This window comes from Bacillus rossius (genome assembly GCF_032445375.1).
Source record: "Bacillus rossius redtenbacheri isolate Brsri chromosome 4 unlocalized genomic scaffold, Brsri_v3 Brsri_v3_scf4_2, whole genome shotgun sequence".
Lineage (NCBI taxonomy): Eukaryota > Metazoa > Arthropoda > Insecta > Phasmatodea > Bacillidae > Bacillus > Bacillus rossius.
In genome coordinates this window covers 24,412,850-24,688,453 of record NW_026962011.1, presented here as the reverse complement: position 1 = coordinate 24,688,453, position 275,604 = coordinate 24,412,850, and the positions used below count along the sequence as shown (strand labels likewise).

The window sequence follows — 275,604 nt, the reverse complement described above, 5'->3', positions numbered from 1 at the left end:
TCCGAAATTAAAAAATAATTCCAGCGTTAACTAATTGTTTTATTTACAATAAGTACAATCCATAATTTTTTAGCTAGGCCGTAAGATCTTATGTATATACTTTAACCAACAAAAAAGTGCGCCGAATGACTGAAGTAGCTGACGCAAAAAATGCTTGAATTGAATAATTTTATCTTCATTCTCAATCAAGAAAAAAAAATGTTTTACAATAAGCATTTAAAAGTGAAGTTCTACTCAGCAATAAACAAGAAAAATTTAAGTTTTAAAAATAAGTACTTAAAAAAAACACTTATTGAACATGGACCATTGAAGCGAGATTTTTATTAAAAATTTTAATTCATAGGGATCAAACTAAGGATTGTCCGAACATAACACATTATTCCAATGAAAGCTAAAGCTATCCTTTACAATTTGTACCATCCACAATTTTAAGCTGGGCCGTGAGCAGGGGCGTAGCCAGGGGGGGGGTTTAGGGGTTCAAACCCCCCCCCTTAGCCCCAAATCTTTAATTAATTTCTTATTCATCACTCAAACAAATTTCATATTAAAATTAATACAATTTTTACCATTACAATATTTAAATTTAAGTACCGAAAACGGCTAAAATAGCACTATTTTACACCTTAAAATCCCAATTTTCCCGGGGGAGGACCCCCGGACCCCCCGCTTTAATACAGGGGGCCCATGCTTCTTAACACCCCCCATACACAAATCCTGGCTACGCCACTGGCCGTGAGATCTTCTGTATATACTTTTACCAACAAAAAAGTGCGCCGAATGACTGAAGTAGACTGCGCGAAATGTGCTCGAATTGAAGATTTTTTTCCTTCATTCTCAATCTAAAAAAAAAAAAATATTTCAATTAAGCATACGAAAGTGAAGGTTCTACTCAGCAATAAACCAGAAAATATTATGTTTGAAATATAAGTACTTAAAAAAACTCTAGCTAAACATCGACCATTGCATTCCAAATTTTTATGATAAACTTTAATTCATAGGGATCAAACTAAGGATTGTCCGAACATAACACATTATTCCAATGTTAGCTAAATGTATCCTTTACAATTTGTACCATCCACAATTTTAAGCTGGGCCGTGAGATATCCTGTATATACTTTTACCAACAAAAAAGTGTGCCGAATGACTGAAGTAGCCTGCGCGAATTGTGTTTGAATAAAATAATTATTTTCTTCATTCTCAACCGAGAAAGAAATGTTTAACAATACGTATACAATTTTGAAAGTTCTACTCAACAATAAACAAGATAATATTTTAGTTTTAAAAATAAGTACTTAAAAAAAACACTTATTGAACATGGACCATTGCAGCGAGTTTTTTACTAAAATTTTAATTCATAGGGATCAAACTAAGGATTGTCCGAACATAACACACTATTCCAATGAAAGCTAAAGGTATCCTTTACAATTTGTACCATCCACAATTTTAAGCTGGGCCGTGAGATCTTCTGTATATACTTTTACCAACAAAAAAGTGCGCCGAATGACTGAAGTAGACTGCGCGAAATGTGCTCGAATTAAAGATTTTTTTCCTTCATTCTCAATCTAAAAAAAAAAATATTTCAATTAAGCATACGAAAGTGAAGGTTCTACTCAGCAATAAACCAGAAAATATTTAAGTTTGAAAAATAAGTACTTAAAAAACTCTAGCTAAACATCGACCATTGCATTCCAAATTTTTATGATAAATTTTAATTCATAGGGATCAAACTAAGGATTGTCCGAACATAACACATTATTCCAGTGTTAGCTAAATGTATCCTTTACAATTTGTACCATCCACAATTTTAAGCTGGGCCGTGAGATATTCTGTATATACTTTTACCAACAAAAAAGTGTGCCGAATGACTGAAGTAGCCTGCGCGAAATGTGTTTGAATCAAATAATTTTTTTCTTCATTCTCAACCGAGAAAGAAATGTTTTACAATACTTATACAAATTTGAAAGTTCTACTCAAAAATAAACAAGATAATATTTCAGTTTTAAAAATAAGTACTTTAAAAAAACACTTTTTGAACATGGACCACTGCAGCGAGATTTTTATTATAAATTTTAATTCATAGGGATCAAACTAAGGATTGTCCGAACATAACACATGATTCAAATGTTAGCTAAAGGTATCCTTTACAATTTGTACAATCCACAATTTTAAGCTGGGCCGTGAGATCTTCTGTATATACTTTTACCAACAAAAAAGTGCGCCGAATGACAGAAGTAGCCTGCGCGAAATGTGCTCGAATTAAATATTTTTTTCCTTCATTCTCAATATAAAAAAAATATATTTCAAATAAGCATACGAAAGTATAGGTTCTACTCAGCAATAAACCAGAAAATATTTATGTTTGAAAAATAAGTTCTTAAAAAAACACTAGCTAAACATGGACCACGACAGCCAAATATTTATGATAAATTTTAATTCATAGGGATCAAACTAAGGATTGTCCGAACATAACACATGATTACAATGTTAGCTAAAGGTATTCTTTACAATTTTTACCATCCACAATTTTAAGCTGGGCCGTGAGATCTTCTGTATATACTTTTACCAACAAAAAAGTGTGCCGAAAAACTGAAGTAACCTGCGCGAAATGGGTTTGAATAAAATAATTTTTTTCTTCATTCTCAATAGAGAAAGAAATGTTTTACAGTAAGTATACAAAATTGAAAGTTCTACTCAGCAATAAACCAGAAAATATTATTGTTTGAAAAATAAATTCTTAAAAAAACACTAGCTGAACATGGACCACGACAGCCAAATATTTATGATAAATTTTAATTCATAGGGATGAAACTAAGAATTGTCCGAACATAACACGTGATTCCAATGTTAGCTAAAGGTATTATTTACAATTTGTACCAAACACAATTTTAAGCTGGGCCGTGAGATCTTCTGTATATACTTTTACCAACAAAAAAGTGCGCCGAATGACTGAAGTAGACTGCGCGAAATGTGCTCGGATTAAAAATTTTTTTCCATTCATTCTCAATCTAAAAAAATATATTTTCAATTAAGCATACGAAAATGAAGGTTCTACTCAGCAATAAACCAGAAAATATTTAAGTTTGTAAATTAAGTACTTAAAAAAACTCTAGCTAAACCTCGACCATTGCATTCCAAATTTTTATGATAAATTTTAATTCATAGGGATCAAACTAAGGATTGTCCGAACATAACACAATATTCCAATGTTAGCTAAATGTATCCTTTAAAATTTGTACCATCCACAATTTTAAGCTGGGCCGTGAGATCTTCTGTATATACTTTTACCAACAAAAAAGTGTGCCGAATGACTGAAGTAGCCTGCGCGAATAGTGTTTGAATAAAATAATTATTTTCTTCATTCTCAACCGAGAAAGAAATGTTTTACAATACGTATACAAATTTGAAAGTTCTACTCAACAATAAACAAGATAAAATTTTAGTTTTAAAAATAAGTACTTAAAAAAACACTTATTGAACATGGACCATTGCAGCGAGATTTTTATTATAAATTTTAATTCATAGGGATCAAACTAAGGATTGTCCGAACATAACACATGATTCCAATGTTAGTTAATGGTATCCTTTACAATTTGTTCCATCCACAATTTTAAGCTGGGCCGTGAGATCTTCTGTATATACTTTTACCAACAAAAAAGTGCGCCGAATGACTGAAGTAGCCTGCGCAAAATATGCTTGAATTTAATTTTTTTTTTCTTCATTGTCAGTCAAGTAAACAGTTTATTTTCATTAAGCATACAAAAGTGAATGTTCTACTCAGCAAAAAACTAGAGATTATTTAAGTTTGAAAAATAAGTACTTTATAATAAAACTATGTAAACATCAACCACAGCAGTCAGATTTTTATTATATATTTTATTTCATAGGGATCAAACTAAGGATTGTCCACACATTACTTATAATTATAGCGTTAGCGCAAGGCTTTCTTTCCATTTTGTACCATCCACAATTTTAAGCTGGGTCGTGAGATCTTCTGTATATACTTTTACCAACAAAAAAGTGCGCAGAATGACTGAAGTAGCTGACGCGAAAAGTGCTTCAATTGAATAATTTTTTCTTCGTTCTCAATCGAGAAAAAAATTGTTTTTCAATAAGCATACAAAAGTGAAGGTTATACTCAGCATTTAACCAGAAAATATTTGGTTTCCAAATATAAGTACAAAAAATAAACACTATCTTAACAAGGACCTCTGCAGCGAAATTTTTATTTTAAATTTTAATTTGTATGGATCAAACGAAGTATTTTCCAAACATAACTCTTTATTCTATCGCTATCCCAAGGCTATCTTTACAATTTGTACCATCCTTAATTTTTAGCTAGGCCGTGAGATCTTATGTATATACTTTTACCAACAATAATGTACGCCGAATGACTGACACGGTCTCAATTTATATTGATACTAGATAATGCCCGGCATGCGTTGCATTGCCTCAATCAATTTTTTTTGTAATTTTTTAAACGTATACTAAGCATCTCTCTTTATCTCTCTAATTCTCTATCTCTCTATGTATATCTCTATAACTCTCTCTATCTTTCTATTTATATCTCTATCTCTCTAAATATCTTTCTAGCGGACCCGACAGACATTGTCCTGCCCAAATGTACTTTTTGTGAGATATGGATATGGCGGTAAGTATTTCTACGCTGGACATTTTGTATCTTCTCATTATACATACCCCTCCTCTTGGGCACGCCACTGCCTTTACCAAAAACCTTTCCCATGGTTATGCAGAAGGCAACAACAATGCAAAAGCCCGTTGCCATGGAGGCTAATTATCAACAATGCTTAGTTTTTTTGCCTTTAAAGCGTGTATTTTTAGTTTTTCTTAACTCAGAATCGAGATAAAATATCCAATTGTGAATCTAAACCATCCTCGAATCCCCGTGAACTCACACACAAAATTTCATCAAAATCGCGTACAGACAGACAGAAAAAGTACTGTTTTATTATAGTAAGATAGATGCTGAAAAATCAGCATGCATAGCCCCACACCTATAACTATACGTATCTTTTGCCCACGACTTTTTCCGCATGGAATTTTGTATTATCTTGCACCATTTAGAAATTTAAACATTATAACATAACAGTTGATACAGTTGTAGTAGTTTTCTTATGTTCACAAATGATAATTTTTCTCACCTCTATTTCAGTCTTTGCAATAAAAATATGTTACTACCTAAATTTTGAGTAAATATGTTTCTACTTTCAAATTTAATGACGGGAAGACACTTCATAAAATGTCTTTGTAAACCACATTTACTGTTTTTTCCGTCTTGAGCTAGAATGTAAAGATTGTCTGCATTACTGACCCGCGAGCAAGCTACATACATTTCAGAGAGAGAGAGAGAGAGAGAGTGAGAGAAAGACACCTATTGAATGTCTATCTAACTAATTTTTTTATGAGAGCATATTTTCATTAAATAAATCATGAAATCATTCAACGATAAAAGCTGTTTATTTAATTAAGCGGACGGGTTCGCTCCAAGGAGAAAATTGACGCGGCGAGACCTCGTGGACATAGAGAAATGACACACACTCACTATTTGTGTGGCTATGAAACATGATTTTTTTCTGCAATTTAAATTGTAATATACAAAAAGGGTATTGAAAATTGAAACAAATATGGCGACACTATAAACTGTCAGGATCTTTATTTTTTTTTTTACTCTCTACTTAGTTCCTTACAATAGCAAAACTTAATGGCTTCTAATAATGCGTTGCAATTTTTGCTTTTAAAGCGTGTTTTTTTTTAGTTTTTATTAACTCAGAATCGAGATAAAATATCCAATTGTGAATCGAAACCATCCTCACTATTTGTGTGGCTATGAAACATGATTTTTTTTCTGCAATTTAAATTGTAATATACAAAAAGGGTATTGAAAATTGAAACAAATATGGCGACACTATAAACTGTCAGGATCTTTATTATTTTCTTACTCTCTACTTAGTTCCTTACAATAGCAAAACTTAATGGCTTCTAATAATGCGTTGCAATTTTTGCTTTTAAAGCGTGTTTTTTTAGTTTTTATTAACTCAAAATCGAGATAAAATATCCAATTGTGAATCTAAACCATCCTCACTATTTGTGTGGCTATGAAACATGATTTTATTTCTGCAATTTAAATTGTAATATACAAAAAGGGTATTGAAAATTGAAACAAATATGGCGACACTATAAACTGTCAGGATCTTTATTATTTTCTTACTCTCTACTTAGTTCCTTACAATAGCAAAACTTAATGGCTTCTAATAATGCGTTGCAATTTTTGCTTTTAAAGCGTGTTTTTTTTTAGTTTTTCTTAACTCAGAATCGAGATAAAATATCCAATTGTGAATCTAAACCATCCTCGAATCTCCGTGAACTCACACACAAAATTTCATCAAAATCGGTCCAGCCGTCTAGGAGGAGTTCAGTGACATACACACGCACACAAGAAATATATATATAAAGATTTCATGTGTCGCAGTCATACGCTCCTAGACGACGATATCTGACTGTAGATTTAAGGCAATATAATATACGTTTAATCACTAGCAGCTTCTTTTTTCAACAAGCATAAAGTTCTTAATGATTAATTTATCATATATATTATTGAGTGAAAACTATTTTATGCATGGCCTAAAATGTAATTTTTGAAATGATTGTAGAAACTTAGAATTTTCTTATACATTCATGTGTTTGCAATTGAGTGTACCATTTTACCATCTTTACACATATATGTGCTAACATAAAAAATTAAGTTTTGAAAATATAGAAATTTATTTCCTTTGTAGCTGGCTAGTAGTGTAGAGGCTTAAAATTAATCCCTTCCGTATTATTCAAGTACTCCATATGGGCAAATTTTGTACGCGAGGACACAATTACACTACTGCCCACTTGAATTTGGATACGGTCTTAAATGGAATGGATGACAATGTACAAATCTAACTAAAGAAGCAAATTTACATGTATCAAAAAATAAATCATAGTTGTGCATACACCTACTGAAATGTAACAAAGGGTATGAAATCACTCGTTGCCTAAATAAGCTAATAAGAGTTAGTTATCACACGCACATTCATACACAGATTCACGTTGTAAGCAGCCCACAAAATAATAATACATTTTTTGCATACTTCGTTTCATGTTCGGACGGCACTTGTGATATGATTTCCGGGAACAAATACATACAATATATATTTAAGGCGAATAGCTAAGTTTTCCGAATGCATTGAAGTCTGGACCAGAGCCTGATTCTCGTCGCTGCAATATGTTTGGAAGAATACACGGGGATTGCTAGCATAGAGTTACTCGTGGCTCGTGTGAAATTACTATGATAACTGTGTAGGTAATTTATATTGTCGACACACAATAAGGTCATCCGGGCTGCATTTCCATAAAGGGAGAACTGTAATTATGCTAATTTGCAATATCTGCTCCTTCCAGGTGAAGACTGTTTTTATCAGAACTTAATGTTTTTCTCAACGCTGTAGGGAAATTAATTTTAACTCATTCAAGCGATAGCCTTTGTTTATCATATAAGCGGAACCAATTCATATAGCCTAGGGTTTCTCTGTTTACAGCATAAGTTTTTTTTTCATTTGTTCGTTTAGAAATGGAAGCAAGACTTTAACATTACTAATTGAGTAATCAATATGAATTGATTAAGTATTAAAATATACATGTACATCAGCTTGATTGTAGTATTGGAATTAATATAAATCATTAATTAATAAAGAAAATAACAGTTTGACAAGATTCGAACCCTAATGGATACGAGCTATTATTGGTAGCCATCTATGTGGTTAAGTGTTGTTTAATGTGTAAGAAAAGACGCATCGCCGAAAATTCGCCACCAACAAAGTCGACAAACAAAATAAAATACATCGCCATCAAAGACTTTACTTTGGTAAGGACCTCTCTGATAGAATTTCCACCAAATACTAACTAATGATGGCCCGTTATCGGTTATCGTAATGATCGGCAATTTTTCAGATATGGCCTATTGGTAAAAATAAACCTTTTCGTTTAAACATTTCTTTACAAACTGGCCTGCTTTTGACATGGCGTCACGTCAGGCTGCTACAAGGACAAAAGCAGCAGAAAAGCTGTTCTTTTGTAAATGGGAGAAAGATTTGGGAAGTAAGTTTATGGTGCTCAAAATTGTTAACTGGCCGTTCTTAATTTACAGTGATTTTATGGCAAGAGCCTCTTTGCTCCTAGAGCAATAAATCTAACCCGCCCGTCAGTTGCCTTGACAGCTGCCCGGAAGTAGCGGGTTTGCTTGTCCTTTCCCCGCCCCCTGCTGACAAACCTTCCAACAACACTGTTGCGACCTTCCCCGCATGTTTTATTACCCGAATGGTAGAGTGACAAAAACACAAGCGACCGAAATCGTTCCTTGCCCACCAGCCGCCTAGTCGCGCGCGTGCACGCGGAGCGCAAAAACACAGTCCTTGCAGTTGTATGCTGGCAGTTCATACTATTAAGTTTAATTAAGTATAATCGTAGTTTTAAGTTACTCATACAATTCCCAACACCGACGCAGCCATCTAAAAATACTGTCGTGCTTTGGCCCAGCGGGGCTCTAATTATAGTCTGATTTTTTTCCCTTTTTGGGGTCCCGAGACCCTAACTGGCGAAGCGCCCAAGAATAATCTCCTACACATTTACAATTCTTACTGATATTTCTAGTTTAAGTATGTGTGCTGGCTGGCAGCATGGCGGGAAACGGCGCAAACCGCCCCCTAAAAATCAGTGCCATCCAAAATAAATGCGGACCAAAGAGTCCAAGCTCCTCACCTTTGCTTAGAAGAGCTTTTCTACTCTGTCCAACTCTTCTTCCTGAACCATCCTTCTGTTCCCGTAACCAACCTGCGCCTCAAAGCAATAGTAGTGTGTGTGTGTGTGTATATATATATATATACACACACACAAACACGCGCACACACACACAAACAAATCGTTTTGTAGTATTTTAGTGGAAAAAAATGTAAACACAAATGTAATACCTGACACCACCACGCGTACAGATATCGCAACTTGACCTATCAATTACGTGTATACTATAAACATAAATGTGTTGAGTACAGTGGCGTAGCCAGGATTTGTGTTTGGGGGGGGGGGGGGGTTGAGAAGCATGGTCCCCCCCCCCCCCTATTAAAACGAGGGAGTCCGGGGGTTCACCCACCCCCGGAAAAAATGTGGATTTTAAGGTGTAAAATAGTGCTATTTTAGCAGTTTTCGGTACTTAACATAAAATATTGAAATAGTAAAAATATTATTAATTTTTTTATAAAAAAAATTTTTAGTGATGAAGTAAGAAATTAATTAAAGATATTTTTTATCAATCCAAGTGTCTTGTTTACGTCTACTTAAAATCATAAATCATGCTCGAAGCTCGACAGTACAAAAAAAAAGTGAATAAAAAAATTGGTTGTCTGTAATGTCGGTTTACGGACGATAAATTAACGTGACAAAGTCATAACAAAACATTGATGAAATGATTGCATACTTTTATGAATAAAATTGAATCATTTTTATTGAATTATCACTATTTTGTATGGATACAAAGAAGGAGTGAAATTAAATCTACAATTTAATTGATAAATGTACTTTTATTTGCACTCATTAATTCAAATATGTTTATTACTTTAACGAAGAGATTATTTTAACTATTTTTATACATATTTGCTATTTAACTTCTTCCAATCTGTGTTATTATGTTAATGATAGGACGATGATAGGAAAAGTAAGAAACGAATGAGAGTGTTTCAAGTTAAATGTGCCTCGAAAAAGTCAAATCGATGGTTGTTCCAATCGAGTGGAAGAGAGATAGATGCGGCGCAAGCGTACAATGAGCGTAACGGGACACAGTGTAACGGGACACTTTCGTGCGTGCAGCCGGCGTTCATCGATTTATTAGACGTCACGTCAAAAGGATTGGGTTTCGGCAGAACTGATCTATTCCTGGAAACAATTAGCTTTAGCTTGAAGAGTTACATGACACCATGTCGTCGTCTCAATTCTATAGATAGAGTTCTTGTACAAGCCAGAAATTTATGCATTTTTTAATTTTTTTTTTAAATTTATTTTTATTTTTAAATATTTTTTTCCTGTAATTTTATGATATCAAGGAAAACATGTGGTGGTTTTCTCCGAGTACTTCTGATTAATCTGGTCAATATTATGATGGTTTTCTCCGTGTGCTCCTGATTATTCTTGCCAATATTATGATGGTTTTCTCCGTGTGCTCCTGATTATTAATGTCAATATTTTGATGGTTTTTCCCGTGTTCTTGCAATCATTCCTGTGGTTTCTTCAAGTGTTTCTGACTATTCTGAGGAACCGCTCTCTGCATGGATTTTTTTTTTCTAATGAGACATGTCATTTTAATTGGAGTTACATTTAATTCGATAATTTCTGCTACTAAATCAAAACTTGCAATTTTTTTTATCAGGTGGAATTGACAAATATCGTTACTCAGTCAAATTAATATTACGCCATGAGACATCTGTGGAGCACCAACATGCAAGCCGAACTTCCTTTTCCTTGGAGTCTATCGAAGCCATCCTTCTTTTGCGATCGTTAGTGAGCATCAGGCATCCCGCATAAAAGAACTAAATATTATTTACCTGCAAGCAACATGTGTCGACATCTGTTGTTGAAAAGCAGAACTACATGCATAAAGTACTTTTGCATGAGATATATTAATTATCGCTGATGAAATAATTAAAAAATTATATTTAAGTAATATATCTAATTTAAAACTCTTAGTTTGCATCTGACATTAGTCTCAGTAACTAATATGAATTCCGATTTGGGATCTGACGCTGTATCGAAAGAACATAGGTGTAAGTTTTGCAGTAAAGAGTTTATCTTGAGAAAGAATAATTGACAACACGAGAAGAATGACTGTGTTAAAAATCCACTGCGCAATATGATAAGTTGTGTTCGATGTAGCAAGTCGTTTACGCGGAGAGAGAGCCTAAAAAGACATGGCAGAACTTGTAGCGCCAAGCCTGCGTACAAGCTAGAGGACAACGATGAATCTACTAGCCTAAGGAAGAGTGATCTGCATTACGACAATAATTTTCTTGGCTCTTCCGATCTCGACAAAGAACTAAAATTGAAGGAGGATGAAGATTTACGGAAGAATGAAGACAATGGAAGAATCCTTAACGTGAAAAGTGAGAATATATTCCAGCCGAATTCAAGTAGTTCTTTCCTACTTTGTAAAAATGATGGACTCCTAAAAAGGAAGCATGAAGACGATGAAGACACTTCAACATCATCAACATCGAATTATTATGGTAAATTGGGTGAAGACGATTCCTTCTACGGTGATTGTTACAGTGACTCTGAGGCTGCAGACAAAGACATAGCCTATGATGAAGCACCTAAAGCTGCCAAGATCGAAGAATGTGGCGGTGTCCTGAGACCGAAACGTTGGAAACGACGTGATATATTAAATAAATCTGATCAAGCTTGTGATGATCACCGTCTCAAAAATGAAAGTTACCCTGAGGTTGGTGGTAAAACGGAAGACACCAGAGATCATAATATTTATTATAAAGGTGCAAGGAAGATGGTGGTAGAAGAGAATGATTACACATCATGGAAAGATCCAAACATATTGGTTGACCGGTTAAGACTTCTACATGGTTCGCTTTGTGCAGGAAACTATTCGTGCATCAAAGAAATATCCTTCATACTCAAGGAACTGAGGGAAGCTGGCTACATACAATAATGGCTTGTTTTACTTGCATTTGTATAATGTAAAGAAATAAAAGAAATAATTTAAATTATAAGAATTTAATGTTTTTATTTCTTGTATTCTGATTTCTAACTAAGACTTAGATCTCGTAAATTTTGCATCCTTTTTGCCCTTTTTTTTTTGTTGATGGAGCTTCCAAATGTGCTTCCTTATTCGATGGTGCTTCCAAAATGTGCTGCCTTTATGATAGTGCATTCAAAATGAGCTGCCTTTTCGTTGTCGGTGCTTCCAAATGTGCTGCCTTTTCGTTGTCGGTGCTACCAAATGTGCTGCCTTTTCGTTTTCGGTGCTTCCAAATGTGCTGCCTTTTCGTTGTCGGTGCTTCCAAATGTGCTGCCTTTTCGTAGTCGGTGCTTAAGAATGTGCTGCCTCTTCGTAGTCGGTGCTTCCAAATGTGCTGCCTTTTCGTTGTCGGTGCTGCCAAATGTGCTGCCTTTTCGTAGTCGGTGCTTCCAAATGTGCTGACTTTTCGTTGTCGGTGCTGCCAAATGTGCTGCCTTTTCGTAGTCGGTGCTTCCAAATGTGCTGCCTTTTCGTTGTCGGTGCTTCCAAATGTGCTGCCTTTTCGTAGTTGGTGCTTCCAAATGTGCTGCCTTTTCGTTGTCGGTGCTGTCAAATGTGCTGCCTTTTCGTAGTCGGTGCTTCCAAATGTGCTGCCTTTTCGTAGTCGGTGCTTCCAAATGTGCTGCCTTTTCGTTGTCGGTGCTTCCAAATGTGCTGCCTTTTCGTAGTTGGTGCTTCCAAATGTGCTGCCTTTTCGTTGTCGGTGCTGTCAAATGTGCTGCCTTTTCGTAGTCGGTGCTTCCAAATGTGCTGCCTTTTCGTTGTCGGTGCTGTCAAATGTGCTGTCTGTTCGTAGTCGGTGCTTACAAATGTGCTGCCTTTTGGTAGTCGGTGCTTCCAAATGTGCTGCCTTTTCGATGACGGTGCTTCCAAATGTGCTGCCTTTTCGTTGTCGGTGCTTCCAAATGTGCTGTTTTTTCGTAGTCGGTGCTTCCTATTGTTTTTCCTTTTTTGAAGGTGCTTCCAAATGTGCTTCCTTTTTTGTTGATGGTGCTTCTATTTTTTTAATGTTGTTTTGACTCTAGTATTTTAGTAAATTGTTCTTGATTTGACTAGCGTATTATTCAAACCGGTTAATGTATATAAACGAGTCCTATACAGCAGGACGCTTAGTTTGTTACTGCCGTTGACGGTGTACGGATCACCTAGTTTGTTTCTTCTGGTGTATAAGTCGCGTAATTGCCTGTTCTTGAGACTTCGATGGCATCTTTACCAACTTTAACGTCGTACTCGATGGAGGATGTACCATCGACTACGAGAACCATGACGTCGGCGCCGACGATGTTGGAGCAGATCCCGTTGGCAACGCCTCTGACAACGCTGGAGGAGACTTCGATATGTGCTGTTCCACCATCAGCTGAAGTTTCACCATCTGTATTCCAGACTTCAATTCATGAAGAGCGTGCATCGCATCAGTGCAAATATTGTGACGCATCATTTACTAGAACTTCAAATGCGCGCAGACATGAAAGGAGCGGTTGTTCTAATAATGTTCAAAGAATACAATTTCAGTGTATAAAATGTAATAAACTAATTTCACGTCTCGATAGCTTACATCGTCATTATAAAAAATGCTCCGAGACGTATAATGAACATGGTTATTGTTTCGACTCATGTGTTGTACCGGCTAATGAGACTATATAAGTGATATGAACTTCAGTCCGTCTCTGGCTGTGGTGATGAACGGATCGTATAGACATTTAAAGTCATGTAAAAGGCTTAGTCCGTACAATAAGAAGACTGTTTGAATCGAGAAATCCACAAAACTTTAGTAATTTGTCAGTGTTTTTTTTTGTACTTGTAGTAGTGTAGTATGTATGAAATAAAAGTTTTTTTAAAAGAACTTGCGGTGTTTTTTATTTTCTCAAACCTTACACTTTAGTGGTAAGTAGGTGTATTTGGTTCATATGGGGGCACCGGTGGGTGGTGGGGGATCGGGGATCCGATCCAGCCACCTTAACGCTTCGCTTCATCAGCCATGTTGGATTATGTCACTTCCTTCGACCATACACACACGAAAAAGTGTCCCGTTATGTTCATCAGCCATGTACGCACGAAAAAGTGTCCCGTTACGTTCATCAGCCATGCACGCACGAAATAGTATCCCGTTATGTTCATCACCCATGTTGGATTACGTCACTTCCGCCGGCCATACACGCACGAAAAAGTGTCCCGTTATGTTCATCAGCCATGTACGCACGAAAAAATGTCCCGTTACGTAACGAACGAACGGAGGAGGACGGACAGACCAGCTCGCCAGGACGTCTCGCTCTGAAAAGTATTAGGCGGTAATAAACAGCCAGGAGGTAACGAATATAAGCCTACTTCTACACGTGTTATGAACGCCGGATACATACGGCCAGGCAACCATGTGTTTTGGCGCGCTCTACTTCCACGACGCGCAACGGCACCGGCAAGTTTTTATTACTACCTCCTCTCAAGTTCTGATCTCCTAATACTTCACAGCAGAGAAGCGCTGTTGGTCGGAGCCTGTAGGTACTTCCTTCGCACACCTAACCTAACCTAACCTAACCTAAACTAACCTCACCTAACCTAATCCATATGCTAATCTATGCTAACCTAACCTAACCTAACCTAACCTAACCTAACCTAACCTAAACTAAACTAAACTAACCTCACCTAACCTAATCCATATGCTAATCTATGCTAACCTAGCCTAACCTAACCTAACCTAACCTAAACTAACCTAACCTAACCTAATCCATATGCTAATCTATGCTATGCTAACCTAACCTAACCTAACCTAAACTAAACTAAAATAAACTAAACTAAACTAAACCTAACCTAACCTAACCTAACCTAACCTAACCTAATCCATATGCTAATCTATGCTAACCTAACCTAACCTAACCTAACCTAATCCATATGCTAATCTATGCTAACCTAACCTAACCTAAACTAAACTAAACTAAACTAAACTAACCTAACCTAATCCATATGCTAATCTATGCTAACCTAACCTAACCTAAACTAAACTAAACTAAACTAAACTAAACTAAACCTAACCTAACCTAACCTAACCTACCCAAACCTAACCTAACCTAACCTAACCTAACCTAATCCATATGCTAATCTATGCTAACCTAACCTAACCTAACCTAATCCATATGCTAATCTATGCTAACCTAACCTAACCTAACCTAATCCATATGCTAATCTATGCTAACCTAACCTAATCCATGCCAATCTATGCTAATCCATGTCAATCTATGCCAATCCGTATGCCAATCTATGCTAATTCGTATACCAATCTATGCTAACCTGTATGCCAATCTATGCTAATCCGTATGCCAATCTATGCTAATTTATATGTTAATCCATGCTAATCCATTTGCCATTTTGTATTTCTAGTAATTTCCACCAACTTCGAATCGTGACGTCACCGTTGCACTTTTCGTCACGGCCGCCATCTTGGATTCGAATTTTTTTTTCGAACTTCAACTTTTCGAAATTTGATGTAAACATCAGCCGCCATCTTTTGCCTTCCTTAATACATACCTAAGACGTCACATTTGAAATTAAAATTATTATACAGCCACCATCTTTAATTCCAGCACAGACTACCAGATGGCGCTAAATTCAAAAATTAGTTGCCATAGGCGAAGCCATCTTGGTCCTCAAGTTGGTTGGTAGATGTCGCTAGTATCGCGCGCCAAATTCAAAAATTAGTTGCCAGAGGCGCCGCCATCTTTAATTCTTAAAGTTACTGCCGGAGCGCGCCACCGTCGCCATCTTTAATTCTTAAATTTACTGCCGGATGTCGCCAAGTCGGTAGCCTGTATTCACCAAGTTCTCTGTTGCCGCCATCTTTAATTCATAAAGTCGCTACCAGATGGCGCCACTGTCGGCCATCTTTAGTTCAAGGCATTGTCGCCGGATGATGACAAGTTTGAATTTAAAAAACCTACAAGTGTTATGCAATGTGTAACCAGTCGAGACAAGTCGAGATAAGTTTGGAACATGAAGCCATATTCTAAACTACGTTTAATATATATATGTATGCATTTATATGTTTAGGTTTGATGATAGAGTAATGCAAGGGAATGGCTTTTCATTTATATTTGCGACAAACAAACCATCCATCCGATTACATTATTCCAAGTAACCATATTGGATGATGACATCACCGTTGCAATTTCCGTTACGGCCGACATCTTTAAATATATTATCCGAGTTTAATGAAAATTTTTTTTAAATTTATAAAAAAAAAAACTTTTACGACACTGAGCTCGGAGTCCTCGGTTCGAATCTGGTGAGGGCAAAAAAAATGGCGACCGATCCTTCCCTCGTGGTGGCTGCAGGCAGACTGACTCCCACCACTTTTTTTTCAAAGTATATATAATGTCATCTAGTATGATGCCATGTCCGCCATCTTGTCTTCGATGCTGGAAGCCATCATCATTGTATCGTCAGCGAGAGTACGCTGGCGCCATGTTAGTTTAGTTCTTATCCACTAGAGTGCAGTAATCATTTATTACTGTGACACCAGACATCTTGAAATTTGGCCGCCATCTAGAAAAACCGTAATTATTTAGTTAGGAATTCAGGAAAAAATCCAAAATTCATCAAAATAATCACTCATTAACTTACATATTGATTCGATCCGCTCCAGTCCTTGGTTCGATACTATATCGATGCAATAAAGTTTAATTTTATGAAAAAAAAAATAATAATTTCAAGAAACCATGTTCAACATTCTTAAAGAGAAATAAATCCTCTACTACCATCATCCTATCAGACATCAAGACCAACATCTTTGGAATATTCGTAATAATTAACCTAGAAATTCAGGAAAAAGTTAAAAATTCATTAAATAAATTTGCAAACAATATACTGATTAATTAGGTCGACTAAGGTCCTTGGCACGATCCTGGACGAAGCTAAAATATAATTTAATTTAAATACCAGAAAAGTGTAAGGTTCGAGAAATAAAACACCACAAAGTCTTTTACAAACATAATATTTATTACACAATTTCTATCCCACTACAGGATTACTTGCGAAAGCCAGCAATCTTATAAACATTTAGCCCTGCATAGACGTGCAACGACTACTTCTTAGCTCCAACAGCTCCAAATGCTCCAACAGCTCCAACAGCTCCAAATGATCCAACTGCCTTTTCTTTCAACAGCTCCAATGATATTGGGCTACAATGGTACGAGTCTAAGAGACTACGATGCTACAAGGCTACGAGTTTAAAAGGATCTAGCTGGTTCCGAGTTAAACATGACTGTGAGACTGCATGACTAAAAGACCGCATTGCTACGAAACTACATGTCTATGAAGCTACATGGATACAAGTCTACTCGGCTCCAACACGCAATCTACACACAGTACACACAGGAAACTGAACGTACACACAGTACACACAGGAAACGGAACGTACACACAGTACACACAGGAAACGGAACGTACACAAAGTACACACAGGAAACAAAACGTACACACAGTACACTCAGGAAACGGAACATACACAAAGTACACACAGGAAACAGAACGTACACACAGTACACACAGGAAACTGAACGTACACACAGTACAAACAGGAAACGGAACGTACACACAGTACACACAGGAAATGGAACGTATACACAGTACACACAGGAAACGGAACGTACACACAGTACACACAGGAAACGGAACGTACACACAGTACACACAGGAATCGGAACGTACACACAGTACACATAGGAAACGGAACGTACACACAGTACACACAGGAAACGGAACGTACACAAAGTACACACAGGAAACAAAACGTACACACAGTACACACAGGAAACGGAACGTACACAAAGTACACACAGGAAACAGAACGTACACACAGTACACACAGGAAACTGAACGTACACACAGTACAAACAGGAAACGGAACGTACACACAGTACACACAGGAAATGGAACGTATACACAGTACACACAGGAAACGGAACGTACACACAGTACACACAGGAAACGGAACGTACACACAGTACACACAGGAATCGGAACGTACACACAGTACACATAGGAAACGGAACGTACACACAGTACACACAGGAAACGGAACGTACATACATTATACACAGGAAACGGAACGTACACACAGTACACACAGGAAACGGAACGTACACACAGTACACACAGGAAACGGAACGTACACACAGTACACACAGGAAACGGAATGATCATACATACAGTAGCGGAAACACACAGGCTTAGTTGGAAATCGGAATACAAGAAATAAAAATATTAAATTTTTACTTTCAATATTTAATTACTTCTCAACATTACCCAAATACAAGTAAAAGAAGCCATTATTGTATGTAGCCAGCTCTCCTCAGTTCTTTGATTATGAAGGATATTTCTTTGATGCACGAATAGTTTCCTGCACAAAGCGAGCCATGTAGAAGTCTTAGCCGGTCAACCAATATGTTTGGATCTATCCATGACGTGTAATCAATCTCTTCTACCACCATCTTACTTGCTTGTTTATTATAAATTCTTTTATAATCACAATCGTCCCAGTGATCATAATAAGCATTATTAGATTTATTTATTATAACACGACGTTTCCATCGTTTCGGTCTCAGGACATCGCCACATTCTTCGATCTTGTCAGCTCTAGGTGCTTCATCACAGTCTATGCCTTTGTCAACAGCATCAGAGTCACTGTAACAATCACTGTAGAAGACATCCTCTTCACCCAGATTACCGTATGAATTCGCTATCGATGATGTCGAAGTGTCTTCATCGTCTTCATGCTTCCTTTCTAGGAGTCCATCATTTTTACAAAGAATGGAGGATCTACTGAATATAGGCTTGAATGTATTCTCACTTTTCACGGTGTTGATACTTACATTAGTTTCAGTCTTCCCGAAGCCATTAGCATCCTTCAATTTATGTTCTTCCTCACGATCGGGTGAGCTAATACCATCACGCTCAGGACAAGGAAAATTATTGTCGTAATGCAGATCACTCTTCTTTAGTCTAGTGGATTCATCGGTGTCCTCTATGCCGTAAGTAGTCTTGACTTTACATGTTCTACCATGTCTTTTTAAGCTGTCAATTCGTGTTAACAACCTGCTACAACGATTACAGCTTAACATGTTGCGTAGTGGGTTTCTAGCACAATCATTCTTCTCATGACGTCTAGCATTCCTTCTCATGACAAAATCCTTGCCACAGTATCTACAGTGGCTTCCTTCCGATTCAGCTGCAGATAACAAACCATGATCCATGGTAGCTTCTGTGACTAATGTTAGATACAAACTGTCAGTTTTCTCCAATTGGAACCATTTCTTAAATAGAATTTTTTAAATATTTCATCAGCGAGAGTTAAGTTATCTAATGCAAAGCAAATTGATGCAAGTAGTTCTGGCTGTCATCAAAAGATGTCGCCACGTGTTGCTTGCAGGTAAATAATATCTATTTCATTAATGCGGGATGCGGAATGCTCACTATCGATCGCAAAGGAAGGTTAGTTTCGCTAGACTCCAAGGAGAAGGAAGTTCGACCTTCCTGTTAGTGCTTCTTAGATTTCTCATAGATTATTATTATTCGACTGAGAAATGATTTTTTTAAATATCCACCTGATAAAAATATTACAAGTGATGATTCAGTGGCAGAAGTTCACTAATTAAATGCAACCTTGAATAAAAATTACATGCCTCATTAAGTAAAAAAATCCTTCATGCAGAGATCAATTCCTCATCAGTAACCAGAAGCACTCGGAGAAAACCATCAGATGTCTAGTCAGGAATAATCAAAAGCACCCCGAGAAAACCATCAAAATATTGTCAAGTATAATCAGGAGCACACGGAGAAAACCACAATAATATTGTCAAGAATAATCGGAAGCACACGGAGAAAACTATCAAAATATTGACAATAATAATCAGGAGCACACGAAGAAAACCACCATAATATTGACAAGAACGAACAGGAGCACCCGGAGAAAACTACCATAATATTGACAAGAATAATAAGGAGCACACGGAGAAAACCACCATAATATTGACAAGGATAATCGGAAGCACACGGAGAAAACCGCCACAAGTTTTGTTTGATATAAAATTACAACAAAAAAAATATTAAAAAATTAAAAATATAAACGAATAAAATTCAAAATCTGATTCTGGCTTGTACTAGAACTCTAACTTTGCACATCAAAGAGAAGTTCACAAGCTAGCTGCTCCCAAACGAGATTAGCAAAAATAAGACGTATTGGAGAATCATCTTCTGAAAATTCAGATCGTCTCGCAAATCAGAGAGCGTATGCTTCGCAATCGCGGGCCACAGAATCTAGCGCCAAACGTTCGCTACGCCTTGTTCAAAATAGTGACAGAATGTCACAAGCACGTACAAGGGAATCTAGCGCCGAAAGTTCGCAACGCCTTGCTCAAAATAGTGACAGAATGTCACAAGCACGCGCGAGGGAATCTAGCACCGAACGTTCGCTTCGTCTTACAGCACAAAATGCCAGATCGTTCCAACTATACGAACGACAATCGAGTGCCGAACACTCGCAGCGACTTATTGCACAGTGAGAAAGACAACAATCGTTAACAACTAGAATGCGTAATATAAATTTAGCTCATACTAATATATCAGCATTCAGTTACGATCCACATATTGATTATGCTCTCAGAACAGCATCCAAATCGGAGCAATGAATAAGGTTTGTCCTAAATGTTTTGCTAAAAAATGGAATGATTAAGCGAGCGGTATATGCTGCGCGTCTGGGAAAGTTATTCTTTCTAATATTAAAGAGCCACCAGAACCAATAAAAAGCCTTTTGACTAATAATCACACATATTCCGCGCATTTTTTTAAATAATGCACGTAGATACAATAACCTTTTTCAGATGACTTCGTTTGGGGCGAAAGAAATTAGAGAGGGAAATTTTATGCCCACCTTTAAGGTAGAAGGGCAAGTCTATCATCTTATAGGTAGCCTCTTACCACCAGCAGGACAAAGCCCTCAATTTCTGCAAATATATTTTATTTCAGAAGCTGACCAACTATCATTGCGATAAAACATGGCCCCTATGCTAAAAATAGATTTGATTAACGAACTGCAGACCGTATTAAATAGCCACAACATGTACATACGAAGTTATAAACATAGTATCGAATTTAACAACCCTGAAAGTTTAAAATTAATCATTCACTCTGATCGCACACCTCTGGCAGAATACCAGGGCAGATATAACGCTCCTTCCATAAATGAAGTGGCCGTTCTATTGGTCGACGAAGATAAAGGACCCAGGGATATTGTACTGCATGGTAGAGACGGACAACTGAAACGAGTGTCGGAATTGGACCGCGCTTACGATCCGTTACAATATCCACTAATATTTGAATCAGGAGACGACATATATTATGTGACTATTCCTCAGCAGAATGCCTTACAAAATAAGACGGTGTCATGTATTCAATATTATGCCTATCGTTTAATGATTAGGACCAACTGTTTTAGCACACTGCATTATTACAAAGATTTGTTTAATCAGTATTGTGTGGATATGATGGCGAAGATGATTTCAGAAAGGTTAAATTTTATTTGCCGAAACCAACAAAAGCTTAGAGCAGATGACCATATTCATTTGAGGGATGCTTTGAACCAAGACGCAAGCGTAAATGCCGCCAATATAGGTCAGCATGTCATCTTACCGTCATCATTTACTGGGTCTCCGAGGTATCTCCACGAAAAGACGCAAGATGCTATGACATATATGTGCGCAATTATGAACTTTTTCCCGGTCAGCGATCTTTCGAACGGCATGACATCATCGCTCAAGTGTTTCACTTAAAAATGAAAAAAAAAAAAAAAAAAAAACCTCATAAAAATAATCACAAAAGACGCGATTTTTGGGCCGGTCAAATGTTATATGCTTACTGTAGAGTGGCAAAAAAAAAAGGACTGCCGCATTGAAAACATGCAAAATATAGTGTAAAATCCACCAAAAACGACACTCACTGCGTTTTTTGACCTGTGCAGTAATGACGGATTTGCTAAAACACTACTATATCACGAAGTCCCTCATTACTATACATGGGCTAACAATAAATTTTCTAGAAGGAAACGTGGCCAAGACGTAGTTGGACACCCCGGCATAAAAAAAAGATGCGGCATTGGGAAGAGTGTACAGCATTCATCCTTCCCAGTCAGAATGTTTTTATCTCAGCCCAACATCGTTTAAGGACTTAAAAACAGTTGATGGAATTGTAAAAGAAACTTACAAAGCCGCTTGCCAAGATAGATGTTTGCTGGAAAATGATAACCAATGGGAAATAACTTTGAGAGAAGCTTCGATTTCTCAATGTCCGTTAAAGCTGAGAGAATTGTTTGTGGTGATATTTTTATTTTGTTTCCCCTCGGAACCTCTCAACTTATGGGACACTTTTAAAGACGATTTGTGTCAAGATATCAGACACATAGCCCAACAACAAGGTCAAGATTTTGATGTTTATAATGAAGGCTTGATACAGATCGAAAACAAACTTTAGAGAATTGAACGACAAAAATTTAAGATCCTGATAAACATTTGGTTGAATGTACGGGATCGTGTCTCACGGTTATGGTAGCTGTGGAGATAATTTAAATTGGCCGACAGATATTGAGGGTATCCCAGCCGCAGTGTATTTTAAGCAAGAATCAGCATGTGCATATCACGCCCCTGTGTGAGTCTAAACTATTTCAACTTCTTATAGTACTGAGTTATATGGTCTCGTGATTTTAGGTTAAAAAAATTGGTTGTTAGTAAAGTCGGTTTACGGACGATAGTTTAACGTGACAACGTCATAAAAAACATTGATGAAATTATTGCATACTTTTATGAATAAAATTGAATAATTTTTATTGAATTATCACTTTTTGGTATGGATACAAAGAAGGAGTGAAATGAAATCTACAATTTAATTGATAAATTTACTTTTATTTGCACTCATTAATTCAAATATGTTTATTACTTTACCGAATATATTATTTTAACTATAACTTTTATACATGTTTGCTATTTAACTTCAAGATCGTCTAGAATGTTTTACGCTTTTTCGCAATTACACATTTAACGACGAAGTTTGTTCGTCGTGAAATTAAAGGTAGAATTTAATAAAAATGCCCTAGCAGTTAATAAAATAAGTATTAGTAAGTTTAAGAAAGAATTTCGGCTTTAATCTCCAACCCAGACGCTCGTGGAGCGCTGGGGCCGAAATTAAAATTCGTCGAGAATATTTTACGTTTATATGTCTTCCATTGCTCAAAATGATATGCAATTGTGGCCCCGGGCATGAAATTTTATTTATAATTCATTAATAATAACGCTCCTCGCGATAAACAAAGGAAAATATGTATTAACGAGTGCCTGGTTACCGCGGAAGCGGGCAGATAGCACGATTAGTTCGGTTCGCGTCCGTCACCGTAGATGACAGCACCGTAGGGGAATAATATTATTTCGTTTTTATAATACGATTTTATAACAAATACGCATCCCAAATACACCAAACGTATTTATAATGTATCACAATATTTTTTAAAACATTGTGCAAAATATCCCGGGTTTAGTTTGAATTATTATGTGTAACTGTAAAACACCATTGTTCGTACAAAAGAGGATAGATAGCGCGATTCGTTCTGTTCGCGTCCGTCACCGTAGATGACAGCACCGTAGGGGAATAATTTAATTTCTTTTTTATAATACGATTTTATAACAAATACGCATCCCAAATACACCAAACTTATTTATAATGTGTTACAATATTTTTTAAACCTTGTGCAAAAGATCCCGGGTGTGATTTGAATTATTATGTGTAACTGTAAAACACCATTATTCGTACAAAAACGTATTTGAAAATTCAATATTACTTTTAAATAACCGTACCGATTGTGCTGAAAATCGGTGGACGATCGTTAAATTATATAATAATAATAATTCAAACGACGAAAACATGATTGAAAAGTCAAATCGATGGTTGTTTCAATCGAGTGGAAGAGAGATGCGGCGCAAGCGTACAATGAGCGTAACGGGACACATAGTAGTGGGACAATGTGCGTTACGGGACACTTTTTCGTGCGTGCAACCGGCGTTCATCGATTTATTAGACGTTTTCACGTCAAAAATTAATCTTACACAGGAGTTCTGGAGATTCTGAAGTCGTTTTGCTAATTTATCAGTCAAATCAGGAAACAAAACATCGCAGTAATCAAATTGCGACATAATTAAGAATTGAATAAGGATGGTTTTAATGCTGGGAGGGGGGGGGGGGAGAAAAAATTTATAAGCATCATAAGCAATGCACGGAGATCTCGATTTTCTTGCTAATTTGCATTACCTGATCCTTCCAGGTTAAAGTTGAATTTTTCATAACTCCCAGGTTTCTCACAACCTTAGAGAACTGAATATGTATTCCTCCAAGCGTCAAGTTATTACGTTTAAAAGAAGTTACTTTGGATATCATGAGAGCAGAGTCGATTATTATGGCCTGTGTTTTGTCAATATTCAACATGAGTTTATTGGCACTTACCCATCTCAAAATAGAAGCAATATCATAATATACAAAACTAATCGACTGATTAATATCAGTTGCTTTGGTATGAAGATAAATCTGAACATCTAAACATCATCTGTGTACATGTGATATTGGCAAGTAATGAGGCATTTAGGTAAGTCATTAATAAAAATTGCAAATAAAAGTGGACCAAGAATCGAACCCTGAGGAACTCCCGCTTTTACAAGGAGCCAGCAGGACAATTCACTATCAAGGACGACACATCGGCAACGAACGTTAAGATGGGATTCGAACCAAGCCAAACTCTATGAGAGAAGTTGTAGAGAACTGAAATTTTACTTAGTAATAGGGCATGGTCTGCCGAATCAAAAGCTTTACTGAGGTCAAGCAGCGTTAAAATCGTTAGTACCCGCTTATCAATAACACGACATATATTATCCATAGCATTAATTAGGGCAGTAGTGGTACTGTGACCAGGTCTGAAACCTGACTGGAAAGTATCTAAAAGATTTCCTTTTCATAGGTATGTACATGTTTGCTGATGCACCAGGTGTTCAAGAGCTTTGGAAACAGCAAGTAGGATGCTTATAGGGTGGAAGTCTTTGGATTCTTCTGGAGATTTAATTTTTGGAATTGGTTTTATAAACGAGTACTTACATATAGTCGGATATTGACCTGTAGTAAGTGTTGCATTAAAAATGTGCTCCATAACAGATACAACAAATGGTGACATTATATCCAGCATTTTAATGGATATTTTGTCATTACAAACCGCATCACTTTTAATGCGACGCAGGGCCTTCGCAACATCTAAGCACGACATAACCGCACGTTTTCTGTGTGATGCACAAGGTTTGCAGCAGAAAACTTTTGATATGTTACAAAAAAAATGTTGATTCTACCACTGTTGAAAAAGACAGCTTTTATATATATATATATATATATATTCTTACATTAAAAACCTTAGTTTCCTAAGACCGAAATTTGCCCCAACCCGAGCAACTTTAGGTTCCCGCAGTACAATACACACTACGTCGCTCGGAACCTTTCACTGGTCAGATCAATTGAGTCAGAGCAATATACCATTTTAATGCTTAAGAATCATGCAACAATCTTTTCTAACGTCTTTTAAGTCGGTCCATTCAGGTTTATGTTATCTGTATTTTCATTCATTTGATAATTATATTTCATAATATGAAACATTTTTCAATTATATCACGTTGAATAATATATTTAGATAAATTTTGTTTGGTTCACTACAGTAATAACGTTTACGGAATGCAATATTGTGGAGCACTCAAGAAGCTATTATTCAAAGTTTCACTTTACGTTTTTGGTGTAAAGCACAAGGTTTGCGGAGGTTAATTTAACATGTAACTAGAAAAAGATGATATTACAACGGTACCAAATCTCAGTTTGGGGTGAATATTTCATAGGTTACAAAACCTCGATTTCATGGGAGCGAAAGTCACCCCAGCCTTTGCAGCTGTAGCACTGTCGCAATACGTAGGTACTCAACACTGCTACACTCGGATCGTTCTAGCGATTTAATCAATTACTCAAGCCTCTTCAGATATATGTCACATTTTAGCTTACGAAATATGCACGAACATTTTTCAAGGTAATTATTACATCGGACCCTTTATTTTAATGTGATTCATATTTTTATGTCATTGACTGAGATAAAGAAAAAAACACTTTTTTTATTACTTTATCGATTTCTATCATACCTTTTATACTAATATTTGGCACATGTTTTAACATAAATGTGTGAAATAGTGTTTCTAGATTATTTTGATGCATTTATGGAGAGGCTATGTTAAAAACTGCGTAAATAAGAAACATTTTAATGGACTGTTGTGAGTCGCTGTCATCTAGGACGTAACTGCACGTTTTCGGTGATACTCTAAATGACTACAGCGGTAAACATTCGGTATATATTTAGCATAGTTGACTCTACCACTGTGCAAAAATTCATCTTTGGGCAAAGTTTTCACAAACTTTTGTTTCCAGGGATATAGCTTTCCTGTAGCCTAGTCTAACTAGCAGTTAACTAGCCCCGGGGGAAGGTCAGTGGTGGCCCTGAGTGAATAGGCGACCGTCGCACGAACAATGAGTGACGCGACTACAATGACGGACTGCCAGGCCCCTTCAGGGCTGAGCACGAGCAAGCAGCCGGTTACCATGGTCGGGAGGTCTCTACGACCGACAGCCCCCCTCCCTCCCTAGTGACGAGGGGCACCAGTACCCACGGGGATTTCATGCGCTCATAGAAGCACACGTGCCAAAACCGCGGCCGTCACGGCTCCATCGCCGAGTATCACCGCGCGGTCAAGGCGCCCAACACTCGGGCCCCCTTCAGAGGGATTCGTGCTGCACAAACCCCGACCGACTTCCTCCAGGAGGAATTCACAGCCCTACGACTGTCTGTCTATAAATTGTGGTTTCTGGCAAACCGCGGGACCAGGCAGAAGAGCGAGGGCGCCTCAGGCCTGCGATCCTGAGCGCATCCGCACCCTACGCGAGCTCGCAGGCGGCTCATAAGAGTGGACGACTACAGGCGTCCGGTGCCACACGCAGTGCAGCAAGTGCCAGCGCTTCGGCCACTCACAACAGAATGGACTCGAGCTAGTTATTATTTCAACCATGACAATACAAACAATTTAAACATAATTTCCAACATGGCCTGCATTCCCTTTCTCTCGTGTTTGCTGGTGACTCGTTGGCCACTACTCTGGTAACAAAATAAACTCAGTTCAGGCACGAGTAGGCAAAAACCATACACTGCTCCCAGTCCACGACAAATCTCTCTCATAACTTGGCCATAAGATAAACACAACAGGTCTTAAAGAGCAATCATCCTTGATGAGCTATTAATTAAACCTAATGTGTAGCTAGTATTAAAATACATAAACCACATAAAAATTACATTTATAACTAATATATTATTACGACAGGCTGCCCTCTGAACACTAACAGTCCTAATAATACAGGCAGCCTCAGTCCTTTTTAAGTTCGCTAGTTCACGAAGAGACCAGTCAGTCGACGCCAATATAGGTACTCGGGCGGGCAATGGGTATTTTGCACGTCTCAGTACTACTGCCTCTCGGTTCGCGGCTCAGCGATATGGCCGCATCTCCAGGCGATTGTTCATCTCGTCCAGGAATGCCTGAGCTTGTGCCTGGTCCTCTCTCCTCATCTGGGTCCTGGGCGCAACCCCAGGATCAGCCACAACCAGCGGCCTGGACTGCGACTCGCTCGCGGCTCTGCTACTCGCTGGTGACCCGGTACCAATTCCAAACCTCTCCCTGGACTCCGGGTGTAGGGTACCCACTGCTGATCAGCAAACGACGTTTTAAGTTGTGGTACTCGCCTTGGTCCTCAGGCGAGTAGGGACTCACTAGGCAGGTGGATAGTTGGCAGACCTGGTTCCAATCTCCAATACTCGCTCAGTCTTCTCAGTCGCTATAACACGGCCGTTAGGTGTAACATGAAACCAAGCCTCACGTAGCCAGACCCACCGACGCTCGTGCAATGTAACTTAGCCTCACACTAGAAACTGAGTGAATCACTCCGACGGCAAGTAACTGTCCATGGTAATGATGTGACCGTAGTTCACATCTTACAGGTCTGAAAGAAGACGTAAGTTATAAAAAAAAATATTTAATAGCACAATAATTGGTTAAATTCACTGTTTATTTTACAGTTTATTTTCAGTGGTTGTGCACAATAGTTTACTCTCAAAACCACTCGCTTAAAAAGAGACTTATTATGAAAGCAATTATTTATTTAGAATCATTAACTTGCATTAATGACTTCGGTTGTTTCCTAAAAATAGTTACATATTAGTCCAACACTATAATGATTTTCAATATTACACTTTGTGTCTTACAAATGTCGTTGCTTATAATGTGACGAAATATACTAAAGAACAGCTGTAGGTATTTATTCAGAAGATCTCACGGCCCAGATTAAAAATGTGGATGGTACAAATTGTAAAGAAAACATTGGGCTAATGCTGGAATAAGAAGTTATGTGTGGCCAATCCTTAGTTTGATCCCTGTAAATTAAAATGTATAATAAAAATCTGGCTGCCGTGGTCCATGTTTAGTTAGCGTTTTTTTAAGTACTTATTTTTCAAACTTAAATAGTTTCTGGTTAATTGCTGAGTAGAACCTTCAATATTGTATACTTATTGTAAAACATTTCTTTCTCGATTGAGAATGAAGAAAAAAATTATTTTATTCAAGCCCATTTCGCGCAGGCTACTTCAGTCATTCGGCGCACTTTTTTGTTGGTAAAAGTATATACAAAAGATCTCACGGCCCAGCTTAAAATTGTGGATGGTACAAATTGTAAAGGATACCTTTAGCTAACATTGGAATCATGTGTTATGTTCGGACAATCCTTAGTTTGATCCCTATGAATTAAAATTTATAATAAAAATTTGGAATGCAATGGTCAATGTTTAGCTAGAGTTTTTTTAAGTACTTATTTATAAAACTAAAATATTATCTTGTTTATTGTTGAGTAGAACTTTCAAATTGGTAAACGTATTGTAAAACATTTCTTTCTCGGTTGAGAATGAAGAAAAAAAATATTTTTTTCGAACACATTTCGCGCAGGCTACTTCAGTCATTCGACGCACTTTTTTGTTGGTAAAAGTATATACAGAAGATCTCACGGCCCAGCTTAAAATTGTGGATGGTACAAATTGTAAAGGATACCTTTAGCTAACATTGGAATCATGTGTTATGTTCGGACAATCCTTAGTTTGATCCCTATGAATTAAAATTTATAATAAAAGTCTCGCTGCAGTGGTCCATGTTCAAAAAGCGTTTTTTTTAAAGTAGTTATTCTTAAAACTAAAATATTATCTTGTTTATTGTTGAGTAGAACTTTCAAATTGGTAAACGTATTGTAAAACATTTCTTTCTCGGTTGAGAATGAAGAAAAAAAAATATTTTTTTGGAACACATTTCGCGCAGGCTACTTCAGTCATTCGGCGCACTTTTTTGTTGGTAAAAGTATATACAGAAGATCTCACGGCCCAGCTCTAAATTGTGGATGGTAAAAATTGTAAAGGATACCTTTAGCTTACATTGGAATATTGTGTGATGTTCGGACAATCCTTAGTTTGATCCCTATGAATTGAAATTTATCATAAAAATTTGGAATGCAATGGTCCATGTTTAGCTAGAGTTTTTTTAAGTACTTATTTTTAAAACTAAAATATTATCTTGTTTATTGTTGAGTAGAACTTTCAAATTGGTAAACGTATTGTAAAACATTTCTTTCTCGGTTGAGAATGAAGAAAAAAAATATTTTTTTCGAACACATTTCGCGCAGGCTACTTCAGTCATTCGGCGCACTTTTTTGTTGGTAAAAGTATATACAGAAGATCTCACGGCCCAGCTTAAAATTGTGGATGGTACAAATTGTAAAGGATACCTTTAGCTAACATTGGAATCAAATGTTATGTTCGGACAATCCTTAGTTTGATCCCTATGAATTAAAATTTATAATAATAATCTCGCTGCAGTGGTCCATGTTCAAAAAGTGTTTTTTTTTTTAAGTAGCTATTCTTAAAACTAAAATATTATCTTGTTTATTGTTGAGTAGAACTTTCAAATTGGTAAACGTATTGTAAAACATTTCTTTCTCGGTTGAGAATGAAGAAAAAAAAAATATTTTTTTGGAACACATTTCGCGCAGGCTACTTCAGTCATTCGGCGCACTTTTTTGTTGGTAAAAGTATATACAGAATATCTCACGGCCCAGCATAAAATTGTGGATGGTACAAATTGTAAAGGATACATTTAGCTAACATTTGAATCATGTGTTATGTTCGGACAATCCTTAGTTTGATCCCTATGAATTAAAATTTATCATAAATATTTGGCTGTCGTGGTCCATGTTTAGCTAGTGTTTTTTTAAGAACTTATTTTTCAAACATAAATATTTTCTGGTTTATTACTGAGTAGAACCTTCACTTTCGTATGCTTATTTGAAATTTTTTTTTAGATTGAAAATGAAGGAAAAAAATATTTAATTCGAGCACATTTCGCGCAGGCTACTTCTACATTCGGCGAACTTTTTTGTTGGTAAAAGTATATACAGAAGATCTCACGGCCCAGCTTAAAATTGTGGATGGTACAAATTGTAAAGGATACCTTTAGCTAACATTGGAATTATGTGTTATGTTCGGACAATCCTTAGTTTGATCTCTATGAATTAAAATTTATCCTAAAAATCTTGCTGCAGTGGTCCATGTTCAAAAAGTGTTTTTTTTTCAAGTAGTTATACTTAAAACTAAAATATTATCTTGTTTATTGTTGAGTAGAACTTTCAAATTGGTAAACGTATTGTAAAACATTTCTTTCTCGGTTGAGAATGAAGAAAAAAAAATATTTTTTTGGAAGACATTTCGCGCAGGCTACTTCAGTCATTCGGCGCACTTTTTTGTTGGTAAAAGTATATACAGAAGATCTCACGGCCCAGCTTAAAATTGTGGATGGTACAAATTGTAAAGGATACCTTTAGCTTACATTGGAATATTGTGTTATGTTCGGACAATCCTTAGTTTGATCCCTATGAATTAAAATTTATCATAAAAATTTGGAATGCAATGGTCCATGTTTAGCTAGAGTTTTTTTAAGTACTTATTTTTAAAACTAAAATATTATCTTGTTTATTGTTGAGTAGAACTTTCAAATTGGTAAACGTATTGTAAAACATTTCTTTCTCGGTTGAGAATGAAGAAAAAAAATATTTTTTTCGAACACATTTCGCGCAGGCTACTTCAGTCATTCGGCACACTTTTTTGTTGGTAAAAGTATATACAGAAGATCTCACGGCCCAGCTTAAAATTGTGGATGGTACAAATTGTAAAGGATACCTTTAGCTAACATTGGAATCATGTGTTATGTTCGGACAATCCTTAGTTTGATCCCTATGAATTAAAATTTATAATAAAAGTCTCGCTGCAGTGGTCCATGTTCAAAAAGCGTTTTTTTTAAAGTAGTTATTCTTAAAACTAAAATATTATCTTGTTTATTGTTGAGTAGAACTTTCAAATTGGTAAACGTATTGTAAAACATTTCTTTCTCGGTTGAGAATGAAGAAAAAAAAATATTTTTTTGGAACACATTTCGCGCAGGCTACTTCAGTCATTCGGCGCACTTTTTTGTTGGTAAAAGTATATACAGAAGATCTCACGGCCCAGCTCTAAATTGTGGATGGTAAAAATTGTAAAGGATACCTTTAGCTTACATTGGAATATTGTGTGATGTTCGGACAATCCTTAGTTTGATCCCTATGAATTGAAATTTATCATAAAAATTTGGAATGCAATGGTCCATGTTTAGCTAGAGTTTTTTTAAGTAATTATTTTTAAAACTAAAATATTATCTTGTTTATTGTTGAGTAGAACTTTCAAATTGGTAAACGTATTGTAAAACATTTCTTTCTCGGTTGAGAATGAAGAAAAAAAATATTTTTTTCGAACACATTTCGCGCAGGCTACTTCAGTCATTCGGCGCACTTTTTTGTTGGTAAAAGTATATACAGAAGATCTCACGGCCCAGCTTAAAATTGTGGATGGTACAAATTGTAAAGGATACCTTTAGCTAACATTGGAATCAAATGTTATGTTCGGACAATCCTTAGTTTGATCCCTATGAATTAAAATTTATAATAAAAATCTCGCTGCAGTGGTCCATGTTCAAAAAGTGTTTTTTTTTTAAGTAGCTATTCTTAAAACTAAAATATTATCTTGTTTATTGTTGAGTAGAACTTTCAAATTGGTAAACGTATTGTAAAACATTTCTTTCTCGGTTGAGAATGAAGAAAAAAAAAATATTTTTTTGGAACACATTTCGCGCAGGCTACTTCAGTCATTCGGCGCACTTTTTTGTTGGTAAAAGTATATACAGAATATCTCACGGCCCAGCATAAAATTGTGGATGGTACAAATTGTAAAGGATACATTTAGCTAACATTTGAATCATGTGTTATGTTCGGACAATCCTTAGTTTGATCCCTATGAATTAAAATTTATCATAAATATTTGGCTGTCGTGGTCCATGTTTAGCTAGTGTTTTTTTAAGAACTTATTTTTCAAACATAAATATTTTCTGGTTTATTGCTGAGTAGAACCTTCACTTTCGTATGCTTATTTGAAATTTTTTTTAGATTGAAAATGAAGGAAAAAAATATTTAATTCGAGCACATTTCGCGCAGGCTACTTCTACATTCGGCGAACTTTTTTGTTGGTAAAAGTATATACAGAAGATCTCACGGCCCAGCTTAAAATTGTGGATGGTACAAATTGTAAAGGATACCTTTAGCTAACATTGGAATTATGTGTTATGTTCGGACAATCCTTAGTTTGATCTCTATGAATTAAAATTTATCCTAAAAATCTTGCTGCAGTGGTCCATGTTCAAAAAGTGTTTTTTTTTCAAGTAGTTATTCTTAAAACTAAAATATTATCTTGTTTATTGTTGAGTAGAACTTTCAAATTGGTAAACGTATTGTAAAACATTTCTTTCTCGGTTGAGAATGAAGAAAAAAAAATATTTTTTTGGAAGACATTTCGCGCAGGCTACTTCAGTCATTCGGCGCACTTTTTTGTTGGTAAAAGTATATACAGAAGATCTCACGGCCCAGCTTAAAATTGTGGATGGTACAAATTGTAAAGGATACCTTTAGCTTACATTGGAATATTGTGTTATGTTCGGACAATCCTTAGTTTGATCCCTATGAATTAAAATTTATCATAAAAATTTGGAATGCAATGGTCCATGTTTAGCTAGAGTTTTTTTAAGTACTTATTTTTAAAACTAAAATATTATCTTGTTTATTGTTGAGTAGAACTTTCAAATTGGTAAACGTATTGTAAAACATTTCTTTCTCGGTTGAGAATGAAGAAAAAAAATATTTTTTTCGAACACATTTCGCGCAGGCTACTTCAGTCATTCGGCACACTTTTTTGTTGGTAAAAGTATATACAGAAGATCTCACGGCCCAGCTTAAAATTGTGGATGGTACAAATTGTAAAGGATACCTTTAGCTAACATTGGAATCATGTGTTATGTTCGGACAATCCTTAGTTTGATCCCTATGAATTAAAATTTATAATAAAAATCTCGCTGCAGTGGTCCATGTTCAAAAAGTGTGTTTTTTTTTAAGTAGTTATTCTTAAAACTAAAATATTATCTTGTTTATTGTTGAGTAGAACTTTCAAATTGGTAAACGTATCGTAAAACATTTCTTTCTCGGTTGAGAATGAAGAAAAAAAAACATTATTTTGGAACACATTTCGCGCAGGCTACTTCAGTCATTCGGCGCACTTTTTTGTTGGTAAAAGTATATACAGAAGATCTCACGGCCCAGCTTAAAATTGTGGATGGTACAAATTGTAAAGGATACCTTTAGCTAACATTGGAATCATGTGTTATGTTCGGACAATCCTTAGTTTGATCCCTATGAATTAAAATTTATAATAAAAATCTCGCTGCAGTGGTCCATGTTCAAAAAGTGTTTTTTTTTTAAGTAGTTATTCTTAAAACTAAAATATTATCTTGTTTATTGTTGAGTAGAACTTTCAAATTGGTAAACGTATTGTAAAACATTTCTTTCTCGGTTGAGAATGAAGAAAAAAAAATATTATTTTGGAACACATTTCGCGCAGGCTACTTCAGTCATTCGGCGCACTTTTTTGTTGGTAAAAGTATATACAGAAGATCTCACGGCCCAGCTTAAAATTGTGGATGGTACAAATTGTAAAGGATACCTTTAGCTTACATTGGAATCATGTGTTATGTTCGGACAATCCTTAGTTTGATCCCTATGAATTAAAATTTATAATAAAAATTTGGAATGCAATGGTCCATGTTTAGCTAGAGTTTTTTAAGTACTTATTTTTCAAACTTAAATATTTTCTGGTTTATTGCTGGGTAGAACCTTCACTTTCATATGCTTATTTTAAACTTTTTTTTTTAGATTGAGAATTAAGGAAAAAAGTCTTTAATTCGAGCACATTTCGCGCAGGTTAGTTCAGTCATTCGGCGCACTTTTTTGTTGGTAAAAGTATATACAGAAGATCTCACGTTCCAGCTTAAAATTGTGGATGGTACAAATTGTAAAGGATACCTTTAGCTAACATTGGAATCATGTGTTATGTTCGGACAATCCTTAGGTAATTTTATTCCCATGAATTAATATATTTATAAGATTTCATTTGCAATATTTTTTATTTAGGTTGACCATTATCTCTTAATTATTTTAATAAAAAATGGTTTCGGGTTTTAGTAATAATACTACGTGTTTATTAAATGATTTGCTATTGTTTTTTTATTTTTTTTTTATCATTTTGCTTTGATGTTTTTGGTTGCGGTAGTATTTTTCTCTGCCCATCACCTTGCGCCATCTTGTTTCCGGTGTTGGTGTTGGTATATACAATATAGAACTTTACCGAGCTAATCTTTGGTAGGTACTTCAAAATAAAAAACAAAAACATTACATAACATGGCTCACTTTCCTTTTCTACTGTCAACACTGATGATACTGACTCTTAACATACAATTTAAAGTGTCCGATAATCATCGGTTTCACAGGACAGTAACTTTTGTAATATAAGATATAGTTTTACAGATAATTCTGATAATTATCTACACAACACAAATACGCCAAAATACATTGAAACAGTATTGAAATAAGATTATTCCTATTACCAAAATAGAAGCATGCCGGCTAGTTTAGTTTGATATAGCTGTGTTTCCCTCTTACGAGGAGACGTGGTGGATGTCTCCAGGTTTAAGGTGGTCGTGGTTAGCTTTGTTTGGTGCCAGTCTTACAGAGCAGCCTCTCTGGCAAAGGTAGGTGCTTGGACCATTCGGCCCACGCTGAGTGTAAATGGACGACACGACTCGATGGATCACATGTTAGGGCCCACAACCTAACATCTGTGGAACACTGCGCCTGGCGCTCCGTACCCAGTACCGGGGAAGGAATAAACGAAAGGACTACTCAAAGTTCTGATGGTAAAGTTGTTAGCGTTATTGCTGAGGCTTTGCATTGTGTGTGCTATACGACCATTCACAACGAAACTACGAATTTTGGAGATAGTTAACTGGAATAATAATTCAAAATGGGGGGAAAAAGTAACATACAGCCGTGATCTTATGACAAAACGAATGTCTAGAGTTGGCCTGTACCTTATATAACCCACCTGACTGTGTGCCATGTGGTGTCAGGCTTTCACACAAGAAGGGGGGGGGGGGGGGATTAAGACCTCCATTAAAAAAATGTTGGACACTAGTGGAGCTTGAAATCAACTAGTTTTACAAAGGATAATTAACTACTGAAACTAACGATCAGCGACCACCCACCACTCATAACATAATGGCAGAGAGCGACAGGACGATACAACATTAACGTCGTACAGCCGGAGGCCATCCGAGCCCGGTCTCAGCCCGCCAGTATTGGATCCCGCTGGTGACGCACCCCTAGCAAACCCAACCCAGGTCAAGTGCGGAGCTGTGAGGTAAGTACTCCCAGTGTTACAATTTTGCCACAGAACTCCACCTAGCGCGAACCGTCAATTAATCGTTAAACACACTCGTAAAACAATCCCATTTAATCAACACATAACTCGAAAAGTGCGTCGTAGCACACAAGTGCAAGCCCCCCCAGGGCACAGTAATTAACGAACGCCCTTAAGTTTCATCACGGCCCAAGGGCTTAAATTAAGTGTAAAGTAAAGTGCTGAAGCAACATTCAGAACAAACCACAAACATAAACAGAACCAGTGGTTTTTAACATTTAATTGCGAGTCTTTCCTTTGACTCTTTTTTTAAATAATAAAGTTTCATTGTTAGCAATTAAAACTTTAGTCAATTTTTAGAAATGAAATCATCACCTGAATAATTAATCACACAAGGGTCATGTACATTTAGTGAGTAAGTTATAAAATATTAAACCGAATAACGGTAATCTCCTTCTTGACTCGTGGCTTGGTGCGCGGCGGAACTGCAACACCCCCCCCCCCCCGCACGCCAGCCCCCTCCGGCCGTTCTGATCAGCTTGCGGCCCAGGGCGGAAGTGTTTGTTCCGTGGGGAGCCTTCAACTTGCAATTCTCTTATTCTTCACGCTGGTAATTATAGTCATGTCTCAAACCTTCTTTAACGTCAACTTCCCACGCGACCCCAGGTCAGTTTTTACGGTGCAGGGATTAACCCGGCAGTCGTAAATTTCTGCCTTAAGGCCACGGGCCACAGGTCCGCCTTAAGGACAGCCATTATCCGGACTTGGCCGGCTCAAGGAGACAGAGCTTTAGTTAACGCAGCCGAGCAAACATCTGCCGGCCTCAATCACATCCCCTCGGGATTAATTTAATGTAAATAAGTTGCACACGCGAATTAGGCTTACCACCTGTTATCTTTAATATACAGACGTGGCCGACTCCAAGTGACAACTAAACCTCCCCTACGACGAACTGCCCTAGGGAGAGATATTCGTAACACAATCAAGAGTATAGTGTCGTGTAATTCTTGTGTATCCATTTCTGTCCAAAGAACTAATCAATTAAAGTGCCGTGTACAATCCGTGTTCGTCAATAAATACGGGTAACCCACGTTCACGTGTGCAAATGAGTGTTTATGTTGTGTAGTTAGGCACCAGCCATCTATGCTGAATAGGGAGTGCCATCATGTTTCATTAGCAGCTAGTTTACACTATTAAAACCAAGCCACCGAGTCTAGGGAAGCACGCTGGGGCCGATTGACCCACACAAATGGTTAGACGTACGAGCTAGCCTGGCGCCCTCCCGGAAAATCAAACCATAATCCACAACCAGCCCCGTAGACTCGCCGCGGGAATCGAGCACGAGACCCTGGCTGAAGGCAACATTAAGTTGTAGGAGTTATTTGTGCTTGGCATATATTACCGGTGGGATAAAAAATGGCCACAACCCTATTATCTCAGTAAGATCGTGGCACAGGAGCCACCTCGTACATTTATTTATTTATTTTATTTTATACACGAACAAAATTCAGCACTAGGCCGATTTGCAATTTACTCGTGTTATTACACTACATTATAAAAATAAAACACTTTGACGTAGACCCAAGTGTCTCCTCGGCTCCTTCAGGCTGTTATGCCTCGTCAACATCCTCCCGTGTTTCCCCCCAGTGAAGTGCGACGGCCAGGGACGCACCCGCGTGCGCCGCCTGTTGCCACCCGCGCCGCAAAAGGTGCCACGCCCCTTCCACCTGTCATGCGGGCCACCGTGGACGCGACGCCGCCGCCTGCTGCCGCGCTCGTCGCTGAAGGTGCCACGCCCCTTCTGTCTGTCACGAGGGCGCCGGACTCAGCAGGTCAGTGCTCCAGTGCCACGGCCCGGTGTACCATGTCCATGTGAGTAAATGAGAGGCGTTGACGGACATAACGGCCTCGTCGGAGGGGGGGAATTTGACGTCGACCCAAGTGTCTCCTCGGCTCCTTCAGGCCGTTATGCCTCGTCAACGTCCTCCCGTGTTTCCCCCCAGTGAAATGCGACGGCCAGGGACGTACCCGCGTGCGCCTTAGCGGGCTAATGAGCCCTTTTGTGCAAGAGATAATTCTGTGTTTTTGTATATTTTCCAAATGGTCACGGGCCTCAATGAGTGTGTAAATATTGTATTATAATTTATTAATTCTGTAAACTTGTTGTTGATTAATGTTTCGTTTAGCTGTGTAAATATTCTGTGTTTCCTCAAGTACGCTAGTATGTAATTGCAGCCTGGCGCGCCGCGGGGCGGGACCTCTACCACGCCGGCCGATTTTCCCTTCCCTCCCCGCAGCCCGCGGGTGCCGGCCCGCGGGCGGGCGGGGAGAGTCAGTCGTGTTCAGGGCTCGAACGAGGACAGTTGTGTACGCCGCTCCGCGCTGCTCGCGAGGCGCGTACCCGGAGCACGTGGCCAACCTTTCGTTTTCAGTTCACGACTTGATACGGCAGTCAATCTGCCTCCGCGAGTCATTCGCCGCGTTACTGAATTTACGAGTCGTCGAGTGACGTTACTAGCAGGGTGTTCTAGACCGCGGACGTGCAATTACGGGACTCAGAACTTCTATCGTCGTACGAAACATTACGTAACGGGGCGCGCGCGCACTGCGCTTCTTCACGGTGTAACCTTAAACGGGATCAGTATTACGTATAAACACTCTCAATCTGTGCCGGGACGTCTTAACGGGCTGTACGGTGTTACGGGAGTCCGGGTCGTCGCGGGAAGGGAGCTTGTTCCACGACGGTTCCGCCAGGCTGCGGCAGGCTATAAATCGTTAATAAAAGAGGCTCGTGAAATCGTCAACGCCGAACAGTTATTGGAACAGTATACCAATATTCCTCTCCACCTAACTCCTCTCTCCAGGTCCCGCAGTTCCCGGTCCCGGCCACGTTGGCCTGGATCCACACCCCACAGAGCAGTACGGGCATAACTGGACAGTCTCGCAAGCAGGGAACCGGGGGCCTCAAGCCGAGGGACATCATTTGGCGCCCAACTAGTTTGGCCATAAGCATACGCAAGCGCACGCAAGTGCACGCAAGCACACGCAATCGCGCAGGTGCAGGACAGGATGGAAGCAGGTGCAGCCGCACGGCGTGGGAGCGGCGCGAACTCGAGCCATAGCGCCGGCGCGCCGGCGGGAGATAACACGGCATGGGAACGTCGCGAATCGGAGACGTTCGGCGTAAGATAACGTGACGTGGGAGCGGTGTGAACCGGAGACGGCGGGTGACGCGACAAGGATCGGTGGCGCGACAGATAACGTGTCGTGGGAGCGCCACGAACCTGAGATCGCGACGCAGCAAGGATCTTCGGTGCAAGATAACGCCGCGGGAAGATTCGGACTGGATTACCGATCAACGACACTCCCGATAAGAATGGACGATTTCGAGGAAGCGTACGAGACATGGGCGGGAGCGGACTTCCCAGAGCCCGGGGAGTGCTGCGAGCACTTCGCAGATTACGAGTGCAATTTTTGCTTTGAATACCGGGCGTATGGTAGGACAATGTGCGGTGCGGACTCATGCCCTGGCGGGACATCGGATGGGCGGATCTGCGGGACATGCGGGAACCTGTGGCACAGGGAGTGTTCACAACTGGTCGCGCGAGAAGAGGAATGGATGTCCGGCTTTACGTGTGACCAGTGCCGAGCAAAACTGTGTGTGGGTGTTGCCGCAAGTGTCTCGACCACGAAGATCGAGTGGTCACACTGGGCGGGCGACGACACGCTGCAGGAGTCGGCGATACTCCCGATGCCACTGCAACCGACGCCGCCGCCTACGCTGCCTCCGACACTGCCGCCGACGCAGCCTCCGACACCGCCTCCCATACAGCCCCCGCCCTATGGGGTGGAAACGCCGAGCAGAAGGACATCGCCGTAGACGGAGGATCCGCACCCGTCCAGCCCCTGTGGTACGACTGGCACGCGACGTCCTGGTGGATACGGCAGGCCGACTCAGACACGCCGCCCCTGACGCCGCCGCCCCCAACTGCCGTAGGGGCTCTCGAGGGGCCTACGAAGTGCGAACCGGCCGTGCTGCCACAATCGCTCTGCACCCACAACGAGAGCGTGCCACGATCACTCTGCACGCACAATGAGGGCGTGCCACAACCGCTGGCCACGCACGTCAAGGGCGTGCAACAACGGCACGATACCAAGGGCGTGCCACGACCGCTGTCACGCGGGCCACCTCGGACGCGACGCCGCTGCCTGCTGCCGCGCGCGCCGCGAAAGGTGCCGCGCCCCTTTGGTTTGTCACGCGGGCCACCTTGGACGCGACGCCAGCGCCTGCTGCTGCGCGCGCCGCAAAAGGTGCCACACCCCTTCCACCTGTCACAAGGGCCACCTAGGACGCGACGCCGCCGCCTGCTGCCATGCGCGCGTCGAAAGGTGCCACGCCCCTCGGTCTGTCACGCGGGCCACCTTGGACGCGACGCCGCCGCCTGCTAAAATCTATTCCAAAAAATCACTTGGAAAAATAAAACATAAATGTAAGGGTTCGTAGCTATATAATACAATATGCCACATCTGTTACAGGAATTTGTGGGCTGCATACCCAGATATTCGAGCGAAAGGTAACTATAAAAATGCAGGTGGCATCTGAAGAAATCAAATAGGAATTTTTACCTGGCACCACACTCTATCATAAATCAACACAGACAGAACTCACTATGTTCAGATGTAGATAGGTGCTATTCAAAGGGTGTGGTACTTACAAGGTTCCAAGTGGAACATGTAAGGTGTGAATAAAACCACATTTCAGGCTTGCACTTGATGACACCAGTTGGGGCTCCCTCCAGTCACTTAGGCCATTACTGCCCATTGCCGTGGTGTTGACGTGTGCAGTGCAGTGCGCCGACCGGCCCGCGCCGCAACGATATATCGATAGACGCGAGAGGGCACTATCGATGCAGGATGGGGGAAAGCTTCGCTGATTTATGGATAGAAATTCGGTAATAATTTACAGTAATAGTTAAAAAAAACCATGGAAGGGTTGTTTTGTCTGCTCAAAATTGTTCACTGTGCAATTACGCCAATCTAGTTGCTCTGTCCGGTCTTTCGGTTTTGGCGCGGGAATGGGCCGGGCAGCTGCCGGGCAGTAGAACTCAACCCTCCGGGAGGGACGCACGCGCCGGGACACGTTGAGCCTTCGGCAGCAACTCGACGTGCGCCATACGAGCTTCCCTCATGCACCGGACAGGTCAGTTACACGGGCAGCACCATGTACGAGAGTGGTTTGTAAAATAAACCCCGCTAGTGTACTCCATCGTTTATTTCCGTACTTTCTGAACATTCCCGTAGTGACTAATTACTGTGTGTGTGGTGCCTGAGACGGCCAGTAAGGGCACAAGAAGTCGACTCTGCCGATGTACTGCTGCCTCCCGCTACATGGCCAATATCCCCCCTGAGATGGTCTCGTGTATCAGTGCACGTAATCACTGATTGGCGCCGGGTACAACTGCAATCATTCAATACCAATCCGCGAGGCAGTGGGTTAGAAGCCACACTATTCGTGTGTAGTGGAGGACACAGCAGATTGGGAGGAACTCGTCCCACTGGAAGTCGTACACTGGCACCCGCTGGTGCCCAAAACCAGTGTAGCAGTCTCCTCTGCACCAATCCGGGGTTAAATCCGGTACTATGACAACACTATTTCCGTACTAAGACTGTTATGTCTACATGAGTAGTTATTAAAAATAACATTTCAAGTGGTTTTCACCATTGAAGAACTGTTTGAGTTGAAGATGCTCAGTTATGATTAACAATATTAATTTTCCATAACAATAATATATACGTAGGTAAAATTAAAAAAAAAACACGTGTGCATGGAGATGTTAAACTTATTGCTTATTAGATATAAATAGACATAAATTATATTTTTTATAAAACAAGAGATAATTATTGAGAATAGTATGGATGCGGGTATGAACTCAAAGGAAATACCTCCCACACGAATAAATAAATGGTAGATTCTTTAAATAAAAAATTAAATAAAAATTGAATTTTTTTTTCTTGTAGGTACATTTAAAACAAACTTACACAAAGTACGATTATATTTGATTTTATATCATTCTTAAACTTTAAGCTTGCTGATAATTAAGTAGTTTATGCATCTTTAACTAATTGTACATATACTAATTGTACATATAGGATGCTAGTTGGTGTGTTTCTTTACGTACGAATTTATGTATTATAGACTATGAGATGCTTACCTAAGGAGCAACACAGCAACACAAATTAATATTATGGGTAAGTAACTGGTCATATCATTTTGTATGTTACTGTTTGAGAAAACTATTTGCATGGAGTGCTTTTGGGAAATAGCTGGTTACCCGAATTGAGGAACATTGGCCTGGGATTTGATCCTGGACCATCCGCCAATGCGATCCGTTAGCCGGTTGGAAAATAACAGGCATACATCGGGATTAGCACATTAGACCTACACTGACCAGAAACGTGATTTATTATCAAACGAGTTTTAAAATTAAATCCCGTTGGATTAGTAAAATTGCAGTCAGTTGCACATAATTTAACTTCCTGAAATACTCTACCAAAATATTGTTACGATTTATTAAAAACATAAAAAATAATAAATCGTCGTGGGAAAACTGCTGAGTTCATAAAGGAAAGCCCAATTAAATATTTTAGTACACAGTTTTATTGATTGCCACTATTTACTTCACTAACAAATAATCTTCTAAAAAAACCCTATTAATCAAATACACTTAAAAAAGCTTACTCCCTAGTCACTCGGTTTTTACAAACCGCACACATCGCTGGGCCGCACCTCTGGCGCAACTCTCGCCGCAGCACCCCTCGTGGACCTCCATCGTGGGACTCTGTCGCTGCACTCTGCTGCCGCCGTCGCACTTCCCTTCGCCGAGATCCGCTCGACGCTTCGCTCGGAACTTCGCTCGGGACTCTCGCTGCACCCGCGGCACTCTCGCGCAGGCTCTCTCGCCCCGGAACTCCGCCGCACCCGCGACACTATCCCCCGGACTTGAACTCTCTGCCCTGGAACCTTCGTCCAGGGACTTCGCCGCTCCGCCGCACGCGCGGCACAATCGTCCGGAAACTCCGCCGCGAGAAAACTCCCGACTCCTCACTCACTCACTCACTCTCCTCGGAGGCCGGCGTCCTGTCTTATATACCACAGGCGCCACTTCTAGAATTCACGAGCGTGGCTGGAGCCAGTCGCGTCATTCTGCGCCGAACCGACGGCATAATTCTCTCGAAACACTCGTCGGCGGCTCGCGTAACTCCGCAGCTGTCAGGTGTCATGTTAACGTGTCAAAGGCAGAGCGCCGCGCGGGGAGTGGAGGGCTGGAGGGAGGGGAAGCTGTGACCCTCGTAATCCACCAGGCGCGCGCGGCACGTCTCACGTTGCAACGGCAGCGTGACGTCAGCCAGCTCTGCACCTGCGCGCGCCGCGGCCCTGCTTACGTTTCGTAACAATATAGACGCAGATACAGTTAATGTATAAACTGTTATAACATAAGTTTTAAATAAATACATGAAATAAATTGAATAATAATAATTTCGATACAATAATATGTATTTACACACGTATATAATTAAATATGTACATGCATACGTAAGTTTGATGGAAAAATAGTGGTAAAGGGGAAGGGGAAGGAATAAAACGTACCACTAGTTGAAAAACCAAGTTTTGGTACTTTTACTCAATTACTTGTCAATAAAACTGTCAAAACCAAGTGTCAATCGTTTCAAGTGGTTAAATTGGTAAGGATTTACGTTTAAGTAATAGGCATGTAGAATTTATGGATTTTTATTATAAAAAAACTCCTGTAAATAAATTGGTACACTGAGTTTGAATATTTACATTTATGTCAAAAATCGCAAGCCAAAATTTAAAAGTGTTACAAGGATTTACAGTTTCCGTGTAGTTCATGCACGAAACGACATTTCGAACACAATTTTTTTATTATTACATATTACAGCTACAGGTAAATCGGTAAATGTATACACGGTGGAATAATAATTCCATCGTAGCCAGCGTTCGTCCAGAATGTAAACAAACGCGCACCATCGCTGCGTTTCGAAAGCTACGCTGGTTTGAATGGTGATACGCGAGCCTGCTCAGTGCGCATGCGTTGCCCCCCTCCCCACAACCCTCCAGAGGCGCGCGGTGGCGTCGCAGTTCGCGGAGCCGCCGCCAGGCAGCGCCGGCGCGCCGCAGCTTCCCCCGGGGCTGCGCGGGCAGTGTGTCGACAGGGGCTGTGGCCGGCGCGTCGAGAGGCGTGTGTCTGCAGGCTCTTCCGCACACACTTCGCACGCCCCAGGTACGTCATCCGCCCAGCAGCACAGCTTAGGTCCGGCCTGACTTCAGAACGGCCGCTACCTTAGGCTCCTTAGGCAATGGTACGGATGCGTAGACGGATCTCACGGAACACTTCACCATCGCATGTGCTGCTTCCAAAATGCACGTAAACGTAACAAGCGGCAACCAGTGAGATAGCATTTCAAGGTTACGAAATATTAATCGAACTCAAAAATATATCATGCTTCGAGATCGTGGCACGGGCAGAATTTTACATGTAGAATAAAAATAACCCACAAAGTATTAATATAATACTATATGTAATTGTACTTGAAAACAATGTTTAACGTGTTTAGAACATAAACAAACATACTACCACCGCAGCCAAATACTCAGCTTCTATTGGTCCCACGGAGCAACGTAACCGTAAGAGCTCAGCATCGTCGAGCTAGTCCGTACGGGTCCGTCTCCGACTGCGTGCTATTGCAGGAACTCTTGTTCCGTGAGATCCGTTTGCGTTTCCGTGTCATTTGTATAACTGATACCTTCATGGTATGAACACTCCCACTTACTGTGACTGTGTTTTCACGTGTGTCACTTTGTTAAATCAACAACATTTCACGCGACTGCAAAGTAATGAAGGTTCTTGTAATTCATTGAGATGCCCGAGAAAAAAAAAGAACAAAACATATGTATGCTGTTTATAACTCAAAGAACGCTAATATTACAAAGGTGTTAAAAAATGCAACCACAATTTATAGAAAAATAATATTAGGTAACAAATATATAATTTAGAATGATATACTAAACGTTATATTCGACAACATTTGTTTCTTTGTTCAAATTTGTATAGTTAAATGGCGCGGAGGCATAGAAATATATTTGTGGCTTTTAAATGATACATTTTTGAAAAATTTAAATAGCAAAAATTTAGATAGCCAAAATTAAGATATTATGATATTTAAAAAAAAGTCGATGAAACAATTAATGTAAATATGATTCAAGGTTTATTTACTTGTCAAGGTACTACTTAAAGCTTGAAGCTGAATTGTTGAACATATTTCAGCTACATGCAGAGGAATTCCGAGTGGCTGAGCTAAACTATAGACAGAGAAAATTTGGCCCTATGTCTTCTTAGTCTTAATTGCACAGAACTAAAATGATTAAATGTTATAAAAATTACCATAAGATCACTCAACTGTAATCGCGGGATTTCAGTTTTTTGCGTGTTCCATGCCAATGCTAGGTGGTGATTGTTGTTGCTGTCTATTAGAAAATAGATAATTTAATATTTATTATACATAAAAATGTAAATGTTCGCAGTTCAAAATCTTAAATCCCCGAAACCGATTGCTTTGCAATTTTGACACAACGTTGCTTTATAATAAGCACGTGTTTTTATGTACCCATGTCACATGTCCAACAGGTAAAAACATAGATTTGTAATATTTTCATTGATATAGATTGACACACACATACACATATATATAGGTATATAGAGGATATATATAGATATACATAGAGAGACTGAGAGATAGAGAATTAGAGAGAGATATAGATAGATGATTTGTATATGTGTACCTACTGCGAACAAATTACTATATATATGTATATATATATGTATATATATATATATATATATATATATATATATATAGGCATTGCAACTTATACCGGGCATTAGCTAGTATCGAATAAAATGTTTTTTCAATCCTTCGATTGTTACTGGGTCGTTATTTGTCCAGAGCTTACTAGGACGCCTCACACCAAACGGTCCAAGTGAATTCGCTAATCATTCTAACCCGGAGTTAAGGGCGTACCAAATTCGAGCAATCCCGTCTGTCTGATGTGTTGGAGCTGGTGGCGGAGGTGCGGGTATGGCATTTCATTGGCTCACGGTCTATGACGTCGGGTGCTATTGGTAAAGTCACGCGGAGCAAATATGTCTGACCAGAGTTGCACAGAAATGTTTTTTTCTGTACTTTTACAAACGATTCCTTTGGAAAACAGTTGCCAAGAAATTGTTTGTAGGACCACAAGAAAGATATCGTAACTTTGTGTTATTTTTTCACATATGAAAATTAATATGATTTTTTTCTTTCGAGATAATACTGACAATTTCTTACAGAAAGTGCTCATAATTTTATATTTTAATTGATGTTTCATTCAAGCATAATATTTTTAGACATTAGAAAAGATAATAGAATATTCAACAATTTAACTTTATTTTTGTTGCATCCTGCGTATTAATGTGCTCCGTATTTACTGGAAAAGCTATTCCGGGCAGAATTAAAAAAAAACTTAAATAATTTGAGGCCTGGGGAAACATAAACCAGGTCCAGGTAAGAAAAAAAAAAACAGGATTTTAGCGTTAATTTTCCAACGCTGGCCCAAGAGTGAGGAGTGAGGCGCTCAGTATTACATGCCACACAAGTGTGCAACATAGATGTGGTCGAACCGTAATCAAACCAGTCTAAGGGCGCGGTTACACGGGACCCTGAACTACTTCAGGTGAACATGTTTAAGTAAACACGTTTACAAACGCGAAAGTGTACATTTACACGGTAGTTGCTGAAAAGTTTGTTCTGTGGCTCTAAAGCCGATTGTCTACTGTCAACGAATGACTGTGTTGTTGATCTTCTCTATTTTGTATCTAGAAAACGCGGGATTTTCTCACTTGTTTATACAGCATTATCAGCAGAAATGGAATGTGTTTGATATTGCTCAATATTTTTTTACAATCGGGAATTCAAACAACATGCACAGTAAAATTTTTTAAACTTATTTTTTATTATTTTTTGAGCGTGAGTACCTATCTCAGTTTTAACAAAATAAAGGTCAGGATCAATTAATATATATATATAATTACCTGTTGATTTTTTTTGTTGCATTCGATAAAATATTACTCGAACTTGTGCCAGGAACACTTTCCATCTTGAATTTCTGCAAAGGACTGTTTCTATTCTAAACAGCCAATCAGAGGCTAATGTAGAAGATATGTCGATCTGAACTACTTTGCCAACCTGTTTAAGTTAAATGGGAAATGGCCTCGAACGAAACATGTTCAGACTGTGTGTAATCTCACAGTACAGCTGAACATGTTCACCTGAAGTAGTTCAGACTCCCGTGTAACCGCGCCCTAATAAACGAGATCACGTCTCAACTCTGAGGTTGCAATGGGCCACTATAGACGCCCAGGACTAACAGCCAGACGCTGATGGCACAGCTTACGAACAGCCAGGCGAAGATGGGCGACGGGGCACTTCCAATGGCGCGAAGCTGGGTCGAGGTTCATTCTACTACAGGTTGGGAAGATCGGTGTTGTAAGTCGGGCAAACCAAACGGTTTCGCCGCTAGATAGCAGTGGTGCTCGACCAACGGGACACATTCATTAATTTGTTTTAAATGCAATCAAGGCGGTCGTTCGCGAATTTGAAATTGCAATATTAAACATATGTTAACTCTTCCAATACTTTGTTTTTGGATTACTAAGCCTTAATCTTATTCTCTTAGTGGTTTTAAATTTGGTTTTGAAATAGGCCTAGTATTGTTTTATGTCCGAGTGATAAACTCGGTGTAGTAGAAAGTATGTTGCCAACATTATAATATTAAAGGCTTTCGCATACATAAAAAAGAAGAGAATTATGCAACGTAAAGATCCAGAAGATGAACAATAGAAAGATCCCGAAGATGAACGAAGGGAAAAAATAAATAAAATGTGTGTAAAATCAACTTTGAGGTTTATGAAAATAATATTAAGTGTACACCCTAATCTTAAATACCAGGCTCGTCACCCTCCTTCTTCGGCGCTGTAATCTATCCCTTAGCGGCCTGGGAATTCTGCTGGCTTACAAAGGCCGCCTCGTGGAGGGGGCGCGGATAACGCGTCGTTGTCATGGATGCTTCGAGCGTCGGGTCGTCACAACCACTCCAGGCAGTTCCAGAAAGACGGCCAACTGGTATAAAAACGGCGAAGCCGGCCTCCGCAAAAGTTCCAACAGGTGAGTTGAGTGAAGTGTGTATTCGGCGAGTGGCGCAGGTGCGGAGCGACGGGATCGAGAGAGTGCGACTGAGTGGCGCGAGACTGTGTGTGTGGACAGGCGCGAGGTAAGGGGCGAACCACTGTTGAGCCTGGCTCCAGTGAGAGGTGCAAACTGTGTACTTGACAGACATTGAGTGGTTTGTGAAGTAACATTAAGTGTGAAGATTTAATTAGTAATGTAAATATTAGCAACAAATAAAACTGTATAAAAACTAACTGGGCTATCCCTACGAACCCATTTCCCCACTCGTTAACATTTGGTGTAAAAATTAGAAATAGCCCCAATTACAGGTTTTAAGATTAATTTACAGTGAACTGAAAAATAATAATATATCTATAAAATAATTAAAAATACTAAACAAAAACACTAGAATGAACATTTTCGAAATGAAAATTGGCATTATGAACAGTAGTTGGTTTTGAGTTAAGTAAAGTTAGAGTTAGTTTTGAGTTGAAGTTTAAGTTAGCTCACAGGTAAAATTACTCTAGTAATAGGACAGTAGTGATAGTGATCCATTAATAGTGTATGTGGGCAAGGAATATGGCTGCCGACGAACTTAAGAGTGAAAAATGATATGTAGGAAATGAAGATTTAAATGCATAGTAACCAGGAGAAAATGGAGAACAGTCAGGAATAGTTAAAGAATGAAATGAAGAGTGGTCAAGAGGAGATGAAAAAACGAAATGAAGGGTGAAATAAGAAATAGCCAAGAAGAAATTAAGAATGAAATGAAGAACTGCTAAGATGAGATGAAGAATGACATGAAGACTGAGATTGAGGACATGAAGAGGTACCAAGAATAGATGAAGAACTGCCAAGAAGAAATTAAAAGGGGGCAAGAATAAATGAATTAGAAACCAGCATCCAGTTGGAAGGTAAAGTGCAAAAATTGGAGCAGCACCTCGCGCAACTTGCCCGACAGGAGCAATATCTAGCCGAACATGAACTGATGACACAACAGCTAGCTCAGCACGAGCAGACCACCGAACAGCATGTCGCAGCTGTAGCCGAGGAGTGCCATCGGATGATTAAGGAAGCTGCTGCTGCTGCAAGTTGGAAGAGTTACTTCAAGGTTGTTAAATTGGAGAGTAATTCCAGCGACCACCCAAAATTCAAGCCACCCACCTTTGAAGGCCAATCGCCGTGGGCTGTCTACAGTCGACAGTTCGAGGCAGCTGCTGAAGTGAATGGCTGGGGCGAGGAAGAGAAGGCTACAGCACTCGTCTTGGCCCTGCGAGGATCCCCACTCGAGCTGCTGCAGATCATACCAGTTCCGGAGCAGAAGGTCTATGCTGTACTCGTAGAAGCTCATGAGCTGAGGTATGGCGACCAAAACATGGATGACGTGTATATAACAGCCCTCAACATACGTCAACAGCGATCCTCGGAAACATTCCAGGAATTCGAAGCTGACACTGAACGACTTGTGCACCTCGCCTACCCAGAAGCACCAACAGAGTTCTGTCAGCAGTTAGCCACCTGTGTGTTTATTGACGGATTCAGAGATGCGGAGGTTCAGCAAATTCTTCTTTTGGCTCGGCACAAGAGGAGCTGCGATGTCTTGGTCCATGCCTTGGAAATGGAGTGCCTCAAGAAACACAAGCATCAGGACAAGGAGAGCTAGATTGGAGCCGTACAATGAAGCAAATGCCAGAAACTCAACTAATAAATGAGATATTTTCAGGGAATTGAAGAAATTACTGTATGACACCCCTGGTACCCATTTCAGAATAGAAAGAGGATGCACACGGTGCTTCATCTGCAAAGAACTAGGACACATCCAGTGGGACTGTCCGACATGTAGGAAGACATCGCAGCAGGAAGAGTAGCAGGAATAACAACAGGGATACGGGCAGTAACTGGTGTGAGGGGGTGTATGGCAGCTCTATGGGAAATGGTAGCCACTAGGGTTTTTCCTGTATTCTTACTTCGTAGAGGCCATGCCAGTTTTTCGCTTAATGGATATAGCAATGGCAGAAAATATTTACTTATTTTTGACACAGGGGAATAGGCATCTATAGTTCGCACAAAAATTGTAAGTAGGAAAAAGCTGAAGAGAACACCTATCCCACACAGACTCAGAACTGCTAACGGAGACACTTCATCTGTGCATGGGCAGCTAGATTTGGAGGTAAGGATTGGAACATGGACATAATCACAGACATTTCTAGTTTCTGATATTACCGATGAAGTAATTCTAGGAGTGAACATAATGCATCGATATTGATTCATTATTGATATAGGACAGGCATTGCATATAAGAGGGGAAGGGGTAGCTTTGTTTACACCCGACCAATCAGAAGTTCCCATAATGCAAGTGATAGCAAATCTATTTAAATTCCAGAAAACCATGAACAGATAATAGCAGCTAGGATAACGGGAGATCCTAGGGGCAACATGAGCTATCTGACTGAGCCAGATATGACAGGATTAGAGAAGCTCCTGTTCACTGGAAGTATTATTGCTAAGGTTGGCGAGGTTGTACCAATCAAGGTGACCAACCTCGATTCGCGAACAAGGGTTCTGAATAAGGGAGACACAATAGCTAGCTTTGAACCAGTCTCGTGGGTAGGCCAATGTGAGTCTTTTTCACCTATTAGACATACCGAGCAACCCCAGAACCCAAATCTCGAACAGTTATTAAGGCGACGCCAAAGTAATCTCACAGATTAAGAAATAGAAGAAGTTATTGATTTTCTGGTAAGCAACCAGGATGTATTTTCCTTAGGGGATACTGACTTTGGGAGGATAATCCTGGTCTACCATCGCATCAACTTAGGTGATGCGGAAACATTCCAACAAGCATCACAGTGGCTGCCTCTAGCAAAACAGGAAGAAGCAGAGAAGTTGATTGCAGGTATGATGGATGGAGGTGTAATAGAACTATCAGCGATCTTTTATGTTTCCCCAGTCGTTTTAATAGCGAAGAAGGATGGCCAACTGAGGTTCTGAGTGAACTACCAGAAGCTGAATGACATCACCAAAATGAACAGCTACCCCCTTCCATGTATCCATAACACATTTGATAAATCTCTGGCACCAGATGGTTCACTATATTGGACCCAAAGATTGGTTACTGGGAAGTGGATCTGAATTCCGAGGATAAAGAGAAGACTGCTCTCTCAACAGAGAGTGGTCTAATCCACTGTGTTACCATTCGGGTTATGTAATGCTTCTGCAACTTTTGAGAGATTGATGGAACTTGTGCTGGCTTTACTTGGAAAACATGCTCAGTATACCTGGATGACATTATTGTGGTGGGAAATACAGTGAAGAAACATTTGCAAAATCTCCAGGATGTGTTCTACAAGCTTCACAATGCACAAATTAAATTAAGCCCTAAGAATTGCTTCTTATTCCAGCATGAGGTAACATTTCTGGGACATATTCTATAGCAGGATGGAGTGCAAACAGATCCTGAGAAGATCCGGTTTGTTAGGGAGTGACCTCCACCTAAGAATAAGCATGATATAAGAACTTTACTGAGACTCTGTGCCTACTATAGGTGGTTTGTGCCTGGGTTCTCAGGAGTCGCAAAACCACTGTAAATATAAGTAAGCAATAATAATGCATAAAATTAATTGGGCTATCCTTACAAACCAGTTTTCCCCACTCGTAACTTTATCAAGGATGTTACCAGACCGTTGCATTTTATTTCTTTGCATTCCTAATTAGTTATGCTTTTTTTTTTCAACGTATTTTACCTTTAAGTTTCAAAGTTTTTGACAACTGAATGTACCAAAGAATATGCTAAGAAATATCATCATTCCTAGGGATTTTTTTTTTTTTTTTTTTTTTTTTTTTGCGAAATGTCGTGCACATTTCCAGCGACGTTAGTCATAAATGAGAAATATGAACCCCGACGCACGGGATGAGGAGATGACTTGGGAGTTTGGAGGAGCCCGCAGTCCAAACAACTCTTGAACTTATCCTTCCTCTCGGAAGAGACCGTTGGGGGGGGGGGGGTGAAGGCAGCTGGCCTGGAGGAATGTTGTAAGTTCTGCACCAGCGGCTGGGGGAGGGAGGAGTTTTGCGGGGCTGTGGCTTATCGCGGGGTTACGCTCTTCCTGCGCGACAGTCGCGGAAGCTGCAGATACCGTGTTAATTGCATCTGGCTGCCCGCCCCGAACTGCCTGGCGGGCATCTCCCGGCCCGCAGGGGGGAGTGGGGGGTGATGATTCGCGCGCGCGGCCCCACGGACCATTAGGCGCCGGCGGGATGGCCGTATCAACCCCGCGGGCTAGGGGGAGGTGGGGAGGCACGAGAGGGCTGTATCGACCGTCGCGGGCAGCGCTACAACCGGGAGGCTGGATGCGAGAGCACGTCTCCCGGCGCGCGGCCGGAACGGCTCATTCTTCAAACGTCACGTTACACGGCAAGCATAAACATCCCTTCGGAAACCAGTTGATAAGAAATATATTTGTAATTTGCTACAGTTATTTTCGCATACATGATTTAAGTTTTTCGAAATAATACTGAATATTTACACGAAAATTGGCGTATAATTTTATATATTAACTGATTTTTCATTCAAGCATATTTTTTTTTTAAACCATGGAAAAGAAAATCGAATGGTCAACATTTTGACTTAATTTTGTTTTTACGTGGTTGTTTGTATGAACTGTTAATACTGGATAATTATTCAGGGAAAGTTTTACAAATTAATTAACTCTATTTTGCAGATACAGTTGTTTTCATGAAAATGCACAAATATATGTTGTTTTACACGAATATTTCAGTTCCATTCACAAAAAAAAAAAAAAAAAAACTGTAAGAACCTGAACGGTTTATTCTTCAAACTTCATGTTACACTGCATGCATATATAGACATCACACAATTTATTTTGTCGTGGTGTTTACAAATAAACGATTTCCAATCGTAATTTAGTAAACAGCCACGTAGAAAATATAATTATTTTAGTCAATACCACCTTTTTACCATTGCGTAAGATAGCCATATGATGTGACGAACTGTGTTTTTATGAAGTAACTTGTCTTCTGGGTTTTAGCCGTGTCCAAGGCGAATATATCACTGACGTTTCGGTCGAAATAGCAGTCTCCATTATCAGGGTAGATTTACCTTCTAAGGTTATTCCTCATAAATGCTCGGCCGGGAGCGTGTGACAGCGATACCGGGAACTATTATTTTCCCATAAGGTTATTACAAATTCTTCTGCCTTTAACACTATCGCCTGAGAGGGGTGTTTTACGATTGGCTGCAGCTGTAGGCCAGTAACAGTCTTCCTTTCGTCCAGTTGGCCTGTTGTTTTGGCCAGTCGGAGCTGGGCTTCTGTGATTGGCTGGAGGTGCTGGTAAATCAGTGGCTTCCTCTCTTCTGATTGGCTGGGCTGTTTTGCCAGCCAGAGGAGACTTGTCTTTTTTTATGTATAGTTACTGCCCGCAAAGGATCAAATTGTTCCTTTGTTTTCCATTGTAATTGTGTTTTTCCTTGTATTACAAACGTGTAGTGATAATGAATACAATGATGTAACGCTCACTCGCTCTGTGCACTCACCTTGAACAAGCCAAGACGTTCGCCTTTTGCTGTGCCCTCTGCAAACTGTAGGCGTGAATATAATAATCATTTATTGTTTATGTCCCCGAAATATATTTATACTATGCGTTTTATTATTATGCAAATTATTGGAATTGTATATATTTTGGTTAGTATTTCATGACCCGGATTACTTAAATGACACTTTTAAGTCAAATATGTTTGCACAATAAAACATTGAAAATAAACATGGCGGCACGGTCTCGAACAGACGATGTTATTATTTCTACAAATAAAAAAAATTACAAGTCCGAATATGTGTGTTATATTTTATTTACCTTATTTAATTCTCAGTCTGGTAAATGTCTCGTTGGCCTTGCGGTTAAAGGCGTATGTTTTCCAACCTAGAGGTCCAAGCTGCGTTGGTTCGAATCACAGCGCTTTAATGTATTTTGTATACAAAATTAAATTTAATATGTCGATAATTGCCAAAATAGCTGTGGTAGGTAATGGAACATTGACCTTATGTGATGAGACAGAGCGACGCTGGCGCTCTCTAGGAGTAAGCAGCAGAAAAAATAACGTCGGTATCCAAGATGGCGGCCTCAAGCAGAACAGAAAAAGCCAAGATGTGCAGATGTGGGTCGTAATCCAAGATGGCGGTCTTTAGCAGACAAAAAAATATGGTGTACATGTCGTCACAATCGAAAAAAAAAGACTGTGAAATCAAATCCAAAATGGCGTAAATGATATTAGAATTCAACATGGCGGCCGTAACGAAAATTGTAACATACTTGAATATAAGATGGCGTAAATAACCAAAAGTGCAACGATGACGTCATACACAACCAATATGGCGTGCATAACGAAATGTGCAGCATTAGTGAGTGGGGCGCTTGATATAAAGATGGCTGATACAAAATGGTGGATCCAATATGGCGGATTTAAGATGGGTCAAGGTCAAAGGACAAAGTCATGGTCATCAAATATGGCCGCCGTAACGTAAGAATCCAAGATGGCGGTAGGCTCCTCCGGCTCCTCCTGTGGAAGCCTGTCCTGGGACATACTTTCCTACACTACTTTGGATAACTCATGATTCGGATTCAGCACCCCAAAACACATAGGAAACGATAATAAAACCGACTACTGGATTTTTGCAACGAGAGGCCGTTTTCTGACACCGTTTGTCTAGGTTAATGTAATGGTTAAATAAAGAATAAGTTTTAGTTTTTAATGAAATACTGTGTACCTAGTTAACATAAGTTTTACTATCCTTGTAAATTACAGTTTTTGCTCTTGTTTATTTAATGTTTTTAAAATATTATATTTATATTGTGCTTTTTTCTCTGCAATAAACCAGACCAACATTTAAGAGTACACAAAGAAAAATAATTAATTATACATTTTTTTCTGTAGAGAAAATATGAGTTATTTTCTTGGTTTAGTAATGTTTTTGAGTGATCACTTTTTGTTTTTATATTTATGTTTATTTTTATTTGTAAAATTAATAAATTATTTTTATAAACTGTGGTCAAGTGTAAGACATGGCGGTGTCAACATATTAACTTCGCCACTTGTAAAAATAAGACAACCCTATATAAATGAAAATGTTAATGTTCGTTCGTTAAAAATCTTCAGTTTCCGAAAGTTCATCACCGATTGCTTTGGGATTTTGACACAACGTTGCATTCGAATACGCGCGCGTGATTTTATGTACCCAAGTCACACCTATGACAGGTAAAAAATATAGGTAAACATATATAGGCAAAAACATTGATTTTTATTGTTTCCATTGTTAGAGTGACATGTGTAGAGATATAGAGATACAGAGGTAGATATATATGAAGATAGAGGCACAGAGAGATATTTAGATATACACAGATATGTAGAGAACTAGAGAGAGGTATAGACATATGCTTTGTACATGTGTACCTACTACCAAAACATTACAAAAAAATAATAGGAAAAAGGGGTTTGTCTGTAAAGTAGGTTTACAGACGATAATTTTACGTGATAACGTCATAAGAAAACATTGATGAAAAATTGCATATTTTTTAATTTTCGAATATTATTTACAGTTTTTACAAATTTAATTTAAATAATTTGTTTAAATATAATCACGAACAATTAGTTAGAAAGCCCGCCTTAAACTGTTTGATATTACAGAAGATTTTCTCGCACGGTGGTTGGCCTGTTCTTGCACGCTCGGCTCAGGCGGAACGTGACAAATTTTTCGTGCGTGCAGCCGGCGTTCATCGATTTATAAGACGTTATCACGTCAAAAAAGATAGAGGCATTGTAACGCATGCTGGGAATTAGCTAGTAAATAAGTAAGTAATTATAGCACGGCGCACACGTGTTCTGCTGGCATCCTCTCCGCTGGGGTGCTGTCACAACTTGGAAACACACAACTTAGAAACACATAACTTAGAAACACACAAGATATAATCTTCTAAGTTATGTGTTTCTAAGTTATGACGTTTCTAAGTTGTGTGGTACTGCGTTGCATGTTTCTAAGTTACGTGTTTCTAAGTTATGACAGTTCTAATTTGTGTGTTTCTATGTTGTGATAGTTCTAAGTTATGACTCCCTAAGTTATGACGTTTCTAAAATGTGTGATATAAGTTGCGTGTTTCTAAGTTATAACAGTTCTATGATGTGTGTTTCTAAGTTGTGATGGCTCTAAGTTATGCCTTTCTAAGTTATGACGTTTCTAAGTTGTGTTTCTAAGTTATGATCGTTATAACTTATGACAGTTCTAAGTTACGTGGATTTTTTCGAGGTTTCTAAGTTATGACTGTTCTAAGTTATGTGTGGTTCCCCTCTCCGCTCATGTGGTTGCACATCTGCTCCTTGTCGCAGGCATGGGCCGGCCCCTCGACTGCTGACGGACAGCCGCCGTCATGTCGGTGGGCGGGGTCGGCATGCTGTTGCTGGCGCTCTACGTCCAGGGGACTTCCACCCTGCCCGAGATCATCAGGATAGGTGCGTCACCACGACACTCTCGCGGTCTGCTCAGATGTCCACAACACAGCATGTCCATAACGTGACGTCCAAGTCAATAGTATCAACTGCAAGCGTTGTAGAGATTAAACAGTAACTCAAACTTGCATGCACGAGTACTGCTTCCTTGTTTTCTCGCTTTCAAAGCGAAATAATGGCTCTTTCCCCAATTAGTGTAGAGGGTGAACACGCATTTTTTTTTGGTAACAGGATGGAGCCCCTCCCCATTGGAATCTCTTTGTATCGAGTACGTCGAAGTCCCTGACCGTTGCGTTGGATTGGTCGTAATAGTCGAGACGAAAGAGCTGGCCTCCACGTTAAACTGACATAACGCCATGCGATTTTTTTCCTTTGGGGCTTTATAAAGGAACTGTTACCTAATGATTTGCCAGAGTTGAGACACAAGAGTTGAAGAGGCTATTGCTTCCATTACTCCGAACTTGTTAACCAAAGTGTGGGAAGAATGTGACTATATAGTGTGGATATGTGCCGTGCCTATAACTAAAGGCGCACATATTGAACATTTGTGAGTAAGAAAAAAAACATTGAGAGTGTTGGTTCAAGGTCACAATTAAACAGTAACTCAAACAGTTTTAAATAAGCGCATGCGCGAATACTACTCTGCCTCCACGTTCACCTGACATAATGCTATGCGATTTATTCATTTGTGGGCATTATAAAGGAACTGCTAAAATGTCCATAATACAATGTGTCCATAAAATAATGTCCCAGTTAGGAATTTCAATAGTATCAACTGCAAGCGTTGTTTTCTCGCTTGCAGTGCAAAAGAATGTCTCTTTCCCCAAATAGCAGAGGGTGAACCTGTGGGGTGATTACATTAGTGAAACTGCTCCTATTTAACATCGTGGTTAGGTTAGCATACCTTCGATTTGATGTATGATTTTTTTTGTAAATAATATAAATTAAACTTTGTAACATACCATTGAAACCGGGACATTATTTTATGGACATTCTGTATTCTCGATGTTAGGTTAAAAACAAATAGAAGAAAAAGTTTGATTATCCAAAATTAAAATTTAAGATACACTGATGTTGCAGGGAAGTTACAATAAAACCATAGTGGCACTACTCTGCAATGAAATAAAAGGTTTGAAACTTCATGAATTCAGACATCAAATTACCTATACTCAACAAAAGGAAATAATGTGGAGGTCAGTTTACCATTAACAAAACAAAAAAAAAGTAAACAAATTTGAGCATATGCCACACAACAGCAGTGCAGTGGTGTAGTGGGTTTTAGAAAAATAAAACTATTTTTTTAAATAATATATTTTTAAAAAGAAATTTTTTTAAATGAAAGGTCTGATTATTCTTTAATAGCAACAAAAATTTTGTTCTTAATGTGTCTTGTGATTTACAGGAACAAAAATTTATATAGTATTTAAAACATTATCATTTTAATACGGATTCAGGTTTAACATATTTTTATTTTAACCTACGAAACAATTTCCGTTTCGCTCGAAGCATCACAATGTTATTTAGGCTGTGACGGAAGTTAAATAAAACCCACTCTGCAAAGACACGGAAACAGAGGCGGATCACGTAAACGCAGGCGGATCCCACGGAACAGAGATTCTACAATAGCACGCATGTGGACCCGGACCTGTACGGATTAGCTCGGTAATGCTCAACTCTCCCGTTTACGTTACTCCGCGCGACTAACAGAAGCCATGTACGTAACAGCGGTGTAGTATATTTACACTTTTAAATATGTGAAAAATTGTTTCAAGTTATACCATTACTTTGTGGTTTGTTTTCATTAAATACATAAATCTTGTCCGTGTTTTACTCTCGGATCTCAATATATACCTATATTTTTAAATTAACTTAATTTTTCGTAACCGTGAAGGTCCATGGGTTGATGTTTGTTAAGATTTCGTGCATCGTGGAAGCGATAGACGGATAGTAAAACGTAAATATCTTGCGGGTCCTGATCTTTTTTTCGTTTTTACATTTCAGTTTCATAGTAGAATGGGCCTGAAATCCATCTTAAACAGCGCACCTGAAATTATTAATTTTAGCGTTACCCGGGAATATATGTGGGTGGTATTTATGTTGGATGGTGCACTGGGTCTGTTTCTGGACAAGAGAAGTGAAGAAAATAACTGACGGTGAGGGGAGGGTGGGGGGGGGGATCAGTAAAATTAAAGTACCAATTAGGAATCTTCTCTTACCGGCAGTAGCACGGGCGTATTTCTGAATGGATAGTGGCGGACATGAGGTGGATTGGGCGTGACGGTCGAGGGGATACTCAAAGCAAAACGAGGTTTCTGCAAAGAAACAAAACAAAAAAAAAATCAAGGAAAAACTTTTGTTTCCGAGTGTCTAGTTCGCGGAACGATGAGGATTTCTGAGCGTAGTAAAGAAAAAAAAAAGATTCGATAGCTTTTTATATTTAAATTTGCCCAAGAAGAACATGAATCACGATCATTATTCGTAACAGGCAAGAACAGATTATTAATAGAGCCAAGATGTCATGCTGCTAAACAAAGATAAATTTATTAATTAAAAATAGAGGATTTCTCTTTACCGTCATTAAAAAATTACAACAGATGTAACTATAAGTAAATATCGAATACAATTACGTAGATAAACTGCTTCAAAAATTGTGGTATTTAACTTAAAATTAATGGCAATAAAACTGTAATTAAAACTTTTTTGCCACTGTCTTATTATTTTTAATACTACTGACATTAATCAAAAAATTAATATGCAATAATCAAACGCCAAAATCATTATATCTATACTTTTGCTTGTAATGTAGCTATGCAGACCTTTAGCCACGTCTTTATGATATCAGCTATAGACTGCTGTTATTTAGTTTTCTTTGCGAAATCATACACATAAACTGAGTAATTTTTACTTAGTATGCAATATTTTAAGTTTTTAAATCAATACCCAAACTAACGATTTACGAAATAGGTTATCTGTTTAAATTACAAATTTAGGTGCTTGAGGTAAATTTTGCTGCATTTTGTGTTTTGCTTCGCATTTCGGTATTATGCAGTGTAGTGTGATCGCTTACATCATGTAATTTTGGACAGCTCTGTTGATAAATTGTATGCTAATTTTGGTGCCAAGCACAGAAGATAAGAATCTATCAAAACAGGCCGAGTCAGAATTCTACTAACAAACTACGGTGTGAGAGAGAGAGAGAGGGTGGAGCTGATAGAAAGCATTTATATTGAAAATAACAGAGAAAGAATTTGAGCTGGAACACGTCTACTGGATAATGTTTAATTAAACAAATGTCTTCAACCATTGCAAAGTTTTTCGATAGGTATCCGAAAAAATTGATTTATCTAAAGAAAAAAATGAGGTTAGCAAAACGTCAGAAAAAGTTATCAAAATTGTGTTACCCCCCCGATTATTTCAATGAAATAATTTTACGATATCGATAAGTTTAGCGATGTTTGTAGAACTTTGTTTGGTTAAATTTTTTCTAGACACTTGGTAATCAATATTAAAAACCTACTCCATTATTTACAGTAAAATAAAAGTTGCTCCAATCCGACTTCAAAGGCATATGGAAAGCACGTTAGACCACAAGTCGGAAATATGTTTCCGACTTGTTTTTTCACGATGAATCCAAGTTTATTGGTATAATTCTGACCCACCCTGAATCATAATTTGTCAGTTGCGGCTTTAGAGCTTGCAGGGCCCTAGCTATTTAATTTTATGGAGACCCTCTCTTGGAAAATTAAAAAAAAAAATAATAATAATAACTCTTTGAAACAAAATATTAAGCCAAACTTGGAACTTAAGTTTCGAAGATAGTATTGCTAATTTATCTTAAAAGTTGATGTTCTTTCCTGATAAATTATCCTTGGTTCAGTTTGATAAATGCTTACGATCAATTTCCGGTGGAATTGTGTAATTAATTATACATTGCAATAAATTTTTCCATTAAAAAAAATCCACGATTTGAAATGTGAAATGACCAGACCTTTAGTTAACATGCTAATTTTTTTATTTTTAATCCTCCTATTAATCCCCATATAGTTATTTTACTGGGACACTAAACAAACAAGATAAACAAAAAAATTAAAAAAGTGTGCGTGGAGTCCACGTGCGATGGAAATGAAACTTCTTTCTTCCTTATTTTATTGTTAGGTATAAAAAACACAAGTCTCCTTGGCTGATGTCGCAGATGAAAAAAAAATGCGAGTATGCGAGTTCATAATTATGATTTTGTGTAAGTATGTAAGTATACAAGTGTGCAAGTATGCAAGTGTGCAAGTATGCAAGTGTGTAACTATGCAAGTGTGCAAGTATGCAAGTTTGCAAGTGTGCAAGTATACAAGTTTGCAAGTCTTCAAGTATGTAAGTATGCAAGTGTGCAAGTATGCAAGTATGCAAGTGTGCAAGTGTGCAAGTATACACGTTTGCAAGTCTTCAAGTATGTAAGTATGCAAGTGTTCAAGTATACAAGTATGCATGTCTTCAAGTAAGTAAGTATGCAAGTATACAAGTGTACAAGTATGCAAGTGTGCATGTATGCAAGTATGTAAGTGTGTAAGTATACAAGTATGCAAGTATGCAAGTGTGCAAGTATGCAAGTGTGCATGTATGCAAGTATGTAAGTGTGCAAGTATACAAGTATGCAAGTATGCAAGTGTGCAAGTATGCAAGTGTGCAAGTAAACAAGTATGTAAGTATACAAGTGTGCAAGTATGCTGCATCAGTTCTACCTCTACCCTGCCGTCTCCTCCGCCGGCTCCCCCACGCGCTCGACAAGGGGAGTGCTCACCTGGGGGGGCCGGGGGCAGTGCCCGCGGGGTGACGGGCGCGCGCGTGTTCCCGCAGGAGGCCTGTTCCACCCGGCGGACGACCGGCAGGAGGTGGCGTTCCGCTACGCCGTCGAGCGCATCAACGACGAGCGCAGCATCCTGCCCCGCTCGCGCCTGTCCGCGCAGATCGAGAAGATCTCGCCGCAGGACAGCTTCCACGCCTCCAAGAGGGGTGAGCCACGTTGCGCCTTGGACCGCCATTCATTGCTGGACCTGCTGATTCCAGGACGGTCGCGTCCATACGAGGGGAATTAATGTATCTAATTTCTATCTCCGATGCATGGCGCAACAACCAATGAGAGTACAGCACGAAGCCATTTTGGCGAAACTAGAGAACTTTTTTCTTTTTTTCTTTTTTTTTTACATTTATCGATCACGTTGTGACAAGAAACTGTCGAGACATTACAATCCTCAGGTGTAATTCCTGCTTTAATAATTAATTAATTATATTACTTATAAGTCACTAACTAACAAAAATTGTAAAAAATATATATGTGTCGTGGTTAGAATGGTTAATTGTAAATTATATATAACACTTATTTAATTTTGTGTTGAAAAACTGTGCTCGCAAATTGCTGGCGAGATGTCACGGGATAATCATATGTTAGTTAATATAGTTACTTACTAACAATGGCAACAGATGTTGGATACATCGCGAAATTTCGTTGGCTGAAATTTAAGAGTAAGATTTCAATTGTGAACCAACTTCGCACAGGTCGTGTGTACAGTCTTGCGCATGGCCTGCTGTGCACTCGCTTGTGTTTTATAATTGGGAACCCAGCCTGTCCTTTCCCCCCGGGTCTACTCTCACGCACCCCCTTCCCATTTTTTTCCTAACCTAACTAAAACTAAGTGTATTTAGGAGGGGTCCGGGTTAGGGAGGGACCTAGGTGCGTCTCAGGCCGAAGCCTATACGCCTAGTCATGCTGTGATTAGCCATGCAGGGAGAGGGTCGCATGCATCATGTGCTAGGAGGGGATTGGCCAGCCATGGCAGCGATTGGCGCCATGACTAACTCCCCTCACTCTTAAATCTAGACTATAACTAGAGATAGGTTGGGCCCAGGTAAAACCTGCATAGACACAGGGAAAACCCTGGGCACATTCATGCGGGATGTAAATTGGCATGCATTACGTGTAGGAATTTACAGGAGACAGAGGATGGTCTGGATGAAGTGTTGGACAGAGTAGAAAAGAGTCTACCATGCGGGGGTTGGGCACTTGAACTCGTGGTCCGCTTTGCTAATTGTCCAGTACTGGATTTAGTGACCAGGGACGCAAGCGCCCCTGGTGGTGAGTGGTTGCACTGACCACTCACTCCGCCGCCAGTCAGCACCTAAAAAACTAAGAAACTAAGACAGAAACAGATAAATGACTTAAAAACTAGGCATTTCGTTACGAAATATGCAAACACCCAACTCAGGGATGGACGTGCAGTGCTTAAGATAACTAAAATAATAACTATAAATATTTTTTTAAATATATATATTTTTTATTTTTTTATTTTTTTTCCCCATCCCCTCACCATTGGACCCGAACAAACACGAGCGTCCACCTCTCGCTCGGACAACTTCGGTGGCACCTGCTGTCAATGATAATACTCTTAGTTTAGTTAGGTTAGGGGGAAAATTTTAGCGAGTCTTTCAGTTCTCGCCGGATTACTCGGCAACTAGCAAATTAATGCGCCCTCGTGTTGCAAATACTTTTATAATACAAAATTCTGACACGAAATTTAACGTGGAATTCTTTAAAATTGAGTTTTCAATACATTTATGGACGCGAATCACACGTAGCTTCCCGCCGCTAGAATTCGCTGCCGGGGCAGCAACGTCGACTACCAAACAATTATATTTGCAGAGCGAAATTTTAAAAGTATATAATAAAACGGTTTCGATAAAAGCGTAAAAGACTTCAAAACTCGTCTTGTCTATAAGGAATTTTGTTAAAACATTGTCAATATTGTTAAAAATTCATTGAAAAGTTAACACCATAAAGTTTCCCTTTTGTTTTTGCGAACATTGGTTTGCGCCATCCGCTACAGATGACAACGCCGTGGTTAAAAGAATAAAATGCGTTGGTGGTGAGTGTAGCCACCCAATCCACAGCATGGGTAGGCGTACAGGTTTCGGCCTAAGACTCATCTAGAACCTTCCCTAACCCCCACCCCTCCTTCAAAATATATTTAATTTTAGTTAGGCTAGGAATAAATAAAAATTGAAAAGGCGCTGGGAAAATTTATGTTAAAGTGTAAAGCTGTATATTCACACAGGTTAACTGGATGGGAAACGACAGACCACACTGAGAATCGAACCTAAGATCCGGGGCTCACCAGTCAGAAGCCCCAACCATTTATTTTTGTAAATTTAATATAAAATGTTTGGTTCGATGGTGATTTTAATTACCAACGAGCCAACCATTGCTACGTTTACTGTACACGAGTTAACTAACATAGTGACATATTCTCTAGCTTGTGGCACAATGTTCGCTAAATTTATATGTTACAAATTTTTACAGCCATGGCTTGCCTGAGGCTGAAATCCAGAAACCTTGCAGGGACGAAACTAGAAGCGGGTAGGCGGGGCACTTAACTGACAGTACATTTTACAATAAATTACACAAACATACACACTTGAATATCGTAGTGTTAGAACAGAAAACAAAAGACGAGGTCAGATTTGTACTAAAAGATACAATCATGTATGTTGTCAAATATTAAAAAAAACTGGTATTTTTCGCGTACCATCACTCTTGCGATGTATTAAACATGAAAAGGCTGGGAATAAATCTATTTATTTACCATCTAAGTTGAAAAAAATATTTGGAATAGTGGAAAAAGTATGTGGTGTCAAACGAAGTGTTGTAGGGAAAGAATTTGGTTTGGTTGGTGTTTGTTTTGAAAAATAAAAAAAAGTGGGGGGAGGGATGCCAAGATGAGATTTACCCCGGTTGGAAACTGGTCCAGTTACGTCTCTGCCTGTGAATTCAAATGCACTACGCAGATCGGCTTTCGGGTCAACAGCAAAAACAAGGAGAATACACATAATATGGACAGCTCATAGAATACAATATATAGTTGATTAATCTTTAATTAAAAAAAAAATTCCGTGTATTTCTCTCCATGGAATCATGACAAATTTTCATTATGCTTTGACGATGGTCAATGTTGTGTTGTTGCTATTCGCGTGCATAATTGTCAGAAACAGGATTATCTACGTAACATGAAACAAAGCTTTTCAGGAGCGAACATAAACCATTTTACATTCAGTTACCCTCCTAAATAATTGGAAGATCATATCTTTATAAAGTAATTTACAAAAAAAAGGGGGGGGATTGTCTGTAAAGTCAGTTTACGGACGATAATTTTACGTGATAACGTCATAAGAACACATTGATGAAAAATTGCATACTTTATAATTTTCAAATATTATTCACAGTTTTTGCAAATTAATTTAAATAATTTGTTTAAATATAATCACGAACAATTAGTTAAAAAGCCCGCCTTAACCTGTTTGATATTATAGAAGATTTTCTCGCACGGTGGTTGGCAGGTTTTTGCACGCTCGGCTCAGGCGGAACGTGACAATTTTTTCGTGCGTGCCGCCGGCGTTCATCGATTTATAAGACGTTATTACGTCAAAAGATGTCTTAATAACTTTGGGCCGAAACGTTACCTAACCAGATTGTAGAGTAAAGGGTAGAGTATGTTTTTTTCCCCAAAGAAAACCTTGATTGTTCATACGTGAAGTAAAATAAAATTGTGTAATTTTTTTACAACAGCCTACAAAGTGTTTTATTGTACAAGAACTCAGAAATATATAAATTATGTAATATACGAAATGTCTTTAGGTATTCCTCTTGGTAAAAAAAAAAGAACAGTTTTTTTTAAAGTTCCTATTTGACTTTGCAGGAAGAAAGTCACTGAATTTGGTTGTACACCGAACAAAGTTAATTAAAATTCAGTTCATACATGCAATATAAAAAAAAGAGGTATTTTCCTGTGTTTGCCTGTTTGCCAAGTGCGCCTGGGGAACAAAAAAATATTATAATCTAAGGCTTTAACAAAGCTTTTATTGCTTTTTTCCTTTTTTATTTTTACTAACGTACATTCCGCTTCGAGGCTTTATGCATTCAGGAATATCATACTCGAACTGACGTTCTATGTATATTTCATCTTCGTAAATGTGTAAACATTTTTTTCTTCTTTCAATTTTACAACTCATCCGTTCCTGTGTTTGTCCAGTTCCGTATACTCGCTTGCTTCCCTTCAACATTCAACCTTGCTTTTCACACACGGCCTGAGTGTTCCCGTATACTGCAGCAACTGGAATATTCTTTCTGCTGGCGAATATGTTTACGAATATTTTTTTTCTTTCTTCCTTTCTTTCATCCAAGCATCTCTGCCTCGGCTGGTTTACCACGAGGAAAAAAAAAAAGAATCTCCCGTACCCGCAACGAACACGTGTTTGCGTAGCTATGAGCCTTGCCGCGATCGAGATTATGTTGAATCCTTGCCAGCTCGAGACCGCTGGCGTATTCATGGCGCAGCCGAGAGAGAAGCAGAACTGCTAGTCTCAGCACCACAGTATTTCCAAGACGAAAACACTGCACAACACTTCGATCATTCGTTTTGACTCAGAAACAACATACACAGAAATGCATTTTCTGTCAGCAGTATATAAATGTCGAGTCTGGCCCTATGTTATTCTTATGGGACTACGATTCTGTGTTTTCTTACCATGGCGACCAATGGGGCGTCAGGAATGGCGCCAATCGCAGCCATGGCTGGCCAGTAAACCCCAATAGCACACGATGCACGCGCCCTTGTCCTGCATGGTTAAAAACCCGCATGGTAGAGTGTATAGGCTTCGGCCTGAGACACACTTAGGTCCTCCCCTAACTTGGACCCTCCCCTTACACACTTAGAATAATTTAGGCTAGGAAAAAAAAATAATTTGTGCGTCTCTGCCTGAGGACGGGAGCAGATAGCAGTTCCCGAAACGTCGCTTGTTTCTGTTTTAGAAAACTGTTGTGTTTGTTTCGTCTTTTCGTTTTGTCGTGTTTTTGTCTCGTTTTGACTGTTGTGCTGAATTTTTTGGGTTCGGTATTTTCGTGCTGTCATCATTTGTGGTTTTTTTTTTTTCGTTCTGTTAGTCCATTTTTCTTTGCTTTCTTTGTTTGTTGACCATATTCCTGTTGTGGAGTATTGTGTGGTGTTTATATCCTGACAACAGCAATTTTTTGCTTAATTTGTTTTTTTGTAGTTTTCTTCTACAGACATACATGTGCTTAGCAATGGCGTATGCCCAAAAGCTATTATCAAGTCACAGTTATTAAGCTAGGAATTCGGGAAAAATTTCTTAAATTCATAAAAAAAATCTCATATTAAAATAGACGATTAATTCCATCGATATCCGTCCTCGGTTGGATCCCTGGACGATGCAAAAAATGTAATTTTAGGTAAAAAAAAAATATTTAATAAAATATGGCGTAAAATTCATAAAGCAACTTAGGTTCCAAGTCTACCAGTCTCCAGTAAGCCAATGATTAAATATTGGCCGCCATCTTGGAAATTCGTAATAATTAACCTAGAAATTTGAAGGAAAAAAAAATAAAATCTATTAATAAAAGATTAACTCGAAAGATTCCCTTCCTAGGTTCAATTCTGTCAGTGATTAGAGTAACTACAACTTAAAATAAATATTAATTATGTTTCCCATTACTTTTGTGGGGTTTAGTAATCATTCTTTCTATGAAAAAGACTCTATACAAGATACCTGTCCGACTGCATAAATACGTTGTCTTTCAATTACTATCACTCCCTTAACCACAGAAGTCTTGAATCATGGACTTCAATTATTTTGTTGTCCCAGAACATCCAATTGTTAAAGTTATTGGCAAACCGTTTCCTGAATAGCTTTCCAGTATTAACTGCGCACATTTATTAAGCACAATAAAACAAAACACAGTCCCAATTATTAAATATTCGATTAACTTTTACATGGTAAGAAAATATATGCTTGAACGAAACTTCAGTTAAAACATTGCCCATTTTTCGTAAGAAATGCTCATTGTTATCTTGAAAAAAAAAAAAACGTGTTTCATATATGCACGTGTTGTGCAAAGTTACAATGTGTTTTTTCTTGTAGTATTTTTTTTTTTGTAAAAGTAAAGAACAAGCAGGTGGAACTTGTTGGAGAACTTAGATTATTGTGAGTGTATGCCAGAGGTCTTTAATCCCATGGGTTATTTTTTTCTTCTGTCCCTGGAAGTAGTGCTATTACGGAAAACCACTGAAGCTTAGCAGTTGTGTGTTGTCTTTACAAATGCGTCATGATGAATCACCTCCAGCCTGTATTCACGACGGGCGCAGGGGAGTCCCGGAACACGTGACCTGCCGTCGCCAAAAAGCGCGACGCCCTCGCCCCTAGACCGAAATGGCGTTGAAAAGGGGGGAGGGGGGGGAGGAGGGCGGAGTTTGTCGCCAGGGCGTGGCTGTTGTTCGCACGCTAATTACCGCGACCTCGTCAGCCACGCGTTCTTGCCGGCTTGATGGACCCCCCCCCCCCCCTTTCCCGTGACGTTGGCAGGGCGCGTCGCGCACGAATGACGAGGATGTGAAAAAAACAGTAATGGAATCTGAACGACCTGACAGAATTTCATATGGGTGTTGGTTTTGTCGGCTAGAGTTTTCATCACGAATCCGAATATATTGAAATAGACAAAACGTAGTATTGTAAAAAAAAATTTCTAATGTTTTTTTTTTTACAAAATAGTTACTTGAAACAAAAAAAATTGCTGTAAAATTATTAAAATCACATAAGAGAAGTTTCTATATTAACCCAATTTTAGGAAACTTCAACTTATTTTAACATTATATTTTAAAATTGCAAATGAATATACCTATATTTCGTTCTAGGTTATTATAGTGATTTTTCTTTATGATTTTAAAATATTTACAGCTATACTTTTTTTTTCAAACCCTTATTTCGTGGAATGCCGTTCACAACTTCTTTCAAATCGCACACTGTATTCACAATTTCTTTGCATTCAGGTCTCGGTAATGAAAATATTTAGCCGATTAAGCAAACCTCATCGAATTCTGTCCAGTCGTACAGGTTCTATCACTGATTTTATATTCTTGTCGTTCATGCACGAAGCAAACTTTTTCCATCTCCTCAAGGGCCCTGCCTATCCGGGCACACACGCCGTGCGCAGAGCTTCAGGAAAAAAAAAAAACGCGATTTAAAAACTACTCAAGATATCCGAGTGGGGTCTGTTTACGAATTCGCTGAGGGCCATAAGTAGGTTTGATTCTGGATTATGTTTTTAAACGGTGATTTTAGGATATGGCAATTGGCTGAAAGACGAATTTTTCAGAGTAGCACAAAAAAGGATGACTAATTGTCCCGTTACGCACATTGTCCCATTCGCTCATTGTACGCTTGCGCCGCATCTATCTCTCTTCCACTCGATTGGAACAACCATCGATTTGACTTTTTCGAGGCACATTAAACTTGAAACACTCCCATTAGTTTCCTACTTTTCCTATCATCGTCCTATCCTTAACAGAATAACACAGATTGGAAGAAGTTAAATAGTAAACATGTATAAAGGTTAGAGTTAAAATAATCTGTTCGTTAAAGTAATAAACATATTTGAATTAATGAGTACAAATAAAAGTAAATTTATCAATTAAATTGTAGATTTCATTTCACTCATTCTTTGTATACATACAAATTAGTGATAATTCAATAAAAATGATTCAATTTTATTCATAAAAGTATGCAATCATTTCATCAATGTTTTGTTATGACGTTGTCACGTTAAACTATTGTCCGTAAACCGACTTTACAGACAACCAATTTTTTAGGCACAAAACAACCGGCATGTCTTCATTCCTCCGCCATATAAAGCCACCGTCACCGCTGAAGACTGCGCGCCAGTTCAGAGCCTAGCAGCCGGAGGAAGGAGACACCGCGCTAGAAGCACTAGTGGGCGACGCCTCGCTAGCTCACGCAGCATCGCTGTCGTGTCGTGGCCCGGCCAGCCCGTGATCTGATAACCGGCTGACGTGGGACGGTTTCATTAGTGAAACTGCTCCTGTTCAACATCGCCACTATACACCCGCTCCTGAATTCATTTCAACCACGGAAGATAATTAGTTTTTCGCTTTTAATTTGGAGTACATTAATTTTCCGTATCCCGACGTGGGTGTTTACTTAGAAACTAAGTTATTATAAAAATAAACACCCATGTCCCAAAATTATATCGTTAAGGCCGTCTTGAGAAGGAAGAAATAACGAGGATATAGACAAGTTAGAAGTTTATTTAAAATATGGTAAATTATGACAGAACAGACCTGTATATTATATACCACGAAATGGTGCATTTTTAAAAAGGTAACATTAAGAACTTTTTTTTTAGTTTGAAAACTGCATTTTCTGCCTAATATATTAGAAAATTACTTGTTATTTAATTGAATATTTTTATGTTGAAATGACGGCTTTATGCCTCACACTAATATGATTAAAATGGTTTTTTTTTTTTACTTACGCCATATATGTTTACAGTATATATCTTAATGTCATAGATAGACTTCTATGAAGGACATTAACGACGAATGCGCAAACACAGAAACCATGCCAAAACCAGATGTTTTAAGAATTCAAATGTATAGACTGTACACAGAATTCAATTGAAGGAATTAGAACAACACAGTGGGGTGACAACAACGAGACTGTTGTAACAGGAATAGTAAATAATACTGAACAGATAATCTGGAAAACACAACACAGGCGAACACAGCATGTCTAAAAGGGGTACTCGATCAAAGGGTAAGACCATAACAGGTTTACGAGGTAGCCGTTACCATTATTCAGTACCAGCAACAGAATGCTACTATACAGAACATTGCAACAGTTAAAAGTGTCGTAGGAACAGTCATACGGCAACTCCAGCCCAGCTCTAGGTCTTCCCTCTGGATTCGTTGGTTCTCACAAGCACGGGCACAGAAAATAATTATATATACTATTAAAAGATGTTTCATTTGGAAACAAGTTGCCAATAAATTGTTTGTAATACCACAAAAATATATATTATATCTTAGTACAACGCATGGCTATGGTTATTATTGCATATATAAAATACGTTTTTGGAGTTAAAACTGAGTATTCCTGACGATGATTGGCCGTTAATTTTAAATTTAAATTGATCTTTCATTAAAAAAAAAAAAAAAAAACACGTAAAATAATCGAATATTCAATTATTGGATTTTATATTGTTTATTATGCTTATTAATGTGCGCAGTCAATACTAGAAAGTTATTCAGGGAAAAGTTTACAAACAACATTAACTATTGGTTGTACTGGGATAACACAAAGTATAAATGACGGACTTTTAATCTGTGATTTTACATGAATATTTATGTTCCATTTACAAAATACACAAAAGAAAGAGAAAAAAAGGCAGTGATGGACGGTGTCGGCAGTGCTGGTCTGTGTCGGCAGTGTGGGTCGGTGAATGCAGTGCTGGTCTGTGTCGGCAGTGTGGGTCTGTGTCGGCAGTGTGGGTCTGTGTCGGCAGTGTGCCACCTGCTGCGCAGCGGCGTGGCCGCCATCTTCGGGCCGCAGTCGGCGCAGACGGCCAGCCACGTGCAGTCCATCTGCGACACCATGGAGATCCCGCACCTGGAGACGCGCTGGGACTACCGCCTGCGGCGAGAGAGCTGCCTCGTCAACCTGTACCCGCACCCCACCACGCTCTCCATGGTGCGTGTCGCCGTCACTCCCGCGTCACGTCCACGTCACTGCCCGAGCTCTGAGTCACGTGGCACTTCGGTAGTACACGTCGCACCCTGAGTACAAGACTATCGTATCTTAAAAAATTGAGTTTGTGAGATATCATTATATAGGCACTGCAAGACTATTGCAATATTATATTTACTTTTACGGGACTTATGGCAAACAATGTAGTGTTGTACTCTAGAAAACATTATATAAGAATACTAGCTGTACCCTGCCACGCTACGCCGTGGCTTCTTAGCTGAATGTAAAAGAACATAATCCGTTTAGTAAACTCCGTTGAAATCCATGAAAACAAAAGAATCAAGAGAAAACGCTTGTCTTTTGTTTTTATTAGCGGGATAAATGTTTATAAAAGTAAAACAGCAATAAAAAAATGAAGGAACGTTAGAATTCAAAAAATAAATAGCCATAAACCATCTAGGAAAAATTTCGCATCGAATGGTGGTAGTTTCATGTCTATACGATCAGTGGTTTAGGCGTGATTGAGCCTCAAACGAAGACCATTTTCATTATATATATATATATATATATATATATATATATATATATATAGATAGATAGATAGAAGATAGAAGAAGAAGAATATGTGCAAGACTATGGAAAATGAGTTCTGATAGTATTGCACTGATTTTTGAGTTACGATAGTCTTGTACTCAGGGTGCGGCGTGTGTCCATCAAACAATGCCCCAGTTTCAATGTTCTGTAATGACATCTTTATTTGGATTATTTACAACAAATCGTCCATCAAATTGAAGGTGAACTAAACTAGTTATTCTTACAAATGTTCAATATGTGCACCTTTAGTTATACTTCCTAAAGAAAGTCAATTTCTTCCCACACTTTGGTTAACAAGTCCGGAGTTCTGTGTCTCAACTCTGGCAAATAATTATGTAGCGATGGAACGGAGACACGATCTTTTATAAAGCCTCGAGTGACCAAATTGCATGGGGTTATGTTAGGTGAACGTGGAGGTCAGCGAAAAAAAGCTCTGTCGCCTCGACCATTATAACCAGTCCACCGGTCAGGGACATCGACGTTTAACCACTCACGTACAAGGAGATTCCAATGGGGAACGCACGTTGAACTTAAGTTACAGATTTACTCTTAGCAACGTGCAGAAAAAAAAACGCTTCGCCGTTTTGCGTAGGTGGCGCTGCAAGCGAGAAAACAACAAAGCAGTACTCACGTATACGCTTATCTAAAACTGTTTGAGTTACTCTTTAGTTTTGACGTTGCACCAGCACACTACTACGCTTATAGTTGATACTATTAACATTTATAACTCGGACATTCTTTTATGGACATATTGTATTTCCGAGCCCAAGTTCAAGGAAGTGGTCTCAGAGCCGGTATCCGCTATCTCGATCGTGACGTCACAGTGGCCATCTTAAATATTTAACCTTCAAAATTGGTCAAAATGTTGTCTTTATTGACTTAAAATTTACCCAATTTTACCCCAAAATCGCCAAAATCGGCAATTTGAATTTTCAAGTTATTATGAAAAAATTGTCAAATAAATCTCAATTTTCGAGGGAAATTTTTTTTAAGGTCAAGTTCAAGTTCATCCAAGATACCCGCTATGACGTCACAATCCGAGATGGCGATACTGGTTCCATGTTCCACAACCTTGAACCAGGTACTACTCACTTATTAAAAAAAAACACAACTAACTCAACCTAATGACGCGGTGGGCTGTGCGATACGACAGCGGATAGGTTTGGCCGCGGGTTGAGTGTGGATATGTATCCCGTTGTTTACTTCTCGCTCGAGTACGAACTGCAGAAACAGAACATCCATGTGCTCTTCACTATACAGCGGCCAGTTAGCCGCGTTTCGTTGCAATTGTTCAATGACCTAACCAGTTTAAATGCGGTAGCCTATTATGTTGTCTTCAGTGGTTAATTAATCGTCAGGCAGAGTAAAAAAAAACTTCTTCGTTTCGCTTCTTTTCCTTCCGCCGGTTATCGTCACCGGGCGAAGCCCTCGGCGCGGAGGGAGCACAAGGACATTTGGCGACCCTCGTCCTTTCTGTTGGTCATCACTAGTATTCGGGGGAGGGGGGGAGAAGACATTCCACCCGCTGTCCCTAACGCTCCCCACATGCACAGGGTTACCTACGGTCTGCAGAACTTCAGAAGAACCACGTGATTTAAAAACTGCTCAAGACATCCGAGCGGTGTCTGTTTCCGACGAACATTTAAGAGAACCCTGAGGGTGCATGAGAAGTTCGGTTTCCGTGTTTAGATTTTGAACCGCATTTTAAAAAAAGAGTGAAAATGGCTACAACGCACGGTTTCAGAATAACTTTTGGGCATGAAACATCCGGTATCGATTCTTGAATGCACTCAAGAATCTTGCATTACAAGCTTTATCTTCATTTATCCGCCATATGCTGTTATAGTTACCAAACAAATCTCATAGTTGGCCTATGCACGACGAGAAAACTGCGCGCTAGTCCACAGCCTTTGAGCTTAGAGGCGATACCGCGCTAGGAGCACCAGCGAGAGTCGCTCTTATCGTCTCGCCTCACTAACACAAATGCATACATGGCTAGGCGGGCCACTTTTTGCAGCCAGGATACCCCCATATTCCAGGTTTACATGAACCCGGAATTTGGAATAAGTAGGGCTGATAGAAGCCTTACGGCAGTTAAAATATTGTGAGTTGAGTCGAATAAATTGCGAGTTAACAGTGTACGTCGGTGGTATGGACAAGCGTTTAAGTAGCCTGAATGTGCCATAGCTGTCAATGATTATGTATTATTTCTTAACCCTTTTAGTCCCCTTTAGTCTATAAGTACACTGAAGTGTGCGATTTTTAATGTCAGTGATAAATTGAGTTCATACAGAATCTGAATGGGTAGGTCATGGTGTACATTCTAGTTGACGCCATACTTACCTGCTATGATAGTATTTTTTATTACTTTTTTAATGTTATAATAATATATGCACTATTACTATAATGTTTATTATTTTTGATATTATGAAATAAAAAAAAAAAGATTTGTTCAAATACAAAATATTAAGTTTTTAGTTTAGGAGATGAAAATGTGATTGAAATGGTTAAAATAACGAAGTTTATATGTGTGGTGACTAAACTAGTACTTCCAGAAAAATACGCTGTAGCGAAAAGATGCTTCAAGGCGGTAACGTCGATACTGCTGTCCAATATAAACCTTTTCCAATACCGTTGCGATACGCGGGAGCCGTATCGATTAATTGCTCTCTAAAAATATAGAATCGTCGATATCGGCGTCATTAATTTCGTCCTAGTAAATTTAGGTATTGCAAATACCTACACAATAAGCACCGATGTTCCAAACATTGACTTTGCCGATACTCACATTGCAAAATTTGGTTATGCTGACACATTTCGGTAATGCAGGTATCGGAAACCCAATTGCAAATATTACTTAGGAAAACATGGATGGTTACAAAAATTCGTGCAACGCGTTTAAATAAGAAACTTTAAAATGCCAATATTTTTTTCGCAAATATCGTAACTATAGTGCGCATACACACACACACACACACACACCAATACACACATATACATATATATATTTGTTTCGTTGTCAAGACCTTAAGCCTAACTAAAGCAATACAATAACTCAATAACTGGTAATAGGCGTAAGATACGTGAGCGTCCGGCGATTGTTTAATAACTCTTGAAGAAAGACAACAAATAGTATTTCAGGTTTCCTTATTTTCTGGATAACAACTATGGATTGTCCTTAGTCGAGGGTGGTTTCATAGTTCGTCAGTCTTTCAGATACAATTCGCCTACTGTAATATGAAATATATCTACTTATATATAGCAGTATAATATTCCCGATATCTTAAAAATATGATGGCCCACACCCGACCAGTTCGCTCAGAGAGGAAAAGGTGGCGCAGGAAGGGAAATCAGTAGATTGGGTAGAGCCTAAACCATTCTGAAGTTGTGGAGATGCTTAAATATCAATGGGAATGAAATCACTCTTTATAAATAAAATTTTGCGTATCAGTTCTTCCGTAAATAGGAATTAATTGTTTGATAAAAACAGTTTTTTTTTTACCATTATCACTCTCATTACGATTGTAAAAACACAGAGTAGTAAATTTACAAGTATTATAAACATTTTTAGCTTTATTATAAAGACTTTTTTACAAGTATTATAAACATGTTTAGCTTTATTATAAAGACTTTTTTATTCGTTATGAATTGAAATGTTATTATAAATATGTTTGAGCCCTATCCTGATGTAATAATCCATTATTGAAGGACTTCTTGCGCGAGAGTGTTAACGTGGTATAAATATATTAAACGTGTAAAATATTGACTAATATGCCCATTAGTTTCCCTAGGCCCTAACTAATGCCTTTAGGCAACCTCTACACTGAAATACAGTTTCTAGCGAGGCCACTTAAGTAAAAGGCATATTTTTATAAATGCTTTAAAATGCGTAGTTTTTAGATACAAAATTTACAAATCGCTTCTGGTTTCACGAAAGTCACGCGATTGTTCAAAATTTTTTCACTTCCCCCCCCCCCCCCCCCACCAATTATGCCAAGGAATACATATTACGCCAACGTCATGGCGATGAAATTAGATCTATCATTTTGTTTTCGTATGCTACAAATTTCTGCCACCATATTGGATTATTTTTATTCGCTAGAGTGCAGTGGTATCATCAATCAGACCGTCAGAACGTCATTGCATCCGCCATCGAATAGATCATCTTGGTCGCCATATTGAAAATTTATAATATTATCAAACAAAAATTTCGGAAAAATCCTATTAACATATTTATTTATTCAATTTATTCACCTCTTCGGGTTTGGTTCTTATTTGAATTATTTATCCCATTATATTTAAACGAGTTTATTTATCTTCTATACTAAAAAGAATGACTCTAAACAAGATAACTGCCCTGCTGAATACATATAAGGTTCATTTGGTCATTAAAAAAAAAGTTTTTATTGACAGTTTCATTTTACCACACATCTAATTTATTTTCCACATAATCGCCATTCAGTTTTAAGCACTTCTCGTAACGCTGGACCAGCTTCTTCAACATCTCTGCATGGAAGTTTGCCGCCTGGGAACTAAACCAGCCATGAAGCGCGGCTACTCGCAGTGCAGACAAGTGAAGCGGGAAGCCTGCACACAGGGGCAGTTTATCTTGAAGCTTATAGAAAAATATATATATTGTAGGTTATATATATTTGCTTAAAGCTACTCTTGATATAATCCTTTTTTAAGGTTTGCAAGAGTAGTATGTTATATTTATTGCACACAGATTATAATATTAACACACACAATAATATATATATATCTTATATATAAAATTCTCGTGTCACAGTTTTCGTTGCCATACTCCTCCGAAACGGCTTGACCGATTTTGATGAAATTTTTTGTGCTTATCCGGTATCTATGAGAATCGGCCAACATCTATTTTTCATCCCCCTAAATGTTAGGGGTAGTCCACCCCTAAATTTTTTTTTTATTTCCAGTTTTTGGTAGGAAATCACCATGGCAACGGCTGTTGCTTTGTTGATGCTTCATTCGTCTCTATGGCAACGGCTATTTCATTGTTAGTGCAGTCCTCATCACCGTTGAAATTTTGCAAGTACTTTAAATATCAAAAATTGCCATACTCCTCCAAAACGGCTTGACCGATTTTGATGAAATTTTTTGTGCTTATCCGGTATCTATGAGAATCGGCCAACATCTATTTTTCATCCCCCTAAATGTTAGGGGTAGTCCACCCCTAAATTATTTTTTTTATTTTTTAGACAAAATTTTTAATTTCTATTTTGTTATGATACAACATACAAAAATACATACAATCCTCAATTTTCACCCTTCTACGATCAACCCTTATTTTTTAATAGCCATTTTAGTAATTTAATCATTTTTCCTCTCCGGTCGAAAACTGATCAATCGCCATTTAATTAGTTATCCCCGCCAGATGTCTACAGGTGTCACTTCTGACCCAGTAAACAGCACGGAGTAGGGATGAGAACGAAGCCGGTCTCCTTTCTTTCTCACTCCCTACACAGTTGTCGGCCATCATTATTGTTTATGCATCAAGTGTAGTAGTAACGTTGACAACTATTATTTTGCTATTTCAGTGTAACTCTCATATTAACTTTTAATCATTCCTATTTTATCAATAATAATTAAATTATCAATTTTGAGTGTATTTTGCACGATTAGTTAATCAAGTGATTTTATAACCTCAAAAGTACTCAACACGTGACACGAGCTTCCAATAACAACGGATTTTGTGTTGTAAGTATACTTTTTTTATTTATATCGAAAATGTAAGCTATTTTATGTCTACACTAGAAATTACTAGGAAATTATTTATATGGCAAAACAACGTTTGCCGGGTCAGCTAGTATTATATAATATAACACTGTTTATATTATATAATAATTCATTTCCTTTTAACTTGCTTATACAATTTTCCGGGGAGTGGATTTTGTCATCATTTTATTTCTTTTTTCAGAGAGAGATCTGGTGTATATTATTTGTTCTCTTTTCCTTATTTAGTTCTTTTCAAGTGCAAGTGTTTTATTCAATATCCGGCTGTTCGATTACACATACACAAGAAGAACAGCCAAGAAACTTGTGTAGGAAATTCGAAGAGTTATTTTCCATAATTATTCTGTGTCGAAGAGCAAGTCTTCCATCAAATATCTTTCATGCATCCAGCTATCAAAACGTTCTAGTCTCTTGGATACTTCAAAGGTGTAACTTCTCCATATTTCGTAAGTCTTCTTGTTTCTTACAATTCGATTGATGTCCTTAATGTCTACATCTTCCATGGCCATCTTCCTGGTGTATGTGTCTCGAATGTCTTCTATTTTAATACAAACATTTAGAACATGTTCTGCTGTATCTTCTTCCATGCATACAGGGCACATAGGACTTTCCACTAAATTAAAAGAATTTAATTTATATTTAAAATTTCCGTGACCTGTTAAGAATTGAGAGGTATAGTGGTCAGTGGATATCCACGAGTATTTCATCCTTTCTTCTATTAAAGGGAATATGTTATATGTATACCTTCCCTTGTTTGAGTTTCGCCACCTTTCTTGCCAAATTGCAATATTTTCTGAATGAATTCTACGATTTTTCGAGGCAGTGTATTCCTTGTTCATCTTCAGAATTACCTACTACATTTGCTCTTTCTTGAATTAATAGGTCTATAGGTAAAGTTCCAGATATAACTTGCAATGCTTCTAATGATGTTGTTCTGTAACTTTTGGTTATTGCTATTAGGGCCGTTCGTTGAGATGCACATAGTTTTCTTCTTACGAGTTGATTGCGTAATAAATCATACCATACTGTGCACGCATAGGTAAGTATACCCAAGTATACTCCATTGTACAAGGTAATCATAGTATTGGTGTTCAAACCCATTGATGTAGGTTTATGACTCCTTATTTTCTGAAAAAACAATAGGGCCTTTTGAGATGCTTCTTGTATATGTGCTTGATATCCTGTTCCAGTCATTATCAGTACCCCTAGATATTTAAATTTTGGTTTTATCTTGACTATTCGTTCACAAAATCTTATTAAAGGTGGTCTATCTTTATGTAATTTGCCCTTGAGAAGTACACCTTCTGTCTTTTCAGGTGAAATATGTAGTCGAACACTGCTTGCCCAAGTGTCAATAGTACGTAGAATTGCTTCTGTTGTCTGCTCTAATTCGTAACGTGAAGTGGAAGGTATAATAAGCAGGCCATCATCTGAATAACCATATATAATACAATTACCCGGTAATTCGATTTTTAGTAGTTCATCAAATATAATATTCCACAGCAGTGGACCGAGCACTGATCCCTGTGGACAACCCATGGAAAGCATCTTTTCCACCACTATGTGGCCCAATCTGCATTCACACTTCTTTCTTGCAGGAAGCCCTTTATGGCAGTATACAAGTTCTTGGGTACATTCAGATTCTTCAAACGCCATAATACCTGAGGCCACCACGCGTGGTCAAATGCTCCTGCTATGTCAATTGTCACACCAAGCACATATTTTTCTTCTAAATTTTCAATATATCTCTTTACATCATATAGTGCTTTTTCTGTGCTGTACCCTCGTCTAAAACCATACTGCTGTTTGTCTATGCCATGTGTAGAGTCCAGGTAAGCCGTTAATCTTACACTGATAAGCCACTCATAAATTTTTCCCAAATTGGGTAACATTGTTAAAGGTCGATAAGACTTCGTTAGTTTTGGGTCCTTGGCATTTCCCTTATATATAATCTTGAGTACTCCTTCCTTCCATATTTTTGGGAATGTTCCTGCACACAGGGGCAGTTATCATAGCATCCCGCTCCAAGCGACCAGCAAGCTGATGGCATCTACGCGAGTCACACGCCCGGAAGGCATGACTGCTCGCCGGCAGCCCCAGGTGACAAGAGGAGCGAGGCCAGACGTGTGAAGAAGCGCTTTGAGATTCAAGTTGTGTGTGCAAAAGAAACCTTGACCTGCCCCTATGTAGTGTCCCTAAGTGCCGGCTTCCCGCTTCATTCGTCTGCGCTGCGAGTAGCCGCGATTCCTGGCAAGTGACTTTCCCCTACTCACTTAAGGCGATCCAAGTGACTGGCTGCTGTTTGGCTGATGCTTGCTGTTCGCCGGACTGTCTTTTGAAGGCGGCCGCTTTGCGGGTGACCACGAGCGGTCCGTTGGTCATCAAGCTGACGACGAGGAACTCAAGACTGCCGTCGTCAACTGTTGTTTGAACTCCAGGCGGCGAACTTCTATGCAGACTGATGATGCAGCTTTACGAAAAGTGATTAGTAGATACCTGCAAAATTCGCGGTTTCGATGGCCTTCAGGATGGACTGCACATACCCCGGTACACTCAGGCAAATAACGCAAGTTCATTGGCTGCCGACTTGTACAGAAAGTCGTCTCAGCTGGTTTGTCTGTGATTCGATCCTTCTTTGGTTGATGGTTTATAACTGGTTGAGATTCGTCCAGATGAACAGTAAGCCAATAGCAAAATTATCTAAGAGGTATATGTGTTTGAATTCTAGCCTATCACCGAATGAATCCGCGAATTTTGCAGGTCTCTAGTGATTAGAAATGAATGGCAATTATGTAGTAAAAATGAAGTAGAAATGCAGTAAACTAAATCTTTTTTCACGAGTATGTTTTTTTATTACAAAATGGACCTTGCTTCATGAATATCCACTCGTAGATTACTGTGGAGGCTGTAGAGGTTAGTCGACTCGGCATTGCGTGAAGACGGAGAGGGGCGGTTGCGCTCTCGGCGCAGGCGTACGTGGACCTGGTGAAGGCGTGGGGGTGGAAGTCCTTCACCATCATCTACGAGAACAACGAGGGCCTGGTGCGCCTGCAGGAGCTGCTGAAGGCCCACGGGCCGTCAGAGCTGCCTGTCGCCGTGCGCCAGCTGGGCGAGGGCTCCGACTACAGGTAGCCAGCCATGCTCCGACGATCAACACAAATCCCTTTATCTCGAAACTGGCATACACACCTGCTGAAATGGAATTCAAAGTGGGGAGTCTACAGGGGCGTAGCCGGGATTTCTTTTCGGGGGGTGTTTACTTACCACCCTGCCCCCGTACCAGGGAGGGGGCTTCGGAGGCCCTCCCCCGGAAATTTTTTGATTTTAATGTGACATTTGGTGCTATTTAAGCACTTTCGTAATTAAAATATTGGATTTTAATAACATAAATTTGTGTCCCGACTTTATGATATTTTTAACGAGACACTGTTGAAAACTCATTGCTGAATATTAAGGGTTATCGGCTCAAGGGTTCTTTCTTAGATTCATCTAAGTGCATTTGAAACAGCTAAACAAGTGTAAATTTTGTCATAAGTACATATATATATAAATATATATATTTTTAAATATTTCGGGGGGTGTTTGGACACCCAAAACACCCCCCCCTGGCTACGCCTCTGAGAGTCATTAGTTGCCAGTACGATACAGCATTACACTAATACCACGATTCCGCACATTCAAACTGAATTCCAGAGAATCCGCTGCCAAGAGGCGCAGTAAGCCTCCGGAGATGATGTTACGTCGCATGACCTTGGCCTTAACCCAGCTGCACGCCGGTGTCTGAGAAGCTTGACAAGACCTTCCCGGCTTTTAATCGAAGAATATTTTTTTAATATTTCATAAGTAGAGTTAAGTTATCTCATGTAAAAATAACTTGTTGCAAGTATAGTCCCGATTCTTGCCAACAGATGTTGTCACGTGATGCATGCAGTAAAATGTTATGAGCACGCGTGAGCTGATCATGTCTCCTCGAGAGGACGGGAAACGACACGTCGTGCACGAAAAAACCACAATATAAAATTAACGATACAATCGGAACGAGCTTGATAGGATTAGATGGAGTTGGTTTTGTCGGCTAGATATTTTCATTGCGGAGACCTGAGTCTACAGAAAAGTAAATACAGTTTACAGTTTAAAAATAAACTCAAAGAGTTATTCATAAAATAAAGGATTTAAAAAACAAAAACAAATATGAAAAAAAAAATTGACGGTGAAATTATTAAAATAACATAACAAATGTCTCATTAGTTAACACATCTTACATACGAGAAATATTTAATTTTTAATTTTTATACATTATATCATGTAATTATAAATGAAAATCTTTGAGATATAACTCGTTCTAAGATTTGATTACTAGAAATTGTTTTCTTACGTGATTTTTATAATTGTACAGATTTTGTTTTTGTTTCAAGCCATTATTTTATGAATAACCAGTATGCATTAAAAAAAAACACTATATTGACTGTTTCTGAGCATTCAGGTCTCCATAATGAAAATATCTAGACGAAAAAATCAACTCCCATCTAATTTTGTCAAGTCGTTCAGGTTGTGATATTGTTTTTTATATTCTAGTAGTAGATGCACGATACAACCTTTCATATCCTCTTAGGGCTCGTCCTCATACGCCAAGCTGGTTAATTTATTTTTCTGTTATAACTAGAGCCACGGTTATTTCGTGGATTAACTGGGTAGCAAAGTAACCTTGAAGCACATATACATCTGCTTCTCTTTTATGATTGGACCGCAGTGCTCTGGATACGCCCTTGACTACCCTGAGCCAATCATAAACAAGCAGAGGAAGTGGTTACCAATCACTTGTAACCCGTCAAAGTACGTGACCTTGTTATTGACCAATGACAATTTTAAAGAGTCTTGATTATGTATAGGTAAGTTGAGTCTACCCTGGAGTGCTAAGAAAATTGTGGCTCTGGTTATTAATTTTAAATCAGGGCTATTCCTGAAAAACTAAATGATAGCTTTCTTGGAAATATGTGTCTCCTTTCAAGTTTTGTCACTAGAAAATTACTAAAATAATTACCATCATCATTAGTATCATTACCATCACCACTAACACCATCGTCTTCACCATAACAATCATCGCCATCATCACCATCACCACCATCACCATAATAATCACCATCACAAACCAAATTCAACGCTAACCAATTTTTTTTCTTTTGTGCGCACTGTTAGGTTGACTGCTCGGACATCAAAAGCTTTTATTATAAAATCATATTAGTTGGAATCAAATGTGAACACACATTTCGCCGTATACAAAACAAATATATTGTTAAGGAAACAAACGTTTATCTACGTGCAGATAGCATTGCCATGAGCCACGTGGCCTGCATGTGCGCATGGAGCGAGACGAAACTGTTAACGCTTTTCCTGGATCACCACAAATTTAATTCCCGCTTTCCTTGTTGTGATTTGTAAATAAATAGTACTACTAATATGAAGTATTTCTGGTCGAAAAATTATTGCCGTTATGCATTTAAATATACAACTGACATATTTTAAATGCTACATAGCACACAAACACGTGCATTTCAACAAAGATAAATTTCTAATCATGTTTCACATCCAATTAATTAAAGTAATATATCAAAGATACATATAAACTTTCTTCTGCTCCTGAAATCGCCAATGACACATTTTAATGTTTAGTTTTTTTTATTTTACATGAAATCTTAAATTGTATTTTACTTCCGTTGAGTAATATTATAAAAGGAATATCATCTTTAGGAAAGTGTTATATAATGAATTCAACATAACCACAAACCTAACTGGACCAGGGTGTCGCCGATCATAACGCGAAGCTGTCTGTGTGAGAATAAAAAAATAAGCCTTCCAGTAGTCGCCAGTGATGTGTGAGATCAAACCTCGGTGAGCAATTCTCAACGCTTGTAACTGGTGAGAGAGCGACGTAAACAAGTTGTTGTGTATGTATTTTATCAAAAGAGTAACGATATAATCAAATGTTCCGCCCTGTGACTTGTGAAGCGCCATGGCACAAGCAGGCGTCAAAGAAAAAAAATGGTTTCTTTAAGCAGTGACAGTTAAATTAGTGTTGAGATAGAGATGGAGGCGTTTCGACGACAAACGGGTACCCAGTCCCTGGAACTATTAAAAAAAATAAATTATGCATTTATTGAATTTATATTAAATATAGGTAATAAATTATTATTTCACAACGTAATCATAAGGTTTTCGAACAGCCACATGGCAATGCGTCGCGCTGTTAAATGTCGAGCGTGATTAATAAATACACGAGAAATATATTTACGATTTACATTTCTGGAAGCGAATTACACACGTAGTTTCCAGATCCGCCGCTGCGATCCGCTGCCGGAATCGTAAACGTGGCTGGCCCCCATGACGCGCAGAAAAACAGCACGTTCGCTTCATCGACTAGCAAAACATTCACTTAGAAGGCCTGAAATTTAACACTATTAGAAACGGATCCGATAAAAGCAAAAAAAGATTTGAAAAAAAAAAAAAAAAACTAAACCTGGCTTTAAAATTTATTTTCGAGGAGTTTTTTTTTTTTTTTAAATTCTGCCTAACTTGCTAAATTTCACGTAAATGTTAATACTATATATAATGTTTCCCTTTGTGTGTGCGAACTTTGGTTCGCGCCAAGCGCCGCAGATGGCAATACCGTTGTTAACGCATTACCACACAGTCGTTATTCACGAAATGCCGCATACCTGAGAGCTAAGGTGTTCCACATTCAAACGGGAGGCTGAGTTGTCAGAAACCACACAAATCACTCCCGTGGGAGTTAGGACTGGCATTTATTTTTCTTCTCAAAGGTTAGACGACGGTTCCCCGGGGTATCGTTAGTGTCGAAGGAGAAGTGTGGCGTGTGTTGAAGGAGGGGGGAGAGGAGGTGTCCGTGACGTGTTGAATGGGGCGTGTCGACGTCTACGGCGGGACCGCAGTCTCGGGGATCAGACCGTCGTCGCGGCCGTGAGAAATGCGTCCCGTCACCGAGGAATCACCCCCTTCTCCTCCTCCTCTCCGGCGATGCTTGACGAAGGGAGGGGGGTTATTGGCGGAGGAAGGGGAAGGGGGTTAGGGATGCTGCAAACCTCGAGCCTGGAAAGCCCGGGCGAGCTATCGATCTGCAGAGCAAGGGACCCCGCATCTTCGTCCCGCCCGTGGCCGCCTCCCACTTCCCCCACCGAACCCACACTTCGCGTGCGCTCCCCGCACGTGCGACAATTCTCGCGGGACGTACCGGAATACAGGAGCTCACGCAACATGTTCGTGCGTGACATCTCAGCTCTCGGCATGCGGCACTTTCGTGGTCGTAATTTCGTGAACGGGACTGGAGTAACGCGTAAAAAACGGTGCTGCCATCTGTGGCGGGTGGCGCGAACCAAAGTTCACAAAGACAAAGGGAAACTTTAACGCATTAACTGTTTAAATGAAATTCCTAGTCGAAAATCAGGTCCGAAGTCAGGGATTAGCGTTTTTTAAAAGTATTTTTTTTTCCTTTTACCGCAGCAGTTTCATTATAAAGTTTAAAATTTAGGTGTGAAAATAAAATGACTCAATAGACGACTTAGCTGCTCCGGCAGCGAATTCTAGCGGCGGGTGCGGAAACTACGTGTGATTCGCAACAATAAATGTACGTAGTTGAAACACAATTTTCTTATGTTTATCAGGCTCAACATTATTTCAAAGAATTATACGTTAAATTTCGTGTGCAAAATTCGTATTACAAGTGTGTCTGCGACATGAGAGCACATGAATTCGTTCGTTACCGAGGTTAGATGTTACACATCTCTAGCGAGTAGGTACTGAAATACTTGTTCATATTTATTAAAGGTAGATTGGAGTTTGTACTCCGATGTACAAAATAGTTGATTTTTTTTTTCTACTTGAATGACAGCTCAAACTACTCGCATACACTTGCACACGGGGAGCTACTAGGAGAGGCATAATATAAAACATAATATAGTCTTGGGTGAGGCGCATGATAGAACTATTATTCAAACACACACACACTAAACATATATATGATAACACAGAAATAATCTTTAAGCCTTAAAAAGCTGATAAGCCAATAAATCGTGGTTCTGAATAAAAAGTGAAAGTACATGGAACAGAAATATTAATGTAAAATCACACATATTTGTAAATTTGTACATTTACGTGGAAACATCTGTATCACCACAAAAATAATGTTCGCAGTAATACTGGGTTCGGATTCTCACCCGGGCATTATTTATGCTTTGTATTGTCCCAGTAAAACCATTAGTTTAAACTGTTTGTAAAGTGTTCCCTGAATAGCTTTCCATTTTTTAACATTTTAATAGGCATGATAAAACAAAATAAGGTTCAATAATTGAAAACTCGTGTTTGGTTTTTGATGGTTTGAAAAAAAAAATTATTCTTGAATGAAACATCAATAAATAATATATATAAAATTATGCGGCAATATTCGAAAGAAATACTCAGTAATACAATTTAACATATGCAGAAATAATCGTAGCCATGCGTGGTAGAAAGTACCAGTCACAAACTGGTTTCCAAAGGAATGTCTTGTGAAAGCAGAGATACATACATAGTGGTCGTGTGCGCAGGCCCTTGCTGAAGCAGATCAAGAACTCGGCCGAGTCGCACATCGTGCTGGACTGCTCCACGGAGCGGATATACGACGTGCTGAAGCAGGCCCAGCAGATCGGCATGATGAGCGACTACCACAGCTACCTCATCACCTCGCTGGTGCGCGCGCCCACCCGGCTGCGCTCAGCGGGGGCGGAGTTGGCAACCGCCACCCGCCATCTTGGTTTACAACAGTCTCGGAACATCTCTTCACATTTGTTCTCTATCTTCCAGTACTCGCCAGTGATGTGCAAACAACCTAACCTCGGTAACGAGCGAATTATTGCGTTGTCACGTGTCAAATACGCTTGCTTATAATGCGAAACTCGGACATGAAATTCAACTTGGCATTCTTAAAAAATACACACAAATTAGTGTTTGAAACTACATTTCTGCACGCGGAATAACACACGTAGTTTCACCGACCCACCGCTAGAATTCGCTGTCGGAGCAGCTACGTCGTCCATCGAACCATTCGAGTTGCAGAACGAAATTTTTAAACTTAAGTGAAACGGCTCCGACATAAAGCGAAACGGACTCGAAAAAAAAAATACTAAACCCCCATTTTCAGACTTGATTTCCAACAAGGAATTTTATTGAAATACTGCCAATCTTGTTAATTCTTCACTAAACATTTAATACTGTATTTCCTTTTGTCTTTGTGAACACTATTCGCGCCATCCTCGACAGGTGGTTACACATTTACATTCCATGCGACTTCCAATACCATTCACGAAGTTACTCCCACCAAATGCCGCATACCGAGAGATAAGTTGTTTGCACATCAAAAATTTCAAAATCAAACGGTATAATAATTTATAGGCTAAATTCTTTTAAACCAAGATGGCTGTTTCAGTTTCTAACTCTCCATCTTAATGTTCGCTCTTACATTTGCTATTACTTTTTTTATCGTTACTATTACTTGAGAGATATTAATGTATACTTATAACGATATCTTTCTTGTATTCGTTGTTTGGTTGCTAATTTTTTCACCAGATATTTAATAAACGTTATATATAAAAAACCGTAGAATGTCACGCAAACAACAATTGAGAAACTTTTATCGCTATCATATTAAACAAAGCAAAAAAATTAGTGACGAACTTTGGGATGAAACATAAAATGCGAAAGTGCTATCTATCGTGGTAAATGTACAGGAATATCTCTCAAATATAAGTAATGACTTGGAAATGAAAAACCACACGGAGAGTAACACCAAGTCTATGACACCTTCCGTTTGGAATAATATGTTATCATTTCATAAATAACCGTACAGATAAAATATTACAAATCAAAGATGATCCTAAATTAGAGAATTTTTTGGAGCGTTTTCTGGAAAAGTAACAGCTAAGGGAAATTCTGTACATTTAACACGAAATTAAAAAAAATTATTTATTATGGTTTAATTTGTAACACTTAATTTTAGCTTTTTTTTTGGATGAATTTTAAAAGGTTAATCGTAATATTATTTATAGCATGATAGAACCACATTCAAAAGTAACCCTGGAACTAAGTATTTTTTTGTCAGTGTAGACAAAATTTCTGAAGTACAAAAACATTTCTGGTATTGACTACAAAACTTTTTTATTGCGTGGCTGTCGAAAATAATATATAATGTGTTTCGTACCCCAACAAAATCTATGAGACGTATTGACAAAACGTTTTTAGACTGCGCTCTCACAAGAGGTCATGCTTCACTGCAAGACAGATTATTTGGTTGATTTGGTTTTTGGGTTGCTTGCCCACTGCCAAGGAGCTCCGGGTTCAATTCCCGGTGGGACTAAAACTCGATTGTTTTGAGTGTTATTGTGAAGTAGTTGGCGGGTAGTACTGAGTTAATTTTTTCAGAATGAATACAACTGTCATAACACTGTCAATAAAAACTACTTTATAGTCTCAGAAAATTATTTAAAACCTGATCTCTGCCCTAACGAAGGGGAAAATTTAATTTAAAAAAATAGATAAACAAATTTTATGGCCCATAAAATGTTAAAATAAAAAGGCATATTTCAGTTCCTTTCTCCTCAATGCACAGACTCTGTTTCAATCATCATGTTAGTATTTATGTGATATTGTTATTTATTTGAGGGATATTCCCGTAAAAGTAGTGCAATATATATTTGACTTCTGTTGTCTAGTCGCAAATATTGTTAACAGATATTTACTAACCGTTATTTGAGAGTTGTAAAGTGGATGCATGTTACCATAATTATAAAAATAATGCGTATCTTTTTACCGTTTTTAGACAAAACTTAAAACATTAAAAAAATAACAAGAAAACCACGAATTATAAAAAAAATATAGTGAGGCTTCTTTTCAACGGAAAGTTAAAGACAATAATTTACCTTAACGATTATTTTTCGGCATTTGTCTTTGTTGTCCTGTCACAAGAATTAAGAAAGCTATTCACTAATTAATTTTTTCACTTGCGCGAGTTTTTACACAAATTAATTACACTGCACGAAGTAAATATGCGTTCAAAATTCTCGTGGCAGATTCAAAAAAATGCAAGAAAGGCATCGTGTTGAACTGGCAGAAGTAGTGCTAGGCTGACAGCGGTGTCAAAGGAATAAGTAGTAACCGACATGACGACTAGGACCGAGCCTGGATCTGGACGCACAATGATCCGATCCATCCGTCCGTCACCCGTCCACCCGTCAATCACGTGACCTGTAGCCAATCAGATGGCTCGAAAAATGCCATCCGTCCTTCCGTCGAAACCTTGCCAAGCTTTAACTTCAGAGGGCCAGATGGATGGAATTATAACTTCAAAAAATGTCTGAAAGCCATTGTCTATATTTTGAAAGGTTTGTTTAGTTAGTTCGTTTGCTAAGTTGCTTCCGTATTATATTTAACTTGCTTGTGTAGACATTTTAGGTTTGATTTAAACAAAAACATTTTCTGAGGCACATATATGTTAAAAAAAATTATAGTTTGTTTTATCACTTATAACTAGAGACCTGCAAAATTCGCGGATTCAATGACCTCCAGGATAGACTCTATTACACTCTACACATTGGGGCAAATGCCACCTGTTCATTGGCTGATGACTTGTGAGTCGTCTCGACCGAGTGTCTGTGATTCGACACTTCTATGAGTGAGGGTCTCTAATTGGCCCTCATTACTCCAGATTAACAGTGAACCAATTGCAGAAGCAGCGCTAAGGTATAATTATTTGAATTGTAGCATATCACGAAATGAATCCGCGAAATTTGCAGGTCTCTACTTATAAGTTATAACGTAGGGGCAGGCGTTTTTCGCGAAAAAAATCTGAACGCCTATTAGACTGCAACAAGGTATACCCGCAGCAGCAGTTAATTCCTTGTGATTGGCTGCCGTCTGCGAGAGAAGTCGTTGCCTTGTTTGACCGAGCCACTCAGCACGCGTTTGCTTCCGCACTGAAATACTCTGATTGGTGTTGTGACACTGAACATGCACCTGAAAGAAACTCACCCAATCACGAAACACAGACGATGTTACAGTGTTTTAACTTTCAGCTACTCTTAGAATATTTTCGCGAAATGAGTAAACTGGTAAACCTTAAAAGATAAATTTCCTCAAACATACATGCGTTAATAGTTGTTGGCAGCATCAAAGTAGAAAAAAAATTATGAACGACGCGCAGATCATTGTGAATGGCTCGGCTTGTTGACTGATGAACGGATGGCGGACGGACGGGTGACGTATGGACGTGACGGTTCATTGAGTCCAGCTTAAATCCCCCGCCTACCCGGGCACACACGCGGTGCGCAGGGCTTCAGGAGAAACCACGCGATTTGAAAACTACTCAACATATCCAAGTGGGGCCTTTTTAAGAAAATTATTTAAGAATTCACTGACGGCCAATAAGTAGGCTAGTTATGTTTTTTGATTAAGTTTTTAAACTGTAATTTTCCAAGAGTTAAAATGGCTAAAATGCGTGTTTTCAGAGTAAATTCTAGACCTAAAATAACCAATAAAATATCTTGAAAGGACTTAAGGGACTTGAATTACACCTCTATATTCATTTCTCCACCATATAATGTTATGTTACGTAGTTGCCCCATGCACGACGAGAAGACTGCGCGCCAGTTCAGAGGCAACACCGCGCTAGAAGCACCAGCGAGCGTCACTGACACAGATACAACCTGAATAGGCGGGCCCCTATCTATTTAGTTTTAAATTTTATTTTCTTCTTAAAAATTATTTTTAAATACCAACGTGATTTCCAAAGGAACCTTAGAATTCGAAAATTTGTTTTAAGTTTTAAATAAAGATTGTAACACGTGTGATGCCATCTGCTCGATGAACGTAAAAAATTACGAACTTACCGCATTTCAGTATTTTCCCTATCTCCTGCCATTTCTGCATTTTGTGGGATGCATCACTGTAGCAAGGGTTGGACAGGTCGTATACAGAACTTGCTGTCGTCGGACCAATTCAACGAGTTTCTCATCAGTAGAGACCTGCAAAATTCAAGGATTCATTTCGTGATATACTACAATTCAAATAATTATACCTTAGCGCTGCTTCTGCAATTGGTTCACTGTTACTCTGGAGTAACGAGGGCCAATTAGAGACCCTTACTTATAGAAGTGTCGAATCACAGACACTCAGTCGAGACGACTCACAAGTCAGCAGCCGCCAATAAACAGGTGGCATTTTCCCGAGTGTGTAGAGTGTGTAGTAGAGTCTATCCTGGAGATAATTGAATCCGCGAATTTTGCAGGTCTCTCTACTCATCAGCCATCGCGGAACATTAAACGAGAGACGAACGACGGTAGTTGAAGAAGGAGTTGGTTGACGGTGTCTGCTGTAGTTGAGACTCGCGGACGGGGGGAGCTGAATTGTTGCCCCTTGGATGGGCAGCCCTTCAGGAGTTTCTGGCAATGGTTTGTTTGTACAGCGACTGGAAGGGCAGCCCATCAGGATTTTTCTTACAGTAGTGTTTTTGAAAGGTTGTCTGAATTGTTGCCCCTTGGATGGGTAGCCCTTCAGGATTTCTCTGACAGTGGTTAGTTTAGGTTAGGTTAGGTTAGGTTAGGTTAGATTAGGTAAGTTTGGGTTAGGTTAGGTTAGGTCACTTTACAAACTAACCACTGTCAGAAAAATCCTGATGGGCTGCCCATCCAAGGGGAAAGTTTTCAGGATTATTTAAACTCTTAAAGGAGCGTGTTTTCAGAAATTGGATGGGCTGCCCTGCCAGTCTCTGTACAAATAAACCACTGTCAGAAAAATCCTGAAGGGCTGCCCTTCCAATGGGCAACCCCGCGGAGAGCCAGGGTACAGTCACTGGGCGGCGAGCACGTGGTGGTGGCTGGTCGCAGGACCTGCAGACGGTGGAGCTGGAGGAGTTCAAGTACGGCGGCACCAACATCACGGCGCTGCGCCTGGTGCGGCCCGACAGCCCCGAGCTGCAGAGGATGGGGCGCCCCCGCGGCGAGCAGCGGACCGCGCGCCGCCTGGAGCCGCCGCCGGGCAAGGTCCTCGCCCACAGCTCTCACACGTCATTCGTCAATACCTAGCCCGATCGACTTCCATTCACACAGAGGAAAATGTTTGTTTGAATCAAACAAATATCTGTTCATATATGGCGAAACAAATATCTACTTGGTGGAACCAAATATTTTGTTAGTTTAGCCAAACTCGGTAAGCAACAAATATGATTTGTTACACCTAACCAAATATACATTTGAGTTGACCAAAAAAAATTATTTTTTTTTGGGTCAACAGAATCTTTCCTACTACAAAATATTTGTTTGAATCAACAAAATATATTTATTTCGCCATATGCTAACAAATATTTTGTTGAGGCAAACAAACCTTTCTCTCAGTGGCATTAATAACATTTACATTACTACTAATTCTTAGTTGCACTAACTTAACAATGTCCGATCACAAGCCACCGGCACTTAAAAAATGTTTAACTCGCAAGTCACCCACCGTCTTGTCAAGTTCCGCAGTTCGCAATCCTCACTGGAGCTAGGCTCAACGGCGCCTGTCCACACACACACACAGTCTTAGTTTATAAATAAAAGCCAGTTGTACCAGCGTTTTTTTTAGTAATTCATAAAAAAAATGAGGATCAAATACTTTCCCATCGGGTACACGGCTAGTCGATGAGGTAATTATTTACATACCATAAGCGTATTTAACTTCCAACAAATTCCAAAAAACAATACCTTTTTTAATCAGTACATGGAATATAATAATTTTAATGGAATTGACAACAAAATATAAAAAAACTATGACTTACAAAATAATATCTGTGCTAATTACAGTGCATTACATTACTAAATAAACAACTATTCGTCAAACTGTTTAGTTGAAAAGATTTGCAGCGAGATGTGAGCGATAAGGTGGGCACCACACGTACTAAACCCATCACTCCTGACATGTCTGTGACGTGACATGACAGAACTCCCGGCGTCACGGGCGCGAGTTTACTGACATGTAAGTGAGAAGTTAGTTTTCGAATGTTGCCTAAAGTGGCGCACTGGCAAATAAATAATTATTATTACCTAGTTTATTTATGAAATTTTATTTACTAAATAAATACGGGAACGTAACATGACATTTTCGGATTAAATATTGAATCTTGACCAAACAAAATATTTTATTTTGTTCAAACAAGCCAGTTTTTTTTAAAAAAAAACCTTCTTAAAATTTATGGCTGTCATATCGGTTGCGTATCTTATGGCAAGAAACTTCTGATATGTAGCGGTTTGTTTCTACTTGTCGTGCGTTTTAAAATTGTATGTTCAAAATTATGCGATGTTTGCTGTCGCATCGCGTCTACCGTCTTATCGTTGTTCCAAAATAATGGGTGTGACGAACAATAACTGCCTTTATCGACGGCTTAGATCCTGCACAAGTATGTGGTAGAATGGTCGTTCACCAGTGACGTTTAACGTGTTTGCTCGTACTTCTAGTGTGTGTTATGTAAGTTCTCAAAAGTACAAACTATTGTCTACATTTCCTTTTGGCACCTGTTGTTCTGTCAACAGTGTTAAACCCTTAAAAATCTTCATTTGATTATCAGTATCAACAAACAAATATTAGCGTTACTTTACAGTTACATTTAGTAAATAGGCAAAACTTTTCATACGAGTATCACACATAATTTTTTTTTCAAAATAAAATTGGCTGGTAAGACTTATAAGTAGGGACACCTGTATTTCGCGATTTTTTTTCGTGTCAAGGTATTTCACAAAATACTGTAGCTTTTCTCCTGTGGTTATTGGCTGAGGTCGGTGAGAGGTGTCGTCCCGCTTTTGACAGGGCCAATGAGAATGTGGTCAGCGTACTGCTGCACCTTCACAATTTGCTATGACTCTTAGAAAAAGCTACAGTGTTTTGTGAAATACCTTGACATGAAAAAAAATCGCGAAATACAGGTGTCCCTACTTATAAGTGACCCTTGTATCTTCATTATACATGAATAGCGATTTGTTTCAGCTTAGCCACAAGGAATACGTCCACATGTTTACCTTTCATTTCAGAGATTTATATACTGAACATCGGCTCGTCCACAAACGTAAAATTAAACTGAAACATTTTGAGCCAAAGTAATCTGTTCTTTGTGTAATACGATATACTAGGATATTTCAGTGAACAATGAGCGCATTATGTGTAGTTACTAATAGTTACTTGTGTTTTGTTTCATTCTGATTCTGGAAATTGCAGCAGTTTGAAAACATCACGTTCATTAAGGTAGGTAAATGTACCAGCAGCGGATCCATTTTTTGTTTTTAGTTTCAGCCTTTATTTTATTCACAAATTAAACATTAGGTCTTAAAAACAAAGACAACTTAGAGGAAAAAAAACGTAACTGTAAAAAAAAATATTATGGTAGTCATTAGCAGCAAGAAAACCTAAATTATTTTAATTAATTAAATATTAACATAAAAAGGCAGCTGGGCGAGTGCGGTGGCGGGCGGTGCTATGGCAGGTGCGAGCGCAGGTTGTGGACTTGCCTTGTGATTGGGCCGCTTCATTTTTTTTTGTGCTGTGGCAGCGCAGTGTGTTGTAGAGCCGTGACATCCTACGAAAAGAGTCGCGGTCTGCCGACCCCTGGTCTGTGCCATGGACGATTCCTGTCAACATATCCAGTGTCTCTATCGGCGTGTTACCTTCTCTAATGTCCTCGTCTTCAGCGAAATCATAACATGTGATTCGTGTTAGCACGTAATTTAATCATATTCATAATTCGTAACAACAACTCGCATGCGCCTACACTTTCACGATGACGCCACAGGCAAAACAAATACTGCGCGACAAACACACACAGACATGATCAATCCGTTGTGGACTCAACCATTTGTTTACGCATTATTAGTATCGTAGTAGAAAGTTGGTCCGACTATCACTGTAACGAGCGAATAGTCCCTTTTATGTCAAAAAGGAACCCCCCTCCCTCGCCCTAACGCGTGGAATTGACAGACACGAGTGATATGACTTCATGAGCACCGTGACTCCATCATGTACCCCGACAGTAGCAGATGGTTGCCGCAAGGGTAGCGAACATAGACCAATGCTGAGTATATACCCCAATATTTTCTTATTCGCAAGGAGCCAACTTTGGTTTGCCACCTACCAATGGTCATTCAGCTAACGTAATCAAATGCCATGTGAGTTCGCTTACGAACGGTTCTCAAAACAGACACAAGTTTCGGGTTCGGAACCATCAAAATTGTAACAAGTAGAAAAACTGATATCTCGCGCATTTATTTAGTAGCAAGTTAGAATGCGAACTGTCATACTGTAGCAAGGCACTCATGATTGGACCGCAGTTATTTGGACACGCCTCTCTACGACCGTGAGCCAACAGTGCTCAGCTAGGAGAGAAGCAAGCGAAACAGGTAGTGCCAATTAACAAGGATAAAAATGTTCTCGCTAAGAAATCAACTAATGTGTAGAGACCGGAAAAAATTGCGGATTCCTTTCGAGACAGGCTGGAATCCAAACTCGTTTATCTTAATGCTGCGTCAGTGATTGGACCGCAATTTACTTGAAGGACATTGAGCCAATGGCAAACACTCAACAAAAGAAGTATCGAATCATAAGAATCGCAGTAAACAGGTGTCCCGAGTCGGTAGCCAATGACCAGGCGATAGTTGCCCGAGTACATAGAGAATCGTGGAGTCTATCCTAGTGGTCATTGAAACAGCGAATTTTTCCAGTCCCTACTAATGGGAAAGCACACTTGGGTTTAAAAACCTACGAAATCAATTCTACCCTGAAGCCAGACGAGTCCGCAAAATTTCTGGGACTCTAGTAACATTTAAATGCACTGGTAAGTTAAACAGAACGAAACGGCTGTCAATCCAATGCTTGAAGGGGAATAACAAACAGTGAGACTGTAATTTGCGAGTGTTGGTAGTTCCAGCTATATTATTAATGCGCAGTAGAAACATTTTGGAGCAAACATTTAACGCGGCTTATTTGGTCATTTAACATTTTTTTTGTGCGTTGTTGAAGTTATAAAATTTCGTATCACTTTTTTAAATTCCTAGTTACAATGCAGTGGGTGTTTGCAACAGCGTACTCAGAATTTCATTTCGGTATATAATCGGGAGGGGATAGAAAAAGTTTTTTTTCTGCTGCCTATTTCAAATTATTTTCATTATTTGATGATTTTTTTTTCTATGATTGCATAGTCGAGGGGATAGAATATATCCCCCCCCCCCGTCTCTCTCCCCTGAGTAAACCACAGCATTACGTCACTTGGTGAATTTCAATACGCCATGCGTCGAATATCTACGTATAGTTAGAGACCTGAAAAATTCCCGGATTCATTTCGTGATATGCTAAAATTCAAATAATTATACCTTAGTGCTGCTTCTGCCATTGGTTCACTGTCAATCTGGAATGACTGAGGGCCAATTAGAGACCCTCACTCGTAGAAGTGTCGAATCACAGGCCAACCAATCGAGACGACTCACAAGTCAGCAGCAATTGAACAGTTGGCATTTGCCCGAGTGTGTAGAGGATATTGGAGTCCATCCTGAAGGTCATTGAGCCCTGCGAATTTTTTCCGGTCTCTACGTATAGTTCAAAAGGACAAGTTTACTGTGGAATAGCTGGTGAATGTTAGGTGAAGTTGCGCTGGGCAATCGGAAGGGAATGACGGTGTCGTCTACGTGATGGTTGCTCTGTGGCGCCGCAGACGGAGACGGCGCTGATGTACGACGCGGTGCGCCTGTTCGCCAAGGCGCTGCACGACCTGGACAGCAGCCAGCGCATCGACATCAAGCCCTTGAGCTGCGACGCCGTCGACGTCTGGCCGCACGGCTACAGCCTCATCAACTACATGAAGATCGTGAGTGCCGCCCCTTCCACCCCTTCCAACCCGCACGGGAAGCCTTCTTTTCACAGACGAGAGAGCCAAAACCCGAAGTTTCCCCGAAGTCCATGTTTTCCCCCGTATCTTTAATGTAGCTATCCTAACCAAATCAACCGTCCAAAATGTTATAAAGTATTTATAATGTAGCTAACCTGACCTAATTGATAGAGACCTGCCAAATTCGCGGTTTCGATGGCCTTCAGGATAGACTGCACGTACCCCTGTACACTCGGGCAAATAAAAAAAGTTCATTGGCTGCCGACTTTTTAAGTAGTCCCAGTTGGTTTGTCTGTGATTCGATCCTTCTTTGGTTAAGGATTTATAACTGGTTGAGATTCGTCCAGATGAACAGTAAGCCAATAGCAAAATTATCTAAGAGGTATATGTGTTTTAATTATAGCCTATCACCGAATGAATCCGCGAATTTTGCAGGTCTCTACTAATTGACCATTAGTATCCTTTTATCAACACCGCCATATTTATTTACAATGAACAAAAAAAACCGAAAATGCACGAGCGGGCGTTTGGCTCTCTCGTCTGTGAAAAAAAAGGATTCCCCCACTCCGCACGGGCGCGTGCACTGTTTCAGTATCCTCACCTTCAATTGCTGGTTAGGAATAATTGTCCAGGGACCTTCGAAAATGTACGGTTATCTCCGTGAATTATCTTGCTTTCAACGTGAATCGACAAAAAAAAAATATGTTGGTACGTTAAAAAAAATCATTCAAGAACTTGTTAGCTTCACAGCAGAAACACCCTTCTTTCTTCCACGCATATTTTTTACCTCGTTTGCGACACTCGGAAGTCGGAATATACCGTAGTTACTACAAATATAGAGTTATCTGAAATTACGAAAATCTTATGGTTTATTTCGGGTGAATTCTTCGATGAATAGTCAGTAAATTTACTGCTCAGCCATTTCAGGAAGGGGTTGTCCCAACTGGCATGTACTGATTTTATTTATTTGCCTTTCTTGTTCATGCATTGTCTTATAGCCTACTCAACCACTAGAAAACAAAAAAAATAACTTATTTTTACTAATTTAAAATAAACACGAAACTAATAATAATATAAGTAAACTGTTTGAAAAAATAATAAAACCTTGCATTAATAAAATATTCTTAAAATTTATAATAAATTATCAAAATAAGAGATTTAATGTCGGCCTATCAATGCTGGTCTAATTTATTACTGGACACAAATAATAATAAAAAACTATGACATGAAATAAAATGTATGTAAAAACTATTCATCGACAAACTGTAAAGGTAAAACGATTTCACTTATTACAAAAATAAAAAAAAATTAACCACACATAATTGCATGAAGTTGCATGATGTACAATTGTACATGTAAGTAGCCTATGTGTATGTATACATATTTATTATGTGTACATTGTTTCAGTTGAAAAATTGAACAGTGATTATCTATAATTAGACAAGTGCCAACTTTGTTACTTATAATTTCAGCAAGTGTTTTTTAATTTTTTTGTGATTTATAATAAGAGTTAGCAAATGATATAATATCTGAGTTCGTAATTTTGGCACATGCATTAATATTTCTGATCTCATTCCAATTTAATAACTGAAAAAATGCAATAAAATGAGATAAAATATCAGTTACATTACGTATGTATAATGTAACTTCTAAGTGCTGGTATTTCCACGAAAACTTGAAAAGGTAAGGTCTATCTGCCTTTTATATCGTAAGGGTAGTAGCGAAGACTTTTTTTTGTTGTGAGCAGTATCTAGGCCCTACATGTTTTTCGGTGGGGAAATAAATCAGGTGATTTGTAAACGTGTTGAAACTGGCTCAGCGAATGTCAGTTACACTTTCTCTCTCTCTTAATTAATTGAAAATTCAACCGGTCTATCATTATATCTACCAACCGACTAGGTTATTATATGAATGTTCCCTTTTGTATTATGTTTATATGCGAAACTCGCATACACTGATAAGTCCCTACGTCGATTACCTTCGAAATCGCGCTTTACTTTGTTTGTATATAATATTACTTCAATTTTGTTGGCATAAGATTTGTTTAAAATGTTATAAGTAGAGACCTGTAAAATTCGCTATTTCAAATCCCTAAAGGATAGACTCCATGATACTCTATGCAATCGTGCAAATTACATCTTCTGATTTGTTACCGACTCGTAACACCTGTTGACTGGAATGATTGTGATTATCTAATTCTTCTGTTAAAGATTTTTCATTGGCCCAGAGTCCTTCAGATAAACTGTGGCCCAATCACTGAAGCAAAATAATGTCAAAAGTATTTGGACTCTATCCTATCGCGAAATAAATCCGCGAATTTTACAGATCTCTAGTTATAAGTATAAGATTGGGCAAGTATTATTCGCGGAAAAATCTGAACGCATATTAGACTACAACAAGGTGTACCCGCACCCCCGGTTTCTCCTTGTGATTGGCGGCCGTCTGCGAGAGAATTTGTTGCCTTATTTGATCGAGACACTCAGGAAGCGTTTTCTTTCACAATGAATTACTGTGATTGGAACAATCGATATTTAACTGAAAAAAAAACTAAACCAATCATGAAACATCAGACGATGCTACGATGTTTTAACTTTCAGCTAGTTTCGGAATCTTTTCGCGAAATGCTCCTAAGCATAAGTGATAACTCAAATAGAGACAACTAAAAACGTTAATAAAAACTACCGAAAGGCAAACTTAAACTTACAGAGGTATTTAATGCTCAAAATAATAATTTTTAATATTTAGAGGTTCGTAAATTTTTTTTTCATTTTGATCGCTAACATTTATAACAACGACGCTAATTTCAAAATTTTAAATTGATCGTTGTTATTTACGTTTAACATTCGTAGGTATCACGACTCTAGACGGCTATGTGCACATTAGTTCGACCAACAATCAACAGGTAGTGCTAAGAGTAAAAGTATTCAGTTACTTTCAATCCATTAGAAATGCGTCCTTAACATTATGGCTGCATTTGCTAAGGGATATAGGGATGTGTGTGCCATGGACGACACCTTATATATTCGGACACAGCTGGAGTATCACCCAAACCGTGCACATCACCTTCTTAATGCACGAGTCTCCACGACTCCAACAAAGCCTGCGCTGGAGTTTCACCCAAACCGTACACATTACCTTCTTAACGCATAGCCTCCATGACTCCAAAAAAGCCTGTGCTGGAGATTCACCCAAACCGAGCACATCACCTTCTTAACGCACAGCCTCCATGACTCCAACAAAGCCTGCGCTGGAGTTTCACCCAAACCGTGCACATAACCTTCTTAACGCACAGTCTCCACGACTCCAACAAAGCCTGCGCTGGAGTTTCACCCAAACCGTGCACATAACCTTCTTAACGCACAGCCTCCACGACTCCAACAAAGCCTGCGCTGGAGTTTCACCCAAACCGTGCACATCACCTTCTTAACGCACAGCCTCCATGACGCCAACAAAGCCTGCGCTGGAGTTTCACCCAAACCGTGCACATCACCTTCTTAACGCATAGCCTCCATGACTCCAACAAAGCCTGTGCTGGAGCTTCACCCAAACCGTGCACATCACCTTCTTAACGCATAGAGTCTTGACTCCAACAAAGCCTGTGCTGGAGTTTCACCCAAACAGTGCACATCATCTTCTTAACGCATAGAGTCTTGACTCCAACAAAGCCTGTGCTGGAGTATCACCCAAACCGTGCACATCACCTTCTGAACGCATAGCGTCTTGACTCTAACAAAGCCTGTGCTGGAGCTTCACCCAAACCGTGCACACCACCTTCTTAACGCACAGCCTCCACGACTCCAACAAAGCCTGTGCTGGAGTTTCACCCAAACAGTGCACACCACCTTCTTAACGCACAGCCTCCACGACTCCAACAAAGCCTGTGCTGGAGTTTCACCCAAACAGTGCACATCACCTTCTTAACGCACAGCCTCCACGACTCCAACAAAGCCTGTGCTGGAGTTTCACCCAAACAGTGCACATCACCTTCTTAACGCACAGCCTCCACGACTCCAACAAAGCCTGTGCTGGAGTTTCACCCAAACAGTGCACATCACCTTCTTAACGCACAGCCTCCACGACTCCAACAAAGCCTGTGCTGGAGCGCATCACCTTCATCACGACGCCAACGAGGCAAGTGCGGGGCGCCTGCCGGCAGGTGGAGATGCCCGGCCTGACGGGCGTCATCAAGTTCGACAACCAGGGCTTCCGCAGCAACTTCGCGCTGGACGTGGTGGAGCTGAGCAAGGACGGGCTCGTGAAGATCGGCACGTGGAACTCCACCGAGGGCGTCAACTTCACGCGCACCTACAACGAGGCGTACACGCAGATCGTGGAGAGCCTGCAGAACAAGACCCTGGTGGTCACCACCATCCTGGTGAGTGCGTCCCGCGCTCGCATTGCAGCGCGGAGTGGCCAGAGTCATACTACCATGGTTCTTAACATTCCGTCTGCCATTATTTATTTATTTATTTAATGCCTTATTTTAAGTGGCAAAGTTAAGGCGTACCGCCTTGTCTTACACTTAACCACATACATCTTTAATAACTAGGCACACGCAAAGTTAACCTGATAAATTTTATACCAAAAATTGTCACAAATACATTTAAATAAAAACTGAATTAACATATCAGTAAAAATTGGCATATTATAAAAAGGCCTTTTCAGGGTCTATCTAAAGCTAAATATACAAAGATTTAAAGATGTTTAATAACCTAAATATATATGTAAAAACTAACGAAGACGCAAACAATTTAAATATATATACCAATACATTTTCTTATAATAAATCTTACATATACACGTACATTCACACATATTCAATCACACATATCTGATATCACAGCTAAACCTGATTACTGGAGCTAAGCAAGTACCTGAATAATGTTTTCTTAAACATAGAAAGGGAATTTTGAAGTCTGATTGACTCGGGTAGTTCATTCCAGGCATGAAAAATAGTCACAGTTTTAATTATTATTTTTAATATTACTATTTAAATTAGTGGTGTCTTCTGACGGTTTGTTTTTCACAGTCATTCTGACAAAAACATATTTCAAAGCTAAACACCAATAATTATTTTCACACAGGGCAAACTATTTGTAGCAGTCTGTTACTAGTAATACCACAGCATCCCATAACGTTGTAAAATTTAATATTTAATACTTTGTTACCATTCCAGGGCTGGAAACTAGCACACAAATTATACTGGTTGTTTTATGTTAAAAATAGGAGATATGTTGGCCAGGTAAAAGTTGTAAAAGACCCGGATAAGCCAGGTGAAAGTCAGGGAACTTTGTATGTGGGTTTCGCTGAAACCCCACGTGGAGAGCTGAACTTTGTAATTCTTACAAATGTGCACGTCTTCTGTGCGTGAAGTGTGCAAGCGAACGCACTCGCAAGTGTTTACACGAAGAGAGGATTGCGACAGCTCTGTTTGGTGAACTGACATTCAAAGACGGCCCCCCGTGGCGTACACGACGACTTGATGACGGCGATCAGATCTCAGTTACCGAAACGTCACAACTGTTTCGTATTAGGTAGCCTACTGTGCTCGTGTGTGTTATGAAATATTTTCCAATTCATTCTACGGAATCCTCTGTTAGGTCTATGAATTCAACTTTTAAAATCGGTTGACTTTGGCTCGTTTACTGTGCGTTTGTTTACTTGTCTTTGTTGTCTGTTATCGAGGCTTATCTATGAAATAGGGTGTGACCAGCGATGATGTATGAAAAAAAAAAACCTCGCGAATCTTTCATTACTCACTAAAAATTTATAACATCTAACCTCGGCAACGAGCAAATTAATGTGTTCTCGTGTTGAAAAATACACTTATAATACAAAACTCGGACACGAAATTTTACTCAGAATTCTTCAAAATAATGCCGAGCTTGATAAACACATGCGTAAATTCTGTTTTCAACTACGTTTATCGATGCGAATCACACGCAGTTTCTTCACCCGCCGCTAGAATTCGCTGCCGGAGCAGCTACGTCGACAAATCATATCATTCTATTTGGAGACAGAAATTTTAAACCATGTAATGAAAAGGTTCCGATATAAGCGAGAAAAAAAGACTTGAAAAAAAATATATTAGATCCCGGATTTGGTTCTGATTTTCGACAAGGGATTTTATTAAAATACTGCCAATGTGGTTTAAAATTTATTTAAAATATAGTACTGTACAGTTTTCCCTTTGCCTTTTTTTGAACTTTGGCTCGACTGCACAGATCGCCGCACCGTAGTTACACAGTTCCGTTCCATCCATAGGCGTACCCAGGGGGGAGGTGGTGTTTTGGGGGTTGAACCCCCCCCCCCCCCCCACCGAAAAGTTTTGGCGACCCTTCCCGTCTCGACGGCAACTCCGGAGAGGACATTTTCTTGCTTAAGAAGATTAAAATCCTATCTGCGGAACACCATATCTCAGGGACAGACTGAATGGACTGGCCTTACGGAATGTCCAATACAACATCCACATCGACCCCGGAGAATGTGGTTACTGAATTTAAAAAAAAAAAAAAAAAAGGAGGAGATTTATTCTGTAAAAAGTTTGTAAGCTTAAAAGGTTAATTATAAACTATTATTATTTTTGGTGTTTATGGAGCTTTTCTTAAAACTAAGAAGCCCCCTTCCCCCCCTCACTCCCGAAAAATATCTGGAAGAACCCCCCCCCCCCGAAAAAAAATCCTGGGTACGCCTATGGTTCCACCCCCACCGAGAGCTGAGGCGGGCCTGGCGTGCGCGTGGTCCGCAGAGCTCGCCGTACTGCATGCTGAAGGACTCGAGCGAGAAGCTGTCGGGCAACGCGCAGTACGAGGGCTACGCCGTCGACCTCATCCACGAGATCTCCAAGTCGCTGGGCTTCAACTACACCATCAAGCTGGTGCCGGACAACAAGTACGGCTCGCTGAACCGCGAGACCAAGGAGTGGGACGGCATGATGAAGGAGCTGCTCGACCAGGTAGCTGAGACCGCAGGGGACCACGGAGACCGGCAACTGGTGTTTGAAGTAGTTTCGGTCCCACCCGCTAGATGGCAGCCTTCATAATATATAATACCAACATAGCTACATTGATTGTGAGAAGTAATGCAACAGCTGTTATCAGGCAAGCAAACCAGTAAAAATTCACTTTATTTTGGTAGCAACAAATTTTGTGATGTGGCATACAGAAACACTGCATCTCCTAATAATTTAATAACATCATTGCTTTTTTTTATTATAAAACAATATTAACTATTATTTTTTGCACAGTTAGAAAGTTTCTTCAACTAGTAAATTAGTCATCAAGTAGTTAAATTATCATTATAAAGCTATAACACTCCCGCCAAAGTTTTTTTTTGCTAGTAGTTATGGGTTCACCCAGTAGATAGCGTCAATTTTCACGCAAATAATGATCTTAGTTTCCACTATGAGTCGCACTTATAAATATATATATTCCGCATTGTTCTATGACTGAAACCACGTTCCGCGTGACATGTGACACGGTCTGTTAGGTGGGCCCATAACTAATAGCAAAGATCTCGGGTGCGAGGTTCAATTCCAAAGTGTTGACATTGTAATTATGATTTAACTATTTGACATCTTATTGATTTGTAGATAACAATTACTGTGAAAATAACATAATTTTTTGGATTTGTAATAAAAAAAAGCATATTCGATATCAATGAGTAGGAAATGCAATATTTCTGGTATGCCACACCACAAAATATGTGGCTACCAGAAAAAAACTACTTTTCACTAGTTTGTTTCCCTTATAATAGCTGATGCATTACTTCTCACAATCCGTGGAGCTACTATGTTAGTTATATATTACGAAATCTACCATCTAGAGAGTGGGCCCAAAACTACTTAAAAAATATGTCTCAGTGCTTTTCAACTAAGAATTCACCTCAAATAAACGCATAGTTATTCACAATTTCGGAGAAATCGGTCTTCGTAGAAACAACTTCCGAGTTCTGAGTTCGCTATGAGCAGGGAAGCACACACGTACAATAAATAATTGTGTTATTGTAGTAGTCCTAATAAGTTATTTAAAGTATACCAAGAATTATCTTGTGGATTCATTTTTGAAGTAATTGAACGTAGTACCCATACGAAAATAAAGGTAAATATTACGAAGAAATCTGGCTAATTTATAACCAGCGTTCTTCGTTAATTTAAGGTGAAAATTTTTAACTGTGTAGGAACAAACCGAAACTGTTTAAAACCTAATTATTGATATTAGTTTAATATTTTGAAAGGAACTCGATAGAAAGAATTGTAAAATTTCCAACATTATGTGTGCATTGCTAAGCAAAAATGTTAAATGCCCATCAGCAAGGAATTAGCGTTAAATTTCATCATAGCAAAAATAAGTTTTTATATCCATATTGGGGCTCGTTTTCATTTGGACTTTAATTATAACCATGGCAAAGATTGAACTCACCAACTCCTTAACTTTTTACCTAAATAAATTTAACGGATTAAATTTTTTTTCTACAAAACATTAATATATAAATACCACATCACGCGGTGCAAAAAAAAATATGTCAATAGGCAAGATGATTTGTGAATAAGTGGAATAAAATAAGGTTATTTGGAGAAATAATTATTCTATCAATTCGGCATGTGATCGCAGTACGTATGGAGTTACGATACATGCGCAACAACGCACCAATGTGAAGCATGCGCGCTAGCAGCACTGGTGATAGTCACCGCAGAGCACTCAAGCGCGGTTCACATGCGTGCGGCGGGATGCGTCGATACCGAAGGAACGTCGACCGTGAAGGATGGTTATCATGAAATTAACTTCTGTTACCAGCTTTTTTATCTACTCCACTTCGTCACGTATCACCTTGCATTTAAATGTAGTCAAGTTCAAACAGTTTGTGGTAGCTGTAATGGTATGCAACTGGAATAATACATTTGAAAACTCGGTTTTGAATTTTGGTCCGGCCATCCTAATTTAGTTTTCCTATGGTTTTCCGAAATTAGGCGAATTACGGAACGGACCATGTCCCAATATTTTTGGTTTTTGCCATTGCCATTACCGTCTCTAATGAGCTCGTTGTTGAAGTGTTTCGTCACAAAAGTAAAACTTTTTGTTGTAAATGGAAGTCTTCACTTCCGGGTTGAAGTCCTGTTATAGTGTTGGAGTTAACCGACGTTTCGTTGCACCTTGCAGTAAGCATCACCAGAAATTAAAATGAAGCACTCTTTGTGTTCTTGTGCCCAGCTAATGTTTTTGTAAAAGAAAAAAAAGATTTCTATGTCTTTCCAAATTTTCAAAATTATATTTTAAAAAATACTTATAGTATATAATACATTATCAACAATAAATAATATATATTATATAAAATGTTTACTAATCGTAATATATAATACATTTATAAGTTTTACATTGATTTTTTTTGCTGTAAGCGGATGAAGTTTTTGTATTCAGAATTTGTGTACCAACACAAATATGTAGTACAATTTTATATGTTTGGTACAAATAAATATATGTTATGATCAGATTTTGTTTAACTAGCAACACACTTGGTTAACTCAACAATACATTTGATGAAGAGAAAAAACCAAAACCAAGCCAATACACGATCCATAATTTCTCTCAGTGCAGCCACCAAGCGGAAGTGTCTTTTGAGATTCTCGGTGTTGGTTGGAACGTGACATGATGCAAGGATCTAGGATCAAATACCCGCTTACCAGTGTCCAGGTCCGCCATGTTTCCCACAGCCCAATGATCCGAGTTTCACACGGAGTCTGCCTGTTTCAACTCATTATGATCTGAAAATACAACACACTTATACCAAAATGAACTCTTGTGTTCTTTCTTGCCTTTGTTCAGAAGATTTCCCACTGATTCGGAACACTTATGTAAACTCCACTTATGCTCAAGATGCATCCGTTAACCTGCAAAATGTGTTAACGAATTTGAAATTTGAAACTACTCTGGTTAGTTATAAGCAGTATTCGTTGACAAGTATCTGATCAACCAAACGATTACCAGTATTTAACATTAGTATAAAGTCATCTTTCTTAACCACTAACTATAGGCATGAGTGAGTTTAGCTTGTAAGACGTCCGCAATGAGTCTTCCTCTTTTGAAATTCCGATTTAAAGGTGACAGAGATCATTACACGTAAAACATAGTACAGTACAGTAAATGCTTTATCAATAATTTTCCATGTACTGGGCAATCTAGATCAAACATTAAAAATGAAAAATACGTGCAAATAGAAGTTTAAGATACTGTACAACTTTTCTTTACATGCATGCGTTGTGTTTTTTTTACAGAAAGCGGACCTGGCAGTGGCGGACTTGACCATCACGTACGACCGAGAGCAAGCAGTGGACTTCACGATGCCCTTCATGAACCTCGGTGAGAAGGTTACTTCGGCGTGAAAAAAATTGCGACAGATGCAACGGGGAAGTGGGCTTGTCTCCCGCGGGAGCAGATATACCGGCCGTTGAAGTGCCAGCTCTAGGTGTCTGAGGAAGGCACCGTCAAATCCACCAAGAAGGATGGTATTATTACCTGACCGGGACTTGGGTGGCTGTAACCTCTAGGAGGCGGCAGGAATCTGAGACTTTGGCCGAGCTGATCCCCAGGTCCGGGCTGATGAAGGACCTGTTGGTTCACAGTCCGGAAAAAAAAAACACCCAAGTAGCACTAAACTTTGGGAAGTGAACATACACCATGCAGAGGTTTTCTTAGTAACGCCTGACAAAAAATTTGAATTTTTCTTAAAAACAATTAAACAAGGACTTGTTTAGTAGAAAAAATTGCTATAAGCAAATATGGTTATGTTATGAACGGATTTAAAACAATGTGCAAAAAAACACACACACGAAAAATATTATAAGCAAAATATTTGAGGATAGCACCCCCTTAACGGGGAGGCGACTGGCTGTTGCAGGCATCAGCATCCTGTACCGCAAGCCCATCAAGCAGCCGCCCAACCTGTTCTCGTTCCTATCGCCGCTGTCGCTGGACGTGTGGATCTACATGGCCACCGCCTACCTGGGCGTGTCCGTGCTGCTCTTCATCCTGGCGAGGTAGGCCGCGCGTCGCGCGCGCGAGTGCTGCGGGACGTCTGCGCAGCCCCTGCTGCTGTTACCACCACCACCGTAGTCTATATATAGCCTTTCTCACGCTCCGTTTGCAGTACAGAGTAAATGGCGAACACTGTTCAAATATTCGCACTACCAGACATTAACGGTCCTAATTTTTATAACATATATAGTTGTAATAAGTTTTATACTGTATTTAAAATTTAATATTAATTTGTTTATTTTTCTAAGACCTTCAAAAAGTGTTTATTGACAGTATTATTAAAGGTGTAATCATTATGACAGAAAAAAAACATAATTCAGTACCGATACCGTAATATTATTTTACAGGAGAAAATATCTGCAGCAGTCAGTCCTATTAATAACAAAGCATTCCATAAAAGCATGCGCTATTATCAAAAGACACAAACGTTTTAACATTAAATGATATAACATATTTTTAACAAAACCAGTTGAAACAAATATGGCGTCATTATATTATGTCTCCTTAAAAAAAAGAATATATTGAAGAAAAATTACAGGAAATATATTTCCAAAATTATCATTCCAAATTTTACTTTAAAAAATACAATGTTTGAAATAATTTAAAAACATTTTCATTATATTTCGATGTTGTGTCTATAACTTTTATGCTCTATGGTGTAATATAGCAACGGAGGACATCGAAACAAGGACAGCACTAATGTTAGAAATAGTACAATATAAATATCGTGCATACCAATTTAAATGCACACTGCATTCTGAGAATGAGACAAGCTCTAGTCATGGACAGTAGTCTGGCCCGGTCTTGATAGACGATCGAACTCTTTGCTTTACACGTTCATAATTAATTCGAGCTAATTGTTTAACACCTATCAATATTTGCAATGCAGTTTTGAGGTGAATTAAATAACAATTTTCTTAACTGGCCTTTATTTTAATAATTTCTTTAAAATTGATACATGACCATGCATCACAAACGTGTTGACAACTAACCACAGATGTTCCATCATAACGGAGGTAAATCGTTCAGGTTATTGATTGCTTGCTGCTTTATTGTATCAAATGTTAACAAGAATTTATATTTCTCCACTACCAGTTTTACGAATAACCTGGTTCCGCTAATGTTTTTTTTATTTGTAACATCTTATCTCTCGGTATACGCATTTGGCAGGAGTAATTTCGTGAATGGAGCGGAAGTCGCGTGGAACGGAAATGTGTAACCACGGTGCTGCCATCTGTGGCGGACGGCGCAAACAAAGGTTCACACAACCACAGGTAAACGTTTTAGTATTAAGTGTTTATTGAATTTCAACAATATGGGCATTGTTTTAATAAAAATTCCTTGACGAAAATCAGGTCAAAAGCCGTGGTTTAGTAATATTTTTTTATCTGTTTGATTTTTCGAGTATCGTGCAAAACTATTAGACAGATTTGATGGAATATTTTGTGTTTAAAAGTTGATTATTAGACTTAAAATCTGGTATACATTTTATCTCGCTTCGATGACGGGAGCAGGAGATATAACATTAAAACCACAGTTTTTCACAAACAAGTGCAACCAATATAAGGTGAGCTCCCTTTTGTACCAATAGTACTATGTACTACACACAAAATCTAATTTATTTATTCTATCCCAATAACTATTCCACGGTTGATGATAATTTTTTTTATTACATTATGTGTTAATGAAAGAAAAAATCACCGTGAAATTATTCGAATACTTATATTTTTAATAATAGTGTTGTAAAACCGTTAAGGCAATGATTTATCCAACGGGCAGAAGACGAGATTTGGTCTGTACGCCCCCTGTCGAAACTTTTCCTTGACGAACCGAGAATGTGCACGTGAGGGTCGCTGCGCTTGACGATGATGACGATGATGATGACGATGATGACGATGATGACGGATGATGCAGATGATGAAGATGATGACGGTGGTGACGGATGATGACGGATGATGACGATGATGACGGATGCCGAAGATGATGAAGATGATGACGGTGGTGACGGTGATGACGGATGATGACGGATGATGACGGATGATGGCGATGATGAAGATGATGATGACGGATGATGACGATGATGACGGATGATGACGGATTATGACGATGATGACGGATGATGACGATGATGACGGATGATGACGATGATGACGGATGCCGAAGATGATGAAGATGATGACGGTGGTGACGGTGATGACGGATGATGACGGATGATGACGGATGATAACTGATGATGACGATGATGACGATGATGACGGATGATAAAGATGATGGCGATGATGACGATGATGACGATGATGACGGATGATGAAGATGACGATGATGACGGATGCCGAAGATGATGACGATGGTGACGATGGTGACGGTGGTGACGGTGATGACGGATGATGATGCAGGTTCACGCCCTACGAGTGGCAGAACCCGCACCCTTGCAACCCCGAGCCCGACCACCTGGAGAACCAGTTCACGCTGCTCAACTGCATGTGGTTCGCCATTGGCTCGCTCATGCAGCAGGGCTGCGACTTCCTGCCCAAGTAAGGGCCGGTGTGTGTGTGTGCGTGCGTGCGCGCGCGCTCGCTCGGTCGGCCGCGGCGTCTCCGACCGGAGAAAGAACAAGGAACCGCAGTCCACCACACTGGTTTCAACCTGGGGTGGGCAATAAAATCCTCTAACCCTCAGATACCATCAAAACCTTAGTTTTCTAAGGATTTCATATTTGAGGAAAAATATTCCAAGAAAAATATTAGAGGAAATAAAACAAAATATAATATCCAAACTGATAACCTCTGAAGTTTACTAAATAAATTTTTTCTTCATACCTTTCCTGTTACCATTCCACAAAATATTGTACTTTTAACGTGTAGTTATATAAAATAAAATTACAATGTAAATTTATTCTGGAACCTTAGTTCATGAAACAAACTTTTAAATGATTATTTTATTTTTTACCCTTGAGACCTAGATTCTGATTCGAGAGGTGTATTAGAAGTATTCTTTGAAATTCGAATTCAAGAAAATTGGAATTCCAACCCATCTCTAGTTCCAACAGTCTCTATATCACAATAATTCTTATATCGTTTAATGTTGAAAGTTTTCTTCGTTAAGATTTTAAAAGGCCATAATATAGCGTATATTGAAAGTATTATTACAATTGCAATGTTCCCATAGTCACTATTAGTTTCAGGAATTCCAAAAATATCTATACACTACGTTTTAACAACATCAAATTTTGAAAATTAAACGACACAAAAATCGTTATTGACAAAAATCTGCTGAAGCCTAAACAGTGTATTGCATTTTCATTAAAGACAATTATTTTTTCTCTTTTGATTACGAATCCGTTTAAAAAAAATCTTGACAATAATTAAATCTAGGAAAGTTTTTGTAAACGCCAATACATTATTATGTTATGCAAAGGTTCCGTGCAGTTAAAGCATTTTTTTCACGGCAGCGCATGTTTTTATTGCTTGCCCAGTAACTCCTCTCCAGACGAACCGTGAACCCAAGGGAGTATAATTTATAATGTAAAACTTTGGTTAAAACATACAATAAATTTTTAATTAATTATCCCTAACAAGTTAGGATGTCCCACAAATATTTTTTCACGAAATATCTCATTTCTATTTTCAGAGCTTAAATTTTTTTTATAAAAAAGCTTATTGATTTTTAGTACCTACACAATCATTGTATTGTGATGAAAATCACTTACTTACTTGAGACTATAATAGAAACTGAAAGTATTTTAAGTAACTAAAGAACTATTTTCTTACATGCCTACGCACGAAGACCAAAATAGTCCCGAAAATGTCCCAACTTAAATTCCCTTCTGCTTACCTGGGAAGAGAAACGGTTCAATTTAGTATTCGAACAGTGCTAATCGAAATTTGATGTATTTTATTACAGGCTTATTTACCACTAGATTATCTTCAGGTTAAATTCCTGCTGAGTTTCAAAACATCATCAATGTACTCGGAAGCCTAAATAAGGACCTAAAATAATTGTATGTAAAATTAAAAAAAAAAAAAAACGTGTACATGGCTACCACGAGTGTTAGAAGCGAAACTTAAAACTTCAGTTATTCATTTAAACGATGAAACAACATTAATTAATTCATTTGAATAATAGAGTACACACAAATGAGGTTCACAAAGGAGATTCACACTCGAGTTTCACATTGAATTTTCACACTGGAGGTTCACACTGGAGGTTCACAATTAACAAACATGGCGGCGAAAAACCGGAAAGTGTCTTGCAGTTGTCCGGCTCTACTTTGTTCGTTATCCCCCCTCCTCCTCTCCCCCAAGTAACGTCACACTCCTGAGAATTCCACTCTTCGTCGTCACGTGACGAGCGCTCGTCCTGACGTGCACGAACCCGGTTCGAACCGGAGCGCCGACGGCCGACCCGGGCGCGCGCCCGCAGCTGGATGTCGCATGACGCCTGGCATTCACGTCTCCTTGTTCGCAGATTTAGCCCCTATGAGTGGGACAACCCACACCCGTGCAATGACGAGCCCGATGTGCTAGAGAATCAGTTCAGCCTGCTGAACTCTCTCTGGTTCACCATCGGCAGTCTAATGCAGCAGGGCTCTGACATTGCGCCCAAGTAAGTGGCCCCAGCCTCGCTCGAAAACTGGACCTTGTGGCCGGACCTCCGAGGGCCACTTTCACGACCAGCTGTCGCGTGGGCGGTCTCGCCGGGACAGATCGGAGACTAGGGAAACATGCAGAGGAGCACGAGGTCCGATTACAGACGAGGCGGGTGAAGCCATAAAGTCTACTACACGTACCAATATGGCGGCCATTTGTTTACATATTTACCATCTCTTACTGTATCGGAGGTTAAATTGGAGAAAAATTTCCACTCATATAATTACATTTGTGTAATGAAGATTCGTTCAGAACTTTTAATATATATAAACGTATTAACCAGTAATATTTTGGTATTAATTTTCTTCCGAACAGCTTATCTATAGTCTTTAATAAAAGCAGGCTAGAACAGGTGATAAAAATATTTAAAAAAAACGTCCGCCATATTGGCATGTGAAAATCAGGAGAAAATGGAGAAGAAAACGGGCTTCTCGTCTGACGGCTAATGCTCCATCTGTATCCTTTCTTTATCTCGGGGACAGACCTTCAGTCGCGTGAATAACATGGGTGCATTGTTTGAGAACAGGGTCGTACGCAAGGGGGGCATGAGGGAGGGGTATATATCCCAATAAATCCTAAAAAAATATATATATTATTCCCGCCTACAGAAGGAAATAAATGGAAAGCAAACAGCAAGCAAAGAGGTTCCATCGAACACCCCTCTCCTTCCCATCACGAAATAAAATTCTGCGTACAATCCTGTTGTACATTCAACCCTAATAATCACTTTTTTCCAGTTTTCGTCGGGAAGAAATTAAAGTACCTAACTGTCCGTCTCAATACATCGTAGATCGTAACAAGTGTAAGACAAGCCAAATATAAGTTGAATTTTCTGCACTTGTTGACAGTAATAATAACTATAAGTCTATTGCAAAACGTTCAGATTAGATGGGTATGTATAGGAGCCTACTATTATTTATGATTTTAAATAATTTTTATTAGTTACTTAGGCACAAAACAATAAAATATTGTAACTGAACTGTGACAGAGATGTAAGAACATTAAAAGTTTTGTTTTATGTTTTAATAAGGCATTCAATTCCGCAAATAGATATTTTTATTTATATTTTCATTACGTATGGAAATCACAAAGAGATCAGTGTGGATTAAAATTGCTCTCCTGTTTATAAAGCGGTAGGTAGCCTTAAGCACGATATCAAAAAAGAAGCATAACCATACCAATTTTCTGTGTAAGTAACGACCTTGTAAGAACATATATTCAACAACAAGACAAGAAATATTGACGTAGTTTATTTAAATACAAGGGAATATAACTAAACAGTAAATATTTTAGTTCTAATTTATTGAAAAAAAATTAAACTGTGCGCGTGTAAGTAACCTTTAAGACTTTCTATTACTTTAATAAATTTGAAAAATAATTGTATCATGTTTAAAAAAAAATTAATGTGTAATATGGCAGACTATAAATAGGTGTTCCATGGAAGTCGTTATAAAAATGGTACATAATTTGTCAGAAATTCTTAAAGTGTCGTTTTTTCCAAACATAAATATTAAAATGCTGGTGTGAAAGTGGCCTTTGCTATAAAATTTTCTAAATGCTAATGAAAATGATTAATATAGGCTTAAATGTTGCAAATGATTAATAAGTTTTTTCTTAACTTTCATTACCAAAATAATTATCGTAATCCAAAAAGCTTACGAATGTAGAATATTTGTGCATGTGTATGTAATTGTTGTTGCTTTAAAAAAATTGTATTTATTATGCACTCTAATTGATCAATGTTGTGTGTTGTTTGCATGACAATATTTTCTTGAATACAAGCACAAGTTATCACAATTATTTATTTAATGCATGTTTTAATTCTGAAATTGATTGCTACACTTTCTTTAGCTAAATTAATGTTGACTTGCGCAGTCAGGCATGGAAAATCCATGCAAATATTTGGCAAATGAATTAAAGAGTGTACTTTACTTTTTCATTGGACTCAATTTACGACTGTCCAAGCCAACCTTAGTCTTTCATAGCATCGAATGATACATAATTATCATCATTATGTTAGATTATGTAACAAAATAAAGGTAATTAATTTTTTTTCAAGCATAAATTAGCCAACTCTGATTTCTAAGACAACTTGTAAACAATATATCGGTAAGGATTTTGGGCTGAACTCTTAAATGAAGAACATAAGAATTGGACGAAATAAATAAACCAAAACGCATCATTGCAGTTTTACGGATTATGACGTAAGATGGTGACGTATTTAATCAATTTTCTTTGTTTAGAAAATATAAAGTCATGGCATTTTTGGTACTAAAGCGTTGAGTTAAAAAATATTTTTAATCCGTTAATTTGTTGAAACACAGTTGACAAAACAGTGGCAAAATGAAAATCGTAACTTCAAAATCTGGAAACTGAGGTGTTACATGGTTCAGATTTTTTGCTTCCTGCGATTATTTTTGCAGTCCATAATATGAATTTTTTTTTGGCATTTTGTTTTGTTAAAGCCTATTTGAAAACAGGAGCAACCATATTAATTTTCATGTTCCAATACTTGGAATGGTAAATAAACCACAAATACTTATTTCTTGGCCATATTTTTGCGGATTCTTCGCCAGAGAAATTTGGATTCCGTATATTTATTCTTAAAATAATGAATAGTTGTGTATGAAAAATTGTAGGACACTATGTTTTTAAAATATATGGTATAAAAGCCACAACTATTAACAGAAAAAAACAAAACTTCATCTTAAGATTGAAAATTAACGTTACCTTAGTATTAATTAACATTGAAGTAAAATATGAAAGACCAAAAACATTTGAAAGCATTTTTACCTAAATTTTAAACTTCCGTTTGATATTTCTTTTTCTCTTTTTCATTAATGTTTGCTGTCAATCGATTCTTTGTTGGCTCATGATAGGCAAAATAAAATGTTTATGTTCATGCGATAGAAATCATTTGGCATGTTCTACACCCTCAAGTGTTCCACTCGACAAATAATTAATAAAACCTAGTGTACGTCATCATATTTGCGTGCACTCTAAATATAAATATGTTTAGTTTAAAGCCACAACTAATCACTGAAATTTGACTGGGACACAAAAAAACGGCTCAATAATAAATAATTTATGGGGATGTTTATGCTAAAACTTATATAAGGTATAACGGAGCTTTTGAAACTGTTACCGTTAAACCTGCCCCATAATGATTCGGTTTGGATGTTTTCCTGTTAACACTGCTCCAAAATAAATCAGTCTGAAGTCTTAAACTGCTCCACATGAACAGTTTGGAGCAGTTAGTGTTAAAAAAAAGCTCGATAATGATTGAGTTTTGATCGGTTTTTAGCAGTATCCAGCGAAGGTGTCACTGATTGTCATTAAGGCGAGGTCTCACACGTCCATGTTGAATTTATTTTTCTTTTCTTTTCGTGTTAGTTAATAAATATGTCTGTAGGCTTACATTTAACAGTAAACATCTTGGCGTTTTTTGTTCCGTCAGAAAAATTTTTCAAGAGATATTTAATAAGTGTGATATAATTGCTCTGGAAAGTCGCGCAAGTAATAACAATTACACACGCTTCCGCAAGACTTTTTTTTACGTACATTATACAACAGTTAGTAAATTTCAGTTGTAAATGTGTATTTTTTTGGTGACAGAACAAGGATTGTAAGAAAGGTATTGTGTTGAGACCCCTAACTAACAGTAATCTTTGAAAATATATACTGTATAGAAGTCACCAGCCCAGGTTAAAATTTCTAATGTGGTTTGAGGTAGTTGGTTAATTCACCGCCGCAATCGCCACCATCTCTAGGGCATCGACTTGTGGTGGTCCCTAGCGGAGAAGTGTCGAACTCATCAAACATCCCTTCCCCATCCCGCTGAACGACCTTGAGCTTCAGTGAATGATGGATTGGGGTGGGGGGGGGGTGCGGGGGAATGACAGCCGGCGACAGTGCTGCGCTCTAACGTGTAAATAACAACCTAAGACGATACAGGGCGTTACGGCAGCGCACTGCAGCGGCGAAGTTCCCAAGCTGCTCATCATACGCTCCTGAAAAAAACGTAGAGTAAATCCTATCCACTCGCGACTTCTGTACAGTATATATATATATTCAAAGCAGTAACGAGGAGGAAATGAGACGATGGACAGAGGGACGGGTGGTGGTGGTGCGCGCAGGGCAGTGTCGACGCGAATGGTGGCCGGCATGTGGTGGTTCTTCACGCTCATCATGATCTCGTCGTACACGGCCAACCTGGCGGCCTTCCTCACCGTCGAGCGCATGGACTCGCCCATCGAGAGCGCCGAGGACCTGGCCAAGCAGACGAGGATCAAGTACGGCGCGCTCCGCGGCGGCTCCACCGCCAGCTTCTTCAGGGTGAGTGCCTCCCTCCGGCAGACCCTTCCCACTTCTCGGACACGCGCCATCGCAGTCACGCACCGGTTGCCATTGCACGAATTCAACAGTAACGTCGCCTGAGGATTGGAGTGTTCTATGTCCATTGAAGTCGGAACTGAGATATATGCATTTGAAAGTTCAAATAACTATGAATTTCATGACATAGAACGAAATAATATTGGTCTTAAATTAAGAACAAACATTTTTATGTGCGTAGACGTGTGTGGATATAGTACAAATGAATACTAATATTAATTTTGTGTCCATAGCATAAAAAAACCTAAAAAGTGTACATAGAACAACACTCCAATACTCAGGTGGCGATAAGTAGAGATCATTAAATTCGCGGATTCATTTCGCGATAGGATAGAGTCCAAATACTTTTGACCATTATTTTTCTTTCAGTGATCGGGCCACAGTTTTCATCTGAAGGACTCTGGGCCAACGAAAAATCTTTCAACAGAAGAAGAATTAGCGAATCACGATCATTCCAGTCAACAGGTGTTACGAGTCGGTAACCGATCAGCAGATGTAATTTGCACGAGTGCGTAGAGGATCATGGAGTCTATCCTTTAGGGATTTGAAATCGCGAATCTTACAGGTCTCTAAACATAAGAAATAAAAAAAATGTAAACATAAACACTCAGGAAACAAGCCTAAATCAGGTGATGTCAAACAGATGAACCCCAACAATGAACCTAAACAACGCTATCAAAAAAAAAATGTTAGGAATTTTCAAAACTATCGTCTTTCCATCACCTGTCACTAGTGCATCATCTTAAAATTCCACTTTCCAACACCTTTCGATAGAAAAGTCCAATAATATCGTCTGCCCGTCATCTGTCGGCAGTGCATCACTAATTACACTCTCCAAATATTTTATAGGAACGTCTTCTACTATCTTTGGCGATCATTCTTGTATTACCCTTTCCAAAACATTGGCTAGGAAGGCCTAATAGTATCGCCTACATGGAGTTGGGAGTTGTTAGGATATGGTGTGTCGTGATGTAAATGAATTCAATTTACACCCCACCATAACCATATTGATACACCCGAAACATCGCAGAAATTGTATTTGACCACGGCTGATGTGTTCTTCAATATTTTTTAAAGATTCGTCGTAACGGAAACGGATGCTATTCACATTTTCGCTACGTACGGTTTTGATTTTCTGATCGCATCAATTATATCCAATATATTTTAGAACCTGGTCTACATGCACATACACGTGTTTTTTTCTCTCGCTTGGCTGACCCGAATTTAGAGTTTGCGTACTAGATCCCGTGCTCCCCTCTCACCCCAGCTGGTACAGGAGGGTGATGGGTGATAAGCATAAATTAAAATTTCCATATCTAAAAAATGGCGTAGACCATCAGCTAGACTAAAAGTTGCTTCCAGCAATAAAATTCACTAATGCACTCCTGCCTGTAAATAGAGCAATTTTTTCTTGAACCAGCATCAATCAATCACTATGTTGTGATCCTGTAGTAGGTACTAATCATTTACCCACGATTCTTTCGTAACTTAAAATATAATATCATTTACTGTTTAGCATTTCAGGTATAACATGATTTTTTTAACTGAAATGTCATTCTCATCAACTGCACTCCCCACTCGAGACCGTAAATTATATCTACAGGCACGTATTGTAATTTATTCTTTTGACATCACGATGACTTGCCAAGAACCATCGACTACATCTTACTTCCCTATCACCACAATTGTTTTAACCCACCGCACTCACATTCCAGGAGGACCCGAGTTCGAATCTCGGTCGATCATCTCGATGCACCACGGATTACCGACACCACCCCAGAGGCGAAGGCTGCGAGTGTTCCTTGCTGTGGGCCAAGGCATATAAACCCCCCCCCTTCCCAGGGTCGTTGGGTCTATCCGTCTCTAAAGAACACGCTGTTGACGAGACATTTGGTCCAAGTTCGTATTTTTAAAAATTAAAAAAAAAAATACCTGAGCCAGTCTTTCAGTACTCGCCATAGATGTATGTGTAAAACCTAACCTCGGTAACGACCAGTTCACGTGTTCTCATGATCCAATACACTTAGGTATAATACGCAACTCGGACATGAAATTTAATGTTGAGTTCTTTGAAATAATACCGAGCGTGATAAATACATCTTTAAATTGTGTTTTCAACTACAATTCTGGACGTGAATCTCACGTATTTTCCGCGCCCGCGAATTTTTTGATTAGCAGTCCGAAATTTTAAACTATAGAATGAAACTTTAAAAGCGCAAATGACTTGAAAAAAAAATACAAAACCCCAGATTTGGAGTTGATTTTCGAAATTTTCGAAATTTCCTGCATTGGGTATGATTGATTGAAAATAATTCCACGGACGTACATACGTCATTCGCTGTGTTGTCATTGTGGTTCCCGATCTATCTTTTTATTTTCGTCATTGGTTTCGTCTGTGCTTCACTGCGTTGTCCAAGGTTGTTGTGTATGTGTGTTTAAGTTTCTTGTTGCAAATGTATCGTCGTTGTCAACCCACTGTGTTCAGCTCGGCTGTACTTTTATCTGACTAAAATTCTCCCTCGGAATTATCTGCGCTCTTTAGGCGTTTGACATTTGACATAAGCTGAAACTGACATTTTCTCTGTATGCGTGTGACATCTCATTTGCTTCCCATTATAGAGGTTTTTATACGACAAAGACTGTGAACCAGCAATGGCGTTTGTCCGTGAAAATTATTTTTAACGTTTCAACTGTTTTTAATACCTGAACACCAACTGTCGATTCTTCCTTCAATTTTCCTGCATGGTCGTATTTGTACGTTTTCTTTAGTGACTCCACTGGACACAAAACCTTAGAATAATTTAGTGAAGAGAATAAAACAGTCTCAAGTATGCAGATAATTGTAAAGAATAGTTTTTAACTAGATTATAGCGTGAGCTTTGTCAGTATTCATTCATTACAACAAGCAAGGAGTCATAACAAAGGCAAGATATAGAAAGAGGGGAGCCATGCTAGCTCAAAAAGACAAACAAAACGTTTAATTTAACATAAAATTGTGTTATTTGTTTTAAAAAACACTTGCTATTTTCCTTAGTTCACTTCTTATGCTTGCTATCCAAAGATAGTATGATATTTGATATATCTACTCTGAATTCAGCAATTATACACTTATAAACGTTTGTAATTAGCAATTCAGTTAAAGTATTGAACTAAAATTATATACGGAGTGAGTCTGAATTTGGCTGAAAGTTATTAATTACAAAGTAAGTTGAAAAAATGTAATTCGTCTTAGGCCTGAAGTGTTTACCAACGCTGGAATACGTCTTTGAAGTTGGGTCTGAACAAACAAAACTTTATTTGTAAATAATAGAGAAAGTATTTGAGATAGCATACTGAGCGTCTGGAATATTTTTTAATCGAAAGAAGTTCTACAACCACCACGAATTTGGTCATGGAATTAAAATTATTTCATTGAACTAATTGGGGGTAAAACCTTTTTTTCCCCACATAATTTCGTGGCGCGTTACTACGCCCAATTATTTCAATGACGTAATTTTTCTATTGCGACAAAATTCACTGTGGTTGTAGAAATCCATTTCAACTAAACATAATCTAGACGCTCAGTGGTTATACTTCTCTATTATTTGCAATGAAATTTTTGTTCAGCCCAAACTTCAAAAACGTATAACAGACTTGGGGAAACACCTCAGACTAAAGGTCGTATTAAAAGTTTTCAAATTATTTTGTCGTTATGAACCTACAGCCAAAATTTGTCCGTCGAATTCAGACTCATTCTGCATGCAAATACAGTAATATACAGTATTTTGACGTGAACAGTTTTCTCAGAGCAAGGTGGTGCAATGGTAGAACTTTTGAGTTTCATTCAGGAGAACCGGTTTCAATCTTTGTCTAGCCATATGGTTTAGGTGTTTTCTCACCATGGTTTCACAAAATAACTTTCTAACAACCTCATTTTCAATTACACATACTATCAAAATAAAAATATTATATTATAATATTTTTAAAATATTATCTACTCTCGTATAAACCTTTTCACAACTGCATTGAGGAAAAGCTTTACGTTTTACATCTCCATTAACACCCATTTCAATTATTTTGCTTTTAAGTAAGTGGATTAATCTTTGAACATTGGCCCCGGTTTTAACCATACAAACGGATTGCTTAAAATATGTCACATATGTTAAAAATACAAGATAGATAATTAAAAAAATCAACTTATAGTTTTTTTTAAGTTAAGTCATGGAAACAGAAAACGCACACTTTTACATATTTTGTAAATCTGGCGAAGTTGTCTGAATATTAACAGATAGTTTCATTACTAAACATGTTTCGTTCGGTTTTGTAAATAAGCAGTTATAAGTACTTAACACACTCATACTTTATGTTTTCGTTTTGATATCGACTAGAAATAAATATTTTTAAATTTTCCTAGTTATGCTTGACTGACGATATGTTCAAACATACACTAAATAATAAACTGTTTCTAAATGCATATTGTTATAAACTTCTATAATGGGTTCAACGTTTATAAAATAGCTTAAATGCCACATAAGCAAATTTTGTAACCTTAAAAAAATACCTTGTACTTTTTTGTTTCAGGAACGGTATTTAGAAGCTTATGAAGTAGAGGTAAACCACACAACTATGCGATGTCATGTATTGCTTTGAATGTGATAGTGCTTTAAAAGGTATTGAGACAATATCACACTGTACTATATACAGTACTAGTTCGCACAATGCCAGTCGTAATAGCTGTGTAAAAGCTACACTGTCGTTTGTAGATTGACGTTGTTGCTCTTGTAACAGTCTTTGAGACGGGGTCGATGTTCAACATTAGCATGTTTCAAAATATTAAAAAATATCGCCAGTCCCTATGTTACTGATTGTAAATAAAGTGTTCGGACTTTTTTTCTTTTATATTAACAACGACAATTTGCTTGTATTAAACTGAGCTGCGCTTCAAAGCAAGAAAACGTAACTGGTTCAAGGTCAATAACATGGCTGATCCCCCGATAAAGGTATAATTATGTGCCTTCATATGTTTGAATCCTCAACAACAACAAAAAGTATCAGGATACTATAAAGATTTGTAATCATGCCAATTCAACGTTATTTAATTTCATTATCATTACTTTAACTACCAGGAATAAGAACCAGATCCTTCTGGTGCAGAGATATTAAGCATTACAAGAAAACGTGAGAAAAATATGTTATCTCAATATACAAGAAAACAGCTTCCGTTACATTCGATTAAGAAAACACATAAATGTTCATCACTTACAAAGTGAGATAATTACACGTTATACCACGCATTTCTAATAACAACTAATAAAATCCACAACTAAAGAACCTCACGAGGAAGGTAGGCAGATGGGAGAGAGTACACAGCTACAAAACCTGGCCTCGTTAAAACAGGCGCATATAAATATTTTAATATGCAGAATGAAATACGTCTTCTAGCCTGATACACATTAACTCAGGTATCATACACACTATCGGCCCAACACTGACTCACAGTTTAACCATTACTCTTGGTTTGAAATATCAATCAAAACACAATTCAAAATTACAGTTAACAAACGTCATTTACATACATACGTAGAGAAAACGTTACAGACAACTAGCATATTACGAACCCTGATTATATGCTCAAAGAATCAAAGTAAAGTCGCTGGTAGACCAGACGAGTGCCCATTAAGACCTCTATCTTTGATCAGCAAACAGCCAGCTTGATACAATAATCCCGACAGAAACAAAACCAGATGCCAGAAAAAAATTTTGGTAGGCGATCCAAAACTGAATTTTGAAAGAGGAGAAAATTGCATTTACATCAGCAAGTACTTCCATCACGTGCAGCCCCCGCATCCATGATCCCTAACAGTTCAAACCCAAAGCTCTAAGCACGTGCTATCTTCTCGGGTGCTATTAGAAGAAGAATCTAACAAAGCTGATGGCCACAAATTGTGTACTTCAACACGACCTGCGCATACGCAGAGGTGAAGAGATTTAAGGGAACGGAAATGAGGGGAATTGATAACATTACCTTGGGGAAGGGAAAAAGAATTCTCTCGCACCAGTAATGACGTCAAGAACCCGCGGCAGATTCAAATGTCCGCCGAGCATTCCTTACTGCCAACTCAACATACAAAAAATTATTTAAAAAGAAAAATTCCTATAAATTGTATACGTTAGATACCAAATTATTTTATATCCTCAGGGCCCTGTCACGCTTGTTATAATTTAACATAACTAATAAGGAACAGCTAATATTTCTAACAATTATTGTTAGCTTATTTTAAAATTTTATCTTGAACGTAGGCTAAAACCAAACAGTCTATGTCTAATTCAAATGGAGAAGTAGCACTTTGTTAAAGCGTAAAACGATCTTGAAAATTTTTTTTTTGAAAATAAATCACTAATCATAAAATGCAAGCACAGTTTACAGGTCTCAGTACTATATTTTGGCTGTACAGTAATATAAACATCATGAGGCCACCATTTTAAATTTCACTAGTTTTGGAATTGTATTATGCCCCAACGCACTAATCCTGTATAATTTAAATGATAAAACTAACACAAATTTTTTTACTTTGAATGATTAAATTTTACCTGAACTATCAACCATCAATTATTACAGTTTGTTCTCTTTAATTCCTAACAACAGCTTCCTTTGGTTTATTGAAAATCCCAAGAGAAATAAAATATTTTTATGTAAACTTATTAAACTTTAAAACAGTCCCATTGATGGGCATAGGAGAGGACAAATACACTAAAGGCTAATATCGGATAGCCCTATACTTACAACACAGGTGGCAGTGTGAAAAATATCCTAGCGGCAAGAGTTATAACTGCAGAAATATTTTATAGATAAATTCTTAAATTATACTGCAATTTTTCTTGTGTCAAACGGTTAACTTCTTTTTAAGAAATTCGAAGTACTGGATGTTTATTTCCCCCATAAATATGTATAATTATTGAATAAGTTTTTCGAAGAGATAATAAATTTATTTTCGTTTTCATAATGTTGGTACCATGTGTATTAAACAGCTACGTTGGTTCATACTGGGCATGCCATCTGCCATCTATCGGACTGACGTATAAAATCAACGCCAGGTTTTCACACAAAATACTTGGAGCTGTCCGGTATTGGTATCTAGTGTATTTGGAGAGGAGGCAGGGAACGAATACTTCTCTGTAATAAATCGCTTTATAAAGTCTTTCTGCAATTCTATAAATGAATTGTATATTTTTGATAGAAGTAGATTTAAAGGCAATAACAAATTCATCGAATATAGTAGAATTCATTAAAATATCTGTAACATCTGATATTATAATATATAGCTACTAATTTTGACATTTAAAAAACACTACAATAATACTTAATTATTTAAAACATAGCCAAATTATAATAACATTTTATTGAAATTACAACTACGTAGTAAAGTGTTAAACATGGTTGTTATTTAGTCTTGGCAACGAGTCAGAAAGTGAATACGAAAAATATTTATTTTGGAGAAAAATGGTATAAACTTCCATAAATTTTGCAAAGCGAAACTTAGCGTGTTTTGACAATCATCTAAAAATAAAGTATAGCCTGATTTAGTAAGATGTTACATTATACAGTAAAATATATTTATAATGCTGAATAAGTCAATAGTACTTACACCTACATTTCCTGTCATGATTAAATAATCGACAAAGACGAGCTTACGTAAATAAAGGTTTGTTTCAGCAGTGAAACGAAGAAATGACAGTTCAAACGCAAGGCAGCTAAAATGTTGAAGCAGCTCGTGAAATATTTCAAACAACTTTGTCATCCCGAAACAGAAATCGGCAATTATTTAGCTGATTACTCGAAGGATTTAAAGAAGTATAAAACGCGCTAGTTATGTAAGTACTGGTACAGTTGTGTTCAAATGTATGCTACATCGTGAAGTATAAACTTCACACGCCAAAGCACACAGCAGATGTTATGTTTTCTCCCATATAAGATCGTGTTGAGTCATGTGCAGAGATAGTATGGTAGTATGTTAGCAGGTATCATATGATGTCGAATTATAGTTCAATGTAATAATATATATTTTAATTGAACCTTGTTCACAACTTCCAGATTTAAATAGTTTCATTTAGCTGGAATAATAAGTATGAGTTGATTTTAAATTTAAGGAAACTAGCGTCAGCAAAAGTTTATATGCTTGCACATTATTAAAATGGTTTGATAAATGATATCATGATACAAGATTTTAATAGTAATTGTTGTTTTTGTTACCTCAGTGAAAATTCGCAGCATAAAGTATTACTCGTTCCCCAAAGCAGTATGTAATAATTACATACCTTAAAATGTGCAGTCTCTATTGGAAACCTACTTCTATTTGAAACGTATATCTCATTCGGGACTTACTAAATGAATGCAGATCAAATAATATAATAATATGTATATATTATTTTCTTAACAATAAAAGAATCTTGCTACTAAGTCTATGAGAAATTTGTTTAATAAAGTATTATATAGTTTACTATATTAATGCTTAAAAGACCGTTTTATTCAAAAAATTCTATAAGGTAAATAACAATCGTAGTTCCAATAACATTTGATATTTAAAATATGTGAAAGTAAGTGATGGTTATATTTATGGAATACTAATGGACCGAAATTTATTCGCTGATAAAATAATTCTATGTAGGAGACTGAAAAAATGACCCCCTTTGCGAAATACAAATATTTAGGCACTGACGTTTTCATTAGATTTTACCATACCATATTAATTTATAATATTAATATCTTTGGATAGAGCCCGAAAAATTTTTCTCCGGTCATAAACCAATGCATGGTTCTGCATAAATATCACACCACCACACAAATGCCTAATTCACTTGGTAAAATGCATGCATAACAAAAAAATAATATTTTAATTGATAACACTCTGAATTGCTATGGCAGTGTTTTACTGAAAATAACTCATACATAAATTAATGCCTAGATCTATAGAGATTCACTAATTTAGTCGTGTAATATATATTAAGTCTTAATGTTCCTATTTCTTAAACATGTTAGTTAGTTAAATAATCTAATTATAATTTTTTTTTCTAACTACTGCGAATCAATAAAATTCCACTGATTTGCAGCGATTTCATAATTAGAGTGTACATGATGTGTTTTGGTGAGGTGAGTTTAAAAAGTGTAGTGTTTTATCAATACATTAAAATTATTAATAAAAATAGTTTATTTGTGAAGATTAATATAATTCAGTAGTGTATAGTTTTAACTAACACAGCGCTTATGTCTTGCACCGACCACTTGGTATACGTCTGTACATAACCAACAGTACCTAATGAAGTAAGAAAAACTTTATTGTAACATGTGTGAATGTAAAAAGATGATAAATTAAAATAGCATGCACGCTGTACATACATAGCATTGAAATAAATTGTTGTGCTTTTGTGTTGAGTAACTGATGTGGAGAAAAATGTTTATAATAATATAAGATTAAAGTTTATAGTTTAGCAAAGTTAGTATTTAATTTTCTTAACAAAGTTAAAGTACAATTTTATAAATAAAACTTACTGTATTATGAACCAATGTGATGCTGAAAATTTGAAAAGGAAAACATTCATGCTAAAAAATAATGGGAAATTATCGGACAGTGCGGCTTTTAGAACGGAAATAAAAAAATCGGCTAACATTGTTTTCACACACTACAAACATCCCTAAATTTACTCCGAAAGGATAGTTTAGTAATTTATACAACAATTTTTGTGGCCTTAAAACAATTTTAAAATCAAATAGCATATTTCTGTTCCTAGATTTACCCCTTAAATTACGAAGATAGCCTAAATGGGGGTAAACTTTGTGTTAGGCACTTGAAGTCTCAACACCTATCGTACCTAGGCAGACGAATAACAGCTTACCTTGAGTACAAATTTAATAAGAAAGAGTGTCAGTTTCACTCTAACCGTTACCTTTCCACGTCCATGCTTTTGCGCGTTACTTCTGAAACATTTAACGTACGAAAACAAAATTTTACACGAAGTTTAACCAAGAAATTGAAACCACGGATAATTAACAGAATGATTAGAACAATGAACTTGAATCAAGGTTCGGCCACGCTTTACTTGGGTTATTGAGTTATTTGCTCAACCATGTAGCATAAGCAGTGCCTGTCTTTGCGATGCTAATGCGCCTGAATATGGGGAAGTTCAGGCAAATATATTGTACAGTAGCATTGCGGCTTTGCCTACTTGCAGGCGCATTCACACACACACTGTTAGCGTCCACGCAACCAAGCAGTGCCTTAAACTTACAGTATGTTCATAAAATAATGTCCCAGTTATATATTTTAATAGTAATTATTGAAAGCGTTTTAGAGTGTTGGTTCAAGGTCACAAATTAAAGAGTAACTCAAACAGTTTTAGATAAGCGAATGCGCGAGTACTGCTTTGATGTTTTCTCGCTTGTAGCGCCACCTACGCAAAATGGCGACTCCTAAGCGTAAAGCGTTTTGTGAACTGCAATTTGCTAAGAATTAATCTGTAATTTCAGTTCAACGCGCGTTTCGTTTAAAGTTTAATGTCGAAATCCCTGACCGTCGGATATCTCGTATCGGTCAAGACGACAGAGCTCTTTTTTTCGCCGGAATCCTCCACGTTCACCGTGCATAATTCATGCGATATTTTTTTTCTTCGGGGTTGAGAGACAGAATATTGTAGATGCTATTACGTCAGTTACTCCAGAATAGTTAACCAAAGTGTGGGAATAATGGGATTTTATGTTGGATGTGTGCCACTTAACTAAAGGCGCACATATTGAACATTTGTAAGAAAAAAAATTGGTTGTCTGTAAAGTTGGTTTACGGACGATTAATGTGACAACGTCATAACAAAATTTGATGAAATGATTGCATACTTTTATGAATAAAATGGAATCATTTTTATTGAATTATCACAATTTTAAATGGATACAAAGAAGGAGTGAAATGAAATCTACAATTTAATTGATCAATTAAATTTTATTTGCACTCATTAATTCAAATATGTTTATTACTTTAATGAAGAGATTATTTTAACTATAACTTTTATACATGTTTGCTATTTAACTTCTTCCAATCTGTGTTATTCTGTTAAGGATAGGACAATGATAGGAAAAGTAGGAAACGAATGGGAGTGTTTCAAGTTTAATGTGCCTCTAAAAAGTCAAATCGAAAGTTGTTCCAATCGAGTGGAAGAGAGATAGATGCGGCGCAAGCTTACAATGAGCGTAACGGGACAATGTGCGTAACGGGACACTTTTTCGTGCGTGCAGCCGGCGTTCATTGATTTATTAGACGTTGTCACGTCAAATATATGTTAGTTTACGTTCAATTTTATGTATGATTTGTTGTAAGTAATTCAGTTGTAATACACCATCGGCACTGGGACACTACTTGACGGACATACCTTATCGCGGTGACAACGCGCCTGGATACAGAGGCATCGCGGGTTCGCGCCCGCGCGCGGCGTGTGTGCGCAGGACTCCAACTTCTCGACGTACCAGCGCATGTGGTCGTTCATGGAGTCGGCGCGCCCCACCGTCTTCACCGGCTCCAACGTGGAGGGCGTGGAGCGCGTCGTCAAGGCCAAGGGCAGCTACGCCTTCCTCATGGAGTCGACGAGCATCGAGTACGTGATCGAGCGCAACTGCGAGCTCACCCAGGTCGGCGGCATGCTCGACTCCAAGGGCTACGGCATCGCCATGCCTCCAAGTACGTCCCCGTCGCAGTCCTGCCAGGCCCGTGCGAACACTGGTTCAAGTGAAACTTCTTCGGGCGCGAGGGGAGTAACATTTAGAGGCAGAATTTTAATGCAACTTTTTCTTGAAACATTTTTTTCCTAACCTAAATTAGCACTATGTGTGTTTGGGGGAAAACATTTTTTTTCCTAACCTAAACTAGCACTATGTGTGTTTGGGAGGGATCTGGGTTAGGGAAAGACTCTAAGTGCGTCTCAGGCCGAAGCCTATACGCTCTAATCATGCAGGGTTTAAGCCATGCGGGAGAGGGAGCATGCATCGTGTGCTAGGAGGGGTGATTGGCCAGCCATGGCAGCAATTGGCGCCATGACTAACTCCCCTCACTGACTATTCTAGACTATAAACTAGATAAGTTAGGCCCAGGCAAAACCTGCATAGACGCAGGGAAAACCCTGGCCACTTACATGCGGGATGAAAAAATTCATGCATTATTGGCAAGCAGGTTGAATACGGGAAACAGAAGTTTTTTTTTTTTTTTTCCTAACCTAACTAATTACTAAGTGTATTTGGGAGGGGTCTGGGTAGGGAAGACTCTAAGTGCGTCTCAGGCCGAAGCCTATACGCTCTAAGCATGCAGGTTATGAACCATGCAGGAGAGGAAGCATGCATCATGTGCTAGGAGGGGATTGGCCAGCCATGGCAACGTTTTAGCCATGACTAACTCCCCTCACTGACTATTCTAAGTTAAAAACTAGATATGTTGGGCCCAGGTAAAACCTGCATAGACACAGGGAAAACCCTGGGCACTGACATGCGGGATGCAAAATTTCATGCATTAATTACAAGCAGGTTGGTTACAGGAAACAGAAGGATGGTTCTGGAAGAAGAGTTGGACAGAGTAGAAAGACTACTAAGCAAATGGGCGGGAGCTTGGACATTTTGTCCGCATTTGGTTTGGTGGCACTGGTTGTTTCGGGGGCGACTTTAGTCGTTTCCCACCAGGCTGCCAGCCAGCCTAGACTAAGTTAAGAAGGGGAAAAAAATTCGTGTGCGCTGTTGAATTTAAACTAATGTAAAGTAACATTAAATTAACATAAAATAAACATTAAAGATTATGTTCATTCGGTAGCTTAATTTAATCGTGCTTTTTCGCGAGCTGATGCATCGAGCCTGCACTCAGGAGTGGACATAGCCTCAGGTTGACCGAAGTCGGTTAGGGAAATTGCCCAGTCCTTCATCGCCAGGCCCAGGCCTCAGCATCTACGCATTCGTAGGCTACGGAGTGTGTATAATTGTACTGTCACGAGCTGGTGCATCGAGCCTGCACTCAGGAGTGGACATAGCCTCAGGTTGACCGAAGTCGGTTAGGGAAATTGCCCAGTCCTTCATCGCCAGGCCCTAGCCTCAGCATCTACGCATTCGTAGGCTACGGAGTGTATAGAAGTGTACTGTCACGAACTGGTGCATCGGGCCAACACTCAGGAGTGGATATAGCTTCAGGTTGACCGAAGTCGGTTAGGGAAATTATCCAGTCCTTCATTGCGAGGCCCTAGCCTCAGCATCTACGCATTAGTGGGCTACGGTTGTGTGAAAAATATTAGGGTCGCTGGGGGGGGGGGGAAGGGCCTTAAATTAAGTAATTATAAGGTTTAAAGAATATAACTTAAACTAAATGAGCTGCCAGCATACATGCGTGTGGTGCGCGTGTCATTTTGTGGTACAATATGGGCGCACACTGCCTGTCTTTGTGAGGGAGCATAGGCAGATTTGTTTCCGCCAGTCCGTAACTATTATATTGCTGACTGGCGTGGGTATGGCGCGTGTACACGCGCCCAGGGCTGGCGGGCGACTGAGCTCCGCGCGGCCGCGGAACTAGTTTTGTTGGAGTGGGGTCGCGCGCCGCGCGCTGTGATTGGCCGGCAGACTGCTCGGCCAATCACGCGGCACTACGGCGGCCGGTGCGCGAGGAGCGACTTCGGTCGTTTATACTTCTGATATACGTCCGGATCATAGTTTCCTAGAGAAGTAATATGTGGATTCAGACTATTTACGCATTTATCGTAAAAAGTCTGAGTTGTGCGAATGTAAAAGTCTTGCAAAGTTTCCGATCTGGTTTCACGATGCAATGCTTCGACAGGGCAGTACACTGGGGCATCTGTGGCGATTCGAATGCATCTATTCTGAATTCGCTGTAATTTTATTAGGTGTGTCTTTGCTGCAGTGGCCCATACAGGGGCTGCATACGTGATTATTGGTCGTATGAGGGCTTTGTAGAGCAGTAGGCCGGTTTTGACTCTGCTGCCACATCGTCTACTCATAACTGGATACAAGGAGCACAGTCTAGTCTGAGCCTGTGCTCGCTTAGTGTCGATGTGATGGCGCCATGTTAATTTCCTATCCATGTGTACACCTAAGTATTTAACCACATCTTTATGCGGGATGTGTTCATTGAACAGGCTCAGTTGCGGCCTGCGGTCTATTGGCGGGAGGTGTTTACGAGTGAACACAATAGCTTCTGACTTCGTTGTGTTCACTTTAATGCGCCACGTTGTGCACCACTGTTCTATTTCAGTGAGCGCAACTTGCAGCCTAGTCGTGGCCAGCTGTAGGTTGTGTGATCTGCTATATAGGACAGTATCATCCGCATAGCAGCCTAACTTGACGAGTCTATGTGCGGGGCGTGGCATGTAACGCACATATACATTGAATAGTACAGGGCCTAGGATGCTGCCCTGTGGCACTCCTGCTCTGATCTGTTTTAGGTCTGATGTGGCTCCTTCAGTTGATACTCTGAAGGTTCTGCCTGCTAGGTATGACGTGATTAGCTTGACATAGCAGTCAGGGAAATCAGCTTGGTATAATTTATAGAGAAGCCCTGCATGAAACACTCTGTCAAAGGCTTTCTCTACGTCTAGGAACGTCGCGACAACATAGTCTTGCACGTTAAATGCACTAGTAATCTCTTCAGTGAGACGCACTAGCTGGTGAACGGTCGAATGAGCACCGCGAAAGCCGAATTGCTCATTTGGCAGCAAGTTATTTTCGTGTATGTGGCAATTTAGTCGATGCAATATTATGCTTTCGGCTATTTTTGACACAGTACTAAGCAGGCTTATTGGTCTGTAATTTTGGGGCAGTTTTTTATCTTTGCCTGGTTTGTGGAAAACTATTACATTAGCTTCTTTCCACTGGGAGGGGAAAATACTGAGCCTGAGCATTGCATTAATGCATTCAGCTAAGTATTCCAGGGCTTCATCTGGGAGCTGTTTGAGAACGATGGCTTGTATGCCGTCATTCCCAGGTGCTTTTCGCGGCTTCATTTTCTTAATAGCTCGCTTGATTTCCTGTGCCTGAGTTAATAGAGGCTCAGAAACAGTGGGCTGGCGCAATTTTTCGCGCAATTCGCGGTAAATTTGCGCTGTGTATTGCCTATCGCAAGGCACTATGTTTGGCTGAAAGGCTGTTTCCAGTGTATTTGCGAATGCTTGTGCTTTGTCGAGGGGTTTGAAGGCTAGGCCATTATTGGTTTGAAGGGGCGGAATTTTTTCAGATTTATTTAAAAATCGCTTCGTCATAGTCCAGGCACTCCCGTCCTGAATATTTAAACGAGCGATTTTTGCTTCCCACTGGCTGCTTCGCCACAGTGAAATTTCGTCTGAAATAATTATTTGTAATTCATTGATTCTTTGTTTTGTTTGGATAGTGCGTCGTCGTGTGTATTCACGACGCAGTCTGTTTTTGCGCGATATAAAGTCGCGTATGTATACTGGCAGCTCGTCGTGTACTAACTTAACCTCCTTTTCTGGGATGCACTGGCTTATACCATCCTGGATTTCCGCAGTAAATTTAGTTATTGCGGTGTCTAAACTTTCACTATTATTTATGTCCGTGATGTCTGACAAATTTTGCGCGACTTGGGTTTTAAATCCTTCCCAGTCGGCGTGTTTGTAGTCCCGAATTTTACGAGGCGGGTTGATTTCCGTGTTTGCACTGTCGAAATGTAAGTGAACAGGGAAATGGTCGGACGACATGTCGTGTACGACCTCGAGTTCGAACCCCGAGGTGACACGCTTGTTAAGCACGATGTCCAGGATGTCTGGTAGCTGGTTCAGTCTGCCTGAGTCAAATGTGGGCTCAGTAGGAGCATGAACCTGATAGTTTTTATCAAGCTGATGCGCATAGAGAAGCCCGCCATTTGCCGTCGCACGCATGCAATTCCACTCCAGGTGTTTCGCATTAATGTCACCTACAGCGAGGAAGTTCGGAGCGGCCCCATACAGGGCATCCAGATCCGCCACGCTGAGGGACCTACCTGGTGGAGCATACATTGAAATGAGTTTAATGTTTTGTTGGTTAATGTTTAAGCTTATTCCAACAGCTTCTAAATTTTGAAAAATGGGTAGCTGGCATACAGTATGTTTGATGCTACGGTGAACTACTAGAGCTACTCCGCCCCATCTATTGTGCTCTCTATCGCGCCTATAAACTATATAGTTTAGTATTGTCAGTCGGTCGGTCGGCTGCAAGTGTGTTTCGTTAATCGCAGCTATTTTGATTTTATATTTTTCCAGGTGGTGGATAAATTCCTGTAATTTATGTTTGATTCCACGCGCATTCCAGAAGAGGAGGGAGTGTAAACTTAACCTATCGGCCGGGGTTGCTACGCAACTCGGGGCCTGTCTAGTGGCTGCCATTGAGCTTGGCAGCCAGTGACTGGACGAAGCCCATCATCGCATGGACTTTTTCTGTTAGGGAAACAGATGGGTCGCACCATATGACCATAAGCTGGCACATGGGGACAATTGTGGCCGCCAGATTTTCATCTGTGTTGAAAGTGCGCGACTGCTCGAGCACTTTCTGGAAGTCAGCCAGGCCCGGTTTCGGGGCTGGCTGCTGTTGGGGCGCGGGCGGTGCAGTTGGCAGCACTGGAGCTGCGTCTACCGCCATGCTCGTCTCAGGTGCCGGGGCTACCTGCGGCCGGGAGAGCGCGGTCGTGCGCTTCGCCGGGGCTGGCGCAGCCTTGGCTGCCACGAGCTTGTCCTGGGCAGGCTGTCGCGGCCTGTCCGGCCCAGGCTGCTGGGGCCTGTCCTGAGTGGGTCGCGGGGGCTTGCCTTGGCCATTTTTGTGGCCCGTCGGATGTTTTTTGAACCCCTTCCTCTGCCAGGGGTTGTTCGCCAGCACTGGGTAGTCCAGCTCGTTGTAGCTGGGCTCGCAGTGCTGCTCCAGGGGCGCAAATCGGTTTCCACCCGCCTGCTGCAGGTAGTCGCCGAGGCTCTGGGGAGGAGGGTACCTCGGTGGACCCCAGGGATTTTGCCTCGGGGGGCCGAAGAAGCCCGGAGGGGGCCGTGGCATCGGTTGCGGCTGGGGCTGCATTGCAGCGCGCCTGTTATCGCGCAAGTCGCGGCGAGACTGTTGCTCGCGCTGCTTGCGTACCTGGGGCGGAAGGTGCCTGCGGGTCTCTTTTTTATAGACCTGGCAGCCCTTGTAGTTTGCGCAGTGTGCCTCCTTACAATGCGCGCACTTTTTGTACTCCTGATTGCCCCCATTGGGGCAGTCGGGAGCGCGGTGTGGCCCGCTGCACCACCGGCACACAGGGGCCGCGTGGCAGGCCTTGCCAACGTGGTTGTAGCGTTGGCAGACGCTACATTGGGAGGGGCCTGAGGGGCGACGGTAGTCGTCGACACGCACGAGCATGCCGGCGAACTCTTTGAGGCCGTAGATGCGCTCAGATTCGCAGCTCTGAGGCACCTCTATTACAAGTGCATCGCACTTTTCGCGGCGCTGCCGGTTCTCCAGGAACCAGTGGTTCTGGACCGGCAGGTTGAGTGAGCTGAATTCCACCTGGAGGAACTCAGATGGGGTGTGGCGGTGCACTCCGCGCAATACAAATTTCTTCGGCACTTCGTCCCGCTGAAGAAGGACGGAGTGCTGGGCGCCGATTGCCTGCAGTGCTTTGACTGCCCTGTGGTAATCGGGGACTGAGGCTACGTTAACCTGTATCTCATCTCGGCCGCGGTTCTGGCAGGTGAACTTTTCCTGCACGGCCTGTTTTAGGGCGGTGTACACCCTTGGGTACTGGTGCCCCTGGTCGAGGAAAACGAACAGGGGCTTGATTCGCGGCGCCCTCTTGGGGCTCTCGGTCGCGGTCGCAGTTGGTTGCTGAGGGCGGGGGGTGGGGCCCGCCTCGTCGTCGCTGCTGCCTGCACCGGACACCTCCGTGTGCAGACGCTTGTTCCGCTTGCCAGTGGCAACACTCCAGCCACTGGATTGATCGTTGCTAGGCCCTGAGGGGGCCTCGCTATCTGCCATCTCGACAGTGTCGCTCATGTCGTCGTAGTAGCCTAAGCTCGGGTCCACCCACTGACCGTCCCCCGGGGCTAAGTTAGCCGGGTTCAGGCTAGGCTATAGGGGAGCTAGCTCCCCGGGTGTTGCCGAGTTGTTGGTTGCCAAAACTTACTTCACCGCAGCTCACTCTTACCGCCTGTGCGCATGTAGCACACAGGCACCTTTCAATACACCGCTGGGTAGCACTAAGAAGTGCTAACCACAGCTTGGGCGTCGTTGATCTGGAAGGTCACGTCGGGCAGCTCCGGGACACGTCCGTCCTCAACGAAGGCGCAGCTGGCTCTCCTATTCTTTCAAAACAGAAGGGTAACACGGGCCCCTGAAAGGTTAAAGGTTGCGGACGGTGCAGAGAACTAGTTCCCTCGAGCGGGCTCCACGTGGCGGCGTGCGGCTCAGGTTGCACCCCGCCATGCTGCAGGGATAGGCGGGTCACGGTGGTAGGGACCCGCCTGCGCCTGACGCCACCCGACTTGCTAGCATCTAGTAAGGGAGTATTTGGGCAGAGGGCAACACAACGGGGTGTGAGCTTATTTTGAAGTGAGTAATGATTTTTTTAAAATTCATTTTTATTTGTAAAATGGTCTTGTTTCTCTCTTTCTCCCTCTCTCTGCCGTTTTACCCTTTACGATATACTTACGTCGAGGTTTGAATCGGCAAAGAAGTTTCACTTCTATCACGTGTACTCTTTACACGAGCTCTTTTTTATTTAAAAAAAATATCACACATCGAATTTTTAAACTATTCACAAAGTCAAATCGAATTGTTTAAATAATAAACAAAACAATTAATTTTAATTTTAAAAAAGGTGGTATGCTTTCTGCTGTCTTTATCGTAATGACTCTATCATAACTAATAGTTATTAGTGATATAATATTATTTAAGACAACTGATATCAAGCACCCCATTAAAATTAGTGGTTTTTTATTTATTAGGTTCTTGATTATAATTTTAAGCATTTTAAATATGCGTTATACAGAGTTGTTGTTGATTCTATCGCTGTTGAACAAATTACTTAACTTGAATTTTTTTTACTATTTAGGTAATTCATACAAAAATAAAATCATTTTTAAATTTTTTTAAACATTATTTTATTTTATAAAATACAGGATTAAGGTTAAAAAATTAATCGTTTAACGTTTGTAATGTTTTAACTTATTATTTGATTAACCGATTGGGCCCTATACATATCATCATTCAATAAAAAAATATAAAAATAACCATGCATAATATTATCATTGAACATTCATAGAAACCAATTAAATGCTTTATTTTAGTTTTTTTTTAAGTAACCAACTTTGTTCAAGCAACACATGTACAACACGAGAAAAAATTAAAAATGTTATGGGAGAATCTTAGGCTTTAAATGCAACAAACTCGAAGCTGCTCATCAGAGGCGAAGCTTTGTATCCGAACAAAAGCTTCAAGTAAAACGAATAGCACATTTCCTGGCGACGTCAAATCGAATATTAAAAAGAGCTTCGATTGATTTGCTTAGTCGAAGCTTCGCACAGGGCAACTGTTACAGCAGCAATAACACTTGCGTATCTCTCGATCTCTTTCCGTGCACATACAGCACGTGCCAAACTTCTTGCGAGCCGGGCTCTATGCCTCTTTGGTTGTATCATTTAATGACATTAGCTTCAGGGCTATAGATTTGTCACCCCTGCTATTTTGCATTTGTTGCTCGCTGGCAAATTTTGGCTCCAGATATTTATCACAGTGTTGCGTGCAAGATGTTGATTGTCTTGCAAGTAACCGTACTTATGCTTACGTGACATTTTTACACAGCTAGTAGATAACACCTAACAAATGTTGGCAAAATAAATGACGAAATATATAATGCCAGAAAGCTACCACGAAAAACTCACAGGGAGATCATTTTAAAAATGTGTAGTAATAAAAAATTAAGTAAGCAAAATGGTGTGTGAGTCCAGCCATTAAAACGATAAGATAAGATATTGTGGACGGGAGCAGATAGCAGTTCCCGAAACGTCGCTTGTTTCTGTTTTGGAAAAACTATTGTATTTGTTTGTCTTTTCGTTTTGTCGTGTTTTTGTCTCGTTTCAACTGTTGTGCTGAATTATTTTGGGTTCAATATTTTTGTGTTGTCATCATTTGTGGGTTTTTTGTTGTTCTCTTAGTACATTTTTCTTTGTTTGTTGACCATATTCCTGTTTCGGAATATTTTGTGGTGTTCATATCCTTGTTGACAACAGCTATTGTTTGTTTAATTTTGTGTGTTTTTTGTCTTTTTTGGGTATTTTTTATTTATTTATTTTATTTATTAGTTTTTCTTCAACAGAAAAAGTTCTTAGCAATGGCGTACGTCCAAAAACTTACATCAAGTCATGCACTCCCATTGCAAAAATCTTTTAAAGATAACGTCAGTTATCACGTTGAAATAAACATAATTATAAATTTTGATTAAGCCTTGAAGATAAATACGTTTGTTTCAAATTTTCATGTAGTGTTGTGATATATTATTGTGAAAAGTAAAATAAAAAAACACGTAAATCATGAGTTTTTTTATTTTAAAACTTTGACCCTTTATCTATTAATGACGAAAACCTCCCGTCGCCCCTGTCCCCCTGTTCCCTGTGGCTCTGTTTGCTCTATGCCCAAACAACTAACACCCCCAATACCGTTGATTCGTGCTTCTGTTCCGTGTGTTTCTAACTTTGAGGATCTTACAGCCGACAAAAAGTAAAGTAAATTAAATTTAACTATACTGGTTCAGGTTCCCGAACGTCTGTGTGGATATGCCTAACTCACGCACCATTCTGTACGGTTGTAGTTATTACTGACAGTATTCTCTTGTTTCTTTTATCTTTCTTCAGCACTTACTGTGTTTAGCAAAAGAATTGCTTCAGAAATTATGGATTAATATGCAATCTTGTTTACGATATAATACTATACAAATATCTTTCATGTGTTTTTTTTAGGCAAGAGCATTAACTTTGTTGATGTTAATGATAAATACATTTTAATGATGTATTCATTTTTTTTAACTCACTCTCCATCCCGTATATTAGTGACAGTCTTGGTTTCGTTTAAAATTGACATGATTTTCGCGTGCCACAACTATTCGAATTTTGATATGAAAATAACCCACGGCACTAAAACAAATCACAAAATTATTTTTTTACACATAAAACATACAATATCCAGACAAATAAAATCCTTGCTCCACCACAATTATAATTAAAGTACACATTGAAACAGTTCCAAACAGTTTTGGTCTGCATTTGACTTTTATGCAGTAGTGTAAACAGATTCATATGTAGATTGCAGGTACGTTCTTAAAATGATTCATGCAATTGGGAATTTTGGTTTAGTACAATTTCTTGGACATACGCCATTGCAGTTTTGCACTGTTTGGCATGGAATAAGTTCAAGAACGCAAATTTAAAAAAATAAACATGAAAAACATAAACGCACAGAGAACAAGCCTAAAACAGTTTATATCAAACAGATAAACCTAGTGATGAACCTAAACAGGTATAATGGACAACACAGACGAACACGTCCAAACTTAAATATCAGACAACACTAGAATTACGTGGAATGAAATTCGTCTAATAACAGCACAGACGAACTCAGTGGGCTAAGAACGAAGAGACAGTTTCAATAATAACAATAAATGCAGGCAGACAACAAAATCTTGATAATGCATCAAAATATATTAAAAAAACGAAAAGATAAACCGATATTATGGACAACACAACGACGACAGCACGGGTCGTTAACACAACGCCGAAATACCACAACGCCGAACGTACAATAACGCCGAATGCCAAATTGACCGCAACGCCGACAGCTATAAAACTGCTGTGTACCACAACGCAGAAATACAGTAACGCCGAAAAATGTTGCTGCGGGGAGGTGGGGCCACAGGAGCAAAATGAAAAACAACTGAATGAATTTGTGTACTAACTTTACCTAACCTAACCTTTGTGGCAGTCCTGCAATGACATTTTTCGGGGTTAATGTATTTCGGCGTTGTGGTAATTCAGCGTTGTGGTACACAGCAGTTTTCTAGCTGTCGGCGTTGTGGTCAATTTGGCATTTCGGCGTTATGGTATTCGGCGTTATAGTACGTTCGGCGTTGTGGTATTTCGGCGTTGTGGTGCGTCCCCCGACAGCACCAAATAACACAGTAGGTTTCCTATGAGAAAACAGTTCTTTCCACAGAATTCTTGTGCTGGCTGCTATTTAAGTTTGGACGTGTTCGTCTGTGTTGTACATAATACCCGTTTAGGCTCTTCATTGGGTTTACCTATTTGACATCAGCTGATTTAGGCTTGTTCCCTGTGGGCTTACGTTTTTAATTTTAATTTTTAATTTTGCGTTCTTGAGTTTTCTCCTTGACATACAGTGCTAAACTGCACAGGAGTGAGTCCAAGAATTTGCAGAGTGCAGGTATTCGAGGAAGACGTGTCTTTGTTGCTGTTGTTCAGAATGGTTTCCGGGTGGTGACGAAGTGGTGATGGTGTGTGTGTGTGCGTGTGCTGGCTGTCCAGACTCGCCGTACCGCACGGCGATCAGTGGCGTGGTGCTGAAGCTTCAGGAGGAGGGCAAGCTGCACATCCTGAAGACCCGCTGGTGGAAGGAGAGGCGGGGAGGGGGCGCTTGCAGGGTGAGCACTCGCCCCCAGACCTGTTCACGTGTCGTCTATTCGCCCGTCACAGCGATAGCCGGCGAACTTTTGTCGTGTGGCAAACCAATGTCAGATTTTGATCGCTAGAAACTGCGGGACTAATTTTATGCGCAAAACAACGACTGAGCTTACAAAAGGACAGATCATGTCTGAACGTGTTTGTCACGCGGTAATTGTTTTTTTTTGCCTGTGACGTAATCGCACCAGTGTGATGCAACGAATTAGCAGTAGTGTCTTGCACCGACCACTTGGTATACGTCTGTATATGAACAGCTGTACCTAAATGAAGTAAGAAAAAAAACTTTATTTTAACACGGTGCTTGGCAGGCTCGTAGTCACACCCTAACTACACCAACTTACAAAAACTTAATCCGGAGACCAAACTACTTATCGGCCCTCAGCGATTTCTTTAATATCCTACTCGGATATCTCGAGCGTTCTCCCTGAAGTTCTGCACACCGTGTGTGTGCCCAAGGAAGGAGCGGCCCTCGATGTTGCGCGAACACGGTGATGTTTGCACTGAGAGAAAAAAATGTTTTCCTCAAAAAAAATATTTGTTTGTATGTGGCGAAATAAATATAATTTGTTAATTCAAGCAAATATGTTATAGTAGGAGAGATTCTGTTGACCCAACAAAAATGTTGTTTTCAACTCAACTGCATATTTGGTTAGGTGTAACAAATCATTTTTGTTACTTGACAAGTTTGGTTAAGCTAACAAAGTATTTTGTTACAGCAAGTAGATATTTGTTTCGCCATATATAAACAAATATTTGTTTGATTCAAACAAGTATTCTTCTCTGTGGTGGGTGATGTTTGGGTGGCGTTCCAGGACGACATCTCGAAGAGCAGCAGCGCCGCCAACGAGCTGGGGCTGGCGAACGTGGGCGGGGTGTTCGTGGTGCTGATGGGCGGCATGGGCGTGGCCTGCGTCATCGCCGTCGGCGAGTTCGTGTGGAAGTCGCGCAAGGTCGCCGTGGAGGAGCGGGTGAGCGCCGCGCGGGGAGCCTGAGACTGTCCCTGCCCGAACACGCCCGAATATCCACCTTCGGCCAACCTCGGGATATGTTTTATTTTTTTTTTTTGCGCAGGAAAAATGAATTCAAATAAGTATTAAAAGCGGTCGGTTAGGTTAGCTACATTCAACACTTTAAAACACTATGGACGGTTGGTTAGGTTAGTGTAGCTACATTAAGATAAACAGATATATATATATATAAACCCGAGGTTGGCCGAAGGTGAATATTCGGGCGTGTTCGGGCAGGGACAGAACTTGATGTACGTCTTAGGCTTCCCAGCGCCGCACGGCCCCACGGTCAACGACCACCACCCGAGCAGTCCCGAAGTTCAACCAAGTAAATCATTAGGTAATTTAGGTTCGGGACGGTAGGTTATGTTAGCGCAACTAAAATTAAAGGTGGTGTATGTTACTTATAACACTCTATGATCGTAAAATATATCAATCCTTGCAATATGGTTTTTTTATATCACGAGCGATCGGCAAACTTCGGAGGACTTCGGAACTGTTCGGGAGTGGCTCCCTTCCCTGAACTGTGGGCTTCCACTTGAAGCGTGTCTCCAAGGGAGCGGTTACACTGGGCGAGCCTACCGACCGCTCGCCTCTGAATAGAAAACCTATGATTCACAAATCCTTTCGTACACGCCCGAATACTTGCCTTCGTGTAACCTCGGGATTTTTTTTTTAAGTGAAATGTTTTTAACAACTGGTAAAGTAACATGGTAGCAAAAATTAACGTTTGAAAAGTACCTATGTAACGAAATTTTTCTTGAATGGTGCCGGGTTGAAAAAAAATTGCAATTGAAATATATTTACTGCTGATTACAAATGGCAACAACAGCGCAGGATTTCAAATACTTCCCAATACTTTTGTAAACTTTTACATACCTTCTCATACTTTTGCATACTTGTGCATACCTTTGCGTATGTTTGTCTACTTTTGCACATCGCCAAGAACCTAGCGAGTTTTGTTTGAATTCAAACGCAATTTTTCTTTGGTATCAATATGTTGTTCAGTAGTCATACATATTTATTAAAGAGCAGTCATATAATTTAAAAAATAAATAAACTATAGGTAGCCTATACAAAATAAACCAAATATTGGTTTTGAATTTACGTATCCTCTGATACATTTATGCCTACCCTAAAAACATAGTCGTAATACACTTATCAACATTTGATTAAAATGTGCACGGCTGTATTTGTAAACAACGATTTTACGAATTTAGAGAATTTGAATGAAAAATACTTTTAATGTTAAAAGAGCGGGTTGTAATATATATTAATATCGTAAAAGAGTAAAAATTAATTAAACTAAATACCACCAGTTTAATAAAAATATCACAAACAAGAAAGAGCTTGATGGTTTTATTCCTATAATTTGATTTAGTTAGCTGCAGTTAAAAAATATAATTGTGTCTGGTTAATATTTGTATACGTAAAATACATTTTTGCGGATTGTTCCAGTACTTTGTCAATTTGCAAATGTATTTATAAATTAGCATCTTATAATGAGGAGATAAATCCAGATCAGGATTAGCGTATCTTTATTTTTACCTCAGTGAAAAAGTGCTGAGATTTTTATAGAACTTGTTTCATAAATAGCTGTGCCCCTGATTTAGTTGGCGCAGAATTTATAATAATTTTTGGTTCATACATGATTGTCAAGTTTACTTGGCAAGCTAAGGATATCGTTTCAAATGTCGTGAGTATTTAAAGAGTTTCTCCATGCACGCTAAACTAAGCAAAATACAATATAAAACTTTACTTTAAACACTTATTTATTTATTAATAAGATATTTGATATTGTAATACATTTTAGTGCCAGTGCCAATCAAATCATAAGAGATCAAAATCGTAAGCGTCGCAAATAGTGATAGTTTAAAATTTAAATTTATAAAATTAACATAAATCCAGCCAAATCGCAAACAATTTGACAGTAAATCTGTTAAGTATCGCAGGCAGTACATATAGCGATGAAAGGTTTTGAAAATAAAAAACCAATTTTTAGTGACTTTCGCTACGTGACTTTATAAATAACAACTTGCCATACATCACTTTATCTGCATTTTAAAACTTCTTTGTTTTAAGATACACATAGTCTTCAGTTTAAAACTGCAAACCAAATGTTTCTAGCAGGATTGTAAGTATTCTATAAATTTAATAACACATAGTGTAAATAAACTAACTGTATTATACGAGTTTAAATTATTATGTTGAATAGTTTTAGAGCGATGCGTGCATAAACAAAGGGCTTAGTAGGGAAACGATGAAATTAATCCGTATTATCATCGTCATAATTGTCACAACATAAAAAATACATAAAAAATTTAATATATTTTTTTACCTATCTGTATAAGCATTTCAACTGAGTAATATAAAAACTACAATTATTAGTTTTGAAAACATACTATACAAAAAGACACGACTCAATTACAGTTTTAGTATAATACTGAATCTATAATGAAAATGCAATGAAATGTACAAACTCTATGCTTCGCTTGTCAATACCCATCTACGCTGATTTAAAAAAAAAATCACGTAGTCTATGCATTAAAGATTTAAAGTCAAAAAAACTTCAAAGAAGTATATATATTGTACATAAAACTAAAACACTAGCGATGTAATGTAAGGGAAGATCAAGATCTTACCTCCTGCTTAATAAGCTTGGGAGATATGATTTTTAACTTATGTGAAATAAAACTTACCTACTTTTTTACCACCTTGATGGTCGAACTTTGAACACTGTACGTAACCTATCGTTGGTGTGATTCATGCTCAGTTTCTTACCTTATCCTTTAGTGTATTTTAATCTTACAAATAATTAATTTTGAACCCCAACAAAATCCCTTTTTTTTTTCACTCCTTTAAGAGTAAAATTTCGGAAAAAGTTCTAAACAATTACTTCCCTTTTGAATAGCTCCGGAGCTATAATAGTTTTGGGAATTAAGGACATCTTTTGTTTTCCTTATTTTTTTTGAATACTGATAAACAATATTTAACTCTTTCATTTTATTAGGTATGTTATTTCGAAATTAAAAAAAAGTTAATATTTATTGTTTTTTTAACCATCCGCACACAGTATATTTCTTCCTTAATTATTAGTTTTGTAGGTATGTATTATTGAAAACTAATCTTAACTCCTTTTCACCCCCTTTTAGCGTGGAACCTGTAAAAAAATATATAGCCTATATGTTAATCAGCGGGTCGTTACCACAACGCTGAAATACCACAACGCCGAACGTACAATAACGCCGAAAAATGTTGCTGCGGGGAGGGGGGGCCACAGGAGCAAAAATGAAAAACAACTGAATGAATTTGTGTGCTAAACTTACCTAACCTAACCTGTGGCAGTCCTGCAATGACATTTTTCGGCGTTATTGTATTTCGGCGTTGTGGTACACAGCAGTTTTCTAGCTGTCGGCGTTGTACTCAATTTGGCATTCGGTGTAATGGTTTTCGGCGTTATTGTACGTTCGGCATTGTGGTGCGTCCCCTTAATCAGCTTATGAGTTGCTTACTTTAAAATTAATAAAGATCCATAACAATATTTCTTATTAATTAAAAAATTAACAGACATAAAGATTGACCGACAACGAACAACAGTTTAAATTTTTTTGATCGTATTAAATGTTTTAATTTAATTTTTTTTTTTTTGGAAAATATTGTCAATGTACAGACACGAATATGTTACATATTTATTCTAAGATCACCTTTGATCATCATTACTACTAATGGCACCGGGCTCACCAGGCTCACTAGGATCACTAGGCTCACTAGGCTCACTAGGCGAACTAGGCTCACTAGGCTGACTATTATCACTAGGATCACTAGGCTCACTAGGATCACTAGGCTCACTAGGATCACTAGGCTCACTAGGATCACTAGGCTCACTAGGATCACTAGGCTCACTAGGATCACTAGGCTCACTAGGATCACTAGGCTCACTAGGATCATTAGGCTCACTAGGATTACCAGGCTCATTAGGCTCACTAGGCTCACTAGGATAACTAGGCTCACTAGGCTCACTAGGCTCACTAGGCTCACTAGGCTCACTAGGCGCACTAGGCTCACCAGGCTCACTAGGATCACTAGGCTCACTAGGACCACTAGGCTCACTAGGATCACTAGGATCACTAGGCTCACTAGGCTCACTAGGCTCACTAGGACCACTAGGCTCACTAGGCTCACTAGGCGCACTAGGCTCACTAGGCTCACCAGGCTCACTAGGATCACTAGGCTCACTAGGCTCACTAGGACCACTAGGCTCACTAGGCTCACTAGGATCACTAGGTTCACTAGGACCACTAGGCTCACTAGGCTCACTAGGCGCACTAGGCTCACTAGGCTCACTAGGCTCACTAGGCGCACTAGGCTCACCAGGCTCACTAGGATCACTAGGCTCACTAGGACCACTAGGCTCACTAGGATCACTAGGCTCACTAGGATCATTAGGCTCACTAGGCTAACCAGGCTCACCAGGCTCACTAGGCTCACTAGGCTCACTAGGATAACTAGGCTCACTAGGCGCACTAGGCTCACCAGGCTCACTAGGATCACTAGGCTCACCAGGCTCACCAGGCTCACTAGGCTCACTAGGCTCACTAGGATTACCAGGCTCACTAGGCTCACTAGGCTTACTAGGATAACTAGGCTCACTAGGCTCACTAGGATCACTAGGCTCACTAGGATCACTAGGCTCACTAGGCTCACTAGGATCACTAGGCTCACTAGGAACACTAGGCTCACTAGGATCATTAGGCTCACTAGGACTACCAAGTTCATTAGGCTCACCAGGCTCACTAGGCTCACTAGGATCACTAGGCTCACTAGGATCACTAGGCTCACTAGGATCATTAGGCTCACCAGGCTCACTAGGATCACTAGGCTCACTATGATCACTAGGCTCACTAGGATCATAAGGTTCACTAGGCTCACTAGGCTCACTAGGCTCACCAGGCTCACCAGGCTCACTAGGCTCACTAGGATCACAAGGCTCACCAGGCTCACTAGGCTCACTAGGCTCACTAGGATAACTAGGCTCACTAAGCTCACTAGGATCATTAGGCTCACTAGGATTACCAAGTTCATTAGGCCACTAGGATTACCAAGTTCATTAGGCACACCAGGCTCACTAGGCTCACTAGGCTCACTAGGATCACTAGGCTCACTAGGATCACTAGGCTCACTAGGACCACTAGGCTCACTAGGATCATTAGGCTCACTAGGCTCACTAGGCTCACCAGGCTCACCAGGCTCACTAGGATCACTAGGCTCACCAGGCTCACTAGGCTCACTAGGCTCACTAGGATCACTAGGCTCACTAGGACCACTAGGCTCACTAGGATCACTAGGCTCACTAGGATCACTAGGCTCACTAGGATCACTAGGCTCACTAGGACCACTAGGCTCACTAGGATCACTAGGCTCACTAGGACCACTAGGCTCACTAGGATCATTAGGCTCACTAGGCTCACTAGGCTCACCAGGCTCACCATGCTCACGAGGATCACTAGGCTCACCAGGCTCACTAGGCTCACTAGGCTCACTAGGATCACTAGGCTCACTAGGATCACTAGGCTCACTAGGCTCACTAGGATCATTAGGCTCACTAGGATTACCAAGTTCATTTGGCACACCAGGCTCACTAGGCTCACTAGGCTCACTAGGCTCACTAGGCTCACTAGGCTCACTAGGCTCACCAGGCTCACTAGGCTCACTAGGCTCACCAGGCTCACCAGGCTCACTAGGCTCACTAGGATTACCAAGTTCATTTGGCACACCAGGCTCACTAGGCTCACTAGGCTCACTAGGATCACTAGGCTCACTAGGATCACTAGGCTCACTAGGCTCACTAGGCTCACTAGGCTCACTAGGATCATAAGGCTCACTAGGCTAACCAGGCTCACCAGGCTCACTAGGCTCACTAGGATCACTAGGCTCACTAGGCTCACTAGGATCACTAGGCTCACTAGGCTCACTAGGCTCACTAGGCTCACTAGACTCATTAGGCTCACTAGGATCACTAGGCTCACTAGGACCACTAGGCTCACTAGCATCATTAGGCTCACTAGGCTCACTAGGCTCACCAGGCTCACCAGGCTCACTAGGATCACTAGGCTCACTAGGCTCACTAGGATCACTAGGCTCACTAGGCTCACTAGGCTCACTAGGCTCACTAGGCTCACTAGGCTCACTAGGACCACTAGGCTCACTAGGATCACTAGGCTCACTAGGATCATTAGGCTCACTAGGCTAACCAGGCTCACCAGGCTCACTAGGCTCACTAGGATCACTAGGCTCACTAGGCTCACTAGGATCACTAGGCTCACTAGGACCACTAGGCTCACTAGGATCATTAGGCTCACTAGGCTAACCAGGCTCACCAGGCTCACTAGGCTCACTAGGATCACTAGGCTCACTAGGCTCACTAGGATCACTAGGCTCACTAGGCTCACTAGGATTACCAAGTTCATTAGGCACACCAGGCTCACTAGGCTCAGTAGGATCACTAGGCTCACTAGGATCACTAGGCTTACTAGGATCATTAGGCTCACTAGGCTAACCAGGCTCACCAGGCTCACTAGGCTCACTAGGATCACGAGGCTCACTAGGCTCACTAGGATCACTAGGCTCACTAGGCTCACTAGGCTCACTAGGCTCACTAGGCTCACTAGGATCACTAGGCTCACTAGGATCACTAGGCTCACTAGGCTCACTAGGACCACTAGGCTCACTAGGATCATTAGGCTCACTAGGCTCACTAGGCTCACCAGGCTCACCAGGCTCACTAGGATCACTAGGCTCACTAGGATCACTAGGCTCACTAGGATCACTAGGCTCACTAGGACCACTAGGCTCACTAGGATCATTAGGCTCACTAGGCTCACTAGGCTCACCAGGCTCACCAGGCTCACTAGGATCACTAGGCTCACCAGGCTCACTAGGCTCACTAGGCTCACTAGGATCACTAGGCTCACTAGGATCACTAGGCTCACTAGGCTCACTAGGATCATTAGGCTCACTAGGATTACCAAGTTCATTTGGCACACCAGGCTCACTAGGATCACTAGGCTCACTAGGATCACTAGGCTCACTAGGATCACTAGGCTCACTAGGACCACTAGGCTCACTAGGATCATTAGGCTCACTAGGCTCACTAGGCTCACCAGGCTCACCAGGCTCACTAGGATCACTAGGCTCACCAGGCTCACTAGGCTCACTAGGCTCACTAGGATCACTAGGCTCACTAGGATCACTAGGCTCACTAGGCTCACTAGGATCATTAGGCTCACTAGGATTACCAAGTTCATTTGGCACACCAGGCTCACTAGGCTCACTAGGCTCACTAGGCTCACTAGGCTCACTAGGCTCACTAGGCTCACCAGGCTCACTAGGCTCACTAGGCTCACCAGGCTCACCAGGCTCACTAGGCTCACTAGGATTACCAAGTTCATTTGGCACACCAGGCTCACTAGGCTCACTAGGCTCACTAGGATCACTAGGCTCACTAGGATCACTAGGCTCACTAGGCTCACTAGGCTCACTAGGCTCACTAGGATCATAAGGCTCACTAGGCTAACCAGGCTCACCAGGCTCACTAGGCTCACTAGGATCACTAGGCTCACTAGGCTCACTAGGATCACTAGGCTCACTAGGCTCACTAGGCTCACTAGGCTCACTAGGCTCACTAGGCTCACTAGGATCACTAGGCTCACTAGGACCACTAGGCTCACTAGCATCATTAGGCTCACTAGGCTCACTAGGCTCACCAGGCTCACCAGGCTCACTAGGATCACTAGGCTCACTAGGCTCACTAGGATCACTAGGCTCACTAGGCTCACTAGGCTCACTAGGCTCACTAGGCTCACTAGGCTCACTAGGACCACTAGGCTCACTAGGATCACTAGGCTCACTAGGATCATTAGGCTCACTAGGCTAACCAGGCTCACCAGGCTCACTAGGCTCACTAGGATCACTAGGCTCACTAGGCTCACTAGGATCACTAGGCTCACTAGGACCACTAGGCTCACTAGGATCATTAGGCTCACTAGGCTAACCAGGCTCACCAGGCTCACTAGGCTCACTAGGATCACTAGGCTCACTAGGCTCACTAGGATCACTAGGCTCACTAGGCTCACTAGGATTACCAAGTTCATTAGGCACACCAGGCTCACTAGGCTCAGTAGGATCACTAGGCTCACTAGGATCACTAGGCTTACTAGGATCATTAGGCTCACTAGGCTAACCAGGCTCACCAGGCTCACTAGGCTCACTAGGATCACGAGGCTCACTAGGCTCACTAGGATCACTAGGCTCACTAGGCTCACTAGGCTCACTAGGCTCACTAGGCTCACTAGGCTCACTAGGATCACTAGGCTCACTAGGACCACTAGGCTCACTAGCATCATTAGGCTCACTAGGCTCACTAGGCTCACCAGGCTCACCAGGCTCACTAGGATCACTAGGCTCACCAGGCTCACTAGGCTCACTAGGCTCACTAGGATCACTAGGCTCACTAGGATCATTAGGCTCACTAGGATTACCAAGTTTAATAGGCTCACCAGGCTTACTAGGCTCACTAGGCTCACCAGGCTCACTAGGATCACTAGGCTCACCAGGCTCACCATGCTCACTAGGCTCACTAGGATCACTAGGCTCACTAGGATTACCAAGTTCATTAGGCACACCAGGCTCACTAGGCTCACTAGACTCACTAGGATCACTAGGCTCACTAGGATCACTAGGCTCACTAGGATCATTAGGCTCACTAGGCTAACCAGGCTCACCAGGCTCACTAGGCTCACTAGGATCACTAGGCTCACTAGGCTCACTAGGATCACTAGGCTCACTAGGCTCACTAGTCTCACTAGGCTCACTAGGCTCACTAGGCTCACTAGTATCACTAGGCTCACTAGGACCACTAGGCTCACTAGCATCATTAGGCTCACTAGGCTCACTAGGCTCACCAGGCTCACCAGGCTCACTAGGATCACTAGGCTCACCAGGCTCACTAGGCTCACTAGGATCACTAGACTCACTAGGATCACTAGGCTCACTAGGCTCACTAGGATCATTAGGCTCACTAGGATTACCAAGTTCATTAGGCTCACCAGGCTCACTAGGCTCACTAGGCTCACCAGGCTCACTAGGATCACTAGGCTCACCAGGCTCACCAGGCTCACTAGGCTCACTAGGCTCACTAGGCTCACCAGGCTCACTAGGATCACTAGGCTCACCAGGCTCACCAGGCTCACTAGGCTCACTAGGATTACCAAGTTCATTAGGCACACCAGGCTCACTAGGCTCACTAGGCTCACTAGGATCACAGGGCTCACTTGGATCACTAGGCTCACTAGTATCATTAGGCTCACTAGGCTAACCAGGCTCACCAGGCTCACTAGGCTCACTAGGATCACTAGGCTCACTAGGCTCACTAGGATCACTAGGCTCACTAGGCTCACTAGGATCACTAGGCTACTAGGCTCACTAGGCTCACTAGGATTACCAGGCTCACTAGGCTCACTAGGATCACTAGGCTCACTAGGCTCACTAGGATCACTAGGATCACTAGGATCACTAGGTTTACTAGGCTCACTAGGCTCACCAGGCTCACTAGGCTCACCAGGCTCACTAGGCTCACCAGGCTCACCAGGCTCACTATGCTCACTAGGCTCACTATGCTAAGTGGACGTGCAGTTGCGAACACTCTCTGAAGCTTGTTGCTTGGCCTTCTCTGTTGCCATGTGCTCGCGGTCGCGGCGGACGGGCAGGACGCGAGTAGCCGGTCCGTCTACCTCTCCCGCTCGCGCACCATCTCTGAGATAGCCAAGGACCTCGACATCACATCCTGAACGGTGCGTACCTCTGCTGCTCTCTCGTGCCCTTGCCTCGCGAGCCCAGCTTGCATTACTTTTACACTCGCTCCCACACGCCATGTAGACGTTTACATTTTCTCTTCGTTACTTTAGTTAAAGGGAATATAGGCTCCACCATGTTGGATTTTTTAATGTTAAATCATAGATAATACACTGTTAGAAATTTCGACATTCCAACGAAGAATTTTACTCAAATACACGAAGAGTCCTTCGCATTTTCAAATAACTGAATCTTCTTAGAAACTGCGCCGTTTTAGGATTTTAGAGTTGACGTTTCGTTCTAAACAAAATGTGTACAACATAAGTGTGGTCTTACTGTAGACCTTTTCAGTTTTTTTTTTTAATTTTGCTAAAATACCAAGAATGTTCTTTTGGATTTTTATTGAAAGTAAGTTAACTCAGAGTCCGTAAATTTACGAAGTTCCTTGGATGATTTTGTAACCAGCGTTCGTTATGTGAAGGTGAAAATTTAAATCAGTGTATCAAATCAAACCCTCACATATTTATTAAGACCAGAAAAATTCGCGATTTCAATAGCCTGTAGGATATAATCCATGATCCTCTATGTACGCGGGAAAATTACATTTGCTCATTGGCTACTGACTCGTGACACCTGTTAACTGGGAGCTAGTGAGTCGATACTTCTTTTGTTGAAAGTTTTTCATTGGCCCAGTGTCATTCAGAAAATCTGTGGCCCAATCACTGATGCAGTAAAAATGCAAACTTTTTTGGATTCTAGACTATCACGAAATGAATCCGCGAATTTTTCAGGGCTCTACATATTTACTATCAGACTCTAGTCTTTAAGCGCCGCAAGGAAATAATTTATTATTTCACGCAGGCTACTACAACTATCATAATAATCACACGAGTTCAAAAGTTTCCAAAACTAAGTTCTATACCATGTACACCAAAAAATATATAGCATGGAAATTTTATTGCAAACGGTATCAAAATATCTGAAACTGCAAGATTGCGAGGCCTTAATATGAGATAAAACTGAAGTACTAACATAATACCTATTTTGTATTTGTAGTTCTGTAGCAAATATTTTCAAAATATTTTCACTAAGTGCAATATGTGTTGAAAATGTTGGCAACAGAACAAAAAATTCAAGGTAAGTGTGGCGTTAAAATTTCAGTTTCAACCCTTCAATAATAGCTATTAAAAAATTCTACATGACGTGTGTGACCGAGCATTAAGGCAGTATTATCCTTTATCATAAAGCTTCTGTAATTTCATGTGTTTGGCCATAAATCATATAGAATATACAATGTAACCACAGTGTTTTGCTTTAAAATACTTTTATAAAGTCAGCGAGAGAATTTCTAATAGTTTTTACGAACCTTTAACTCAGACTCGTATTCAAACCCAAGCATGAACTGAATGCATGTAATCACCTGGTTAACATTTTTGAATTAACTGTTTGTATTTTAGGATACCACTAATAAATCTCTAAAAATGTGAGTTTCTCAAAACACTGAAAAACTCAGGTTTCCAGGATGAAAATATTTTTTAAAATAGATTTAAGATTTTTACGACATAGGGTTAACGAAAATGTTTAATTCTAAACTGTAAACCACATTATACATGATTTCAGTTCATTCTAGGGTTTAAAAATAAATATATAAATTTTAAAAGCCATTAAACAAGAACTTGTTTTAATTTATACAAATCATGTAAGAACATTCACCCACAGTTATATGGTGAATTTAATCCAAACCATGCGTAAAAACACGAAATTATATAAACAAATTAAGGAAACCACCCTCTGAACTGAGTGGTTCGCAGCCCACTTCAGTCACATTTCATCACCTTTTAGCCTCTCATTGCCTCTACAGCAGGCATGGCATTTTAACTAACGCTATTAGCATCTACTCTTGCAAAAGTAATTTTCTTTGCTTGTTTTATAAATCTTCCCCATTTTACTTTGTCAGCTAATAACTTTTAAATATTCACTAACAGTTGGCTAATATGAAAACATATTTCTTCATTCTGATTTCACTGCTCGTAAGCCAGGAAAGTATTGTCTGAATCCGAGAAAGTGTCGTTATCTAGAAGTATGTTTAGCGTACGGAACCTGAAAAATGGTCTCGTTTTGACCTGCCGTAGTGAAGAATTGTTAATTAAACTTTGCTTTGTTATATATTTTTTTATTATTTTTATTTTAAATACTCCTCTTTTCCAGAATTTAATATTACTTTCTGTTTTTTCACTGTGTCTATAAATATGATTTTTTTTTTTTTTAATTTTTCCAACTTTATATACATACTCAACAAAAAATTACACATTCAAACTCTTTACGTTTTCTCAGTATTCTTTTCTTTGATTCGTAAAGTATCATACGCTAAACGTGTTCCTCCGTATCCTAGGTTCTTTACTATGCAATAGTTTCTTCAGCCCAGTGAGAGCTTGCTTCGTTACTGTGACAGAATTTTTTTGATGTGTTATTTGATGAGTTATCTCAGTCATTTCTTTACTATTAGAACCTCTTGATTTTATACGAATAATTAATTTTAACATATTAAGTGTAGTATTAAGTCTTGTCATGTCTTTGCATTTTCTGTGAGTTTATAAATAACCTTAAAATTATAACTCTAATATCTAGTTAATTTAACAGTATGACAAAAAACAATTATCATTTTTTAAAAAACTTATTATTTCTGGCAGCTTAAGACTTTTATCTGAGAAACATAACTAATTAAGCCATTTCCAACTTAACACTCATTAGAGAGCAGTAAACGTATTTGTTTAAATATAATTTCTAGAGTAAATATTCACTGCGGATTACCATTAATTTACAACAGATAAAATTTTACGTTATTTTAATACACTGTGTATTGCGAATTGCAGTTATCTTTTATTGAAATTGATGTTTATATTACGCAATTCTAGTCTCGAACAAAACGCTAGAGCTCTTGTTACATTCATGCAACTTCTCCTGTGATCACGGAACTATGGCTGCACTCAAGGTTAAATGGTTAAAAACCCAAACACTAGGCTTTTCACACGCTCTCTTCTCCACGTAGTGTAGTTCTCGACACCAACAAGGTATTTCTTCGTGAAGTTACCCCACCATCAGTTTACTTGATATCAGTTTCAAAAGAGACATTTATTTCACTCATTGAGAGACATGCAAACGTGCCCAAATCAATTTACTCACATATCTATATTATTTCGCACCCAAATGATATTAAAATTCATGCCAAAATTAAAATGGCGAAAAAGTTGAGTGTCAAACTTTCTTTCTCTCCTTTACACTGCAGTGGTGAAGATTAAATTTTTTAAAAAATATTTTTAACATTTGAAGAATGAAGTCATTCGAAAATTAGCTATTTCTTAGTGACTTTTACCGTCAGTTTAGAAATTAAAATTTATTTTTTGTAATGTGACATCGTAAATAGTTTTGAAAATTTTAGTACACGCTATGGAACTGTTGAGGTGAAGAGGTTTACAAAAACAGCCGTGCACGAGCAAAATCTACATAATTGTTTAGTCATTGTTTGTACTTAGTTATACATTGTAGGTTAGCGTATTAGTGTTATTAAAGCGCAATTAAGTTTATATTAAAGCTCAGTCTTATACGCAATGTTTCATTACGACTCTTTAAAGGAAGTACCTGTACACATAACAGGATAGCTCTATTGTATTTTATGTTTCTTCAACAATTATATGCCATGATCCATGATACTATGAAACTCTATTAACGATTTATAAAGTGTTACGCAAATGAACATACTACACCACTTGCGTAACATTTTACCAATATTAGATAAAAAAATTTGTGAATATCTGTGAATAAAATGAGGAAAGAAACCTAAAATTCAAGACAGCTATCGTATTACATTATAATTAATAACTCTTAAATAATAGTAATGATAAGAAAATAATTAATAATCAAGGAATGTGAGAACAAGTTTCAAAATTTAAACCATTATGTGATCTCTGTCGTGGTTATAGTTGCGTTAATTGTTCTTAACTGTAAAGCCATGAAAACTATAACATTTTTGTACTTAATGGGATGTGCGTTTTTAAAATAGTAAACAAGTGGTTATTTAGGAAAGGGAAACATACATCACCATTAATCACGGTAGCCTATATAAGTAAAGAACTATCCAGCATTTGCCTGGAAGAACGATTCACCATGAATACAGTCATGCATTTTTCGCGAAACGAATTCGACATCAGCTGTGTGTTAAAAACACTGTAGCATTGTCTGTGTTTCGCGACTGGTTTATTTTCCTTCAGTTGCACGTATGACGTCGACACACCAATCACAGCCTTTCAGTGCGGAAGCCAAAACACCCTGACTAGCCCAGCAAAATGGGGAAATGGCTTCCTTTGCATTCGTCCGCCAATTATAACGAAGCAATCGCTAGCACGTGCAAGCATTTTTGCAGTCCAATAAGCGGTCAGATTCATTCTGTAATAACACCTGCCCCTAGCCATGAATATCTAAATTAGAACTTCCGAACCGGGATTCCGAACCAGATCCTCTTAACTGCGAACCCAGTCGTTTACCACTGAGCCACAGTTTTATGACTAGATATTGACATTAATTTGTTTTGATATTTTATTGGCTTCGATAAATTATATTTTGTGATGGATTAGAACCCCAAGCACTTAAAGCCAACATTCAATCCACTGCGCTACGGACATCAATTAGGTTGCAAGTTAATTTAAACTCTTATTTGACTCGTTTTTACTACTTGATTTATGTTGTTTCTAGCATTAAAGATCGTACAGCTAAGATGCACCATTTATTGCAATTTGGACTTTACTTTTTTTTAAAGAGGGATATATTCTGGATAACTTCTTGGACAATACGGATATATTCTTGACACACTCTGACAAAAAGTATTTAACTGTAAATTAAAAGAAAAATTATTAAGTGGATTACGCGAAGTAATATTTATTAAGCAACCTGTTAAAATAGTATTTTATTAGCCTATATTAAACTTCTCATTCATGTCTAGATGGCTGAATAGTTTTATAAAAGCAAACTGGTTCAATATTCGGTTTTTGAAAGTTGGATTGTATAAAAGACGGCATTTTCATGTGAAGAGTTCAGTTGACGCTAGTAGTATATAATAGGGCATCCTGCGCGTGGAGTAGGAGCGTGGATGTGCTGTATTGCCGGCCGCCATCTTGAATTGTGACGTCACACCAGCCACTTAAAAAAACATTGACCCTTGACCTTTACCTTTGAGCTTGAATTTTAACGTGACTTAAATTTGACCTTGACCTCAAAGGTGAAGTTCGAAGGTAAAGATTATATTCAAAGGTCGAGGTCAAGGTCGAAGTTCAAAGGTCAAGGTCTTAGGTAAAGATCAAGGTCAAAGGTCAATGTCGCACAAGATGGCTGCCTTGAGGTCATAATTCAAGATGGTGGCCGATAATCTACCACATTTACTTCGACTCCAGGCGCAGGATGCCCTATTATATACACTACTGACGCTATTTTTAAGAGAGGACGATGATTTTACAAACAAGTTTTCATCTCACTGCAGTTTTATATAAGGCTATAATCTCACGCTTAATTTTAAATTAGAATCAATAAAAGTGCCAACATAAAGCTCTATGTTTTGTTTGTTACAGTGTTTTAATTCGTACTAATGTATCAGGGCTGTATGACATCTCCGTAAATTTTAACCCTAAAACTTAAAACTATTTATGGCCCTAACAGTGCCACGCGGTTGGTCGCTGTAGAGCATTCAATGGCGAATCCGAATTCTTGAGTAACCTAGTCAGGGATGGAGATTACAGAGGTAGTAAACATATTATTTAAATAACAAAACTTACGGTTTATTTAGGAAAGTAAACACTTTTTTTTCTGGATCGGTAATTTATCATGATTTATGCTTCTCCCATTTACATACAGAAAACATGTCACACTAACAGAACAACGACGGACCTAGCGACCGAATTTTTCCCTGCGCCAAACTAGCTCATAAAAAAATCCCAATTATTTAACATGCATTAGAATAAACCTTAACAATACCATCGACAATATTACCTATTCACCGTCTAGGGATACCTCTTGTCAGTGTGTTTGTGCCCAAGGAGGTAAGAAGTAAAGGAGTTGTAGTGTGTCTTGTGTTAATACTGGCTAGCAAAACAAACTTTAATATAGTACAATTTAGAGGTAATTTCTTGCAGATGTGCTGTTATGATGTTTATTTAACACTACTAAAGTCATGATTCTTCCAAGAAAGCTCTTTTCAAACAATTAACAATCTTCCAAAATTGTCCTTCATACATATACGATTTGTTTTTTTGTTTTTTAACTAATTGCCAACTAGCTTACTTCCACTTCAGGAAAGACACCCGCTCCATGGACTAAAATCTCCATAGGTTAATCGCTCAATATGGACTTACACCTCCATAGACTAGCATAACACTTCAATAGACTAGCCTAACACAACCATAAACTAGCCTAACATCTACATAGACTAGACGACCCCTCCATCAACCTCCATGGACTATCACCTCCATGGAGGACTAACACCCCCATAGACTAGCCTACAACCTCCATGGACTAACACCTCCATAAACTAGCCTAACATCTCCACAGACTAGACGACCCCTCTATCAACTATCCTAAAACCTCCATGGACTATAACCTCCATGGACTAACACCTCCGTGGACTAGCCTACAACCTCCATGGACTCTCACCTCCATGGACTCTCACCTCCATGGACAAACACCTCCATAGACTAGCCTACAACCTCCATGGACTAACACCTCCATGGACTAGCCTACAACCTCCATGGACTCTCACCTCCATGGACTCTCACCTCCATGGACAAACACCTCCATAGACTAGCCTACAACCAGGGGGTGGCCACGTCTGCATGATTATATGGCAACCGGGCGAAGCCGTTTTTTTTTCCACCTCATGGTCGGCGCCATTTGTTACCCGCCCAAAACATTGCGTTTAGTGTGTGTGTTGTATTGCAAAAACCTTTCAAAATGACCTTATTTTAAGGAAGTGATCGTGGCTAACGTTGAAAATTCAATTTCGGTACTTATATTAAAAATGTTTTACAGTATTAATTTGGAACAAAATTACTTAGTAGTAATACAACTTGTCAGAATAAATCAGTGTATTCGACCTGCAAATTGAGTTTACTCACATAATTATATAAGAACAATTTATTTTGTCCACTTTTAATTATGTTTCGTAATATTCATAGTTTGTGCCTCATTCCCAGGAGTGATATTTATGTGAAACAAGGTTTAAAAATCATCACGAGCGTGCCGAAATTCAAACGCATTGAATAGGATTTACTTTTCATCACAAACACAGTTTATTCTTGGTTATTTTACAAAAAAAAAACTCTTAAAAAAAAGACTGATTTGGTCCAGCCATTCAATCCATTTTAAGTATCTATAATGTAACTAACCTAACACAAACTGTTAATGCCGATTGACACTAGTAACCTAACCTATCTAATTGTTCAAACAGTTAACTACTTGATTAATCGCAATGCCTCCTTACAGAATCAATTTTTTTTACGTAGAGCTATGCATTAGTTATTTCAGAAACTTTTGACAAGATTTGATTAATTTTTAGGTAGCACACCACTTTTTGAGAAAACATGTTTTTTTTTTTTTTTTACTTGCCATGTTTTTATATAATTTCTTAATTGGATGGTTTGATACTATAGTTAACCATTTTAACATGTGGTTCTGTTAGGTTTAGGCTTATGTATTACAAATATGTATTATGAGAATGTTCAGTTGGGTTAGATTAGGTACACTAAAAAATAGTGTGAATAGTTTGGTTGGGATTGGTTAGGGGAAAATATCCTTAAAAAAAATTTTTTTTATGTATATTTCTCACGCTCTGCGTTATTTAAGAACGCTATGTTATATTCTGTGTCAGAGTTTTGTATAAGTTTATTTGCAATGTGAGAACACTTGAATTTGCTAGTTTGAGATTAGACGAGTACACATCACTGGCAAGTACTGAAAACTCGCTCACAATTTTTTTCTACAGCAGTGTTGCACATGAAATAAGGTATTAATATATTTTACTTAGCAGACCTGACAATATTAACCTAAACCTCAATGTACGAATCTTAGATAGCCCAGAGTACGTAACCTAGCCTGAAATGGCCAAACCAATGACAACCACATATCTAGATCTTGAATTTATGAATAATGTTGACGATTGCTAAACTAATGCTGTAATGTTGTATGGGTCCTTACCAACATTTCACACATATCTTGTCTTTTTTTTTTTTACCTGACCTTGAACCCAACATCCAACCTGACAAGTTTTCCACACATTGTCGAACTTTGATCGAGCAAGCTGGGTGTATTGTCAGTTGCACAGTGGATGCAAGTTGAGACAAGTGTAGCTGTTTGTGCTGGTGTGTTTTGTTTTATATATATATATATATATATATATGTGTAAACAAAAGAAAAAAATATCAAATCTTGTGGTCTAAAGATTGGTTGTGGACCGGAGCAAGTTAAGCTTTATGACGGGGTACCCTTCTTTTCACATATTGTTACAATAATTTTTGCTTTCAACGTCCCATAAAGCCAGTTGTTCCTTATATAGTTCGATGAACTCTCGTCAAAAATTGTTTGTTATCATTAAACTTTATCACAACACTAGCCTTAATCACAGTACAGCTAAACTAACACTGCTGATTTGCACAGCCACTACAAAAGTAAAACTGTAGGCTAGTCAGATGAGCCGCTCGAAAGATCTCCATACACGTTGCAATCCATATCAGGCGCTCAGTTCGAGTTGGACAGTGCTGTTGAGTCGAGCATCCAACTCGGCAACAAATCCATCGAGCATGTTGGTTTGAAGCTCACACACTGTCAAATATGTTCAAGCCGGCGGATCCCAACATGTTCGATAGTTTTGGGGGGCTTAAGATAATAGAAAAAAAAACTGAAAACACTACAAACTCATGTGTACTGCTGCCAACTGTGGGGTTGTAGAGTTTTTCGAACAGCCACCTGCATACAAGTATGGTGGTCAATGCATAGACCAGGTGAAAGACTGCATTAGAGTTAGTTTATTTTGTGAACTTTCTGTATATTACAGTAGAGGGTAAAATATGTTACTGGAAATTTATCCTACATAGAGAACACCTGCGTTACTTTAGAGGATAGCCATACAAAGTAAAAAAAATATCAATGTAAGCCACAAACTATTGCAGGGAGAAGTGATAACGTTTTTAGTTCACCAGATTGCGGTCCAACTTTTCTGCTACATACATCTATGATGGTGGTTTCTGTCTGTTCTGATACTATATATATATATATATATATACATTTTACCAATATCTTTTTTTCTTCATTGAATCGTATATTGCATTAATTTTTTATTAAGGCAAAATTAGAGCACTGAATTATAGTTTTCTAAATTATTTCTATCCTATCGTACAAAATCTTGAGAAGGTGAATAAAATTTAGATACCCCTTCTTTTTTAACAGGCCCACCCTATTTGTTTAACAGTTTGAACTATTTATTATGTGATCTAATCATATCAGTACCATTGAAAATTGTTCAAGTTAAACTTGCGAGCACAATTAAAAAACTTTACTTTAAAAACATCAAGTACATTTTGACATCTTAGTCTATGCTTAAATTTCAACGATTTCTTTAAATTACAAGGCGTAATTACATTAGGAAAGTGCAGTGACAGAATAAACAGGTGGGCGGAAACTGATGTACCCAGAAAACCAATCGGATCATGGCAACGTTTGCCACATACCAACCAGCAAAAAATTCTTGTTTGAACCTTCCAGGAATTGAACCTGGATCACCCCATGGTCTCTATTTTTAATGGAGGATGCGATGATCAAAGTGTCACTGTATGCAGCTTCATATCAGAATGTTATATCAAATCTTTTAAGAAAGGTGGAACAGCTAATAAAACACTGTTACACAGCAATTAATAATGATAAAAAAATTCACACATTTGTAAGTTACTGTACTATGTGCCATTAATAACTATGCTTTTAAGTGATACATTTCCAATGCTACAGTACATAAAGCAAATTTACGAGTCCAGTTATTTAATAAAGATCATAAGTTGAACTTAAAGAATTTTTTTAGAAAGTTAAGTGAGTATACCCATCTTAAAAATAATTTTGGAGAATAGTGTTTGGATACAGGCTGGCCTGTTGTGAAAAACTAAACAGTAAATAAATTGGTAAAAATACTTTCCTGGATCTATTTTACTGAACTGTGAACACTGTTCAAAATTTCATAAGCCACTGAATATTTTTATTATGACATAAACTTAAAGAAAGTAATTTTTAAGTCATTATAACATGCCTACTTATGAACCAGTTTTTTTACTGTACGTGTGTGTGTATACAAATACATATACATGGAAATACATCCTGTGTATAAAATTGAACAAATTAAATGTCCAAACTTACTGGCAAAGATTTGTGAGACAATAGATTGTGGAATACAGAAGAAAAATTTGAATAATAATTACGAGTTGTTAAGGTAAGAATGGAGCCATTGCACACATTTCCATTTATTATTTCCTATAGGAACTTACCAGCAATCAGAATGAGGTAAAGACAATTATTGCTTTACAAGAATCAGTGCAATTTTAAGGTTCCTATACACCCCAGTAAACATAATCATGGGTACTTCAGCATTCAGTTTCAAATGTTTTTACTACTTAGTTCAAAATAGCTCTCAAGCTCTACCTCTTCGAGTTTACAAGTTAGCACATGGTTACTTGTATAATGTTCTGTTTATTTTTTATATCTCCATGGCAATACATTAACTTTGAATGCAGATTCACAGGTTAACTAACATACATAAGCAAAAAATACTCAAGTCTCCAAAAAGCTATAATGTTTTTAATGTTAAATAAAATGATTGGTCAAAGTACAGTAATAAAAAATACAGAATGTGTAATGTATTAAAAATCCTCATGGTTAAATGTTAAAAAAATAATATTTCATAAAGCATTTTCACGAAGACGGGCACGGTACAATGACAGCTTGTCAAAATCATTCTCATGAAAATGCTGCGAACAAATCCTAGTTTTTTGAGTAGGTTTCCAGTTCTTCCTCCTCGTTGCAGCTATCCAAGTTTTTCTTTCTTCATTTTTAGGGAACCTAGAAAATATTCAGGCTGTCAGTGCAAAGTGAATCAACAAGGGACAAATATGATTAACCGTATCACTAGAACTACACAATTAATTTTAAAAAATACTCATCCGCTCTTAATTCAATGATTGAATAATAAGAACTAATTATGAACAACTGGTATAAATACTTCACACAGAAGTTCAATTAACATGAGAACCATTTTTCAGTAATTTTTGTAACATTACCTTTAAAAAAAACCTATAATCAGTATATACGTATTCTGTAAATCTACTCTCTTACTTGTGACAGTGCACAACTGCTTACATGACAATACAGTATTTTTAAGTAGCTAACCTAACTAACTGTACAATGATTTTACAACATGTAAAATGAGAAATGGATTTTTACCTGTGACCATTTGAATTTTTGATTGGTTAGGTAAGCACTATTAAAATTAGGTACTGTAAAATCAGTTGTATCGTAGGATATGTTAGTTATATTAATAATACTATTAAATTGGGTGAGTAGGTTGTTAGGTTAGTTACATTTAAAAATTTCTGCAAAATTGTATGAACAGTTCCTGGTAAGGTTATATTGATAAACAATACTGTAAAATGGTGTGAGTAGTTGGATTGGCATTTTTTAATTCAACAAAATTCTTTTTTATGCTATAATCCAGCTTAATTATGAACACCTTCCTTCCTATCTTAAAAAATCATAAATGTTTCATATAGTTACTATTTTACAACTTACGTTATTCCATACATAGATACGCATTAAAAATTGTTTTGTGAACCTAATACCTAACTAACTAATTGTTTGTCGTATATATTAATTTGACTAGAATACTAGTAACTAAATTAAGCAATTCTAATGACAAATTTTAAATAAGATTACAATTCAAAACGAAGCTATTTGTCGTCCCGATGTACAGAGATAGGTTAAAAACTTTATTTGAAGAGACGTTAATCGTTTACTTTGTGCGTATCACCCGGATATTAACGTTATAAAATGTAAATTACATGGCATGCAATCCCTTTATAGACATATTTTACAAAATTATTATTTTAAAAGCAAGCAAACAATTTCAACGCGCATGCATGCCCGCGTGCAGGAGTCGACTTCTGATTATAGCAAGTAAAACAAATACTGTATCAACTATTTGTTCAGATTTTACAATGACAAAAATATTAAAATTGTACTCACTGATGAAATGTCACCCCAGGAATCTTTCTATCTGTTCTATTTGTACATCCAAACGCAGCGCACGTAACCATGATAAGCGGTAAACACGCAATGTTTTGGGCGGGTACAATATGGCGATGGTGACGTAGCATGTGGCTTCAACTACGTCACAGCATGCCATCTCCTGTCAATTCCTAACTCCATGCCTACAACCACCATGGACTAACACCTCCATAGACTCTCACCTCCATGGACTCTCACCTCCATGGACTAACACCTCCATATACTAGGCTAACACCTGCATGGACTAAGACGAGGGTGGCTGTGGCCGCGGCAGTCGTCGCTGTGCTCGCAGATGGCGGGCGAGCTGCGGGCCGCGGCGCGCTGCAGCGGCTCCACGCGGCCGGCGCGGCGGCGCGGCCAGGCGGCGGGCCGCGACTCCAAGTTCGTGCCGCTGGGGCCCTACTCGCAGTACGGCTTCGTGGGCAAGGAGCCGCTCTCCTGAGCTCGTCCGCCCCGCGGCGGCTGGTCCTAGAGCCACGCGCCAACCGCAACCACGCGACACCTCTAATACCCCTGTGGGAATAACACAACACACAACATCGGCCAAATTACAATTCCTTGCTTCAATTCCCCCCTTCCAGTCTTTGAATTGCTGTGATCTGAACGGATTTTTAAAAAGATGTAGACGTTACGTGTACAGAAAGGCTTTAATTTTGTCATCGCATGCATCGCTTTTTCACTTATCAAAAAATAGTTTAGTAAATTAAAATTACGCTATTAAATATTATAAATTATAAAATAAATCTAATGAAGAAAACTTTTTTTTTACAGTTGTACAATTTCATGTTGAAGGTTTGATTATTTGCTAAAGCGTGTTTTATAAACTACCAAAGTCCTTCCGCTATTACGTATCCTGCGAAGTTTATAAACCCAGCTTTAGCCTCACGGCTATTCTAAACACTCGGATCCAGGACTTTTTTTTAAATTTGTATTACGTAACTCATTCCCGAAAAGAAAAAATGTTTGTTTTTTTGCTGTGAAAAATTTTGCCTAAGGAGGAGAGCTAGGGATAGAACTACCACATCTTTGGTTTCCACATTTCACAGGCGTTTACATTTTTCTATCGATTTATTTTCAAAATTTGACTTCGACAAAACGTAGTGTATATTTGAGTGAGACTCCTGAGGTCAATAATAACTAACCGCTACAAATTATTTTACCTATGAAGCCATTGGTATGTAGTATTGAATTATATTCTGGGAATGACTACAACTGTAATAATACTGGCAGTGAACAATACTATCTTTTAAAATGTCTTAATTTGTTCTCTTCCTTAATGAAGGTGAACTTTTAAATATTACCTAAACGTTTAAGAATAGTTTGGAATAGAAACTGTCGAAATTAATAAGGCGTGCTTATAGTTGAAAAAATATCAGAATCGAAGGGGTTTAACATTTTCGGTACCATTTTCTATTCTTCAATGTTTTATTGTAAATATAGTATTTAAAACAGAACAATTTTTAGTTATATGTTTATTCATTTTCATGATAGAATTCACACATCAGCTCATCAGTACACTGCACGTTAAGAAACCTGACAATCATGCAACACCCGTAAAGTTAAAAAAAATAATCCCTTGCGTTGAATGAAATAAGAAGAACTTACTCGCTGATTATTTTTATTTTCTTCGGGTCACTGCAGTGGTATAGCAGTTGGTCACTGGAAGTTGTGTTCAAAACATAACTAACGGGTAATATTTATCAAGTGATTGAAATTTCCAAAGACACAAAAAAATATAAAATGTTTATTGATTTTGTGAAACAGCTGTTAGCAGGAGATATTTGTTACCCGCAGTGTCCTGGGTAAGCACAAGGAAAAGCAGGGAATTCCTCCTCCCCTTCACTTTTTCCCTAAATCAGACGATTCGCTCATGTACCAAAGCTACGCCCTTCTCTCCACCTGCCCCGTTTTCTCTCAGTTGGTGTCGAATCAAGAATTCTTTCCCGGTGTCTTTGAAACGCGCAGACCGGTTCCTGTCGTTACCAGCGTGAAATTATCTGATGAAAACAGACACAAGCTTTTGTTTGAAAATTATACTCCATTAAGCACAGGATTTCGCAAAAAAAAAATATTATTAATTTTAATTTGTAATTCACTTAGTGTTTATTTGCATGCGTTGGAGAGAAAATATAAATTTCCAGCGCATTGAAACTCGGAAATTGAAATTGTATTGCAAATTGTGGTATTAAATATGGAACACCAAATGTCTGAAAAATTTAAATAAGCTCGACAACCACCGCAAAACATAGAAATAATTTTGTGGTGACACCTTTATTTCGCATTATTTTTTTATGACACGGAACTATAATGTAGTTTTTAAAGGCGACTAATAATACGAATGCAAACCCAATTTATATTATTAAATATATTATTTTCTTCGTAAAACCTTTATAAACGTGTACCTTACATAACAATAACATCCCTTGGTTGTTACAGATACTTGCATACTAGTTGGTGTACGTGTGTGTTGGACACCTGCCTGGCGTCTAATTTTTTTTTCGTTTTAATTTTGACATTAGCATGTCTCAAAAACGGCGGAGTTAAGATAGTAAAAACAACGCATTATGTTTTAGCTTTCTTTAAATTAATCACCATGCAGACGCCTAGTGTCATATTAAAATCATTTATCTTTTATTTATAGTAAATATTTATTCAACACATTTAATAGCATGGAGATAGGAGTCGTCAGGAGACGGCATGCTGCGACGTAGTTGAAGTCACTTTTTTACCTCGAAATCTTCGTATTGTTCCACACAAAACATTGCAGAAAATGTGCTTGGATACGTCTGATGATGATAATGAGTACCTAAGTATGAATTAGAACCTCCGTAGCTAAAAAAAGTACCTTCCATATGTTACAGTTATTTAAAACTGTTTCGACAATGCAAACTCTACACTTGAGACAATGTTCTCGGGCGTCCAACCAACCTCGCGCAGACGATGAGACGTCACATGTCGCCGGTTACCATGTAACCATGCAGACGTAGAAACACCATGTTGAACGTGCTATGAGATTTTAAAGCAAAGTGCGGATGCAATGACACGTGTTTATTTTTATCAGTTCTGTGGTCACATACGCCGCCCAGTGTCTGGGTCATTCTTTTTTTTTTTTCACTGTGCAGCTTGCAGTAGACAATACGGCGGTATGCGATTTTTCCGTACAATGTCCCAAGGAGCTGACGCGTGAATGTTATCTCCTGTACACGTCCGCTACTACCCCAACTTAAAAAAACCAATGAAATTTTATAAACATATATTATAACTATGAATTGTTCTGTTTTACATCCTACATTTAAAATAAAATAAATGAAAAATATATAACTGCACCGAAAATGTCATCTCTTTAAACTCCTTCATTTCTGATACATTTTTTTTCTTCAGAAATTAAGACGCCCGATAAGTTTGAACTTTTTATTTAATGTCAAAACAGTTTTTGAATATTTAATATTCAAAAATTTCACATTCGTCAAGGGCAAGATCACAACATAAAGAGAATGTTCAAAGACCGTATTGTCGGTTGACAGTCCGTGTTGGGACGAGTCTGCGGTGGAAACAAGTCACAATTGAGCAAAAGTTGCTCTCTTATACTTCTGCCCGTGCCAGCGGGCGAGCTCCCTTTCATGGCTACTTGTGAGTCGACAGTCGTCTTCCGAAATATTAAAAAAAAAAAATACTCCATACCCCCAGGTCTAGCCAAACCGTCATGTGGGCGCCCTTGCCCTTCTCTCTCTCTCTCTCTCTCTCTCTCTCTCTGCCGGAGGAAAAGACGTGGTTGCTCTTGCCGCCTGACTCGCGACTCCTCACGAACCCCCAGCTGCTGCCAGACATTCACGACCCGTGTCTGGTGGTCCGTCACGCGCGTGACAGCGAGATACTCGAGCTGCGGCGAACAAGACACAGCTAGGGCGGCGTCACACATTCATTTGATATCAGACATGTTGTACGGTAGATTTACTATGATGTACAATTGATTTTAAACAAATAAAACCATTTTAACTAGACCTTGAAAATGACTCGTTCTTTTATTTGACTCACATTTTTTTTTTTACTCCCGTGAAATGAGAACTGTTCCGTAAAAAGAGTGCTGTCTCAAAATGAATGAACTAAAAGGGAGATGATACTTTCCCGAACAAGTTCAGTATCTTGGGTTACCAGTAGAACTAATACTCTTCAACATATAAAAAACTCTTTGTGGCAGTTATTGTTTTTATGCTTATTTTATAAAATAACAGCGTTTTTTTATGTTTAAAAGTCAGTTTATTTAATCTGTCTTGGTCAACTCTAGTTATGACACGTAACAACACGATATACATATATTTCAGTCACTCAATGAACAGACAAAGGACGTGTCCAGCTCAAAACGGAAGGAAAATATGGCAAAGGAAGGGGGCCTTTTTTTTTTTTTTTTTTGTAATTCAACCAAATACATTAAACACTAATATCGGACAGATCTAAGATTTTTCTGGAAAAAATGGCGTTAATGTCACATCAGTCCAATAGTTGGCAGACGCTATGCCGAATATGAACTAAGTATTTGTTTAATGCACGTGGTACCAACATTATGACAACGAAAATGCCTTTATTTTCACTTAAGAAAAAACTTGTAGTAATCATCATACACATTTATAGGAAAAAATAACCTTCAGTGCTTCACATTTCTTAAAAAGAAATTGATCATATTTGATATCAGTTAACAATTTAACAATTTATCTATAAAATATTTTCGTAGTCACTTATTAGCACTAGGTTATTTTTCATATTATCGCCTGTGTTGTTAAAATTTAGCTGTCCGGTATTGGTCTCTATACAATATTTGATTCATTCCTTTCATGTGTGTCCATAGTGCCATGCACTAATAAACAATAACAAAAGTAAGTTATTAATTTAATAAAAAAATATTTTTGAACAATAGATTGTGAGTATTAGTAAAATATATTTCAACAAAAAGGACCGTTAAAAACCATGAGAGGTATATATGCTAATCTTATCGAACAAGAAAAAAGGCTGTGTTTCCTGTGACTCCTCACAGATGACACATTTTCTTTATTTCGTAATTGGTTTCTTTCTAAGCGCTGAAATACCAACAACCAACTTGTTCATATTTTTTTTAAAGAAACATGTTTATACTTTTATTGTATCCCCCCTTCCCCCTTGACATACTACATATGCTGTTGGAACAAACCACAGAATTTAGAATAGGATTATTTGATGATTGCTCCCCGCATTTTGTAGCCTTCTTTTTTCCCCCAACCCATTGATCATTCCTTTCTTGTATTTTGCGCTGCCCTTAAGCCACTGTTTCATGGGAAACTTAAATAAAATAATACCTTCATCATAAAAATTTTTAAAGTGTTCTTGAAATGATTTTTTTTTAGTTTAAAATTTACACAGTTTGGGTCAACGACACAACACATCATCAGGCAAAAATATTTATAACTAGAAACAGAGTTAATATTATGACAATAGAAAACCTTAGCCTTTATATTTAACAATTATAAACGTGTCTCATGAAATAGCTGGTAATGCGTGTTTTTATGCAATAAGTAGTTCGATGTGTTGGCACAGTGGGCAGGGACTTACCGGAGAGCCAGAGGTACCAGGTTCGATACCTGGCCGGTTCCGAGAAAAAAAAAACCTTTTAAAAACTAAACACACTTCAAACACTAGTTAAGGTTCATTCCGGCCAACAGCGCAACCCACTTTCTCGCCGCTATTACGCTCGAGGTTCGAGTCCCACTTATGGCCACTTTTCAAAAGTTATAGTTCTTGAGGCGCGTTATGAAGAAATGATTAGATTGAATATTTACTATGGGCAGGCAGCATGCAACAAACATTGACAAGATGAAAAAAGGCTACATATAAATAAAAATTGTATAAAATCATACACTTCAGTGATTTAAATTATATACTTGTCCATATAAACAAAAACAATTATTCATTGTGAAAATCGGTGATAAAAATTGCGTTTATAAAGTTTTTAAGTGTATTTATATAAGTTATGAAGTGTTCACGTAGATTTGTATAACTTATTTGCAATATAAATTATAAATTTTTTCAATATTATTTTTAAAAAATCATAGAATTATAAACTTAGAATAAACATTCAGCATATTTATTGATTTTCATTGTTGTATATTATTTATTTGGATTATTTTACTAAATAAATTAATAATTAATTTTATACATGTGTTGAATTAATATTGTATACTGAGTAGACATAAAAAATCCTGTTAAAAACGGGAATACACATGTCGCCCAGACGCTTGATGATGGTCACTTATCACTTTATAATTTAAAATATTTTTAAAAATAAATCTACTGTTTACAAATATTATTCATTTAAACATAAATAAAGTTATTGTTTTGTAAAACATGTATTAGTTATTACTTGATATTTAAATAGTAGAAATAATACTGTAATTCACGATGCAATAGTTAAATTACTCAATCATTTTTCATCAATTTTTCAAGATGCCAAAAATAAGCTTTTTTCCCCAAAGTGTTTATTATAATAATCATTTAGGTTATTGATTGCAAAATATATGAATAAAATTTATTAAAAAAATTACTTTTTAATTATTTTAATCACCATTTGTAATTATTTCTACTATACCATTATTATTTTATATTTAAAAGATTGGATTATTACTGTAATTTAAATATCACGAAATAACTAATAAATAAAATTATTCATATTAAAATAATAATATTATGTATGGTTGATTAAAAATTATCAAGTTATTAAGGAAAGTGACCATCAGCAACGATCGAGATCCGAGCATCTGGGCAGCAAGTACTTACGTACTGCCGTCCGCCGCGGTCTCGTGTTCGAGGTCGGGCGCAGGTCCTAGCGGGGTGGCTGGCTTTCTTAGAGGTTTCTGTTCCGGGAGGGCGCCAGGCTAGCTCGGTGTCTAACCGTGTGATGGTCGTGGGTTCGTTGCCCCAGCGTGATCCGCTAGAACCGTCGGCGGTGATGGAATTTGTTTCCTGATTAGGTCGGGTTGTTTAGGTTAATTTACATACACTGTTCTGGTTGTTCTACGGGTCGCACGTCGCGCACGGGAGGTGCGGGGTGGACGTTTTATTGTTCACGATTTACACTGGTTCATTACATTGGGCGCGAGGTCTACTCGGCTGTACATGACTGCCAATGAGGCGTCGGAACACGTAGAAGTTTTGATTACACTATTATTACAATTACACTTGACAAAACTGCACTCTGTGGTGCTTCTACGTACACGATTACACTGCACACGTTATTTGAGAGGGACACCTGCGTGCCTCTACGTGTGTTTACTTATTAAGTCCTCACGCCAGTCACAGTTGAGGGAGAGTGTTCGATTAGCATCGGCTAATCTCGTAATAGGTAACTTGCGACGCGCGGGCCCACCTGTGCGGACCGCGGCTCGCTACTAAATTAAAAACACGTTTAAGCTTGGATGTAGCCTGTGCCTGTGCACGGGGCGATTAACTAGAGTTCTGGGGTGGCGGGAGACGGCCCGTACCGTATACTGCACGGTCCCACGTAATGCTTTGTGTGGGGCGTGTTAAATTGACGCGGCTGGGATAGGCCCTACACCGGAAAAGGACCGGGCGCACACGGGGAGTATTTAAAAAAAGGTTTTTGTTGTGACTATAATTACCAGATGGACGTTAGGTGAAACAAAGAGATGCTGGCTCCCCGTGGGACGTGCGTCCGTCCCGGTCTGCGAGTCGCGCTGCACTGGCGTCTGGCCCTGGCGCGAGGGGAGGGGTGAGCTCCCTGTCACGCCAGAGTTTCTAAAGTTCCGTTATTCTTTAAAAATTACATTAATAATAAAAAGCAAGTGGCTCCAAATTCATACAATAAAACTTAATGATTAACTTAATATATATATATATATATATATATATATAGGCTATATATATATATATATATATATTAGAATTGACATTTAATAAGTTTGTCTAAAATAAGTTTGAATATTAGAGTCAAGCTGGAGACTGTCTGTTTCTTGATAACTACTCCAGTGGCGTATGATAATGCTAATTTGGGGCGGTTTGCGTTACGTCACACGTTTCACTACTGAATTTAGGCTGAAGGCCGCAAGGGTTGCACTCACAGCTGTTTTAGTAGGAAGCTACATGTGAGTGACCCGGGCACTCCTACGTCGCACTCTATTAATTAGGGGCTTTTGTTTGTTTCTGATTACTTTATTATTGTGTGGGGAATTTTGTAGGCACGGGGAGTGCGTTGCATGCGTAATTAACATGGTTCGCTATTCTCTACCTTGGGCTGCGGTCCGCTCACTTGACTCAGGTGGGCCATGGCTAGGGGTGCTTTCCGTTAGCGGAGCCGAGTACTGGCGGGTGCAGGTCGGGCTTTGGGGTGGCCTTCGGCCGTACGATGTCAGTACTTACGTTTACCTGCCAGGTCGCTGCGCCTTTGGCCAGGACATTTTATTATTTTAAGGGGTGGACACACTAAAAGTATTCTATTACTACACCGATTCTCACCCCTAAGTGAGTTCCGCAAGTCATGCCCTAACCCTAGTGAGCATGAGACAGAATATAGCCGCTGACAAGTTACAAAGGGCTTGTGGCTATGCGGCCTACAGCATAGGCCACTCGTCATATCGTCATCAATGAAATATCTGCGTTCAAGCTTACACCCATGCCTCGCCCGAGACTCGAACCCGGGACCCCTCGCACCGCAGGCTACAGCTTGCGAGGCGTTTGGCCCTCGCTGTACGGCACCAGCGGACGAGAGGTCTTTACCACAACGCCGAAATACCATAACGCCGGATGTCAAAATTGACCACAACGCCGACAGCTATAAAACTGATGTGTACTACAACGCCGAAATAACAACTGAATGAATTTGTGTGCGTTTCTTAAATGTACCTTAACGCCGAAATACCACAATCAAACCTATCCTTACCCAACATAACCTAACCTAGCGTAATATAACCTAACCTAACTTAACCTAGCCTATCCTAACCTAGCCTAGTCTAACCTAACCTAGTCTAACCTAACCTAGTCTAACCTAACCTTTGTGGCAGTCCTGCAATGACATTTTTCGGCGTTAGTGTATTTCGGTGTTGTGGTAATTCGGCGTTGTGGTACACAGCAGTTTTCTAGCTGTCGGCGTTGTGGTCAATTTGGCATTTCGGCGTTGTGGTATTTTGGCGTTGTGGTGCGTCCCCGCGGACGAGGAGAAGGGTGGGAAGGGGAGAGGAGGGAGACGCCGCGGTGGTTCGGGCGCCCGGCCGCCAGGAGCGCGGCGAGCGCCTCCACCGCACTCGACCACGTGACGCAGTGGGCTGCCTACAGCCGAGCCGTCGGCAAGCGAGGCTCTCGCTGGCAGCGCGCGGCTATCCGTGACCGAGCCAGCCATCGGCGGAGCTACTGCAGACCAGGACACAGCACTGCAGGGCGCGAAGGATGGCGGCCGCTGCGGCCCAGGTATGGACAGCACCAGGGTCGTCCACGGAAACTGAGGGCCGTGGTGAAAATAATTATTATTTAATTTACAACTATTTAAATCATCACAGTTAAAAAAAAAATCTAGAGGGTATAAATGTTACCGTGGCCAGAACTGTAAAACAAGATCCGCATGTATCTCATCATTTATAAGGCTTCCTACGAATGTTATTAACAATAGTACTGTATTTTTCGTCTTATCACGGTAAACCCAAGAATTAAAACTCTTGAAAAAAACAACCGGGCCACCTGGTGCATGGGCCCCAGGGATATAGCTACCTCTCCCCCCTCTTCTCTCTTCAACATGACCACACCGTCTTAACGACCACGAGAAAAACCTTATTCGGTGTCATCATTGTGATATTTAAGTGAAACTTCTTTACAGCAGCTACGGTTAATCGAGGTAAATGACTTCGTCGTAATGTAAAGAAAGTCTAACACTCGGAAGAGGGAAACGAAGGGTTAAATGATTTGGAGTAAGATGTTCAATGTTGGTGAGAGTGGAGGGAGTGGGTACTCGATGGCATGTTTACACTATCTTACACTTGCGTATACGCGAACTCGCATACTTGCGCACTTGCACATTATACGAACTCGCATACATACGCCCTCGCACATACACGCAACTCGCATATTAGCACACACTTTCTTGTATTTTCTCTTACCACTACCTGTGAAGTTTTGCTTCTTGCACTCGTGATGGATTTTAAACTGCGCATGCCCATCCAATCAGCTGTTAGCCCTTGCTGTATGCTTGTTCATGGTAATATTTCCTTCCCTTTTTCCAAGAAAGGTTTCATCTGTGTTTGCAATCACGGAAGACCTTCTGAGCACCGAGAGCTCAGCAACTTGAGCAACAAGCGGGCAGCTCATCAAGGCATCATCACTACACATGCTGTGGACCTTGCATTTTTAATAGCAATATATTGTACGCTGAAAGTGAACGTAGAGCAATGTAGGGGCGAATCTTTGCTTCCCGTGGTCAGTTTTTTTTTTCCTTCAGAGAAATGAAATTTAAAGATAAAAATTTAAAGCCTCATATTTCATAAAGGAAGGTTTATTATTTTATTAACATTTATTTTAAGACTAGCCGTGTGCCCCATGGGAAAGTATTTAATCTACATTTCTGATGAATTACCAAAAACGCTGATACAACTGATTTTTATTTACAAACAGAAGCCTAAACACCAATTTCCATTTTTCTAACTTCAAAGATGACAAACTTCCTTACAAATGTTCATCCCCTTGCAATAAAGCTACCGTGCTATTTTGGTTTCAGATGGCATAGGACATAGCTTTGGCTTAATACAACTTCTTAGACATACGCTATTGCAGTTTGTCACGGGAAAAAATTATAAATGCAAAATAAGATATAAAAACAAAAAGTTCAAACATAAACCCCGCAGAAGACAAGCCTAAATCAGCTGATTTCAAACAGATAAACCCAACGATGAACCTGAACAGGTATTGTGGACAGCAAAACGACGACAGCACAGACTAACATATTCAAACTAGGCCTATCAGAGAGTACATGAACTCCGTGGAAGGAATTTAGTCATGAAAAAAATAATAACAGCACAGACGAACACAGAGGGCTAACAAAGTCGAGACAGATTCAACGATATTATCTTTGAAAGATTTGTGCAATGGGAGTGCATGACTTGATGTAAGTTTCGGAAAACTATTCTGTTTGTTTCGTCTTTTCGTTTTGTTGTGTTTTTGTCTCGTTCCAACTGTTGTGCTGGCTTGTTTCTGTTTTGGAAAACTATTGTGTTTGTTTCGTATTTTCGTTTTGTTGTTTTTTTTTGTCTCGTTTCAGCTGTTGTGCTGAATTTTTTGGGGGTTCAATTCATCATTTGTAGGTTTTTTTTCGTTCTCTTAGTCCATTTTTCTTTGTTTTTCTTTGTTTGTTGACCATATTCCTGTTATGGAATATTATGTGGTGTATATATCCTGTTGACAACAGCAATTTTTGCTTAGTTTGTGTTTTTGTATTTTGGTTTTTTGTAGTTTTCTTCTACAGACATACATGTGCTTAGCAATGGCGTATGTCCAAAAGATTACATCAAGTCAGATTCAACGATATCAGTAAATACAGACAGGAACATTTTAACAACGTAGCAAATATACGAACACAAAGATGAAGATAAACAGACAATTTGGACAATACAACATCACCGACAAATACAGTAGGTTGTCCATGACAAAACAGTTGAGACGTTTTTGGAAATTTGAATCTTTTCCCGTCATCAAGGCACAAATACACTGATTCACAAAGATTCACAGGCTGTTTGTGCCTAGTGACGGGGGCAGATGCCAGTTCTCAAAACGTCGCAACTGCTTTGTTACAGTAAACTCACCGTGTTTTTTTGATGTTGTCGTTGTGTTAATATCTGTTTATCTTCATCTTTGTGTTCGTATACTTGTTGCGTTTTCCAGGTTTTGTTGTCAGCTTACATTTACTGTTATTGTTGAAACTGTCTCGTCGCTATTAGTCCACCGAGTCCATCTGTGCTGTTATTATTTTTTTCATAACTAAATTTCTTCCACGGTATTCTTGAAGTTGTCTGATGACATTTAAGTTCAAATGTGTTCGTCTGCGCTGTCGTCGTTGTGTTGTCTATAATATGTTTTTTTAAGTTAATAGTTGGATTTATCTGTTTTACAAAAGCTGATTTAGAATTATTTTTTCTTTGAGTTTATGTTCATCTCTTTATTTGTAATTTTTTCTCATGCCAAACTGCAAAACTGCAATGGCGTACGTCCAAGAAATTGTATTAAGCAACAGCCATGTCATGTGCCACGTGAAACCAAAATAAATGAGCACGGTATCTTTATTGCAAGCGGTATTAACATTTGAAAGTGCGAGATGGAGAGGCCTAATCCTCAACAGGGACACATCGATCTGCAAGCGTTTCGCTGTCAGGGTTAAAGGCCTGTTAGCTCGCTCAGCTGACCCGTTTGCTTGTGGGCGTCCCGACCACCCGTATTCAGCGTCACTCCTGCAGATACGATTATTGACGAAATGAATAAAATAGGGAGCATGGTGTAACATAAACTTTTCCCACGTTAACGATTCTTCAAAAGAGAACACAAACAATCTCACAATCAAACAGCCACAGCAAAATTTTCAACGCAGACTGTTTCTTCACCACCAAGTGGAAAAATGGCAATAAATAAGAGTCAATTTGGTTTGAGAAACGTAGAACAAGTATAGTTACAAATAATCCCACCCTAACTTTTAATTCGCTGGTGTAAATTAGTAAGATTCTTTGAAATAAAGGAACCTGGGATCAGTTATCCTGTGAGTAGGCCTAATAGTGCCTCGGAAAAATAAGTACCTACTCCTTTTGATAATTCATGTATCTGCACACAGCGTATTGATATACACATTTGCTCAAAAGTTATTTCACTCTTGAAAAAAATGCACCTGATTCCACTTCTATTAAAACATTTTCAGTAGTTTACAGATACATTTTGAAAATCATTCTTGTAAATCACATGGGCAGTATTGGTTGACAATCTTTAAAGTGACTAACCTAAGCATGTAATATTAAAGCTACTTACAACTATAAGAATTCTTCTCTGAAGGTAAATATGTAGTAGTAAAAAAATAGCTTTAATCCGGATTCGATAGAAATATAATAATACGCATGATAATTTATATTCAACATTCTATAAAACAAACATCACATACTCAAAGAAAAGCACAATCAAACAGAATATAATCTGTTAGTTTCCGCATTTGGTCATATTTATTTAATCTTCTTCTTATATAGCCTATAAAAATGAATGTTTGTGTGTTCGTCTTATATACGCTCACGCATCGTTCATCCGATTGAGTTGAAACTTTGTACACTTGACCTTCGAAACAAGTAGGTCACTGTCTAGGTGAGATTTTTATAAAACAAAACCTTTAAGCATAATATAATTATTCTTGGTGAAATCTCGCCATTCCATCGTTGTTGTACAGACTAACCACGAAAGAATGCGGGCTATTAAGAGTAGTTCACTCGGCATGGGAAGCCTTATTTTCACAGACGAGAGAGCCACACCCGAAGTTTACCGAAGTTCATGCTCGATTTTTTTTCCGTACCACAACAGGTGTATTTATTTGGATGGAAAAAAAAATTCGCGGGTATTTATTCTCCAAATGCGCGGGTTTAACTTATAAGATGTCATTATTAAAATTAGCTAGAAGTAATTTAAAGAATTATTCAGTAGGTTAGCAACATTATAAATACTTTAAAACATTGTGGATGTATGGTTATATTAGGTAAGTATAGCTACATTAAAAATACTGTAAAATCATTTTATGGTTGCTTAGCAAATAACTATTTAATATGTAGCTATCCAGCGCTAGGAAACCGTTTACATGATTTCACAGTATCTTTAATGTAGCTATCCTAACCAAATCAACCGTCCACAATGTTTTAAAGTATTTATAATGTAGCTAACCTAACCTTATTGACCATTAGTTATGATGAGATGTCTAAAATAAACATTCACGGACACACGGCCAACGAAAAATATGGCGGCGGGGATTTTTTGTAGCACAAAATAAATGTACCTATTCCCAAATTTTTAATATTAGTTACAATGAACAAAAAATACGGAAGATGCACGATCGGGCGTTTGGCTCTCTCGTCTGTGAAAAGAAGGCTTCCCCACTCGGCACGAGACAGAGCGTGTGCGTTGCATGCAATCGGCGAGCTATCGATATCGATATTGGACTGTGCGAGAGTACTCTATACAGTAATCAACTTAACCAAATATGAATGCGCTGCTGATAAAGACTATAAGATTGAAAACGTCTTTGAAAGAAACCTTACACATCACAAAATTCGTATTTCTACATAATTAAATACGTAACCCGTTATATACTAACAAATAATGGTTTTCAACTTTAAAATACACCGTTTTATACGGGAAAAGAAGTTTATGGGCAACATTTTAAACTGGAAAAAATATATAAATAAAGTAACTTATATCTTATTATTGGCGAGAACGAAACATTTGACCGTACTGGGCGGGAAAACGCTTTGTAATGGTAATTACCGTACTCTCTAGGTGAGATTCTGATAAAAACAATCCTTAAAGCGAAATTAATTTGTTCTTGATGCGATTTCGTCACTGCATTGATAACTCATCGTTCATCCGATCATTATCGCAGAACAATAAAAATACAGTAAATAAATTTATGGCTCAAATGGTAGATTGATATTAAATATTCTATTTATTAAATAAAACGTTTTCAGGTAAAAAAAAATGCTTATTTTATTTCAATGCATTCTTCAGAAAATAACTTGATGTTAATTATACATACAGATAAAATATTTGGTTTATTCATCCCACTTATTTCCAATAATCCTCTACTTTACAAAATGTACCTCTACGCTGAGTTGAGCAATGCCTTGGAAATTAAAAATTTGCGGAATGTCCACTTTAGTCGTGTTCGTTTAGTGCCTACTTACAAAACATTGGTACCTACGGTTTGTTAGTGATATTTAATTTGAATAGATGACATCTTCCGAACAAATTGATACTTAAGAACATACTAATCGGGAGTAATGGTTCTAAAATAAATGTATACCACTCCTTATTGCTGCAGAAATTACTTGGGAAATTCGTTTCCAATAGCTTCTAATAAAATCTATAGTAAAATATTTTAAAATATATATTTATTTAAGTAAGTAAATGAATAATTAATAATATAATACTGTGGGCTAAATTCCCGCTTGTTGTGGCTAAACAAGAGTTTCTGACCTGGAGCTAAAACTTTGGAAGCGTTTTTAGCTGAAAATTCTTTCGAGCTCTTTTCTTAGAGTGAATAATACAGATCTCTCATGAACTCACTGAGTAAATTGATCACAATTAAACATGTGAATAAATGATCTAGAGAAAATCACAAAATAGAATCTGGCAACTGAAACACCGGCGTAAAGGATGATTAACGGTGTGCTGCTTTTGTTCCCTTTGGACATGCTTCTTAATTAACCAACGAATTCCTTGGCAGAACTCCCAAAATCGCGACTCCTGTAATTTGCTGGCGTCTAAAAAAAAATTAAGTCGCTGTGTCCAGCGGTCGTTGTGGTAGAGTTGAACACTCCAAACATTACTAGTTGGCCGACATCATCAGTAGCTACACGAGAACATCTGTGTACAAGAGGTAGTTGATGTAACATAAGGTGAATGTCGAGCTGCTAGGTACCTTGCACCTAGTTTAGCCAATTAAAGTACCTTTTTCTTGTTTCTCGTCTCTGAATTCGCAATGCCTCATAACTTCTTTTTATGCATTTATGACGTTAAACGTCTTTAAAATCACAACGAAACACACGGGTACCAAAATAGACATTCGTACCGCAACGAAAAGGTCTAAATCGTCTTACCTTAATAATTCCCTAACCATTAGTCTTAGAGACGTAAGCGCGGTGTCATTATTTAACGTACACAGTCAGCTCGCTGATACGACCTTGAGTTCGCGTCGCGGGCGGGCGGATTGTTGATGAGGGGGAACCGCGCAGACTGGTCACAACCGGTGCTCTCGCTTCTTTCTACTCAGTGCAGCTCGCGACTCAGACGTGACAGCGCGGAGATTCGAGTGTTTGTGCATAGAGATTATTTAGAGCGATCGATTTAACTCAAAAATAGCGTATTTTGGACAATATTTATATTTTAAAATGTAGAGTAAGCCTATAAAAAAAAGTATTGAAACACAATATGCCAGGTTAAGCCCGTGCAAGAGCCAGCCTATGGTCGGCAAGAGGAGGAGGCCACGGGCCACACACAGGCACCCAGTGTCCGGCGCCGAGCGAGACTGTCTTCTGGAGCGTCGCACAGCTGCAACGGCGCACTCGGTGAAGGACGTCGATTCCGCGAGCACTTAATACCGCTGTTGGGCCTGTGCCAGTGGACATGTTGAGTGAAGAAAGCACCATCCAGAACTAGTTTCAAATTAAATGTTTTGGTACGCAGTCAATGTCTCGTTTTCATTTCAATCCACTACACTAAGAGCGACTTGCTGACAGACGTTTCACGTTAAACCAACAACGTCCGTGTGTCCCGACACAGACCCAACAATTTTTTTTTTTCAATTTTATCGTCACACAATCAAAATTTTGATCTTAAAAAGCACACGCAAGAAACGCAACAGTGACCATTAGTACGTCATCCTGTGAAGCATTGACACTCAGACTACTAGCCCCATGAAATTTCTCTCCGAGGGCTGGCTTCTTCTTACATGTTTAGTAGCACCGTCTTAACCGTTCAATAGTAGCGGCCTTATTGTTCAGTAATTCACTCTAAGAGAGTAGGGGAAGAATCTAGCGACTAGCGTAGAAACATAATATAGCCCCAAACTAAGAATAGAGCCTAACGTAGTACTTGTCAATGGCAATATTTGTAGCTTGTTGCGACACGAGATGAATTTTTGCTGTCAAAATAAAAAAAATCCTTTGTAAAAGCGTTTTATAAATAAAATAAATCTTCACAACAGGTGGGTATTTTATACGTCTCGTTTTTTTCCCCAAAGGAAAACAAAAGCGCAGAGTAATGCTTAACTTTTATTGGCATGTGAGCACGAAGTTATTCATTTTCAGAGGCTTCTTGTGAGAAAGTTAAAATTATTTCTAGTTAGATGTCAATTCGTGTCATTAGATGGACGTAAATAGTATATAGTAAATTTGACCATTCTAACTGTAGAAAAAAAATGGGCGCTTGGATCTGAGAAAATATGTGCGCCTTTGTTAATTAATAGTAAATTTTAATACGCTTAACAAATATTTTTTAAATCTTGAATTGAATGGATAAAAAGTTTGCATTTCCGTGTTTAAAATATCTGCAAATATATATGAATGATGTTACGTAGCTTTAGACCTTTGGTACTTTAGGCTCAAAACTAAATATTTTTCTTTGTTCAAAGGACTTTATTGTTGGCCCGACACTCTTTTATATACATAAGGAAGATTAAACATGACTTTGTAACCTTTTTGTTGTTAGCTGACTTCATTTATAATCTATTTTCAGACAAAACATTGTAAAAAAAATCATGATAATGAGAGTTTGTCACCCCCGTAAAATACTCATCCTCCAGAAAATTTATGCTAACGCGCCTAAAAACTTAATTTAAGTTATTAACCTGCACATTTGTTCTGTAAATTCCCTATAAGTCCATGTTAATTCTCCTAGAGTTATTAAAGAAAAAAGTAAAATCCATAATAAATATAGCCTACCATATCTGTATGGAAAAAAAAACATACAGTTGTGAAGGATTTATTTTCTTTAAATGTTAAATAACATTTACAAAAATGTATTACATTGCATTTATTTCCTTCTGTATGTTGCTATCTCTAATCTGTTACAGTATAATAAGTTGCACGCTTTCACAGCCATTAAATAAAAAAAAATATCTTAGCTTTCAAGGTTTAGTTGCATCGCAGTGGTAGATCGTACCAATCTTCTTCTTCCTCTTCTTCTACTGCTACTACTACGAGTACGACTACCAACACTACCATTAGTACTAATTAGTACATTTTACAACTTCGTTGTGGCTCAACCTCGAAATCTGAGGTAGTTTACTAAATCAGTGTGTCCACACAAATTTGTTCAAAAATATCCCTGACTTTTCCACGACTTTTCATGACCAAAACGACAAATTTCCCTGGCGAATTTTTAAACAATATTTTAACAATTGTGCAATTTTCTGAACGACACAGACAAGCGAGCCTCTAGTTCAAACAGAACATTGCATACGCCATTTTACATTATGTACGACTATGCACAAAAACACCATCTGAAAAAAAAAATTGTGTTCAAATTCTGGGTGATGGCATAGCGTAGCATGACATTTCCGAAATTACTATACCATTGAGGAATTTGCATGACTTTTCCAAGGTTTAAAGTAAATTCTATGACTTTCCCTGACCAATTTCAAGTTCCCCGACTTTCCAGAATGTGGACAACCTGTAAATATAGGCATGATTGTTACTAGGTATGAAATCTCACAAATATGTGAGTTGTGTATTACTGTACATGACCAAAATTCTGGTTAATACCTCAAAATTTAAAAGAAAAATTAAAGATGAATTTAAGACGCCGGGGAAAATCCATATTTCATAAGAGCTTAACTTCTTGTCAATGTCGGTCATATGAGGCAACGAGAATGGAGCATTGAATCAGATAAGGGAGGAGGAACGGGAGCACCCCGAAAAAAAAAAACCGCCGGATCACTTCAACGTCCACCACGTTTCCCACTTGCAAAGAATTCTTGTTCGACCCCACCGGGAATCCAACCCGGACCTCTTTATAGAAGGCCAGCATCTGGCCCTTATTTATTATATTTTAATGACCGATTCGTAATGTTGTTAATTTATGTTTTGACAATTTCAGTGTCAGTGACAATAATTGTTGTGAGTTATTTGGGCATTCACAAACTAAAACTCTATCCCTACTCGGGACTCGAAACCAATACCCGTTTAGCCATAAGTCGGCGTGCATTCCAACTGCGTTACGTAGGTCGGCTACCCATCAACCATAGTCTTCCCCTTTGTATTTTTTTTTTCATGTGTAAACTCCTTAGCTCCGGTATACTGTATTTGGTAGGCGTGATTTCGTGAATGGAACGGAAGTTGCATGGAACGGAAATGTGTAACAACAGTGCCGAAGTCGTCAATATGGCGGACCCACGTGTAGCGACATAAACCTGTGTATAGTCACTTTCGTAAACATTAGAGAACATTCTAAACGAAACGGTGTGTCAAATGAAACTTAATGATAATGAAACTACCCTAGAATATATTTGGTAAACTAAAATAGTCACAGTAAAAATTAATTACAAAAATACGTAAGAAAATTGGCATCACAAATATTATAATAAATACTCTCCTTGCAATATCCTAATAGGCTCGGTAGTACAGCCACAAAGCGCGAGCCTGTAAAATTCAAGGGGCGAATTTTTAACGCAGTTCAAAAATCTTCATTAGGATTTTTTTTTTTTTTTTACTTTTTCAATATAATAATACAATATCTTTCAATAATAATGTTGAATCAGTTTAATAAGGTAAGGTTTGTTGGTAATAAGTATTTACATCCTGATTTCAGTCATTTAAGCAAAAACATATACATAGTGTTATAGTACTTATGTGTTTTAAAAGGTTCCAGGTTAATATTTAAGTAATGCCTTAGAAGTGTAACTTCTAAAAAGTGCAGAAACTTTATATTATTAACTGTTTGTAATTTTTCAAAAAGGTGGGCAGTATTTTAATAAAATTCCTTGTAGAAAATCAGGTCCAAAGCCGGGGTTTTGGATTTTTTTCAAGCATTTTTTTTTTTCCTTTTATCGTAGCCGTTTCTAATAGTTTACAATTTTCATCGTTCGTTTTCGTGCTGCCATCTGCGCGTGATTGTGGCAAGCAACGTTTAAAATTCAGGCAGCGAATTCGAGCGGCGGGCGGACATGTATTTAAAAAGAGAATTTTATTTATCACGCTAAACATTATTATTATTATTTTAAAAGAATTTCGCGTTATATTTACTGTCCATTAATTTGCTCGTTACCGAGTTTTGATGTTCACACATCACTGGCGATTAGTAAAATACTTTTTTGACGTGACAACGTCTAATAAATCGATGAACGCCGGCTGCACGCACGAAAAAGTGTTCCGTTACACACATTGTTCCGTTACGCTGTGTCCCGTTACGCTTATTGCTCCGTTACGCTGTGTTCCGTTACGCTCATTGTTCGGTTACGCTGTCGGCGAGTGTAGTAATAATAGGTTATGTTTCAATTGACTAAAAAATTATGGTGATTCATATAATTGATGATAGATATTTTATTACAGTTTATTTATATGAAAACGTGTTCATAATTATATTTAAACTTTATAGCTAAACTCCAGTTTTTAAAATTAATTACAAGTCATCTACACGTGAACTGTTTCGTCGACTGTTTATAAAGTGAAGTGAAAAGTTAATGTGGTTTTCATTGCTTATTACAACAACAATTTCGGCAATAAAGGTTAATTATTCTTGCATTTTAAAAATCTGATTACTATTATAATTCCAAGTATTTATTCTTTTATTATTAAAATAAAAATTATTTAATTTTATTCATAAAAGTATACAATCATTTCATCAATGTTTTGTTAAGACGTAGTCACGTTAAACTATCGTCCGTAAACCGACTTTACAGACAACCAATTTTTTTTTTTTTTTTTTAAACTTTTGATGTAACAATTTTTGACTTGTGGAGTTTCTTCATGCAACGAGCCGACCGTCCCTTCTGTACAGACTTGTTACTTGACAGTTAAGACTTGAGACGCCGTGTGGCGCGCGTGTACTGCCAAGAAACCGGGACCCGACTGCGCTGCGCAGTGACACGGGGAAGGACAAGGGACGGGAGGAGGGTTCGTCGCTCCACGTCCACGGGGCTTGCGCCACGGGAGCTCTTGGCCCGGGGAACACGGGGGCCGGGCGCGCGTGCCAGCACCGGGTCTATTCCTGGCCGCCGCCTGCAGCTCTGCCTGCAGCTCTGTGTGAGCTGGCCTCCCGCCACCGTGCCGTCTTCCCGTCGAGGGGGGGTCGTCGCTGTAACTGCATCTGGGGGGCAGCAGTGGCGTAGCCAGGATTTGTGTATGGGGGGTGTTCAGAAGCATGCCCCCCCCCCCCCCACGTATTAAAGCTGGGTGGTCCGGGGGTCCTCCCCCCGGGAAAATTTGGATTTTAAGGTGTAAAATAATGCTATTTTAGCAGTTTTCGATTCTTAAATTTAAATATTGTATTGGTAAAAATTTTATTAATTTTAATATGAAATTTGTTTGAGTGATGAATAAGAAATTAATTAAAGATTTGGTGCTAAGGGGGGGGGCGGGGGTTTGAACCCCTAACCCCTCCCCCTGGCTACGCCCTTGGGGGGGCAGCAGTGTCGTGCAGCCACGGCGCTGCCCCCTGCGGCGGATAGCATGAACCCAGAGGGAAACCTCGTAACGTTAACTGTTTAATTAATCTTAACAAGCTGGGAAGTATTTTAATGCAATTCCTTGTCGAAAATCAAGTCCAAAACAGGGTTTTAGTTGTTTTTTTTTTTTTTTCAAGCTTTTTCACTTCCATCGGATGCCGTTCCCGTAAGTAGTTTAAATTTTCGGTCTTCTTATCAAAATATTTGATAGTCGAATTGCGTGTGTGTTTATCACGCTCAATTAATTAATTTTAAAGGAATTCTACGTTCAATTTCGTGTCAGAGTTTCGTATTATAAGTGTATTTGCAACATGGAAACACGCGAATTCGCTCGTTACCGAAGTTAGAATTAGTCAGGGGAAAAAAATAAACATGGCACAGACAGACTCAGTGGGCTGGCAATGAACAGACAGTTGCAACAAGGGCACTACACATAAAAAAAAGGGCACCTTAGATAAAAATAACGTACCCAACGAAACAACACAACAGACCAACACAGGCTTCCTAAGACAAGCAGTTGCGACGTTTCGGAAACTGACATCTATTCCCATCATCAGGAACAAACAGGCTGATGTAGGTTTGTTAACATACGGTTTTTGTAAAAAAAAAAAAATGTTACAATAGTTTTAAAGGGTTCATTATAAGGTTCCTATAGCGTACAGGATCCCTGAAAATAGCATATTAAAGAATGTCAGCCAAATTTGTTGACCTTCCGAACAGCTGTGAAGTTCCTCACATAATTCCCGATGCAGACTTTTGTGAGAAAAACGAGTCGCTTTCGTTCTTTCCTTCAACCCTGTGGTCTCTGAAGGGTTTGTATCGCTCCCTTTAGTGGAGAAATAACGATTGCCTGTTGCTTGGCCAATTCAACTGCAGTCTGTACACTTTTGTGTAAATGTAGCTTAAGTACCCGGCGTTGCCCTGGCTAAATCACCATTGGAAGCTAATTTTCGGAAAACCTCGTTCACAGTTGATGGCCATGTGATATAAGGAATATCACTGTCGAGTTTAAAGTCTGTGGGACATTTACTTGAAAAACGACACATTTTCATATTTAACGCCCCGGGTAAATTTTAACAGAGACGAATAATATATCAACAGTGCAATAGCCATTACCATGAAGACAAAGGAAGCATCCGCCACAGATGGCAGTACCGTGGTTACACGTTTCCTTTTCAATGCGACTTCTGTTCCATTCAGAAAATTGCTGCTACCAAATACCGTATACCGAGGGCTAAGATGTTAACATATCAAAAACTATCTAATGCCAATTTTAGATATTCATAGATTGTTTTTTTTCTTCTTTCAGATGTTTTAATCAAGCTCAGTTCCAACAAACATGCTCGTGCTCGTAGCAATAATCCTGTCATGCCTGTCATGTGCTGCGGTGAGGGAGCAAAAGGAACCCGTGCGCATAGGTAAGAGATCTCTCTTGGGAGTGTGTTCGTTCTGCTTGAGGGCGGGTCTCTCAGTGAAACTGTGACGCGATATGTGTAGGCTTCTTTCACACGAGGCAGCTTATCGCTAGAGACCGGAAAAATTCGCGGATTCCTTTCAAGACAGGCTGGAATCCAAACTCGTTTAGCTTAATGCTGCGTCAGTGATTGGACCGCAATTTACCTGAAGGACTCTGAGCCAATGGCAAACACTCAACAAAATAAGTATCGAATCATAAGAATCGCAGTAAACATGTGTCCCGAGTCGGTAGCCAATGACCAGGTGATAGTTGCCCGAGTGCATAGAGAATCGTGGAGTCTATCCTAGTGGTCATTGAAACCGCGATTTTTTCCAGTCCCTACTTATCTCTGCGACCACTCACCTCGTGAGGAAGAAGACAGAGCGTTCCGCATTTAAGTGTTGAGGAAACCACTTAACACTTTTTTTTTAAATGTGCGAAACAAAAACAATTACACCGTCAGTTTGAGGTCTTTTCTTAATCGCTCTTGTTAAAAGAACGTTGTGTTTTGCATATGCCTGTCTAATATGTATATTTAGAATAATAAAAAGGATGGATAGCTATTAAATAATCTGTAGAACCTAAATGTAAAATAATCGGGAGACCTCGGTAAACGTTTATTTTTAAATACAAACTTTTATGTTAATTTTTGCATGCCTATGTGTGTTTGAATATACCAGTTGATTCTGAAGGCTTTGGTTAGTGGTACATCCCTATTTGCATATTTGCGGTGTTTTTGGCTACCACTTCAAATAAAGCCAATTTGTGTGTATTGCATTGGATGGGAATTAATGTAAAATAATATCGCGATTTTACGAGCCAAAGATGGGCATGTATTGTGAAACAACTTGGTTAACCTAACATTATTCCAAGCCACCAACATACACCAACTTCCGAGGTCTTGTAAGATTTCTTGATTTTTATGTCATGCACACCAAGACACTGTAATATTAATTATACGATATTTTATTGAAACTTCTTAAATGTATTAAAGAGACTTAGATTTAACCCGAATAATTATATTATAACCCATATCCTGTAATAATTTGGAGCAAAACTAAATGAATTTATGCTGTGAGGTTGGTAGTGTGAGAATCATTAGTGACCGATTCCAGAGATAACATGAATGAAAGGAACTGTGTTGAACGGGAAGCCTACGATGTACATTCTGTATTGCACAGACCCGAATACTCACGTTGGCAAGACTTCTTTTCACATTTTCACAGACGAGAGAGCCACACCCGAAGTTCCCCGAAGTTCATGCTCGCTTTTTGACGTGACGTCTAATAAATCGATGAACGCAGGCTGCACGCACGAAAAAGTGTCCCGTTACGCACATTGTCCCGTTACGCTGTGTCCCGTTACGCTCACTGTACGCTTGCACCGCATCTATCTCTCTTCCACTCGATTGGAACAACCATCGATTTGACTTTTTCGAGGCACATTAAACTTGAAACACTCCCATTCGTTTCCTACTTTTCCTATCATCGTCCTATCCTTAACAGAATAACACAGATTGGAAGAAGTTAAATAGCAAACATGTATAAAAGTTATAGTTAAAATGATCTCTTCGTTAAAGTAATAAATATATTTGAATTAATGAGTGCAAATAAAAGTAAATTTATCAATTAAATTGTATTATTCATTTCACTCCTTCTTTGTATCCATACAAAATAGTGATAATTCAATAACAATGATTCAATTTTATTCATAAAAGTATGAAATCATTTCATCAATGTTTTGTTATGACGTTGTCACGTTAAACTATCGTCCGTAAACCGACTTTACAGACAACCAATTTTTTTTTCCGTTCTATCTCATTGTATAAACCGGTGTGGCATTAAATTTTGCGGTCGATTAGGATTGGTTATCTACATTATAAATAGGCTACTTTAAAACATTGTGGATGGTTGGTTATATTAGGTAAGTATAGCTATATTAAAAATACTGTAAAATCATTTTATGGTTGCTTAGCAAATAACTTTTTAATATGTAGCTATCCAGGGCTAGGAAACCGTTTACATGATTTCACAGTAACTTTAATGTAGCTATCCTAACCAAATCAACCGTCCACAATGTTTTAAAGTAAGTATTTATAATGTAGCTAACCTAACCTAATTGACCATTAGTTATCATGAATTGTATATTTATTAATTTACAATGAACCAAAAAAAAACAACCAAAGATGCATGATCGGGCGTTTGGCTCTCTCGTCTGTTGGAAGAAGGCTTGCCAACGTGAGTATTCGGGTCTGTGCAATATACAGAATGTACATCGTAGGCTTCCCGTGTTGAACCGTGGGAGTGAGAGCTGGGGAGTGGACGGTTCCAGAGATAACATGAATGAAAGGAACTGTGGAGTGAGAGCTGGGAGTGGACGGTTCCAGAGATAACATGAATGAAAGGAACTGTGGAGTGAGAGCTGGGAGTGGACGGTTCCAGAGATAACATGAATGAAAGGAACTGTGGAGTGAGAGCTGGGGAGTGGACGGTTCCAGAGATAACATGAATGAAAGGAACTGTGGAGTGAGAGCTGGGTAGTGGACGGTTCCAGAGATAACATGAATGAAAGGAACTGTGGAGTGAGAGCTGGGAGTGGACGGTTCCAGAGATAACATGAATGAAAGGAACTGTGGAGTGAGAGCTGGGGAGTGGACGGTTCCAGAGATAACATGCATGAAAGTAACTGTGGAGTGAGAGCTGGGAGTGGACGGTTCCAGAGATAACATGAATGAAAGGAACTGTGGAGTGAGAGCTGGGAGTGGACGGTTCCAGAGATAACATGAATGAAAGGAACTGTGGAGTGAGAGCTGGGTAGTGGACGGTTCCAGAGATAACATGAATGAAAGGAACTGTGGAGTAAGAGCTGGGAGTGGACGGTTCCAGAGATAACATGAATGAAAGGAACTGTGGAGTGAGAGCTGGGGAGTGGACGGTTCCAGGCGGCTTGTTCGACGCCGGCAGCGTGCAGGAGGAGCAGGCCTTCCGGCTGGCCGCGGACATGGTGAACAGCGCGGCGCCCATCCGGAGGTACCGGCTGGTGCCCCACGTGGCCGCGGTGGGAGTCCACGGCAGCTTCGAGGCGTCGCAGAAAGGTACCGGCGCTCCACGGGGCGAGTCCACGTCTCGTGTCGTGCTGGGATCGCAATGGCGCGACGGCTTTCCGGCGCGAACATCTCGAAACCAGCCACGTCCGACGGGAAGCCTACATCTAACGTAGTTTCGGTTCCCTGCAAGAATTTCCGAAGATTTCCGAAGTTTTGCGTTTTGGTACTAACGCCACTTCAGCCGCTAAATCAGAAGTTTTCAATGAAAACAAGCATGTTGTGACTGATCTAACCTAACCTAACCCTTCGATTTTTTTTTTAATTTCAATTTTTGATAGAAATCCGAAGTTGCACGAACGTGGTAGGGAACCGAAACTACGTGAGTTGTAGGCTTCCCCACGTCCGACACTGTCTACGACGTCAGAGCAAAAAAAATGGCGGATGGTGACAGTCCGCCCGGCTGGAAACTCGTGTTCTATTTCCATCGCGTTGGCGGGCGCGGCGTTACTGAAGTGCGCGTGTAAGAAATATTTACATTTGAAAGATGTTCAAACTGTTGCATTTGTAATGCTATTATTATTTAAGGTTTATCTTTATCTCTGTAACGTATTCACGCACAGTGACATCTATGCTGATAAATTTTTATGGATGTCGTATGATTGGTTGCCTATGCAACGGCAAGAAACATTTCATGTGCAGTTGTTTATTTTCTGTTGTCTTGCGGGTAAAATCCGCGATAGTTTGCTTTTGTCTCGGCAACCCCGCGTCGCGCTGTTGCTGTTTTGTGACTCCGGCACTAACTTTGTGAATATGATATAGTTCATACGTGAAAAATATGGGAGAAAAATGTAGGAGAGAGACCGTAAATTAATGGAAAATATATTTATGCCTGACATTCGTCATACTTACTACGCCCATATTATGAGTGAATTAATTTACGAACAATTTGTATTTGAAGTGAAACCTCTTTACAGTCGTTTGGGTAAGTCGAGACCAGGGCGTAACGAAAAATGAAAAGTGCAACACTCAGGAGTGGGGCGGTCGATAATAAGAGAGGGGTAGTGACGAATAAAGTAGTCAGACAACGGTAACACTCCATATTGGCTTGTAATTGTGAACCTCCACCGTGTACTTCATTGAAGGCGAATTTATGTATCGTACTTTAAAAATCAAATTACTTATAAAAAAAAAGAAACTGAAGCAGCAGTGCTCGTGGGCATGTTTGAGTACACTCGCATACTCGCGCACTAAAGTACATGAGCACACATTCTTATACTATCAGATAATATTCACTCGCCTGAACACTTACATAATTGCACACTTTTATTTGTGTAGGCCTACCCTAAAAATTTCCTATCCCTAACGCGCATGGTGACCACTTTCCCATTGTTTTATTTTTATTATGATATAAATATAATCAAACAGCAATTTTGAAATTGATCGCCCAGCAACTAAAAGGTTGTGCCTAGAAATCAGGGGAAAATGATTAGCTTACGTTTATGACATAAATTCATTGGGTATCTTTCACGTTCCTTCTCCACGTATGTACAATATAAGAAATTGTGTTAGTCTCTTCTGAGACCTTAAATATGCCTTAATGCGCCTAAGAGCAGAATATTCATATACCTACCTAGTATCTTGCGAGATATTCTAGACAATGATCAACGCAGAAAAACATAACTCTTAATGATCTTCACAAGGGAAACATAACAATTTAATAAAGTTTTGAGATGTGCAAAGTAATTCTTATGCACTACAAGGCTGTCTTCTAGGCGACTTGTATATAAACACCCTACTGATACAATGTTACGCAAACAGATGGTGGGTTAGTGTAAAATGTACTTTAATTTTATAAATTCATATTCGACCACCTTACTTAAAGCTAAATTCTTTTTCGGTTTATATTTTGTGTTTTGTCAGGGATTCGTGCTTGGTTTTATTTTTCTATGTTGTCGATTAACTTTCCATGACCTAACTGATTTCACAAGAGTCGCATGTCTGCTTGTTTGTCAGTTTTATTCCTGAACGTGCAGTGTACTTTAAAAATAAGAATTATGTTACTTTAGTGGCATGTTTTTGAAGCATGTACGGGTAGTAAATCCCACAGCCCTTCCATTTCAGCCGTGTTTGTCAGAGCAATCCCACTACGCGCGCATCCATTAACATGTCAGTTTTATTGGCCATTACTCACACGAGTCGTTATTTGCCATGAATTGGTTTGTAACATGCGTTTTATAGCTAGCTAAAAGCAATCTTTTTTAATTTACTTTGATTTTATAATTTAATATTCTACGTAAATATTTGAAAGATGAATTTAATACGACTCATACATTTGGCTACGTGTAGGCTATTTTGTTATATGTTTGTATTACGAAGGCTATATACCTGGATAAAAATTATACTTCTCATAATTGTTTTAACTTAACCTTTGGCAATATTAACGCACTTTGGATTTAGTTCAAATTACCTAAAATATTTTGCAGATACTTTTTAATGTTTTTTTTTGGCCCGAATTGTTAAGTAATAAGGTTTTTAAAAGTTTTGAAAGGTAATAAAATAATATTTAAGTCGTCACAAGATCCTCAGTATTTATTTGAAACGCACATATCCTTAATATCTACGACTGGAAGGAGAGGTAGACTGCACACTTAAATTAATAAGAGTAAAACACACAGGAAAAGGCTTGGTTTCATTTATTTACAGCTCGTAATTTCTAAGGTCAGTTCTTAGATTTTCAACCACTAATGTTTATTCGTTAGGACAAGGTCATTATGAAAATTAAAAAGAGAGCGCCCCACGCTTCTTTTCATTTTCATTGACATATGTTTTGTTTATTACTTATTTAAAGCTTATGTATTAAAAAATCTCGTTATACATAGTTGTAATTAGTTCTGTCGCTGTTTAACTTACTACTTAAATATTATGTTTTTACTTTTAGTTTATTCAACAATTAAAGAGTGTTTTATAGTTTTTAAAATATAATTTTATTTTTTACGTTTTAGTTTATATTAAAATAAATTTCTTGTAAATTCCTCAAAATGCACTCCAAAATTTTACTTTTTAGTTCATTTAACAATTAAAGTTTTTTTTTAATTTTTAAAATAAAATTTTATTTTAAATACTAGCTTAACCGGCCACGCGTTTCTGTGTCTCAGTCTGGTAAAAGTAAAAGAAAGAAAAGAGAAAGCAAACGTTTGTAATGTATTGAATTTCTCAATTTTTCAAGTGAAATTTCTTTGGGCGCGATGAGAGTAAAATTTCAATTACAATTTCAAGGCCGAATTTCAATGCAACGTTTTCGTGAAACATTGTTTCGAAACTCTTCTACCGCTAAAGAGATAGAGAGAGAGAGAGAGAGAGAGAGAGAGAGAGAGAGAGAGAGAGAGAGCTCTTACGAGTCGATGTTTTAATTGCCGAAGAAGTTTCACTTCTATCACGCGCTCTTTTATTTACTTATTCCTTAACTTTTTTTTACATAAAAACACGCGCGTATATGAATGCAACGTTGTGTTCAAAATTTCCAAAGCGACCAGTGAAAAAACTTTCCGAGATATGCTAACTTGTACAAACGAACATTTACATTTTTTGACGAGACAACGTCTAATAAATCGATGAACGTCGGCTGCACGTACGAAAATGTGTCCCGTTACGCACATTGTCCCGTTACTCTGTGTCCTGTTACGCTCATTGTACGCTTGCGCCCTATATATCTCTCTTCCACTCGACTGGAACAACCATCGTATTGACTTTTTCGAGGCACATTAAACTTGAAACACTCCTATTCGTTTCCTACTTTTCCTATCATCGTCCTATCCTTAACAGAATAACACAGATTGGAAGAATTTAAATAGCAAACATGTATAAAAGTTATAGTTAAAATAATCTCTTCGTTAAAGTAATAAACATATTTGAATTAATGAGTGCAAATAAAAGTAAAAGTAAATTTATCATTTCACCCCTTCTTTGTATCCATACAAAATAGTGATAATTCAATAAAAATGATTCAATATTATTCATAAAAGTATGCAATCATTTCATCATTGTTTTGTTATGACGTCACGTTAAACTATCGTCCGTAAACCGACTTTACAGACAACCAATTATTTTTTTTTTTTTAAGTAGATGAGTAATGTGTCTTTGACATGTGGCAGTTCTCAAAGGTGGCACCAGTAGCGTTCACTTCCTTAGCAACACGTGAGGTTTGCTTACGGGCCGCGCGCGCCGACGACGGAAGGCAGGTACTGCTTGCGAGGCAGCGTGTCGCACGCTGTGACAGGAGCTGGGGGGATGTACGTTACTGCTTGTCGCGCGCAGACACGGGAGCGCGGGGGGGTGCGCGTGCGTCTGTCTCAGTGTGCGGCATGCTGCTGAGCGGCGTCGTGGCCATGTTCGGCCCCACGACGGGGGAGGCGTCCCACGTGGTGCAGTCCATCTGCGACTCCAAGGACATCCCGCACATCGAGGCGCGCTGGGACGTGAACCAGCACCGCGAGGCGTTCCTCGTCAACCTCTACCCCTACAAGGGCGTCTTCGGCAAGGTGCGTCCGCCCGTCGCTGTCCGGGTGTGCTGGTCACAACTAGAGGTGGGTTGCAGAGTATCGATCTGCTACTTTGTAACTGATACACGCCTGTATCAAGTACTGCAAATGAGTACACTATTCAAGTATCAAGTACTTTAGTATCAGTTTATAATTCACCTGGAACAACACAACGGCCAATGTGCGCAGAACCCGATCGCAGATGACGGTCACTTGGGTGGAGCTTGTGAAAGGGGAGGGAGCGGCACGACGAATAAGGGATAAAGAAGGGAAAGAATGTAGGGGAGGGGGAAGCCTAAGATGTACATCAAGTTCTGTCCCTGCCCGAACACGCCCGAATATTCACCTTCGGCCAACCTCGGGTTTATTTATATATACGTATTTATATTTCTCTGTTTATTTTAATGTAGCTATACTAACGTAACTAACCGTCCATAGTGTTCTAACGTGTTTTAATGTAGATAACCTAACCGACCACTTTTAATATTTGAATTCATTTTTCCTGCGCAAAAATAAAACAAATCCCGAGGTTGGCCGAAGGTGAATATTCGGGCGTGTTCGGGCAGGGACAGAACTTGTACATCTTAGGCTTCTCATCACAGTACGCTCAGTGCGCAGTGCGTGCTCCTTGCAAAGATTGAAGACTCCGATTACGTAAGGCATGGAAAGAGAAAACCGATACCTTTTTTCGACTACGAAGAATGTAGAATGAGAAAACTGATACCTTTTTACGAAGAACGTGGAAAGAGAAAACTGATATCTTTTTACGCTGGTGATGACGGCACGGAGGATGTGTAACCTGTAACGAGAATGCTGATATTGTTGCTTCCTGGGACCTCTACTGCTGTAGCCGATACAGAATTATCAGCTACTTGTAACCAGTATATTACTGTATCAGTAACTGGTTGAAACATATACAGAAAATTGCTGTAACAACCCACCTCTAGTCAGAACACTTATTTCCAAGGGTGTCGCCAGACGATGGCCAGCCGATGGCATGGGGGAGGGGGGGGGGGCAAGTTGTGGGAAAAGTATGATTTTTTTGGCATTTGGCTACATTATTTTATATCTCTTAAGACTCTAGGGAAGGGGGAGCAACTGCCCCCTTACCCCCCCCCCTGGCGACGCCCTTGCCTATTTCACTGCATTGAAATTGATACATATAATTAGTCACAACTATACCTAAAATATAAATATCTCTTCTTTTTTTTATTTATTTTACTCCCAGTGCGATTAAAATGTACCTTTTCCTGGCATGACTGGTTTATGCTACCCAAGGCGTATGTATTCTATGTCAGTAACCGTTACTTACTATATATTTTAAAACTTAAATTTTTAAAGTTAGGCTTTTATTATAGCATTCAAAGTATCATTTGGAATTAGAGAGATTTATGGAAATGGATATTGACCGTGATTATCTCTCTCTTAAACTAGCTGTTGCTAGCGTATTTAACAAAAAAAAATGTTTGTAGCAATAATCCAAATAAGTGCTACTCGTGTATCTCTCATTTAATTAAACTAATACTGAAAATTTTAATTTATATCTATATTGCTTGAATAGATAGACTTCATTAAGTTCTTCAATAATTCGTCAATTACAGCTACAATTTTTTTTACTATAATCAATTGTTGCTAGTACTATTTGTTATGATTTCAGGTGTTCTTGGATCTCATAAAATTCTTTGAGTGGAAAAGATTCACAATAATTTACGAAAGTAGCAGCAGTCTCGTGAGACTAAATGATTTGCTGAAAATGTACGAACCTAAGAAAGGCACCGTCACAATTAGGCAACTGGATGCGGAAACAAAAAATTACAGGTAATTTCTCCACAGATTCACTTGGATTTCTCTACTAAAATTTAATTAGAGAATAATTAATGGTTTTCTAAAAAAAAACAGAGTCAGGAAATTCAGTTCTAAAACTTTGTTTACAGCACAATCCAGAAAATATTACTTAATTTACTATTCCAGAAAACAGTTCATATGATTTGAAACTTAAACAGTACGTAACTTGCTAACATTTTGTCGTCTCCCTTTTACTTTGGATGGTTTAGTATCATAAGTTATTTGTATTCTTGTGGTGTTGTCAATTGAGCAGTTACAAAAATATTGTACTCCGGAGGTTGATGACTATATTACGGTATGAGCTTGTTCTTATATAGGTAGTTATGTTATTTAATTCTCTTGTGGAGTGGTAATTGTAACAATTGGTTTCCTGAGGAATCGCTAATAAATATACCTAAGTATGTTCTATCTCAACACAAGAGCTTTCTTAACACCTTCCCCCCTAATTCCTTACCTTAATCTTTCCAAGAATCCTATTGCAGTTGAACTTCGTTAATTTTGTCGTCATTGAAAGGTGTATAGCATCTTTATGGGCATCACGCCTGTACCTCCCTGTATTTGTTTTCGTTTTTCAAGGTACTGTCCAAGAAACAGCAGTTACTATACTATACAGAACGAAAGCTAGCAACTGAACTATCTCAGAGATTATCATCTCCACTTCCGGCTTTTTAACACAAATGTTTTATTAAAATTGAAAGATATTCCAGCTGTTATTACTTCTAAAATAATTTGCAGTGCCAACAGTTTCCTGTCTTAAAGTTTATTGTTTTTCCCCCTCCTTTTTAACAGAGATATGTTCTACAACATTAAGAAGTCCGGTGATCTGAACTACGTGGTCGACTGTTCGCCGGAAATACTGTACGACGTGCTGATTCAAGCCCAGCAAATTGGCATCATGTCAGACCAGCACAACTATATTATAACAACTCTGGTAAGTGGAAGATAAGCTCGTAAATTTTTTCAATACTTTATTTTCGTGTTGTTTCACATATTATGAGAACGTAATTTAAAACTGATCTCATGCACAGTAAAAAAAAAATCCTGTACTTTCGCAAAAGATTCCTTTGGAAACCATTTGCCAATACATAGTTTTTAATACTGCAAGGAAGATAAATTTGTGGCTATGGTTATTTTTGCATATTAGGAAATACATTTTTCGAGATAATACTGAGTATTTCTTCGAAAATGGGCGCATAATTTTATATTTTAATTAATGCTTCATTCAAGCGTAACTTTTTAATCCATTGAATAAATATCGAATATTCATTAATTGGAATTTATTTTTTTTCTTATGTTTATTAATGTGCGCATTTAATATTATACAGGGAACGGTTTAAAAATAACTTTAGCTACTGGAGGTACTGGGACAACACAAAGCATAAATGCCCGGGTAAGAATCTGAACCCAATATTACGACGAACACTATTTTGTAGTGATACGGTTGTTTTCTCGTAAATGTTCAGATTTACAAATATCTGTAATTTTACATGAATATTTATGTTCCATTTTTTTTAAATTACGATGTAGTGCTTAATTTTTAGAGTTATTATGGTAAAGAGTTCTCGGTGGCCATGATTGCCAACGTATCAAGCCCGTGCGACTAGGGACTCGGGTTTGTACCAACCTTTGGAATGATTCAAATTCATGAGAAATGAGACTGGTTCGGTGCCCGTTATAATCATGTAGGTATTATGCTATGTACACAATAGCGCTACAGGCACGATGCAATATATCCTCATTCGTCCTCACCTCCTCTTTCTTTACATTCCTCTCCTCCTAACGATTAATTTGAATACCCATATCATTAATTTCCTCCAATTTATAAATTTTATCTTCCCCTCAATTTCTAATTTACCAACCTTATTTACTTCATCACTCTTCAATTGAGTCGGTGTTCGAGTTGATAAATTTGCTCGCCTCCCAACCTCGAGATCACAGGAGCGATCGTGGATCGAATCCTAGTCACCATATTCAGAATTGTACAAAATAAAATAACATTCGGCGACTGTGGCTTCACCTGTATTCCAACTTCTCAACTAACTGTGACATTGTTCATGACGACTCGACATCCAAGATGAGCGACAGCAATGACACCTACCTTCCAAATTCTCAACTAACTTGTTCAAGATACTTAACAGGTGCTTCAACCAGCATTCGGACTTTGACAGCTGAATATTTCTAAAGAAATTAGGTCATTTATACGTTCATCCGCTAGGCATGCAGCTGCGTAAATCTGAATGTTGTAAGTGTGAAGTGTGACAGTGAACAGTGCATGTCTTGTCTCGTTGCAGGACTTGCACACAGTGAACCTGGAGCCGTTCCAGTACGGTGGGGCGAAGATCACTGGCGTGAACATTATCGATCTTCAGGAGCTGACGGCAAAGCTGGCCTCCTGGAGCAACTGGTTCGCGAGGAATGGCCAGGCCATGCCCGACTTCACCCTCGAAAACTTCAAGGTCACACGCTTTATCCTAGATGGCTTTCAAGGTCATCCTTGACTCGGAGGTTACAATTCAACCTGATGAATATTCAAGGTCACACCATCATCCTCAACTCTGTGATTTAATTTACACCTCATCCTTGCAGACTTCCAAGGTCATGCTTCATCCTTGACTTAAAGATCACACTACAGACACCAATGATTCGAGGTCATACTTCATCCTCGACAACTCAAAGGTCACACTTCATCTTTGGCGATTTAGAGGTCCCAACTCATTCTCGACGATTCTAGGTCACTATTCACCCTCTACAAATTCAATGTCACCATCGCCCTCAATAACTGTAATGTTACTCTTTACCTAACACTGTGCTGTGCGCTGAAAAAAAAAAAAAAAACAAGTTTTTAAATATGCTGAACAAAAAAATTGTTTACATCTAGGATTTAATCAACACTGTAATGCTAACTGCCAGGAATAAATATTTATTTGAGAGTACAACAGTTTGGCTTGTTACACATAGTTACTTTTATTTATAGCCATAGTACTAACTTCGACATAAAGAAAGTTCTTGAATTTTTTTAAATGTGAATTTACACTTCAAATCAAAAAAATATGTTTGCAGCTACATAAAATTGTTGTGACTCATCTGCGAAAAAAAAACATATTGTGTTAACAAATAAAGCAATCTTGTATAGTTTAATATGCTCGTGTATGACGAAATAGATAAATATTGTTTTCTGACGTGACAGCGTCTAATAAATCGATGAACGCCGGCTGCACGCACGAAAAAGTGTCCCGTTACGCTCATTGTACGCTTGCGTCGCATCTATCTCTCTTCCACTCGATTGGAACAACCATCGATTTGACTTTTTCGAGGCACATTAAACTTGAAACACTCCCATTCGTTTCCTACTTTTCCTTTCATCGTCCTATCCTTAACAGAATAACACAGATTGGAAGAAGTTAAATAGCAAACATATATAAAAGTTATAGTTAAAATAATCTCTTCGTTAAAGTAATAAACATATTTGAATTAATGAGTGCAAATAAAAGTAAATTTATCAATTAAATAGTATATTTCATTTCACTCCTTCTTTGTATCCATACAAAATAGTGATAATTAAATAAAAATGATTGAATTTTATTCATAAAAGTAAGCAATCATTTCATCAGTGTTTTGTCATGACGTTGTCACGTTGAACTATCGTCCGTAAACCGACTTTGCAGACAACCAATTTTTTTTTGACAAATATCTTTTCGAAGGAATACTTTTGTTGAGCTAACAAATGTATAACCTGTTTCTCTTAGGGTTTTATATATTCGTACATTAATATAATTCATAAATTTGAGTTTATACACAAAATACTGCGTGTGTGTTACTCCGAGTCGGCTGTCCGCAGGCGAGCTCGGCGCTCATGTACGACGCCGTGCACCTGTTCGCCGGGGCGCTGCGCCGCATGCAGGGGCTCGAGGTGAACGCCGGCCGCGTCGACTGCAACTCCTACAGCAGCTGGATGCACGGCGCCTCGCTCATCAACATCATGAAGGACGTGAGTCGCGAGCAGTCCCCACTTCCAACCCGGCCAGACGTCCGGTCACGGGACGTGTCTGTGTCGGCGCGACGCTCGCCGGTGCTTCCAGAGCTGGCGCGCAGTCTACCCGTCGTGCGCAGGAACAACCAAGGGCGTCGCCAGCCGATGGCCTAGGGAGTGGGGGGCAAGTTGTGGGAAAAGTATGTATTTTTTTTAATTTGGCTACACCTTTTTGAATCTCTAGGGCTCTGGGGGGGGGGGGGCAACTGCCCCCCTACCCCCCCCTGGCGACGCCCTTGGGAACAACTATGACATATGAGCGGTCACCTTAACATTATATGGTGGTTGCAACAATGTACAGGGGATTTGAAAGATATTATTGATGCGTCAGCATGCCAAAAATTGGGATAAATAGTTCAAAACATCAATTACAGACAACAAAAGAAAGAAGGAAAAAATCTAACATGGCCGGGCCCTATCCCTCTCGCAGCCCTCGCTGACGTGTCACGCTCGCTTGGTGGGGGCCACGTGGGTGCCATCCTAAATTTCAGGCAAAAAGTCACATTTATTTCGCGCCTCGTCGGCCAAAAGGTGTGGTTTGGAGCCCACCATGAAGGACAGTGGTGGGCCTAGCCTACTTACTTTTATGGAGTCCCTCTCCCGGAAAAAAAAATAATTATTAACTCTTTGAAAACAACATGTAACTTAAATTTCGACGATGGTTTTGCTGGGTTTTTTTTTAGGATATCTTGATATTCTTTCCTAATAAATGATCCTCGGGTGATTTTTTATAAACGGTTACGATCAAACAAATCCCGGTGGTATTGCATAATTATGCGTGTGGTTTACAAGTTTTTCCAATACGAAACCATGAATTGAAATTCGTATTGACCAGCACTTTAGTTTACGTGCTAATATAAATTTGATTTTCCTTTTCACATGAATGTCCATACATGGATCAGGACACGAGAAAAAAACAAGTAAATTAAAAAGGAAAAACACCCGGCGCGGGGACTAGATGGTAGCGGGATTCTTTATGACTTCCAGGCCCTGGATCCTTCCCTGACGAAGGGGCGATTACACGGGTAAGGCACGTGGGATAGCAACTAGGGCAAGTAATAAAAGTTGCGCCACTCCTCGTGCGGACAGCTGGGAAAGTACCTGGGAGAATACTAAAGCTAGTAGTTGTAAGAGTCGAGTGGGACAGCACATGAGGATTGTAGCTCGACCACTCCCCTTCCCCCACCACTGCCTTTTTCACTGCGCGGCTCACCGGCTCGCGTACTTTACCTGTGTGAACCACTCCAATCTAGTAGAGGAAAGCTGGCGAGCTAGTCCACAAAAACTTGGTGCTCATTTCACTCAAGAAGAAGAGGTGGTCAGAAGCTGAACTACAAAATTTGTAGAATTGTACCACGAAAATGAATATGTGTGGAACATTAACAGTGTACGTTAGAGAAACAGAGATATGGAACCGACAGCACATAAGGTTATTTATTATCTTCTCCCCTCTATGCTCTTTATAAAGATTTCCATACCTTCTGCAACAATGTTTTTTTTTTCACAATTTTTCTTAGATAACGACTAAGAACACGATGGCGCATTGTATGCTGGAAATCACGTAGGTACTGAACTATCCCATTTTGGAATTCTACTTGTGTGCAGCTACTCTACCACGTATAGGATAGTAGAGCAGTCAGCAGAGTTCACTTGGCCTGGTTGCTATCCTGTTTTCTCTTACAGTGTAATCGCCCCGTAATGCCGAACCTCCGTGCCAAAACCCAGGGACGCACAACCCTAAATTTACAGTTAATCGCCGGAATGTAAAACAAAAAAAAAAAAAACATCACGGCCGGTATTCCAAGACGCAAAAATAAGGGTTTAGGTTTTGAATATGCTACACTGTACCCTAATTGTATTCCTAGTGTAAAAAACTGCTCCCGAACCCTTGGATAGGACACTGCCAGTTCCTTATTTTTAGGGTATTTATTTTGGGAAACGTACAAGTGTATTGGTGTGCCAAATGAAAATTTATTATAGCGAAATTATCCGGGAATATATTTAATACACTTTAATGGTCATAAAAATAAATATTTGCATCATCAAAAGTACTGACACACACACACACACACATATATATATATATATATATATATATATATATATATATATATATACTAGCTGACCCGGCGAACTTCGTACCGCCTTAGCGTAGCAATGATGCACTACTTTATTTTGTATAGCTGACCTATCTTAGGTATGAGTACCTATTCAATTTGAATCACTATAACTGAAAAGGACCTTACTAATTTAATTAAATAAAAAACAAAATATATATTGTCAAAATAGTGTTTATTCCATAGGATTCAATAATTCCACTAATGTTTTTACAAATTGCTATTGAACAACTTGGCATTTTTAAGTAAACAATGAGCTCAATACCACGCGCGCTCTATAAATCAACTAATAGTCTCTGTACCCCTCACTTCTTCTCTCTACTCTAATGCTTTTTGATAAACTATATTTTTAGTTTTATGTTCTGGCGCGTAAATAAATAATGTTGATGGTTTTCCGACACGGGAACAGGCGACATATAATTGGCCATGTGAAAAACATGGATTTTCTAGGTTGATGCCACATACACTTAGCGACTGCCCTTGCGATTTATTTATTCACATTGCAAATGCAAGCCGCACTGGAAACTGTAAACGCTTAAAGCTGAATGTCATAAGGTTACTTTAAAAATATTTATATTGTACAAAGTGTTGGGTTAGTTTGGAAATAATTTTATATATGGTGGTTCAGTATTCTTAAATTTTCTAATTTTCCGTTAAATTTTTTCTTTCATAAGAACCTTCTCGTGACAATAACAAACACAACAAAAAAAGAATTAGTGAAATCGGTTCAGTCATTTACGCGTGATGGCGTGACCAAGGGAAATAGGAATTCATTATTCTTAAATTTTCTAATTTTCCGCACAATTTTCTTAATTTTTTCTTTCATAAGAACCTTCTCCTGACCATAGCAAACACAACAACATCAAAATTAGTGAAATCGGTCCAGCCGTTCACGCGTGATGCCGTGACCAAGGAAAACGGGTTTCATTTTCATATATATAGATATATATATATATATATATATATATATATATATATATATATATATATATATATATATATATATTCATATTCATGTTCAAGACTGAAAAGTCTTCTGTCGAGGACAGCATGCTCGAAAGATAACACGGCGCCTCCAAGTCTATCCCCGGACCATTGGACCTTTATAGTCCCGAGCCTCTGTTGTTCAGGAAAGATACTACATACCTATACATTTGAAAGGGTTGTCATTATTGTGCGATGGTGCTGCTATCTCTAATATTTTTTTGTCGTAACGATTTTATCGACGGATGCGAAACCTCCAGTTGAATGCGTTTGAACCGAATTCTAACCACGCGCAGGGCACCGTTTATTAAAAAGGTTACCGTTCTGTTCCTTTGCTGGTATTCGTTTTGGGAAAGTTCTGGAATACGGGCCGCGAGTTAGGTTGTGGCCGAGTCCCACAAGGCAGTGCTTGTTCGCTACCTCAACCCGAACGTCTTGGAATACCGGCCCAGGAGTTGACGAAAGGTCGCAGCGAAGTTGTTCCGTCTGCGCAGAGCGACAGCTCGTTCAAGGGCCTGTCGGGCCTGGTGCAGTTCGACAACGAGGGCTTCCGCAGCAACTTCAAGCTGGACGTGCTGAAGCTGACCTCGGCCGGGCTGAAGCAGGTCGGCAACTGGCACTCGGCCGAGGGTCTCAACGTCTCGAACGTCATCGAGGATGAGCCGCTGTCCACGGACGAGAACACCCTGCGCAACAAGACTCTCATCGTCCTCATCTCGCTGGTGAGTACCGGCGGGGATTGTTTCAGATCTACGGTGGAGGGTGGACACCCGAAAATATTCCTTCCCACCGAAGTTACGTGCAATGTAGGGCCAATTTCTTTGCTTCAGTCGCTATTCGTGTTTGTCCTAAATTATACTTCATTTTTGAAGCTGCCAGAGCTCAAAATATTTGTCTGACATGGTATGAAAAGCCAAGAAGTGATACTGTACAATTTTTGGCGATCTGAACCATTACCTGAACTAGTGAGTAAATTGCCAATTACTTTAGACGGAGAACGACATTTATTACAAATTTAAATGTAAAAACTATGCGGGAAGGAAATTTTAAGCAAATTTATGGTTGTTAAATACCAAATGTCAAACTAAATACTACACATATTTTTATATCTTGAAATTTACTTAATGAGAGTTTGCATATTGCAGTAATTAAAAGAATAATAATTCCTCGTTCGTTTGGGAGGCTATGCTTACGCCCATTGTACTGTCTACACCCACGACAGTTTTCCCATCTGCACCCACCGCACGTTTGGGTTCGGATATTGCAGAAGGTTCAGATTTTGTGCACACACGAAGACTGCCGTGTTGCAGACTAAGCCCTACATCATGACGAAGATCTCGAAGGAGGCGCTGTTCGGGAACGACCGGTACGAGGGCTTCGGCATCGACCTCATCAAGGAGATGGGCAGCATGCTGCAGTTCAACTACACGTTCGTGCTGCACAACGACAGCTCGTACGGCAACATCAAGAACGGCGAGTGGACGGGCATGATCCGCAAGATCAGAGACGGCGTGAGTACCGCAACGCTCCTTGCGGGGGGGGACGTGAGAACCAACCACGTCTCGCCTTCATCACCCGCCGCTCTAAAAATGAATCAAATCACGTGTAATAACTCTTCAATTCTGCTAATAGGCAGAACCATCGAGAGAAACACAGGGCCGAGAGACCAGTAATTTGTCGGCCCCCGCCCTATTTCAAACTTTCCAAACGCAACAATTAAAAAAAAAAAAATTAATACTTTAAACATTGCCGTGGCCATACCTGTAAACGTTATCTACGCGTATTGACATTACTTGTAAGGTTTCCTATATATTATATTAAAATAGGCTTGCAATTTTCGTCCAGTCAGGGCAAAACCAAACATTTAAACAAATATCTCGAAACACAACACCCCGGGGATTTGGCCTCTCCTGTACTCCCTCCCCACGAAGCTTTCTCTAACAGGAGGATACTGGCTGGTAAATTATTGTACTTCGCTATGGACATGATATTAAATGATGGAACTCGCTACAAGAAAAATATTGTATCTTTGTACAACACATGGCTATGGTAATTTTTGCATATGTGATATACATTTTTCGAGATAATACTGAGTATTTCTTACGATAATTGGTGCATTGTTTGTATATTTTAATTAATGTTTCATTCAAGCATAATTTTTTGAAACTATGGAAAAGATAATCGTATATTCAATCATTGGACTTTATTTTGTTTTTGCTTATTAATGTACGCAGTTAATACTGTAAAGCTATTCAGGGCAAGTTTTAGAAATAACAATAACTATTGGAGGTTCTGGGACAACACGAGGCATAAATGCCCGGGTTCAAGAATCCGAACCCAGTGTTACTCAGAACACTATTTTGTAGTGAAACAGTCTTGTTTTCATGTAATTGTAGAAATTTGCAAGTATCTGTGATTTTGCATGAAAATTTATGTTCCATGTACAAAAAAATTACAATTTGCATGGCGTGCCATGCACTCGCCCATGTTGGTTCGTTATCTCGCCCATGTTGGTTCGTGATCTCGCCCATGTTGGTCGGTGATCTCGCCCATGTTGGTCGGTGATCTCGCCCATGTTGGTCGGTGATCTCGTCCATGTAGGTCGGTGATCTCGCCCATGTAGGTCGGTGATCTCGCCCATGTTGGTCGCTGATCTCGCCCATGTTGGTCGCTGATCTCGCCCATGTTGGTCGCTGATCTCGCCCATGTTGGTCGCTGATCTCGCCCATGTTGGTCTCTGATCTCGCCCATGTTGGTCGGTGATCTCGCCCATGTTGGACGGTGATCTCGCCCATGTTGGTCGCTGATCTCGCCCATGTAGGTCGGTGATCTCGCCCATGTAGGTCGGTGATCTCGCCCATGTTGGTCGCTGATCTCGCCCATGTTGGTCGCTGATCTCGCCCATGTTGGTCGCTGATCTCGCCCATGTTGGTCGCTGATCTCGCCCATGTTGGTCGGTGATCTCGCCCATGTAGGTCGGTGATCTCGCCCATGTAGGTCGGTGATCTCGCCCATGTTGGTCGGTGATCTCGCCCATGTTGGACGGTGATCTCGCCCATGTTGGTCGCTGATCTCGCCCATGTTGGTCGGTGATCTCACCCATGTAGGTCGGTGATCTCGCCCATGTAGGTCGGTGATCTCGCCCATGTTGGTCGCTGATCTCACCCATGTTGGTCGCTGATCTCGCCCATGTTGGTCGCTGATCTCGCCCATGTTGGTCGCTGATCTCGCCCATGTAGGTCGGTGATCTCGCCCATGTAGGTCGGTGATCTCGCCCATGTTGGTCGCTGATCTCGCCCATGTTGGTCGCTGATCTCGCCCATGTTGGTCGCTGATCTCGCCCATGTTGGTCACTGATCTCGCCCATGTTGGTCGCTGATCTCGCCCATGTTGGTCTCTGATCTCGCCCATGTTGGTCGCTGATCTCGTCCATGTTGGTCGCTGATCTCGCCCATGTTGGTCTCTGATCTCGCCCATGTAGGTCGGTGATCTCGCCCATGTTGGTCGCTGATCTCGCCCATGTTGGTCGCTGATCTCGCCCATGTTGGTCGCTGATCTCGCCCATGTTGGTCGCTGATCTCGCCCATGTTGGTCGCTGATCTCGCCCATGTTGGTCGGTGATCTCGGTCGCGGCGTGTCCACAGGTGGTCGACCTGGCCATCACGGACCTGACGATCACGGCGGAGCGGGAGTCCGGGGCCGACTTCACCATGCCCTTCATGAACCTCGGTGAGCGGCGCCAGCTCCCGCCTCCTGGGGGTTCCTCGAGCGTTCCATTTCTCACAGCCTTCGCTGTCGACTCCAAGTGGTGGATTGCACCGGCGTTTCGCTCTGCATTGCAGCAGGCATCTTCAGGGTTGCAAAATAAACTATAATTTTATCCTGGGTTCAAATATCTGTCCACCAACGCTTAGTCGGTTATATAATTTCCTTACCAATTACCGTTAATTAGTTTAGATATATTTCTGTTAATTTATTCAGCTATCACTTTTGCATTTGTTGTTGAGTTACAAATATCTTACCAGATGTAAGTAGGTGTATTTAGTTCATATGGAGACACCATGTCTGGGGTCGGGAGCCGGGAGCCGATCCGCCATCTTGGATTGTGACGTAACGGTGGACATCTTGGATGGACTTGACACTTGACCTTGACCTTTGCTTTTACCCTTGACCTTGGCAATGACCCCGGCGGCCATATTGGATTCACCATCTTTAAATCGAGTGCCCCACTCACTCATGATGAAGTTTTCGTCTCTGTCGCCATATTAATTTTTTACTGTTTCGCTGGAGACCACCATCTTGGATAACGTTGACTTTTTTTCTGCTATTTGCTCCTAGAGAGCACCAGCGTCGCTCTGTCTAATCACATAAGGTCGATGTTCCAAGATGGTGCCTTTAACAATAATTGATATAGGTGGTGACATAATTAAAAATGTCGCGTGTGGTATAAAACATTTTTATTACTATTTATTTAGAATTTTTAATATATTAATAAATTACTAGTTTACTCTCGCCGGGAATCGAACCGAGGACCGAAAACAATTATTAAGTAACTAAACATTTGTAGTATGCAATTTTTTGAATTTTTTTTGGAATGTTTTCGGAATTTCTAGCATTGAAATTACGGATTTTCAATATGGCAGCCGTAACGAAACATGCAACATTAATAGGATCCAATATGGCGGTTCTGTCTCGAACAGGTGGTGCTATTATTACTTAAACCTAAAAAAATACAAGTCCTAATATGCATGTTATTTTTATATATACCTTATTTAATTCTGTCTGGTACCTATATGTCTCGAAGGCAGTGCGGTTAAAGTCTATCTTTTACAACCTAGAGATCAGAGCTGCGATGGTTCGAATCACAGCGCTTCCAATGTATTTTGCATAAAAAATTAAATTAAATGTTACGATAAGGACCATAATAGCTCTGGTAGGTAATGGAACATAGACCTTATGTGATGAGACAGAGCTACGCTGGCGCTCTCTAGGAACAAACCGCAGAAACTAAGTCAACGTTATCCAAGATGGTGGTCTCCAGCAGAACAGAAAAAAATAATATGGGTGACCGAGACGAAAATTGCATCATGAGTGAGTGGGGCGCTCGATTTAAAGATGGAGGATCCAAGATGGCCACCGGGGAGGTCAATGTCAAAAGTCAAGGTCAAGGCCATCCAAGATGGCCGTCATGACGTCACAATCCAAGATGGCGAATCGGCTCCCGGCTCCCTATCCAGGACCCATTGTCCCCATATGAACTAAATACACCTACTGATGTACACTCAAAGGTACTCCCGAGCTGTAAAATGTAAATTTTTATCGTTATTTTGTAAATAAATAAATCATCTCCTCCACTGAGGTCATAGTCACAGCCATCTTGGTCGGTGCCAGTTTCTGGTCCCTCGGTGTCGTCCTCGCCATCTTGACGAGCCTTATACAGGCTGTGCGCAGGACGCGACACTTATCTACTCATGAATCTTCTGGAACCACCCAGCACCGTGCCCGTCTGCAACAAGTCCTCGAGGTTTGGGCCAGCAGCCAAATAAGAATCTAAGAGAAAATTAAGAGAGGTTATAAATAATCTTAGTTAGCTTCTCCAAGGCCAGTTTCACGCCAACACAGATGCTACCACCAAAATAAATCATCACGAAATGTGTGAAAGAATGTCTTTGTTTTTCCACTCGCTTGATTACGTAACAAATTTCGACCGTAGGCAATTTTAAGGGGAAATTTAATCTGCTCGTTGATTACCCCTTCTCTCGCCCGCGGCTTTTAAGTGGACCAATAAACATCGCCCAATTCCAGTATATAATTATCGTTACTACTTTCTCTCTGTGGTAATTTCGTACCTTTCTCTAGTGGTCTACATTTTGCTTCAGAAATGACTTTGAATCATTTATAAATATTATGTATCTATGCCCGTGGGTAAGAGTCCTCAGTTGTAAAAAAAAACATGCAGCATAAAACAATATTCAAACAATGTTACAAGAATGTATCTGAATACTACATCACAAATATACAAATCTTCGCCAATATTCATTATTTTTGATGCTGCAAACAAATGAAACAGCTTTGTTGTCGCTTTGCGTTTGTCAAAGAAATTAATCCAAAATACAAAACTAGGTGTGTTCTTAGAAAAAGCCTTGTTAAAAAAAATCATTAAATGAAACAGATTTTTGTTTGTTCTGTAACTTTCTTAGACTCTGTATTCATTTCTAGCCTTGAGTATTATTTAAACTGGAATCAGCAGCATCATGATTAGTTCAGTAATAAAGTGCTGCTCATTTAGGCAAGTCCACATCAGTCACATTAATTCCGCTTAACTTACTTGAAGTGAGGGCTCAATTTTTTTGCCACCCTAGGTAGGGTGAATATCTTAATACAGTGAACTCTCCATATAGCGATTCTCCCTATAACGATACTTTCTCTATAACGATTGATATTGACATTAACGTTTGGTCTACCATAAGAACAACATATTTTTTCTCTCTAAATAACGATATCGTTCACTCTCTATAACGATGTATTTACTTAGAACACTAATCAAAATACAGTAAAACATTACGATAAAACCAAATTTCCAGTCGTACCACTTGACGAGCGATCGCCAGTTGGACTCAAGGTCAATGCCCGTAACCGGTTATTTCCAGTGTTTAGGCGAGGGGGTGGTCGAGTCCACTAGTCGGCGCGGGGGTGGGAGGTCAGTGGCGGGCGAGGGGGTGGTCGAGTCCACTAATCGGCACGGGGGTGGCAGTTCAGTGGTGGGGAAGTTGAGCGCGCGCCAAGCAGCTCAGTCAGTTTACTCAGTTAGCCACGTCACGCCTGGCTGTTCATATCGGAGCTGTTTTTGTACACCTTACTGCACCGTGTAAGTTAATGAGTGTTTTATCAGTTTTATTCTAACCATTATGCTACCAAGAAAGCGGAAAGTGCTCACCGTGGATTAAAAAGTGTCATTAGTTAAAGCAATTGAAAATGGTGAAAAACAAACTGATGTTGTGCGGCGAACGGGGCTTTCCCAATCGACTGTGGCTACCATTTGGAAGGATAGGCGCAAGTGGCTTGACGCAGATGTGCATGGGGATAAAAAGAAAATGCGAAAACCTCAGTATGAAGACTTAGATCGTGCTATTCTGCAGTGGTTTCAACAGCAACGCATAAATAACATACCGCTCTCTGGACCTTTGATAAAAATGAAAGCTGAGTTTTATGCAACAGAGCTTGGCATTCCTGATTTTAAGGCTTCTGAAGGTTGGCTGAGCAAGTGGAAGCAGCGCCACAACATTAATTATGGACAGATCAACGGGGAGGCTCGTGACGTCGATAGGAACACTACAGATGGCTGGCTAGAAAAGGTATGGCCTGATCTTAAGGCTCGTTATTCAGCCGAAAACATTTTTAATGCTGATGAGACGGGTCTATTTTACAAGTTGACACCAAACAAAACTTTAAAATTCAAATCAGAAAAGTGTATTGGAGGAAAGTTGTCAAAAGAAAGAATTACAGTTTTTTTTTTTAGCGGCCAATATGACAGGATCGGTAAAGAGAAAACTTTTGGTGATTGGCAAATCTAGAAACCCGCGTTGTTTAAAAAACATCAAGCGTCTGCCTGTCACCTACAAGTCAAACAAAAGTGCTTGGATGACGTCTCAAATTTTTGAAGAGGAGTTGAGAAAATGGGATTCTGAGTTGAAGGGGAACAAAATCTTGCTTTTGGTGGACAACTGCCCTGCACATCCAATGATTGAAAACCTCGAAAACATAGAACTCTGCTTCTTACCTGCCAACACCACAAGTGTCCTTCAGCCCATGGACCAAAGTGTTATCAAAAGTTTGAAAAGTCATTATAGGCGCAGGCTTTTAATGGAACTCGTCGAGTCTAATGGGAATTTCAAACCTACGATCCTAGACGCCATACAAATGGTCAGTAGGGCATGGGCAGAGGTAACGGATAAGACCATAAGACATTCCTTCAAGCATTCAGGATGGCTGAAAGATCCCGAGCCAGCAGATGATGAAGATGACTTGCCTTTGGCCGTTTGGGTTCAGCAGCTGGAGCTTCCTACAACATTTTCAGAAGAGGAGCTTCTGGATTTTGAAAACATCGATGGGCAAGTGGCTACAGCAGCGGGTGTTACAGACGAAGACATCCTGAATTCTGTTCGTGTTGATGAAGATAGTGATCAGGAAAACATTGATCCAGAGGAGGAGCCTGAACCAGAACCGGTCCCAACTCCAAAAGAGGCATTGGAGGCTGCTAAAGTACTGAGAAGATTCTTTACTCACCAAGATGATCCTGTGGCTACGGAAGATGTCGGTCGTTTAGAAGATAAAGTGAGGTCATTGCTGTGGAAAACTAAAAAAAGGCAAACGACGCTAAAAGACTTCTTCCAATAAACTGTATGAACTGTATGTCTTGTTGTGTTATGTATGTACGTATTTTGACATTCTAAATACAGAGTACTACATATGTACTAATGATTGTATACACTGTATCATTGTATCATTTCATATACATATGTAATTTACTACTACATATGTACATATGTGTGTTTGTGGACAATGTAAATATAGTACTGTATTATTTATACTGTTTAATATGGTGTTTTATTTCAGCACACTACTCCATCCAAGATTTAAAAATAGATTTCTCTCTGTATAACAATCTTTCTCTATAACGATGAAAATCGCTGGTCCCTTGGATATCGTTATAGGGAGAGTCCACTGTATATATAAATCTCGTGTCACAATGTTTGTCCTCAATGGACTCCTAAACCACTTAACCGATTTCGATGAAAATTGGCATTTAGGTGTAATATTTTCCAACTTGAGAGATAGGATAGTTTTTATTTCGATTAATGGTCTTAATCTTATAATTTTAGAGTTTTCTAATGTGATGTATGTATGAGTTGGCAGAAAATCACCACGGCAACGGCTGTAGCATTGTTGATGCTTCATTCGTCTCCATGGCAACGACTATTTCATTGTTAGTGTAATCCTCATCACTCATTAAATACAGACCACCAATTTTTAGATATATACAGGTAAATAACTATACACTGGTAGAACAAAGTCGGTCGGGATTTGAAAGTGATATAAATTATTCAAATTAAGAAGACAATTACTAACTACATCTGATTTCTAAAAAGGTCCCCTTCACCAAGTCAACTGATTTCGATGAAAATGGGCATTTATGTGTAATTTTTTCCAACTTGAGAGATAGGGTAGTTTTTATTTCGATCAATGGTCTTAAAAATTTATTATTAATAATAAACTGATCATCAATGTTGATTGGTGTTTAAGCCCGGGAAACAGTGGGCACTTCGTCTCCATGACAACGTTGCGTGCTCGAGAGTCGGGAAACCATCGGTGCTATTCGATTTTTCTTCGGTACATTACAAAGCATTGTATTAAATTTTTGTCAAAATTAATTAATTTTCATTTTATTTCATTTATTATAACTGTAAATAAGAGATTTGGTCTCATTTCCCCCAACCGTGCGAAGCCGGATCGGGCAGCTAGTATGCTATAAAAATGTATTTGCCTTTATGAGCCATCCTGACAAAGTTATTATTGTGCTTACCGCTTTCGAGAAGGGGAGATGTAGAAATTATAAGAATAACCTGAGGTGGACAGGAAATTCCCTCGTACATTTCGCAAATTACTGAAACATTCAGAGTGCTCCCATCACAAAATCCAGTAGCCAATCACAGTTGAAATCTATCTGGTAACCCCATAAGTTAGACGTTAGCGGGCTATAAATAAAGTAATCAAGGCGAAGAAAATGCCTTGTTTGCATTGCCAATTTTTCAAATATTTTCATCAACAGGATGAATGCTGTTTCTTTTTGCAAACACTACTTATTGTCGTTTTAAAAATGCAATTTGTCGTATCTGATCAGTAATGAAAATCTTTCATGTTAATTTGCAGGTATTAGCATCCTGTACAAAAAACCAAAGAAGGCACCTCCGGAGCTGTTTTCGTTCATGGCGCCGTTTTCTCTGGGAGTCTGGGGTTGTATGTTGTCTGTCTACGTGGGCACATCTGTCCTGCTCTACCTCATGGGAAGGTAGTTATGACATTGTAAATTATATATTTCATTATGTGTTTCATAATAATATTTTAACATTACATACAGTTTGCATAGCCCTAAATGACACCGTTCCACAGCGTGATATAAAAAAATTCTCTTATAGCGTAAATGGTTTTTCATCATTACTTAACATTTGTACAACTGGCCCTAACCATTTATCATTCAGTAATTGAATCTTTTGCGTCTTTTTTATTGGTTTAATTTTTAAGACCGTTTGAATTAATATTTTCCTTTTTGTCAAAGTTTTTACTCAACACTTAGCATTTAAATTGTTCTGTTCCTAAACGATACAGTGTAGTAATATAAGTTATAAAATATACTACCCAGATAAATGTGGTATGTTTTCTTCTCAACGGCCTCCTAAATCATTCACTTAATTTTAAACCATAACCTTGATTATCAAACACGTAACACGCAAACAAGAATTCTATAAAATTTGGTTTTAAAATGTTTTCATTATTAAACTGAAACCACACTCCAAATAAAATTTCTATATTAAATTACCTTACAATTAAATATCTGAGCATGTGAAATATTTATTTAAAACAATTTTTTTAACCATATGGACAACTTACATTATTATAATTTAGTATTCACCCATTTCACCAGTTGGTATAGTTTTGGTAGCTTAGAATTTTTACTTTCTCAAGATATTTTTTACTACGGTAAGCATTGTTTGTGACATACTGGGGTGACATACTGGGGTGTAGAAGCCACTTCTTGTTTGCTTTTTATGGCTTTAAAAACAAAAAAGAAACAAGTAAAGTGTCGGCATGCATGTTTACCTACTTATTTATAATGAGTTTGGTATTCTGAATTATATGTAAATAATATTTATAATCAATCATTGCCTTTATACAGAAGTCAATATACTTACTATTTATTTTCAGTTCTTCTTTACATTATTATTTTATAAAACAATATTAAACAACTTAAGTGCAGTGTTTAATCTACTATTAATAAACTATGTTTATAATATTTGGATGGTTACAAAATTGTAAAAATTCGTAATTATATAATTCATTTATTTCTAATACAACTTAAAGCTGAAGTTTAATATTTTTACGTGGTCTGTGGGTTAGGCAAGGCTCTAAGTACGTCTCAGGCATAAGCCTATATGCCAAACTGGGTTTGGAATCCACCATGCAGGAAGAGTCTCACGCAGCACGTGCTTTGTTTGGGAATTTGCCAGCCCCCGTGGCAGTAATTAAAGTCACGACCAACTCCCTTATCTTAACTCTAGATTAATCTAGCCAGGTGGGCCCAGGTAAAACCAGAATATACACAGGGAAAACCTTTGTGCTGGGTCATATGGGATGCTGTATGGCATGCATTAACGCAGCAGAATAAATACAGGAAAAGAGAGGGTACGGTATAAGAGTTACAAGGGCGGTGTTGGACGAGTGTAATTTAAGGACAGTAATAATTAATACTATTAGTTCTTAAGTACTTAAACTATAGCGTGTATTCTTCTTAGTGTGAATTTTATTAGCATTTGCTATCTCTTTGCAATGCAGAATATCTTTTATTAACGCTGTCTTTGTTTCAGTGTGCTCTGTGAATGAGACGATTCACATGCAAAGTAGTTTTTCAAGAGGTTCTTCATTAAAAACATTTTTTTGTTAAATAATTTTTATCATTAAATATATATAATGAATAATTTTCATTTGCGCAATATTAAAATAATTTAAATTTTAATAAATATTTCGTGTATATTACATTGTCTGTTATATTCGACCTTTTTTCAAACGGGCGCCTTAGGCGCCTTACAACTAACTAGTACATAATAAAAGAAGATTAAACCAATCGGATACTACAACAATGGCTTACCTTCTCATTATTATTCACCTTTTTAACTGACTTCAAAAAGGAGGATGTTCTCAATTCGTCTGTTTGTTTTTTTTGTAATGTTTGTTACCTCAGAACTTTCGAATGGGTGAACCGATTTGGATGATTCTTTTTTTATTTGAAAGCTGGTGCTTCCATTGTGATTCTATTTAAATTTGGTCCAGTTCTGACAATGGCATCCATTAGAAAACCATATAAGTCTTAAATTTGCATTAAGTATGTGTGCGAAAAATGGACGAATAACTCAATATCACGCCAACCTATTTCGATGATTCTTTTTAAAAGGAAAGGATGTACTTCAAGGGTAATTTGTTGAAAGTTTGGTTAGGTTCTGATTATAGGATCCATGACAAAGTAACGGAATTCTTCAATTCTTTGGAGCAAATTAACGATACTCGGCCGAATTTTTTATAGGCTATCCGGATATTTTTGTCACCTACCGTAACGTGGATCAAGCTGAGACGGTTTGCACGTTGCTCTTATGTCTCTCTGGATAGACGATCGTGTATCACGCTGAGTCGGTGGGCACTTTGCTCCTCCGTCTCATTCGATAGACGTTTGTTGATCAAGCCGAGACGGTGAATACGTTTTTCGATATTTTACCTGTTCAAAACTTTTTCATGTAAAGCCGCATTTTCGAAAGTCTATTTTTGCGCTCTTCGTAAGTCTCTTTTGAAATGGTCAACGAGGTAGATTTTCGCTGTTGAGATAGGCGTTTCTCCCTGACTTCGTTTGTTTCATTTAAACTGCGCTGTCTCATGAGCAGCACGTTTAGTAGGTCTACCCATATTCATACAAATTAGTTAGTGTACTTCAGATTCACTAAAAATCAAAAAATAAACACAAATTTTAACCAATAAACCGACTTAAAAAAAACTGTTCCAAAACAAATTAATATGCACTAAATTTTCGAGCAATAATTGTGCATTCTTCTACAACTTAATAAACAACTTACTTTTTCTACTCATCAATATGTAGTTACGATCTATGTGTTTACCACGCAAGAAGGTAGGTATAATGTAGTTACAATTATTGTTATTTTTGGAGTCGTTGTCAGCCAAGGAAACACTACAATATACCTAGCAATGATAATACGAGAATACTTTAAGAAATATTTGTTTTTACAAATTAACTTTTATACGTACGACAATATACTGTGAGTACTGTGACAGAATACCAATACCTTATTAAACCCATTTACAAATTAACTATTATACGACAATATAGTGTGACAATATCAGCGACCTTGAAACGACATAAATAATACCTAATTAAACCAAACAAACAAACTTAAATACGACACTATGCTGAAACATAATGTAGGAAACGGTGATACGAAAATATAGCCAATATTAAACACAAGGACTTACCGTAAGGAGGATGTTGTAGGTATGTGTTGAGTTAGATTTGAAGTGTGACACCGACTCCAAAAATAACAATAATTGTAACTGCATTATACCTACCTTCTTGCGTGGTAAACACATAGATCGTACCTACATATTGATGAGTAGGAAAAGTAAGTTGATTATTAAGTTGTAGAAGAATACGCAATTTTTTTTTACTATTTAGTGCATATTAATTATTTTTGGGATAGATTTTTTTAAGTCGGCTTTTTTTGTTAAAATTTGTGTTTATGGACCGATTAGTCTGGAATAGAGAGGTGTGGTAGGATGGCTTGGCTAGACTGTAATCATGGAATGCCAGTTGGAACTAATACTGTGAGCTGTAACCTCTCTCTCGTGTCTCACTGTGTGTTGTGTGCGTATGATTTGTTGTGTGTTTGTGATCAAAATATGGCACTTGGGACTGCATTTTGGTTTATTATCAGGCATATAATATTCTGATAATATGTCATTTTATTTATTAACTTGTTTATGACATATTTTATTATATTTGGCATAAATGAAAAAGGGCTCATGTTAAAGACATACCTATGTCAAAAGTTATAGTTATATTAAAATTTTATTTAAAATACATTTAAAACTATTCTAATTCCATATTTTACTATTAAAATATTTTGTATAAAGGGATGTGGTCTAAGAACATTTCTATGTCATAACATAATAGTAATACCAACATATTATTAATAAATTTAGTTAAATAATATTATCATACAGTTATACGAATGAAAATATTAAGATTGCATATAATATATAATTATATAATATATAATAACTATATATAAATATTTATTAGGGCTTATGTCGAAATACGCAGTTATGTCTGAATGTTATATAATAATTTTTATCCAAAACTATTTATTTATTAAAGGACTGTCTGATATCTGAGATATTTTTATTTTCTATTTACCTATTTAAGACTTTCGTATGACATGATGTAATGGTGGCCGAGTGCGTTAAGGTGCATGGATTTCTCCCGCACATTTTTTATTGCTTAGAAGGCCCGGTGGTTAGATTCCGATTAACCTCAATCGAGATTTTATAAAACTAAAATTAAAGTTAGAATCCAAGATTGCGGTTGGGGAGCGGGGTGCCCGATGGTAAGGACCATCGTGAAAAGAGCAACGTTCAGGAGTTCTTGAATGTGTTGGCCTATGGACGAACTCCATCGACTCACCCTCTCCCAGTAGAACCCCACTCCCCGACTCACGCTCTCCCTCTTGCCCCCTCTTGCTGATTAGCATAATCTATAATCCAGCACCTGTCCCTAAACCGCCTATTTCCTACTACTAAGATGCCGTCTTGGTTTCAACCATTTTTGCCATCAAAAATTTTTGTGTCATTTAATATAAAAACTTCTGGCTCTATTTAATCATAGCTAGAGACCGGAAAAATTCGCGGGTTCAATGACCTCCAGGATAGACTCCAATATCCTCTACACACTCGGGCAAATGCCAACTGTTCATTGGCTGCTGACTTGTGAGTCGTCTCGACTGGGTGGCCTGTGATTCGACACTTCTACGAGTGAGGGTCTCTAATTGACCCTCAGTCCTCCAGATTAACAGTGAACTAATGACAGAAGCAGCACTAAGGTATAATTATTTGAATTTTAGCATAACACGAAATGAACCCGCGAATTTTTCAGGTCTCTAATCATAGCACATAAATTTTCGAATGGCTTCTTATTAATAGTGAAAGCATGCAATATATATATATATATATATATATATATATATATATACATGGGCGCAAATCTGTAGGATTTCCAGGGGGGGCCCGTGAATTCTGTGGTTTAAGAATTTTGCGCTAGAGGTCAACCGAAACAAGTCTTCTCTGGATGATAAGCTCGTATGTTATACACTTTATTTTTACGTAATGATATTAACAATAAAGCAGAGCAACATATGTTTTAGTAATTATTAATTAATGACTATAAAAAGTGATCTCTCAAACATGTTTGAATAATTTGATAACCTAAATACATAAAAGATCCATGAAAAAATCTATAAAAAAAATATACGTGAATGTAATGCAAATAGATAACACCCCACCCATACATTACCATTTTCCAAAAGTGTTTATCCTAATTTCAATTTAAAAATAAATGATTAAATTAAAATAAAACAAATATTTAAGGGGGTCTCCCATACAACAAACGTGAAAACAGAATAACATTTCACAAATGATGTATTTCTGTTGCCGCTATAACAAGAAATACTAAAACAGAATAAAATAAATATTTAAGTGGGGCTCCCATACAACAGACATGATTTTTTTTTGCCGTTTTTATAGATAATGGTACGGAACCCTTCGTGCGCGAGTTCGACTCGCACTTTGTCGGTTTTTTTATGTCACATCACATAATTACTGCGATTCAAATGCTGTTCGTGAAATTCTTTGTTCACAGTTTTTGATGCGCCCCAAAAACCCAAAGTGCCAAAGCTAATAAACGGATCAACATCAAATGAAAGATCGAATCATATTAAAACCCTTAAAGACTATTTTGTTTAGTAATTGTATCAACCAGGTAAAAAAGAAAAAAAACTTAATGACACAAATGAAAAATCTCGAAGATAACTATGAAATTTATCCTACAGCTAATTGAACCACATACATTTCTCGGCTTATATTTAGTATAATCAGTATTTTGGCAGTGAATTATTTAGTTAAAATATGCCGCTTGATTAGTTATTAAAGAGACGCGTTTGCTTCCTTATTAACTTAAATACGGATGTGTAACGTTTAAATACTTCTTTCTCAATCTTACTTCTGTTTACTCGTGCAGTGTTGCAGTTATCAAATAACAAATGTTATAAAGTGATTATCGGCCATGAATTGTGAAAATTATCGTTTGATAATAAAAGGGGAGTGATTTTAAATTCCATATTGACGAGAAAAAAAAAATATTCCCTGTATATTCACATGTAACGTACAGAGCAGCTAGCCTTACAGAATGGAGATGAGCTAAAAAATTCCAGAAAATGGTATATAAGTTCAGTTCGTAAATAAACTAAATTCTTCTATAATTACTGTTAAAGTATTAAGTTGTTTATTTACTAGAAAAATAACGTTACATAATCACTTAAATAAAATATATTACCTAAATAATAGTCACTACTTATAAAACAATCAAGCTTACCAGGTGAGAATCAGATTCTGCTTTCCGTTTCTTCCGCGTCACGAACTTATCCATGTTGATGTTTGCCAAGAAAGCAGAAGACTGGTGCACACGAGAGCAAAACCACTTTAAAAACAGACTACCTGAAACCTATAATACTGTCGTTTCAGAGGACAAGGTAGTGTGGGTAACAATGGGGAGGAAATGCTAACGGAACCCTACCCTAGCTTCGTCCTTTGGAATTAACGGTTTCTAGGAATTAAGGGTTTCAAAGTTCTCACTGGAAAACTCCATACCATGGCTTTCGCAGAAAGGGTAGGGGGAACATAACTACGGAACTCGAAGGTAGGAATGTAAAGCATGTCAAAGTGTCTGTCGTCGTTGTAAATAATAATCTGATATATATATATATATATATGTTGTGTACACCATTAACTTTAAAATCACGAAGTGGGCCCCCCCCCCCCAAGGAGGGGCCCATTAATTCCAGGGGGGCCCGGGCCCCCCTGGCCCCCCCGGGATCTACGCCCACGTATATATATATATATATATATATATATATATATATATATATGTGTGTGTGTATATATATATATATAGTGAATTAATAATATAAGATTTCAGGATTGATTTTTTTCTTTCTTTCAGAATGTATACACCTGTACTAATAATGTCAACGTACATAATTTTGAAGTCTTTGAATATTCAATAAATAATAAAGTAAAAATACTAAAACTAGTTATAATTATAAATTGTGAACAATACAATAGTTGTTGATGTTATCAATGCGGGTAGTGAGTATCAATCTAGCAACATTTGGCGCCATTCGCTCTGCACTTCAATCCAAGCACGAGACGGACTTTTAGCCCTAAGCCACCAGTTTTTCCTAAAGTTTTGTTGGCGCGCGCTCTCTAGCCGTCGTTCTCCCGAACCCCCTCGTTGCAGGATCTGCCCCTACGAGTGGGTGAGCCCGTTCCCCTGCATGGAGGAGCCGGACGAGCTGGAGAACCAGTTCAGCCTGGGCAACTGCATGTGGTTCACCATCGGCAGTCTGCTGCAGCAGGGCTCGGAGATCGCGCCCATGTGAGTGTCGGGCGTCCAGCCAGTCACACGTTCCTGAACAGGCAATGGAAGTCGTTAACCTACACGATTACAAAGGGGAACTTCTCATAAAATACAATGTCAATCCTACACACAACATACACACAGACACACACACACATATATATACACACACACATACACACGAAAACATTTAATTCAAGTACAATTTTATAGGTAAAAATAACCTTCAATCACACATTTTAAATTATTGTTAAAAATTTTCGGAAGTGAGATGCCAGATCATTACGAAGGGGGAAAAAAACATTTAGATAATATAACCCAAGCTGTAGCAAAACAGGAACTGAACTTCTAGGAAGTGACAATCATGCTAAACGTACGGAATGTTTTTTTTTAAATTAATATTCAATTGACTTTTAGATCTGGAAGATTAATTTTAGAATATATCTGGCCCAAAAATTTAAAAAAAAAAACGAAAAGGCAGTCATGGGGACTTCCGACAGAAGTGAAAACTTAAAACTTTGTTTTTAAGTGTATAATATGACATCATTTCTACATAAAATGTACGTAAGAAAATGATTTTATTATTATATCAGTATGATGTCAGCATGATATAATTTATCCTTACATAATTTTTTTAGTCACAACAGATGTCAGTGGTATGCCAAAATTACGTAAAAATTCATTACCTAACTATTACTACCAGTGATGTCAGAGCTAGGTCATGTGTTCACTGGGCAACACACAGTATACACAAATTAAACTTTTCACGTGGTCAATTTAACTTCACTTACTACTACTATAGCATGTCGGTGACACGAACTCACAAGAGTCCAACGCGCACATGATACAGTCGAGTATATACAATGTAATAGTTTATATATGCGTATACATGTACACAGGCCGCTACGCGTCGCCAGTCTGGCGCAACACGTCACTAGCATGTCGGTGACGAGAACCCACAAGTTTTTCCCCTACCAAAAATCGCTCGCTGCGTCTAAAGAAGTTTTCCTTCAATTAATTTTAAATTTTAAAATACACAAAAAAAACACGAATTTTAATAAAACCTTCCAGGACCACCAAACGAAATTTTAAAACTGCTCAGGACATTGCGGTTATGTGTGTCTACAGTGTACATTTAAGAATGGAAGTTCTGTTTTCAGATTGAATAGTTTTAACGGTATTTGTTGTAAACTACCACCCTTCTCCCCCTCCCCCAAAAAAAACCCTCAAGACAAGTGACGTGTTATAAAGTTATGAAGGTGAGACAATATTTGAGGTTTCCTATATATCCAGCTTTGCTTTCAAGCCTCCGTCCACATAAGAGAAACAAAGCATTACAAAGCTGAACTAGAAAAGGAACTTGTGCGCCCAAAGATGATGAAATACAGTTCTGTAATAGTCAGTGGACTTGATGTGCTACGGGTAGTTTCTGAACAGCTACGATGCGTTGGTGCGAACCAAACCGAACCCAACCCAATGCAATCCAGATTAGGTTAGACTGATTGGTATTTTTGTCCTACAACTTTCCTCAAAGTCGGTGCATCTGATGTGCTGCAGGTAGTTTTGGAACAGTTATAATGAAGTTCGTGCTTAAGTTCAAGGTTATATATTCGGGAACTGCTATCTGCTCCCGTCCTCAGGCAGAGACGCACATGGCACGAAAAAACAGTTTTGGAAAACTATTGTGTTTATTTCGTCTTTTCGTTTTGTCGTTTTTTTGTCTCGTTTCAACTGTTGTTCTGAATTTTTTTGGGTTCAATATTTTTGTGCTTTTCTTTGTTTGTTGACCATATTCCTGTTATGGAATATTATGTGGTGGTGTTTATATCCTGTTGACAACAGCAATTTTTTTTTGCTTAATTTGTGTTTTTGTCTTTTGGGTTTTTTTAATTTTTTTCTACAGACATCCATGTGCTTAGCAATGGCGTGTGTCCAAAAGCTCACATCAAGTCATGCACTCATATTGCACAAATCTTTCAAAGATAATACGTGTTTATAATGTTCATCCAAGTTAAACAGAATGTTTTTACTTAAGAATATTATTAATGAATGTGCGCGGACCAATTTCTTTCGAACATCTTAGAACTGTTAATAGCAATATTTTGACAACATATCAAAGCGTTTGCAAAGGATTAGGGTTATTAGAAGGAGATGAACATTGGAAAATACTCTTTCAGACGCAGCTATTTCTGAGTAAGCAACAAAACTTATTTATTATCATCCTAATATTTTGCCATCCATCAGAGCCAACCAAATTATGGGGGAAAAAACAATTTTGTAATAATTTGTGTGAGAATATAATTTATGGAATATGCAAAAAAAAAATCTTGCATATTTCGGACTCCCAGCCAAAATATGAAAAAATAATTTTTTTGTAATAATTTGTGTGAGGATAACATTCATGGGACATGCAAAAAATCTTGCAGATTTCGGATGCCCGGCACCGATTTGCGATAGTACTGTTACGATCGCGCTTGGCTGCAGTGCTTGGCGTCGCCGCGCTCGTTCGGCCTGTCTGCGCCCCCTTCCACCCGCATCCTCTCCCTGGTATCATTGAATATATATAACTTATAGAAGTCGCGAGGGGATAGGATTTATTATTCCAATTTTCGGATCCAAAACTGAGGTAGTTGTTAGCTCCGCCGCTAGACAGCTCTTCTTTCCACAAGAGGGTACTCGTAGTTACCAGCTTCCACGCCAGAGCGCTGTAGCGTCGCTTTCTTCAAGGTCGTGCGCGTAATTCTCTGTTTCACTCTATCGAGAGGCGGTGCCTTTTGTTGAAATCCGAGCGCTTAGATACCGGCGGGCGCAACTGAATTGGAGGAGTACGGCCACCGGAAAAAAAAAAAAAAAAAAAAAGTGCGGTTAAAAGATGCCAACATCAAAAATTAAGTTTTAATAATAAGAAAACTACAGAAATTTCTTAAAGCGTATCAGATTGGAATGTACAGTATAGTGTACATTCCCACTGACATTCGTAGTTCAGAATTTATAAAATGTTGTGTTAACGGAGTGGCGCATTGAGTAAAATGGCTAAACATAATTTGGAATAATTCTTGACAACGTTGAATGATTTTGGTAGCTATGAAACAACTATGGCTGCGATGACTGTTCAAACGCGTGCACGTGTTGTTATTAGTAACAGAAACTAATGGTATGATGTCATACTTTGTGGCTATGCAGTTTATAATTTTTTTAACATAAGATGAAGCATTTTTACATAATGTTTTGGTTGTTTCGTTATTCAAAATAAATAATCTTAAACGTTATATGGTGAATATTCCCAGTAGCGAATGACCACAAAAAAAATCAATTTTGCCAACATAGATCTGAAAAGTTAACGATTTACTATGTTAAGTTGCTTATAAATAACGCACATTTCCCGGATCTCCAAAGAAAATAAGAGTGTTTGTTATAGCATTGAGTTCCCACTCTTTATATTCCTTGCTTTGAGGTTAGATCCACAAGTTAAGCCCGGGCTACATTCGCAATAGCAAGCAAACAGCACAGACGCACAGAAGTTCAACATACACTATTAGATATGAGCTGCCACATTGGCAAATAGCACGCGCACAGAAAAATAGCACAGGATCGGCGCACAGAAAGTTCATTAACTTTTAACTTTTAGGTTATTTTCTGTGCGCGACCATGGTGGTAGCCAATCAGCAAACAGTTTAAGTACTACTCGAGTGGGCTTATAAAAGAAAAATTGTCACGAAAGTATTGGTGCTCTTGACTTGAGTAGTTTGTTATTGTTTTCAAACACGCGATAACATAAAAATGGAAGGCACATTTGATAGCTTTTTGATAGCTGTAATAGAAAGTAAAAATATTTTGTATGACAGGGGATCCGCAGGATACAAAAATGAAGAAGCTAAATTAAATGCTTGGAAGTCTGGGTCTGAATGTGTTAAAGAAGCCGGATTTGAAATAAACAGTGATATATATTTTTGAATGCTCATTGTGTTTTGTACGTAAACTTTGAAATATTTAAAATATTTCTGGGTTTAACGAAAACCGTACCACAATAACAACACACGAATCTAAACAAACGTCACGTATGCCAACTTCAGTGACCAAAATTGTGAACGGGAGTTTTACATTTAAAAAACTTTTTTGAATGCTTCCGGGATTATTTTGTGTTGTGTTGTGCGTGAATGTAGCATCAAGCTCTGTGCTATCTCTGTGCGTGTGTGCTATCTGTGTGCTGTTTGCGTGCTATTGCGAATGCTCGTAAAAACGATGCGCAAGTATTTTGAATACAAATATATTTTCTTTTAATAACCGAAAGGTAAATATTATTTCCATGAAATATAATACAATTCTTTAAACACAGACAACATATAAGAGCTATTTTTTGTTTATTATTCCATCTGGCGTGATAAATATTATATTTTAAAAACTGTTTGTGGATTTTTAATATAAAATAAATATTTATTTATGACATCAATTTAAGTTGTTCAAAAAATTCACTTTGGTATGAATTAAACCAAATTCATGTTATCCAGGGCACAAAATTAGAAACTACCAAAAAAGATAATTTACATTGCTGTTTTGTGTAAATCTGTGCACGGACTTAGTAAGTGACATATTTATAATTCCTCATTTTAGCAACCCATTTTAACACAAGAGAAAAATGATTTTATATTAAAAAATTATTATTTTAAACCATTAATTAGCAGGAAACATGTATGAATAATCTATTTAAATTTGCATTTGAACAGTGAATATTATTTTGCAATAATAAATATTTTTATCGTCGTATATTACTGATGAAAAGTTAGTATTTCCATCTAATCAGAAGTATTATGACACAGTTAATTAAATTGCTTTACAAGTTTTTATTCACATGAAAATCATTAAAAATTGGTTGGGAAGTTATATAAATATACAAAAACAAATCATTATACACACAATTTTATTATCTTAGTGGATTTAAATTAATGGTGTCCCAGTGACTACTGCGAAGAAAAAAGTCTTGCGAAAGGTTTCCTCGTAATTGAAATTCGTCAAAAAAAACTATCTCTCATTTTTGGTGACATTTCTGACAAGTGGTACAATGAAATTTGAGACTGGCAAATGAATGTTGTGAAGCAATAAACAAAATATCACATTCGTGAACTACAAATGCATAATTGTTTTTATTTTATAATAAAAGTGTATCTAATAACCCGTGGCTTTGCTCACGTAATTTCCGGGTATTGCTGATATTCTACCATTTTAAGAAAATATGTATTAAATTTCAAAGATTTTTGAAGAATTATACACAAAGAACTGTCAAGTATAGAACATATTTAATAAATAAAAATATTTTTACGACTTATTTTTAATTGGTTTAGCGTAAGTCTATTTTAACTTTTATTTAAAATTAAGTACCTACCTTATTTTCTATCTCCCGGTTTAGTGACTTTGAGAATATATTTTTCCTTGATGAAATCTTAACTCTTTTCCATCTGACGAAGAAGCCAATTAAAAAATAAACTAAGACTCGCGCACTTATTGTATGTTAAGACTGCCATCGTTTTAAATTACTGTAATTTTTTTAGTTATAGTCATGCTTAGTATAATAACATAATATGCCTTATTACGCATACATTTCAGTATTCATGAAACCAGTGCATTTTTATTTGAAATGTAGAGCAGTTACCAAATTTCTTATCTCGCATATTGATCTTTTGGTATGGCTAGTATTACTTAAATTAAATTTTTGAATTTTCACTGATGCACTGTTTTCCCTTTTCTATGTGATTTAGAAAATATAGCAATATACGTAAACCAATTAAACCAAAATCATCCTGAATTTTTATTACCGAAAAAAGTTAATTACAAAAAATTTTAATGTGCGTATTTTAATATTGAATTTATATATATCTTGCCAATACTGATTTAGTGGGTTACATTTTTTTTTTTTAAATAATATCTACCCCTTTTACTACTTAATAGATAACGTTGAATAAGAGAAGGTTGTTTAAGGTATGTTGATTTTCCTTGCCAATATCTGAAAGTAAATTTGTACAAACGCGAAATATAGTTTAAATAAGTATTATACTTTTAAAATAAAACCATATTTTGAATGTAACACTGACTATTGGCCCAATACAAAGTTTTAATAGCTAATTTTCACTTCACTCGGGTACAGAATCCCATCATTCAGTGATTTCCGTGGCTAGCTTCTTTTGGGATTTCATCATTCTCAAACGACGGTAAGGGAAGCTCCTCTTCAAGGTCGCCTAACGATGTTGATAAGACCTGCCGGGTAATTTGAATCGTTGGTCTGGGATTTTCGAAAAGGGGGGGGGGGGGTGAAGGATGATGTCACGACTGGGCTGGTTAACCTAGTTCTGCCAAATACCGCCAGGGGCGTATACAGCCGATACCCAGCGATGAAAGCGATCGCAGCGGCGGAGCTTGGAACTACAACAATTCTTCTAAGAAACCGGACAGAAAATTTAACCTGGGCTCGCGACTTCTATACATTATATATATTCAATGCTGGTATCTCGTCTCATACTATCTCGCGAAATCTTGACCTTCGCAGCGCGCACCTGCCTCAGATTGAGTTACTTAAAAGAGGCCGCAATGCGGCATAAAAGGACTCGGACATGTTTATCGGCGCGTTTTGAGGGAACCCGATGCGTGTTGCGTTTATCGGCGTTCTTTGAGCAGCCACCGCGTCCTTCGAGGACTCACGACGCGTTTCTGGGCATTTCGACGGCGAAGGTCGCGCGATATCTCGGATACATGCCCGATTGTTCTGGACGGGAACCCAAGGGCTATATAAGGAGGTTGGGCCGACCTTCGAGGAGGAGTTCAGTGGGGAGTTCTCCCACAGCGGAGTTTCCGGGCGATAGTGCCGCGGGTGCGGCAGAGTGGCGAAGTCCTTGGACGAAGGTTCCAGGGCAGAGAGTCCGAGTGAGTGAGTTCAGTGGGGAGTTCTCCCGCGGCGGAGTTTCCGGGCGATAGTGCCGCGGGTGCGGCAGAGTGGCGAAGTGCCTGGACGAAGGTTCCAGGGCAGGGAGTGAGTGAGTTCAGTGGAGTCGAGAGGTTCCGGGCGATAGAGTCGCGGGCGCGGCGGAGTCCCGGGCGAAGTTGTGAGTGAGTCGTCGTGTGGGATCTCGGCGAAGGGTGTGACGGCGGCGGCGGAGTGTGGCGACGGAGTCCCGCGGCGGAGACCCACGAGGGGTGCTGCGGCGAGAGTTGCGCCGGATGTGCGGTCCAGCAAGGTGTGTGAAACGAATGACTGGGGAATTGACCTTTTTTTACGTGTAATTGATTATCTGCAAATTTAGAAGATTATTTGTAAGTGACAAGTAGTGGTAATAAATAAAACTGTGTGTGTGAAATAAAATCTATTAATTGGGCTATCCTTTACGAACCCGCGGTAAAACGTAACATTTTGGTGTCAGAAGTGGGATAGCCCTAATTAATAGATTTAGGATTCAGTTAGAGTATTAGAATAAAAGTTAAGAATAGAATTTAGTTTACGAGAATATAGTTAGTGTTTAGAACTTTAGTGAATTTGGATTTTTCTAGAGTTAGAGTTTATTGTAGTCAGTGATAGTTTTGAATATAATAGAGTTATTGTTAGTTTAATTAGAAGGTTCGGCTAGGTCATTTAAAATTAAGAACAGTATTAAAAAAATAATTATTTAGGTTGTTTAATTAGTAAATGCTTTAGAGAGAGATGGCTACTGAAGGGTTTACTGTCGAACCATACAAAGAGATAAGGGTTGCCCTGGAAGAAATAAGAGCAATTTGGAAGAACTATACGGAAGAAATGGTAACCAAAATCGAGAACTTTACGGAAGAAATGGTAACCAAAATCGAGAACTTTACGGAAGAAATGGAGAGTGGAAAGAAGGAGAGGATGAACCTCCGTGAAGAAAAGATGAGTGAGTCCAATAATAACCTAGAGGAAATAAAGAAGGGACAGGAAGAAATAAATGGTCAGGATGAAGTAAATAATGAAATGAAGACCGAAGTGAAGATGAGCAGAGAAGAGAAGAACAGAGAAGAGAAGAACAGCGAAGAGAATAACAGAGAAGAGAAGAACAGCGAAGAGAAGACCAGCAAAGAGAAGACCGGCGAAGAGAAGACCGGCGAAGAGAAGACCAGCCAAGATGAGACTAACCAAGAGGAGACTAGCCAAGAGGAGACTAGCCAAGAGGAGACTAGCCAAGAGGTGACCAGCCAAGAGGAGACCAGCCAAGATGAGACCAGCCAAGAAGAGAACAGTGAAGAGAACAGCGAGGAAAACAACCAGGACTTTAATATGAAAGAAGAGCTGAAGAAAAGCACAGAAGTAGTGAAGATGGGTTACAAAGTGTGGAATATTGAACAAGAAGAAATGAAGATAAACCAAAGAGAGAGGGTAAAATGCCAATTAGAACTGAAGAAGAGCCAAGAAGAGATTAACATGAGTCAAGAAGAGATAGAGAAGCGCGAAGAAGAAACGAAGAAATACCAAGAAGAGATGCAGGAAGACCAAGAAGAGATGAAGAAAGACCAAGAACAGGGGAAGGAAGACCGAGAAGAGACAATGAGAACACAAAGAGTGATGAAGATGGTGCAAGGAGTAACTGAATGCAGTCCAGAAGATATTCAGAAGAACGAAGAGGGAATGAGGAACCAAGAAGAGACGAAGAAGAGCTGGGAAGATATGCTGTGTGAACGAGTAGTTACGAGAGAAGAAATAGAGAGAAAAAGGGAAGAAACAAGGAAACTGTTGGAAGACAATAAGCAATGCACACAAGAGTATCGGGTCATCCAAGGCAACGGTCGGCCCGGCTCGGGCAGATGGCTGAACGACATGCGGCATCGGCGACGCATAAGTGTCGCCAGGTGACAAGAGAAGTTACATCTACTGCGAGAGAGGGTTATCTGGTGAGACTGTACAGCCCGCGATGGAGGAAAGGCAGGAGGCCTAAACTTCAAGTAGCATGGGCATCTCCTGGAGTAGCATCTCCAGGAGGAGATGCATTACCTGTTCGGGACGAACAGGTTTAAGGAGGGGGCAATGTTACGATCGCGCTTGGCTGCAGTGCTTGGCGTCGCCGCGCTCGTTCGGCCTGTCTGCGCCCCCTTCCACCCGCATCCTCTCCCTGGTATCTCGTCTCATACTATCTCGCGAAATCCTGACCTTCGCAGCGCGCACCTGCCTCAGATTGAGTTACTTAAAATAGGCCGCAATGCGGCATAAAAGGACTCGGACATGTTTATCGGCGCGTTTTGAGGGAACCCGATGCGTGTTGCGTTTATCGGCGTTCTTTGAGCAGCCACCGCGTCCTTCGAGGACTCACGACGCGTTTCTGGGCATTTCGACGGCGAAGGTCGCGCGATATCTCGGAGACATGCCCGATTGTTCTGGACGGGAACCCAAGGGCTATATAAGGAGGTTGGGCCGACCTTCGTGGAGGAGTTCAGTGGGGAGTTCTCCCACAGAGGAGTTTCCGGGCGATAGTGCCGCGGGTGCGGCAGAGTGGCGAAGTCCTTGGACGAAGGTTCCAGGGCAGAGAGTCCGAGTGAGTGAGTTCAGTGGGGAGTTCTCCCGCGGCGGAGTTTCCGGGCGATAGTGCCGCGGGTGCGGCAGAGTGGCGAAGTCCCTGGACGAAGGTTCCAGGGCAGAGAGTCCGAGTGAGTGAGTTCAGTGGAGTCGAGAGGTTCCGGGCGATAGAGTCGCGGGCGCGGCGGAGTCCCGGGCGAAGTTGTGAGTGAGTCGTCGTGTGGGATCTCGGCGAAGGGTGTGACGGCGGCGGCGGAGTGTGGCGACGGAGTCCCGCGGCGGAGACCCACGAGGGGTGCTGCGGCGAGAGTTGCGCCGGATGTGCGGTCCAGCAAGGTGTGTGAAACGAGTGACTGGGGAATTGACCTTTTTTTACGTGTAATTGATTATCTGCAAATTTAGAAGATTATTTGTAAGTGACAAGTAGTGGTAATAAATAAAACTGTGTGTGTGAAATAAAATCTATTAATTGGGCTATCCTTTACAAACCCGCGGTAAATCGTAACAGTACTAATAATGTGGACCCTTTCGAAGAAGTTTTGCAGAAACAATATGATTTAATGAATTAAATAAATATATTTCCAAATATGAACAAAAGTTAGTAAGTGATAAACTTTTCGATTATAATTCTGTTTTAAAAAACATTTTCGCTGACGAAGGCATAACATTTTTTTTTTAGTTTCTCCATGCAATACTGGCAAGACTTTTGTGACCAATTTAATATTAGCGAAAGTTAGGTCACAGGGAAAAATAGCCATACCCGTTGCGTCTTCAGGTATTGCTGCCACACCATTGGCAGGATGAAGGACGGCTCATTCCACTTTTAAACTACCCCTTACAGTATCACTTGAAGGAGACAGTGTGTGCTCTGTCCGTAAAAATGGTTCATTGGGCAAGGTCTTGCAAGATTCAAAACTAATAATATGGGATGAGTGCACTATGGCTCGTAGCGCTCACGTGGAAGCCTTTGATACAACTCTCAGAGATTGGGTTGGAATTACTTTGATGTTCTTGGTGATTTCAGACAATCATTGCCTGTGATAGTTAGGGGAACTAGAGCAGATATTATTAAATCTTGCTTAAAACCTTCCCCATTGAGGAAGTCTGTTGAATCTTTAAAAATGAATACCAACATGATTCACTTATGTGGAGGAAGCAAAGATTTCTCAATAAAGATCCTTTTGATTAGTAACGGGAAAGTACCTGAATCAGACAAAAAAATGCCATTGATAAAGACCTTGGGGAGTTCGTGACCAACATTGAAGAACTTATCTCTCTTAAAGTGTACCCGTATGTGGCCAATAGGCCTACCATAAAAAATTATAAATAGATGTTTGATAGGTCAATTTTAGCTACAAGGAATATAAGCTTTGACGCCATTAACGACAAAATAATGTCAGAACTACCAGGCCACTGATACTGACATGGATCAAGAAGAATTTTTAAATTTGTTGAATCCGTGTGGGCTACCTTCACATTCTTTGAAATTTAAAATTGGCATTCCTATTATTTTATTACGTAACCTTAGACAACCAAATTTATGTAATGGAACCAGACTTCAAGTGAAATTTCTTAGAAACAATGTCACAGTAGCTATAGTTTTGACGGGCCAGCAGTTGGCCAAACGGTACTAATACCTCGCATTTCGATGCTATCCACAGATTTACCATTTAGTTTTAATAGATTACAATTTCATGTGAAGGTATCGTTAGTAATCACTATAAAAAAAAGCGCAGGAACAAACTTTTAAGTATGTCGGAATAAATTTGAGCGAATACTGTTTTTCCCACGGACAGTTATATGTTTCCTTATACAGATCATGTTGCGGAGAAAACCAATATATTCTAATACCACACTAAAATATTACTAAAAAATATTGTATATGCTGAATTACTCTCAATAATTTATAAATATGTAATCCAATTTCTTTTAAATAATCTAATATGCGTAAGATAATTTTGTTTACTTAGAATATAACATTTTATGTAAAAAAAAAAAATAATTGAAAAGGATTTTATACAAGTAAAGTCTTTTAACACATGTAGTTTATACAAAACAAATCCTTACTAATATTATAAATGCGAAAGTAACTCTGTCTGTCTGTTTGTCTGTCTGTCTGTCGCGCTTTCACGCCAAAACTACTGAACCGATTTAAATAAAATTTGGTACACAGATATTCTAGAGCCTGAGAAAGGACATAGGCTACTTTTTAATGCGAAAAAAGGGTTGTAAGGGGTTGAAAGGGGGGATGAAAAGTTGTATGGAAGTATCGTCATTTTTAGAGCTAGAAGCTTGAAACTTATTTTTTAGGCTGTTGATTCGATATAAATAAATATGACATTCAAAGTTTGTAAAAGTTTTACCGTCAAGGGTGTAAAATAACAATAGGGAATAGGGGATGAAAGTTTTTATGGAAATATGTAAGGTTTATGTGAATGTTATATAAGTTTGCGACAAGAGACAAAATATTAAAGCTATTCTGATGTAACATTTACGGAGTCATTACAAAATGTGAAACTGAAGTTAACGCGAGTAAGAAACTTGCCAAGCACCGCGCCATACACAATGAGCGCTGTGCAGCGGCGTATTATGATGGTTGGTGGGGGAGGGGGGGGGGGGCGGAGCGTGGCGTGGTACGGCGTGGTGTAGGTGGGGAAATATGCCTAAGTGTGCTTACCAGACACGTGAGGGCAGACGACTGTGCCACACGCATGCGAATACTGATTTTTTCCGCTGCAAATTCATAATTATTTACTGCAAATTGATTACAATTCGATTTGCTTACACGATATTTTGTTTATTTAATTAATTTTCTTCGTGAAATACAAATAACTTTAAGTTTTTGGGTTAGGTTATTAAATTTTTTTTTTCTTTAGTTGGGTCATTGTTTTGTTTATTTCATTTGTCAAAAGTAAATAAGTAACTTTCGAATTTAGTTAGATGTTATTATGTCATTATTATTTGTTGTACATTTGGATATTAGCTACTTAAATAAACTCATTAATACTTTTTACCTTTTGTACATATATACTTAAATAATTTAATAAGCTCTTAGCAGTGAAACACTGCAAATAGCTCATTAAAGTATTTATACGTATGTGTCTTATTTTTAAAATATCAGCTTAAATAATTAAAAATGCTACCCAAAGACACTATTCCACGCGGACGAAGTCGCGGGCAGAGCTAGTAGTATTATAAATAAATAAATAACGACCAAAAATCCAGCGAAGCGGTTACTTGCAGCTAGTATAGTTATGTAACATGTTAATTAAAAACATTTTTAAACTATTTTATAACCATGCGTTATCATATACGGTATGGATAAAAGGGTGTAGTTTAAAGATATACTTATGTTATAAGATATTTTTTATTTTAATATTTTATTAACAAAGTATTTAAATAAAATTAAAAAAAGTATTTTTATAAAATTAGTTATGATATGTTACACTTATAGAAAGGGCATTTATTACAGACACATCGGACATATTAGGGCTTATGTCGAAAGAGTTAACTATGCCTTAAGGTTATATAATAATTTTTATTCAAACTGTGTTTTTATTAAAGGACTCGTAAGACTATTGTATTTCATGATGTCATGGTGGCCGAGTGGGTAAAGGTGTATGCTTTAGTTTGGACTATTATCAAAGTCCAAACTTAACACCATCGAGTGTGTTGGTACCTTAATAGGTGACAGCGAGTTTAATAAATATATATATATACATATGCATTCATGAAATCACTCCTACCAAATGCCTTAACCAAGAGCTAAGATGTTTACACTTCAATAATGTTCTGGCATTATCTTCCGATTTAGGGAGTATTTTTTTTATTGCAGTAATAGCAAATTGTAAATTTTATTGGTAGTTATGCAGAACTTACGAAAAACAAAATATATTGTGTTAATAAACATAGAATAGTTTTAAATATGTATGAATAAACACTTTTCAATCCCTTTTAGTTTAATAGTTGCATCAGTAGAGTGAATATAGATATAGAGCTAACTTATGCCATATCTTGACACCATGTCAAGATATGTAGGAAAACATAACTTTTTTTAGCTATACAGGTAGTGGAGGATTCTGAGAAAAAGTATAAGTAATATTTGTAACAATTATTTCATTGACGATGGGTGTTCGTAGATATCATATCTGGTTATGAAATAAAAAAAGAGATTTAAATATATTTTTTGTTTGATTCAGTGTAGTGTTATTTTCTAATGTAATATTTCTATGGTATTTCCCTTGATGCTGATTGGTGAAGCGAACCATTGATCTGTTTGTAGGCATGGTGTATATTCCCCACAGAAATTCGCTACTGCTCAACCCTGTCCACGCTCTACCTCTATCTTCACTCTATGTTTGCAGAACTAATTTGTGTTGAAGTCCGCTGCACGTTGACCGCAGTGCAGACAACGCTGTGGGACAAAGCAGCGTGAAGCACAACCTATGACACGTGTTGGTTCATTGTTCAACGTTAAAGTGCCGGAGCAGTTGGTCGCATCTTTGTCCGGTGTGTTTAATATTCGCAACGAAGTGAGCGTAACATTCGCATTCCACTTTCGATGCAATGTAAACAGTGATCCGTCCAGTGTTACTTGATGATGTCACGTGGTTAAAAATTGTTATCATTAATTTATAAATTATTTTATTTTGTCGGTACTTGGTTTCCCTCAAGCTCAGATGTTGTAACACTTTTGATGTAATTTGGGTCTCCGCGGGGCTGGAAGAGTGCGAGTCTTGCATGTATTTGTCTGGGGACGCAGGCGTGACCGCGTTTCAGCCAGGCCAGCTGACGCGTTGTTTGCTGCGATTCTGGAGAAATTCGGCGCAGGCTTGTTTACCGTTCTTTTGAGGCCAGCTGATGGCGCAGATTGTGCGCAGTCGCCGTGCGCAGGCGAGTGGTGCAATCTAGCGGCCGGTTTTCTTACTACGTGGACATCACCTCTTGGAGTAGACGCGCGCGGCCGGCATGTTTTAATAACTTTACGTGTTTGGAAAAACATCCTGACGGGAAGTTTTCCTGTGTTTTCCAAACACGTAAAGTTATTAAAACATGCCGGCCGCGCGCGACTACTCCACGCGGTGATGTCCACGTAGTCAGAAAACCGGCCGCTAGATTGCACCACTCGCCTGCGCACGGCGACTGCGCACAATCTGCCCTCTCAGCTGGCCTCAAAAGAACGGTAAACAAGCCCGCACTGAATTTCTCCAGAATCGCAGCAAACAACGTGTCAGCTGGCCTGGCTGAAACGCGGTCACGCCTGCATCCCCAGACAAATACGTGCAAGACTCGCACTCTTGCAGCCCCACGGAAACCCAAATTACATCAAAAGTGTTACAACATCTGAGCTTGAGGGAAACCAAGTACCGACAAAATAAAATAATTTATAAATTAATGATAACAATTTTTAACCACGTGACAATATATGCAAACCACATTATAATAAAGGGAAAAAAAGATGTGGGAAAATTTTTTGTTGCTAAAATAATCTCATAGAGCACACAATGTTTCAGATATTACAGATACTTGAAGAATTGTAATGTTTCTGCAACATTACATTAATGTGTCTGAAACAATTCTGTATGTGATCAACTAGGCCAATTTTTAATAATTTTTATTTTAATTTTGAATCTTTTTTTTTATTTTTTATTTCTTATTTCTTATTAAAGTAGAACAATAGGAAAACAATATTCAATTCCGAGTCGAAATGGGATCAAACATCCATCAAGCACGAAAGTTTGATAAGGTATTTTATAATGTTATATTAACATTTCGATACTACTGCATTCCTGAGATGTATCTGAAACATTTCGATTTGTACGGGAAGTGAGTGAAGCTTTCTCTCTGCAACATACCACATTTCTCGGCACCTCTGCGTATCGGCTTAAAGCTACTTTCAACGAAGGGTGACTCCCCGATTTGCCCTTGCTGTGCCTGCCCTGCGTTTGACGTGCGGTGGGGGTCTCTGAGCTGGGGGCTGAAGCGCGACTGTGGACCAATGTCTGACCACAGTGCCGTGTCGACGCGCATGGTGGCCGGCATGTGGTGGTTCTTCACGCTCATCATGGTGTCCTCGTACACGGCCAACCTGGCAGCCTTCCTCACTGTCGAGACCACCACCACGCCCTTCACCGACGTAAAGACGCTGGCCGAGCAGGACAAGGTCAAGTACGGCGCTAAGAAGGACGGCGCCACGTATCTCTTCTTCAAGGTGGCGTAGCCCGGTGGTTCTTCCCCGTGCAGCACAAATGTTTCAGACGCATTTCCGTCCATGTTTAGAAAACTAACATTATTTCGGAAGTGTAATGTCTTAACACTGAACCTAATTAGATACATAGCTGCATGTGCCCCTGCCATATCGCTCGCCTATCACCAAGGCATCCAGTTCCACTCCCAATGAAGTTTAACTTTGAACTCCCACAACTGAGAAATTTGCTAATAGTGCAGTCTGTGGCTATTCGATCAAATATTTACTAATTTCCAATGACCTCGATTTTGATTAGATTGTATGACCTAATTCTATCCAAGAGTTAAAAAAAAATACTGGAATACTGTCCACTTAATCTTACTTGCGCTTTACCGTGCGAACCTGATTTTTTTTTTGTTTAGGAGTTATGTTTGCCTATTATTCTTAAACATTTACATTTTCCTTTTAAGACCTTCACGTTTTATTCCCACCAATATCCAAATAACATAATTTTGTAAGAAAATGTGCGTTAAGTAACAGAGTCACCACTTCATTTCACTGTTAAGCTAATCAAAAACTGACTAAAGATAGGACAATTGTTAGTGATCCTTGAGACTGCGTACAGATATAGAGTGGTCTTAACTTATGCGCAATCCCAAGATATACGAGACTGTGTAGGAAAAAAAAATTTTTTTACCTATATTATCGGTAATTAATTCTGAGCCGAAGTATGAACAATGAAGGCATTTACCAGGTTAGTCATGACATGTTTTAAATATAATTTCTGGTTGTAGCATGCAAATAGGCTTACATAAATTTAAATAACTGGCTTTAATGTAGAAATTAAGTCGTGTTGCCATAGTTTTTAACACAGTTGAATGGAACAAAAATTATGAAATTTTGAATCCAACTGGCAACATACTAATGTTTCAGATGTGTATTTTTTAAGTGTTGCAGAAACATTACAATTACTAAGAAAGTTATTATCAAGTTTTGATATGTGTGTGAAAGATTGTGAGTTTTGACGTGATAGCAAGCGAAACTTTTCCTTCCGCCATGTATCATGTCACGCCGTTGGAAGCCCGACTGCTCGCTGCTTGCCCTCTTGCCCTCGATGCGCCTGCCCTGTGTGCGACGTGCGGCGGGGGGCCCTGGGGTCCTGGGGCTCTGGGGCCCTGGGGCCCTGTGACCCGGGTGAATGCGCGACTGTGACCGCAGTGCCTCGTCGACGCGCATGGCGGCCCTGGCTCTGGCCTTCTTCAAGCTCATCCTGGTGTCCTCGTACACGGCCAACCTCGCCGCTTTCCTCACCATCGAGACCACCACCTCGCCCTTCACCGACGTCAAGTCGCTGGCCCAGCAGAAGACGGTCAAGTATGGCGCCAAGATGAATGGCGCCACGTACCTCTTCTTCAAGGTTGCACGGCGCGGCAGCTTTCCCAGTGCAGCGCAAGCCTTTCAGATACATTTTCTGTAGTCTTGAGAAACCTACATTGTTTTTTTTTCAGTAATGTAACATTTTATTTCTAGTCTTTATTTGCTGCATAGCTGTATGTGCCCCTGTCTAATCTCTCGCTATACGCCAATGTGACAAGGGTTTGACTTCCAGCGAAGTCCAATCAAGGTTGTTTTTTTTTAATATGGGGGAGATATGTACTAATGCGTTATGTCGCTTCTCCATTAAAATTTTCACACTTCTACAATGAGCCTGAATTTGTTGTGACTGTAATTCCAATCCAAGATTCCATTAAATAATCCTGGCTTTTCTGTCGCTTTAATCTTCCCTGTGCTTAACCATGCAAACTAAAAACTCTGTTTCTCTCTCTCTCTCTCTCTCTCTCTCTCTGTTCATTCAATAATCTAAGGGTTTATTCTGCTTATTCTTATAACACATTTTACTGAATGAGTTTTCAGTGAGTTTAATACATTGCTTTTATGTATTCCCATTAATAGCTAACAATAAATCATCTTTTTTTGTAACACAGACTTTAGGCTTTCGCTTAATTTCTTTGCCAAGTTAATCAAAAATGGACTAAAAATAAGCCAGTTGCTTTTTAAAAATTTGAAATAGCCTGCAATTATAATTTATAATTATCATTATATTCCATCATTTTTCAAATTTAAATGCAAGTCACCGACGATGTGCTAGAACATTTAGCTACATGTTAAAATATTTTGGTATTTTAGCTCAATAAAAGTTAAATATTACTAGTTACATTCAAAGAAAGGATTTTCTGTTAGATGTTATGTTTTTTTTTGCTCTAATACTACGATCAGAATTTGTGATGAAGTAATTTAACAAAAATTCTATTCTTGAACTATAAATAGATACTTTACAATTATTGTACATTGTAAAATTAACTGTATGGTTTGGTGGTGTTCCACAGGAACTTAACTTTATTGCACCACATATCTTACGCATAACTATGGCAGTTAAAAGCAATTATTTTTTTAAAAAAAAATACCAATAGGATCATAATTTATTTGACTTTGTATTGTTCTTATTCTTGCATGGGGAGGAGAGGAAAGAATTTATTTTATGAGCACTGTGATGTATGGTGTCTGCATCGGAAACACTCCAAATTTATAATTAATACGGTGCCAATACATGAACCAAATTGATGTATGTCCTATTATTTCAGTGAAGCTCAAATTGTGTTGACAACATCATCTCTTTTGTGGTGTCAAAGAAAAATATGTCCTAGGTAGAGATAGAGTGAAATGTTGACTTTTTGCCCTTATATACACCTGTATTACCTTCTCACAGGAACACTGCTTACAGTTTCACTAAGATGGTATGTTTGTTGATAATACTGAAACTTCAAAAGATTCCAATGTATCCCCGAGTCTAAATGATCGTTGTCTGTAGTGTTCTGCGTGTTTTGTTTTTTTTCTAAACAAATATTCTTAAAAATTGTCGTCAAGCGCAATAACCTAACATTTATTTACTTTTAACACGTGAAATCCACTTCTGACATAGAAAATAACTAAGAATGACTAAAACCCTTAAGAAAATAATTCATTTCAGTGCAATGACTTTTAAAACAATTTAAAGAGGTGACATAAACAAACAAAACTAACTTACTTTAACAATTTGGCAAGCTAGGCTCATGTTTACATAAAATTTGTCATTCTAGGTTTATTTTTGTACTTTTACATTTTTTTATAATTTAACAAAAAACCACACTCTTATTCCCTCTTCCCAAGCTCGCAAATTTGATGCATAATTAATGTGGGGAATGATATTGTCCTACTTAAAAAATTGTGTTATGACAGGAACTGGGATTAAACTCACGACCCTCTAAATGTGAGCACGACACCTCGGTGATCTCGGCCACTGACATTATTAGCCGAAAAGGTGTGAAACTCATCACTTCAAGAGTATCCTCAATGGCTGTGCACACGAGGGAACCATGCACGTGTGGAGAAACAAGAGTCAATATATGGTTTAATCTCAGTCAAAGAACGATATCTTCTAACTGATGAGCATGTATGTTTAATATATATGTAACATCAACATCCTTTGATTAATTTTACGTTTCTTAGAAACAATTCAGTTTTAAACTTTGTAATTCAAGTACTAACACATGTCATTTTTTCCCTTTGCTTTCAGCAGCATAACCAATTAAAACAACATTTAAACTTTGCTTGGAATGTAAGGCATTAATAATGAAAAAAAATCCTTCACAAAAATTAAAACATTTTCAATTTCTTTAAAAAAAATTTATTACAGGAATCAACAGATCCAGTTTACCAGAAAATGTACAAGTACATGTTGGAGAACAAGGATGAAGTAATGTCAGAGACTAATGAGATCGGCGAAGAGAGAGTGAAGAGCAGTGATGAAGACTACGCATTCTTGATGGAGTCTTCTTCCATAGACTACATCGTCGAGAGAAACTGCGACCTCGCAAGGGTCGGGGGTCTGCTGGACAATAAAGGCTATGGCATAGCAATGAAAAAGGGTGAGTTGACGACACACACAAGAACTCACTTGCTTAAATATATAAATTTCATAAAATATATACTTCCGATGGATTCCTACATCATAAAAAAAAATATTGGTTACACATTTATCGCACAATCACCAGGCCAAATTCAATTTTACTGCTTTCTTGACAAACACTACACTAAACCAGGGTCAGGATTATAGTGGATGTATATATATTATATATATCTATATATTATATTATATATATATATTATATATATATAATCAGATAGCTAGCTGGTTCTTCCTGTCAGGCATGTATTCTACATCGAAACTGAAGGTCTGAAGCTAGAGGGCCCACCTATTACCTAGCTACTGCACGCACTGACTGTGAGTACGCACCATGAACCTGCACCACTCGAGGTGGTGGCAGTAGTGGTTCTATGCCCAAACCACAGCGAGGCACTTCTGCCCATTCGCATGGTAGCGCCTCTGTGCAGGACTGAACTTGCTGCTGTGCTTGATGATCCAGAGTTCGCAGGACTCATCGTACTAGTACAGCGTGGCAACCATGCCCTCCTGTTAACAGGACAGTCAGGTTGCAGATGGGATACATGTGGCAAATTCTAAACAACTCCATAGTGTCCTCAAATAATGCCTGTCCCTCCTCAGACATCGAGTCGGTTATTAGTGCTGTTACTGTAGCAGATTTGGGTATCTTAAAACATAGCCAGTTCACCAGACCCATAAATGTCTCCAGCATTTTGTTGGTCTTGGGAAATGTCTTCTACGTGGTGATCTTCAAATGCTGCAAATGCGAATGACTGCTCTCGGCTCTTACGAAGTTCCGCAAGTACTCGAACTCCACGGCTCCAATGTAAGAATGTAAAGGCGATGACCCAGTCTCGCACTGTTACTCCCATTTTGGATTCACAACCGTGCTTTAATCGGCTGTAAACTCCCTGGACTGTGGTACTTGGAGTCCGTAGACGATCCGAGACTTGCCAAGGTGCTCTATGAAACAGTTCGCTCGTGTAGGGCTTGGATAGTTAGAAGTTTATGGTCTGGAATGCCTACTAGTGCATTAAAAGTTGATGGTCGTACAGGCCTACTACTAGTCTCCATTGAGGTTCTCTTATAGCCTAAGGTCAGTGATGTTGGACTCGCACCTACAGTGATGCTCCAACTAGTAGGACAACTGGGAAAATTTCCCATCCTAGTGGAGGTTGGAAGTAGTGTGCAGAGAAACAGCTCCGGTACTAGCCCGGATTGCTAGTAGATGTTGGATTGGTCCTCGAATGGATCACGAGTAGTTTCAGTAATTCAGTAATTGAGGAATCCCTGACTTAGAGCAATAAACTGCCATAGGTGCCACTCAGGAGCCCGTATGGGGAATCCACTTATAATGGCGAATCAACTTGCTACAACTGGTATTTAGCTGAATATAAATTTGGAGGGGTGGGGATGGTGCCGTTGCAGGTATTGGTGTTCTCGGCCTCTCATCATAGCCTGTACCTTACTGCTTCCTAATCACAATGAAATGTCGTAACCATTTCCCCATGGCTTATTGGGACCCCGTGTTGCCTGTGATACAACCCGACGGGTATAGATGCACAAAGGCAAAGAAAGGTAGGCAACAAATAAATTTGCTTCGGAATGCAACAGTATTCAATATTGATTAATATATCGTCTGAATAGCTTGTTTCCATTTACTTTACTTGAGAATTAAATTTTACAAGTACCACAAAATAAAAAATCTAGGTTCTGAAGTGGCAGTTGTAAGTTTGTCTAGTATTCATTGAAGTTCAATTTTAGCAATGCTATATTAATACAAACTGTTGAATTTTATATTGCATGGTTATTCAAATATTCTAGGGTTACAGTTTCAAGGAAACAGTCATGGGTGGAAAATAATGAGAAATATTATGGTGTGGGGAGAATGATTTAGGTGCCATTTAGTGTAAGAGTGAAAGGAAAGTGCACAGACTCGTGGTTGATTAATGGTAGAGCAGGAGGTATAAATGGGTACATAGTTGTGGGATAACCTAATGTTGCAAGAGGAACCGAATGTATTTGGTAGCTGACTACGTGGACTTTATAAAGACTACTTGCCTTAGACTCCGTGACACCTGTGATAGTGGTAACTAGAAGCCTGACTGTCAGCCATTAGGCAACGATTAGAAAACAATAACGTTCAGTGAATTTTAGCTAGGTTTATTAATGAAAAAAATCCCGCACTTAAAGTACGAACGCCTATTGTAGAGCATGGTTAAGGCAATTAGAACATCTCAGGCAACTGTGAGTCTAATAACGAATAATAATAATAATGGAACAACTAAGTAAAATGACAAGGCACTTAAGAGATACATCAGTCTTAGATAACGAAAATAAGCTGACAACTGACACGGGTCACAATATAAATTTTACACTATGTACAAAATTAGTTTGACTCCAACAAGAGGGTGCAGGCAAGACCAAATATGGTTGGTGAAGGTTTGAATAATTTTTTGGTTCAGCGGAAGTTGACTGGAAAGCTAGTTGACTGAATGATTGAGAAAATTCAAACCTAGGACTGATGCTAAAGGTTGGAGCCTTTGTTGAACACTTGCAGCCCGTGCTCACAGACTAGAGACGTTCCATAAGGCATCTTCGTACTCCGAGCTCCCAAGGCTGACTAATTAGCTGGTACTGCCGGTATTGCACTCCAAAACCAAAGGAGTTTTAATAAAATTAAAATACAAAAGAATTATATACCATGCAAAACTTACATTATTAAACAATAAACTTCTAATAAACCTAAAGAAAAACATTAGCATCTAAAGTGTGTTTCTTGGGCTACACTCATTACATTAGCGGTACAATAGTGTTTTTTTTTCCTTGGTTTACACCCGTTCACCTCGTCCATTCATTCCATCAAATGTAACAAAAACATCTCCTCACCTTGCATTGTCTCCAATGATCTCGATGTCGGCTAGAAGTAAATGTCAATAAATGTCCAGTTCTGTTTCTTACAAATGACCACACTGGGTAACGATGCTTCCAGGGGCGCCGTACCGGAACTTACTGACCACGGCGGTGCTGAAACTGCAAGAGTCTGGCAAGCTGACGTCACTCGTCGACAAGTGGTGGAAACAGGAGAGGGGAGGAGGCGCTTGCAAAGTAAGGACCCAGGAGACTTCCTTCTAGTTGGCGTCTCAGGACTCAAATACAACTGGAAGATCCAACCTCTTAGATATTTGTCCAAAGTTGAAATTTTGCACAAGATGTACAATTATTTTGATAACATTCGTGAACATGCAATGGCAGTTATTAACCGTAAAATATGTTTTATTTCCCATATACTCTACATTTTTTCTAAATAAATGAAGGAGAGAAACAATATTGTTCGGTAAATTCCCCCTTCAAATAATATTGTTTAGTATTGATGTTTACAAATATTGAAAAATGTATATAGATATTATATATAATAGAGTGCAGTTCTAGATATATATGCATTTTTATAACTTTACAATCACAGAACTTGTGTTTTATACTGAAAAAATTCAAATAGGTCATGAATCAGAGCTTTGTACAGAGTTTCATTATTCAAGTTACTAAGAATTTACCTAATTACCATTACCATTACCATTATGTAGCTTCCCACTTCCATCCCAGCAACAACAATTAAGAATGAATGTTACACTGAAGTGTAATAAAGGCGTTAAAACCAGTTTATTTAGTCATGACTTTATACAAATGAAAGTATTGTTACCTATATTTGATAAACTCACAAATATTTTGCTCGGATTTTTCTTACCTGACTGTAGTACTGGCCAAAGTGTCTTAAGAGTTACCAAATATGTGACCTAAAACACCAGAAAAGTGTTCGTATGTAAGGCATTGACAAATTTCCGAATGTCAGGTGCACTAACTATTAGAACATATCGTTGCGAAAGGAACTTAACATGCTATTTCTCTTATTTTTAGTTTGCATTCCTATTTTTTGACTAAAGGGTGGAAGCATGGACATGTCCGTAATGATTGTACAAGTGGTGTCTACTTTAATGAATCAGTTGTTGGATGACAAGCAAACATAAATTGCTGTATTGTGTGCAGTGCTTGGTTGTTGAACTTAGAAGCGATAGATTTACAGAAAGTTTGAAGTAGTGAAAGGAAAGCAAATTAACTAAAAGAAGAATATTATTGTGAATTCACAATCTGTTAAATGAGTCGATTTAACAGACGAAAACCAATTTAGAATACGAGAACATGCTGTGATAAATTTTCGTCAGACGAGTGGCGGATTGTAAACGAAAAGAGATACTTTTTCAACATACCAATGTCAAATTTATCATTAGCTTTTTTTTGTATGTATCCTGAAAGAGTTAATTGCTGGTTCCAAACTCGCCGCAGTGGTCGATACATCCATTCACGCCATCTGTTGTACGACAGGCATCGCGGGTGAAGTGATGCGAGATGGCCAGTGGACAGGTCGGCGCTAGAGTTGACTCCTCGCCTGTGTGGCTTGCAGGACAAAGCCGCCAGCAACAGTCCAGAGGCGCTGGGCTTGCAGAACGTGGGAGGCGTGTTCCTGGTCCTCGTCACTGGAACGATACTAGCTGCCATCCTGACCATCATGGAGCTCCTGGTACACGTCTACCAAACGTGTAAGAAGGAGAACGTGAGTACCTGCTGTGTAGTGGTAGTGACTGGTATTGTGTGGCATGTGCTCGGCTCGGATACACTCTTCATCTTGGGTTATTTACGATTTATTACAAGTGCTACAGATTTCTCACTACATAAGCAGTGAAAGTTACTTTTTGTTGTAAATATTTACTCAGGTAGGTATAGTCTACATGTTATCTGTTATCAAAAGTTTTATCTCAACAATTATGTCATAAAAACCCACTATAAGGAGGTTTCAAAGTGTTCACAGCTTGGCATTGCATACAAATTAATTTTATAGTCCATTTTTGAAATATTTACTTGTAACGATACGAAATCAGCAAGAAAGGATAAATTTTGGTAGGTTAAACAGAGCCTTAAATCTCGACAACCTGAGTTAAAAATATCATTCTGAACTTCTAGATCACTTCTTTTATGCACACTCTGAGTCATGTGCCAACAGTTTGCGTGGTTCCAAAACCAGCTTCTTTATATGAGCATGGCATTAACACGATCGTGTGACTAGCACGGGTAAGTGGAACCTGTGTACTTTCCTCGAGACTTCAAACTGTTTCCTGTCTGGTGTATTCACTTCACAGATAACTGTCCGAATTTTATAACAAAATATAAGTGTTATTTTTGCATGTAATACAGACCTCAGAACCGATTATAATTCAAGTATCATATTCGAAATACAAGAACAGAAATGTTATTGATTCCAGTATAGAGCCTAAGGTAACTAATTAATTGAATAAAGGAATTGATGATAATTTGGTTTATGACACACATATTACCATAAGGTCCTGCTGTAAAAAATGTTATGTGAAGACCAATCACTTAATCTGCATGCAACTTTGTCCAGTCTACCAACCAAGTTTCGAAAAAAAATGAAATTTTGATATTACGAAGTTGCAGTTAAGGTATTACACAGTATTTTTTAAGGGGGGGGGGGACTTTAACGTTTAATATACAGCGAGATCTTAAGAGAATATGACACAAAATGCACACACCAGGAATATCATGAAAGAATCGGTCAAGGCCCATGTGGTAAGAACCATCCCAGAATCTTTACTGGAGTAATTTTGGGAGACTATTGTCAACAGTAATCAAGAAGGATGGACCAGAGTCCTCTGGGATGCTAGTAAAGGGTCTCGACAATGCGCCACCTAACTCTGTGTGTAAACAATCATTGTCACTTGACTTGTCTCATTTTAAAGTTCCCAAACAGTACCAGAGGTCTACGTATCCTTCTGCCACTGTTCTTCGTTCAATAGTGTTTATGAACCACTTCATGTAAGTGTCAATATTCACAAACAAACTTAATGTGGTGGTTTGCAAATGGCAGTGGGAAGATGGGTGCCGCTAGTACTAGTTTTGATAACATGACTCCGACTATAAGAGTAGATCTGAAGCGGGTACTGCAGCGGAAACACGGCGGATGTCGCTGTTGGCAGCTCTCGTTCCGGGAGGAGCTCAAGGCAGAGTTGCAGTTCGTGGCGCGCTGCCATGGGTCCACCAAGCCCGTGAGGAGACTTCGCAAGGAGGAGGACGACCGCAAGGAAGAAGAGACGGACGACGTCGACTTCATCGCCATGAACACCTTCCAGAACGGGTTCCAGTTCAAGGAGCCCCTGGCATGAGAGTGCCCGGCGATGGAGCGCTGCTTCCTGAAGTGCCTAGTATTGTCCAGCCACTGGTGGTTGCTTTCATTTTAAACTTAATTTTTACTCTAGGCAGTTTAGCTTTGAATATTGTTTGTAAATTGTAAATAAATAATTTAAAAAATAATTTAAAATTAGTTATTGACTGTCTGAAAGGCCTTCTTAGTCGATACCCATTATATATTTTAAAAAAACATATTTCAAGCAGACAAGAAAGTGTCTCTGAACTACAGTACCGATACAACCTATTACAAGAAAACTCCAGCCTTCTAAGTTACTATCGTCATCATCTTAGTGATCATCAAAAGCTTTATCAGAATAATTTATTTTAACGGTCGTCGTTTCCATCGTTTTGGTCTGATAGCGTTATCACAATCTTCTATCTTGGTAGCTACAAATATTTCCATATTGTTCTCATTTTCTGTAAATCTGTCGTCATGGTTTCCAATATTATTATTTAATCCTTCTACTTGTGTAACAGAGAATCCGTCATAGAATTCTGCAGAAAGATCAAATCCTTCATGACTCAGCTTAAGAAACTTATCATTTTCTTCCTGTAGTATGATATCTATATGACAGTGGCTGAAACAACTGAGGCCCGCACACACAAAGGTGGGAATCGCCCACACACCGTAAATAATCACTTCAGGTAAGAAACAACTAATGCTTCAGGTAGATGACATATACTGTTAGGTAGTCTTCCTCATACTTGCATAGATGCATTACATTATCAAATTTTATTATACCACTGTGTATTTTAATTTTATCGTTTACTTGCACGATACTATACGATAACTGTTTGTCACTAAACCAGTAGTCTTTTGTATTCTCTTAGCTGTGTTATGTAATATCGACCTACGACTTGGCCAGTGCCAATTTCCGACAGGGTATAACGGTTTTTATTGTCAATATGTTAAACACTTTAGTGATCGGTGTACAGTAGAAAAATTTTTTTTTAGTAATATTTGCCCACTTCTTGCTAATTAGAGCTTTTTTTTCAGTAGTAGGTCTCGGATTTTAAATCTCTTTATCTTGGACGGATGCTTTCGCTTCTATCATCTTCGTGCTTCGGCTATCAATTTTTCACGAACCAATTCCTCTAAGTCCTCTTGAGTTATATTACACTCCTTCTCTTCATTGGGTACATCATTCCTGGGTAAATAGTTGTGAGGAATTGCCGCCGAACGAACCACACAGAAGAACTCATATAGGCTGATTCGCATATCACCAGCGATCTGTTCTAGTTTAACAGATTAGTTCCGCTATTGGCCTGGCTGGCCAAGGGGCAGTCGTTGTGGCTCAACTGGTAGATATAGTGGTCGTTCCTATCGGCTGTAACGGTGGCGCCGTTGGACACAGTGGCTCCTGACGATCGAAGTAGCCTCGTGGTGACCCGGCTGCTTAGCGGCATAGGTGGGTGGAGGGGGTATGGTGTAGTTGGGTATTTCCACTGTGTATCGTTGCGCGATGTGTGTGGGTTTCGTCTCAACAGGCACTTTGAGTTGTTGCGGAGGTCTTCGTGCTCATGACGCGGAGATCGGTTATGATGTCCTTCACTATCGCGCTTCGATCTGGACGGTCGTTCCGGTGAGGCAGATCTCCGGTTCTTCTCTTTGTAATTAGGCTCCGACTGGTATTGTTCTTCGCCGTCGATTTCCGCCCTCCTTCGCTTTCCCTACCATTTTCTCTTGTAACATTCCCCTATTGACTTGTACGATGTGACACCACTTTGCTGGTGCTCCTCGTGCTGATGCCGGGAGTTAACGAACTGAACTGAACCATATTAAAATTTAGGTATAGTTTCTGACCGTTGGGACCGGGCGATGGAGGTCGCTAGGAGGCCCAGTGGCCTCTCGCGACTCTGCCTTGTTACAATATAGACACATTGTTAAAAATTACTTAATATCAATTTTTCATATAAGACATTGTATTATAGTACTTTTGTTTTGCCAATATTGATAAAATAATTATTTCAAATATTTTATAAATTTTTGAGGATATTCTTGCGAGGAATCAAAATAAAACTGTTGGGTTATACAAAGAATCTAAAAATATACATTTAAAACCTTGAAACAAACGTTCACACTTGAGAGAATACAAGCCCGTTCAAATTTGTCCAACAGATTGAACTTAATTTTTTTTTTAAATATAGTAATTGATAAATACATACTAAATAATTCAGAGGTAGGTTTAATTATTCCTGTCACATTAATACTTATACGTAATGAAAGTATAATATACAACAAAGAAAAATGTGCAATAATTCTTCTGACACCGTAAATTTGCATTTTGCGAAAAGTTTGACTTAATGCCATTACGTGCTTTATCCATTTAACAAATTAATATTACCTCACTCTGGTGTATTTCTAACCATGATCTTACGTAGCATTATTCTCTTGCAAATTAGCGAGAATATTCAAGTAAGAATACGATGTGTTCAGAACCTGGAAACAAGAAGAGAAAAAGGAGATTAGTTATAGCATAATCTCTTGAAGGAGGGTGAGTATTTATTTATTGCATAGTTCTGGAATCACAATATGGCGACGAGCAAGTGGCGGAGAATGCGAAGGTGAAGATAAATTTGCGATTATTATAACAAGCGCGACAAACAAATGTAGCCTAAACAACTGACTCATGAATAACGTGTTTACTGGCATTTCATATTCACATGTGACAGCCATATAAGTCTACAGGTTTTTTTCTTAATCTACATGTTTGAGCAAAATAAGTTTAATTCAAATACAACATTCAATCAAAAAACTCATTGCGCATAAATACATTTCAAAGATTTTGTTACATATAAAATTAGTAAACAAAATCTTTGAAAAGATACAAATTATAATTGTTTTACCAATGCACATGTCCAATCATCTTTCACACCAATATCTGTATGTTTATTATTCATGTACACTATATTAACTTTCACTTGATTAGGCGCGGAGATTTTTAAATTACTGTAGCCATATTTACCCTCTTTAAAGCGGCTTAGGGGGGGAATTTTTGCAAGGACACCGTTGCCTTGTGTTTCAGTAAGTCAAAGACCTAACTATCATGAAATTTTTCATATTAATCAGGTTGTTAGTTTTAGAGTGATATCGAACAGATAAACAGACAAAAACATTTAAAGGCTCTCTATTTTGGTTTCGTAAATAGCCGTTCCATTATTTTTTTTTACCTAATTTCATGCAATGTACCTACAGGTTTGTGTCCCGAATAGAACCGCCTGCTGTCCAGGCGACGACGGTACACACTGCCACGCCAGACAGAAAAGACACTCGAACCGTCTTTGCCACCTCGTCTTGTCCACGGACAGCCCTGCACATCAGCGAACTCATGTCTACAAAATTATAAAGGGGTGGACAATAGACTGGGTACAAACACTCAAACGCAAACAACAACTTTAGTTATATTTTTCAGATTCCTCCCCTAAGAGATTTAAAAGTTGGTAAACATGTTTTGGTAAAAAAAAAAAGTGATTGAACGAGTCTTTCAGTACTCGCCAAAAATGTGTTACACCTAACCTCGGTAAGGAGCAAACTCATGTGTTCTCATGTTGCAAATACACATATAGTAGTAGTGTGTTCAATAAGCGCAAAATTTTGTTTTCTACTACATTTCTGGACGCGAATCACACGTAGTTTCCTCACCCGCCGCTAGAATTCGCTGCCGGAGCAACTAAATCGACTATTGTATCATTTGATTAACGGACCGAAATTTTAAACTACGTATACAATGAAACAACGCCGGTAAAAGCAAAAAAAAAACTTTAAAAAATACTACACCCCGGCTTTGGAACTGATTTTCGATAAGTAATTTTATTAAAATACATGTAATCTTGTTAAAATCCATCAACAAAGTTAACAATATAAAGTTTATCTTAGTCTTTGTGGACTTCGGTTCGCGCCATCCGCCACAGGTGGAAGCACCGTGGCGGTTACCCATTTCTGTTCCTCGACTTACGTCGCATTCAGGAAATTGCTCCCACCAAATTATTGCGTGTGAATAATAAACAATCAAAAACTACCGATCATGTTTAACCATTCGACTTCTAAGGGGTGTAAAAGAGGTAATTTTTGTTTTATGAAGAAAATTGGTTGTCTGTAAAGTCGGTTTACGGACGACAGTTTAACGTGACAACGTCATAACAAACCATTGATGAAATGAGTGCATATTTTATGAATAAAATTGAATCATTTTTATTTTAATAATAAAAGAATAAATACTTGAAATTATACTAGTAATCAGATTTTTGAATGCAAGAATAATTAACCTTTATTGCCGAAATTGCTGTTGTAATAAGCAATGAAAACCACATTAACTTTTCACTTCACTTTATAAACAGTCGACTAAACAGTTCACGTGTCGCAATTAGATAGCGCGATTCGTTCGGTTCGCGTCCGTCACCGTAGATGACAGCACCGTAGGGGAATAATATTATTTCGTTTTTATAATACGATTTTATAACAAATACGCATCCCAAATACGCCAAACTTATTTATAATGTGTTGCAATATTTTTTTTAAAACATTGTGCAAAAGATCCCGGGTGTAATTTTAATTATTATGTGTAACTGTAAAACACCATTGTTCGTACAAAACCCTTTTTGAAAATTCAACATTATTTTTAAATAACCCTACCGATTGTGCTGGAAATCGGTGGACGATCGTTAAATTACATAATATTAATAATTCAAACGACGAAAACATGATTGAAAAGTCAAATCGATGGTTGTTCCAATCGAGTGGAAGAGAGATGCGGCGCAAGCGTACAATGAGCGTAACTGGACACATCGTAGTGGGACAATGTGCGTTACGGGACACTTTTTCGTGCGTGCAGCCGGCGTTCATCGATTTATTAGACGTTGTCACGTCAAAAACTATGTCTCCGTATCTACTAGAGCAGCATATAAGAATCTGAGCTTGGACAACGACCGAATCGTCTTGTCAAAAGTTCGGCTCAGCAGTCAGTGAGAGGCGATTGACATGACCACTCGACGCAGTGGCGCCCAGAGAATCCAGCTGCACAGAATAGACCCCACAGGTTAAAAACATTTCCCAACTTACTGCAGCAAATGTTTCCAGTGTCATGTCTCCCAGGAGTCCGGCACTTAAAACAACTCGTCTCTGAGACACAGCCATCATTACATTGGTGACTCTCTTGAAGTCCGGTGTCAGTTTATACCAGTCAGTGAAATAAAGGTTCCTGGATACTTCTTCCAACTGGAAAGCATTAAAACCATTTTTAGATCGGTTAACTTTTTTCTCAGACTGAGTTGTGAATTATTCCAATTGCCATGCCATATGACCTAGAAGTTTTTGACCTTGAACACCAAATTAAATGACATAGTCCGACGAAACTTAACACTCCAACTGAATGTATACATAAAAATAATCCAGAAAAGTATGAATTATATAAATTGAAATAGTTATTTTATTTTTAAGTAAATGTTTATTTTTTTCAATCTTTGTTATTCTTGTTGAACTGCTTCCTTATCCTAAAAAGTTTACTCTATGTAATCAAAACAAATATTATCTAGCTACTTATTTACACTCAGAATTAAGGAAACAAAACGTTCTCGATCAATAACTCGACACTTAAGTAGGTACCGTTGGGGTTCCTTGTACTGAATATCACAAAATTTAAGATAAAATTTAAATAAAAACATTTATTGTAAAATATGCAAAACCTTTAATGTCCATGGTTAAAGTGAAAAAATCAATTTTATTGATTTCTTATAAGTAGCATTAATTTACTTAGATATAAATTGATTCCATCCATTTTGGAAAAAAAAAATCAACCAATAATTTTGATAAAATCCATCTATGCAAAATTTTAATACTGTTGATCAAGTTCAATTCTCTAGCATATCTGCCATGACAATTTAGGTCAATAATCAATAAAGTAATCAAAAATGATAATAAATAAAGATAAATCATATATCCACTCATGTGTGCAAACCATCTACATTAAATTTATGTTGTTTTTTTATTTCATTTCATTAGTTATAATTTTTATGGAAGTATTATTATTGCCAAGTTTTTTGACTGGTTCTTACAATGGAGAAGGTTGATTCAAGTTGATATTTGTGGCATTCGCCATTGATGGTCACACTGTATTCCATAAGACCATCAGTCTGTTTTTGCCTGAGGACGGGAACATATCTAATTTTCCGAAACTTCGCAACTGTTGTCTTAGGAAGCCTACTGTGTTCAGCTTTGTGTTGTCGTTGTGTTGTCCGTATTATATGTTTAGTACTATCGTTGAGTTCGTCTGTCTGCCGCTGGTGTTGTCCAAGATCATTTTTGTCTTTATTTACCGTTCTTGTTGCCACTGACTCGTCGTTTTAGCCCACCATCCATCTGTGCTGTAATAATGTTTTTGACTTATTCTTTTTTTTATGTGCTGCTTGTAATTTTAATTGTTCTACAACGGCTGTTTTTAGATGTTTTCTTTGTGTTTTATATTAATATTTTTTTTGTTGTAATTTTCATCTTTTTCGTCCGTTATTGAGGTTTCTTATGACATACAGTGTAACCAGCAATTGCATAAGTACAAAATAAAGTCTTGTATCATCATTATTATTATTCCCATTGTCATTTCGTTGACAGTGAGACCGTTGACGAACTAGAGACTGTAACACACAACACAAGAACTGGCAGATTGGAAACGAAATCGGTCACAGCGAGGTTCAAAGCTGAGTCACAATGCCACGACCGACAATACACGACAAATCCGATTAACTGTCGTACCCCGTTCCAGAACGACAGAGTGTAGGGTCGCAGAACTGCAACGACATTAAGAGGCCACTCCAGTGTTTCAGGGGCACTAGGGAACCCGCGTTAACCTCATAAGATTCAATGCTATTTTCATTTTGCTTATAACTAATTAACTAATATAGATTTCGAAATGATGCTTGCTTGATATGTAAGACAAAGATGCTCTTATCAAAGCCCATTTCTTCAAAAACGGGTATAAATTATGGTTCAAACTTAGACAATACACTTTTGCATATTAGTAAAGATTAGTATAAAACCATAATTTATGCACCTTTTTTAAGAAAGGGGCTTTGATAAGAGCATCGTTTTCTTACATATCAAGCAAGCATCATTTCGAAATCTATATTAGTTAATTAGTTATAAGCAAAATGAAAATAGCATTGAATCTTATGAGGTTAACGCGGGTTGCGTAGTGCCCCTGAAACACTGGAGTGGCCTCTTAACACGACGAACTCTAGTGTGGCTGTCGGCAAATCATTCCAAGCCAAATGCGTCTATGAAATGGAGTATATAATGCACCAATAACAGTTTAGGCCATAAAGGAATCTACTTCTATTGATATGTAGCTTAACTGCATAACAATATAATATTTAGACATCCATTGCACAAAGTGAGATTAAATTTACTTTACTTACACGGAAGCAAGCTATAAATATGCCGATACAGGACAGAAAATAATTAAAAATAAACTTAATAAGCAGTTGAAGTCACACTACAAATATGTGAAAGTGTACTCAAACGTTAAGCGAAATTTCGTTTTTCCAGCATACAGATTTACCAAGTAGTAAATATCTTTGAAGTTTAGTTCTGTAAGTTTTCCGTTTTCGTGCGGCACGACACGACGAAATTAGAAATAGAATCTACTTATTGCGTACCGTCGGGGCGCGTATTTTGTCGTGTTGACGTCACGGTGACCTTGGATTTCGTTTGCTATTTAGCGTGTGGCCTGTCATGTCGTGGTAGTGACACTGTGTCTCCAGCTTTGAGGAACCGACCCAGCACTGGCCTGGAGTGAAGCACCATGGAAAGCAGACTCCAGGATGGACAGGCCGGGATTCGAACCTGGGACCTTCGGAGTGCGATTCCGGTGTCTTACCCTTGCGTCGCCTTGAGCCATAACTCCCAACAGTCTTCCCATCTCTCCAATCATTCATAAATACGAAGTTTTAAAAAATAAAAAAATAAAAAAAACAATTTAGTGCGTGAATGTCATTTTATGTTTCAAATGTAATTTTTCACGAGTTAAATTAAATGATACATTTTTATTCTACAAATTTTTGTTTTGATTTTGGTTTATTCTGGTAACACTTTAATTTATAAACTGCAGATTTAATTCTCTTAATAAATAAATATCTAAAATAATTTATTTTTTCCCACGAGTTAGGTATCGCATTTAATTAGAAAGACTGATTAAGAAAGTTTATTATTTACATAATCGCTGTTCTTAAACTTTTCTTGATGACGGAATTTAAAATTTGACAGCAAAATATAAAATGTAAATATTTTTATGTATAAGTTAGTAGAGTGTGCCGTGGCTATCAATGAAATAAAAAAGGATTTTAAAGAACCATAATTACTAAGAAAATTAAACTTATTTAATAAGATTAAACATAAAATTTATATTTCTTAAAAACCTGTGAAGTGAGCGTGTCTCCGTAGTAGCAGCAAAGGCCGAATCGGAAAAGGTCAGCTCCAATGTGCAAAACGCACATCCAAAAATCAGCGTCAAAACCTGAAAACTGAAAAGAAGTTAATTGTAATAAACAAAAAAAATCTGTAACATATTATGATTGGGATATGTAAACTATTTAATAGCAATGTAGAAAGATGTGCAGCATATACCCTTTTGCCGTATAGTTTAAGAATAAAATTAAGAAACTCTAAAGTTTAACGTCATTTAATTGCCGCATCTTGGCAAGTGTGAAACTACACATCGAAACGTCAAGTTTTCCGTGGCGCATGCTGCACGGTGCTGGTTCGCTTGGTTGCCGACAGGTGTCACCCCCGTGCTCATACTGCTAGCATGCATATACTATGCATATACTACAAGATGTCTTATATCCTGATGCTCAAACTCTGCGAATTATCTTCAAGTTTAAAAGCAACAAAGAATTCCTTCTCATTTTTTAAAACTCTTTTCACTGCCTTGCCGTATTAAAACCATAATAATTATTAATTACAGAAATACTGAAGCTACCGCAAATCGGTTACATTTTCCAGAATAGCGTTGGCATTCCTGGCAAAAAAAAAATATTCAATATATTCAGCCATTTTAAAAATTAGTTACAATCAATTCAAACATGAAAAATTACAAATATTAAAAATTTAAATTGTAAAATTATTTTATTATTCAAAAATATTTTTTTATACCTACAACTTACCAAAATATCAACTATCACAAAAACTTCCTTACCTAAAGAATTTTTAATTTGTACAAAGCTTTCTAACATTCAATAATCATTTTCTAACCATAATACGTCATATCATACTTGAATAAACTGAAGTAAAAGTTCATTAGTCAAAGAATCACAGTTGCCCAACATTATGATGCCAAGGGTTCTAAATGCCGCAGTTGAAATTGACGTAAAGGCCAGAGTAAAATATAAGCGAAATGAAGATCGGAAATTATGTGAATAGCAAAAACAGGTTGGCAATGCCCTGTCACGCTGTCAAACTTTCGCTTCCAACACCTTCCAGTAGGGTAAATAATGTTGGAGGATTATGACAAAGCCGAAAACATCACCAGGGTAGTCCTGTTTTGTTTTTTTTGACAAGTTGAAGGAATGGGGTTTCCATCAATATTTTGTATAAAGGACTGGCTCTAAAGTATGTTGGATATTTTAAAGAATCAGCCAATCATAACTATGCCAGCAAAAATAGAAACGGTGGATGTTTCCGTCATAACAAATCTTTAAAATGGCGAAACACACGTGGAATATTTAAAAGGTTATAAAAAAACTATGTTTATGTTTATGTCGTATGCAAAATAATTTACCTATATAAAGCGGATGATGTGTTTATAACATTTTAATATTTCTGAACATTAATTTTATTCTGCCACAAATTTTAAGGTGATTTAAATTTACAAGCTTTTTAAAAGTAAATAAACGTATAAAATCGTACCTAGTACACACTTTTCCAACCGGTACCTACTGTAATGTATTATTTAAATTTCAAAACAAGTTTAATATTTAAAATGGTATGATCAAATTTAGTCTAACAATAGAATTCTGTAGTGATTAAAAACATATATGAGGTTATAAGACCAAATTTATTGATGAAAACGATCGGAAGCCATATTTTATCCAATATTACAACTCTTAAATTTTTTTAGCAGTTATAGTTTGAGACAAAAATTTGACAGTTGACAGGGCCCTTACAATGTAGTGAATGATTGAGGCAGAGGATTTCTGCCCGGAAAAAAATATCATAGCTTATAGCATCAGCTAAAGTAAAAAATGAGCCAGCCACAGACGTCAACTAATTATTTTGGCTGTGGCTGAAAGGTCGGCCTACCTGTAACTTTGTTATTAACTTGATTATTATTTTTAGTGATAGAGATAGATGCAGTAGTAGTAATAGTGGTGGTTGTGGTGGCAGGGGCCTAGCCAGGGGGGGGGGGGTTAGGAGTTCACCCCTCCCCCCTTAGTACCAAATCTTTAATTAAATTTCTTATTCATCACTCAAACAAATTTCATATTAAAAATTAATAAAATTTTTACCATTACAATATTTAAATTTAAGTACCGAAAACTGCTAAAATAGCACTATTTTACACCTTAAAATCCAAATTTTCCCGGGGGAGGACCCCCGGACCCCCCGCTTTAATACGGGGGAGCCATGCTTCGTAACACCCGCCCCCCCCCCCCCATACACAAATTCTGGCTACGCCACTGGGTGTTGGTGGTGGTGGTGGTGGTGGTGGTAGTGGTAGAAGTGTTGGTAGTCATGATGTTGTGTCTTGATTGAAGTATCGATTAACAATGAATTAGGTACGAAATTTATATATATAGTTCTTTTTTGACGTGACAACGTCTAATAAATCAATGAACGCCGGCTGCACGCACGAAAAAATGTCCCGTTACGCTCATTTTACGATTGCGCTGCAACTATCTCTCTTCCACTCGATTGGAACAACCATCGATTTGACTTTTTCGAGGCACATTAAACTTGAAACACTCGTTTCCTACTTTTCCTATCATCGTCCTATCCTTAACAGAATAACACAGATTGGAAGAAGTTAAATAGCAAACATGTATAAAAGTTACAGTTAAAATAATCTCTTTGTTAAAGTAATAAACATATTTGAATTAATGAGTGCAAATAAAAGTACCTAAATTTATCAATTAAATTGTATATTTCATTTCACTCCTTCTTTGTATCCATACAAAATAGTGATGATTGAATAAAAATGATTCAATTTTATTCATAAAACTATGCAATAATTTCATCAATGTTTTGTTATGACGTTGTCACGTTAAACTATCGTCCGTAAACCGACTTTACAGACAACCATTTTTTTAATAAAAAAAAATAGAAAAACACGTGGTTGAATGGATAAAATCAAGCACTTAGCGGAAACATCATTTGATTATCATTATGATGTAAGTCTACACCATAATGATGTAATATGGAGATTGTGATTAAACATAAAAATCCACAAAAGAGTACTCACCATCGTGACGGTTTCATAGAGCAGAGTGGAAAAATTTAGTGCAAGTCCCAACAAATACAAGAATAGAACAGGAGTCATCAAAGAATTCATCTTGTTGACAAAACTGTAAAGACAAAAAAAGAGTGTTAGTAAAGACAATAATTGCATACAATAAAAATACAGAAAAATAACAGCACATGCTTACTCCAATACGGCTTGGTGTATAGCCAACAATTCATATAGCTTGGTCTCTGCACATTTTTGTAAATAAGACATTTTACTTTTGAATTCGTCATTGTTCAAGGCAGTGTCTTCTTCGTAGTCTTTTAAATCGAGCATTCCATCTAAATTGCATGACATTCCTGAGTCGCCGTTATAACTTTGGCTGCCTGAAAGTTTGCCGGATTGTTCTTCTCGTTTTTCGAGTTCCACCTTCAGACTTAAAATTGCTGCATTAAGCAATTCAAGATTATTTGCTGCGTGAATGATAATGATAATGAAGTAAATTGTGGTTACAATTGACACATAAGTAGCTGTCAAAACCAAGGCCGTCAAGAAAACCTGATCAATAAATAACTGCCAAGGAACCATTCGATCAAAAGGCGTCCAATTATGAAGTGGTAGAGTGTAATTTATAAGTGTTCTATTCCCTTCTTGGAAAACTTGAAAAGTGGCGAGAGGGGCCAAAATCTGTGAAGATGCAGAAGTAGCAAACAAGTAAAGGATTAATTTTGTAACCATTCGTTCGCTACGGATTCCCTTGGAAATAATTTTCTTTGCAGTATCTTCGTGGAGGTAAGGCTTGCTTAAATCTTGCATCCAAAATGTGATTATCTCCGCATATTCTTCCCTGTAGAGAGTTGCAGAGATCCAGGTGAAATACATGTAGGAAATCGTAAGGAGTATTGCGATGTCGTGAATGTGATCGTCTATCTTGTCCATGTTCACTAAACTGGGTATTTGTGTTGAATATCCGAGCACAGCATACACGAAAAGAAAATAATTTATGTACGCTCTGGGCTTGTATCTGACGTCGGTTTGGCTACCAAAAATATTCAGCCCCATGTAATACCACATTTTCCCTACGTAGTAGAAACGCGTTGTTGGTAAAGACGCCATGACAGCTAGAGCACCGCCCCGCGCAATAATGCGATCTCTTCCCCATGCAGTCAGCAAGTGGGTGACGCAGTTCGCTGGCGCACGGCAAATACCTGAAGATTGCATGTGTTGTGGCCACGCCTCTTCGTCCTCGCTGCACCGACTCGTAAGTTATTAAACCATTCCGCGAGTCTGAGGGTAGTTGCTGCAGTACAGTTCCCAGCAGTCAAGAGCGGTTACCGTAACACTAAATGGCGGAGAAATGAAGATAATAGGTCTAATGGAAATCCCTTGAGTGATTTTAAGAATCTCTACCGGTTGTCTCATGCATTCAAAATTATTCTGGAATCCCCCTTTTTAACTACTGTCACTCGAGTATCGTAAGCAGTTTTCAAATCATGTTTTTTTTTTGTTGTTGTTTTCCTGAAGCTCTACACACCGCACATGAGCTCAGGAGCGTGATTCTTAATTGCACTAGCCACTTCTTGTCGTGACTCCCGCTTACGTCAACCCACCTTCCGCAAATAAGGCAATAATAAGTTGTAAAATAAAAATTTTTAAAAAAATTCTGCAAATAAACGGGATTTTAACCGAAGAATTTTGACACAAAACATTTTGCACCATTTAGCTGAACTGACGCCATTCCAATGTAGAATAATTTAGAAGATAGAATAACAGCGTTATTTTGAAGTTGGACCTTTTCTTTTCGTGACTTTGAAGTTTATGAAATTTATTCCAGGATAGTTTTGCCATCACGAAGACTTGTTTGGGTGCACGATACGCTTGGTACGTCCCCAATGTTCACGAAACCCGGAACGGATTTTTTTTTTTTTTTTTTGGTTGATTCATGTTTATCATGAAAACGTGTGATTTGATTTTAAAGTGTTAATAGCATTAACTTTTGAAAGTTTAACAAGTGAAAATATTATGAACAGTAATAATAATAGTAGTATAGTTTGGCCGGAACTGGCGCAGGGTCCAGGGGCGAGGAGCGAGGAGCTGCACGCTCGAAAAAATGTCACGTTCCGGCCACCATATTGGATGGACGTAACGGGACACAGCGTAACGGGACAAGCATGACATTGACCTTTGACCCTCAAAATTCGCCAAAATTGGGCAAAAATTGCCCAAAATTCCACAAAATTCGTCAAAATTTACATTTCTGTGAAAAAAATTCCGCCAAAAATTCTCAAAAAATTCCACAATTTAAAAATCAGGATTTCGAAAATCCTCAAAAGTCTTTTTGTCCTAGAAAGAACCCAAATTCCTAAAAGCGGCTTAAAACTCCTAAGAGCTAGCCGCTCTAAGCCGCAGAGGTCATGACCTTGAAAATTAGGATGCCATGACAGCCATTTTGAATGATGACGTCACCGTTGCATTTTTCGTTACGGCCGCCATCTTTAAAATCTTGATTTATTATCCGATTTTAATGAAATTTTTTTTAAAATTTATAAAAAAATTCAATTAATAAAAATTTAATAAAAAATATTTAAAAATCATACATTAACGACACGGAACTCGGAGTCCTCAGTTCGAACCCGACGAGCGCAAAAAAAAAATAAAAATGGCGACCGATCCTTCCCCCCGTGGTGACTTTTGGCAGACTGACTCCCACCACTTTTTTTCAAAGCATATATATCGTCACCTAGTATGACATCATGTCCGCCATCTTGTCTTCGTTGCTGGAGACCACCATCTTGTTTTCGTCGGCGAGAGTGCACTGACGCCATGTTAGTTTAGTTCTTATCCGCTAGAGTGCAGTAATCATTTATTACTGTGACACCCGCCATCTTGAAATTTGGCCGCCATCTTGAAAATCCGTAATTATTTAGCTAGAAATTCGGGAAAAGTTCCAAAATTCATTAAATAAATCACTCATTAACTTACATATCGATTCGATCCGCTCCTGTCCTTGGTTCGATACCCGATCGATACAAAACAACTTTAATTAAAAAAATACTAAAAAAAGTGTTAGGTTTGAGAAACTAAAAACACCACAAGTTCTTTTAAAAAAAATTTTATTACATAAATTCAATACACTACTACAAGTACAAAAAAAAACACTGACAAATTACCAAAGCCTTTTGGATACCTCGATTCAAACAGTCTTCTTGTTGTATGGTACTACAATTGTGTATTACATAATCCCGTAATTTCAAGTTTTTGATCTTCTCACAGTACGTACAGTCGGGTGATGGAACACCGATGGATGCTCCTTCCTTCATCAATGCCACTGGAACTGTTGACAACCATTGTAACACTGCTGACATGCTAACTTCTGAAGCCTTTGAGGTCTGCTCTGCAGAAGATGTTGCACGCGTCGAAATCTCCTACTGTGCTGAGAGAGCAGGTGTAGCTGTAGACATCGTTGTCATCGTGCTCTGCACTGATGATGGTAGACGTTCGATCCAGGTTGGTATATATAGTGGTAATGATGCCATCGAGTTCTCAAGAATAGCTAGATACCGGTCTATTATGTTATACAAGTCTAACTATCCGATCCGTTCATTACCGCAGCCAGAGACGGACTGAAGTCCATATCACCAGGGTCTCACTTATATAGACTCATCAGTCGGTACAACACATGAGTCAAAACAAGATCCATGTTCATTATACTTCTCGGAGCATTTTTTATAATGAAGATGTAAGCTATCAAGACGTGAAATTAGTTTTTTGCACTTATTGCACTGAAACAGTATTCTTTGAACATTATTCTGACAACTGCTTCTTTCATGTCTGCGAGCATTTGAGGTGATAGTAAATGATGCGTCACAGTATTTGCACTGACGCAATGTATGCTCTTCATTAGTTGAAGAATCCATTGCCGACGATGAAACTTCGGATGATGGTGGTATCACATCTGTTGAAATCTCTTCCAATGTTGACGCCGTCGTTGCCAACGGGATCTGCACCTTCTCCATCGTAGCTGTCGTCAAGGTTCCCGTAGACGATGGTACAACCTCCGAGTTCGACGTTAAAGACGGTAAAGATGCCATCGAGGTCTCAAGAACAGCTAATTGACACGACTTATGCACCAGAAGAAACAAACTAGGTGATCCTTACACCGCCGACGTCAGTAACAAACTGAGTGTCCTGCTGTCTAGGACTCGCTTATATACATGCACCGTATGGAATAATACGCTAGTCAAATCAAGAACCATTTACAATAATACTAAAGTCAAATCTACAAATTAAAAAAGAGGATCATTTGATCGAAAAAAATATCGATCTCTCCAATATACGCCAGGCTCCAAGAGCTACAATTCACGTCATCAGATCCATCTACATTTTGCTCCTATGCTTCAATTGACCATTAGCTGCAAGTGCTCCAACAGCTCCATCAGCTTCAACACGTAATGTACGCAATGTACGCGCAATACATGCAATTTACACGCAATAAATGTAATGATTACACAGTACACACAGGAAACGGAACGTACACACAGTACACACAGGAAACGGAACGTACACACAGTACACACACAGGAAACGGAACGTACACACAGTACACAAGGAAACGGAACGTACACACAGTACACACACAGGAAACGGAACGTACACACAGTACACACAGGAAACGGAACGTACACACAGTTCACACAGGAAACGGAACGTACACACAGGAAACTGAACGTACACACAGGAAACTAAACGTACACACAGTACACACAGGAAACTAAACGTACACACAGTACACACAGGAAACGGAACGTACACACAGTACACACAGTAAACGGAACGTACACACAGTACACACAGAAAACGGAACGTACACACAGTGCACACAGAAAACGGAACGTACACACAGTGCACACAGGAAACTGAACGTACACACAGTACACACAGGAAACGGAACGTACACACAGTACACACAGGAAACGGAACGTACACACAGTACACACAGGAAACGGAACATACACACAGTACACACAGGAAACGGAACGTACACACAGTACACACAGGAAACGGAACGTACACACAGTACACACAGGAAACGTAATGATCACACATACAGTAGCGGAAACACACACAGGCTTAGTTGGAAATCAGAATACAAGAAATAAAAACATTAAATTTTTACTTTCAATATTTTATTACTTCTCAACATTACACAAATACAAGTAAAAGAAGCCATTATTGTATGTAGCCAGCTTTCCTCAGTTCTTTGAGTATGAAGGATATTTCTTTGATGCACGGATAGTTTCCTGCACAAAGCGAGCCATGTAGAAGTCTTAGCCGGTCAACCAATATGTTTGGATCTTTCCATGATGTGTAATCAATCTCTTCTACCACCATCTTACTTGCATGTTTATTATAAATACTTTTAATATCACAATCATCCCAGTGATCATAATAAGCATTATCAGATTTATTTATTATAACACGACGTTTCCATCGTTTCGGTCTCAGGACATCGCCACATTCTTCGATCTTGTCAGCTCTAGGTGCTTCATCACAGTCTATGCCTTTGTCAACAGCCTCAGAGTCACTGTAACAATCACTGTAGAAGACATCCTCTTCACCCAGATTACCGTATGAATTCGCTATCGATGATGTCGAAGTGTCTTCATCGTCTTTATGCTTCCTTTTTAGGAGTCCATCATTTTTACAAAGAATGGAGGATCTACTGAATATAGGCTTGAATGTATTCTCACTTTTCACGGTGTTGATACTTCCATTAGTTTCAGTCTTCCCGAAGCCATTAGCATCCTTCAATTTATGTTCTTCCTCACGATCGGGTGAGCTAATACCATCACGCTCAGGACAAGGAAAATTATTGTCATAATGCAGATCACTCTTTTTTAGTCTAGTGGATCCATCGGTGTCCTCTATGCCGTAAGTAGTCTTGACTTTACATGTTCTACCATGTCTTTTTAAGCTGTCAATTCGTGTTAACAACCTGCTACAACGATTACAGCTTAACATGTTGCGTAGTGGGTTTCTAGCACAACCATTCTTCTCATGACGTCTAGCATTCCTTCTCATGACAAAATCCTTGCCACAGTATCTACAGCGGCTTCCTTCCGATTCAGCTATAGATAACAAACCACGATCCATGGTAGCTTCTGTGACTAATGTTAGATACAAACTGTCAGTTTTCTCCAATTGGAACCATTTCTTAAATAGAGTTTTTGAAATATTTCATCAGCGAGAGTTAAGTTATCTAATGCAAAGCAAATTGATGCAAGTAGTTCCGGCTGTCGTCAACAGATGGCACCACGTGTTGCTTGCAGGTAAATAATATATATATTTCATTAATGTGGGATGCGGAACGCTCACTATCGATCGCAAAGGGAGGTTGGCTTCGATAGTATCCAAGGAGAAAAAAGTTCGTCCTTCCTGCTAGTGCTTCTCAGATTTCTCACGGTCCGCAATCTTGGATTGTGACGTCACGGCGGCCATATTGGATGGTTGTGACCTTGACCTTTGACCTTGACCTTTGACCGAAACCGCAGGAATGATCGCAAGCACACGGATTAACATTCAAAATATTGATAAGAATAATCAGGAGCACACAGAGAAAACCATCAAAATATTGATAAGAATAATCAGGAGCACGCGGAGAAAACCGCCACAAGTTTTCTTTGATATCATTAAAATACAAAAAAATAAAAATTAATAAAAAATAAAAAAAAACGAAAAAAATTCAAACATTCTGGCTTGTACCAGAACTCTATCTTTGCTCAACAATGAGAAGTTCACAAGCTAGCAGAATGTTTGAATTTTTTTCGTTTTTTTTTTATTTTTTATTAATTTTTATTTTTTTGTATTTTAATGATATCAAAGAAAACTTGTGGCGGTTTTCTCCGCGTGCTCCTGATTATTCTTATCAATATTTTGATGGTTTTCTCTGTGTGCTCCTGATTATTCTTATCAATATTTTGAATGTTAATCCGTGTGCTTGCGATCATTCCTGCGGTTTCGGTCAAAGGTCAAGGTCAAAGGTCAAGGTCACAACCATCCAATATGGCCGCCGTGACGTCACAATCCAAGATTGCGGACCGTGAGAAATCTGAGAAGCACTAGCAGGAAGGACGAACTTTTTTCTCCTTGGATACTATCGAAGCCAACCTCCCTTTGCGATCGATAGTGAGCGTTCCGCATCCCACATTAATGAAATATATATATTATTTACCTGCAAGCAACACGTGGTGCCATCTGTTGACGACAGCCGGAACTACTTGCATCAATTTGCTTTGCATTAGATAACTTAACTCTCGCTGATGAAATATTTCAAAAACTCTATTTAAGAAATGGTTCCAATTGGAGAAAACTGACAGTTTGTATCTAACATTAGTCACAGAAGCTACCATGGATCGTGGTTTGTTATCTATAGCTGAATCGGAAGGAAGCCGCTGTAGATACTGTGGCAAGGATTTTGTCATGAGAAGGAATGCTAGACGTCATGAGAAGAATGGTTGTGCTAGAAACCCACTACGCAACATGTTAAGCTGTAATCGTTGTAGCAGGTTGTTAACACGAATTGACAGCTTAAAAAGACATGGTAGAACATGTAAAGTCAAGACTACTTACGGCATAGAGGACACCGATGGATCCACTAGACTAAAAAAGAGTGATCTGCATTATGACAATAATTTTCCTTGTCCTGAGCGTGATGGTATTAGCTCACCCGATCGTGAGGAAGAACATAAATTGAAGGATGCTAATGGCTTCGGGAAGACTGAAACTAATGGAAGTATCAACACCGTGAAAAGTGAGAATACATTCAAGCCTATATTCAGTAGATCCTCCATTCTTTGTAAAAATGATGGACTCCTAAAAAGGAAGCATAAAGACGATGAAGACACTTCGACATCATCGATAGCGAATTCATACGGTAATCTAGGTGAAGAGGATGTCTTCTACAGTGATTGTTACAGTGACTCTGAGGCTGTTGACAAAGGCATAGACTGTGATGAAGCACCTAGAGCTGACAAGATCGAAGAATGTGGCGATGTCCTGAGACCGAAACGATGGAAACGTCGTGTTATAATAAATAAATCTGATAATGCTTATTATGATCACTGGGATGATTGTGATATTAAAAGTATTTATAATAAACATGCAAGTAAGATGGTGGTAGAAGAGATTGATTACACATCATGGAAAGATCCAAACATATTGGTTGACCGGCTAAGACTTCTACATGGCTCGCTTTGTGCAGGAAACTATCCGTGCATCAAAGAAATATCCTTCATACTCAAAGAACTGAGGAAAGCTGGCTACATACAATAATGGCTTCTTTTACTTGTATTTGTGTAATGTTGAGAAGTAATAAAATATTGAAAGTAAAAATTTAATGTTTTTATTTCTTGTATTCTGATTTCCAACTAAGCCTGTGTGTGTTTCCGCTACTGTATGTGTGATCATTACGTTTCCTGTGTGTACTGTGTGTACGTTCCGTTTCCTGTGTGTACTGTGTGTACGTTCCGTTTCCTGTGTGTACTGTGTGTATGTTCCGTTTCCTGTGTGTACTGTGTGTACGTTCCGTTTCCTGTGTGTACTGTGTGTACGTTCCGTTTCCTGTGTGTACTGTGTGTACGTTCAGTTTCCTGTGTGCACTGTGTGTACGTTCCGTTTTCTGTGTGCACTGTGTGTACGTTCCGTTTTCTGTGTGTACTGTGTGTACGTTCCGTTTACTGTGTGTACTGTGTGTACGTTCCGTTTCCTGTGTGTACTGTGTGTACGTTTAGTTTCCTGTGTGTACTGTGTGTACGTTTAGTTTCCTGTGTGTACGTTCAGTTTCCTGTGTGTACGTTCCGTTTCCTGTGTGAACTGTGTGTACGTTCCGTTTCCTGTGTGTACTGTGTGTACGTTCCGTTTCCTGTGTGTGTACTGTGTGTACGTTCCGTTTCCTTGTGTACTGTGTGTACGTTCCGTTTCCTGTGTGTGTACTGTGTGTACGTTCCGTTTCCTGTGTGTACTGTGTGTACGTTCCGTTTCCTGTGTGTACTGTGTAATCATTACATTTATTGCGTGTAAATTGCATGTATTGCGCGTACATTGCGTACATTACGTGTTGAAGCTGATGGAGCTGTTGGAGCACTTGCAGCTAATGGTCAATTGAAGCATAGGAGCAAAATGTAGATGGATCTGATGACGTGAATTGTAGCTCTTGGAGCCTGGCGTATATTGGAGAGATCGATATTTTTTTCGATCAAATGATCCTCTTTTTTAATTTGTAGATTTGACTTTAGTATTATTGTAAATGGTTCTTGATTTGACTAGCGTATTATTCCATACGGTGCATGTATATAAGCGAGTCCTAGACAGCAGGACACTCAGTTTGTTACTGACGTCGGCGGTGTAAGGATCACCTAGTTTGTTTCTTCTGGTGCATAAGTCGTGTCAATTAGCTGTTCTTGAGACCTCGATGGCATCTTTACCGTCTTTAACGTCGAACTCGGAGGTTGTACCATCGTCTACGGGAACCTTGACGACAGCTACGATGGAGAAGGTGCAGATCCCGTTGGCAACGACGGCGTCAACATTGGAAGAGATTTCAACAGATGTGATACCACCATCATCCGAAGTTTCATCGTCGGCAATGGATTCTTCAACTAATGAAGAGCATACATTGCGTCAGTGCAAATACTGTGACGCATCATTTACTATCACCTCAAATGCTCGCAGACATGAAAGAAGCAGTTGTCAGAATAATGTTCAAAGAATACTGTTTCAGTGCAATAAGTGCAAAAAACTAATTTCACGTCTTGATAGCTTACATCTTCATTATAAAAAATGCTCCGAGAAGTATAATGAACATGGATCTTGTTTTGACTCATGTGTTGTACCGACTGATGAGTCTATATAAGTGAGACCCTGGTGATATGGACTTCAGTCCGTCTCTGGCTGCGGTAATGAACGGATCGGATAGTTAGACTTGTATAACATAATAGACCGGTATCTAGCTATTCTTGAGAACTCGATGGCATCATTACCACTATATATACCAACCTGGATCGAACGTCTACCATCATCAGTGCAGAGCACGATGACAACGATGTCTACAGCTACACCTGCTCTCTCAGCACAGTAGGAGATTTCGACGCGTGCAACATCTTCTGCAGAGCAGACCTCAAAGGCTTCAGAAGTTAGCATGTCAGCAGTGTTACAATGGTTGTCAACAGTTCCAGTGGCATTGATGAAGGAAGGAGCATCCATCGGTGTTCCATCACCCGACTGTACGTACTGTGAGAAGATCAAAAACTTGAAATTACGGGATTATGTAATACACAATTGTAGTACCATACAACAAGAAGACTGTTTGAATCGAGGTATCCAAAAGGCTTTGGTAATTTGTCAGTGTTTTTTTTGTACTTGTAGTAGTGTATTGAATTTATGTAATAAAATTTTTTTTAAAAGAACTTGTGGTGTTTTTAGTTTCTCAAACCTAACACTTTTTTTAGTATTTTTTTAATTAAAGTTATTTTGTATCGATCGGGTATCGAACCAAGGACAGGAGCGGATCGAATCGATATGTAAGTTAATGAGTGATTTATTTAATGAATTTTGGAACTTTTCCCGAATTTCTAGCTAAATAATTACGGATTTTCAAGATGGCGGCCAAATTTCAAGATGGCGGGTGTCACAGTAATAAATTATTACTGCACTCTAGCGGATAAGAACTAAACTAACATGGCGTCAGTGCACTCTCGCCGACGAAAACAAGATGGTGGTCTCCAGCAACGAAGACAAGATGGCGGACATGATGTCATACTAGGTGACGATATATATGCTTTGAAAAAAAGTGGTGGGAGTCAGTCTGCCAAAAGTCACCACGGGGGGAAGGATCGGTTGGCAATTTTTTTTTTTTTGCGCTCGTCGGGTTCGAACTGAGGACTCCGAGTTCCGTGTCGTTAATGTATGATTTTTAAATATTTTTTATTAAATTTTTATTAATTGAATTTTTTTATAAATTATAAAAAAAATTTCATTAAAATCGGATAATAAATCAAGATTTTAAAGATGGCGGCCGTAACGAAAAATGCAACGGTGACGTCATCATTCAAAATGGCTGTCATGGCATCCTAATTTTCAAGGTCATGACCTCTGCGGCTTAGAGCGGCTAGCTCTTAGGAGTTTTAAGCCGCTTTTAGGAATTTGGGTTCTTTCTAGGACAAAACGACTTTTGAGGATTTTCGAAATCCTGATTTTTAAATTGTGGAATTTTTTGAGAATTTTTGGCGGAATTTTTTTCACAGAAATGTAAATTTTGACGAATTTTGTGGAATTTTGGGCAATTTTTGCCCAATTTTGGCGAATTTTGAGGGTCAAAGGTCAATGTCATGCTTGTCCCGTTACGCTGTGTCCCGTTACGTCCATCCAATATGGTGGCCGGAACGTGACATTTTTTCGAGCGTGCAGCTCCTCGCTCCTCGCCTCTGGACCCTGCGCCAGTTCCGGCCAAACTATACTACTAATAATATAAAACCTTAGCTTTTTAAATTCATAAATCTGAATTTTTAAAAGAGGTTTCGGGACAAATTACTTCAAATATGGAAAGCGATAAAGCAATAATGGTAAGTGGGCCAATCATAGCTTGTGTAGCGTTTTTTTCTTATGGGTTTATAAACTTATACCTATTCTAAAACATAGTAATTTAACATTTTTCGTTTTGCATTCTTGCGTAGTTTCTAAACCCGGCTCCATGCTACCTCTGCGGCTGGCATGTTGATTCTTTTCATTTCTATTTTCTTTGTCGGTGTAGTTTTCTGTTGACAAATATGGACATTATTGGAAACAAGGAGAATTTAATTGTTGTTAGCATCTATTTAAAAGCGATGGTCTAGTTAGTATTTAAACATATTCAAAGATGTTTATTTTCTCACTAAATTGACGCGATTTCATAGGAATTTGATCGTTAGAACTTATAATCCGAGTATAATTTAACAGGAAAGAATACCAATAAATATTTAGTTGGTTTGCAAAACCAATGCCGTTATTTTAAGATTTAGGTTCACTTGAATTATTTTTCAAATAATTTTCCGGGGGCTATTACATACCCTCCAGTAAGGCCCCTCTCGAAAATATTTCCACAATATTGCAGCCCGCGAAAATAGATTCCCGTGGCAGGCATGTAACCAGGAGGAAGGGGGGATGGGCGGAGGTCCACCGGTCCGGACCCTCCTCCCTTTTCCAAATATAGACGAGAGAATAAGAATATCATAGCAATTTAGCTACTTATAGATTATTTTGTAAGGGTTATTGCAATACTTATTGGGCTATAATAATGTATTTCCTCCCAATTATAGTTCGACATGCCTCGTTCACACAATCATCAGGAATTGCGTTTTCTCTTACTGCACACATGTCTTTCATACGTTGACATGTGTATTTCATGAATTTGATAACATTAGTATATGTGTATTCATGACTTGTTTTAAAGAAATCATCGAACATCTTTCTTAAGAACGAAGTATTAAAAATAATTGAGTATAAAACCAAATTATTAAATGTTCAGTTTCTTCAACCAAAATCATTACTTAAATTTCTACTTAAGTTTGCTGTCCCCTGAGATTTTTTTAAGTGTGACAGTAAAATTTATTTTAATATTCTGTAATAGAGAAGAATTATATATATATATATATATATATATATATATATATATATATATATATATATATTGGTTGTACTGCCCTCATTTACAACATTCTGGCTACATGCTTTGCCCGGGGCCCCGCAAAGTCTAGACCCACCCCTGGTATAATATAAAGCAGTAACTTCATACGAGGATGGTTATAATGATACGGCATCACAGTTTGAGTAAGCTTCTTTATGAATAATTCAAAACTAGGAAAACACCTTAAATTATTGAGACAACACGGGAAAACAAGACACGAAGAGACTAACTAGAGCATCCAAGGACAGATATGTCCTTGTGACACGCCATCTGAGAAACAAACGTCGATACTGAATCTCTGTGAGTTTCTGTTATGAACTGTCACAGGTATCACTAAAGGAATATGAAACCCTAACAAGGCGAGTGTGTCAGAAAATTAGGTGCCCAGTAGAATTCGTAGGTACAACAATTTATTAACAGGAATATTTTCACAAACGAATATCTCATCTCATTCTCGAACTGACATTGATCGTTATAAAGCTGTACCCCTGCGTGGTGGGGTTGAATACTCGTTACAGTTCAGCTATAACAAAACACAAAAATTAACAATCTGATTAAAATATCAGAGCAGCACCCTTAATCAACTTGTGCCTGCCTCAGCTCAACCTACTGCGCATACACTGTCAATCACAACGGTGGTTTGCCATAGATTTACTGGGTGACATTTAAAAAATATACAAACAATTGAACAAATTCACAATGAAATATTTGCAGCCCAGTACATATAGAAATTACTTAAAAGTGATATTATAATATAGTTATACAATCAATAACAAGTACTGGCTGTGGTTACAATTAATTACTACCATAATAAAGACAATTAAAATTAACTGATTTGGTATACGTAAGGGTTGGCTAAAGTTTTTATTATGTCCAGAAAATGTCTCGCCATCACCCAAATCACTTGTATTCCACGTAGTTATTCCTATGCACTTCGTGCCGTGTGTTAATACAGCAAATTGTCTTGTGAACACGGTGTTACGTTTGCCTGTGTTCGTTATGTAGGGAGTTGGCTGTCGACGTCAGTATTTGCATTTACGTATAGTGTTCTGTTCATGTTTTCTGAAGCCCCACTCGCTCGCCCTCATGGGAGTTGCCTTACACTCGCCTATTATGACTAGAGACTTGAATTCAGTTTCTAACTGCTCTCAGAGTTTTATACTTGCAAAGCGACACTATCTTCTTTAGCATGTCTCTATCAACGTTTATGACATGAAATAGTCTCACCAAAACGAAGTTCGTCGGCGTCTCTAGTCGGCGACGATTCCACGAAGTTTTCAGCGTACGGCAGTGAGCGGTGTTCGAGCAGTTTTTTTGTTGTTGATAGTTTGGACAAGTCAAGTATCATCTATTGAGCAAGATACTCACTCGTGTAAATTACACAATCCCACCAACAGTTGGGATCAAACGCTCCAGCTCTTGGAGCTCTTTCGTAAACACTGCTACGAGAGGGGGAAAATAAAGCAAAGAATGAAAAATAAGGAAGTACCAGCAAAGGTATAAGATGCTGGGAAAAATTGGAAAACCCAGCCCGCAGCCATGGTGGAGGGGCAGCAAAAGTAAACAAAATGATGTTTTGCTAACAAAAGAAAGAAAGTGGCACGGGGCAAAAGAAAAACCGATGCTGATGAACAGGTAGGGCGGTCAGCAAGAAGCCACGAGGAATAGAATCTTCACGTTAGAAGGGAGCAGGCAAAGTCATGCCAATGTGGGGAGGACAGGCCGTGGTTCTTCACTAAGGTCAAGGGGGATCTTGCAGCAGAAAATCACGAATGCGGCGATGAGCACGGGGTGCCGCGACGTCATAATCGCCGATGACCGCAATCACCGGGTTGGTATGCCGGCGGATCTTCCGGAAGAAAGAGGCAGCAAGCAGTCTAACCCGCTGCTGCGGGGAGGGCACATTCCCCAGTCGGTAGAGAAGGCGGACTGCAGTATGTAGCAGCCAGCCGAGGATGGTGCGGAGTCCGTGGTTGTAGCCGGAGTAGACGGGCCGCTTACAGTACTCCGGCACGTACGCCCAGACGACGGCGCCGTACATCAAGATGGGCAGGATGAGCGACGCCCACAGCCGGAGACGGGTATCTTGGTCCAGAGGGCAAGCGGGCACAAGGAGAGGGCGCACCGAACGGAGAGCAGAACGGGCCTTGGCGGCCATGGTGGCAAGATGATGGGTCCACAACAGCGTGGAGTCCAAGTGGACTCCCAGATACTTGATGCGTGGCTGCCATGCCAGCGGGTGTCCGGGCAGCGCGGCGGCCTGGCTCGGCGAAGTCCCCGTTGATCTGCTCGAAGCATTGCCCTTTTATACCCGCAGAACTCCTTACCAGGCTGGAACAGAATGGTCTCGTACGTTCGGGGGATTAATGGCTGACTTCCTTTTCCGGCGAATCGGCGCGCAAGCGATGACGCCCGACGGCTTCCGAAGAAGCCCGAACCACCAGCCGCAGCGTTCAAAGCCCCCGCGCTCAGTGTTTCGCGGGCGGCATCCACAGATATGTTAGGGGCAATGTCGATTCTGAGTGTGTACGAAGGTACACACGTTACAGAACAATGTGTCTGCAGTCAAGACATGTGCCACTCCTCACAGACACCCGATTAACTTGCTAACAGGGACGTACATTCTATTCCTACAGAACAATATGGCTCATTCCCGAATGAATGTAAAAAAATTCATATAAATTCACATAAAACGTATATAAGTTAAAGGCTCTGCTAAAATTTCAACGACATAATTTTATCATGTTTCGCCTCATAGAGTTTCATAATGTATTTTATGAAAACCAAGGGGAAAAAAGACGAAAGAAGTTTAAAATCTCACGCGACGTAAGGATCTGCCAACTTTCAATTTCTTGGGTTTCAGCTTGCATTTCCGCCTTCTATATTCGAAGCGGAGTGTTCCGAAAACTATCATAGAAGCGGACATGTGTACAAATGTTCTTTTTGACGTGATAACGTCTTATAAATCGATGAACGCCGGCTGCACGCACGAAAAAGCATGACTCATTGTCACGTTCCGCTGCGTGGAGCACAGTGCGCATGCGCGGATAGCTTCGGCGGCGGCGGCCACGGAGCGAGAACGTTCGGAGACTTTTTGAGTGGGGCATGGGGCTGTCTTCGGTCCGTTTCTCATCGAGGGAGGAGCGTTGGCGGTCTGTGGAGTAGCGTGTTGTGTTCATCTCGCCGGTCGTAGCCGTTCTTGTTTATAATTTTTTTGATGTGATAACGTCTTATAAATCAATGAACGCCGGTTGCACGCACGAAAAAGCATGACTCATTGTCACGTTCCGCCTGAGCCGAGCGTGCGAGAGCGCGGAACAAGCGATAGAGGCACGATCGGCCTAAGCGTTCGGCTTGTGACGCATCTATCTCTCTTCCACTCACGTTATCACGTAAAATTATCGTCCGTAAATCGACTTTACAGACAACCCCCTTTTTTATCACAGAAGTTTGATTTTTACTTATTTAACTATATGGAAGAAAATTACGCCTTTGAATCCGATGATTAAAAATAACACACGTTTTCGTAAAACAAACATTATGAAAATAATCACGACGTATTAAAAAAAAATTGAAGATTTAAGTCTTTTCAAAAACTAATGTAGTTTTATTGCATTTGTTGCGTATTGTGTTCTCGCGCCCTCGGGTTGTGTGATAAATTTTATAAACCCATCCTCAAAGGAAATGGTAATAATGTCATTAGAATGTAACGACCGGTTAGATGGGGGAGATCTTAGACCATTTCAAATGTGAAAAAAAAAAAATTAAATTGTTGGTGTGTAAAAATAATGTTGGTGACAGATAGCCAAAAAAAAAAAAAAAAAAAAAAAAAAAAAACGCGCATTTGAGGTCCTGACGCAACATGTACGATTGCACGCATTAATATTTTAATTTTTATTGATAGTACACCCATGTAGGAAGGTTCGTTATCTATCCACACGCTTCGACATCATTGCACATTTTTAAGTCAAAAAGTAAACACCAGGATGGAATTTGCCGTGTTTTCTTGGACTGACTTAAGACTGTTATTGTCCCAAGCGCGTCGTGTAATGATTCTCCGCAGAGCCGAATAGAGCTAGCGGATAGTGCACGGTGCGAAACGATTTTTATTACAATCCTTTTTTTTTAGTTTTATATTCACTAGCACTCCTTCAAACTCTAGCCTATTCAACATCTATCCAGCGTCGAATAGTCACTGTGAACAGCGAGATTTACATTACAGTCATTTCTTCAGTTCACATTATCCACAGACGTTCAGGCCAGGTTCATAAAGTACACAAAGAAATGCAACATAGCAATAATGCAACCAACTGAGACAAATTCATGATCGTTTAGGTATCACGCAATTCGCAAGATATTACCAGCCCTAAACCAAAAATTGTAAAACAGTAGAAAACAAATTTTGAAGATTCTGTTACCGGATGGTTTTCGCCTCCGGTAACCTGCTGTCTCTTGCCCCCAATGTCTGACTGAACCGCCCCAGCTATACCTACTCCGACGGTGCGTCTGTTTAATGCATTTCATACCTGTAGTTCAGCCCAGACCCAGGGTCGGTGCAAGATAAATTGGCGCCCTAGGCGAAAAACCTTAATGCGCCCCCCCCCCCCCCCAGCCGGACACCCCAAAAAAAATTTCCCTTGCCTCAAAATACATCACGTAAGCCTAAGATTTTGTCAACTATCAAATGTAAGCAGGCTTGTGTTTTTTTTTTTTTTTACTTTTTTACTTATTACAAATCACAAACAGGTCACAGTGGACTTTAAATAATTACTTATATCAATATAAACATTCCAAACTGTTACAAAAATCAATTTTCATCTAGTTATGTGTCGTGCTGCGCCGCCCCCCAGCTACTGGGCGCCCTAGGCGGTTGCCTAGTTCGCCTATATGGACGCGCCGGCCCTGCCCAGACCGCTGCGAAATTTTGACCGCCACGTCGCTGGAAGCCCGGGCCACGTGGAATCAAGCCTGTTACAGAACAGTCTCGATACCCAGGTTTTTTATTTACTAAACTAACTTAAAGCTATGAGTGTGCGGGAGGGGACTGGGAACTGGGTAGAGAAGACTCTTAAGTGCGTCTCAGGCCGAAGCCTATACGCTCTAATCATGCAGATTGTCAACCATGCAGGAGAGGTAGCATGCATCATGTGCTAGGAGGGAATTGACCAGCCATGGCTGCGATTGTGCCATGACTTACTCCCCTCACTGACTATTGTAGACTAAAACTAGATAAGTTGGGCCCAGGTAAAACCTGCATAGACACAGGGAAAACCCTAGGTTCTTTCATGCGGGGTGCAAAAAAAGTCATGCATTATGCATGCAGGTTGGCTAAGGTAAACAGAAGGATGGATCTAGAAGAAGAGTTGGACAGAGTAGATAAAGTCTACCAAGCCGGGGAGGGGGGGGGGGGAGACACTTGGACATTGCTGTCCGCTTTGGTTTGGTTGGCACTGGTTGTTTTGGTGGCGACTTTCGTCGTTTCCCGCCAGGCTGCTAGCTAGCCTGATACCCAGGTTCGTTGAGGGGAAGGAGTATATTCATTCTCCCCCCCCCCCCTTCCCCCACGAACCAAGCAACAGAGAGTCATACCGACCATCACAGAAGTGCCACCTCGCTCCGCCGCCATCATCCGCTTACATAACACTGCCGCCGGCCGCCTCAATGGACTCAGTCTTCGAGTCTGGTAAGCCCAGCGATCCTCAAACGTTAAGAGTGAACAATTAACAATAAGTCTGTAATGTCGGACGTCTTGATTAAAGTGTTAAATGAAGCGAGTTAAAGTCGCTCAACCCCACCGAAACTAATAGTTTTTGGAGGCCAGTAATCACCTGTATACTTGCTTTGACCACACTACTAGGCAGTGGACTCTTTTAATATTCTTTGCTTCATTATTGAGTATTAAGCCTTGTATATTGATTTTATTTATGTTTAAAGAGAGAAATTTTTGATAATAAGCATTATTTCTGGAATGATGTTTATTATTTAATTAACCTTTT

General features: G+C 38.9%; 3 protein-coding genes and 1 long non-coding RNA gene across 6 annotated transcripts; 2 read left to right on the top strand and 2 right to left on the bottom strand.

Moving 5' to 3' along the window:
- The first annotated feature begins 44,085 nt into the window (after nucleotides 1-44,085).
- LOC134542295 (glutamate receptor ionotropic, kainate 2) lies at nucleotides 44,086-163,233 on the top strand. Its single transcript, XM_063386445.1, has 19 exons — nucleotides 44,086-44,203; nucleotides 56,581-56,703; nucleotides 61,549-61,704; nucleotides 71,114-71,298; nucleotides 80,617-80,774; nucleotides 86,244-86,385; nucleotides 91,572-91,757; nucleotides 93,934-93,957; nucleotides 96,413-96,565; nucleotides 100,743-100,961; nucleotides 103,335-103,541; nucleotides 106,857-106,941; nucleotides 107,480-107,618; nucleotides 110,013-110,150; nucleotides 116,402-116,600; nucleotides 128,125-128,356; nucleotides 139,209-139,324; nucleotides 140,177-140,332; nucleotides 162,852-163,233. The coding sequence occupies exons 2-19, from the start codon at nucleotides 56,622-56,624 to the stop codon at nucleotides 163,017-163,019; spliced, it is 2,745 nt and encodes a 914-aa protein (XP_063242515.1). The 5' UTR covers nucleotides 44,086-44,203; nucleotides 56,581-56,621; the 3' UTR covers nucleotides 163,020-163,233.
- On the bottom strand, nucleotides 160,839-170,293 carry LOC134542296 (uncharacterized). The gene is made up of 3 exons (XR_010076773.1): nucleotides 170,221-170,293; nucleotides 162,776-163,090; nucleotides 160,839-161,356 (listed from the first exon to the last, which is right to left on the bottom strand). It is a non-coding gene; the product is annotated as an uncharacterized LOC134542296 (long non-coding RNA).
- A 1,505-nt stretch (nucleotides 170,294-171,798) lies between these two features.
- LOC134542294 (glutamate receptor ionotropic, kainate 2-like) lies at nucleotides 171,799-245,607 on the top strand. 2 transcript variants are annotated; one of them, XM_063386444.1, is made up of 18 exons: nucleotides 171,799-172,021; nucleotides 185,302-185,410; nucleotides 188,390-188,542; nucleotides 192,848-193,032; nucleotides 194,690-194,850; nucleotides 195,667-195,808; nucleotides 197,169-197,333; nucleotides 198,716-198,865; nucleotides 202,503-202,730; nucleotides 203,319-203,519; nucleotides 205,653-205,737; nucleotides 211,939-212,077; nucleotides 219,413-219,550; nucleotides 235,047-235,245; nucleotides 238,955-239,186; nucleotides 242,196-242,311; nucleotides 243,663-243,812; nucleotides 245,251-245,607. In XM_063386444.1, exons 2-18 carry the CDS (start codon nucleotides 185,332-185,334, stop codon nucleotides 245,434-245,436), a joined length of 2,709 nt encoding a protein of 902 aa, XP_063242514.1. In that variant the 5' UTR covers nucleotides 171,799-172,021; nucleotides 185,302-185,331; the 3' UTR covers nucleotides 245,437-245,607. The 2 variants fall into 2 exon arrangements, with proteins under 2 accessions (XP_063242514.1, XP_063242513.1); XM_063386443.1 differs by lacking the exon at nucleotides 235,047-235,245 and adding an exon at nucleotides 236,440-236,638 and having other exon boundaries at nucleotides 171,836-172,021.
- A 1,882-nt stretch (nucleotides 245,608-247,489) lies between these two features.
- On the bottom strand, nucleotides 247,490-258,072 carry LOC134542134 (uncharacterized). 2 transcript variants are annotated; one of them, XR_010076744.1, is made up of 4 exons: nucleotides 254,076-254,214; nucleotides 253,868-253,972; nucleotides 250,521-250,676; nucleotides 247,490-247,901 (listed from the first exon to the last, which is right to left on the bottom strand). XR_010076744.1 is itself a non-coding variant. In XM_063386107.1 (4 exons), the coding sequence occupies exon 1, from the start codon at nucleotides 258,004-258,006 to the stop codon at nucleotides 257,089-257,091; it is 918 nt and encodes a 305-aa protein (XP_063242177.1). In that variant the 5' UTR covers nucleotides 258,007-258,072; the 3' UTR covers nucleotides 247,490-247,901; nucleotides 250,521-250,676; nucleotides 253,868-253,972; nucleotides 256,909-257,088. The 2 variants fall into 2 exon arrangements, 1 of the variants encoding a protein (XP_063242177.1); XM_063386107.1 differs by lacking the exon at nucleotides 254,076-254,214 and adding an exon at nucleotides 256,909-258,072.
- Between the last annotated feature and the right edge of the window lie 17,532 nt (nucleotides 258,073-275,604).

What these genes read in the sequence shown, in the direction of transcription:
- LOC134542295 (XM_063386445.1), top strand. Translation starts at nt 56,622, where the DNA reads ATGTCGGTGGGCGGGGTCGGCATGCTGTTGCTGGCGCTCTACGTCCAG. An exon ending in GCTACCTCATCACCTCGCTG is followed by an intron (nt 86,386 to 91,571) that starts GTGCGCGCGCCC and finishes GGCTGGTCGCAG; the next exon opens with GACCTGCAGACGGTGGAGCT. An exon ending in ACAGCTCTCACACGTCATTC is followed by an intron (nt 91,758 to 93,933) that starts GTCAATACCTAG and finishes AAATTGCAGCAG; the next exon opens with TTTGAAAACATCACGTTCAT.
- LOC134542294 (XM_063386444.1), top strand. Translation starts at nt 185,332, where the DNA reads ATGCTCGTGCTCGTAGCAATAATCCTGTCATGCCTGTCATGTGCTGCG. An exon ending in TCACCCTCGAAAACTTCAAG is followed by an intron (nt 197,334 to 198,715) that starts GTCACACGCTTT and finishes GGCTGTCCGCAG; the next exon opens with GCGAGCTCGGCGCTCATGTA. An exon ending in CCACGTATCTCTTCTTCAAG is followed by an intron (nt 235,246 to 238,954) that starts GTGGCGTAGCCC and finishes AATTTATTACAG; the next exon opens with GAATCAACAGATCCAGTTTA.
- LOC134542134 (XM_063386107.1), bottom strand. Translation starts at nt 258,006, where the DNA reads ATGGCGTCTTTACCAACAACGCGTTTCTACTACGTAGGGAAAATGTGG.